General features: G+C 42.1%; 2 protein-coding genes across 7 annotated transcripts; both read left to right on the top strand.

Moving 5' to 3' along the window:
- The first annotated feature begins 23,713 nt into the window (after positions 1-23,713).
- On the top strand, positions 23,714-192,853 carry PRLR (prolactin receptor). Of its 6 annotated transcripts, XM_027092697.1 has the most exons (12): positions 23,714-24,301; positions 77,411-77,555; positions 138,339-138,399; positions 148,746-148,912; positions 170,746-170,858; positions 173,737-173,869; positions 175,276-175,445; positions 180,025-180,194; positions 181,598-181,739; positions 182,983-183,082; positions 183,795-183,876; positions 185,683-192,853. In XM_027092697.1, the coding sequence occupies exons 4-12, from the start codon at positions 148,851-148,853 to the stop codon at positions 186,703-186,705; spliced, it is 1,995 nt and encodes a 664-aa protein (XP_026948498.1). In that variant the 5' UTR covers positions 23,714-24,301; positions 77,411-77,555; positions 138,339-138,399; positions 148,746-148,850; the 3' UTR covers positions 186,706-192,853. The 6 variants fall into 6 exon arrangements, with proteins under 6 accessions (XP_026948498.1, XP_026948497.1, XP_026948501.1 ...); XM_027092696.1 differs by lacking the exon at positions 77,411-77,555; XM_027092700.1 differs by lacking the exon at positions 148,746-148,912 and having other exon boundaries at positions 23,715-24,301.
- Positions 192,854-205,143: 12,290 nt separating this feature from the next.
- On the top strand, positions 205,144-250,270 carry AGXT2 (alanine--glyoxylate aminotransferase 2). The gene is made up of 14 exons (XM_027092665.1): positions 205,144-205,382; positions 212,351-212,439; positions 213,688-213,872; positions 221,315-221,438; positions 222,942-223,036; positions 223,664-223,757; positions 224,445-224,538; positions 228,692-228,792; positions 229,358-229,450; positions 238,030-238,162; positions 239,817-239,908; positions 241,283-241,432; positions 245,640-245,738; positions 249,597-250,270. The coding sequence occupies exons 1-14, from the start codon at positions 205,295-205,297 to the stop codon at positions 249,702-249,704; spliced, it is 1,545 nt and encodes a 514-aa protein (XP_026948466.1). The 5' UTR covers positions 205,144-205,294; the 3' UTR covers positions 249,705-250,270.
- Positions 250,271-266,290: the final 16,020 nt, after the last annotated feature.

Below are 266,290 nucleotides of genomic sequence, written 5' to 3' on the forward strand. Positions count from 1 at the left end.
GCCTTCCGTGAGTAGTTGGTGAGGCCGCTGTTATTGAGAATGTCTCCATCTTAAAGGGTCTCTCCTTTCCTGGCGCACTCCACAGGATCTGAAAAACTTCCCCAAATATCTCCCCTGTTCACCTCGTTCCCACCTCAAGGCTGACGTCGTTAGATTCCACCAGTACTTCATATTTCATTGAACGTGTCACATTCCTTAATTCCATTTGTATTATGTATTTATCTCCTCTGTGTAGACAGAAGAGTTCACATCTGGGTTTGGGGAACAATATTTCTAAATGGTCATAAGCTTGTACGATAAAATTTGTTCAAGGTTTTAAATGGTATTTCTCTAGTGTCGTTGAACAAGAAATAAATCTCCTGAATAGGCTTTAATCTAACCTTAATAAGCAGGTATTCACAGAAGAATGTCTCCCTCTCCTTCAGTTAAATGGTGATAAAAGTACTGAAGATGATATATGACATGAATTAACAAGACTTGCTTTAGAAATATACAACCCACTCAGTGTGTGTGTGCATGAGTGTGTTTGCATAGTTCCTACATGTGTTTATATGTTTTGTGAGATACTGTTTCTCCGCCTCCCTTACCGCACCTATCAGAATCTGCTTTGTATTAACATTGCTTACATTCTTGTTTATCCTCCTTCTCTAAATTGGAGATTCTCAAGGGATAAGAGCCAGAGATTTTTTGCAGGGGAGCCTTCCACTGGGTAGAGCACACACAGTGCTTTGCATATAGACGTTTCACAATAAATTTTAGCTTAATTTGATAGATGGCATTCATAATGACATGAAATGTTAAGGTGATATTCAATTACTGCAGGTTTGGGCAAGAAAGCTACATCAGGTATATGTTTACTTGATCTGTTCCTTCCAAATAGACAGTGAACATCAGCTAGACTGCAATTGTCTATCAGCAGAAATAGTATTTCTTCCCACTTGGGAAACATGGCTAATATTACCAAGATGGACAGTTCTACAGCAGAGAAGACCCTGGAGACCCAGTGGTCTGGAACTTTCTTTCCTCAATTAATGCATAGGCAAGTTCTTCCCAAATGATTTCTTAAAAGGGTGTGTGTCTCTAAATGACCACAGGCAGACTTTTCTTTTAGATTAAAATCAAGAACTATGTTTTCTGACCCAGCTCTGCACTTTGACCTGTTCTAGTGCCCTTAGGTAGCATCGCCCCTGCCCTGGGGCCAGCTCTGGGTGTTCTGCAGGTGCTTGCCACACCTGTGAATCAGTTAAAGCACTGGGCGGGGAAGTTTCATTTTCTGTCAAGCACCTCAGAAACTAATGTCCCAACACAAATGGGACCAGAGAGTATCTATAAGAAACAGACTTCTGATCAAAGTGCCTTGAGGTCTGAGAATCCTCTTCCTCTGCCTATAAGCCCACAACACCTTTCCTCTTAAATTAAAATCAATTTGCTGGAAATTATAAAAGACTTTCTGGTTATGGGATATTTTCCTCCAAGTGAAGAATGGATTTTTTTAAGTTTATCTAATCACAGAAATCTTTTTATTTAAATGATCTCTGGCAAATAGAGCAGGGAGAAAGACACACATTGAGTATGTAGTATGTACTGCCTTTTTTTCTCATTTCATGGTAACTTTTGTCCCAAAGCACTTTATAAAACACAGAAAATAAAAGTCCAGCCACTTTCAAAGTAAAGACACTAGCCAAGCACTGCAGAATAACTAGTCTCTTCTATTCTTTTTTTTTTTTAATTGAAGTATAGTTGGTTTACAATGTTGGGTTAATTTCTGCTGTACAGCAAAGGGGTTCAGTTATATATATATGTATATATACATTCTTTTTTATAGTCTTTTCTTATTCACTTATAAGGTTATATATAAAAGCATATTAAATGGCTTTTAATTTTCCTTTTGGAAGAAGAAAACAAAAAATGAACTGCAAGATTCAAATAGCCTCTCCTCCAATTTCACCCTTCTTCCGGTTCTGCCCACTTCCCCATCCCGTCCCATTCATGTGCAGTTACACAGGATATTTCTAAGGGCGCTTGCTCGTTCAATAGCCTAGGCTTTGTTCACTTCCTAGGCTCACACAGATAAACTCAATCCCTCAGTGTATTTTTCCTCATCTCCCACAGATCTATGTGGGATACCCTATAATTTTAAAGCGCCTGGCAAATTGCTGTCCATTTAACATCCAGCTACATGATATTTAACTCAAGTTTACTGTAGAGATTGAGAAAATAACACATCTGATTAGAGTAACTACTTAAGGGAATTAAGTTGTGGCTGTCCCTTAACATATGTTTAGCTGGGAGAAAAATAAAACTCGATATCTAGGTACTCTTAGTAACTACCAGAAGATAAAATTTTCCTTAGATAATTATAATGTGTGCCTTCATTCTGGCAGAAGATCTTATTGTGCTTTGCAATTGTTTATGCAGTTAGTCACCTACTTCTCTCCCACCTCCCACCTCCACACCAAAAGTTGAAAGATCAGTAATGTATGAAGAGGCTTCGGGGGAAAAAATGGTGGATCTCCTTGGTGATACTGCAGAGAACTCATGGTTCTCTTATGACCTGTATAAATGCACATAGACGGTGACTTGCAACGGAAGTAGGGTGAAATGTATGTTTGCATTCCTTCCCCTAAAATTCCTTCTATCAAAATATATCCTCCAGTAAAAATTAGGCAATTTTCCTTCAGCCTTTTCTCTGCTAGGTCAATGATGCTTGTGCTTCACTTAGACTTGCAGACATCCAGGTTCCTGGACTCCGTTTCAGAGGTTCTGGTTCTGTAGCTCTGAGGTAAGGCCCAGGGACATGCGGGTGTCGTACCCCCTACCCCAAGGAGATTCTGATGCAGGTGGCTCTTCTCTCAAAAGAACCACACTCTAGGCTCTAGGCCTGTGGTTCTCAGACTTTAGCGGGCATCAGAATCTTAATAAGAACTTATTAAGACATCGATGACTAGGCTCTTGCCTCAGAACTCCTGGTTCAGTATGTCTTTGTGGGGCCTGAGAGTCTGCATTTCTACAAGTTCCCAGGTGATGCTGATGCGGGACCACACTTTGTGGACCACTGCTCTAGACTAAATTAATGTGTTTGCTCAATGCAACATGAAGAAGCTATGAGTCCCCAAAGCCTTCAGGGTCCCCACCAACCAGCCCCCCTCCCACTTACCTTTCCGGTTTCATAGGACCGCCTACTCTGAGGCACCCTATCATCTAGCCAACCCAGGCCCCTTGCCATTCCCTAAGGGTTCAGACGCTTACATGTACGGGCTAATGCCTGTGCCTGGAACCTGGAAATCTTCCACGGTTTGCAAGGCCCAGCACACATGATCTATTTGCAAACGCTTCCCCAACCTCTCCAGATCAAAAGAATTACTCTTTTGTCAGCATCCGTAGTACCTGAAGTTTGGCATTGTTTTTACCTAGTGGTATATATGTCTATCTTATCTGCTAGATTTTTAGCTCCCCAAGACTAGGTTTCAGACAATTTCGTTTTCTCCCTGAAGCCTAGCAGAAAGCATACCAGCAAAATGAAAACTCAATTGACCCATCGCCTTCAACACAGTGATTCTCAAACAAAGTACAGTTCACGGACCTCTGGGGAAACCTAACACAATTTCAGAGCTGGGACTAAAAGGTCAAAACTACTTTCATAACAATATTAGGTTAATAATAATAACAGTTATTTGCTTTTTTTACTGTGTTGACATTTACTTTGATGTAAACCATAGTGAGTAAGATTGCTGGCCCATTACCATAAATCAAGACAAGGGCCCACATTGTGTTAGCCGTCATTGTATTTTTTTACAGACACACATTCACGGGGAAAAATCAAAACAGACAGTTTCACCTAGGAATGTCTTTAATGAAGCAGTAAAATTTACTAATTTTAAAAAATCACAAACCTTGAGTACAAATCTTTTATACAGTGTGGTGAAATGGGAAGTTCACAGAAACACCTTTCCTCATACCCGAGTGTAAGGGTTATGTGAGAAGAGGACTCAGGTAATTGACCTGGAAGCTAGCCCAGCTACTTTTTTTTTCTTTTCTTCTTCTTTTTTTTTTTTTTTCCAGAGCACCAGTTTTATTTGTAAGAAAGAATGAATGACAAACTGTGGCTATTCAGACTCAGGTATTTGACAGACATCTCAGAAATGAACGAAGTATGTTTGTCACATCAAGGAAAACAACTGACAGACTTCGTTGCCAGTGATAAAATTTGAGCTTTCCAGAGAAAATTAGAAATTTAGAAAAATCATCACTGTGAGGCTGACAACACCCCAATACTTGAAGACTTTATGGTATTAACAAATGTAATTTCTGGATGTGTATCATGAAGTGTGTCACCATTTGGAAGACCTTGATCACTCAAGTGAACCAATTTTCTTGAAATGACCAATGCATGATATTATAGAACTATGCAGAAACACTTACTAGAAATACAATGTACAACAGTGGATTTTAGTGCAACAGACTCTCAAAAGTTCAGTCACTGATTCACGTTGGTTTCAGATTCCACATCGCAGCTAAATTTGAAGGAACTACTACCTGTGGAGTTTCAGTGTAGTATCAAAGAAGAATGTCCATAATTATCTGAATAGGCTATTAAACTATTAAAATACCCTTTCAACTGTATATTCACGTGAGGCTAGCTTTAATTCACAGACTTCAATCAAAATCACACATCACAGCAGATTGAATGCAGAGGCGGATATGAAAATACAGCTGTTTTCTATTAAGCCTACTTTAAAAGAAACTTACAAAAAAGTAAAAGAATACCACTTCTCACACAATGGCTTTGTTTTGGAAAATAAGTTTTTAATAAAAACATACTATGTATGTTAATGTGTGATATATTTTTATTGTTATTTTAGATAGATTGATACATAAACATTTTTGTATTTTCTCAGTTTTAATTTCTAGTGTGGTAAACAACTTCATACATAAATGCTGTTTGGAGTTCTCAATGATTTTAAGAGAATGAGAAGGTCCTAAGACTTAAACACTTGAAAACTGCCACTCTAACCTCTCCACATACCCAAAATGGCAAAAACACACACTTGCTTTCTCTCAAGAGTATCTGAAAAGGTGGCCGTCAACAAAATCCTGACAGCAGTGGAGTGGCTTTTGCCTGTGTTATTGTTTTGGGTGATATTTGAAGAGAGCCGGCATCCTTAGTTCATTTCCAGTGCATTTCCCGTGCAGTCTTTCACTCAGTCGGGCATCCTATACGTGTCGTCTGTTGAAAACTGCAATATTTAAGCTGTTGTTTTCCCATGACCAAAGGAGTTGGCACTGCATGCCTTTGTCACACTGAGGAACGAAAGGTGATCTTTTCTAAAAAACACTATCAGTCTCCAGCTAACTTGTGAGGCAGAGAGAGTTTTCTGGAGACCCTGATATTGCCATATAGAAAGGTAGATACTTCCTTTGCATAGGTGCAAAGCCTTTGCCCCGAAGTCAGAGATACGTGCTGGACACAGATGCGGTATTTCCCAAGCCATTAGGGAGAGTGGATGGGATCTTTCTTAAAAGTCTCTAAAATATTTCCCTGGACCCACTCTTAACTTACATACCTTGGTTCATGTACCCAAGAAGACATGATGAGAGGAAGGGGGAAAAGGGAAGGTGAAAAGAAAGAAAAAAGCAGGGAGGGATGGAGGAAGGCATTAGTCAGTAGTCACTATGTTTCAGTCACTGTGTTGTATGCGCTCTCACAAAAGAGCAAGTTACGGTGGGTGCGAAAATGTTAGGTTATTTCCCCAAACCACATATGAATGAGGGACAGTGCCAACTTATCTCTCGACACAGCACGTGTTCTTTTCACACTGCTGTGTTGCCTCTCCTCAAAATTCTTACCAAATTTTAATTAATGGTGATAAAATAAAACAACACAACTTCTGCAAGTTAATGCACTCTTTAAATACTTTTATCCTCTCAGGTACAGATCTATGTACCATCTAAAAAGAGCCTATACCTTATGTATAACAAAGATAGAATGGTCTAGCTAATATTAAGTCAAATGAAGGTAACATTAAGGCTAGGGTTATCATAAAATCACTGATGTTCATTAACTTTTAGTAATTTTATTAAGTTGTGGTAACATCTATTGAAAGCAAGTTAATGAGTGAATTTTTGTCTCTTCTAGGGAAGACTTCACACTAAGACTCCGAGAGCAAGCTTTTTGAAGGGCTTGAAGGGCTTGCTGGGTGCCAGGTTAGGAAGATGGAGTTTTACAAACATGTCTCTGAGATAGTTCTTATTATTCTCATTTACCAGGTGAGGAAATGATAGCTCAGAGAGGTAAGTAATTTGCTCAAATAGCTCATGACTAGCCAAGCTGGCTGGCAGGTCAAAATATTTTTACTTCCTAGCCCACACAGTTTACCTTATGTATACTATTAGCCAGTGTCATAATTAGGTATATAATGTTGACATTATCTTAAATCTGGACTTTTAGATACCACACAATTAGAGACCACACAATTTTATCTTCAGAAGTCAGTATATGTTACTACAATTATTATTATTATACCATTATCCTTATTATTCTAAATTAAGAATAAATTACTCTCAAGTCATTTGCAACTAAAGCATATCAGGAATCATACAAAACTCTCCCATCTGCTATAAGATTGAATTGGAGTGTATTCTCTAATAATAACAATAAAAACAATAGTAGCCAAATATTCATGTAACTATTATACCCATTTATACCCATTGTCTAGATGTGACTGAGGCACAGAGAGGTTAAGTAACTTGCCTAAGATCTCAAAGCTCATTAACGGGCCTGTGATTCCAACCAAGGCCACCTGACTTCTGAGCCTGTGTATTTAAACAATGAAATCTGTCTATTAATGCAAGCAAAACACACACAGATTTAAGTTTAAAAATAGAGGAAGACACAAGATTACTGGCATGAATTCATCAAAAATATCAATGTCATGGAAGGCGGGGTGATGGTCCTAGAATAAAAATTAAGGAGACGGGACCAGCAAATGCAAAACATCAATGAATCCTGGTCTGGGGAAAATATATATGCACAGCTATACAGGACATTTGGGGACAATTTTAGAAGTTCGGGCATGGACAGTGTATTAGATAATATTGTTGTCTCAATGCTAAATTTCTTACTTGTCATTATATCATTACAGTTATATAAGAGAATGTCTGTGTTCTGAGATGTTGTCTGCTAAAGTATTTAGGGATGTAGTCTTGTGCTACCTGCAAATTCCTAGCAAATGTTCTGGGGCAGCAGGGGTGGGGAGTATATATATATGTATATACACACACATACAGTGAGAGATAGAACAGTGATATATATACACGTATATAGATATGTGTATACATATGCTTTATCTCTCAATCAGTGTGTGTGTATATATATGCATATATATGTATATATGTGTGTGTATATGTATATATATATACACAAAGAAAGTGGAGGAGAGATATGCATATGCATATATACATACACAAGCATTTATATACTTACACACACAGAATGAGAGATAAAGCAAATATGGCAAATGTCAAATAATTGTGTGTGTGTGTATGTGTGTGTGTGTGTGTGTGAAGATTTCTTTCTTTTTCTACAATCTAGGAAGCACTTCCCTTTTAGCTATTTACCTCTCAATCTTTCCCTGGCCCCATTTCCCTCACACGCCAACTTGTATATAAATTCTTGCAAAATAACTCTCATTTTAAACCCCAAACAGATTAATCCCTTCCTTGAGGTTCTAAACTCCTTCCTTTCCTGATCCCCTGCCTCCACAGTTCATTTTCTCACAGCTTACCTCTCTTAAAAACTGCATTTTTTTCCATGCCTCATCCTGGATGAGTCACACCTTTCTGATACAGAAAGGATTTGCCTAATTTTGCCGAACTTTACTCACTCAAGTGTTATTTACTGGAGTGGTAAGGTGAGATCATAGATCCCTGGGATTCACTGCAAGGGGTGGGCTGCAGTTCTTCTGGGATTTCTAACATTCTTCTGGAGTTTTGGTAGATACTGAGGAGACATTTAACGAACATCCTCCTTTTTCAGTATCACTGTATCTGTGTCCTGGTCTCTCATCTTCTATTGGCTTTTTACTAACAGGAAGAATTTGATATATTGCGGCTTTGTTTTGGAAACTGTCTTCTGCCTCAAAGCACTTTCCTAAAATCTCTAATGAGAAGCTTTTGTAGAAATGAAGGGTAATTACAGTTATCATGTCAGGTACCTTTGCAGAATCTTCTATGCACATCTTGAAGAAAATTAATGCAGATTTTATCTATGTGTGATGAAAAGTAAAAGTACGTCTTTTATGAGCCCTAACAGTGATTTTTCAAAACATAGTCACTTTGTTTCTCCAACCAGTCAGCAATAAAGAAAAAACCCACATCTCCTATTATCTCCAGATCTTACTTTTGTCCTTTGTTGATGACCGTGGGGTATTCTAATCTTACCTTTGATCCATTGGTCTCCTATTTTCTCAAATCATTCAACATTCGTTTCTTGGAGGTATTCTAAAAGGAATGAGGTAGAGGATGGAGGTAAGACCAAAGACAAGGTATAGCAAATGAGCTGACTTTTCAAAATGTGTGGAGAGGGTGTTGGAAACGGGCTAGACCAGGGGTCGCAATCACAAATGCACACAGCAGTCAGGAGACAGCAGGAATGAGTGAAGCGAGTAGTCATGTACGAAAATGTTCATTGCAGCTCTGTTTACAATAGCCCAGAGAGGGAAACAACCTAAGTGTCCATCATCGGATGAATGGATAAAGAAGATGTGGCACATATATACAATGGAATATTACTCAGCCATAAAAAGAAACGAAATCGAGCTATTTGTAATGAGGTGGATGGACCTAGAGTCTGTCATACAGAGTGAAGTAAGTCAGAAAGAGAAGGACAAATACCGTATGCTAACACATATATACGGAATTTAAGAAAAAAAAATGTCATGAAGAACCTAGGGGTAAGACAGGAATAAAGACACAGACCTACTAGAGAATGGACTTGAGGATATGGGGAGGGGGAAGGGTAAGCTGTGACAAAGCGAGAGAGTGACATGGACATATATACACTACGAAACATAAAATAGATAGCTAGTGGGAAGCAGCCGCATGGCACAGGGATATCGGCTCGGTGCTTTGTGACCGCCTGGAGGGGTGGGATAGGGAGGGTGGGAGGGAGGGAGACGCAAGAGGGAAGAGATATGGGAACATATGTATATGTATAACTGATTCACTTTGTTATAAAGCAGAAACTAACACACCATTGTAAAGCAATTATACTCCAATAAAGATGTAAAAAAAATTAATTGTGGTTGAAACTCTTAACAAGAAGAACAGAGTTCAAAATATTTCTTTAGATAAGAAGTGGCTGGTTTGATAAGAGCTCCTTGAACAATACACTCCCTCCCGCCTCACCTTTATTTGATGGCTCAACAGGAGCTGACAGGTAAGGGGTAGAAGGCATGGACCCCCTAGGTGTCAGCCTTGGACCGTGTTTCTTAATTCTGGGTTGCACAGTATAATCACTTGAGAATGTATTTTAAATTACTGATTCATAGCCCTAACTTTTCTTCCTTCCTTCCACCCCAAGAAATTTCTATTTGATTAGTCTGAGGTGGGACCTGGGTGATGGTACGTTTTACAAAGCTCTAAGCTGATTCTGATGGGTAGCTGGAGTTGAGATCTGTTGATCTAGAAATAGGGTTAATATTTCAAACCAGCCAAATGGACTCTGACACACACTTGATTGTGCTATATCACTCAGCATATGTATTTCTCAGCAATAACAATAAAGCATGATATAAGGCTGTTTGGCTGGCCAAAAAAACAAAAACAAAAAACTTCTCTTCCATTTAACAACTGTAATCTTTCCACGTGTTCCCCTAGAAACATGAGCCTCTATCAGTTTAACTTTTGTTTTCTCACTTTTAAGGTAGTCTTGGCACTGAAAAAAATATATTTCTAGCCTAAAAAATAAATGCAAGTGAAATAATATATAGCAACTGACATGCGGCTTCAGGGTCAGTAACAGGGAGGGAGGAGACTGGGTGAACCGGGGACGGTAGGCTCTGCGGAAGAGGGAGCCCACGCTCAGTGACAGTGGACTAGTGACAGGTGGGGATGTGTGTCCCATGGGGACAGACAGTGCTTTTCCAGAAATGCTGCACATATGGATATTATGGTAAAGTCTCATGATGTGGAGGAAAGAAAGTCTATGAGCTGCATTCAATTTCAAGGCTAAGGCTGCTATTTCTGGCCTCTGTTTTACATATGAATGAAGTGACACTGTATCGGACTTTGAAACCTGAACTATGTGATTGGCTAAAATTGCAATGGCAGTATTAGAGGTTCAACATTATGAAACGTATTACTTCCTGGGAGATTTGTGCGGTTGATAAAGATGGCTGTAGTCTCTTTTTGAGAGAGGTGTTCATGAGAAGAGTAAACATAGCACCATTTTCAGAGCAGTCCAACTTCTCAGTAAGAGTGTAAGATCTCATGATGATGCAGGTCCTGTGGGCTTTTTAACTCAGGAAGAGAATAAGCCAATTGACTCAAGCAAAGGAGCAATTTCCACTTGTCCTGATGGCATCGACCAACTTGTACTGGTTGAAATGCTGCCTGACAGAAGGCAGGTGGTCCAACTACAGAAAAACAGATCGCTTTATCCCAAGTGCTGTTTAGGAGGGTGCCGTGCATCTCCGTGAATGGTGCTAAGGTCTGCGTTATCATAGAGACAGTGAGTGACGCTGTTTGCCTTTCAGCCCGAGTGGAGCGTGAGGTGTTTGCCTTGGCAGCCACAGCCTGCCCACGCAAGGAGCCCTGGCACATAGGATTTCTGTGAATTGCCTGACCTGCCCTTGCATTATTAGTCAACAGGCGGCAGGAGACAGGGTGAAGGGGACCATGGTGAAGTCACTCTGATGCTTGCCCAGCTGATCTCTTTCTCCAGGGATGAATCCTGAGATACAAATTAGCCTCTACTCACCCTGCTCCTCCCATAGGGAGCAAGAGGTGGTTTCATGATTTCAGCCAACAAAGGAACCCCAGAGAGTGGGGGAGGGACTGAGAAGGGCAGAAGCCGCTGGCCGTGGTTTCTTTGGCAGGAACTGGTGAAACTCCAGCCTGCCAAGTGTCCCAGCTGTGGCTCAGCCCCGCCAGAGGCTTTTCTCACCCCACAAGGAAGCATCTCGTTCCATGCACCATACGTTGGACAGAGATCTACCTTCCCTTTAAAATGAAGAAGAAAAAGAAAGAACAGCAGATAACAGGATAATTTCCTAGCTTTTTCCTCTCTCACTTTCTTGCTAAGTGGCTGGTGAGGCTGATGATTTATTCAGAGTGTGAGTGACAAGATTTCAGGGCCTCTGAAACCATTTCCACTCCCCTTCCTGACTCTGTTCCTACTGCCCCAAAGACAAGCCTTGGGACAGGGAGACGTGACTCCGTCTGGATGGATGGCTATAGTATAAATAAGCTGGGACTGAGAGCTCATGTATGTGGCAAAGTGGATCTGTGCTCTCAGGCTGCAAAAAGCCAGCTGAGAAGGAGAAAGGGCAGCAGGCCAGCAGTTAAGCAAGACAAATATATACATTTGTTCTCCCTCTTCTCCTTTCTCCTCTCCTCCCCTTCCCTCTCTTACCCTCCCCTCCCCTGCCCCCCTTCTCTCTCTCTCCCTGTCACTCTCCCTGTATTTCTCTGTCCCCATCTCCCTTCCCCTCTCCTTTATCTCCATCTCTCTCTCTCTCCTTTCCTGACTCATGAACATTGCAGATTAATGTGTTTATAATGTCTGGAGTATGTTTTCACTCCCCAAATGGTCCCATTCTGACCCCCCTGGTCCCTGCAAACTGGTGGTTCTTTTTTACTTTTTCTTAAGCCGGGCCCTGCCCAAAGCCACACCCTGCCCTGAGATGCGATTAAATGGAGGACCATGTGCCTATGGTCCTGGTTGGGAATATATTTCAACAAACTCCCAAATATTTCTTTGTGACGTGAGGTTAAAGGAAGGCAGCAGAGAGCAAAGCACTGGTGCACCTGCCCAGCCCTCCCTCCCCAATGCCCGCAGCTCTCTCTCTGGCTCTGGCAAAGAACTTCAGGTTATGGAGAAAATCTGCATAACACCTTCTAGATGACAATCACTGGAAGCATTGTTCTCTTAGAACCATGGCCATGAAACTCTGAAGATGCCCTACATTTATTCCTTTCCATGTATGAAGTACAAGAGAAGAGAGGAAAGGACAGCAAGAAGAGAGGCAGGCTCAGAGAATGTTCTTGCTTCCAAGCTGAAGAAAAAGAAGGAATTAAATGATAATCAAGACAATGCTTAAGAGAATCTCTTTTTAACAGGACTTCCCAGCGTCAATATTGTTTTTAATGACTGTGTGGAAGGAAGCTAGCAGGCCAGGCACGCCTAGGGGGACTGTTCCGCGCTGAGATGCAGACGGCAAAGCCAGCTAATCCTGCTGCACAGAGGGCACGTACTCTGGCAGGTGGGTGCTACCCCCAAACCCATTTGGTAGCCCAGCCAGTCTCTCAGCCTCCCAAAGAACCCCAGATCCTCACAGTTTGCAACTTGGCTTTTCAGATGTTTACAAAGGACCTGCTTTCCTTTGGCTCAGAGAGAGACCTGGCTGGAGGCCTCTGTCCCATAAACGAAGTTACCAACATCTACTAGTTCCTAGACTCACAGAGGTGCTATGAGGTCACGGTACTGCTTTGCCTGGGCTCCGTTTTGTGACCTCAGGAAAGTCTTTACTTCTCTGGGCTCTAATCTCCTAGTCTCTAAAATGAGAAAATCGATCAGGGATTGTCAAATATCACAACCCAAAGTGAAAAGTACATTTTCTTTCAAGACCCAGTATACATTTAATGTATATATTTTAATTTAGTAATTATAATATGTATATCAAATAATCGAAGTGAAATCTTTTATAAAACAGTATTTACTTTTACTATTTCTTTTCTCTCTCTCTTTATTGCTGGTCATGACTCATATTAATTTCATGACCTGCTAAATTGGTCACAATACACAGCTTAAAATCTCTGATCTAGGTCATTCATTCTTCAGCAAATAGTTATACACACCAACATGTGCCAGGACGCCAGGTACTGTTTTAAATTCAGCAGAGAATTAAACAGACAAAAATACTTATCCTCATAGAGCTTACATTCTGGAAGGGGTGTGTGTATGTGTGTGTGTGTGTGTGTGTGTGTGTGTGTGTGTGTATGATATGTGATATATATGATATATCTCATAAATCATATGGTATGTCAGATGGTACAGTAGATATTCTTGGTGCCCCATTCATATCCCTGGATATCATATTACATCACCACTTAGGTGTGCTCCCTCCTATTCCAAGGGCCAACGTCTGCATCCCTTTGCTTTGAAACTTTTTCCAAAGTCACAGAAGGCTTATTTGCCCACTTTGAGTAGAAGCAGAAAATTAACACTCCACCCCCAAGAAGCCCACAACCAACAGCTGGTGGAAGTGTTTATAAAAATAGTCCAGCTTCTTCTCCACTTGGGTGGGGTAACTATGAAACGCCTCCCCCCAAAAAACCACATATACTTGAATGCTTGGCACAAGAATTCTGGGGTAAGTTGAACTATGAAAGCAGGATAAATGCTATGGTAAAAAACAAATAGGAAAAGAGGATAGAGAGGGCCATGAGAGGCCATTTTAAATGAGGATATCGAGGAAGGCCTCCCTGATAGGAACCAAATGGTACTTGAGGAAAAACTTGAAGGAAGAGGGGGAGGAGGGAATGGGAGAGGCTATGGGAGAGGGGGAATGTTCCAGGCAAAGGGAATTGCAAGTATAAAGGCCCAGAAGCAAGAGGAATTAGACATGCAATGGACTGAATGTTTGTATCCCCCACAAATTTGTATGTTGAAGTCCTAACCCCCAGTGTGATGGTATTTGGAGGTGGAGCCTTTGGGAGGTAATTAAGTTTAAATGAGGTCATGAGAGTTAAGCCCCCATGGTGGAATTAGTGCCCTTATAAGGAGAAACAGGGGACCAGAGCTCTCTCTGCCATGTGGAGATACAGCAAGAGGATAGCCATCTATGAACAAGGGGCAGAGCTCTCACTAGAACTCCACCATGCTGGCACCTTGATCTCAGACTTTCAGCCTCCAAAACCAGGAGGAATACAGGTTTGTTGTTTAAGCCACCAAGTCTATGGTGTTCTGTTATAGCTGCCCACACTGATTAAGACGACCAGTGCATAAGCAGGAAAAGATAGGAAATTATTGATTATATCAAAATTCTCCATTATTTTGAATTAAAGTCCAGAGCACTTTCTAAGAAACCCCAAAGAAATACCTCTTTCAGGTGAAAATCCTTTATATGACTGAAGAAAATTAACCTATTTGCCTTCTTTCTCCTCAGCCAAACATCATCAGGTCTATAGGACATTCCACATACGATGCAACCTCTAGCACTTGGACATAACTTTGATGATTGTCTTATCAACAATCATACTAACCATAAAGTTTACTGCAGGCCCAATGCTGTTCTAAGTGCTTTTACTTCAATTATCTCTTTTAATATTCAAGCAGTCCTGCGAGATAGGTCCAATTATGATTCCCATTTTACAGATGAGGACAACAGAAAACATAAAAATTAAGTAATCTGTCCAAACACATAACCAATACGTAGTAGAGCCAGACACGCAAACCAGCAAGTGTGACTCTGGAGATCATAATTCATTACACTCTGCTCTGCCATGTCTCCCCTAACAAACCCATGGTCAGTTAGTGTGAGTTCAGACTGAGACTCAGACTTTCTGGCTCCCAGTCCAGTGCTCTTTTCCACCATGTCACATTATCCCAAGTGTGGACAGAATGCCCATAGAAGGTAGGGGGGAATTCCCTCTTGGGGAAGGAGACTTAGAGTATAAAATTCCCAAATCCAAATCCCCAGGACAACTGGCTATCAATAGAGCTTTTACTTATGTCGCCAAAGTAGAAAGTAACCTTTCCTATTGCTAAATTTAGTCAGGAAAATGAACTCTGGCAAAGACAGAAAGGCAGCCTTGCTCTAGAAAAGACTCTACGACTAGCCCTAGTTCCCACACTTTAGGCACCAGAGAAGACAAAGCTCAAGGAAGTCTTCACTCTGAACCAGGAAGGAAGCAATAGCCCCCAGCCACAGGTTCTTGTCACCTGAGGCTGTTCAGATGGTGAAAACTCAGTGGTGAAAGCTTCTTTGTATAGTATTTTCCTTCTTCCCCTGGGAGTTGAGAGGTGGCGTACGGAGAAAGGGATGGCTTCAGCTTACAAAGCTGAATCTGAAAGATTTCATCAAGAATGTGAACTTTCAGGACAGCTCATGAGGCAAAAATCTCAGAAAGGAACAAATGAGACAGGGATGACAATTATTAATAGCCTTCCATGGCAGCAGGCAGGGTGATCCATTTGAAATAAAAATCCGCTCCTGTCACACTGCTTAACACTCCAATGGCCTCCCTCTTCCTTCCCAGGAGGAGGCAGAAAGGTGCTTCATAGCCCTTATTCAAGATTCTGCTCAAGTTATATTATAAAAGAGGCCAATTTTGACCCTCTGACTTAATCCAAACCCCCTTTTTGCTTTGTTTTAGTTCTTAGCATATATCACCACATGACATACAATTCATTTCTTTGTTTTTAATCTCCCCTCCTCCAAACCCCAGATTATAATACCATGGAAGAGACCTCAGACTGAGTCTAATTAATTTTTTCTGGCTGTAATCCAGCACTTAAAACTAAGCCTGGTATTTGTTAACAGATGAAAGAATAAAAGAAAAATGAAATGAATGAAAACTGAAGGCAAGGATGTCCACTCTCACCACTTCTATTCAACATAGTACTGGAAGTCCTAACCAGAGCAATTAGGAAAGAAAAAGAAATAAAAGGCATATAAATCAGGGAGAAAGAAGTAAAATTATGTTTTCAGATGACATAATCTTGTATATAGAAAATTCTAAACACTCCACAAAAAAACTGTTAGAACTAATAAATTCAGTGAAGTTGCAGGCAGGATAAAAATACAAAAATAGTTGCACTTATATATGCTAACAATGAACTATACAAAAAGGAAATTAAGATAACAATCCTATTTACAGTATCATCAAAAGGATAAAATATTCAGAAATAAACTTAATTAAGGAGATGAAAGACTTGCCCACTGGAAACTATAAAACAGTGCTGAAAGAAGTTAAAGCAGATACAAATAAATGGAAAGATATCTCATGTTTGTGGATAGGAAAACTCACTACTATTAAAGTGTCCATACTACTCAAAGCACTGTATAGATTTAATGCTATCTCTATCATAAGCCCAATGGCATTTTTTACAGATTACAAAAACAGTTCCACAAATCATATGGAACCACAAAAGACCTTGAATAGCCAATCAATTTTGAGCAAGAAGAACAGAGCTGGAGAGATATTTTTGGATTTTAAACTATATTACAAAGCTACAATAATAAAAAAAAAAGTATGGTATTGGCATAAAAACAGACATATAGACCAACAGAACAGAACTGAGAGCCCAGAAATGAATTCATACATTTATGGTCAACTGACCTTTGACAAGGGTGCCAAGAATACACAATGGGGAAAGGAAAGCCTCTCAGCAAATTGTGATGGGAGAACTGGATATCCACATGCAAAAGAATGAAATTGGACCCTTATCTGACACATACACAAAGATCAACTCAAAATGAATTAAAGACGTAAGTGTGAGACCTGAAACTGTAAAATTTCTAGAAGACACGAGGGAAAAACTTCTTAATGTTGGTCTTGAAATGACTTTTTGGATATGACACCAAAGGCACAGTCAACAGCAACAAAAATAAACAAGTGGAACTACCTCAAACTAAAAAACTTCTCCACAGCAAAGGGACAATTAACAAATGAAAAGGAAATCTATGGAATGAGAGAAAATATCAACAAATTATATATCTGATAAGGGGTTAATATCCAAAATATATAAGGAACTCTTATAACTCAAAAGCAAACAACAACAACAAATAATCTGATTAAAAAATGGCCAGAGGACTTAAATTGTATTTCTCTAAAGACATACAAATGGCCAACAGGTACAAGAAAAGGTACTCAACATCATTAATTATCAGGGAAATGTGAATCAAAACTACAATAAGGTAATACCTCACACCTGTTGGGGTGGCAATTATCCAAAAAAAATAAACGTGTTGGCAAATATGTGAAGAAATTGCAAATTTTGAATGCTGTTGCTAGGAATGTAAAATGGTGCAGCTGCTATGGAAAATAGTATGGAGGTTCCTCAAAAAATTAAAAATAGAACTAATATATGATCCATCAATTCCTGTTCTGGATGTATATCCAAAAAAATTGATATGAGGATCTCAAAGCGATATCTGCATTCCCATGTTCATTGCAGCATTAGTCACAATAGCCAAGATATGAAAACAATCTAAGTATACATGGACAGTTGAATCATAAAGAAAATGTGGTATATGCATTCAATGGAATATTATTCAACCTTAAAAAGGAAATACTGCCATACGCAACAAAATGGATGAACCTGGAGGACATTGTGCTAAATGACAAATCAGTCACAGAAAGACAAATACTGCATGATCCCACCTATGTTAGGCATCGAAAATAGTCATACTCTTAGAAGCAAAGAGTAGAATGGTAGTTGCCGAGGGAAGAGAGATTGGGGAGTCATTGTTTGATGAGTATAAAGTTTCAATTATGCAAGATGAATAAGTCCTAGAGATCTGCTGTACAACTCTGTGTCTATAATTAGCACTGAATTGTGCACTTAAAAATGTAAAGGGTAGATCTCATGTTGTGTTCTTACTACAATGTAAAACAAAAGAAAAGAATATTCACTACCTATTCGAAACCTAATTGAAAATGTAGTACATTCCTAATTGTATGACCCTTCAACTTTATAACCTGGAATGCTGTAACATCAGCCTGTCCTTCAATCTCCCCCCCAACGCCCACACAGATAGAGATAAAGATGGAGAAAGCACATAAGTCAAAGTCAACTTCCCCCCGCCCCCGGCAAATTGGGCACTTCAGAAGGAACACTCACTTTGCCATCACTTGGGCTTTATGAAATTGAGCACTGGAGCAGCAGATCTGGTTAAAATGCAATGTCAGATTCAGAAGGTGGAGGTGGCATCTGAGATGCTGCATTTCTAATCAGCTCTCAGGTAATGCCAATGCAGCTGCTCTAAGGACCACACTTTGAGTAGCAAGACTCATACCACAGTAGCCTGAAGAACCTCATGTAGCTACTTCAGGGACTAACGACCATTGCACTTTATTCAGCATGCTTAATTTTCCCTCTTTGGGTTTAGGAGACATGAGTCCTTACTACTCAACAGGCCAGCAATCTTAGCATCTTCCTATTGCAAGTCCACAAGGAGAAAATTATTGCCATTCTCATGTTTATAAAGGCTGGCTGTACTTAGCCTAGCTTCTTATTCAGTGGTGTGGGTTTCTTTGGAGGGAAGGAAACACTGTCTGATAATAGTAGTGCCTTATATTTACACATGGTTTATAATTTACAAATGCACTCACATATGTAAACTTATATCAGTCTCACGATGATACTTGGAGGTGGAAGAGAGGGGTGTATTATAAACCCATGTGGCAGAAGCAAGCAGAGTGCCTTCAGAGCTGGATGATCAGGGAAAGCTTTTAGAAGAAAGTGACATTGAATATGAAAATCAAAAATAGATAGAGTTCAAGTAGGCAAGGAGTGGGGGAAATAACATTCCAAGAAGGGAAGAAGGGATGCAGACATACTGTAAATATGTCTTGAGCTAGTACTCTAAAACCCAGTGGAATCAGCAGGAGCAAAGATGTTTTAACATTTTTGGTGGGATGTAGGCACCATTAAAGTATTTTAATTCAGGGAGTTGATATAATCAGATTCACCTGGAAGCATCTGAGTTTGATACAGGCAAGACTGTTGAAAGTGAAGCCAGCCAGGGGCTATTGAAAGGGAAGAAGCATGAATTTAACAGTGGCCTTAACAGTGGAAAGGGGAAAAAGACACTTACAGGACTTTGTGCCTAACTGGTTGTAGAGTGTGATGGAGGGAATATTTAGAGTTGAAGCCGTCAGAAATAGATAAGCTTTTATAGCTCAAGGGCCATAAAAATGTGCATGTCGTTTGACCCAAGTATGTCTCACTGGGATTTTAGACTAAGGAAATAAGTCTTCCCCAAACAAAATCTCTTTCCACAAATATGTTCACTGCAGCATTTTTTTAAGAGTAAAAATTGGGGAATAACCTAACTGTTCATCATACGGTATGATTAAGTAAATTTTGTGCAATAAGATTAAAGTGACATTATAAGATTAAATTTTAAAATTGAAGGATACATTTTAAAGATTTCTTTAAAGTAAACATATTTCCTGGAGAGGAAGATTTAATGCCTTAATGATAGCTAATTTTCCCAAATAAATATAAAAAGGTAATGTAAAACCAATTTTTTTTAATTTGGACGAATCGATTCTAAAATTTTATGGGAAAATAAATATATCACATTTATCAAGCAAATTTTAAAAGGAAAGACTGATCAATTGCTTGCACTAATGTAATGGGTGTTATACTGTACTATTTTTACAATATGGTAATCAAAACTGTGCATTATTGGCATGTAAGTCATCATACCAAACAAAACAGAGTATAGTCCAGAATAGAAATAAATATACATGAAAATGTAATATATAATATTTGACACTAGAAATAAGTGGGGCAATTGTGAATTTTTCAATAAAAGGTAATAGGATAATTGGCTATACATTCAGAAGCAATTAATTTAATTTGCTACTTCATATAATATTTTAAAACCATTCCTAGGATAAAGATCTTTAAAAAAAAACTTTTAACAGTATTAGAAGCAAAGAAGCAACAGAGAAAACTCAGAGACTTAATAGAATATAATTGACAGATTCGACTGGATGAAAATTTTAAACTTTTGTGCAGTAAAACAGCCCATAAATAAAATCAAGGGAAACACGACAGATACCGAGAAATGTTTACAATATATTTAACAAAGTGTTAATATATACAACAGTACAGAAAAATTATTTTTTTTAGAAAAACAAACTTACCAGAAGAAAAATAGGAGTAGGAATGAAAAGCCACAACATAAGAGAAAACAGCTCAAAGGATAATAAGCATATGAATTCACCCTCACTGGAAGTCGGGGGATTGTGAATTAGAACAATACTAAGACAGGATAGTTTGCTTATTGAACTAATGAAAACTATATTGATAAGATTCAGTGCTGGCAAGCATGTGAGAAAACATCCTTGTTAGGAGTGTATATTGGTAGACATGTGTATTGATAAATATTTTGGGAAGAATTTAAAGGTACGTATGAAAATTTTAAACGTTCCTCCCCAGTACTCTCATTTCTAGGACTTTCTTCTACAACATTTTTTGGAGAGCAATCTGGCAGTGATATAGCAAAATTTTAGTTTTCATTCCTTTTGACCTAACAATGCCATTTCTAAGTATCTATCCTAAGGTACAGGCAAAGATAATCATGACAGTACTTTTTACAATAAAAAATTAAAGTTACCAAAGATCTAACAAAGGAGGAATGGCAGAATAAATTACAAAATAGGCAGCCATTAAAAAGAATGGGTTAAAATGTAAGATAGATAGCTAGTGGGAAGCAGGCGCATAGCATAGGGAGATCAGCTTGGTGCTTTGTGACCACCTAGATGGGTGGGATAGGGAGGGTGGGAGGGAGATGCAAGAGGGAGGGGATATGGGGATATATGTATATGTATAGCTGATTCACTTTGTTATACAGCAGAAACTAACACACCATTGTAAAGCAATTACACCCAAATAAAGATGTTTAAAAATAAATCAATAAAAATAAATTTAAAAAAAGAATGGGTTAAGTCTGTAACTAGTAGCCTAGAATATATAATTGTATGACACAAGACAAGTCACAGAAATTATTCCATTTTTAGCTTAAAAAATACAAGCATGAGCATATAGAGACATGACTATATGCATGTAGGACAAAGGATAGATACACACCAAGAAGTTAATGGTGATCACCTCTGGGGGTGGGATCAGATGAAAGAAGGACAGCATGTGAAAAAAGACCAAAGACAAAACTGTTCCCATTCAGGAAGGAGGAGAAAGAAGAGGGGCCATGGCAAAAGGCAATAGAGGAGTGATCCAGACAGACAGAGGAGAACCAAGGGAGGACAGGGCCTGAGAGCCAAGGAATGAGAATTTCAAGAGGAGGGAGAGAAGGGGTGCCACGAGGCTTGGGATGGCGCAGCCCAGGGAAAGACAGCAGCTGATGAATAGTAGTGGTGGAAGCTGTGGTGCAGAGGCGATTAGGGCAGCCTTTGTCTATCCTGCCTGTGCATCTTTGTAGAAACAGAGAAATCAGAGCCCCACCTTAAACCTCCTGAATTACAAGTTCTGCAAGGACCACCCATATATGGTATGTTTGAAACCCTCCTCAGATGACCAGGTGTGCAGCCTAGGTTAAGAACCACTGAGGGGGCTTCCGTGGTGGCGCAGTGGTTGAGAGTCCGCCTGCCGATGCAGAGGATACGGGTTCGTGCCCCGGTCCGGGAAGATCCCACGTGCCGCGGAGCGGCTGGGCCCGTGAGCCATGGCCGCTGAGCCTGCGCATCCGGAGCCTGTGCTCTGCAACGGGAGAGGCCGCAACAGTGAGAGGCCCGCATACCGCAAAAAAAAAAAAAAAAAAGGAACCACTGAGGGAAGGCACTGAGAGCTTAGTGAGTCAGGGGAGCTGAGTGCAGATCATTCTTCCACTAAGTATGACAGATGAAGAATGGAGTGAGTTAAATCATAAAGCCACCGAAAGAGTCAGCAGGGTCAAGGAAGATTCAAGGATGTTGTTGGCTGCAGAAGAAGCCGATGGGGCAGAAAACATTAACTCTGAGAGGAAGATAGGGAGAAAAGGGAGGGGGAGAAAAAGAACTTAATGATTCTAGATTTTCTGCTATTTGTCAGGCATTTTACATATGTTATCACCATTATGACTCCTTTTACTGGTGATTAAGAATTACCATTGTTAGTTTTGAGGCATATATCACCACATCTGATTTTCAATGAGGCAAGTGAAGCTTAGGGAAGCCATGTAAATACTAAAGACCCAAACCCATGCCAACGGCTGAGCTCTTTCCTCTGCATCAGCCATGGATTAAGGTCTTGGAGGCAGCAGGCAGGGCTGGGGTCTAGGACTCACCTGGAGAAGTAGCTTGGAAAAAAGGAGGAACACACCAACTGAGACAGTGACAAGACAGAGACATGCAAGAAGGGGACACACGTAAAGGGGTGGGGCATGTTAGTGCTTAGAGAAGGAGGCAGGGGGCAGTTAGGAAAGAAGTTGAGGTTAACCGCAGACTTCCTTCATTATCTCAGTAAAGCCAGGGCAAGGTGGTAATTCACTGAGAGTTAATGCTGGTGGTTCATGGATGGTGCCTGTGTGCTGCACAATAGGGCGGAAAGCGAGCCTTGCCCTTCTCTCCCAGTGAGATGTGGAATAGTCACTCAACAACCAATCTGTCAATCTGGAAGCCAGGAGCACGGATGAGCACCGATGAGCTGAGCTGCCTGCAGCTAACTGGGAACCACAAGAAGGAAGAGCGAGGGTCCTACCTTCCAAGAGCTGACAGTCGAGAGTTACTAACGCGAGGTTTTTTCACCAACTATGAAAATTGTCTGACTAGAACAACTCCAAAAAACTGACAATCCCTCGCTTTGCAAAGGTCACGTAGGAATATTCTTGCCATTGATGATCTCATGTCCGCCAGTGGTTTTGAAAGTAAATAGAGGTTGCATACCTTTGTGGCCACCCATGAGCAAAGGTAAGTATGCAAGAAAGAGGCATCTCCCTTCTGCTGAGAGAACCAGATGGGGTCTACAATTTAATTGTCCAAGGTCATGTTACTGAACAGGAAGCATCAGGTGGTCATGCCTGTGCAGGTGCCTCTGGGCTTCCAGTCCAAAAGGATCACCAAAGTGTCCTGGAATAGACAGTGGCTTCCAGAGACTTGGCAAGTGGCTGCTACCGAATGTCGTTTGCTCGTTATTCCAGAGTGGCAATCACTCAAAAGGGAAAAGCCCAGCATTCCAATAACTTTTTTGTTGAAACTTTATAGTCTCTGTTTAAAATATCTCCATGGTGCCCCTCTGGGTTATGAAACAATCAGATGCAATATTACTTAATAGCATCAAATGGACACTAGCAACTTACTAATTGAGGGATAATTGTTTAATTCAGGCAGCTACTACTTTTGGTTTCAGTACTTTTTTTTCTTTGGCCAGAGAAAAGGTGGTGGTTCTGCATGGTTTGGCTATTACCAAAAAAATTAAGAAGTCAGACTCACATCAGAAAAGATATTAGAAAAGATACATTTTATATTTGTGGAAAACAACAAAAGCGTGGATTATTTCAGCACCACCAGTGTTTCTGTGTTATACTCATGTGGCGGAGAATAAACACCGCGTGCCCCGGAAGTTTGGGCTTTGGGCTATCAAAAAAGAAAGCAAAACCTGCTCTCTCACCTCCTCGTGTCACTGACTGTTTTCTTTTGCCCCTTTCACCCTGACCCCTTCTTCTTCTCAGGGAAGGTGAGATTCAAATCTCTGGAGCCCCCCTCCAATGCTGTCAAGCTGCCGTTCAGTGCTGTTCAGAAATAAGGAAAGAAATTTGACAAGAAGCCACCCCACATCTTGGCTGCCAGGAGAAATACCATCTTTGAGGTCATGCCATTCATGAAGACATTTTTATTAGTGTTTTGTCCGTCTATTTTTCTGTTGCAGTCTCAGTGGAAGACGTGTGGTCTTGCTCGTGCAAAACCCATCTGGAGAGAATCCGTTCTTTCTTCTCCACGTCTTTGCTGCATTTCGGCTTCCCCAGCTTCCTTCCTCACCTGGCAAAGCTGGCTGGCTCTGGACGTTTTGCAGGCTGAAGAAAATCACTGTTTCGCCTCCAGCAAGGAACAGAAATGTTGCAACCCTGACTCCTCCTCTAATGAAGAAAGAGTGAACAAGTGCACTTGTTGGGCTTCTTCTCCCAGAGCCTCCGGGCTGGGGGAGCCAAGGCTGAGATCCCGGGACACCCCCCGGTTGGGCTGGGCTTCCCGCCCGCCCGCCCCCTTCCATTTGGGTCTAACTCGCTCCTCTCCCTCTTTCTGGATTTTACCGGCTGTTCCTGAAACAGCTTTACACACGATGGATCTCCACGTCCTTTTACAGGAAGTGCTCACGGACTGAGATGGCAGACTTTGCTCCCCGGCAAAAGTGAGTACCCATCGCGGGCTGAACCGAGAGCCCAGGGGTGACGGGGGATGGTGCGGGCGGCGCCGGGGCCGCGGATTCGAGGCCGCGTGCGGGGAGGCGAGCGCGGGCTGCTCCGGAAAACGCCAGAAACCCGGCGGAACCGCCCGGCGGCAGCCTGGCGGAGAACCGGGGCTCTGACAGCAGGGAGGTCCCCTCTCAGAGGAGCTAAAAATACTCTATCCGCCCCCCACCCCTGCCGCTTTTACAACTGCACGCATTAGTCTTTATAAAGGCATCTTCAGAAGCACCCTTAAGAATGAGTTTCGGCGTGACTGTGGGATTCTCAGAAGGTACATTATTTACATCAAATTGAAAACAAAAAAACTAGCGGGGAGGGGGAAGGGGTTCAGACAGGTGATGCGCCGACGGCGGGCTTGAGGATTCTACCAGCAGCACCAGCACGCGCCACGTCCCGGGTATCCGGCGTGCAAAGTTGAGCGGTACCCGTGCTCACCCGAAAGGCGTGGCTCCCTCCCCACCAAAAAAAGGCAGTGGGAGTAGTGGCAGGTAAGCAGCCTCCTGGCTGTCATCCGGAGCCCAGCCGAAGGGAGGCGGCCCGACCTCAGCAAAGGAATTCCAGCTGCAGAGGCAGCTGCGGGAGCCGCTGGAGGGAAGAGGACCAGAGAGGAGAGGAGAGCGGAGAGGAGGGGAAGTCAGGCAAACTCAGGTAACTGGGGAGCCAGAGCGCTGCCGCAGCGAGGGCTGGAGTTCCAGCTCTTTGAGTGGGAGAAAATCCTTTTAGTGGCCTCTACCTGTGTCCTGGGCAAGCAGCCACGTTGCCCTAATAACAAGCAATTTAGGATTTTCGATGACTGGCCTTGAAAATGGTTGCAAAACAGTATTATTAATCTGGAGGGATTCGTTTGTTTTCATTCATCAACCTGGTTGGCAAAGATTTCCCACCCGAGTTTCATGCTTCTTGGTCGGGGGAGTGTTGCTAATCCCACCTCTGCCTCTGGCTGTGCAAACTTGGGCAAGACACTTATGGTCTCTGGGCCTCATTTTTCCTTGCAACATTTAGGGCAATGTGTATATATATATATATATATATATATATATATATATATATATACCACGAACATTGTATGTGTGCATATGTGTGTGCAACATTTAATGCAATATATATATTGCCCTAAATGTGTGCATATGTGTGTATACATACACATCTACTATATTTATATATATATCATTACTTATATATGAATATATGTAAAATTAGTGGGGCAAAAGTGCTGCAGAATAGTGTAAGAAAGAAGCTGATGAAATTTTAAATTTCAGTGGTTCTTAAAAATTGGGGCTCATAAGTCCTTTTGAGAATTAGATATGAGTCCTCTCCCAAAGGAGCAGGGGGTGGGGAGGGGGAATATTCTTATGCAATGTACATAAAGTTTTGAAAGCGATCCCTGGGGGTTTTTGGACATCCCCTGAAGACCCTGCCTGAACCCCAAGTGAACATCCCTTGCCTTCCTTTCAAGGGCCTGCATCAACCTTCCAGCCAAACCTCTGCAGAGCTGGGCTGGCTGTGGGAGTAATCTGGCAGGCTTCCCTGGGGGTCTGGAGTCAGCCGTGCTGCTGAAGGGAGAGCCTTCCTTTCCTGAGTGAGCTCCCGGGACGCTGTTTCGCAAGGGCTTCACCAGTCTCTGCCTTGTGGGGAATCCTCCTTACAAACTCTTGTAATGACTTTCCTAAGGTCATAATCCTGAGCCCTGGAGTTTTCACTCCTACAAACAGCACTGGAGAACACCTACAGAGGGTCGCTGTCTCAAAAAAAGAGCTCTTCTTGTCCCCTAGCTGGATGTCAGACAGTGAGACCAAGGCTTGGTTTTGAAACGAAGTGCTATTTTGCTCCCCGATGCATAGTAGGAATAGTAATGGTCTTCTTTGGGACATCTGCACTTTTCCTTTAAGGTACTAGGGACTCATGCCTCGTGGGACCTGGGTCTTCCATTGGCAATGCCAGCAAGGTGTAGCAGAGGACACAGGGAGCTTTGGAGCCCAACAAACCGGCTTCAAATCTTGGCTCTCACAGTTCAGGCAAGTCACTGAACTTCTCTGAGTCTCACTTTTCCTATTGGTGAAATGGGGAGCAATACTGCTTTCTTGCACAGTTGTTAGGAAAATGAAAAATAAAAACTGGAAATGCCTAGTCTAGAGTCAATGAGAGACTGCTAGTATTGATATTAATGTGAGGTTATAAGTTAGTGGTAAATAGACTCCTGCTTTTTTAGAACAGTTTACTGTCTCCTATAGGGCTTACGTCAGCAGTAGAATGAGTAAAATCAGTCCTGGTCGAGTTATTCTGAAAGATGAATGGTGGGTTCAGAACACAATGTTGGGTTTACTGCTTCACCTTTGTCAAGCAGAGCGTTCTGTGCCACCAGCAAGTGAAATGTGTCCAGACTGGAGTGGATTCTTGACCCTTTCTCTGAATTCTCTTTTGGCCCATAATCTTGAATACAAAACAGCTAGATCTGTGCCTGTGGCTACAAGCATCTCGGTATGGAAACTGGAGAAGTCTGATGGCGGCCTCCATCTCCAGATACGCCACACACTGTCTCTGTAAAGAGAAATGTCTCCGTTTCCATCTTTCTCAGCTCGGCACAGATTTAATCAACCCAGCTAATACCCTCTGTCTCTCTCCGTGGTTCTGGCCCCTCAGCTGCAAGAATTGAATGACGTAGAAATGGGGGAAAGAACTATCAGGATCTTAAAAGGAAAATGCATCCCTTCTAAGTAGCCATTCCAAAGATCTATCAGTATATTCCGGCAAAGCATTCTTGAATGCAAAGATGACAATATTGATACCTACTATTCACTGAGTCTTCAAGGTGTACTAAGCACTTTCCTACATTCCTTCAATTAATTCTCACAGTAACATCGCAGGGTCTGGATTAGCACTTAAAGCTTTACAGATATGGAAACTGAGGGTTAGAGAAATTTACATGACTTGCCCAGTCTGCATAGCTGGTAAAAGGCAGAATCAGGATACAAGCCCAGGTCTGTCTGACTTTGACACCCACTCTTGTTCCAGACTCCCTGCAGTCAGAAAGTTTCATCATGCTAACTGGGTCCCAACCTAGTTCTTCTTTCGAAGGGCAGGAATAACCAAATCCTTTGGGTGACTTAAGTGGCGTGAACGTACACTTTGCATGTGATACACATCAACAGGTAGCGATAAAATCACCTGTGGAGAATAATTTTCCTGCCCCTTCCCCAGCCCAGCTGTTAGACTCAAGAAAGACAACACTCACCCCCAGCAGGGGAGGCTGGCTCTCGGCCACTGACTTCCTGAGCAATTCGTTTAGGTCAGAAAGAGCTCTGAAAAAAAAAAAAAAAAAAAAAAGAGCTCTGGAATTTTCATTCTCCATTACCTTTAGAATCAGGACACTGTTTATTTATATTTGCCTCTGTGTGTTGAGCATTCTTTCATTCATTCATTTATTCCACAAATACTTACTGAACTCTGAATAAGACAGACAAGGCCCTAGCTCTTGTAAAGCGGCTATGCTAGAGAGATGTATAAGAGACAGGTGAACAAATATATAAATCAGATAATTTCAGATATTGATAAATGCCATAAAGAAAGTAAAGAGAGGCTGGGGGCTCAGAGAGTAACAGGGCTTGGGGGCAACTTTAAATAGGGCAGCCAGAGAAGGTTTCCATAAGAAGGTCACCCTTAAACTTAAACCTGCAGAGTAAGAGGAAGCCAGCCCCATGAAAATCTGGGGAAAGGCTGCCTTAGCAGAAGAAACCTTGAGGGAGAGTTCTGGAAGTGAATAAATGAAACAGTAGAGCCTCAAATACAATGCAATAGCCCCTTAGAAATCAAGTCGAGTTTTATAAAGGAGAAATCACTGTTTGACTGCCTATTATGCTATTCTAGGGTGTTCTCTGTAATTTCTGCCTAGTTTATTTAATCTTCTCAGCATTCTGGTGAGTTAGCTACTCTGTCTTGATTTAATAGTTGAAGAAACTGAGACTTATAGAGGGTAAGCAGCTAGTCCAAGGCTATAAAGCTGGTATTTGAATCCCACAGTCTGTTTTGCAGAAAGTTTACCAAACTTTTTGCTAACACAGCATGTGGCCTTTGAGATCATCTCTTCTAGGGGATAGCGAAAGAGCTAGCAGAAAGAAAATATCAAGTCTATTAGGTAGCTAAATACTGCCAGTAATTTCTATTTGATGTCCCAGTTTCCAGTCAGCATGTCTAAACCTGCACTGCGTAGTACGGTAGCACTAGCCCCATGTGGCGACTGACCCCTTGAAATGTGACTGACTCGTGCAAGCTGAGATGTGCTGTAAAACCCGTACCAAAAAATACATGTCTATCTCATTAGTTTTTATACTGACTGTATGTTAGAATGGTAGTGTTTTAGCTGTAGGGGTTTAGTTGAAATATATTATTAAAATTAATTTTCCCTGTTTCCTTTCAATTTGTTTTAATGTGGTTAGTAGAAAATTTTAAATCACATATGTGACTCGCATTATATTTCCATCAAACGGCACTGCTATAGACGAATCAGTTGACAGAGATAGGATAGGGAATTTTTCCTCCTTCTTCTTAGCATAACTTTCCCTTTATTCTTGGCTAAGGCTCCTTCGCATGTCTATCCCTTAAAACAGTTTCTCGGTGAAACAGTAGACAAGAGAAAAAGAGGTCCCTCTGTGTCCTCCCTCACCCTCATTAGTCTGCTGAGTGGGTGATCATTCAAAGCCCACTACCTCATGCCACTACGGGATTTGATGAAATAGACCCAGTGGTTACTTTCATCACCAGGGTCCATTCCCTTACCCAGGCAAATCTGAAGCTTTCAAGCATTCTATGACCAAAGGGTCATTTTGAACCTGGATATACTTTTACCATAAAATCATTTCCTAGGACAATGTTTTTGTCATTCCGAGACTTTGTAAAATCAGCCTGGCAGACAGCCAGGGTTTCATGTCCGTGTGCGAAGATCATTAAATAAATTATCTCATTGGGGTGATAAATGTTTCCCCCTCTCTGTGCTTTCGTTTAAAACAGCTTGAACAAGATGCAGTCCAAGTTTCCAGAAGGGCTGTTCCAAGGACATCACAGAAGGCCATTTTGACTTCTCCTCTTGTCCACTAGCTAAGGTGGCCTTGAATATGTCAATGCAGTGAAGATATGATTGGTTTGATGTATTCCAAAGGGAAGAACGTGCAGATTCTGGGGTTGTTAGGGGAAGCCTCTGGTCTGGGGTGTCAGAGGCCTGGATTCGACTTTTGTCTACTGGTTTGTATGTTACCCTCACCTTCATTCCCCCAACAATCTTGTAGAAAGGTCAGTTGATGAGATAATGCCATAGAAGATGCTAATAGAGAAATGTACAATAAAATGATGGGCTATGGACTGTAGACATTTGCTACAGGGAAGAATTTCCCTTCTGCAACTTTCTGCAGGGTATACAGGCAGACCTAGGAGATATTGCTGGTTTGGTTCCAGACCACTGCAATAAAGCAAATATTGCAATAAAATGAGTCACAAAATTTTTGGTGTCCTAGTCCATATAAAAGTTATGTTTACGCTCTACTGTAGTCTATTAAGTGTGCAGTAGCATTATGTCTAAAAAGCACTGTACATATTTTAGTTAAAAAATACTTTATCACTAAAACATGCTAACCACCATCTGACAAGGCAATTTGTAAAAAAAGAAAAAAGAAACCCAAAATATCTGCAAAGTGCAATGAAGCGAAGACCGATAAAATGAGGTATGCCTGTACAAGATGCTCTTTGAGATAAACGAATGGCATTTGTTTCCACTCGAAATCTAAATCTTGGGGGCAAATAGCAGTAAGAAGCTGACAGGAGCGAACTTTAGTGTATCTACCTCAACAGTAATATGTATTTTTCGGCATCTTCTAAGCCAAGCGGTCTGTGCCAGGCTCCATGGGGAAAATTTAAAAATCTTAAAACAAGGTCCTTGCACTGGGGGAGCATGTTATCTCTCTGGGAACATGGGCATAAACATGAAATACCAGGAGCAATGTAAGATGAAATTTTCTAAGTGTTACCTGGACGCTTAGAAACGGACAGTTAGAGTTCGGAGATTCCAGAGGGCATTGTGCCCCCAAGCCCTAAAGTACATTGAGAAAAACAAGGTAAGAGATGGACATTGAAGGGTGTAAGGCTGGGCTGTAGACCAATGGACATTGGGGGTAGGGGATGGTGGGAGGAAGGCACTCCAAGTAAGGAGATGAGCACACCTGGCCTGGTGATGAAAATGTGCCTGGAGTGTTTAGTGATGTGAAAAAGGACAGTTGGAATCACCAGGGAAGCTTTTAAAAGTTATTGAGGTTTCCAGTCCATTCCAGAATTTGCATTTAAGAATGGGGCCTGGGTGCCAGTGTTATTGTTGTTTGTTGTTTGTAATTCCCCAGAATATTCTAACATGAAGCCAGAGTTGAAAGTGACCTAACAAAAACACAAAGTCTTTGTCTTGTCATCATGGACAATAAAATTAAAAGGGTAATATTTTCAAGGGAATGAAATGGACAATTAAGATGTATGGTCTTTATTTTGCAGGAGTTTTATACACACGAATGCAGTCTTTTTAATTCACAGACAATTGTTTGTAGTGATTCTGTCGACTTGGATGTTGTGGCTGAATGGTGTAGCCAGCTGCCCACTCCTGTACGCTGTGTGCTTTAGGGGTGCCCTTTAGTCAACCCTGGCTAAGTGTGAGGCGATGGGTATCTCATAGCTCTTTGTATCCACCAGGCTTTGTGTAGTCATTGCAAAGGGCTTCATTATCATGCCCATTAGCGCCCACAGTAGCTATTTTTTAACAGTCTGTAACCTTGCCTCACCTTTCCAACTTTACAAATTGGGAAATGGAGTTTAATTACTTGTCTTGGGCCTTGAGGCTTGCTGGCAACAGAGTGAAATGAGGATTCTCAGCCACTGAATTCCCCGTATCTTAAGGCGTGTGTGCCCCATCTCCTGCTGCTGTTAGAAAACTCTGTACTTAGCCATGTTATTTCTTCAATGAATGAATGTTACAGATCAGTAGGTGAAGGATGACTAGTCTGCCCCAGCTGGCAACACTGTGATTATAAGTGTCAGCGGCCCGCAGGTAGCTGCAGTGGTCCCAGGAGCCGCAGCCCTATCATCCTGGAATTCAAGTGAAAGCGTGGTCAATCTTACCCACTCTTACCTGTGGGAAGTGAAGTCTCTGTAGTCCCAGAGCTTTCAGGCTGTTCTGATTTCTCTTCTCTGAAGCTTCGGTTCACTGAAAGGATGATGGGTTTTGTTACACGCCTAAAAAAAGAGAAGAAAGCCCAGCAATTTTTACAAGCTGCCTTTTTAAAGAATTCCGTGTATGTCTTAACTTCTGGGTTTACTGCCAATGGTGAGGCTGGGAGGTCTTTATGAAGGGTGATGGAACAGAGCTAGAGTCTTAGCATTGCATCCTCCTTAGGACATGAGGATAGGGCAGTTTTGTGCCATTCCAAAATGGTTATTTTCTTTTCTTTCTCTGTCTTGAAATCCATTACTGATTTTAAAACAGTTTCCAATCTCTTTAGCTATAGCAAAAAGCAAGCCTGTAAAGCAGTGGTCCTTGACACTGACTGCACACGAGAATCACCTTAGGAGCTTTAAAAAGTAAGGCTGCCCAGGCCTCATCCCTAAACCCATTAAATCAAGATTCTGAGCATGGAGCCTGGGTATCGTATTTATCTACAGTTCTCCAGGTGATCTCCGCTAAAAGCTGACCTTACTTCTCAGCTAAGGTCCAAATCTTCATGACTTATTTGTTTCTTCTTCTGCCTTGTTTTAAGTGTCATGGACCCCAGAGAAGCATTCAAACCGTATTTTCATTGGGTAGCAACTTCATCAGTCTACTCTTTGGAAGCAGGATTTCTAGCATAAAATTGAGGTTTCTACCTATATAAACTAACTCCATATTCAGAGTGGCGCTGCATGGCCTCATGACTAAAATTTCTGTATGTGCAGTTTGGAAATCAAGTTGCCAGAAGCTTGGAAGATACAGGTTAAGCCTCCCTGCCGTCCATGTGTTAGATTTCCCAGTTGCCATGTTGGTATTTAGTCACCTAACGCTTGCTTTCTGTCTCAGCCATTTTAAAGCCAGATGACTCCATTCCCGTTCACACCCTTATTAAAAATATAATTACAGCAGTATTCTCTGTTATTGGGTAGACTTTATTAGGTGAATTGGCCAAGAACTAACTAGGTTGTGTAAAACTCTCTCGGTCTCAGGAAAACATTTGTGTTGCAGAGGCCACCAGCCTCAGACCGGGCTAAAGGAGTCATGAATCTGGGTTTGGAAAGAGCCAGTTACAAGTCATACTAAATAGAGAAGAACTTAGGTTATGGAAGGTGATTCTAGAATCAATCTGAGAATAATTATCCAGGGTCCGGTTAAGTCTAAGACGCCAACCCTTCTCAGAAGGTCGTATGAATACCCAAAAGTAACCAAGTTCTTGTGCTAGATGTGGGGGGAGGGGGGAGGATGGACCACTCCACTTCTCTGGAGTGCTGAGATTGCAGGATTAGGAGATGAGAAGGTGTTAAGGAGGTTGCAGAGGGAAGGATAGGCAGAGGTCTACTCTTAGCCAAACATCATGGGCATCGGCAATTGTTATTTGCTCAACTAATATTTATAGAGGGTCTGCTCTGTGCCAGGGACCGTTACAGGATAAAGTGATGATGTTCTTGTTCATCTGAAGTTTACATTGCAGTGAGAGGAAACAGATATCCATACTAAGAAACAGATAAATAAACTAAAATCACTTAGTGCTATGAAGAAAAACGCAGTGAGGTAAAGGGATCAGACCAATGAGGGCTGCCTTCAATAGGTTTACAGGAGTTGCCCTCTCTGAAGAGGTGGCATTTGAGCTAGTACATCAGCGTTGAAGAGAAAGCCACGCAAAGGTCGGGAGAAAGAACCAGGCAGAGGGAACAGCAAGAGCAAAAGCCCTGAGGTTGGAAAAGGTTTGGCGTGTTCAGGAAACAGAAAGGAGACCGGTGTGGCTGGACACTTAGGGAGGAAGGGATACAGTCAGACAGGAAAACAGCCCTGAGGGCCCGAGGTCATGCATGGAATTAGGATTAAGTGCTTTAAGGAAATCACTGGGAGCTTTTAAGTAGGGGAGTAATGTGTCTTACACTGCATTTTAGAGGTCTCTCAGGCTCCTATGTGTAGAGTGCATTGTAGACTGGAAGCAGAGGAAGAGCTTGGGAGGCTGGTCAGGAAGTCCGGCAAGAGGTGATGCTGGGGCAGTTAAGGGGTAGCAGTGGGTAGAAGAAGTGTTGGATTCAGGATGTGGGGGTAGAGCCAGCATGGCTTTCAGATGGATAAGGCCAGTGAAAGTGATACCAGACCTAGTCCTGTCTGAGATCATTGCCCCTGCCCTGTCTCGACTTGGGCCACTGGTTTTGAACCAAAATGGAAAAACATTTAGTGTTATTTGAAAACATGGGGGATTTTGGCCTTAACCTATTTAAGCAGGGAAAAAACCAAATTCCTGTCCAAGGAGAAATTCCTGTTTGTTGTTTTTTTACCTCCTAACCAGAAAAATTTCATCCTGTCTCATTAAGACTGTTCTGATGGGTTTTGATGTTTCTGATTAGTGTGCTTTTTGTAAGTGCTGGAAATGTCACATTCACATTGCTAGTTTATCTCTTTTCCGAGTATTTTGACTCTTGGGCTATATTAACTGAGCCCTTCATGCTGTAGGACATTTACACGTGGTCTTTTGCAGTTGGTCAGTTTCTCCATATAAACTCTAACATCATAATAGCAAGCATTTAATGAGCACTTACTATATATATCAAGGCATTGTTTTAAGAATTTCACGTTTTAACTCCTTTATTCCTCCTACCCATCCTTTAGTTAGTGTCCTTATTATTATCATTTTATAAAAGAAGAAACTGAGGCAAAAAATAGTTTAAGTCATTCACCCAAAATCACACAGCTGGTAAGTCGCAAAGCCAGGTTTTGAAAAGAGTCTGGTTACAGAGCTTGGCTGTACCACTTTCCATGGATCTCCTTTTCAGTCTTTCCTATATCACTGAAGCTGCCACTTCGGAATTAAACTTGTTTCTCCTGCAAAAACCTAAAGGTACCACTAGGGGGCACTTCAACTGAGCAGGGCTTCCAGGAGTGGGACTGCTGGGGAAATAGCATAATTCAGAGGCTGGATGATCCAGCCGCCTCCAGGAGGGCCTCGCATCTGAACCGCCTGCCATCTGCCAAGGTGGAAGGATAAATGCCCACCAAGGGAGCTGGCTGGACAAAGGTGCTGACACTAGAGGACACTTGAGGAAATGCTCCCTCTTCTCCACACCGCCTCTTCTGCCCACTATGCATAGTTCCTGTAGTTGTACCCACCTACCTGTCCCCTCTCAAAGGATGGAAAATACCAAAGTTACTCAGTAAGCCCTGCAGCAAATTCTAGTAGCTCTCCAGGTCATCTGAGGCTGGCCTTCAGAAACTAACCGAAAAGGAGTCATTAATTCAGTTTTGATCACAGTTTTGCTTTAAAAATATTGAAGAGTCTCCCTAGAGTTGTATTATTAGAAGTTCAGTAAGTCTGGTGAACACAGGAGGTCATGCTGTCTTCTGTACCTTCTACTGAATATCGGCTCCAGGAAAGTCTTCTCTCAAGTGACTTGGTTTTCCAATAATCAGCGTGAAAGTAACAGACCTTCCCCTCTTCCTAATGGTGGTAATGACAATGAATTTAACAGAATGGAGGTTTTTACAAAGAAGCTCATTAAAGTTTCTTTAACTCCACTAATGAATTCTCCAGCAATGACTATAAAGGCAGTAATTGTGGCAAAATTCCTCTTCTAGAAGTTTTAGCTTGTTATATATTTTAATTAAATAGAAGGCAATTTTTTTTGCTCCAGTTGCCATAGGGTAGCTTTCTATTCAGATTGATGTGCAATCATGGGAATTGTTGAATTTACCTAATCAAATCGTCAATCTGCTCATTCAACTGTTTGACTTTCAATAAACGTGTTATTTTAAAATGATATACATGACAGATATTTCCTATGGTTATATTAACTTCCAAATTCAAAACTACAAAGGAGTCAAAGAAATATAGTTGCATTTGCATTAGGCTATCATCTTACTGAAGTTAGGAAGATTTCAGTGGAACATCAATTAATTACAGAAAGCTTGAAAGCCATTTCAGGCCTTTGAATATCCTCCAAATAGCCCAGAATTCTGCAAACAGCATAATTCTTTTTTAATTTTATCTTCAAATCTGTAAGGTAAATTCCTCCTTTATTGGATGGCTTTGATTAAATACTCAGCAGAAAGTGAGTGAATGTGTATCAAATGTAGATACGTCTTAAAACCAAGTCATTCAAAGATCAGAAAAATGTCATGGAAGCTATGTGACCATAGGGGTGATGCCATTGCTTCATTTGGAGTTTGACCAGAAGAGTTTTCTTTTTCTTTTAGGAAACTTTTCTGATTTTACTTTTCAAAGGACATCGCTGAAACCATAACATTGTTCATATCTGTGACTTTTAAATTTTTTATTTATTTTTGTATAAGGTTTAAAATTCAAGGTAAGAAAGAATATTCAATAAAAAATAGGCCTTCCCTCTCCTGTCCCATGGCTACCCAGTGCCCCCAAAGGCAATCACTCATATTATTATAAAAATATCCTATACCTTTGCAAAAATACACTATGTATATAAATATAGGCTAGGTGTCCTTTTTTTGTTATTTCACATGAGATGCTGTGCTCTGGGAAACCAGAACCTACATTCTATTATGGACCTCCCAGTCCTACCAACACCGATCCCTTATTGAACCTGGAGCTTCCTATCTCAGCTCAAGTGTATTATTAGAGGATGCACAGCAGTATTTTCAGAGGAGGGTTCACCTGCCAAGTACAGAGGAGAAGATGCAATTACATGAGATGCCCACCCTGGGTATTGGTGGACATGTATTTTCTGTGGTGAGTTTACAAATAATCCAGATGGAGTCATTAAGTATCAGGATAAGAGTCCTGGGGTCTCAGCCTTCTTGGGCTCAGACTTCTGCAGGGACTTAGGGATGTTGGGGTTCCCTTAGCTCCCAAAGCTGCCACACATGCCCACTTTCAGAAGGCTGGTGGTATAAGCTCCTCCCGGCATTCCCCGAGCCTCAGTGCTGTCTTTTGTGTTGACCTAGGGCACAGCTTGTCCATGGTCATCACTCACTAATGACCATTATATGCATGTCTCCTCTAGCGGATCACACAGGAGAGCATGGAAGGCCTAAGAAATGCGTTCACTTCCTTATTTCATCTCTCCTGAGCTATCATCTTACTTTGTTCCAGAAAGAATTCCCCTTTGTCTCCACCTACCACACTAAGATGCCCCCATGTAAGCCCCCCAACTTTTGTGTTCCCACTCACACTCTATTGTCTGCTTTCCTCTGTCAGACACCATCCTCCTTTGAACGGAATGTTCCTAAGAATGTATTAAAGAACTTGGTCAGCCGTTCAGGCCCCCATAGTTCAAGAAGTGAACACTCCCAGCATTTGCAGTTTAATAGCAATGGTTCAACCTAATATCTGTACTGGTGGGAACTACTAGCAGCTAGGTGGGAGAAACATATTTGGGGCAGGTGAAGACCTCCAATCACATGTGGCAGTAGTTTCCTCTGCGGCTGACGTGTAATATTACAAGTATGGAAGCCTTGTTGTTATCCAGCTGAGTTAAAAGTAAGCCCTCGGTGCCAAAAGTAAGCCCTTACTCTTTTTTGTTGTTGTTGTTGTTGCGGTACGCGGACCTCTCACTGTTGTGGCCTCTCCCGTTGCAAAGCACAGGCTCCGGACGCGCAGGCTCAGCGGCCATGGCTCACGGGCCCAGCCGCTCAGCGGCATGTGGGATCTTCCCGGACCGGGGCACGAACCCGTGTCCGCTGCATTGGCAGGCAGACTCTCAACCACTGCACCACCAGGGAAGCCCAGCCCTTACTCTTATTTCTAAACATCCGTGAATTAGGATCTTGTAAGAACCTGGAACTTGCCCTCTGAGTAAGAGTCTCGTGTGTGTCTTGCCAATGAGAACATTCACTAGAATCAAATAGACTCAGCACAAATGTCAGCTCTACCCTTTCAGGGACAAGGCTGTGGAGCAAGTTAGTTGCCTCCCTGTGCCTTACTTTCTCATCTGTACAGTGAGGACACTAAAACTCACATTCCAGGGTTGCTGGGAAAATAAGACAAGATAAAGTATATAAAAACACTTGGCACAAGGGAAGCACCCAATTCATGGGAGTATCACTTTCATCAGAGAATTCATGGCTTACTGGGAGGCCAACAAAGGTACAGTCAGCGAGGCAAAATTCCAAGGGCATGGAGTAAGTGTTGAGTGAGAGCTTAGCACGCATTAGTAAGCTTGTGAGGTCCTCAGAAGTCCTTGTATGGGCCACTCAGTTCAACCGTTTCCCTTCCTTCTTGCACCAGCAGACCAACATGGCACTTCCGGTTGGCAACCCTTATAAAAGAAGTTACCTTCTCTGGATACAGAAGCAGCATATTCCTTCTTTCTGCTGAATCTGCTTTGAGGCTGTGCCTCAGAGCAGGTATGTGACTCATGGAAAGTTTGCTTAACTTCTTTCGAGTGTTAGTCTCCTTATTTGTAAGAATAAGATAATGAAGATAATGCCCTATTCCAGGATTATTTTGAGGATAGACTAAGATAATGGATGACCTATAGTCTATAGTTCGTCCTCAGAACAAGCTCGTTCCTTTCTCCCGTGACCCCCCATATGTGGATGGTTTGAACCGTGCGTCACACATGGAGGGAAGGCTCTGGAATGATAACAGATAGTTTGTTGACTTGGTGCTTTGTACACCCAACCACAAATGGCACACTTTCAAGGCCATTGTTCTTCCCAAATCCTTAACCGGGGAGCTGGGTTATGAGCCTTTGGTACCCAGATCTGATAAGTATTCAGGAAGACTCAAGAGAGATGAAGCTCGGCGATCAGCTGAATATACCTTCTCCATTTGCCTTACCTTTGATGCCACAGGCAAATCAGAGCCCGCTGGGCAGTGTGCAATTCTGAGAAATGAGGAGAAGGCAGAAGTACCTGTTCTTCCTCTAGTAAAGCCAAGGAAAATGGAAAAGCTCAGAAATATATCAGCACCACTGGCAAGCATAAGAGGGAAGGCAGTTAATGTGCCGCAAAAACTCACATTGCTGGGGAAAGCACTGCTCCCCGCTGATGTTAGAGAGCCTGTCAGACTGGCCTCAGACTGGACAAAGCCCTGAATGGCCAGAGACTGGGCTCTGCAAGAGCTGGACCCTAGGCACCGAGGATTGAAAACCAACCTAATAAAGCCGGTCTGTTTCCATTTCTGAGCAATGAAATAATATGGGGTTTGTGACTCACTGACCCACTTGGAAGGCCAAACAATTAATGAAAGCAAAGTGCTTGGCTTCTTTTGGCCACGTGGAGGGGGCTTCAGACTTGGATTGCAGTGTATGCACCAGAAGGAACTGTCAGGTTTAGATGCTTATTATTATTCGCTATTTAATTTGGGTTCTTTCCGTTTATTTCTGATTCCTTAAACATAATTGTGATTAGTGATATAATTTCATTTGTGAACAGTGTGTAGTAAGAATCCAGTAGCGAAAATCTGTAAGAGACTAAAATAGGTTTAAGAACTGCAGTAACATGGGCTCCAAATGTCCTATGTTAGGTTGTTAAGGTGAACATCAGTAATGTACACGGGGAATACTTTGAAATCTAAGGCATGATCAAAATGTAATAATTTAAAGGTTGTGGATTCCTTTTAAAACAGAAGTTGCTTGCGGCTTAGGGAAATCTTCAACGGGAGCATAAGCAATGCTTATGGATTCTCACCAAAGTAATCAGGAGACTGTGTATGTAAGAACTTGATGAATACATGTTCAAGTGTAAAACAATTTCTCCCCACAATGGTAATTCATGAAGGCCTACTTTACGAAGTGGCCAGTGATTGGGACCTTCTTTTTTTTTCTCTTTTTTCTTTTTCTAACGTGATTTCTTTTTTTGTTTGTTTAATTTTTGAATCTTATTTTATTTATTTTTTTATACAGCAGATTCTTATTAGTCATCAATTTTATACACATCAGTGTATACATGTCAGTCCCAATCGCCCAATTCATCACACCACCACCCCACGCAGCTTTGCCCCCTTGGTGTCCATACGTTTGTTCTCTACATCTGTGTCTCAATTCTGCCCTGCAAACCGGTTCATCTGTACCATTTTTCTAGGTTCCACAAACATGCGTTAATATACGATATTTGTTTTTCTCTTTCTGACTTACTTCACTCTGCATGACAGTCTCTAGATGCATCCACGTCTCTACAAATGACCCAATTTTGTTCCCTTTTATGGCTGAGTAATAATATGTACCACATCTTCTTTATCCATTCGTCTGTCGATGAGCATTTAGGTTGCTTCCATGACCTGGCTATTGTAAATAGTGCTGCAATGAACATTGGGGTGCATGTGTCTTTTTGAATTATGGTTTTCTCTGGGTACATGCCCAGTAGTGGGATTCCTGGGTCATATGGTAATTCTATTTTTAGTTTTTTAGGGAACCTCCATACTGTTCTCCATAGTGGCTGTATCAGTTTACATTCCCACCAACAGTGCAAGAGGGTTCCCTTTTCTCCACACCCTCTCCAGCATTTGTTGTTTGTAGATTTTCTGCTGATGCCCATTCTAACTGGTGTGAGGTGATACCTCATTGTAGTTTTGATTTGCATTTCTCTAATAATTAGTGATGTTGAGCAGCTTTTCATGTGCTTCTTGGCCATCAGTATGTCTTCTTTGGAGAAACATGTATTTAGGTCTTCTGCCCAATTTTGGATTGGGTTGTTTTGTTTTCTTAAAAAAAACTTTTCTTAATTTTTAAAAATGAACTCTCAATATTTGGAGGATATCAATCTGTTTTCTACAATATTTGTTCTATTTTCCCTGATTTGGTGATTGTCTTTTAATTCTGTTGAAAATATTTTTGACAAACAAATTTGTAAATTTTTGTGGCTCGAAGTCTATCACATGTTTCCTTTGTGATTACTTTTTAGCTGTTCATTCAACAGGTACTTACAGAGTGTTATGTGTTTAGGCACTAAGCAAGATACTAGGGATAAAACAGAAAACAAGACAGAGATGACTTTGCCTCCTCAGAGCTTACGGCCTAATGAGGGAGACAGACAAACGAAACGCAGGCCATTTTATAAATAATATAGCTTATTGTAAGCTATGCAAGGGAAGTACAGAGTGTTTGAGACACTTAATCTGGAGTTTGGGGGTAAGGGAAGGCTTCTGGAAGAAAGCAGCTTCCTAGCTGAGAATGAAGTGACAATGACAATGTGAACTGGGGCAGAGGAAGCAGTATGTGTGAAGGTTCAGTCACCTAAATGCTAAATGCACTCTGTGCTTAGAGCACGGGTGTGTGTGTGTGTGTGTGTGTGTGTGTGTGTGTGTGCATGTGCCATGGGGTGAGGGGAGCAGCGGTCAACAGTATGAGCAGAGGACCCTTGGGGAGGCTGCTGCCATGGTCCAGGAGAGAGGTAATGATGATGGGCAGGGAATGTGCTGCGTAACTCATGCCTTTTCATTTGAAAAGCAGTGCTTCAGCTGTATATATTACGTTCTTATGCACATCATACTGTCTAAAGCAAAATGATTTATTTAGGTTTATTGTGATGTCCATTCTTGGACCAGCATCACTGACCCAAGATACAGCATCACTGTATCTACTGGTTTTGAGTTTTATGAAACATTTAAACTGGTAGGGCATGTACCCTCTGATCACTTTTTACTTTCAAAATCTACTCTTGCCAGTGTGTTCTCTTAGATAAATTCAAAAATGATTTTGAAAAGTTTGAAGAGTATATGCATATATATAACACATATGTGGGTAAATACATATCTGTATATGTGTATATGTGTGTATGTGTGTGTTTACACATACACACACACTCGCACGCGCACACACACACATAAAATTTCCCATTGGTAATTTAATTGGGAATGTGATAAACTCATAGTTCAGTTGTGGAAGAAATGGCATTCTCGTTAGTATTGAGTCAGCCCATCAGGAAGCATTGAACTTATTTGAATTTTCTTTTATATTTCTTGTCAAAACCTTACAAATTTTTTCATATAGGCCCTCACATTTAGGAGGGTTAGGGTTATTCTTATGCATTTTATAATTTTAGTTTTTCATTATGAATGGATCTTTTTTCCATATCTTCTCTCTGATATTATTGAAATATAGGAAAAATACTAATGTGTGTATATTTTCTTTCTATCTATTTAACTCATTGTAATTAATTATGAGTTTTTAGTTGATTATAAGGGTTTATAATCATGGTGTCTGTAAATAGTGATAATTTTTCTCCTTCTAATAGTTGCATCTAATTTCTATTTGATGTCTTACAATATTGATTATAATTTCTAGTAGATAATAATGATAACAGTGAGCTTCTTAATACCAATTTTAAGAAGAATGCCTCTTTGTTTAACATAGGTCAAAGTACATTCTGTGAGAACTAATAAAATAAACTTGGGAAATGCTCCAAATGAAATCCTGTCCCTCAGGGGTTCATTATTTATATTAATGTGTTGAGCGTCTGAGATCTGCAGTAAAGAAACATTCTACTGAGTTTGAGCATTTCTAAAATTCATTTGACCTCAGAAGTATTCTTCTCTCATTTGGAAATTTACATCAGTTATGACAGTCAAAATTACATTAATTTGATCTTACTTTTTTCAATATTTTGTGCATCCTTATCTCTATCTTTTTGCCATGTGGACTATGGTTTGGTTTTGCTATTATTTTTTTCCAATAATTTAGAGGACTGTCATTCTTTTCTTTTTTCTACAAATGATTGCACTTAAGATTTTTCAAAACGTTTCTACTTATACTTTATGCTTACCAAGGTCAAAGATAGGAACATCCATTTTCTAATCAAGTTCAGAATGAAATGGAGTGATTGAATTACCCCCTCACAGATGAGACGTTTAATCCATTTTTACTTCCTTCCAACCCTTTTCTCAGTATTTATAAGAATAATTTAACATTTTCATTCAAGTTACTGTCAGTATTTTATATTACATGACTTCTCTTTCATGAATTATTTTACCTGCTCAGCAGGTAATCATTTACATTATATTCCTGGACAGTTCTATGGTTATCTGATTTCTGTGTCCATAGCTATTGTCATTTTACAACACAAGTTGCTTACTTTTGACTTCTTATTTTAATTCATCTCTCAAGCAGCTAAAAGATGTCTTCAAGAATTATTGTAAGTAGGGCAAGTAGGTCATATATATTTTTTTAATCCCTTGCTTAGCATGAACAAATTTCTGTCAGATTTCAGCATAATGATTTGTCTGGGTATAGAATTCTTATCTCACCATCTTTCTTGCCTTTCGTCTTTAGTCATGTGGTAGAAAAATCTGAGCTCATCCACATTTTTGTCTCTGAGTCATCAGCTTCCTGGATTTTATGGGTTTTACATTCTAATTCAAATATGTTATCATAATGTATCTAGGTGTGAGCTCTTTTTACTGATTTTGCATAGTACTTGCCAAATCAATTCAATTTCCAGAGTCAGATCTTGCATTAGCACTGGGAAGGTTTTTTTAAAAATTTTTATAATTTTGAATATTTCTTTGGTTATATTTTCTTCATTCTCTTTCTCTTTTTTTTTAATTGAGGTATAGTTGAATTACAATGTTGTGTCTTAAAAAGGATACAAATGAACTTATTTACAAAACAGACTCAGACATAGAAAACAAATTTATGGTTACCAAAGGGGAACGGGGGATAGGAATAAATTAGGAGTTCGGGATTAACAGATACACACTAGTAAATGTAAAATAGATAAATAACAATGGTTTACTGTATAGCACAGGGAAATATATTCAATATCTTGTAATAACCTATAATGGAAAAGAATATTTTCTTCTTTAAAATATATTTTTTAAAATTTGAATGCTTTTTTTAGAGATGTAATTTACATCTGATAAAATACGAAGATTCTAAAGTGTATAGTTTTAGCAGTTTTACCAAATGCAAATATCTGAGTAACCCACATCTCTATCAAGATACAGAACATTTCCATCATTCCAGAAAATTCCCTCATGCTCTTTCCGAGGCAATCGAACGACCAGAAGTAACCACTGATCTGATTTCCATCACCTTAGATTAGTTTTGCCTGTTCTGCATATCATATAAATGGGACCTTACAATATTGTGTATGAGACTTCTTTCACTTTTTTCTAATGTTTTTTGAGATTTGTGCATGTTATTGCTTATATCAGTAATTCATTTCACTCATTGCTGAGTAGAATTCTATTATATGAATACACTGCAGTTTGTTTATTGATGTTGCTATTTGTGGATACCTGGGCTATTTCCAGTTTGGAGCTATTGATATTCTCGTAAGGGCTGTTGTGGACATATTTTTCACTTCTTTTGTATAACTAATTACCTGGGGTAGAATTTTGAGGTCAAAGGGTGGGAATAGGTTTAACTGGTAAGAAGCTACCAACAGTTTTCCAAAGTGGTTGTGTAAAATACCCCTACCAGCCATGTGAGTTTCAGCTGTCCTATAGCCCCACTACCATACAGTGTTGTTACTCTCATTTTAGTTGTCCTATTGGGTATGTAGTGGTATCTCATGGTGATAACTCTTCTCTTTTTCATGAGTACAAATTAACACTGATTTGATTCTGTTCCCCATTTTATGTATCTACCATCTCTTACCATGTTTATTCCTTTTAGGGAGTACAATGTGTACAGCTTCTATATTTTAGGGAGTGTCTGATTCTGTTTCTTATAGTGTCAGCTTTACCTCTTACCACCTTCAGTGGACATATTAATGTTATTATTAATGCTATTCCTTTTTTGCTTCCCTACAATCCCTCCTTATCTCACCCAGCATCTTTTCTTCTTTCATCCCTTTATCTCGGAATGGCTGCCTGTCCTTTTCCACAATGTCCTTTTTCTACATCCGTTGAGGGTGAGAAACAGTTTTCTAAAATTGTCTTTGAGGTGATGTTTCAGTTCCCTTGTTATGCACTTTTTCCACTAGCTATGCTACTTATTTTTCATGTTTATTCATCCAGGAATGAAAATAAATCTCCTTAGACCCAATATTTGTGAACACATAGCATGTGCAGTGTGTTCCTGGACCTGCTCAATATGTACTGGGCTGTAAGTTTTCTGGTCCACAGCTGGAGGGCAGAATGACATGTCCTAGTTCAAGATCAGCTCCTGACAAGAATGCCACTGATAGAGCTCTGTGTATTGATTTAGGACCTTCTCTTCCCCCACTGTCTATTCTCCTGCACTCAAAATAGAGAACACAAAAATTCATCATCTTTAGAAAGCCCTTCTTCCATGGGCTCTTCCTTTCTCCCCTGTAGCCTTTTCTTATTGAATGTGTGTTCCAGGATTCATTGTGCCACTACTCAGTCTTGTAACATCCAACTTCATTGACTTCTGGGGATTGAAATTTTTATACAGATATGGAAGGGGCACCCAGCTGGGTTGAAGATGGCCCCATTTAGCAGAGGGATAGCTGTACAGTTTTCAGGAAAGGGACGAACACACTCCCTACCTTCTTTGAAGCCAACAGTTTGGCTTTGTTTCTAGCAGCAAATCACATGTTGCTTAATAATGATGATTCTCAATTCAGTGCCATGGGTTATGTTCATCTTAACATTTCAAGTTTCTAACTATAGACTGACTGTAGGTCTTGGTTTTGGATATTTTTTAGTTTTCCTTCTCTCCCCTCCTCCACCCCATGTCTTTACAAGTAATCAAAAATAGGGACATCTCTCCAGAAATCCAGTAAGTGTCTTTTTAAATTCTTTCCAGTTTTAAGATTTTATCATTCTATATATTTCCCCCACAAATCTTGACTATACCTTCAGTTTAATCAAATCCAAGTTTGTATGAACAACTAACATGTTTCTCTATTTTACATATAAATAACGGCAAATACATAATGAACCCTCTAGAATTCTTTAGCATTTTCAAGTGCTGTCTCACCAAGAAAACCCTTTTACAGATGACCAAATGTCCTGGGGAAAGGGGTGAGAGGAAGGTAGTTAATCATATTTTTGTTACTTTCTTAAAAAGGTGATTAGGTGTATGTCTGGAAAGATGTGGCATTATCATCTCTGAGTGACACTTGAATTCAAGTCAACTAATCTTCACTGAGGTCCTGTGATGTATCAGGCACATTCTAGAAATTAGCCATATAGAGATGTGTAAGACACAATCTCTTACACTGGGTAATTCAAATTCTCCCTTTGACCTCTACCACTGTCCTGTATGGAAATGGTGAGTCCAGTCTTTGGAATTGGGAAGAGTCTCCTATATTGTTTAAAAATCTTTTGACTCTCATACAAATGTATTTTTTAATCTCTTAAAATTATGTCCTTTATGTCTACCAGGAAAGCTTTTGACTCTGGAATTATATTGCATTGCTTCTTGGGGATGCTAAGATTGAAGAGGTGAGAGTCTTTGCAGAATGACACCAAAAGGCTCAGAAACTTAAGACTAAATCTCAGCACAGCTCTATGGGCATTTTGTAGGTACCCTCTGCTGTGTACAATGAAAAATCCCCAAACCTGCTCCCTCAGGAAATAGATCTACCCTAGTCATAAGATTCAAAATGTAACTAAGCATTTCATCATTGCTTATGAGTATGTATTATATACTCTCAGCCCAGGATACTTTTCTAATCCAGAAGTAAGACAACAATGTTAATTTCCAATCTTCTTTTGAGAGAAAAGTTTCACACAATTAGCCTTTGAAATATATATTCCCTAAAGTACCATGAAAACATTGTCCCATAAAACAGTGTTTCTAAGAAACATGCATGTCCTCATCTTGATGATTTTTCTTATCACAACCAATAAAAATAAGAGCTGTGTTGTTCTCTTAATGACCCTCAGAAAAATCAATCTCAACTTTCTCAATATTGGCTTACGACACCAAGGATACCAAACAAAGAGAAAGGTTCAAGGAGAGAAAGATTAACTACCTGCCCAAAATATTTAGTACAGCAATTCCGAGCTCTTGGTAAAGGCTCAAATTTCCCATGTTTTCCCACTAGATGAAAAGAGGATCCTTGTTATTAGGAAACCATATTCAAGAAGTTAGTCCCACTAATACTCCATATAAATTATTGCTGTCTTGACACAGATGTTTGACACTTATTAGCAAAACTCTGTTAGACTAGCACAAAGCCCCCATCAGATCTACATTAACCCCTCCAGCCACTGGACCATCATTTAGTAGGTATCAGCTTCCCTCTGTACCATGAGTGGTGGACAATACTTCAGACCACAAATGGGCAGAATGATCCAAAGTTTTGGCACCATAGGATGCTATCTGCCTTCTTGTGATGATTTCAGACACAACCTAATGACACTTTGCCATGGTAGGAGCTCAAGAAATGTTGGTCTCTCACCTCTTTTCTTCTACTTAGTGGGTCTTGCTAGTTACATCCTCAGGAAAACGTCCTGCTGAGCAAGGCATCTTCTGTCACCACTGTCACCTCTGGCATAACCAGATATTTGATGGTACCTAAAGATTTTTTTAAACCATATTTTACCAAAAGCCCAACCTCTATAGCACAAGAATCTACTTTGAGTTTTCTATTGCCTGTTGAAAAGGACAGCTCAGTCTTTCTAAAAGGATTGTTCTCAAACCAGGGAGCATATGAGGCAACATGTCAACAAGGTGGCCTCGTAACTGGTGCTCCTTCCAGGGCCAGATGAAAGATGTGGTTAACTCAGATCCTCTCCTGTCCCCACTGCCCTTTGGGGTGGGGTCTATCCAGGACACAGCTGACAGTGAGAGGTCATCAGGGATTTATAATGTGTTTAAGAGCAAAACCACGAATGGGGTCATTATGCACCATCCCCCATATTGTCAGAAGACAGATGCTCTGTTAACAGAGGAATTTCCACTGACATTTCCAGGGACACATAAAATAATTGCCACTTGAATGTTTTTTTCAGGCTTTCAAAGGAGTGTAGGAGTGGCCTAAGGCTATATTGCACTCATGTCTTTAGTCAAGGTTTCATTGATAGTATATCTTGTATTATTAGTTTATATTCAAAGTGATGCCCTCATGTATTTTTCTAACGGAGAAAGGAGCCCTATTATGATCACCGTTCTTAAGAGACTTTCGTAAAACATATTCAGTTATTCTTTCAATCATTTGCAAGCAGCTCTTGCCTGCCCACCATGTTGGATGCTATGCTAGGCACCAAGATGAAAAGGTGACCACTGTCTACCTTCCAGAAGCACACAGTCTAGTGGAGGAGAGAGCAGTAATACAGTCACGGGTAGAAGCGAGGGCACTTATTGAAGAAGCAGGAAGAGAGTAAGGAGGAGATTCTATCGAGGAAATACCACACACAAACTTACAGTGATTCACATGTCCCTAATATTTTGGGCAACTGCAAGTAGTCTGATGGGCAGAACATACAGAGAAGAAATAGGAAGTGACAGCAAGTGTGGCTAAGAAAGTAGGCTGGGGTCAGATGGTAAAGAGCTTTGAGTACTGTGCTAAGTGGTTTGATCTGTGATTTGGGGGAGTCACAGTTAGTAGAAGACTTGAAGTCAGGTCTCTTGATTCAGAGGCTTGGTTTTCTCTGCTAGATTACACTCATCCCTCCAAGAGCTAGGGACCACCACCCTGGATTTGACTAAAGCTCACCCAATGGAAATATATAAATTACCTGTTAGAAGCAATAGGTGAGTTCTCTTATTATTATCTCCATTTTACAGATGAGGAAACTAAAGCATAAAGAAGTTAAGTAATGTGTCCAATGTCACACAACTAGTTAGGCGATCCCAGGCAATGTGACTGCAGAGTCTGTAGTTTTAACAACACTTTATCTTCCTTTGATCTAGCAAAATTTATGCATTTGTCTGTGTTCTACTGATGCTAGTTTTGACAAGTAAAGGCTGCCTTCCAGGATAGTTTTGATAACTGGTCAATTTTGAGACTGAAAAGATTAATGCAGGGGTCCCCAACCCCTGGTACCAGCCCGTGGCCTGTTAGGAACTGGGCCACAGAGCAGGAGGTGAGTGGCGGGTGAGTGAGCGAAGCTTCATCTGCCGCTCCCCATCACTCCCCATCGCTCGCATTACTGCCTGAACCCTCCCCCACACCCCCATCCCATCCGTGGAAAAATTGTCTTCCACAGAACCGGTCCCTGGTGCCCAAAATGTTGGGGACCGCTGGATTAATGCTTATGATAATACAGGTCTCAGGGTCAAGGAATGAAGGATAATCCCTAGTCATGTCTCCAGATATCTTTTTCTTACCCTTTCATGGCTATATGAAACCAGGTATCTGAAACTGGTTTCCTGTTAAGCACAGAGAAGTACTAGAAAGATCTCAAAGGAATATTAACAGATTTGATGAGACCTCTGAGATGTTACAAATACTGCAATTGCATTTACTACCCAAGACACTGAAAGGTAAAAGCTAAAAATCTAAGAGAGAATATTATGTGCTTAATAAATACTGGTTGTTTGGTTTTGTTTAAATATTCATAGAGTGAATCAAAAGGACATTGGAGTGTAAGCTGAAGTCAGAACCAGACAGACAGGTCCTGCAAGTGTTTCTCTTTATGCGTTGATATTAATAACATCCAAACAGGCCTTAGGGCTGTCTTCTTACTTTGCCCTTACCAGAAGAGTAGGATATCATTTTTCTTGGAAGCCCAGATGTTAAGTATACTCTTACAACATCACTCAAATTTTGTGATTTTTACAAATCACCTACTGTGTTTTGAGTATCCCCAGCTTTTCAATACCTTACTAAGAATCAGGATTTGCTAGAAGTTCAACATCAAAGATTTATTGTGCGGAAGGAGGGAGCCTTTAAAGGCCAGATCCAGAACAATGGGAATTGTTACAGCAGGACCTATCTAGCAATCGAAAGAAAAGCTTTCAAATTAATTAGGATTGTGATAACTGCAGCTGCTAAGTGAAGTACTCATCTCCCTTTCCCCTGAAGTGTTTGAGCAGAGACTGAATAACTATTGGAGGTTGGTGCTAAGGCAGAGTAAGAGCCTGATGTCTGAGGCTGGACGAGAACGGTCTCAGAAGATTTCTCTAGCTTGAAAGTATGAAATAATTTACAAGTACTGGCTTGCACCAAGACCTTAGTATTCTGTTTTATCATGCTCACCCATCCCATATGGAAAAAGATATTCAGTCCACTTTTTGGAAGTAGTTGTCACCTTCATGTCCATCTTTATACCTCCAAAATTTTCATGTACTTCGAGTTAGATGTAGATATATACGTCTGTCACATACCTTTAACAGTATTTCATTAATCCTCTGATCATATTTACAAGGTAGAACATGAAGAAGTATTTCTATGATTATATTATAGACGAAACACCGGGCCCAGCATCTTTCCATGTCCTTCTGTCTCCAATGCTTATTGGCAATGGCCCTCTGAATAGTCCTTTAGTTTACATGTGGACACTTTGTTTGGTTTTAATTATAATAAAAACTCCTTATGGGGAGGGGCCATGAGGCATTTGGATTACTTTCTATGGGGAGATTTTACCTTTTGTTTTGTTACCCTAGAATTTGTTGTTCACAGTCCAAAGGAGACACACGATTTACATTTGATGAAGCAGCTACAAGTCAAAGTGTCCCAATAGCAAGACAAATTTCAGACAATGTGTTGCTACATGACAGAAGTAACAAGATAAACGTGAAAGGTGGACTTCGCTCCATATATCAGCTCTCGCCTGGGTCGGAGGATATATTTCTCAGAAGCATTTGCCAAACTGGATCCAGCACTTGTTGCCTTAGGGAGGCTGTATAAAGCAGAGGTAACTGCTAGGTGGAAAAGAGAGTTGGTTTGTTTTCTTTTAGCAGTGTTGAGAGGTAGTGATGATGGTTCGGCTAGGTCCTGCTGGAGAGCCTGAAAAAAAAGATGTGAAGTCTTCTACTTGGAGATGAGTTCAAATGAAGAGTCAACTTCTTTTTGCTTTGGCTTTACTTGTACAAGAAATCTCACTCAAAGATCAACTACATATGTTGGGGGTCATGGTTTTGCAAGAGAATGGGCCATGTTCTCCCAAGTCAATGGTTTCCCTAAGAACTGAGTGTCTTCTTAGAACCGTCGGAGTTCCCAGGCATCTTGGTAGACACTAAATCAGGTGAGCTCACTCCCTAGTGCCTGTGTTCGAGGCAGCATGGGTCTTATCTCTTGCCACAAAGATTCAGCTGTAGTAATCATTAGTCGTTCTCCAGCTATTAACTTAGGCAAGCACACATCAGTGCTAGCTGCCCTTCTCTTTCACTGCTGAGATGACCCCCCAAAATGAGCCTGTGCCAACTCTGCTGAAGCTTCCACCCTTTTTTGGTCCAGGTAATTATCACTTCCTCTCTTTCATCTTACTCCCTTGCTCCAAAGCAGTGCTTGCTATGCTTATGCCACTCTCCTTGTAGTTCCTCAAGATGGCACCAGCAGGGCTTCCCCAGTGGCACAGTGTGTTGAGAGTCCACCTGCCGATGCAGGGGACGTGGGTTCGAGCCCCGGTCCGGGAAGTTCCCACATGCCGCGGAGCGGCTGGGCCCGTGAGCCATGGCCGCTGAGCCTGTGCGTCCGGAGCCTGTGCTCCGCAACGGGAGAGGCCACAACGGTGAGAGGCCTGCGTACCGCAAAAAAAAAAAAAAAAAGAAAAAAGATGGCACCAGCAGAGTGAGTGATTAAACTCATATCTTTGTTTTATGCAGCTTCCTTGAGTCACAAAAGAAGGATCCAAGTTTTCAGCTACTCTTGTGAGATAGAAGGTTCTTTGGCAACATACTTCATTATTAAAACATAGAGAAGTAGAGAAAGTTTGCAGTAGCTGGATTTCTGTTCACTGCTGCACACTATCTTTCCTTTGCAGAGTATTTCAAGGGATTGTATTTTTCATTCCATTCTCACAGTGACTCCAGGAGGTATATATATATATATATATTTATTTAATTTATTTATTTAATTTATTTATTTTTGGCTGCACTGGGTCTTCGTTGCTGCACGCGGGCTTTCTCTAGGTGTAGCAAGCGGGGGCTACTCTTCGTTGTGGTGCATGGGCTTCTCATTGCGGTAGCTTCTCTTGTTGCAGAGCACGGGCTCTAGGCACGCGGGATTCAGTAGTTGCAGCTCTCAGGCTCTGGAGCACAGGCTCAGTAGTTGTGGCGCACGGGCTTAGTTGCTCTGTGGCATGTGGGATCCCCCCAAACCAGGGATCGAACCCATGACCCCCGCATTGGCAGGCAGATTCTTAACCACTGCACCAACAGGGATGTCCTCCAGTAGGTATATATTAATAGCCTCATTTTTCAGAGCTGAAGAGACTAAGTCACCACAGTGACATGGCACATCCATGACCACATGGCTGAGAAGCAGCCCGGCCAGGGCTCAGACTCTGGTCTTCCGACAGATGCCATGTCCTGTGCTCTGTCTTCTACTCCATGGCTGCCTTCCTAGTTTCAGGATGGGAATCAAAGTCTGGAACAAGGATAATAGTAAAATTAATAACTGATTTTTTTAGCATTTGCTATGGGCTAGATACTGTACTAATTACTTCATATGCATTATTGCTTCTACTCTTTGTAATTTTTGAGGGCTGTCATTATTATCCCCATTTAAAGAAGAAACTGGGTTTCAGAGAGCATAAATGACTTGCTTGAAGATACAGATTGGTAGAGACTGAATCTATCTCCAGACCTAGGTCTTGAGCCATGGTATGTGCTAGTACCATACAGCTAAAATCTGGGAGAAGAGGCAGGGTCTTATGAAGAATAAAAGATCTGCGTTTGAGTTCTAACTCTGCTTCTATTCATCAGTATGATCCTGGGAAAATCTGTTAACCTTTGGACTCTTGGCTTCTTATTATAAAATGGGGCTGCTGCTGAAACCTCACTCCTTCTCGGATGGGACTCGAACCCAGCCAAAACTCAGATTGGGACTTGAATCCATGATCCCTGACTAGGAGGGGACTCGAACCCACTGTCTTTTGATTAAAACCGCTCACCTGCTACTGAAGCTAGGGTTCTTTTGTCTCATCACAGAAAGAATTCAGCATGAGGCAAAGCCGCAGGCAAAGCATGAGTTTATGAACACAGGACGTTTGTGAGAGATACAAGCGGGCTGGCAAAGGAGCACAGCAGCCCTGAGAATGAGGAGGGCTACATTTTTATAATCAAAGAAAAAGTGAGGAGGAGAGAAGACCACCTTCTTACTCATTCTTCAGCAGATCTCAAGGCTTACATCATTAGTCTCTCCTGTGGCCCTATATGGTTTAACCGGGACTGTCATGGTGCTATTTAAATCATACGTATATTAGCAAAAGTGTGGTAACATATACTAAAATATGGTAATTTATCTCAGCTTTCGATATAATGTCCCCTTTCACCTAATTTCTTTCCCCTTTCACCCATATTTCTCTTGGCCACATGCAGAAATGCTACTCTTCAAGGACTGTTAACTCTCTGATTTCACGTAACAAGACTCAGGCCCCATATCTATTGTCTTGTGTTTTAATTATCAGGGTTTGTGGCTTGAGTGTGTCTGGCTCTTGGTTACGCCTGGTGTTCCTTCAAGGTAGTATAGATTGTTGCTAGGTTACTGGATTCTTCTTTTGAGTAGTCATTAGCTTACAACCTCCCAAACTCTGTTGAAATTCCCTTTCTGTCCTTAGTCCCCTACTGGGATTTCTAAAAACTGACTAATTATCCTAATCTATCCCTATCAGTATTATTTGGCCTGATAGCTCACACAGGAGGATCCATCAGGCCAGACATACCTAGGGGCTCTCTAAACTGAAGAGAATGGTATGAAGATGAGGCATCATTCTTCGTGTTAGAATTGGGACTACAGCCCTAATATCCTGACAGCTCATTGCAATGCCCAGAAAACCTGGGCTCTTCCCTCAGTCCCATATTCTCTCAACAGCTGCCAGATCAGTTTGGTTTTTTTTAAAAAAGCTTTGTTCTCACAGAACGTTTCCATGAGAGTATCTCCCTTTCCTTATAGTATAGAAACTCATTGAGTGAAATTTACAAAGAGTATATTTTTGAGCACCCTGGCTTTGGCTGCTGGGCAAAGCAATTGTCTGTCAACAAACCAGGTGGATAGAATCGCTGCCCTGAGGGTTTTTATATTCTGAGAATGACTAACAACCTCTTCTGCCCTAGAGTAAACAGAGGGAAGGCCCTGGTAGCTTGTGGTCAAGACAGAATTGATTTGTTCTTGTGTTCAGGGTCATTGACTCTCAGGAGAGCTGCCATTTACCGAGTGCTTCCAGTGGGACACGTGCACTAAGTATATTATTTCTAAACCTCACCATAGCCACCTGAAGTATTCTTACTCCCGTTTGATAGAGGAGAAAACTGCAGGAATTGCCCAGAACCTCAGAGCTAGTCAGTTTCGCACTGGTCTTCTTCCTATGTCATCCATTCCATGTCACCTAAACAACCAGCCATCTTCCAAGTGCCACCCTTTCCTCATCCAGCCCTACCATTCCTTTCTTGCTCAGGGCTTGGAGGACCATGCTGGCCGGAAAGAGACCTGCATTTTCTAAAACTCACACCCACGCTTTGGGCTATGACCAACCCCTACCCCTGCTTTTTTTTTTTTTTTTTTTTTGGACAGTTTATCAAAGGCTTTGCTTTTCTTATATTCATTCAGTCCTGGGTTTCTATTTAGTTATGATGATAGATATATTTTGGGAAATTTTGATGCTCTGGAGTACAAATTTGGAATTTTGGGGAGTAAGACAGCTGCAAAATGTAGTGGGAATTGAAATACACAAAATCTTAATTTTCAGTCTCATTTACAGGTTTACAATCACCTCATTTTAGAATATCAAGATAGGTTACATGCATTGCTCATGTAAATAACCAGATTTTATTTAGAAAACTATAAACGTAAAATGTAAAGGGGAAGAACATATTTTAAATGAGTTGGATTATTTTCTATTTTCAATTTCTGAAAAAAAGTTTTTAGAAAACTTTTTTTTGTTTCCTGAAATTCCATCCCCTTTAGGGTAAATTTATAGCTATAAAAATGACACCTTGGAAACCTTTCTATTATAACCCTAATCACAGAAGATTAGTGGGAATTATTATTCTTCATAGCCATTTCGTACAACGAAATAGATCACAGCTCTTCCTTAAAGAGGAAATGATATTTTTCAACCGGGTATGTTGTCTATCTCACAATCATAACCACTTTCACATCTGGGATATCTTAAATTGAAAATGTCCACAAAGTGCACAGCCTGGCTTAGGGGGAGAAAAGATAGAGGCTTTGCCTCGAATTCTGTCTCTTGGCTGATCTTTTTCTCCTGTAGAAATTTCTTTACACTGAAGAAAGAGCCCTGTTGGGCTTCCCTGGTGGCGCAGTGGTTGAGAGTCCGCCTGCCGATGCAGGGGACACGGGTTCGTGCCCCGGTCGGGGAAGATCCCACATGCCGCGGAGCGGCTGGGCCCGTGAGCCATGGCCGCTGAGCCTGCGCGTCCGGAGCCTGTGCTCCGCAGCGGGAGAGGCCACAGCAGTGAGAGGCCCGCGTACGCAAAAAAAAAAAAAAAAAAGAGCGAGCCCTGTTGACTTGGGAACTGTATGAAACTTTTGGTGAATTTGGGAGGTGGGCTTAGGACTACATTTCTGTGCATTTTCTCTTACTTTTCCTGCTTCTGAGAAAAAGAACTTCTATCCCAAAGCTGGAGCTTCCTGCCAAGGGACGCTGCTTTCTCTGCGGCCAGCTCTATGGAAAAGCCAGAACCCAGCCTGGAGGGGACAACCCAGGGCACGGGCAAACAACACATATTCAGTTCGTTTGAACTTTGCTGCTGTTATTGTGGTGGTGATTGTGATTTAGGAGCAAAGACTTCAAGGGGGACAGATCAGCTGGCTGCCCGGAAGGTTTCCGGCTTCTCAGCACAAGCAGATCGTCGGACTAACAAGTCACCTGTAGAGTGTCTGCAGTTCACTGAGGACACCACAGTCAGAGCTGCTGTAGACACAGTCCAAGTGACCGATTTTATAACCCAAACCAGGTCGGCATTACCTAATTTTCAGTGGCAAAGAAGGGACAGGGAGGAAAGAGAGGAAAAAGACCGCGTGGTGGAATTTAGTTAATACGAAGCAAGAAACCAAAAGAATATTTTTTTCAGCAGCCGAAATATTTTCCTGTTTAGAGAACCAGTGTCTCCTGCATAACCACAAATAACAAAGAATAAAATTAAATAAGATTAAAAGGCCAGTTGACTGAAGAGCAGAGGCAAGATCAGAGTCAGGAATTCAGGCTCTTATCTTTGAGAGAGGAGAGAGGCAAAGAGAAGAAGTTGAAAATGCCAGTGTCTGTTTCATGAAATAAAAAGAGATTTCTGTAAGCATCCCACAGAAACACCCCTTTTGTGCAATGCCAAGGAAGCCTATTGAAGGTTACCAGCTTTGCAGCCTCCTGGGACCTGGAGGAATACTCCAGAGAGTCAAAGGCACGATATAATAGTGCTCTGTTTGTTACTTTGGCAGGTGTAAGACAACTTCGCTAAGCCGTACTCTGATAGGGCCTGGGGCCAGCACCTTTTGAGCAAGAGAAGGGAATCCTTCTCTGGGACAAGGTTTTCTCAACCTTCCTGCTCTCAGAGGGTCCCTGAGATGTCCCCAGCAGGAGAGTAAAATTTTTCATCATCCTTGGCAAATTCCCGAAGTAGAGCTGGTCTACCTAGAATGCTGCCCTGTCACTGGTGGATCCGAAGGGAGGGTGAGGCTGTTGTAAAGGAATTGAAGGGCTGGCTAGAGCGATGGTCCCATCAGCATCTCCAGCGCAACACCCCTGTGCTGCTCCGCCATCGTCAGGGCAGGCATCAGAGGCTGGCTTTCCCTCTCGCCAGGACAGGCGGTACTCCTTTAGCTCACCGGCCTCAGTCCTCGTGCCCTTGCCTGCCTGAGGAGCATCCTCAGGGCCAGATGCAGACGCGAGATGGCAAACCCAAGTGGGGTGGGAACCCTGAATGAACCTTGCCTTCGGGGAGCTTTGCTCCTGTCCACAGATTGGCTAGGGCCGCGTGCTCTGAGTCGCGCTCACTGGCGACAGAAGCTTCCCAAACGGGCGAGTCTCCACCGCGGGCCCAGGAGCGCTCTCAGGGATGGTGCCAGGTGAATTGGCGGATTTACTGTGAGCCTCCTCGCAGACTTATGCCCTGTAGGTTCGTCTCTCCAGCCTCAAAGACTGAAGGGCGTGTTGAGGGGCCGAGCAGCTGTAGTCCCGAGTGACATAAGAAGCTGAGCTGCTGAGGGGTGGCACCTATGCCAATTCAGCAAGGGTGGCATTGGGCAGAGTCTTAATCGTTCACCCTAGTCATTCACCTGACTCGGTCGCTCCCAGATCTGAGTCGCAAGGGAACCCTCCCAAGGGGAAGCCCGGCAGTTAGTTTGACCTGGGGAAGCAGCCAGAAGGGGAGGAGTTGGCCCTGTGGCTGATTAAGTTCAAAGCAAGCAAAAAGAAAACCAAACACTGATTGTAGCTTCAGACACTCCTAATGAGCCTGTGAATCCCTCCAACGATTTGCTACCCTGTAGCAAAGCGCATGGGTAGAACCGGCCTCACTCTCTTCCTTTCCCACTTGTGACATTTTATTTCCCACCATGGCTGAAGTTCTTGACAAATTAATCGATCTTGAATGAAAAAAAATGTTGAGGTCAGAGGAACGTGGTTCCCAGGAACTTACACACCCAGCCTCTGAGACCCATTCCCTGGGGGAGGTCTTAACAGGCCTTCCGTTAGTCTGTTTGCACACACGCTGGAGAGTCCTGCCAGGGTCTGTGGGCCACTGCCCAGGCTCCCAGGCAGGTGGTCCACGTCTCCCTCCTGCACAGCAGTGCTTGTGGCAAGGCTGGGAGACGGAGCGTCGTCTCAGCAGAAACCACCTGCTCAAGGAGTTGAGCCTCACCAGCTATGGCTCCATTCCGCTTTGCTCTCTGGGGTCCCAGCCTTCCCCCTGCCCTATATTGACTTTCCTTCTAAGCCCCTGGCAGAGAGTATTCCTCTCTCCCACTCAAGACTCCACCTTCAGGCACAACAGGCCAACCCCAAAACAGTTTCACATTTCAGAGTATGATTTTGTGAGAACTTCCAAGTAAGGCAGTCATTTGCAACTTCCTCAAAGGAACAGAGGACTTCTCTTCTTTCAAATGCCATTTTGACGGCTTCCTTTGGCCGCCAGAGGCATGAACAGTCAGAACACATTGGGGATTTCTACTCTGATGAGCAAAATCTGGTTACTTTTCTTTGCTGTGTTTCTCTCAGGTATCCAGGGAATTACTAAAAATATCACACAACCCTGCTGTGTCTCCTTCAGAAAACTTGGAGCTATTCTCCCAGCAGTGTGACAGTTTACTGTGCCCCGAGCACCCTCTTATGCTGGTGGAGGAGATGGAAGAGAAATCTTAGGCCTTTCATATCATCCCTTCCATGCCCAGCCTCATAGGAGCATTACAATCCTCAGTGCTACGACATCCCAAAAGAGAACCGTTGGCCTGGGCAGTTCGAAGGAGATTATCCTAAAGCAGTGGCTTAAGTGTCGTACGGCCATTTCTTCCCTAAGCATTTATTGAGTAACTACTATGTACCAGGTTCTAGAGCTACAAAGTGCATGGCACTACTCTCTCTCTCTGCAAAGCCTGGGGAGTTAAGAGTCTAGAGCAAGACCCTCCTGGCCAGTGAGGCTTCTATGCTCAGGGCAGGTGTCCCTTGGCCTCGGCTAGCCCGCACTGCGGGGGCACTGCTCCCCTGGCTGGCTTCTCCTGGTAGGGGGAAGAGATAAGGTATGAGGAATGAGGGTGTGAGGAGGTGGTCCTCCCCAGGGAAACCAGCCTTTGGAGAATTCCTTCAAGGGTCTCAGTTGGCCTTAGACATCCCCAGATGTGCTTCTCGTATATGAGTCCCCTTTGTCTATGTGTGTCCAGTTTCTGAGCAGGCAGATAGCATGTGAATGAGAACCTTTAAGAAAGTAGGACTATTCCTTCATTCCCTTTGTTTTTTCTCCTTTGAATTTCCTCTCTTCACTTCCTGTCCTTTTATCCTGCCACACTCTTGTCACCTCCCAGGAAGCGTATAGGCGCCTCGCCGCCTGCAGGATTGAGCTCAAACTCCACAGCGTGGCCTTCCGTGGAGTGTGGGCTCAGTATGGGACCGTTGAATGTGGTTTCAGAACAAGCCATTCTCTTGGTCTTTTTCAGTGCCTTTGTTTCACAGGAGTTAATGGACTGCCTTTTCTGGAAATTTGAGGATTAGTATTTTCCTTCAAAATCAACTTTGACTTTTCACTTAGAACCTGTTAAAAGACTAAGGTCCTCTCCCTCACCCCCAGCCAAACCCAATAGACACACATGAGCAAGCCTTCCCCTGACCCCAAGCTCTGACCCTTGAAACCTGCAGAGACAAAGTGTACCCTCATGTTTTTAGCCAGAGATTGTCTGGCCTGCCCTGTCCCCATAACTGAACAATGATTAACAACCCTCCGTACTTTAATATGCAAATAAATTATTAACAGTGGGTTGTGCCTTTTCCCAGGTTGTAAAAAGATGACTGGTTAGAGTCCCAGTGCTCTTCTTGTCAGGAGAGGAAATGTAGGGGAGAATGTCATCTCAGGTCACTGTCCTGGAAGACATGTAACAAAGATGCGGCAGGCTCCAGCCGGGAGTGGGAGTGGGGTGACAGACGGCAGGAAGGCCACCGGTGAGAGACTTTCAGCTCTCTTTGTCAGGTTTGAGTCTTTCCTTTCGATTTTTCTCTTCTGGGATTGGAAATGGGCAGAAGGCACGGAGTATGATTAGGGTATCAATGGCTGCACAGAGATCTTAGGGGAAGGTTCTTGTTTCAAGAAGAGACGAGCGAGGAGCTGGCATGTGAACATAAAAACCAACATGAAGGCCCCTCTAGACCCCGGGTGTTCCAGGGAGAGAGCGTGGGCCTGGCATGGGAGCAAAGATCAAAAGGGCAGCACGAGGACAGAGCGGCTTGGTCACATGACATATCAGTCCCGAGGCTGTGGGAAGGGAGAGCAAAAGATGGCGGAGACAAGGATACATGGCACTGATGGGAAGTCCGGAACATCTCCGGATCTCACTGGAGGCAGAGAGAGGCCAGGCAGTGAACTGTGAAGACCCAGTGGAGCCCACACCAGAGGATCAAGAGAAATTTGGTGATTTGGGCTGAGGTTTTTGTTTCCTGTTTGTTTGTTTTTAACAGACTTCATTCTTTTAGAGCAATCTTAGGTTTACAGAAAAATTGCACAGAAAATACAGTGAATTCCCATTTCCCACCTCTCCCCTATGCACAGATTCCTCTATTATTACCATCTTGCATTAGTGTGGTACAGTTATTACAATTACCAGCATGGATACATGAGTATTAACTAAAGTCCATAGTTTACATTAGGGTTCATTCTTTGTGTTGTGCAGGTCCATGGTTTTGACAAATGCATAAGGTCGTGTATCCACAATTACAGTGTCATAAAGAATAGTTTCACTGCCCTAAAAATCCCCTATGCTTCACCCATTCATCCCTTTCTCCTTTCTCCCAAACCCCTGGCAACCAGTGACCTTTTTTACTGTCTCTATAGTTTTGCCTTTTCCACAGAGAATTTCCTCATATAGTTGGAATCCTACAGGATGTAGGGTTTTCACACTGGCTTCTTTCACTTAGCAATATGCTTTGTAAAGTTCCTGCGTGTATTTTCACAGCTTGATATCTCATTTCTTTTTAGCACTAAGTAATCTCTCATTGTATGGACGTGCAACAGGATTTTTATCCATTTGGGCAGACTTTTCAGTAAGATAAAAAAGCAGAAACCATGGAAAGGGTGGAGGCAGAGAAAGCAGCAAGGTCCACAGGACATGATAGAAGGAAGAAGGAGGAAGGTTTGGAGAAGTGGGAAATTAAACATGAGCGCAGAGGCCTGAACCGGCCTAAGGCAGGTTCTTGAGACTAGTGCTTGATGGGAGAAGCTTGCTACGCACTGACCCTCCACCAGGCCTTTCCTGCTCTTATAGACAGAAACTTCATGAGGGCAGGAACCATGTCCGTCTCATCCCGAGAGCCCAGTGTGATGCAGGCATCCAATAAATATTTGTTGAACCCATTAAACTTTCCAAGACCTTTCCTAAAGAGCAAGTTTGCCCAGACGCCAGAAGATCTGAAGATCCTGAGGTTGGCCGGTCACCTCAGGCAGGTCTTCATTGCTTGCTCAGCTGAGCCCTTTTCTGTGGTGGGGCGAAGCTTGCCTGGGACATTCCCCTCCTCAACCAAGAATGCATCTCTCTTGCCACCATCTGCCCCTGCCTTGTGAGATGTTCTGTGGACAGAAGCAGAGGCAAGCTGTAGGGAGCCAGGAAAACCAAGGGAGATTCAAGCTAACCTAACATCCCAGGTAAAAAGGCACCGTCACCAAAGGACCGGAATCCAGCTCTCCAAGCACTCACTTTTCAACCCAATCACAAGGCAGCAGAATTAGCCCAAACAACTGCTCTGGAGACAGGAGGACCAAATGGGTGATTCAGGTGCTAAGAAACAGCTGTGAGAGGAAGACGAGCCATGCCCTCCAGATGTTCCCATTTGCGAGGAGAGAAGGTCTGTGCCACATAGCAGCAGCCCATGCATGGGAGCTGTGGGAGCCCAGCCAAGGGAGTGCAGCTAACGGTCTGGGTGAAAGGGGATCGCCCTCCAGCGGAGCTGGAAGGTCAGCTCAGACACTGCAGGATCAATAGCCATTCACCAGCCAGAATTCACCACTTGGGTAATGCTCCCTGGGCAAAAGAGTTTACCAACCAGACCTTTGTCTTGCACAAGGTCACTGCTTAAAATCAGGTCCTCTCCCAGGGTGTGATCCTGGCATTCCTTGGTACCCATAGCACTTTCTCTTCCTGTGATGAAAGGGGTGAGTGAGCCTGATAAGATGATGAGGGTATTTTGCTTGGGATCTGTCCATACCCTACCCATGTTTGTGCCCACATGACTTACAGAGTCAGCACCAGGGTGGAGAACACTTGAGAATTTTTTTTTTTTTAATATTTGAGAAAACATCAGTTTATTTTATTTATTATTATTTTTTTTGGCCACGCCTCACAGCATGTGGGATCTTAGATCCCTGACCAGGGGTCAAACCCGTGCCCCCTGCAGTGGAAGCGTGAAGTCGTAACCACTGGACCGCCAGGGAATTCCCGAGAATTTCTTATCTGAGGGAAAGAACGTGGGATGCTCGGCCTGAAGCCTGTTTTGAACAGGGCGCCTCATCCAGAGACACACATGTGGCTCCCCATCTCCACTGGGGGAGTTGAGGGTGATGGTGAATAGTTAATCAGATGCAGAGGGTCGAGGTGCAAGGAGTAGCTGCCTTCCCACCTTGAAGCCCCCTAACTGGCAATCCCCGAAGAAGGGGGACACACCCCATGGCGAGGATGGCCCAGTGTTGCTTCTGTGTGTTCTCAAGACCTCAGCGTCGGGGCTCTTTCGGCCATGGGGCAGCAGAAGTGGCCCCAACACCTCCAGGCAGCCAGAAACACAGAAAGCAGGGGAGAGCCTAGCTTCACTCAGCGTTGGGACAGCTGGCCTCTCCTAACACACCAGCATCGGGCCCCATCTGCTGAGCCTGGCCGGTCTCTGGGGCATTTCTTGCACATATGGGCCTCCAGAGAATGACCACTAAGTTCTCTGTATCCAAACATTTCTATGAGAAAGATAGTTCCCGCGTCTCACTACAATCTGTTTGCTCAGGGCATCTGCTATTGGGTGCTTACCAGCACAGAACTTTATTTTATTTTATTTCTTGCTTACATGCGTTTGCCTTCATCAGGGGGACTGCTTGTGGAAATTCAGGGCAAAGTCCGACATTTGGTAATAGTGGAGAGAAAATGAAGAGGCAGTGCTAGGCTCGGTCCTACTCTGTCCTGGAACTAGGACTCAGAACACAAAGCCTTCCTCTCTCTCTTCCTCCCACTCACAGTTTTTCTCCCCAGCTCTTTATTTATTTATTTATTATTTATTTATTTTGCGGTGCGCGGGCCTCTCACTGTTGTGGCCTCTCCCGTTGCGGAGCACAGGCTCCGGACGCGCAGGCTCAGCGGCCATGGCTCACGGGCCCAGCCGCTCCGCGGCACGTGGGATCTTCCCGGACCGGGGCACAAACCCGTGTCCTCTGCATCAGCAGGCGGACTCCCAACCACTGCGCCACCAGGGAAGCCCCAGAACACTCTTTAGACTTAACCTCCTTCTATCTTAGCCTATGCCCTTTCTTCCCAGCCACCCTGTATTTCTCAGCCACCCACATTGGAGCACATTTAAATATCCACCCATAACAAAGGTAAAGCCTCGGCAAGGGGTCCAGGCTCCCCGGGAAACTGGGAGTTGGGAGAGAGGAGGGCACAGAGCTGAGAATGGCCAGAGCTCCTTCACAAGGGCCCCTGAACGTCTGGGAACATAAGGGGATAGACACTCGTGACAGAGTACAGAGCCATGCCCTTATGATTTATAATATTAAATTGTGTCTCATTCATTTATTCGTTTCTCAACAAATTATTCATTCTCTCAACAAATGTTGATTGAGCACCAGTTATATAACAGGAAGTATAAATGAAAGCCAGTCCTTGTCCCCAAGAAGCTTATGGGTGACCCTGGCACATGGACCAGAAATGGCGATAACAAGTGTGAAGAAGTTGGTGGTCCTGAGAGACCCAAGAGCAGTGGGTGTGCAGGAGAAGGTCTGGGACCCAGCTGGGTTGATCTGGGAAGAATTTGCAAGGACTTAATGCCTGAACTGAGTCTTGAAGGTAAAGTTGGGAGGAGTAGGACACCGGATAGCATATTCCTGACAGAAGGGGCCCAGTGCAAGAGCAGAGGCACCGAGAGAGCAGGTGGTAATGGGGAAACTAGGGTGTAAAGTGGACGGAACCCTGAGATGGGTGAGACCTGAGGCCGGAAGGCAGAGGCAGCTAAGGATGGAGTTTGAGGCCAGCAAGGATGCTGAGACTATGGAAAATTACAGAAGGACTGTGGATGGGAGAGACGTGCAATCAGATTCCCATTTACAGAAGGAAAGTCCTGGCTGAAATGTGGAGATCAGTTTGGAAGGAACGAGACCAGAGGCACGGAGAACACGTAGCAGGCTGTTGCAATAACATCATCTGGAAACGATGTTCTTCGGAAGTCTCTATGTCCACACCTGTCTACCTCAGGCTTCCTGTCAGGGGAAAGCAAGCTGGCGAAACAGGTTTTCGAGAAAATAGCTCACTCGTTAATTGCAATGTTTTGTCACTGTCAGTGACTATAATGCTTTGTTTTACAGTCGTGTAAAATCAGCATCTTGCAAATATTTCCTCCTGGTAAAAGCTAGCCTCCAGAACTGGGAGGCTATAAATAAATTTCTGTTGTGTAAACCACTCAGTTTGTGGTACTTTGGTGTGGCAGCCCCGGCAAACCAACGCAGGTGGGAAGTCTAATGATCCTATGTTACATGTGGAAACTGAGGCACAGAGAGAGTAAGTGTTTACCCAGTGCAATACGGCTAAGAAGTGGTGGGCAGCTTGTTTCAGAATCTGCCTTCTTAATTACAGTATTTAAAAATAATTCTGTCTTGGTCTTAAACAGTCGAATGCTCTTCCTTTGAAATGAAGCTTAATTTCGGCGTAGTCCTATAGTAAAAAGAAAGAAAGAAATGAACTTGGCGGTCCATGACCCTTCCTAGCCAGGCCATAGTCCAGCCCATGTCATTCTGCCATCCTGTGCTAGAACAAGTGTCTGGATAATTGTGTCCCTGCGTTTAATCCAAGAGGAAACGTCCTCCCCAAAGAGGCTGTGAGTATATGCCAGACAGCTGGGTCCCGGAGCCTCCTGGCAGTGGGCAAATACCTCCTTCTAACGTAGGTAAGAAGACAGATTCTGGAGCATGCTATCTGCCATTTGTGAGCTGTGGGGCATTAGGGAAGCATTTAACCTCTCTGTGCCTCAGTTTCCACACGTAACATGGGATAATTCTGCTGCCCACCTGTACTAGTTTGCTAGGCCTGCCATGACAAGGTACCAGTAACAGAGAGGCTTCAACAGCAGAAATGTATTGTCTCACAGTTCAGGAGCCTAGTCACCCGAGATCAAGGTGTTGGCAAGGTTGATTCCTTTTGAGGGCTATGTGGAAGACTCTGCTCCATGCCTGTCACCTAGTTTCTGGTGATGGCTGGCAATCTTTGGTGTTTCCTTTGCTTGTAGATGCATCGCTCCGATATCTGCCTTCACTTTCACGTGACATCCTCTCCAAATGATTGTCTCCATCCGAATGTCCCATTTGTATAAGGACACCAGTCATTGGATTAGGGTCTGCCTAATGACCTCATTTTTTACTTGATTCCCTCTGTAATGAACCTATCTCTAAACACGGTCACTTTCTGAGGTACTGGGGGATTAGGACTTCAACATATGAATTTGGCGAGGGAGACAATTTAACCCGTCACCCCACCTAACTAGAATTTTCAATGAAAATTAAATGAATTAATGCCTGTAAAACAGTGCCTGGCACTTAGAAGCTCTCAATAATGTTAGATGATGCTAGGTATAAATTTAAAAACTCCCGGGTTAGTGGATGGCAGGGTTATAATTCAGCCGGTTTGCACCAGTATGGCCTTACCAATTATTTACCACTTGTGTCTTTTTTTTTTTTTTTTTTTGGTCAGGGCTTATACCATACCAAGTGAGTATTTTGGATAATACTCTTGGCTAACAGGTGCAAGATGAGAATGTGTAGATCTAACAAGGTCGGTGCTTTTGCTTCCCTGTTCTCCAAGCTGTGTATACTGGACAATGCAAGTAGCCCAGAGGGGAAAAAAGCAACTCTCATTTTTTTTAGCAAGGAACCAAAGAAGGCCCTGTCTTCCTGATGAACCCACAAAAGGAAACTTCCCACTGTCGATGTCTCAGCCCCGGGGGCTGGGATGGGGCCCGCACCTTGGGCCTTGGAGATGAAGCTTACTGAAGGATGTCATAAATGGGCTGACCCCAGGCTGCCTGGGGGAGCCGCTGACGTGAATAAAAGTGTTTGCTCACCTCAGTTCACATTAGAATGAGCCCTTTAAAAATAAATAAGGTGTGTTGATCTTGTGTGTGGATGGCTAAACAAATCTGGTGGCCCCAGATGAATTCCAGGTAAAGAAGAATAAGAGGAAGTATCAGATGGCCAGCTGCTGAAATCAGCAAGAGCTGGGCCTGGAGGACCCAGTGGCCCCTCTGTAGAGCTTTCTGGGTATCGCGTGGTTCTTCTTCTTAGCAAGCCCCCTGACCCCTCTTGGCGGCTGCCGTGTGACTGCCGTGTCAGGGGATGAAGGAGACAGCATGGGCCCGGGAGAGGGGGTAGCTGACCCAGGCCAAAGTCAAACTGAGCTGCTGAAGAAGAAAGATTGGGGATATACAGCTTCAGTGGAGGGAAATACCAGAGGTTTTGAAGGGGTAGACTCCCTGACAAGGCCAAGGCAAGGTCGCTCTGTCCCTCTTGCCCTTCAAATTCCTGTTTTCAGTAGGTGAATAGGAAGGCTTCTGCACTCCAGTAGGAAAACCCTAGACTGGGAGGCGGGACGCCTGTTGATTCTGCTGCCCCCAGGCTGTGTGACCTTGGGCAAGTGGTTTAACCTTTCTGGGCTCAGTTCCCTCATCTATTATTTGAGGGGCTTGGAGTCATGATAGTCATAGACTCTTCAGGTTAAAAGGGATCTTAGGAATCCAGTCTGATCCATTTGGTAGATAAGAGCCTAAGGCTGAGAAGTTAAGTGAATGGCTCACAGTCATTGAATTAATGAGGGGACAGGAACCTAGGACTCAGGTGTCCTGACTCCTACCTGGGACCCATTCTGTTAACGACAGTGATCCCTCCTCTGTTTGTAGTGTCAGAGTATTTACATTTATGCCTCAGAACAACCTTCTGAGGTAGATATTCTTATACCGATTTTGTAAGTAAGGAAACTGGCTTGCCCAAGATTCCCAGCTACTGAGTAGAAAACCCAGGACTTTGCTAGTTTGGTGCACTTCCTGCTGCACACCAGCTGCCTCCAATTACCCGCAGACAATCCCAGCCACAGGCCACCAACCTCAGCAAGAGCAGGGACCTGATTCTTGAGAGCATATGGGTCCATCTCAGGAGTCGGAACAGGCAAGCAAGCATACTTATTCTCAACAGCAGCAGAAAAGTAATATCCGTCTTCCCAGTGTGAACTAGTTTGTGACAGCTAGATGAGATTTTAAGAAAATGTTACATATGTGACAGTAGAGAGAAACTGTTTCATCAAAAGTGGAGCAAAATGAGTTAGCCAGGTCCACCCTAGGGTAGCAGAGTGGCAGCTGCCTCTCTGCTTCAGTGAGGTTTTTATACTGACTCTCTTGCCCTCACCCTGTCATCCCTGACCTAAAGGGCCAGAGGCACTGGAACACAGGTGTCCCAAGTAGTGCCAGCACCTCTCAGGGTCTTAGGGGAGAGCCGCTCCCTCTGGGTAAACGGAGGCCTCAGTTGAGACACCAGTGCCCCCTCTGGATGGAGAAGAGACACCCTCTGAGCTCACTAAGTTCTCTAAGGTCTCTCCAGGGTGAGTCTAGATGAAGTTCAGGCTTGATGCTCGGCAGCACCGTCCAGCATTACAGCAAGTCTTGAGCACCAGGTCAGCATCACATCACGCTGAGGTGGGGTTATTGGTACCCATTAGAGCAACACTGCCCAGTAGACCTATAATGTACTAATATGGCTGGGAAAACTTTCCTCTTGCTCCCCGTATTCTGAACAGAAACAGATGCCACAAAATATAACCCCGACTCCCCGACTCCCCAACCCAGCCTCTCAGAAGGGTCAACAGGCTAGTCTTGGAGCCTCAGAGACACCTGGTCAAAGTGGAAACAACTGTTCTCGTCCCTTGATAAGGCTCCACCTCTAGTTCTCGGCAGTGTGTACGTGTAAACAGAATGTCTGCCTTCTACCGGTGTGACTGTCCCCACTAGGAGTTCCAGAATTAATTATTAACAGCCAAAGAAATTCACAGCGAGCAGGGACTTGTGCATTTTCTAGAAGCACGTTTCCATGAGGACTCTGCCCCGATCGGATTCCTCCTCAGGGCCCAGGACAGAGAGACAGAAAAACACTGGGCCTGTCATTTTGGTTAGAATAGACCCAAGCCTAAAACCTCAGGGAACTCACTTGGAAGATTTTTCTTGGAAGGTAGACTATTTGATTTGACGTCTCAACCAAACAGGTGTTTTGGGAGAATAAAATCACACTAGCTTATAAGGAACTGGGGTAGTCTGGCCTGACTTGGGGAGTATCTAAATAGAACTTATTCATTGCTCAAGATAACTCTATAAATAATGGTAAGCTCTCAGGTTCATTGGCTACTATACTCACCATGAAATTAACATATCCTGGAATTTTGGTTGGAAGGGATGTGGGAACTCATTTTGTCTTTTCTCAGTATATGGATGAAGTGTCTGACATGAAAGGAAGTTGCAAGTCTAGAGAACAAGAGTAATGACTCGTAGGTCAGTTTGCTTCCTGCCCAAGGAGATCTGATAGCCTAGGGTGCTTTATAATGACTTATATAACAGTTGTTTCTCTAAAGACATTCAAACAGTCCCCTGAATTTTTTTGTGCAAAACAAAACTTTCCTTTATTGAGATAATAAAAAGAAGTGCACCTTGGCCTAACTCATACCAAAATATCATCATTCTGAACTCATAGTAACACCTACATTTGCTGAGCATTTACTATATGTGTAGCACTATGCTACACTGAGCATACAGTCAGGTGACTTACCTCACAGGTGCCTTACGGATACTTGTATTATTTGGAAAACTGAATAAATACATGCAAAGTGCTTAGAACTCCACCACCCCATCTCACCTACAGCCTCAGTGCGTCCCTGTTTTGGCCACGTGGAACCACGTCCTGTGAGGAATGGAAGGAGGTCATGTGCAGGCAGGGCTGAACTTACAGGTAGACCCCTATCGCTGGGGATGTCTGTGGTGCGACGGCCCCTGTGCCCACATCTAATTCATTCTAGTCTACCAGGTTCTACTTTTCTTTTTCATCTGAAAGTTTAAGGGAGCCTCACTTAAAGGCAAATACTCTTCTGAGGGATAAGCTTTGAATCAGCCAAACATTATCAGGAATTCTTTTACATCTTCCCACGAAACTAAAAGATCAAGATTATCTAGGTAAAGGCACAAGAAAAGGCCAAGCTGCTGAGGTTGCCTCAGATGGGATGCCTGAGAATTCAGACCATAAGAGATGGTCATTTGACATCTAGTCTGATCTACTCCAGAGTGAATTTTTCCTATAAGAATAAATTCAGGTCTTCTTGGGTTGCCTTCTTTCAGGTGGGGAAAAAACCCTTATAACCCTGAATGAGTGACTTGGCAAAAGCAGATGGTGGGATTCTTCAAATACCATGCCTGTTCTGTTTTTCTTAGAGATTTATCAGTCTATAACCCTGAGATTTCAACGCTCCACTCAGTTCTGAGCTCTCTAAATCGAAACAATCACATGCCAACATATGCGTCTACAGCTGACCACAGATGGAGTGACTCAGGACCAGGATTTCATGTGAGCTGTATGGCCCTTCTCCATGCATAAAATAAAAGGGAAAATGCATGGAGTCTAAGGGACCTTGTTTTCTGTGTCCTGGAGACCCTTGGCCTAAATGAAGCAAATGTGATGGGATCCATAGGAGAGAGACATGAGACCTGGGATCAGGCCACACCTTCTGCCCGTGGATGGCATGCCGTAGACCTGCCAGCTTTATTGTAGAACCCAAGACTTAAAGCTAGGACACATTAAGAGCCCTATACCCTGTTCTGTGACGGACCTTGGACAAGGGGCATTGGCAACTCACAGTGTATCCAGTAGGGGGCGACAAGGAAGCAGATTGACAAAACCAGAGAAATGTGAGAAAGAATTGGGATGTTCTTTCCTGTAGAAGAGAAAGCCCCAGAGGGATGGGACGGCTGTCTACTCTTTAAAGCACTCATATAGAAGAGGAAGAAGAGGAATTCTTCTTTGTTCCAACTGTGAAAAGTAGGACCAGTGGAAGGAGATTATGGGACAGCCAGGTTTCTCTAGCAGAGCTGTCTGTAGTGCGCGAACACTGTGCAGGTTGGTGCCTTTCCTGGTGCTTGATGTGTTGGTTCAGTGGCGGGGGGAGAAGGAGACGCCAGTAGGGGAGGTTGAAGAGGGATGCCTTCCTTTGGGTGGGAGATTGGGCTAGAGATTTACTCAGGTTGTTGCTAATGGTAAAGAGAATGGTTTTATGATTTTTTTGAAGTGGGTGAGCAATAAAGGTGGGTTTATGGTCTCTGTACTCCACAAACTATCATTTCCCACATTAACTATTTCATGCATGGAAAGCTTGAGAAACAGGAAAGCTAAGAAGTTTGCAGGGTACTTTAAAAATGCTTTCTGGGAGGCGATTGGATCACAAAAGGCAGTGCATGGTGTGGGTGAGAGAGTGGGCCGTGAAATCAGAGCCCACAGGGATTCAAATCCTTCCTCTGCCTTCATTAAGCTCCGTGAACTTGGACGGGCCACCTTAGTTATACCTTCACTTGTGCGGCTGTGAGATGGAAAGGTTAACCCTTGCCACCTCCTCCCGTTGTAAGCCTGAAGTCAGTGAATGCACCTAAAATGTGACAACTATGCCAGGTACATAGTGAACACTCAGTAAAGGTTAGTAATGATTGTTAGACAAGGAGAAATCATTATCATTTCTTAGGTCCATGAGAGAATTTAAACAACAGGGCATCAGCTTGCAACAAAAACGTGTATGTTTCTTTTGATTTGTGATGTCATGGAAAGGAAGAGTTAAATATGGCTGCTTTTTTGGTAAAAATGGACATTTTTAGGGCCAATTCAGGAGTGATAAATCCTGTAAGTGGAGTGAATGACAGCTGAGCCCCGTGAAGCAATGGAAAAAATAGAGTCCAGTGATTTTTTTTGAGTAGTGGAGCCCAAAGAGAAGGGAAGTGTAGCCAAGTCCCTGGGATTTCCACCATTTCCTGTGGCTGTATTTTGGCTCCTTGGTTCCCCAAGAGAAATAAAGATCAAGGCTTCATTCAGATTGCTCATCTGCCCCCATGTTGAAAACACAGTAATATCTGACTGACAACTTAATCATCTCTCCCTTAATTTTTTTTTTCTTATCCTAAGAGCACCTGCATGACCGGGGGTGGGGTGGGGGGGAAGAAGAGAAAAAGACAAAAGAGGGTTTAGTTTCTCACCTTGATAATTGCCCGATAATTTGCACTGAGAGGGCTTTTTGGGGTCGATGAGCCATTCATCCCCTTTTGGCCCTTCGAATTTCTCAGGCTGTCATCACTTTTTTAGGCTGGCAGCTAATGAAAGGAAGGGGAGAAAGATTTCAAACATCCCTCTCAGGATGTATTATGAAGATCTTGAGATTCTGCCGGTTCATTTATCCAAATGAAATAGATCTCTGGGGAAATAGCAGAGGGCAGCTGTTGAGCAAAATGTTTTCCAGTCCTGGGAGTTACATCACTTTGTTTCTTTGTGAAATAAGGCAGCTCTGTCCTAACTTTAAGTGATCAATCGCATGTGATAGGACAAGCTTATTTTTCACGCTCCCAGTAAATACAACAAGGAGACCGCAGACAACTCCGGATGGTCTCTCCGGAAGCTGGATGGTGTCAAGAACGGCCATGTAAATTGCTTCCTTTCTCCCTGGATTGTCTCTAAAACCAATATTATTACAAAATGCTAAGAACGGTTACGCTTCATTAGTGTGGTCCTGAATCACGATTCAGTGACCGGGTGATACGCCATCATCATCTCGTAGGACTCTTCAAACTTATTCCTATCCTCAAATTTTGAGTGCAGACGAAACACGAGCGAGAATCAAGTGTGAGATGAAAGTTGTTTCTCCTGATTGCTTTGTTCTTTCTTTTATTATTTCTTTCTTTGATCACTTATGACACTAGCCGTTAAAATCTATCTGCGTGGAAATCTATCCACTGTATAGAACACAACATCACTTAATTCACAGAGGGAAAAATATTTCTGGTAATAGTAACATTTAACTTAAGAGGCACTGTTTGGCCAGCTAACTTAGTGACTTAGGCTCAGGCAGAATCGGTGCCCCAGTTTCCTCAGGTCAACAATTATTAGTTGTTCTTTTTGTTTGTTACTTTTTTTGTTTTGTTTTGTTTTTAATTGAAGTACAGTTGATGTACAATAGTATATATGTTACAGGTGTACACTATAGTGATTCACAATTTTTAAAGGTTATGCCCCATTTATAGTTATTATAAAATAGTGGCTATATTCCCCGTGATGTACAATATACCCTTGTAGCTTATTTTATACCTAATAGTTTGTACCTCTTAATCCCATACCCCTCTAGTGCCCTTCCCTCCTTCCCTCTCCCTGCTGGTAACCACTAGTTTGTTCTCTTTATCTGTGAGTCTCCTTCTTTTTTTGTTATATTCACTAGTTTGTTGTATATTTTAGATTCCACGTATAAGTGGTATCACACAGTATTTGTCTTTCTCTGTCTCTTTATTTGACCTATAGCACGTATACAGATGGTGGTGAAATTCGGCAGAATTTTCTTCACAAAGATTTTTGTCTGGAAGATTCTGCATACTGACCTGTAAAGAATGCCCACGAAGCCTATTGGCATAAGATTGTGAACCAGCGTGTTATGTTCTCACAGATAGAGAATATGTCATGAAAACATTCAGGGTGATGGTAAACACAGGTGGGATGTAGTGTGACATCTTCAAAGTCTCGTCTCAACCACGTGTGATCACTTGCCAACTCTACCTAACAACAGTGACCTTAAGACAGCTGTCAGGACTCCATGGAAGGAGATCTCCAGAAAGAAGAACCTACAGAAACATTTCAGTGAGTGTGGACAGAGGAAGAGAGCATCAGAGCCAACGTCTTGCACACACAGAGCCTGTAGTTGCCAAGGCGCTCTCTCCCTCCTAAGAGCCTTTCCCACTTAGGAAGGCTTTAAGATCTATTCCCCTTAATCATAAAAAAGGAATTTACTGGGTTGAATTATTTGAGTTTTGACTTTATTCCTTATTTCACAAAGGATTGCACGTAATCTGTAAATGAGTTCTGATGTTATGAGAATTGCAAATGGGTATTATTAAACTTATTAAGAGAGAAGGAAGGATTCTCTTTTAGAAGAATAATACGGTCTGAGTGGCATCTCTCACTTAATGGGCATAGAGATGCCTATTAAGAAATTTTCTTCCTAGAAATGTTTCTGAATTTAATGGGTCCATTAAATAATTCAAAATTAATATAAGTGCACAGCATCTCTGCCCCACTACCTTACTAAAATTAAGGATGCCAAATCGTCCTTCTCTTGCTGTTACTTCACCAGCTGGAGGGTATAGTTCACCCTTGTATTAGACTAACCAATAGGTAGACTCTAATGCCTGACTAATTAGTGCCAGTATTCATCATGACTTTGATAAATCCTAGCCCCTAACGAGATCACTCTTGGCCAGTGGCATTCTAATGTAAAAATTGTTGGCCCTTCAACTACATATCCCAGTACAAATATCAGGACAAATTGTCATTTTTATGGAACCTCAAGAATTGAACATTTTAGGACTTAACAGAATGTGCTGCTCAGTGCTTTTGCCTGAGGACATACTAATCAACAACATATTCTTAAATACCTACCATATGCCACTGCTTTCAAAAACACTTTCAATCTTGAATTGAGGAGGTAGGAGACACATACTTTCTTTTAAAAAGTAAATAACTGTGCAGAACTATGTGCAATAAATTTCCAAATGAGAAGCATAGAGGAGTGCCATATGAAGTCACTGTGTGACCCCCCGACCCCCGCCAGTGCGCCCTAAGCACTTACAATGATAGATGGTTCTTCATCTGCTCACTTGTGTGTAATTGTACCACCATGCTGGACTGGAAGCTTCATGAGGGCAGGGCCAGTAACTCTGTTATTACCATGTCTGTTCTTTTCACCTGGCCTGTATCTAGCAATCAGTAAAAGACTGTCACGCAGATGAAGCTACATAGAGGAAGTAAATATTGAAGGATGCGCAAAATTTTAACACACATGTAAGTTTAATGGCAGGATGAACAGATGAACCAAACCAGGAAGCAAGGATTAGCATGGCAAATATACCCTTTCATTTTCTCAGCAGACATTTGCAGCTCCCTCACCATGTGCTGGATACTGCGTGGGCAGAATGGGTACCAAGGGGAAGAAACACCATTCCTGTGGGCAGAGGAGAGATTTTGAGACCAGCCCGGATGGTGTGAGGTGGGACGGGGCTGACTGGGATTAGAAATGGTCAGAGCTGTGAGGAATTGAGTTTAGGTGGGAAGAGCCTTGAGAGCTTTGTCCTGAGGACAGGGAAAACCAGTAAAATATTTAAACTAAGGAAGGTTGAAAAGTCATTGGAAAGGTCCCAGGAGTTCTTATGACATCCTTGCTAGGAGACAGTTCGTTACTGATGGAAACTTTAGCCAGGACGCACACACTTTAAGAATTGCTATCTCGGGCTCCCCTGGTGACGCAGTGGTTGAGAGTCCGCCTGCCGATGCAGAGGACACGGGTTCATGCCCTGGTCCGGGAAGATCCCACATGCCGCGGAGCGGCTGGGCCCGTGAGCCATGGCCGCTGGGCCTGCGCGTCCGGAGCCTGTGCTCCGCAACGGGAGGGGCCACGGCAGTGAGAGGCCCGCGTACCGCAAAAAAAAAAAAAAAAAAGAATCGCTATCTCAAAACTTTCCATGAGATATATATTCACCCAGTCAGAATTTCCAGGGCTGGATTATATTTGCACTTCTGTTTCATTTTTACTTAACCAGTATGTTAATAGTAACAGTGATTTGTAATGTTCTCATAAATACAGCTTCTTTCTTTAAATATTGTATTTCTAAGAAGCTTTAGGGCATTGTTAAAATGTGGTTTGAATATATTCATAGACAAAAGTCTTTTCTAGCAGACTACACTTCCATTTCATAATATAATTCAATGGAATAATGGAACTTTCATCATAGAGCACACTTTGCTAGAATTCATCCGCTCCATTACGTTTATGTAAAGTCACACAGTGTAACAACGAACATCAATAACTAAACCACCCCTTCCCAATACTGTCTCCTATGGGACATACAGTGAATTTTTGCATTTTGTATAGGCAGCCAGATTTTAACAGTGTATATTCTGGTTGCAAGCTAGTTCCTTCACAGGCCACATAATTATCCTTGGGCTCCATGAATCATGCAAACTATAGCTAATGGCACAGATATACACCACCTTGATATGAGGTGTTTATGACATATAACAGCCAGGTGTATTTGGCTTCTAAGGGCAAGTGGGAAGATGGAGAAGGTCCAGTGTGGAAATGTGCCTTAATATCATCTTTCCTGAAGGCTTAGTTTGCAACCAGTGGCAACCAGTGGCAAAAATCTGGTTTCAAGAAGGTTAAACTTGGGGCTTCCCTGGTGGTGCAATGGTTGAGAGTCCGCCTGCCGACACAGGGGACACGGATTCGTGCCCCAGTCTGGGAAGATCCCACATGCCACAGAGCGGCTGGGCCCGTGAGCCATGGCCGCTGAGCCTGCGCGTCCAGAGCCTGTGCTCTGCAACGGCAGAGGCCACAGCAGTGAGAGGCCTGCATACCGCAAAAAAGAAAAAGTTAAGCATAAAGTTACAACATGACCCAGCAATTCCAATACTAAGTATGTACCCCCAAAATTGAAAACAGATACACAAACAAATATGTGTACATGAATTTTCATAGCAGCACTATTCACACTATCCAAAAGGAAGAAACAACACAAATGTCTATCACCGGATAAAAGGGTAAACAAAATGTAATGATCCAGACAATGGAACAGTATTCAGCCATAGAAAGGAATGAAATACCAATACGTACTATGACGTAGATGGATCTCAGAAAAATTATGCAAAGTGAAAGGATCCAATCACAAAACACTATATATTTGCTGATTCCATTTATATAAAATGTCCAGAATACGTAAATCCATTGAGACAAAAAGTAGATTACTGGTTGCCAGGAACTTGTGGAGCGGGTGATGGGGAGAAGCAACTATTGATGTTACAGGCTTTCTTTTGGTTGTGATAAAAATGTTCTGAAATTGATTGTAGTGATGGACGCTCAACCTTGAGAACATACCAAAAAAACACTGACTTGTGTGCTTTAAAAAGGTGAATTTTGTGGTATGTGAATTATTTCTTCATTTAAAAAATTAAAAAGGACTTTTAAAAAGACGAAACTTGGAATCATTGATGGTTTTTTGAAGCAGATGAGCATGTAGTGAAATTAGTTCTTGGTTTTGGGGAAAGCCATGAAAAAAGATTGTGTTTGGGAGAAGTTATAAACAAAGAGATGGATGAGTCAAAGAAGACTGGGAAAGAATTTGATGATAACAAGAGACGGTACACAGGGAGACTAAGTTGAGGTTTATGAAAACAATCAGGCAGATTATATGAGGAGGGTGTGTGTGTGTATTTGTAATATATATATGCACATATATAATATTATACCTTAGATGCCATAGTATATAATTTTATATATATATATATATATATATATATATATATATATAATGTATATATATTCACATGGGGAAAATTCTCAAAAAATATACCACCCAAATGTTAACAGCAGTTGTCCCTATTTAGTGGGATTTGGGGTGATTTAATTCCTCTTCTTCCTTTTGCTTCTCAGTATTCTCTTACTTTGTGTGCAGTGATCATAGAGTAATAGTTGAATAGGAAGTGAAAAAAGTGAGTGTGGAAGGCTGTTGCTTGAGAAAGTGCACTCTCTGATCAGACCAAGAAAGTAGGGGCAGTTTTTGAAGTCTTACTAACTAATAATGCCCTACGTGAGAAGACTTGTCGTCACATTGGGAGAAAACAGAGTAAGGTGGGCATCACTGCAGAAGACGTGGCACGGAAAGGCCTCTGAAATGCTAATGCTTAAAAGGCCTGTTCTTAGAAATTCTGGAGGCAAAGCATACAACAGTCTTTTTCCTCTTGTTTACCAGGTTCTCCCTTGGTTTGAGGCATCCATATGTATACTCCATATAAGCCACTAGGTACTTGGCCTATTACAGATCTATCTACGTATCTACCTATGTGTCTATGTTTCTATGTATCTATCATCTATGTATCTATCTATCTATCTATCTTTAATCTTATTATGTCTACAAGGCAGTTGACACCTAAAAGTCATGAAACTTAATTTGCTAAGTCATAAAATAATTTTAAAATCACGCTTAAGATTATACACATGCCAGGCCCTTCACCTGAGCTGAGCATCTATCATTGACTAAGCCAGACCCCTTCTTGCATCTATGGGCTTACAGTCTAGTCAAGCAGGAGCCAGGAAGAAGCTAGTCCACATATGACAAGTCCCACGGGTTTTGTGGAGCTCAGGGTAGGGCTCTTACCCATAATCTCCAGTCTGAAGCTGGAGGGGAGAGACAAGGGCCTCATCTTGGAGGAGCTCACAAGGGTAAAGTCAAGTTGATAGGTCCCAAAACAGGTTATGGAAACAAGGGCCTGGTCAGACAATAGGAGCCAAGAGATGGAGCCCAGACAGAGTGGCTTCAACGTGGGGCAGAGGCAAAGGGTTCCCTGGAAAAGGAGGTGGAAGAAAGGGAGTGACAGAGGATGGGGCAAAATGGCAGGGTCTCTGCATCTGGGCCTGGCTTTGAGCTAGAGGAGGTTCACAGCAGCATTGTTTGTAAGAAAAAAATGTGGGAAACACCCATCAACAGGAATGAACAAGTTGATTGGGGGTGTGGGGTTCAAATCATCATGGAAAATTAATAAACCGGAACAGCATGGGTCAACATAGGAAATGAAGAAAAACAAAAAACTACCCTTAAAAGGAACGCATAGTGACAATCATTTCTTTCTTTCCCTTTTCTTTCACAATTTGTTTGCTGACACATCAGTTGACGTGTCTTTTGGTTGAATGTGACACGTCTTTTTGAAGGAACAAGAGGCAGACAAGTTTCAGCTGCCAAAAATAAAAGAGAAACTGGGAAGAATTTAACTTCTGAACTAGAAGGTCAGTCTTGCCAGCGGCCTTTGAGGAGTGTAAGGTTCTGCATTTTGTTTCCCAATTTTTTTTTTCCTTAAATAAATAGCCGTGGAATTCAGCCCAGTCTTGCCCCTTGAGTTCTTAAATGATCCTGCCAAATCCCTTAGAATTGAGTTGTGCAGCGTCCAGGAGACCTGCTTTGGCTGTTTCTCCTTCGCTGGAATGACTCTCCCTAGGGAACCAGATCAAAGCTAAGAGAAAAGGCAGGTGATGAAAGGATCCTGTGCCTAAAATAATAATTTCGTTTTGTCTGCCTGCCATCCCACCGTCACAGTGAGGGATTTCTAGATTGTAAGAGGCCCTCATAAAGATGAACCCAGCCCTGAAAGATATTGAACTTTATCAGCCGGCATCCAGGTGAAAGTCCCTGGAGATCAAGACTGATAAATAAACCACAGATGGGATGTGGGGTGGGGATGAGGAAAGAGGGGTGGGAGACAGAGCAAGGACAAAAGGGGCAAAAAGTGTGAATAAGACCTACTTCCCCAACCAGTCAAGTTTCTCCAAGGATCACATTTCTGGAGACCATCTTAAGAACAATTGCAGCAACAAACAACAGCTAGCCAAGCCGAATGTAAGTTGGTGCAGCCACTGTGGAAAACAGTATGGAGGTTCCTCAGAAAACTAAAAATAGAATTACCATATGATCCAGCCATCCCACTCCTGGGCATATATCTGGAGAAAACTATAATTCAAAAAGATACATGCAACCCCCGCGTTCATAGCAGTACTATTCACGATAGCCAAGACATGTAAGCCACGTAAATGTCCATCAACAGATGAATGGATAAAGAAGATGGGGTACATATATACAATGGAATATTAGCCATAAAAAAGAACAAAATAATACCATTTGCAGCAACATGGATGCAACTAGAGATTATCATACTAAGTGAAGTAAGTCAAAAAGAGAAAGACAGGGCTTCCCTGGTGGCGCAGTGGTTGAGAGTCCACCTGCCGATGCAGGGGACACGGGTTTGTGCCCTGGTCCGGGAAGATCCCACATGCCGTGGAGCGGCTGGGCCTGTGAGCCATGGCCACTGAGCCTGTGCGTCCGGAGCCTGTGCCCCGCAACGGGAGAGGCCACAACAGTGAGAGGCCCGCGTAATGCAAAAAAAAAAAAAAAAAAAAAAAGAGAAAGACAAACACCCTATGATATCACTTATAGGTGGAATCTAAAACATGACACAAATGAACCTAGCTATGAAACAGAAACAGAATCACGGACATAGAGAACAGACTGGTGGTTGCCAAGGGGGAGAGGGTCAGGGGAGGAAACTTGGGATTAGCAGATGTAAGCTTTTATATATAGAATGGATAAACAACAAGATCCTACTGTATAGCACAGAGAACTATATTCAATATCCTATGATAAACCATAATGGAAAAGAATATTAAATATATATATATGTATGTATGTATAACTGAATCACTTTGCTGTACAGCAGAAATTAACACAACATTGTAAATCAACTATACTTCAATTTAAAAAAATTAAAACTTAAAAAGAAAGCCAGGCAATAAATAAATAAGAGAAAAAGAAAATCTAAACCACACAGCCTAAGTATCAGAAACTTTCTTATTATCCACAAAGTTAAAGCAAAAATGAATTGGTTACATTTTCATAGACTCCTTTCCTGAACCAGAAGCCATTTCTGCTTCAATAAAAATATTAACTTTTTCCTCAGAACAAATCAAGTCCTGTCACTCTGGAGGACAAAGTGCTTCCAGCAGTGAAAGCAGACACGAGGCTCCACTATGGGTCGCGGTCAACAGGGTCCATCCAGTGTGGGGAGGGACCTCTTGCTGCTGCGGAAACTGGGGGGACTGGAGTGGTCCTCACAGCACAGGGGCCCTGCAGGGACAGGGCAGTTTGAGAAGGGCTCCATGGTGTGAGAAGACCATTCGGAACCACAGGAGAACGGAGTATCAGGGTGAGAACAATTCTACCCCAACTCCCAAAGGGAGAATTGTGCTGAAAGGACCAACTGGAGGGAAGCAATGACCTTCAGTCAGCCCCAGGTGACCTCACAGTAGTGCAGCAGGGGGAAAAATGCCCCAAACACTCCTTCCTTCCCTCCATCTCCTGCCAAGGCTGCCTGTGGGCCAAATTCATCCTAGAAGTCAGAAGGCAAGAGAGGACCTCGAAGCAATCCAGATAGCCAGAGCAGGAAGCATCGTTTTAGCTATTCTAGAAGCATACTCCTCACAGGCACCTCACCCATCTTGGTAAACAACCTGCTTGCTGTGGTTGGGGGAGAAGAAATAGACAGTTTGTTTTTTGTTTGTTTATTTTTTAACGTCTTTATTGGAGTATAATTACTTAACAATGTTGTGTTAGATTCTGCTGTATAACAAAGTGAATCAGCTAGATGCATACATATATCCCCATATCTCCTCCCTCTTGTGTCTCCCTCCCACCCTCCCTATTCCACCCCTCTAGGTGGTCACAAAGCACCAAGCTGATTTCCCTGTGCTATGCGGCTGCTTCCCACTAACTATCTATTTTACATTTGGTAGTGTATATATGTCCATGCCACGCTCTCACTTCGTCCCAGCTTACCCTTCCCCCTCACCATGCCCTCAAGTCCATTCTCTACACCTGTGTCTTTATTCCTGACCTGCCCCTAGATTCTTCAGAACCTTTTTTTTTTAGATTCCATATATATGTGTTAGCATACGGTACTTGTTTTTCTCTTTATGACTTACATCACTCTGTATGACAGTCTCTAGGTCCATCCACCTCACTACAAATAACAGTTTCGCTTTCGTTTTATGGATGAGTAATATTCCATTGTATATATGTGCCACATCTTCTTTATCCATCCATCTGTCGATGGACACTTAGGTTGCTTCCATGTCCTGGCTATTGTAAATAGTGCTGCAATGAACATTGTGGAACATGACTCTTTGTGAATTATGGTTTTCTCAGGGTATATGCCCAGTAGTGGGATTGCTGGGTCATATGGTAGTTCTATTTGTAGTTTTTTCAGGAACCTCCATACTGTTTTCCATAGTGGCTGTATCAATTTACATTCCCACCAAAAGTGAAAGAGGGTTCCCTTTTCTCCACACCCTCTCCAGCATTTATTGATCGTAGATTGTTTGATGATGGCCATTCTGACTGGTGTGAAGTGATACCTCATTGTAGTTTTGATTTGCATTTCTCTAATGATTAGTGATGTTGAGCATCATTTCATGTGTTTGCTGGCAATCTGTATATCTTCTATGGAGAAATGTCTATTAAGGTCTTCTGCCCATTTTTGGATTGGGTTGTTTGTTTTTTAGATATAGAGCTGCATGAGCTGCTTGTATATTTTAGAGATTAATCCTTGGTCAGTTGCTTCATTTGCAAATATTTCCTCCCATTCTGAGGGTTGTCTTTTCATCTTGCTTATGGTTTCTTTTGCTGTACAAAAGCTTTTAAGTTTCATTAGGTCCCATTTGTTTGTTTTTATTTCCATTTCTCTAGGTCAAAAATGATCTTGCTGTGATTTACGTCATAGAGTATTCTGCCTATGTTTTCCTCTAAGAGTTTTATAGTGTCTGGTCTTACATTTAGGTCTTTAATCCATTTGGAGTTTAATTTTGTGTATGGTGTTAGGGAGTGTTCTAATTTCATTCTTTTACATGTAGCTGTCCAGTTTTCCCAGCAGCACTTATTGAAGAGGCTGTCTTTTCTCCATTCTTGCCTCCTTCATCAAAGATAAAGTGACCATATGTGTGTGGGTTTATCTCTGGGCTTTCTATCCTGTTCCATTGATGTATATTTCTCTTTTTCTGCCACTACCATACTGTCTTGATTACTGTGGCTTTGTAGTATAGTTTGAAGTCTGGGAGCCTGATTCCTCCAGCTCCGTTTTTCTTTCTCAATATTGATTTGGCTATTTGAGGTCTTTTGTGTTTCCATACAAATTGTGAAATGTTTTGTTCTAGTTCTGTGAAAAATGCCATTGGTAGTTTGATAGGGGTTGCATTGAATCTGTAGATTGCTTTGGGTAGTATAGTCATTTTCACAATGTTGATTTTTCCAATCCAAGAACATGGTATATCTCTCCATCTGTTTGTATCATCTTTAATTTCTCTCATAAATGTCTTATAGTTTTCTGCATACATGTCTTTTGTCTCCTTAGCTAGGTTTATTCCTAGTTATCTTATTCTTTTTATTGCAATGGTAAATGGCTGTGTTTCCTTAATTTCTCTTTCAGATATTCATCATTAGTGTATAGGAATGCAAGAGATTTCTATGCATTAATTTTGTATCCTGCTAATTCACCAAATTCATTGGTTAGTTCTAGCAGTTTTCTGGTAGCATCTTTAGGATTCTCTATGTATAGTATCATGTCATCTGCAAACAGTGACAGCTTTACTTCTTTTCCGATCTGGATTCCTTTTATTTCTTTTTCTTCTCAGATTGCTGTGGCTAAAATTTCCAAAACTATGTTGAATAAAAGTGGTGAGAGTGGACGACCTTGTCTTTTTTCTGATCTTGGAGGAAGTGTTTTCAGTTTTTCACCATTGAGAACGATGTTGGCTGTGGGTTTGTCATATATGGCCTTTATTATGTTGAGGCAAGTTCCCTCTATACCTCGTGGTTTATCAATTTTGTTTATCTTCTCAACGAACCAGCTTTTAGTTTTATTGATTTTAGCTATAGTTTCCTTCATTTCTTCTTCATTTATTTCTGATCAGATCTTTATGATTTCTTTCCTTCTGCTAACTTTGGGGATTTTTTGTTCTTCTTCCTCTAATTGCTTTAGGTGTAAGGTTAGGTTGTTTATTTGAGATGTTTCTTGTTTCTTGAGGTAGAATTGTATCACTATAAACTTCCCTCTTAGAACTGCTCTTGCTGCACCTCATAGGTTTTGGGTCATCATGTTTTCATTGTCATTTGTTTCTAGGCATTTTTTGATTTCCTCTTTGATTTCTTCAGTGATCTCTTGGTTATTTAGTAGTGTATTGTTTAGCTTCCATATGTTTGTATTTTTTACAGATTTTTTTCCTGTAATTGATATCTAGTCTCCTAGCATTGTGGTTGGAAAAGATACTGATATTATTTAAATTTTCTTAAATTTACCAAGGCTTGATTTGTGACCCAAGATATGATCTATCCTGGAGAATATTCCATAAGCACTTGAGAAGAGAATGTATTCTGTTGTTTTTGGATGGAATGTCCTATAAATATCAATTAAGCTCATCTTGTTTAATATGTCATTTAAAGCTTGTGTTTCCTTATTTATTTTCATTTTGGATGACCTGTCCATTGGTGAAAATAGGGTGTTAAAGTCCCCTACTATGATTGTGTTACTGTCGATTTCCCCTTTTATGGCTGTTTGCATTTGCCTTATGTATTCAGGTGCTCCTATGTTGGGTGCATAATTATTTACAATTATTATCTCTTCTTCTTGGATTGATCCCTTGATCATTATGTAGTGTCCTTCTTTGTCTCTTGTAATAGTCTTTATTTTAAAGTCTATTTTGTCTGATATGAGAATTGCTACTCCAGCTTTCTCCTGATTTCCATTTGCATGGAATATCTTTTTCCCTCCCCTCACTTTCAGTCTGTACGTGTCGCTAGGTCTGAAGTGGGTCTCTTGTAGACAGCATATATACAGGTCTTGTTTTTGCCTCCATTCAGCCAGTCTATGTTTGTTTGGAGCATTTAATCCATTTACATTTAAGGTAGTTATCAATATGTATGTTCCTATTACCATTTTCTTAATTGTTTTGGGTTGTTATTATAGGTCTTTTCCTTCTCTTGTGTTTCCTGCCTAGAGAAGTTCTTTAGCATTTGTTGTAAAGCTGGCTTGGTGGTGCTGAATTCTCTTAGCTTTTGCTTTTCTGTAAAGGTTTTAATTTCTCTGTCGAATCTGAATGAGATCTTTGCTGGGCACAGTAATCTTGGTTGTAGGTTTTTCCCTTTCATCACTTTAAATATGTCCTGCCACTGCCTTCTGGTTTCTGCTGAAAGATCAGCTGTTAGCCTTATGGGGATTCCCTTGTATGTTATTTGTTGCTTTTCCTTGCTGCTTTTAATATTTTTTCTTTGTATTTAATGTTTGAAAGTTTGATTAATATGTCTTGGTGTGTTTCTCCTTGGATTTATCCTGTATGGGACACTCTGCATTACCTGGACTTGATTGATTATTCCCTTTCCCATATTAGGGAACTTTTCAGCTATCATCTCTTCAAATATTTTCTCAGTCCCTTTCTTTTTCTCTTCTTCTGGGACCCCTATAATTCGAATGTTGGTGTGTTTAATGTTGTCCCAGAGGTCTCTGAGACTGTCCTCAATTCTTTTCATTCCTTTTTCTTTATTTTGCTCTGTGGTAGTTATTTCCACTACTTTATCTTCCAGGTCACTTATCTGTTCTTCTGCCTCAGTTATTCTGCTATTGATTCCTTCTAGAGAATTTTTAATTTCATTTGTTGTGTTGTTCCTCATTGTTTGTTTTCTCTTTAGTTCTTCTAGGTCCTTGTGAAATGTTTCTTATATTTCCTCCATTCTCTTTCCAAGATTTTGGATCATTTTTACTATCATTGCTCTGAACGTTTTTTCAGGTAGACTGCCTATTTCCTCTTCATTTGCTTGGTCTGGTGGGTTTTTACTTTGCTCCTTCATCTGCTGTGTTTCTCTGTCTTCTCATTTTGCTTAAGTTACTGTGTTTTGGGTCTCCTTTTCTCAGACTGCAGGTTTGTAGTTCCCGTTGTTTTTGGTGTCTGCCCGCAGTGGCTAAGGTTGGTTCAGTGGTTTGTGTAGGCTCCCTGGTGGAGGAGATTGGTGCCTGTGTTCTGGTGGATGAGACTGGATCTTGTCTTTCTGATAGGTAGGACCATGTCCAGTGGTGTATTTTAGGGTCTCTGTGAACTTGTTATGATTTTAGGCAGCCTCTCTTCTAATGCGTGGGGTTATGTCCCTGTCTTGTTAGTTGTTTGGCATAGGGTGTCCAGCACTGGAGCTTGCTGGTCGTTGAGTGGAGCTGGGTCTTAGCGTTGAGATGGAAGTGTCTGGGAGAGTGCTCACCGATTGATATTACATGGGGCCTGGAGGTCTCTGGTGGTCCAATGTCCTGAACTTGGCTTTCCTACCTCAGAGGCTCAGGCCTGACGCCCAGCCAGAGCACCAAGACCCTGTCAGCCTCATGGCTCAGAAGAAAAGGGAGAAAAAAAAAGAGAAAGAAAAAAAATAAAATAAAATAAAGTTATTAAAATAAAAAATATTATTTAAAAAATTAAGAAGTAATATGAAAAAGAAGAGAGCAATAAAACCAATAAACAAATCCAGCAATGATAACAAACACTAAAACCTATACTAAGATAAACCTAAAAATCTGAAACTAGTCTGTCGTAGATACAAACCCCAAGTCTACAGTTGCTCCCAACATCCACTGCCTGAATTTTGGTTGATTCATTGTCTATTTAGGTATTCCACAGAAGCAGGGTACATCAAGTTGACTGTGGAGATTTAATCTGCTGCTCCTGAGGCTGCTGGGAGAGATTTCCCTTTCTCTTCTTTGTTCACACAGTTCCTGGGGTTCAGCTTTGTATTTGGCCCCGCCTCTGCGTGTAGGTCGCCTGAGGGCGTCTGTTTTTGCCCAGCCAGGAGAGGGTTAAAGGAGCAGCTGATTAGGGGGCTCTGGCTCACTCAGGCCGGGGGGGAGGGAGGGGTACGGTTGCAGGGTGAGCCTGCAGTGGTAGAGGCCGGTGAGACGTTGCAACAGCCTGAGACACACCACGTATTCTCCCGGGGATGTTGTCCCTGGATCACGGGACCCTGGCAGTGGCGGGCTGCACAGGCTCCCAGGAGGGGAGGTGTAGATAGTGACCTGTGCTTGCACACAGGCTTCTTGGTGGCGGCAGCAGCAGCCTTAGCGTTTCATGCCCATCTCTGGGGTCCGCGCTGATAGCCACAGCTCACGCCCATCTCTGGAGCTCGTTTAGGCGGTGCTCTGAATCCCCTCTCCTCGCACAGCCTGAAACAATGGTCTCTTGCCTCTTATGCAGTTCCAGACTGTCTCCCAGACTCCCTCCCAGCTAGCTGTGGCGCACTAGCCCCCTTCAGGCTGTATTCACGCAGCCAACCCCAGTCCTCTCCCTGCGCTCCGACCGAAGCCCGACCCTCAGCTCCCAGCCCCCTCCCGCCCCGGCAGGTGAGCAGACAAGCCTCTCGGGCTGGTGTGTTAGTCAGCACCGATCCTCTGTGCGGGAATCTCTCCGCTTTGCCCTCCGCACCCCTGTTGCTGTGCTCTCCTCCGCAGCGCCGAAGGTCCCCCGCTCCAACACCCGCAGTCTTCGCCCGTGAAGGGGCTTCCTAGTGTGTGGAAACTTTTCCTCCTTCACAGCTCCCTCCCACTGGTGCAGGTGCCGTCCCTATTCTTTTGTCTCTGTTTATTCTTTTTTCTTTTGCCCTACCCAGGTACGTGGGGAGTATTTTGCCTTTTGGGAGGTCTGAGGTGTTCTGCCAGCGTTCAGTAGGTGTTCTGTAGGAGTTGTTCCACGTGTAGATGTATTTCTGGTGTATCTGTGGGGAGGAAGGTGATCTCCGCGTCTTACTCCTCCACCATCTTGAAGGTCTCCCCCGGATAGTTTGTTTTTTATATTACCATAACTTACTGACTACGTAGTACAGCTTTGCTCTGGTTTAAGAAACCCTGGTGTTTCAAAACACACACTTAGATGAGATTATTTACACCAAGGAAAAGAAATCTTTACTTTTTCAAAATGAAGTTTCTTTAAAAGCTGTCTCCCAGAGTGAGTGGAACCAAGGGCTTATTTAGAAACTCTGGTGGTCCCTAGGGAAGACGTTTTAAGAAAGGCCCCTTCGGGCTTCCCTGGTGGTGCAGTGGTTGAGCGTCTGCCTGCCAATGCAGGGGACACGGGTTCGAGCCCTGGTCTGGGAGGATCCCACATGCCGCGGAGCAACTAGGCCCGTGAGCCACAACTACTGAGCCTGCGCGTCTGGAGCCTGTACTCTGCAACAAGAGAGGCCGCGACAGTGAGAGGCCCACGCACCACGATGAAGAGTGGCCCCCGCTTGCCACAACTAGAGAAAGCCCTCACACAGAAACGAAGACCCAACACAGCCAAAAATAAATAAATATTTTTTTTTAAAAAAAAGAAAGGCCCCTTCACCTAATGCATATGATGAGTTCTAATGATGCCTGAAGTCTGTTCCCACCAGCAGATCAGTTCTTTTCCTAAGATTCAAATTTTGCAATCAAAATCCACAGCCTACACACTGCTGCTTGTATTGTAGCACATAGCATCTATCCTATCACTTCAATTCGGGTGATTTCTTAAATGGATTACGGGATCATAACTGTATGTTCTCAACAGAACCTCTTGACTAAGCCAAAATTTTACATTCTTCTAAACCTCCATGAATCAGTTTTCCTTAGTGATATTCTATAACACTACACCATAGGAAATCAAGTGGCAGCATCTGAAAGAAATACTCTCCCTATCATAGAGACTGAGCCTTAGACTAAAACGTTAGGCAGCACACAGGAAACTCACGCTGTAGATGAATTCAGAGAAGTGCTTCAGGCTGCTTGCATTTAGGAGTGCGAAGTGCAGACTCTGCAAGCAAAGTGGCCACCGTGAAAGAGCACACTGTGGAGAAGTGGAAAGCATTCCATACTACCTGATGATGTGTGAGTACTAAGTGGTGTCTAGGAGTTGTGTGATAATTCAGAAAGTTTCGGGTAACAAACAAAGTGGAAGCCAATCTAGTGGGTAGTGGTAAATCAGTAATTGATTTGAGATCTTTCACAGCATTGCCTCATAAGGGTCTTTAGTAAAGTTGTTTCAGTGACCACACCGCTCTCCAAGATGGCCATGGTCAAACAAGAGGTACTGTGAATGTCATGGGGGGATATGCAGTGTGGCTCCTTTGTGGTTAAGCTCTCGGTACAGATCCATTTCACACTACTATGAATTCATGTCTTCATTATTAATTTACATCATTAGGACTCCTGCTGTTCCAAAGTCACTGTCTTGAGATTTCCTGGACCATTCTCAGGAATCAGAAGCTGGTGTACAGAAATTAATATTTTTATATTGACCCAATTACCACACCAAGTACTTATAAGCATGAAATGTCTTTTTGCCTTAGTGAGAAACTAATAAAGAAAACCTTGAATATCTAATAAAATAAAATCTTTCTGTATAGATTATGGATAATAGAGCCACACAGTCAGGTGGAGACTCTGATACACTTTCCATCTACATTTGACAAGCCTCCACACTGTGCCTTGGGTCATTCAATTCCTCGTTGATCTTCCTGGAAGAAAAGTCTATGCAAAACTTAGCACTGATCAAACTAATATGAGATCGATTAGCTACACTGCTACTGCAGGAAATCATCCTTAGTACGAGACCTCTAATCGATTACTGATGTATCACCACCCACTAGAATTGGTTTCTTAGTCATCATTTAATGAAGGGCTTTCAGTTAAGCACTTGAGAAAAAGAATTTGCTCTGCCTCTGCAATCATCCAGAGCGTCATGAAGACCCTGCCTTCCAGGATCTGAGTTGTGGGATCCTGATTCACTGGCAGTCTGACCAAGATACGAACAGAGAACAAACTTGTGGCTTTATATCGAAGTCCTCTATCAACATTATATATCAAGTAAATAAAGGAAATGTCAAATTGGAACATGTAGCATCATTTTGTCAAATCTGCAGCGTGTCAATCCATGATGTAGTCACACCATAAATAAAACAAGATCTTCAAAAGTCCCAGGGCTACTTAATTCTGCCATATTTTTTTTCAGAAAGGACAACCATTTCTCGGCCTTTTCATTGCTTCTCTTGGAATGAGATATTTCTATTATTTTCAGTTCAAAATATGTTCTAATTTCCATTGTAATTTCTTCTTAGACTGATGGGTTTATTAAAAGTAAATATTTGATTTGTAGATGTTTGGGGAGTTTCTAGTTACGTCTCTGATATTGATTCCTAACTTAATTCTCTCACAGTTTTCCTTGTACGATACTTCTATATAGTAATCCATCAGTAAATATTTGATGCAGGCATGAATGAATGAATGAAATTCTCAGGAATGTGAGAGCCAGAGAAACCGGAAGTTTAAAAAGTTAGGAAACTTTGGTATTTGAAGAGCATTAGGAAATTAACATAAACCTTCTCTGCTATTATAATGGAAATCTGTGATTCCATTACATGTAGGATTTTAGGAATACATATGCTTCATGTAGGCAAATACATCCCCAGGTAGCATTTACCATGTTTCTGACCCTTTGCTTTGCAAATTCCACTCTGAGAGTGAAACCTTGAACAGAACTAAAAGGAGGCACAGCCCTCCCTCCTTCAGCTCACGTTCATGTTCATAGAAGCCCTTCTTTTACGTGGCCTCAATGCATGTTTCACTTCGTCATTATCTCACATTCTGGCTCCTCCTCAGGAAGTGGTGTTCATCTGGATCTGTTGAGTTCCAGGGTTTGGGCAAAACAAATCCCACATCACTCTGGCAGGCTTTCCAGAAGCCTCAGGACGTTGTTGTGTGGGTAGTGCAAATAAGTCCAGGGGACTCCCAATTGCAGAGGAAAGTCTGATCCAACAAGTCCAAGTGGTAGACAATATAGACGTGTTCACTTAAGGTGTCCATTGAAATATACCACTGTACCCTTTTCCCACTCACATGGCAATGAGTCTTAAAAATAGTTAATCATTTGAGTTACAAGCTGTCAAAATGGAGGTGGGGTAGAAGAAACGGCCCAGTATACACGGAGACTAGGCATATGGAGAGGTAGAACCTGAATGCAGTCCTACAACCAGTGTGCTGCTCACCTTGGGCAGGTCCCTCCCCTCCCTGGCCTCCTTTTCATCATCTGGAATATACAACAGCTGGACCACTCACCTCTGAGATCCCTGTCAACTCTGAACCTCTGATTCGAGAAGTATTGTCTTCTGAAACTGCAGTTCCTAGCAAGAATCTCCTCAAAAGTTTGAGTACGTAATTACATACTTAGTATTCTCACAGAGTTTCCTATCCAGTGAAATTCATTTTTATGCTACTTTTGTATTCCTGCTTATTTTGAGTGGAAAAATCCTTGTATACACTTCCTCAAAACATGGATGAGAAAATAGGAGAAGTGAACCGTAGAGGCCAACAGTCTCCTTTGGTTAAAGACAAGGTTGGGCCAATCAATGTGGGCTATTTGAGCTTTGTGGTTTGTTTTGGGGACTAAGCTTGAATTTGAGATCTTTTGTGATCTATCAGAAATGTTAACTGATACTGAAGCTTATAAACAGTGATGCTGAGTTAGATTTTATTTTGTGCTGCACTTAAATTGTAAGCAGAACTTTTTTCACCGCAATCCTTAACAAGCCTTTTGTTACTGGGAAGGATGAAAGGTTGGATAAGTGTTAGAATTAAATGCCCAGAATTTTTCTTTATGCAGAATACTCACTGGGTAAGTGACAGCCATTTATCGTGACCATGCATCACATCCACAGAAGAATATGACTCAGTGCTAACCACAGCAGCTCAAGGGTTTTAAAGCCTGGGAAAATTGGCTTTAGAGAGTATCATCTGGAAAACCTCAAGCTTTCCCTTTCTCACAAGACTATTGGAACAGGACTAGGGTCAACAGTGTTTAAAGACTCATAAGGAAAAGGATCTGTCACTTGCAAAATTATCCTCTGTGCAAGTTGGATCTTCCACCATGGATCTGGGCTGCCGGGGGTGCTGGTTCTGGCCAGATCTTCATGAACCAAGTCAGAAGGACAGCCGAGGCATTTATCCAGATAATCCCAGATCAGCTACCCCCTTCAGAAAACTAAAAGAAGCTTCCCTGTTGAAGCAAGGAGCCTCCACCATTAGACAGATTTAATGCATCCTCTGTGACTTACACCACAAGCAGATATTTTCAGGACAAAGCATTTGGCAAGTTGGATACCATCCAGCCAGTTCCTTCAATTTTCTGCTTCACCTTGCTTCTGTAATTACGGCCACAGTCTTGAAAATAAAGTCATGTGGATAGAGTTGTGATTTTTAGGGACCAGAATGCCTCTTAAGGATGTAGCACTGCATTCTTCTGTGGAATGATGACCCTGCAGAGGTCCCTTCCCGGGCACTAATCTGTGGTTGTGATGAAGGGGCCTCTAAGCCATCCAGTCCATCCCTTTGCAACCGTCATCAGGCCTTCACGAGAGCAAATCATCTGAGAGCTGGAATTAGCTCTGTAATGAGGGATCAGAGGGAGGAAACGAGGCCCTACGAGAGTTAAATCACTTCTATGGTTACACAGGTAGCTGGGCATGAAGCCAGGATGGGAACCCTGGTTGCTCTTCTGTGGGATCATTATGCCTCTGTGATGACTGGCAAAGGATAGCGATATAATCCATAGCCTTGGAAGAAAGATCTCTGTAGAGTAGGGGTAAGCAAACAATGTTTGTAATGGGCCAGATAGTAAATTTTTTTGGTTTTCCGGGCCATATGGTCTCTGCCATAGTTACCCTATTTTGTCATTGTAACATAAAAGCAGCCATGGACAGTATGTAACAAAACAGGCATGGCTGTGTTTCAATAAAACTTTATCAATGAACACTGAAATACAAACTTGATATACTTTTCACACACCACAAAATATTATTCCGTTTTTGGTTTTTTCCACCTATTTAAAAATGTGAAAAGCATTCTTAGATCATGGTGGGCTGGATTTGGCCCAAGGGCAGTGCTTGTCTATCTCTATTGTACAGTAACACAGCCAGCCCAGGAGAGAATCTATATCCTGGGTAGCAGTCATCGTCTCTGGCTCCATTCCACACCCCAGAACCTCAGATCTCACTTTTCCTCTGTGTGCGTGCTGTCCCATTAGACACTGAAATGAGGTCACTTTTGCATTTCGTCTCTAAAGTGCCTCATTTAATAAAAGGCATTGTAGGTAAGACTAAAGTCACAGAGCTCACATAGAAGAAGGACCAAGGGGAAGAATTCCTTCTGACACACACCCCGCCACAAATGCCGTTACATCCTCGGTGGCTGCTGGGGGCTTGGGATGCACTTAATAACACAGGGCAGAAGAGAATACGAATGTCGCTTGTTAGCATCACTTCAGTGAGAAATACAGAAAAAGCTCCAAACGCCTTGCTGAGATCACTAACTACACGTTTACCATGAAGGGAAATACTTGGGTTTGTATATAAATAACAGCCTCAGGAATTTGCCACATTCCTTGGATCAGCACGAGCTCTGGTGGCCCATTCCCTGAACAGGCCTCATTTGTTTACCCGCTTGACATAACAGCCAAATGACCCCTTGAAATCCAAGGGCTTTCTCTCCTGCGGACACTGTTTATTTCTATCAGTGGAGCGGACTGCCCTCTGGTAACCCTCGCTAGTTTTTTCTGGGTTGAGAAGAAGCAGATGCAGGTCTGTGGTTTTTCTGACGTGCATGAGGGCAGTAGGTCTGAGCTCAGGGGAGAATGCTCTGTGCTCTTTTTCCTTTCTTGACTGGAGTGCCCTCCGAGGAAAAGAGCGGGCCGTCAAGGTTTTCTGGAAGCCAAGAGAAGGCTGAAGGAAGCCAAAACAGTTAGTTGCCACAGTAGTGACTTCTGGCTGGAGCTGTCACAGAATGAAGGGGCTACAGTGAACACTAGAGCTGTAATCCACACGCCTTCCCGGGGTGCCAGGCTCTGAGGACCCCTAACTCACCTTGCTCCTACAGTATTGTCACACATGATATCTCCCTAGAACCACTTATTTTGGTACAACGTTGCCTATTATAATATTTACTGTTATCAAGACTTTGGGGTTGCAAGTAATAGAGCCTAACTCAAACTGACCCAAACAAAATTAAATACATTAAAAAAAATAAATACTATTAGCTCCAAAGTCTGAAAAAAACTATAGGCTGATCTTCAGACAGTTGTATCCAGTATCCACGCAGCAAACATCATCTCTCTTTCCCTTTCTTTCTCTTCTCTCTGCTCTCATCTGTGTTGGTCTCGTGCACTGAGGAGCTTTCTCCATGTAGAAGGGAAGATGGGCTGCAGCCTTTCCAGACTCGTAGGGTCCTTGCAACTCACAATCTCCAAAGGAGACAGCATCCCTCCCAGCATCTCTTTCTGTCTCTGTGAAAGGATCCTGATGTCCCTGCTTGAGTCTTATGTTCACCTTTGGATTTATCCATGAGTCCAGGAGGCAGGAATCCTCTGACTGGCTTGTGTGGGCCACATGCTTACCTGCTTGGTCTTACTAGAATCAGGTGGAATGATCAGGAGGAAGTTCTGAAAATGGAAGAATGTGGGACAGATGCAAAACTGAAAGCTGTGCACCATGCTAGTAAATTACTTGTCTGTACTTAGTAAGAATGTGCTTTTCATCAACAGTAAGCAAATCAGAAGACACCTGGTGAATCATCAGTTATCCCTAGACATTTCTTTACTCTTTCTTCATTCCCTGGTCGTCTTCTTTCCTTCCTTTCTTTGGGTTGTGAGCTGATGGAACACAAATGGAAAAGACCCCACCTTGCTCTCAGTATTCTCATGGTCTAGTTCAGGAAGGCAACCCGTAAACAGCGCACATACAAGTCGTTACAGCAGATTGTGATATTTGCTCAAGTAACTGGTGATCCACTCTGCTGGGGGTCAAATACAGCAGGGATAAGAGAGGTCATCTCCCTCTGCTATTGTGAAGGTTTAGACAGTGGAAAGACTTTGAGGTCAGGACTAACATCACTGCCTGACAGAAGCCGGCCCTAATTCAGATGAAAGTACCATCAGTTTCAGCACAACGCATGCCCAAAGAGTGGAGCTAGCAAATAGCTGGCTTCCAGGGGGAGCCTCACACCATGGCAAGAACGGAGCAAGAAAATAATGAATTTTCAGTTAATGTTTTAATGGCAAATGAATCAGTAGATGCCTCAGCTGGGAAGGAGGTATTGGATAAAATACGCCAAAAAAGTATTTTCAAGGTAGCCTTTAAAGACTGCTAAAACTCACCCAAAGCAATATTAAAATATGAGGACAGATGACTTCTCAAGAAGAGAAATTACAATCTGCAGGGAAAAAGGGAGTAAAGTCATCAGGATTTCACTCTTTTGTTCCTTCCTTACCTTCGTCAGGCTTTCCAATGGCTTTCAAGAGATGAGGCCGTGTGTACTCAGAGTAGAAGCCTGAGGGTTTTGGAACATTAGACACCCATGAATAAAATTAGGCATTTGGATGAATGAAGGCCCAGGGTCCTGTCCACACTGTGATCCTGTGCCCACCTTCCTGACCTATATTCTGGGCTTACATTGGATGTGACATGAGAGCCACCAATCTCTGCTCTGTTAAGGGAAGAGGTCAAGTCCTCTCCTGGATGAGACATCTCATCAACCAGGAAGTGATTATTCAGATTGGGTATGGTGACATCTCCATCTCAGCCCCCTGGAAGTGTCCATGAGGCCCCCCGAAATTCCATGCCTTGCACAAAATGTTAAGAAGATGTTGTGCTGATACAAATTTGGACTGCCAGTGAGTTCTGCCCCCAGACCTGGTAGGAAGTGCATATTTCAGATCCAAGATATTGCCCTTAGCTAGCTACACAAATATCCATTTACAGAAGGATAAAGGAATTAATGTTTGTTTTTTTTTTCGGTACGCAAGCCTCTCACTGCTGTGGCCTCTCCCATTGCGGAGCACAGGCTCCGGACGCGCAGGCTCAGCGGCCATGGCTCACGGGCCCAGCCGCTCTGCGGCATGTGGGATCTTCCCGGACCAGGGCACGAACCCGTGTCCCCTGCATCGGCAGGCGGACTCTCAACCACTGCGCCACCAGGGAAGCCCTGTTTTTGACATTTTGAGGAAAGCTGAGTCTAAGCCACCTTGGATATCATTTCTTTTACGCTGAGAAGCTCAATTAAAATATCACTGTCCCTAGATAACTGTTGTATTTGTTTCCATGTTAAGTCTGTTTGTAAACTCTGTGAATGTGGTGACTACATTTAGTTTCAGGTTTTTGCTCCAGCCGGAGCATGTAGCAGGCTCTCGGTACATAAACAGAAAATGAATGAATGCTATTCATGGAACTCCGAGCGGCGAAGTTTAAAAACATGGTATGAAAGGTTGGCGTTATACCATCTATACATATTATACTATATATTAATAGTATAGTAAACAAATCTGGCATAGAAGGATTCAACATCTGAAATAAAATAAGACCTTGTTTGAATCCAGAGAAGATTTATGATTTCCAAAATGAGCCCAAAGGGCTGTGATTCAAAAGGAAAGCTTCAAGGACGGTTTACAGGAAAAGGGCAGCCTGGCGTTAATGTATCCAGGGGCAGGACCCCAGGCAGGAAATATCTTGGACTGTTTCCTGGAACATGAGATTGGCTTTGAATCAGGAGCTAGACTGGGGATTTAATGAGACATCCTGGGAGAAAGAAGGCAGTCACAAGACTTGAGGAAGCTTTGGTGAGAAGCAGCCCCACCTGGGCATCTGTAATTTTTCCATGACATCTCAACCCACAGTCCACGTGGCACTCTAAGAATGAAGTGTTCATAGTCCTAACCAAGCGAAAACAGTTATGAATAAACCTAACACTGGGAAAAACAGCAGCAAAGTCCTGTTTTTCCTCCAATTTCCTCCAATTTCTGCCTTTGTTCCGAAGTGCAGGCTATCTTACGGACCACTGATAAATGCCCCACCTCCACCCTGAATCATTGTGTAAGTCATCCATCTTGAACACATCTGACTAGTAGAAAATATTTATTCTCCTTCCGAATATTTTCAGTCCAAGCACCGTGTTTATGTGAATTTCCCCGACTAATATACATCATCACTACCTGTCCAGGCTAAACAAAGAAAATAAATAAATTCAAATTGCTGAAAGAAAAATTTCTACCATTTTCAAGTTCTCTTGTCAATTCAGTACTCTCTTGAGTTTAAAGAGAGAGTCAGCCAGCCAGGCAAATGGGATGGAAATCCTTGCATCACAAAACTTCTAGATCTCCTGTTTGGATCTTAGCATATCCAAAGGCAATATGGTGGAAAGAACATGGGCTTTGGAAGTGGAGAGACGTGTGATCAAATTCTATTTGGAAGCTGTGTGACCTCAGGGAATTTATTTCAACCCTCTAAGACTACACTGTAAAATGGAAATAATAATTGGGTTTATTGTAATAGGCTCATAGGGTTAGTTAGATTTAAATGACATAACACATGTAAAACGGTAGGTGCTTATTAGAAGATAGCCAACAACCATTCATTCATTCAACAAATGTTTAATGAGTGTTTACCATGTGCGAAGGGCTATTCTTGGCACTAGGGAAATAGCAATACACAAAACAGAAAATAACCTGCCCTCAGTGGAGCTTACATGCTCTGTGTAGGAGAGAAACTGAACAAATACCCTGCCAGATGGTAATCAGTGCTAAGGAGATAAATGAAGAGAAGGGAGGAGCGATATGGAGTGTCCATGGGAAGGGAAGCAATTACGAATAGAGTGGTCATGGAGAGCCAGACGAGCCCCTGATATTTGCAGGGCCTGGGGGGAAATTACAAATGAAGGACTTCACGCCAAATGTCTAAATATTTGATAAACTCTGAAATCAAATATGGATCATCCTACTTCCTTAACCATAAACCTTCATTACGTCTTAGAAGGCCAAGTTCAAATTTGGCACTCTCAGACCCCTCCGAGTGCTGCACTAGAAAGTGAAGAGTTCACTTGTTCCTTCTCTACCTCCAGCAATGTCCTGCATCTCAAACACATGCATGTGAACACTTGAGCCCATAAGTCCAAGTTCTAACCACATACCCCATAAACAGCTGCTGCTTGGCCCTCTTCCCAGGCCTAGGCGTGTGCCCACTGGCTGCACTGTCTTGGAAGTGGGCTCAGGGCCATTGGACCAGGAACTATGGGTACTCAGAATGTTGTCTAGAAGTGGGAAGAGGGGAGTGAGCTCTAATCAGGCAACACAACCTAGCCCTGCATACTCTCTGCCCCACTGGGGAGGATGAATCGGAGCAGGGCCCTCTAAAATGGGAGAGCCAGGACAGTTGCCCTTCTTGCTTGAGTCAAAGGACAGAACTGGTGAAGAAATCACTGACATGGTAATTTGGGGCAAAGACCCAACGGAGTTGAGAGAGCAATCCACGGAGGGTATTTGAGGAAAGTGCTATAGACAGTAGGAATAGCAACTGCACAAGCCCTGAAATAGGAACATGCTTGGTACGTTCCAGGAGCATCAAGGAGACCAGAGTGGCAGGAGTGGCACAAGTGGGGGGCGGGAGGGAGGGGTGAATAGTATGAGGTGATTTCAGAGTTGCCTGGAGACCAGATCGTAGGTCATTACAGTAACTTTTACTTTGTGCGAGATGGGGAGCCATTGACTGGTTTTGAATAGTGTTAGGATCTAACTTGTTTTAAAAGAATCATACTGGCTGCTATGTTGGAAATAGACTGTAAAGGGTAAGGAGAGAGGCAGGGAGATCGGCCAGGAGGTGAATGCAATCCTCCAGGCAGATGGCAATCGCTTAGACCAAGGTGGTGGCCATGAAGAAAGTGAGAGATGGTTGCATTTTCTATCTCCTGTAAAGGTAGAATCAATAAGATTTGCCAATGGGTTGGATATGGCATAAAAGAAAAAGGAAGGAGTCAAGAATGACCCCAAGACTTTTTAGTTTGAGCAACTGGAAAGATAAAGTCAGTATTTTCATTTACTTTGCTTTTCGGTAACATAGGGGTGGACATAGTCATAAACTATCTCACTGGTGGCAGTCAAAAAAAGGCACCTGGATGATTTGAAGTACAGTAAAAACGAAAGTTTCTGGGTGAGAAGGGAGATGAACTTGCATTGCTCTTCATATGCAAGCAATGTATAAAAATGCGTACATGTATATTTTTCAGTACACTAATATTCACAGCTGGAAAGAACTTTGCAAAATTGTGACTTATCTTTTGTTTGAACTTCATTTTGTGCCTTTAATCAATAGGTCAGCACCTTAAATGATTAGGGTACAGGGGGATGAACCCTCGGTCCTGGCTTCAAGTCCTGGGAATGGTCCTTATTAACTTTGGGATCTCCAGCAAGTTCTTTAATTCTTTTAAACCTCAGTTCCCACATCTTAAAAATGAGGGTGATGGTTGCCCATTTTGTCCACCCTGACGCAGCATCCAAATCCCAGGTGTCATTAAATCCTAATGGCCTCTATTTAAGCAGAAGCTTAGTTAAACAAATATTTGGTCTTATCCTTATTCTAATTTATACACTTGTTACACATGTTCATTGTTCTTCCTTGTTATAAATAGCTAATGATGGGTTTTTTTTTTAGCTGTGGTTTATGTGAACAAGGAGGTGAAACCAGTTAGCTCAACTGGTTGTATTCTCACAAATTAGCTTCACTCTGTTTCCTGGCCGCACACCTCACTCAGCTTCACAAATGAGTGGAATTCATTACAAAATGAAACAGACAAGAGAGTGGAAATCCATCTCTGCCACTAAGCAAACAGTTCAAAAAACAAGCGTCCCTGCTGAGAGTAATATTTTCTTCGTATTGGAAAGACGCAGCCTTGAATGCTTTGTGGTGATGGCCAAGGATAAATAAATACATTTTTAAAATAAGTCAAATAGAGGAAGGACAGTGTGAGACTGAATAACTGTAAACTTGAAAATGTGTCATGAAGTATTTAGGCACTAAAATGGTTGTGACATTATTTTCATGGCCTCCAAGAGTTTCTACACCTTAAATTATTTGAGCTTCCAGTGCTGGCTGTCAGAATCTTTTCCTCCTCAAATGTAAACCAAGAAGTTGGACTCCTTTACTTCAAAGAGGTCTTCCAGCTTAAGAGATCTGTAATTCTATGAGTCTTCTACCTGGAAACTATTCCTTCTGTTTGGCATAGAAAATATCTTCACATATATTTTATTTAACCTTAAATTTTAGAATCCAGTTTTGGTGAACTGCAGGAATTTGTCAACAGATCCTCTGGGATATGAGAAAATAATGATCAAACCCAGTGAAAGGAATCATCAATTCTATGTGATGGATTTTGAAATCTGTCAGCAGGGCTCTCTCTAGAGGCAAGGAACCTCATGATCAACAGACTCTGTGGTAAATAAGGCGACCTAGGCTGGCACCTGGGATTTGGGTACTGTTGCAGACTGAATAAATAGGCAGCCATCAGCCATGGGTCCAGGGGACTGCTCGGGGACAAGGCGGCTGGCTTCCCACAGTACTGGAGAAATGATGGAGTGTGTGTGTGTGTGTGTGTGTGTGTGTGGTGGAGTAAAAGGATGGGGGCGGGGAGGACAGCTGGCAGAGAGATGAGGAAGAAATGGGAAAAAGAAAGACAATTGTAAAAACAGCAACCCACCCTGAGCAAATCAAAGAATTTCTTAGAATGCAGCACTGGCTATGTGTGAATTATTGGCTTGCAAATCACTTCCTCCCTTTTTTGTTGTTATATAATAACAATCATTTTAGTGTCGTTGATGAAAACCCAGAAGGGAATCATGGCTTACCGGCTAGTTTTGCATATGGCCATCGTGTGGAAAAAGGCTTCAAACGTGGGCATCTATATCTCTGGCCCACAGACCTGAACAGGCAGATTTGAGACTGGTCCTTACAAAGCTTTTTGAGAGAAGAAGTCCCTAATGAGTTTACCCTGGCAACAAAATGAAAAAGCAAAACGAGACAATCCAAAGCCTTTGCCTAAATCCAAATGCTCTCTCAGCAAAGCACCAAGAAGCAGACTGACTGCTGGATTTTGTAATCCGAGGGTTTACAAAACCCTTTTGTGCTGACGAGACTGCTACTACTTCTTATTAAAATATGACAACGATAACCACCCTTTATTAAGTGCTCACAATATATCGGGCATTTTATTTTATACACATGATTTCCTCTCCTCAAAATAACCCTGCATGATGGAAATCATTATCCTCATATTAAAGTTAGGGAAACTGAGACATAGAAAAGTTATTTGCTCAAGGTCAAACAGCAAGTTACAGAGGAGCTGCAATTTAATTCCAGGTCTTGCCAATGGCAAGCCCCATGGCCTTTTAAATTGTGTGATACTTAGTGAACACGTGCATGACCCTAGTATGTGGACCCTTACATACTTCTCTCCATTCTGCCTGTCTTGTTGCTATGAGTCAGACATGAATGACATGAAGTCATCACATATATCAATGTCTTCTGTGTATAGTTGGTTCCTTGCTCTGGATTGGTTTGCTCCTCCGTTGGAATATTTATTTTGCCTTCTATGCAAACTACTAATGTACATTTTATATTTTCTCTGGGACATGTATCTCCCAACACATTATGAATAATGAAAATCGGCCCATGAAGTTTAATTAAGAAGCTGTGAAACAGACCTTAAGTCAGACTAAGTTGCACTAGTGTGGATTCATGATGTCCATTTGTCCCTAGAACTGTAGAACCTTAAAATTAAGCTCATTAATCAGTATTACAGTTGTGTGTAATGTTGGCAATTTTCTTCTACGCTTTTTCATTCCTTGCATCCACACTTCCTAATATAATGTGATGTGGACTCCTAAGCTATTCTAGTCGTTTGGTTAAATTTTTTGTACTAATAATTTGAAGGGGAAGAGCAGCATTTACTAAGAAATCTCCCAGACTTGCATGGCAGTATCTGAAACTTACATGTAACATAGTTGACTTAGATGCCAACCATTTCTGTAATGTCAACCAATCATGCCACAAATGAGCTTCCCAGTTTTCTTCCTAACATTTTACCATGTGTAAATATGTTTTAATGTATCATTTGTTTCCTTGAGGCACAGAAGGATACAGTTATTTGTAGAATAGATCTTGCCTGGATGAAACAATAAATATTGTTACTGTGCACCAGTAAATTCAGATTGTTAAACCTTGCATACATGAATGAGGTGCTGGGAATGTGATTTGTAGTTAAGGAGAATGGATGCCAGTTAAGCCTGTATAACTCCCCCATTATGGTGGTACCATGTAGGGTACTACTACCAAAAAACTGAAAACATTATTGTTCACCTTCCTTTGCTATTTATGTTGTCTGACTTTCCAGAAATCACCTTTGTATTAGGATGGGCTAAATTATGGTGTGGTAACAAATTCCAGATTGGTATGTTCCAGATACCAGTGGCTTTATAACAAACTGCCCCAACTAGTAGTGTAAAATAATAATTATATTGTTATGCTCACAAATTCTGTAGGCCAGGAGATTAGATGCAACACAGTGGTGATGTCTTGTATCTGCTTTGTAGTCTGGGATCTCAGTTGGGAACGCTCAAATGGCTTGAGGCTGAAATTTTCTAGAAACTTCTTCACTTACATGTTTGGTACTTGGCTGAGATGTCTCAGACTAGCTGGGATTCTGTGTGAGTGGCTAGATCCTGAGAGGGAGCGTGCAGAGAGCAGGTGTTCCAGGAGAGTGAATGCTCCAAGAGAAGCTTCCTGGCCTTTTCTGACCTAGTCTCAGAGGTCACACAGCATCACTTCCACCACCCAAATCAAAGGGGAAAGGAAATAGCACCCGCTCTGGATGGGAGAGTGGCCAATTCACACTGAAGAAGAGCATGTTGGATGGGAGATATTATGGGCCAGCTTGATGGTCTTTGGAATATCCCAGCTGCCACGTGTTGGCTACAACAACAAGGGTTTACTTCTTGCTCAGAGTCTTCTGTGGATCCAGGCAAGTCTCCAGAGCAGATGTCCTCCTATTGGCTTAGCCTCTCCATATCAACTCATGATTCCACAACCACTGCCGCAGGGTAAGAGCAGCGTGGACAATCATACACCAGCTCTTAGAGACCACCATCTGGAAGGGACAGAAGTCATGTCTACTCCCATTTCATGGTTCTCACAGCCATGCCTCAATTCAGGAGAGCAAGCAAGTGTGGCCCTCTGGTGTGCCCAGAAAGAAAAGAGCTAGGAATGTTAGCAAATAGCAGTAGTGTTTATTACAGCCTCAGAGATATTGCCTGAGTAGTGAAACCTTGTAATTCTTTTCCATGCTGGTTTTTGTCAAAGCACCTCCTTCATTCCTTCATCCATCTAACAAATATGTTTTAGATGCCTACTGTGTGCAACACGTCAGTAGCTAGCTCCTAGAGGGAATTCAGCTGCCCCCCAAAAGCATATAATTTTACTCCAGAAAAACAACTGAAATTTCAGTTCCTTTGTCATTGACTCCTATGGGGGCAGGGGGATGTCTCTTTCAGATCCTACACTGTCCTATCCCCTCCAAGGCATATGAAATAAAGCTTTTTTTCTCCTTACCTCCCACTTCATTGATTTTATCGTTTTCATTCACTAGCGTAGTCAGAACCCTTTTACTTTCAATATTCATCGTGTATCTCCCCTTCTGCAGGCCCTTAATTTGATGACAGACTGTTGAGGATGCAGCTGTATTTCTAGAAAATGCAGATGGTGACTATTAATTGGACACTGCCATAGCAGTAAAATGTGTGATCAATTAAATGGCTTTAAATCCAGTTTAGAGTTATCACACATCATTAGTCTGATGGCATGATTCCATTTGTTGTTGTTTTAAAGGAAATTTAGATATCAGGGCTGTAAACAGTAGATAAGTGTGGCCAGAAGTCTCCTATTTTCCAAAAGCAGAGCTCATAAGCTACATTTGTTAAGTTACATTTCAGTAACAAAAGGAACAAAAACCAGCAGGAGCTCTGTTCAGGGCTTGTCTGTGTCTCAGTCTTCCATTAGAAAGTGTGTGTTTCTAATGGAAAACCATAGAACTACCCTTGCTCTCTGGTAAGAAAGAATAAAGAGGAAGAAATGAGCTCTACCATAGACTAAAGCAAGGACGTGTTTTTGCCTCAATGGCTGTCGAGGTAGGTGGAAAATCACTCTTAACCATGGTCAATCCATACAGCAAATCATACTGTGGAATTTCCCACTGAAATTTTCTAATGTATTGAGAACTTAGGGCAAGTTCTTATTTAAAAGCAAATAATAGGATTTATAAATAATGGAAATCATTGGAGGTGCACACTAAAAATATCTTCAAGATGTGTCTAAATAAATGTGTAGTTGGTAAAATTAAAACCAGGATTGCTAAAACTCTTCACCAGAGACCCCTAGCGTTTGAAGTGCACCCACAATGACAAGAACCCTTGTAGGAATTGTGTAAGAAACTTAGTTGTCTGCTAGTCTATCCCAGTATTTTACATGTAAGCTGGGTGAAAACTGGTTATTTATAGAATGATTCACATAGGTTTTAATTTGCTAAAACTATATGGCTTCCTTAGGTCTTCCAAACTAGGTCAACCAGTTAGCCCTCAGACCTAGTATACCATATATGACTGAGCCAAAAGAAATAAACAGAGATATTATCAAAACCACAAGCAAAACTGACAATAGGTATTCTGATGATGACTTTACCTTTTAATAAAATCTCAGGTCTTTTAAGGTCAGTCAGATGTAAACTAAGCTAGATGATGATGGTTATACTAAAAGGAAATTACCAAGCAGCTCGACATTTTGAATTCTAAGAATTTTAGTTACATCATGGCAGATAAAGACTACCAACTATATTTATTTGGTGCTTTGGAGTCCAAAACACTATTTTACAGCCCAAAGCTATACTCTTAAAGTCACATTCTTGCATTCTTCTAAAACTTTTGAAGCCTTACTAGTTCTCAAAAATTAAAGAAACTCTATATGTATGTATATATTTGATGTATATGTCTTACATCTTTAGAATTCTACATGTATGCATACTTTTAAAAATTCCCAAACATACATACTACCTATAATTTATTTCCTTTTCATACTTAAGTGCAAATAATGGCATTTTAAAATCTGAAACTAGGATCTCTCTTGTTGGCATTACTCAAAGTCCTGTAAAATGTTAATTTTTAAAATTGTCTCTTTTAAAATCAGGGTTTGAACTAAATGGTTTCTAGGCTCTCTCCCTTCTCTGAGAGAAGGAAAGGAACTCATTTTTATTGGGCATATACTATGCACCCTGTGCTCATAACAACCCTATCAGGTAAATGTTGTTATTCTTCTCTTACAAATGAAAAACCCAAACCTCCTAAAGATTAAAGCTTGTTCAGGGAATTCCCTGCAGTCCAGTGGTTAGGACCCGGTGCTTTCACTGCCGAGGGCCGGGGTTCAATCTCTGGTCAGGGGAGATCCCGCAAGCTGCGCAGCACGGCCAAAACAAAACAAAACAAAAGCTAAAATGCCTGTTAGTGTTCCCGTGACCAATCAGCAGTGAAGCTGGAATTCCACCCCAAATCTGTCCAGCATCAAAGCCCATCTCTCCCATCTTTGCCCCTCCTCAGCTCACATGGCGATTTGCAGTAAACAGTGACTCTCCACACCACAAAATATTAAGCCTTTTATTTTTTCTCAGGAGGGGCTCCCTTTATTGGCATTACAAAAAGTCTCACTAATTCTCAGAAAGCCCACACCCTGGAAGTTCAACCCAAATCGAATGGTTGGGATATCGTTAGTATGTAGAGGGAAGGAGATCCACTCCTAAAGATTGATGCCCCAAAGTGAAGTGGAGATTGAAACAACTTTCTAGATAATTAAGATCAAAATAACTGCTATTAAGGAAAAGACAATTTGAAATATTTCAGAGAGTAGGTTGTAAAATTGTCCAACTTAAATTAGTGCCGTCAATTTAGAGAATTTAGCAAAAACCCCTTTCTGAGTTCGTTTCTTTAAAAATGAATGAAAAAATTAAATCTGTGATGAATTCTCTGTTGTTTCCCTATCTGTATTAGAAACACAAATATATTTAACTTACTGTTCTCAGAGAGTTTTAAAAAGCAATTTTCTTCTAATTCTACCATAGTAAATGCGTTGACACCTATGACAAGCAGTTGGTTCCAGAAGGAGTAATATATGTATTTGACGAATCTTTGGTTTTCTACAGGTTTTTACCACATTTCATTGTGTGTTCTTTTTTGAGCATTAAAATATATTTGTCCAAGACCTCTTTTCGGGAAGTCAGTAGTGCTTGGAATTTTGTCTATATTCTGATTCTTCAAAATTGTGGTTGTTTTAAGTTTGCCTCTTCTGATTTGGAATTTATCTTTTATTTTGGCTCTGATTTTTACAAAAGCATTTTTCTCCACACACCCTGAGTACACACATCAGATAATCAGGGCTTTTAGCTATCATGAGTCCCATTACCATTCAGCCTTGATTAAACTCTGCCTCCCAAGCCTTACATTCTGATTGTCAACGTCTACTCTGGGTAAAAAGATGGTTGAATTGCCTCTGTGTTTTATTTCAACACAGGAAAGAAATCTGCTTTCTAAAGCTGTGGTTTAATAGTTTCAGAAATGGAGACTATAGCAGACTCATGTGAACCTGAGGAGGCATTTCATCTTCCAGAAATGAGGGTAGAAATGAAGCCACGATGCTTCTCAGGCACAGCTGGAGACAGTGCAACTAGAGTGGGCAGTAAATCTCAGAGAAAGCTGAACGATACAGTGACTGGCGCAGAAAAGTGGGTCTCACAGTGTCAGGTCCAATCACAGACCTGACCAGTCATTTTCCCAGCTATGGCTGACCCCCTGCCATGACTGCATTAAATCTTTGCTTTTCTAGCTGGGTTGATGGAAGAAACTGTGAAACAGAAAACTATATGAAGAATTGGTGGCCTGTGGTGAGACAAAAGGGACTGACTTTTAATGGCTTGGCAGATGAGGTAGTGTTGGAACGAGGGGCTGAGATCCGCTTTAGCATCCTGCTCTTCCCCACAGCATCCATTCCTCTTCTGGGTCCCTGGAAGTTTAGGGACAAGAGTTGGGGGTGCCACGGTGCGGGGGTGAGATGGTTGGAGGTTCTTTTCTGTTCCCAAGCCTGTTGGATAACTCCTCTTTCTTCTTCTTTTCTTCTTCTCCAACGCCTTTCCAAAAGAGTGAAAGAAATCTTGCTTCAGAAAGATACAGGGGGACTACATAAGTGCAGAACCTGGATTTGCTTTTTTAAAAAAGCTGCCTTGATTGCCCTGGTTAATCACACAGTTGCTCTGGCAAGAGCACTACTCTCAGACAAGCACTGGGGTTGTCCTTCATTACCCTATGCCTTTATATTCTGAGAACTCCATCCTTCCCTGTAGAGAGAGGAACGAAATTTCCACGTTTCTAAACCACTGCCAGCATGTGTGGTGCTCACCCAGGGCCTATGTGCTTGACTTCATATTCTCAGGAGGAGTTTATAGTTATAATCCCCACAAGCATGGGGAAGACATTCAGGTGTCCCCCAAACTTCAATTAGGAAATAAGGTTGCCACCCACATACTGACTACAATAGTGTTTGAGAAAGAGCTCTGTTGAAGGGTGTCTCTTCTTAGGAATGCAAAGGGCTTTATGAGAGGAACTTAATCTCCAATGTAATAAAACATTGTGCACATGGCAAGGAGATGTATGTTATGAAGAAAGTAACTATACTCAAAAACACACTTACAAAACTGTACTGCAAATGATTTGTTTACATGTCTGTTTCCCACTACACTGTAGGTTCCTTGAAGGCAAGCATCTCATTTATTTCATCTATATATGCTACTTATTATACCCCCCACCAGGAGCTAGTGTAGTCCCTTTTGAATAGTTGGCACTAAACATGTCACATTGAATGCCTACTTTGATTGATTGGTTACTTGATAGAACCAGACTCTGGCAGGGACTTGGCAAGTCTAGCTTTGTAAGAATTCCATCATCCTAGATTTGAAGATCATGATGAAGGATTTGTGGAGGTTCTCTGTCAACTTGTTCACACCACCAATAGCTTAAGGAAATTGTATGCGGACTATTATGAACAGGCATGTTTAAAGCAATTAGTATCACCTAATTAATTGGGGGGAAGATCTTCCTCCACCCAACAGCTTTCAAATACCATCTGCTTTGGCTATATTTTGAAAAACATTTCAGTATGGAATCCAGCCTTTCTAACTCTCACTGAGAATTCTGGTTTGTGCATGACTTTTCCCCCTCCAGGCTCCTCCTTCTGACAATTATTACTGTGAGATGTTTAGTCAACATGTGTAGTACTTAGGACTAATTAAATTTGGGAAAAGTGAGTGATGAAGTAACCAGCCCAGGGCAACTACTGTTTCCTTCTCCATTTTAGTGGTTTTATTTCACTATGAACATTTTCCTCCACCAGCAAAAGAGTCAACCAGATTCCAAAGTGATTTAGAACTCACCCAGAGCCTCAGCTACAACACTTACAGTATCTGGACTCTCTAGGGCCCTTAATGATGAGTTAACAACACTAGGCATTGAATATAACAAAATTTGCTTTCAAAATTGAAATGGCTTTAGGAATGTAAAGATCTTTATGGCAGGGACTTAATCTCCAATGTATTGAAACAATGTGCACATTGCAAGGAGATGTTTATTGTGAATAAAGTAACTATACTCAAAAACAGTGTGAAGACCATGAAGCCAGTCCTCATTAATGCTTTTTCTCTTTCATTGATGAATCAAAAATGAGTAAATCTTAAACGAATAAGATAGAGACAAAAGAAAGCTCAGACTTATTATGCCACTGTGGGCCAGGAAAGGCTAAAAGCAGTTAAAAGCTAACCTAACATTGCAAAGTTACCATTGCATGATCTGACTTTTGGAAAATAAAAGTCCATGTAAATAACAAGTGTGCTATAAGAGAGAAGTTTTTTGCAATAAACTCCTACATTAAAAAAGAAATCTAAAATGAACAACCTAACTTTGTACCTTAAGGACCTATAAAAAAGAGAACAAATTAAACTCAAACTTAGCAAAACGAAGGAAATAACAAAGATTAGGGCAGAAATAAATGAAATACAAAAACAATAGAAAAAAAATCAATGAAACTAAGAGTTGATCTCTGGAAAAACATGAACAAAATTGACTAACCCATACCTAGATTGGTTAAGAAAAAAAAAGAAGTCTCAAATAAATAAAATTAGAAAAGAGAGAGGAAGCATTACAATTGATACCACAGACATGCAAAGGAGTATAAGAGACTACTACGAGCAGTTATATACCAAACTACTGGATAATCTAAAAGAAACTGATAAATTCCTACAACCAAGACTATATCATGAAGAAATAGAAAGTCTGAATACAGATATAACTAGCATAAAGATTGAATCAGTAATCAAAAACCACCCAACAAAGAAAAGCCCAGGACCAAATGACTTCACTGGTGAATTCTACCAAACCTTTAAAGAAGAATCAATGCCAATTCTTCTCACACCATTCTAAAAAAATGAAGAGAAGGAAACATTTCCAAACTCCTGTTATGAGGCCGGCATTACCCTGACACCAAAGCCACACAAAGACACCACAAGAAAACACTACAGATCAATTTTGCTGATGAATATGGATATAAGAATCCTCAGCAAAATAACAGCAAAGTGAATCCAACAGCACATTACAAGGATCATATACCATGACCAAGTGGTATTGATTACTGGGATGCAGTGATGGTTCAGTATATGCAAATCATTTAATGTGATACATCACGTTAACAGAATAAAGAACAAAAACCGCATGATTGTCTCAATAAATGTAATAAAACCATTAGACAAAATTCAGCATCCCTTCATGATAAATACCCTCAACAAACAAGGAATAGAAGGAAAGTACCTCAGCATAACAAAATCCATATATGAAAAGCCCATAGCTAACATTATAGTCAAAGGTGAAAAACTGAAAGCTTTTCCTCTAAGATGAGGAGAAAAGGCAAGGATGACTATTCCTCACAATTTCTATCCAACATAGTACTGGAGGTTCTAGGCAGAGCAATTAGGCAAGAAAAAGTAATAAAATGCATTCAAGTTGGAAAGGAAGAAGTGAAATTGTCCCTGTTTGCAGACGACATGATCTTGCATATAGAAAACCCTAAAGATTCCATAAAAATACTGTCAAAACTAATAAATGAATTCAGTACAGTTGCAGAACACAAAATCAACACACAAAAAATCAGTTGTATTTCTATACACAAAAAACAAGCTATCTAAAAAAGAAATTGGGAAAACAATCCCATTCACAATAGTATCAAAAAGAATAAACTACTGAGGAATAATCTTAAGCAAGAAGGTGAAAGACTTGTATACTGAAAACTACAAAACACTGATGAAAGAAATTAGAGAACACACAAACAAATGGAAAGATATCCCATGTTTATGGGTTGGAAGATTTAATATTGTTAAAGTGTCCACACTACCCAAATCAATCTACAGATTCAATGCAATCCCTATCAAAATCCCAATGACATTTTTCAGAGAAATAGAAAAAAAAGTTCTACAATTCATATGGAACCACAAAAGACCAGGAATAGCCAGATAAATCTTGAGAAAGAAGAGAAAAGCTGGAGGCAACATATTTGTTGATTTCAAAATATATTACAAAGCTATAGTAATCAAAACATAAAGACACACATATATACTAATGAAACTGAATAGAGAGCCCAGAAATAAATCCACATTTATGTGGTCAATCGGTCTTTGACAAGGGTCCCAAGAATACGCAATGGGGAAAAGATTGTCTCTTCAACAGATGGTTCTGGGACAACTGGATATCAACATTCAAAGAATGAAATTGAACCCTTGTCTTACAGCATACAAAAAAATCAACTCAAAATGGATTAAAGACTTAAATGTAAGACCAGACATTATCAAACTCTAAGAGGAAAACATAGGCAGAATACTCTGTGCCATAAATCCCAGCAAGATCCTTTTGGACCCACCTCCTAAAGAAATGGAAATAAAAACAAAAATAAACAAATGGCACCTGATGAAACTTAAAAGCTTTTGCACAGCAAAAGAAACCATAAGCAAGACAAAAAGACAACACTCAGAATGGGAGGAAATATTTGCAAATGAAGCAACTGACCAAGGATTAACCTCCAAAATGTATAAGCAGCTCATGCAGCTCAATAACAAAAAACCAATCAACCCACTCCAAAAATGGGCAGAGGACCTAAATAGACATTTCTCCAAAGAAGATATACAGACTGCCAACAAACACATGAAAGAATGCTCAACATCCTTAATCATTAGAGAAATGCAAATCAAAACTACAATTTTGTCTGTGTCTTTATTCCTTCCTGCCCCTAGGTTCTTCAGAACTTTTTTTTTTTTTTTTTTAGATTCCATATATATGTGTTAGCATATGGTATTTGTTTTTCTCTTTCTGAGTTACTTCCCTCTGTATGAGAGTCTCTAGGTCCATCCACCTCACTACAAATAACCGAATTTCGTTTCTTTTTATGGCTGAGTAATATTCCATTGTATATATGTGCCACATCTTCTTTATCCATTCATCTGTTGATGGACACATAGGTTGCTTCCACGTCCTGGCTATTGTAGATAGAGCTGCAATGAATGTTGTGGTACATGACTCTTTTAGAATTATGGTTTTCTCAGGGGCACAGGGAGGGAGAAGGGTAAGCTGGGATGAAGTGAGAGAGAGGTATGGACATATATACACTCTCAAATGTAAAATAGATAGCTAGTGGAAAGCAACCGCATAGCACAGGGAGATCAGCTCAGTGCTTTGTGTCCAACTAGAAGGGTCGGATAAGGAGGGTGAGAAGGAGATAGATACAAGTGGGAGGAGATATGGGGATATATGTATGCATCTAGCTGATTCACTTTGTTATACAATAGAAACTAATGCACCATTTTAAAGCAATTATACTCCAATAAAGATGTTAAAAAACAAAAAAATTGAAACTAAAAAAAGAAGAAAAAAGCAATGCATTAAGTCATTTAAGGAAGAGATTTTCAATGGCACAGGGAGCTAACTAAAATTGTTAGCATAATGGGTCAAGATTGATTCATCTGCATTTTTATTTAAAAATTCAATTTAAAAAAAAAACAAAACTGCAATGAGGTATCACCTCACACCAGTCAGAATGGCTATCATCAAAAGGTCTACAAACAATAAACGCTGCAGAGGGTGTGGAGAAAAGGGAACCGTCTTGCACTGTTGGTGGGAATGTAAATTGATACAGCCACTATGGAGAACAGTATGGATGTTCCTTAAAAAAAGTAAAAATAGAACTACCATGTGACCCAGCAATCCCACTACTGGGCATATACACTGAGAAAACCATAATTCAAAAAGAGTCATGTACCACAATGTTCATTGCAGGTCTATTTACAATAGCCAGGACGTGGAAGCAACCTAAGTGTCCATTGATAGATGAATGGATAAAGAAGATGTGGCACATATATACAATGGAATATTACTCAGCCATAAAAAGAAACGAAACTGGGTTATTTGTAGTGAGGTGGATGGACCTAGAGTCTGTCATACATAGTGAAGTAAGTCAGAAAGAGAAAAGCAAATACCGTTTGCTAACTATATGGAATCAAAAGAAAAAAAAAAGTGGTCTGAATACCCTAGGAGCAGGATAGGAATAAAGATGCAGACATAGAGAATGGACTTAAAGACATGGGGAGGGGGAAGGGTAAGCTGGGAAGAAGTGAGAGAGTGGCATTGACATATATACACTACCAAATGTAAAATAGATAGCTAGTGGGAAGCAGCCATATAGCACAGCGAGATCAGCTGGGTGCTTTGTGTCCACCTAGAGGGGTGGGATAGGGAGGGTGGGAGGGAGATGCAAGAGGGAGGGGATATGCGGATATATGTATACGTATAGCTGATTCACTTTGTTATACAGCAGAAACTAACACAACAATGTAAAGCAATTATATTCCAATAAAGATGTTAAAAAAAAAAGTGGTATATACACATGACGGAATACTATTCAGCCTTTAAAAAGAAGGAAATCCTGCAATATGCTACAACATTAATAGAACGTGAAGAAATTATGCTACGTGAAATAAGCCAGTCCCAGAAAGACAAATACTGCATGGCTCCCCCATACGAGGTATTAAAATAGACCAATTCATAGAATAAAAGAATGGAATGATGGCTGCCAGTACCTGGGGGGAGGAAGATGGGGGAGTTACTACTAATCAATGGGAATAAAGTTTCAGTTAAGCAAGATTAATAAATTCTAGAGACCTGCTGTACAACATTGTACCTATAGTCCACAGTAATGTGTTGTACACTTTTAAAAATTTTAAGAGGGTAGATCTCATGCTAAGTGTTCTTACACAATAAATTTTTTTTTAATTTTAATAACAAGTATGTTGTGATGGGGGCTTTGTTTTTCTCTCTCAACTGCAGTTGCCTTAGTTGTTGAGAAATAGAAATGTAAGCTATTTCTTATATTTTTATACTGTTTTATAAAATAGAAGTTTCTAAGCAGAGAAATGAATTTTGTTTGACATATTAACCTTTTATTTATTGTTTTATTCAGTCAGCAAACATTTGTTGTGATCCTGCCATGAGCAGGCACTCAGCAAAGTTTTGGAGGCACAAAAGTGGGGTAAGACCCCTGTCTTCAAGATGGTCAAATGGTCGAGGCAAACTTTTTTTCTGAGTTGCAATAATGCAATATAACAGTGTGTACAAAGTAGAGTAGATGCATAGACAAAGCGATGGAAATGCTCAGGCAGAGTTCAGAAAACCCTCTAATATGTGGTGTGCCACAAAAAGTTGCTTACAGGGTACATTTGATAGGAGCAGGCAACCTCCAAACATTCATCCAACACTGAGATTCTACGAGCTTTGTAAAGTGGGGGACTTCTTCCCTTAACCAGGGAGGAAGTGTGCAGGTGACATAAATTAGGTGTTGTCCACTTTTTCTTGCCATGAAACTATCAGAGGAGCAGACCCTGAAGAGTAACCTTTCTCTTCTCATCTTTATTTGCTTTTTTCATTAAGTCATCCTCAGGGCAGCTGAATGCTCTAGCAATAGATGTCGGAAAAACAAAAGATAGGTATTTCTGTGCAGTCAGAGAGAGTCTGTGCTCTGATACCAGCATAGTGTTTATGAAATCAATTTTCTGTATCTGCCGGATCAGGCTAATGTGAGAACTAGCTTTCCACAATCATCCTATTCATTCTTGGGTGATTTGACAGGGCTGATATTGTATCACGAATACAAAGGGATTGAGTGCTATTCTCCTAATTTATTCATTACTTGCCTCATCATGCTGGTAAATAATATGCATATGGTAATTTGAGAAACACAATGTTCCCATTGCTCTTTTTTTTAGTCCTGGAAATTTCTCTGTCTTTTGTAAATGCTGCAAAAAAGTCAAAGGCAAGGTTACCTCAGAATTGGATTTTACATTCCTCCTGTTCTCACTTTCTGGTGCCCACACAGCACATATAGTACATTCTTCTCTGTTTTGACCAGTGTTTTTAGACCGTGCAACCCCTTTGCTCATACTCTTACTGTGGAATGTTCTAGAATAACTCAACGAAGACTCATTTGTTGATTTATGAATATATATTAAGTACCCACTGTGTGCCTGACACTATGCTCAATCTTAAACACAGAACAATGAGAAAGATAGAAGCACCTCATTCAGGGAATTTTTTTTTTCAAACTTTTCCAAAAACCATGGCATCATCTAAAGACAAAAGAGAACATGAAATAGATGCCTTAAATAAAAGTGGATTCATAATGAATGAGAGGACTCAAAAGCTCTCCAGAATACATATTTCAATCAGTAGCCGTGGGTAAACTGATAAGCTGGAAACAGCATGATTGGGCCCATGGATCTGGGGCCGAAAGCCCCATTTATAGACCTGGGGTATTGAAAGCAGATGCATAGATCAGTTTACTAAGAGAGAAGTGAGTACATAAGGGTATTTTACTGAGAGTAGCACTTGATTTATGTATATTTAAACTGTCAGAATGTTTTAGTTCTTTGTGGTCACTATTTATTTATTTAACAAATATTTATTGATCTGCTACTGTGGATAAGTCAGTTGTTGTTCTAAGCACCGAGAGTTAAGGGTCCTATATCCTCAAGTTTACGCTGGATAAGAAAACAATGAAAACAAATAAATAAATAGACAAAAAAAATGCCAGATATTAGAAATTGTGATATGAAGAAAACAAATGGTGTGTGTGCACACGTGCGTGTGTGTGAATGTGAGTGTGTGCAAAGGGTACGTTACATAAGGCGATCAGGTGGAGCCAATCATGCAAATAGGGGAGGAAAAGAATTTGAGGCAGAAAACGGAATATTCACCTATTGTTTACAAAAGATGGCTCTGGACAAAAGCAGTATACAGTTATCTAAATCAAGGGTTGGCAAATTCCACCTGCCATCTGTTTCTATAAAAACATTTTAGTCCTGTTTTTGTAGATAAGGTGTTTTGGGAACACAGCCAAGCCTATTCTTTTACGTATGGTCTACGGCCATTCTCACACAACAGCGGAGATTTATAGTTGCAAGAAAGACCCCATGGCCCACAAAGCGGAAAACATTTATGGGGCTCTTTAAAAGAAAAAGTTTACCAAGCCCTGATCTAAATCACCAGTTTGAATAATCGTTACATTTGTGATCATTTTTTATTCTATTGTCTTTAACTCTGTGAGATCAACTCAACAGTTTACAGAAAACCCTGTTAAACTGCACCTAGTGATGACAGTTGACATTCATTGAGTGAAATTGTGTCCCAGGCACTGTTTTAAGCACTCTGTGTGAATTGCATTACACTTAATGCTCACAACAGCCCGACGTGGTGGGTTCGATTATCACTCCAGGTTATAGATGAGGCAACTGAGACACAGAGAAGTGACTCACTTGATGTCACACAGCAAGGAAGTGGTGGTGTCAAGAGTCAAAGCCAGACAGCCTGGGTCATAAACGCTGTCCTAAAACTACCTTTGTGAGTTAACATTCTGCAACTGCACCACCATAACAAACCCCATGGCTTAAAACTACCTATCTGGGACTTCCCTGGTGGCGCAGTAGTTAAGAATCCACCTGCCAATGCAGGGAACACGGTTTCGATCCCTGGTCCGGGAAGATCCCACATGCCGCGGAGCAACTAAGCCCCTGCGCCACAACTACTAAAGCCCACGCATTCTAGGGCCCACATGCTGCAACTGCTGAAGCCCACTCACCTAGAGCCTGTGCTCCACAACAAGAGAATCCACCACAACAAGAAGCCCGCGCACCGCAAGGAAGAGTAGCCCCTGCTTGCCGCAACTAGAGAAAAGCCCGCGCACAGCAATGAAGACCCAACGCAGCCAAAAATAAATAAATAAATGAATTTATTTTTTTTAAAACTACGTATCTATTCCTAATTTGCACAAGTAAGCAAACATCTTGCTTCAAAGAATTTATAACTTGCTTTAGAGGCAAATTTTACAGCTATTCCTTGCTTAGCATTCAGCATGTAAAGAAGGTTTCCAAGTGATTTCATCTCAAGCTTCATTGAGAAGCATTGGGTAAATAATTGGTTCTTTTAGGAATGCCCATGTTGGAAATCCAGACTGTTTCTTTAATTACCCAAATGTGCTTATTACTAAATGTACCAGATAATTCTGCAACCTTCTCTCTTGTTTTGGCTGTAAGAGGTACCAGTGGAGCCATTGTCGCCCTTCCTTTTCTCCCCATTTCTTAAGGATCCAGTGTAACTTAAGCATTCCCTCCCTGGATTTCTGGGTGACTTCCACTAAAATCCTAGATATGCTTGGTACAACCATGTGTAAACTCAGCTGAAAAATCTATTTCAGAAAGCCCAGGGCTTCCCTGGTGGCTCAGTGGTTGAGAGTCCACCTGCCGATGCAGGGGACACAGGTTCGTGCCCCGGTCCAGGAAGATCCCACATGCCACGGAGCGGCTAGGCCCGTGAGCCATGGCCACTGAGCCTGTGCGTCCGGAGCCTGTGCTCCGCAACGGGAGAGGCCACAACAGTGAGAGGCCCGCGTACCGCAAAAAAAAAGAAAAAAAAAAGAAAGCCCAAATTTTGTGATGTTCAGTTCAACCTAGGCTAGCAGCAGTATCCCTGAAACTATTTGTGCTAATCTCTATGAAAGACGTCTATATCTCTGCATCTTTTTGTTGGCAGTCTATTCACTTCTGAAGAGATTTCCCATAGGTCGGTATAAGCTTCCAAAAGTCATTTGAACTGAAACACTTACACACCCAATGAAAACAGTAAACATTAGAGAATTGCCTTTTTTTTTTTCCAAGTCCGAGTATGGGCTATGAATAGTTATTGAGTAACCACAAAGCGCTAAACAGTACCTTATCACACAGATGGCCCTGATTTCCATCCTCATGGAATGGTGGAGATAGGGACCATTAAAGAGAAGATGAATATACAATGTAGTGAGTGTTATGATATACAGAGCGCAGATGATAGAGCAGTCCAAAGCCATGGCACCCAACTAGGAGTTGAGGGTGGAGGGCATAGTCAAGGAAGGCTCCCTAAAAGATAGAATTTAGAAGGTAAAATTTATCAGAATTGGAGTGTAGGAAGGGAGAAGATTGGAAATTAAGGAGTCGAGGAAGACATCTGGTTTTATCACCCACATTTTGTTGAATTATTAACCTTTTCTCAGTATATATTTCTACACACTTCCAAAATTGTTACTCATCCATTCAAATTAGCACACCTTCTGCAATGTTTCATGGATGCTCTTGTGTTTCAAGGTAGCAAGAGAATCAATTCGCCGCACTTTGCTGGTAACCAGCTGTGGGATTTTGGGCAAAGAACTCAACTTTACTTGGCCCCAGCCCTTTCACCTTCACAACGATGCTGAACACAATGATTTTTGTGGTTCCTTCCACTTCTAAAATTCTACTTTTTAAAGTCCTGTCCTTTTCATAATGCTTTACTAATCGCTGTGGAATTTCCCAGTTCTGAACCTTAGGATGGTGTGTCTTTTAGAACTGTATTATACTGTGTGTCACACCAAACCTGACTGACCAAGAACTGAAGCAAATTAGGGGTTTTATTTTTCTCATTTATTAAGGAGTCCAGAGGTAGGCAGCCCATGGTTGATGAGGTAGCCAAACAAGGGCACCGGGGGCCCAAGTTCCTTCAAACTCTCTTCCTAGCCATCCATGGTTCCAAGACAGCTGCTCCTTCTAAAAACTTCACAAGTTTGGGTTCCACGCAAGAAGGGATATCAAGAAGGGCAAGTCAAGGGCTGGCTGAATCGACTTTCTTTGAAAGAGCTTTTTGCCCTAGTGGCATTTGCTTAAAACTCATTGGTCAGAACTGTGTCACATGGCTACCCCTGGGTGCAGGGAAGTCTGGGAAATGCTCTTTCCTTTGGTTAGGCACACTGATACACTAAACAGAATGAGGGCTGTGTTGATAAGGAGGAAAGGGAGAAGGGATATTGGATAGGTAGCTTGCATCATTTTCTGAAGGTTATTCAGATGTAATATTCAAACTCTTTTAAAACAGGACTGGCATAGCCACTGACCAATCAGAACAGGTGCTGGCCAGAACCTTGTAGCACTACATGCCTGCTGAGTAGCTGGCCTCACGTTTTTCTATTTGGTGTTATAGTCATCATGCCTCTTCCCCCCACATAATAAAGCCTAAGTCCATCAAGGACAAGACTCTACAGTAAGTCCCCTACATACGAACCTTCAAGTTGCGAACCTTCAAAGATGCATTCCATCAATGTCAGGCACGAGTGAAATTGCAGCTTGCCTCCCACCCACAGTCCCCTATTGCTGACAGTCGTTCAGCTCTACCATCTCCCACCCCTTCTCCCTCCTCGTCAGTAACTCTTCTTGCCTGTTCACTCGATGCCAGCCCCTGGATGCCAGCTGTTGTACTGTACTACTGTACTTTTCAAGGTACTGTACTGTAAGATTAAAAATGTTTTCTTTATTTTTTGTGTTTTTTTATGTATCATTTGTGTGAAAAGTATTATAAACCTATTACAGTACAGTACTATATAGCTGATTGTGTTAGTTGGGTACTTAGGCTAACTTTGTTGGACTTACAAACAAATTGGACTTATGAATGTGCTCTCAGAACAGAACTCGTTCGTATGTAGGGGACTTACTATATTTTATGTATACTCTTTCCATTCCCCAAGAAAGTGACATTTACATAGAGTAAGGGTTCACTTTTGTTGAAAGGAATTGAATTATTCATATTATAATCTAAGGATGAGACAACCAAGTAAAGTATTCAAGTTATTACCTATTCTGTTTCTTCATGAATGAATAACTCCTATGAATGGTGACTATATATCCTAAATGCCACAGTACAATTGATTATAAAACTGGCAGATGGATTTGGGCTTTGAAGTTGTCCAGATCTCTTACAACTATTCAAAAGGATTATTATAGACTTAAGAAAAAGAGGTATTGCCAGAAGCAAAAAGTTTCAGGCATAATAGAGGTTCAGAAGACCTTTTTCTCCATTTATTAGATTGAATAGAATTAATAAGGAGCCCCCCCCCATCCTGTTAGTGTAAAGAATTTTTAAAAATCAGTTCCTTAAAGAGCTGCGTCTGGTTCTTAAAGCCTGTAATAAACCTAATAGTGTATTATTTCTTTTCATTCACATCTTGAGTAACCATAATGCTCAGAGGTTGGGGTGGAGCATTTTACTTAATTTAATTTTCTTATAAACTTGAGATTAACTCAGAAATTCATGAATCAATCCTTATTCTTAAAAAAAGATGGATTTTTAATGTTCATAGTTTAATTTTAATCAATGAAATTTTTTTCAAGTGCCTTTATTTTCTCTGCTTTACTCTTTTTAAATGATATTTCAGTTTCTACTACACTTTTTTCATTTGCTCTACTTCTCCAGTTTATTCTCCATTCTGTGTGTTTCTTGAAATGCAATACAAGTATGTCTGAAACTATTTGAAGAATTAATGGGCTACTAAGAAAAACATGTATATGCAACACCCAATTTCCAAATTGGCTTTGGAAAGACCTATCTTTGAATCGTCATTTCCATTAAAACATCTCTCAAATGAAAATGATTCCATGGAGTAATAAAGGTTAGAATATAGTGGGTGCCTTTTTTCATTCCTTTAATCTCTTGCTTTGGCTTCTCTTAATATTTGAGGTATGTACTTACATCTTTTCTTGGTCCTCTAGGGAAATCTATTTTTAATGTTTCTGCCAGGCTAACTTAATTAAGACAGTATGTTGGGTTATCTTCTTTATACCATACACTTTCAATTCTAAGATGAACTTTTTTAATATACATTTTATTAGCTTTGAAATTGAGATACATCTTTAAATTTTTGGCATATCATGATTTAGCTGGAGGTTTTCTTTTCTTGGGAGTAAATGAAATAACAGTAGCAAATAAAATAATTGATGGATTCTCACATGCGTTGAAATAATCTCCAACAGTACAGTGTACTTCTAAGAATTTCTGAATGATCCAGGAATCTGCCCTGAACCATACAGTTGTTCCTGCCTTGTGCTGTCTTCTATCCTAACCAGAATGAGGTTTAAGTCTTTGAAAATAGGAAATAAGAGTAAGTATATGAACACTCTTCCTTTTGATTCTCTACATGGGGAGTTTTTCTCAACTACAGTTTTTGAATCTCACTAACTTATGCCTTGCAAATGACTCGCAAAACCAAAGTATACATCTATGTTAAAGCACGCCCTGTTTTCTATAAATTTCCAATCCTCCTTCCACTCGTCCCCCACCAAAACAGCAAACAAATCAGTAAATAACTAACTTCCTGGCTGCCTTAGCTACTCAACAAGAATGTTGTAGTTACCATGATATCTTCTCTTTTTAAAATGCTGGTAAAATACACATAAATTTTACCATTTTTAAGAGTACAACTTAGTAGTCTTACGTTCATTCACATTGTTGTGCAACCAATCTCCAGAACTCTTTTCATCTGGCAAAACTGGAACTACCGTGATATCCTTTAAAAGGCAGTTCTCTAATCTTTTAGCTACACAGCCCTTGCAATTTTTTTTTTTTTTTTTTTTTGCAGTACGCGGGCCTCTCACTGTTGTGGCCTCTCCCGTTGCGGGGCACAGGCTCTGGACACGCAGGCCCAGCGGCCATGGCTCACGGGCCCAGCCGCTCCGCGGCATGTGGGATCCTCCCGGACTGGGGCACGAACCCGTGTCCCCTGCATCGGCAGGCGGACTCTCAACCACTGCGCCACCAGGGAAGCCCAGCCCTTGCAATTTTTGTCAGAACTCTTTCAAATAGTTCCAAGCCTCAAGCCAGAGGGTTAGCTCTAGACCAGACCACATTAAACTTTTAAACTTTTTTTTTTCTAACTTTACTCTCTTTAAATATGTGTGTGTAAGTATAAATGGCTGTTTTGGTCTGTAAAATGGGATTCAACGTTTTAATATTTTAACACTTTAATACTTTAAAATGGTTCTTATTTGTAGGTTCCCACCAAAAAAGAATGTGGCCCTCCATTAAAGAAGCTGACGCGTTATAGTAATTGTTCCCACATCTCGTTTCTTGTCTTGCCTCGTTACTGATAGTACACTTCTTTGGAGTCAGAGAATAGCCTTTCATGGTATGCATTCAAGTGTGTGGATGAATCAGATAACTGGATCCTTGTTGAAGGAGATTGTTTTGAAATATATGAACTAATGGAAAGACCGAATTAGGTAAGGCAGTGGTTTTCCTGCTGGATTTCTAAGAGCCCTAGACCTCTGCGCTGGTGCCTCCAGGTGGGCCAAAAGGTGCAAACAGGAGGCCAAATGGATGGGACTGGTCGCCTACTCTTCCTTCTCCCCTTTCAACTATTCCTATCAGTTTTATATTTTGAGATCCCATATAGATTTTACATAAGGGAAAGAGAAAGTTGTGCTGCTTTAAAGAAAAGTCTTGAAGAGTAGAGAAAGTTCAGACTAATAAAAACAGATCTAGGTTCAAATTATAGCCCAGTCCCTTAAAACCTGTGAGGTCTTTAGACCAATCACTAACCTCCAAGCCTCATTTTCTTTGTGAGTAAACTATTGGCTATTGTTATCTCCAAGTCACAGAGAGGATTATAAAATAGAGTACAGTATTAAGTATGTCTCACATGAAGTTCACGTCCTCGGTGAATGGGTGCTGGTGCTACCCTGCAGGGTACTGACAACAGTCACGGATGTGATGTCACTTTTTTTTCATTCTGTCTTCTGCCCTTCTGCCTCTGCTGTAAGAGCTCCAGAAAGAGTTTTAAGTAGACACCTGTTTTTTCCTGTAAGGTGTGGACTTTGGGCTCAGCATGATCTGTGAATTTATTAGAATTGTAAAATGTCAAGCCTCGCCCCAAACCTATGGGTCAGAAACCCCGGGGATGGATTTTAGCAATCTTTGTTTTACTAAGCCTTCCAAGGGATTCTGATGTGCACTGAAGTTTGAAAACCACTGAAAAGAATCGATTCAGTTGGACTAGCCAGCTCAAGTGAGAGCAGGAGACGTATGGGGTATGCTCTGAGACTCCTATCCCATAGCAGAGAGAGGAGTCGAATAATAGCTGGGTCTCTTAAGGATTGGAAACCGGATCCCAGTTCAGTTGCAAGGACCTCAGAAACTGACAGTGATAGGTCTTTACCCTGATGCTACGTTTCCCACGAATCAGTCAACTTCTAGGGCCATAATTCTCAACCAGGGACAGTTTTGCTTCCCCATGGTATTTGGCAATATCTGGAGACATTTTTTACTGTCATGACGGCGGAGTTAGTGCTGGCATCTAGTGAGCAGGCTTCAGGGATGGTCTTCAACGTCCCACAGCACACAGGACAGCCCCACAATGAAAAGCTACCCAGCCCCAAATGTCAATACTGCCGAAGTTAAGAAACCCTGCTCTAGACATCTTCCTCCTCATACACTTGCCTCTCTTCCCGTAGCCAACCACTAACTTCTTTACCCTCTACCCTAACGCTCTCAAACTGGCTTCTGTGAACCCTCCACGGGCCCGTCATGGGCCTCAGAGAGTCGGTAAACTCCCACAAAGGCTTACAAAATATGGTCCCTTTATTTATTTGTGTGTAAGGCAAGGTTTGGGAAAGGGGCTGTGCACAGCTTTCATCAGATTCTCAAAAGGCTTTTTCTTTGTTAATTCCATGTATTATTTCTGTACCTCAGAGTTCCTCTCCTTCCCCACTACAGTTTGCTGGCGGTTTCAGCTCCTCCTGGAATCATGGCCACTCTGCCGTCTCGCTACATCATAACTTCTCAACTTCTCAACCCTTGCTGCTGCTCTCTCTTTCCTGTTCCCTTGGCCAGTTCAAATCCCCAGCATAAAACATCTGATTGTCACTTCTCTCCCTTCTTTGGACAGAGTTTTTCAGTCCAGACTCCCCTGTGGTCCTCTGACAACCCAATGCAATAGTTGGTCAGATCCACCGTGAGACGGGTAAGGCCAGGGGGAAGCCATGTCAGCCAGTACATACACGACTGTCCGTGGCAGGCACCCTCAGAATAGGCACTGGTTGGGGCACCACAGTGGCCGTGTCTAACTAAGATGATGAGAAGAAAATCCAGGGCTTGGGTTCTGTCTGGAGAAGCCACCAGGGTGTCTGGAAAAGTAGGAAGAGCATGGAGTCGATCTTAAACAGAATGCAGGGTGCACCAAGGACAAGCAAGTCTGTGACAAGGGCTCTTGGAATCGAGCTGGGGAGGTAATCCAGGCTCAAGCAAGAGGGGTCAGGGCTCACGGGGTCCACATAATCAAGACCGGATAAGTTCAGGTGCAGAAGCAGAAACAAGCCAATACAACTGAATGAACATCAAAAGCAAGGCACTTGTGTCTCCCTTGCTGCCTTTACTCTCTTCCTTTCTCACCAGAAGCTCATCCACATAAAAACTCGGTCAAGAGGCTTATAGAGCAAGACAGCCGGAAAAGCTGCATTTCTCGAGGAAGCCAAGGGGCCGCGGAGAAACTGGATTTGTCCTTTGTGTTCTCATTCCTTCTCTCTCTGATCCCTGCCTGCCCCTTAGCTTTTTCTCTTAGCCGGTTTCACAAGGACAGAATTTTGTTTGTCTGACTGAATAGTAAAGAAGTATTTATTTCCTAAATTTTTTTTTTTTTTTTGCGGTACGCGGGCCTCTCACTGTTGTGGCCTCTCCCGTTGCGCAGGCTCAGCGGCCATGGCTCATGCGCCCAGCCGCTCCACGGCATGTGGGATCTTCCCGGACCAGGGCACGAACCCGTGTCCCCTGCATGGGCAGGTGGACTCAACCACTGTGCCACCAGGGAAGCCCCTTTCCTAATTTTTAATTTTAAAACCAACAGAACTCTCTAAGGAAAAATAACACAAAATTCTCTAAACCACGTTAAATTATACAGTATTTGTATTTATGTGGGCTTAAATGGATTGTTCTTCTTTGGCTCAGTAGATCCAAAGAGGGAAAAACAAATCTTCCTCCACCCAATGTTATAGAATGGTTTGGGTGACAAAGATGCATCATACCCACCCCTCAAAATACCTTAGAGCAATGGTTCGCCAACTTTGTCATACGTTAGAATTCTGAAGTTCAGGTGGCTCCCTACATCATTAAATTAGAGTGTGGGTGGGGGAAGCCGAGAATCGGTATTTTTGAAGGCTTCCTGGTGATTTCAATGTGCAACAGATTTTGGAAGCCACTGCCTTATAGAGGATATTTTAATAAAGCCCTGATCCTGGATTGCTATCTTGCCATTTTCTACCAAAAAGTGAAATATGACAGAAAACACATTTTTTTTTCAATTAATTGAATTAAATCCCAGTTAATTGAGGTTGTGCTCTAATGTATTGCCAGAAGGCAACCAGCTGGGCAAATGGCTTACGTCAGTCAAAATAGCAGACTAGCATTTTGGTGTCCTGTAGTCAAAACAGTCGATTTCACTGACTTGGGGTTGTTAGTTTAATCTTCAGCTCCGTAACTTGGTGTTTTAATTTATTCAGACACAGTTTTGGACCCTGGGGATTTTCTAACCTATTCTCCACCTTGATCTCCAGAGTCAGTAGAGGGCAATCCGGTCTCCAGGGCACCAGATCTTTGTGTGATAATCTAAGGAGAAAGTAGCCACCAGATGCCCTCAAGCACACCTCACCATCTCAGCAAACACTTCAAGAGCTCACCCGGTTCCAACTCTGTCTCAGCTTCCTGGTTTCTATTTCATCTGACACGTGAAGAGTTTTTTTGTTTGTTTTTAATGAAACATAGCTGAAGACTTTAGGGCCTGTTTCTGAGTGCATTCTATTTCGATGGCATATCCTCATGACCACTTGGCAAAAATGAGAGCGTGGCCTCATTGGAGCGAGACCTTTTTCGTGCTTCTAGTAACTGTGTCCTTTACTACTTCAGGAGAGAAAGCAAACTCTGTGAGGATAGGATCAGACTCAGGGCTGCTCAGTCTCGTAGGAATAGCCTAAAATGCAACTTAATGATGGTCTCCAAAAGCATGACAGATGAACAGAAAGAAAATTCAGGCTCGTTGGTCGCTATTTTCACAGAAGAAACAAGCTTAAAGCACAGATAATTGGCAGTTTAGTGAGCCCGAAACCATAACTTCAGGATTAAAGTATAGATCTGACTATTAGAAGAAGTCCGTGGCGTTTCTTGCTACAGAGACAGTCTGCTGTGAAATCGGGATCAGAAGAAAGGATCCCAATCCTACCTTGACCTCTAACTTGCCATGCGACCATGCATGTTATGTGACTTTTCAGAACCCCAGTGTCCTGATCAGTCAAGTGAGAAGTTGAGCTGGGAGATCGCCACAGTCCTTCCTAATGCACTAATGCTCTGTGATATTTGAAAACAGGACAGGGAGGCCTCTGCCTTGAGTAGATATTAAAAGAAGCTGATTATCTGAGGTTCCTTCCAACTCAAGAAGTTACAGACTAATTGACCACTTTGTTTCCTATTTTGAGTTGCAAAAATATAATCAGGACCGTATCAGATGATATCAAGGAATTATTACTAATCCAGTTAGATAATGAAAATAACACTATGGTTGTGTAAGAATATGGTCATAATTGCTAGATATCACACTGAAATAGGTAGGTGGAAAATAACATGATGCCTAAGATTTGCTTTTTAAAAAAATAATAAAGTAATATATCCAATAATATATCCAGATCTCATAGAACATATGGAACCTATGTTCTAGAAAAAGGATTCAGGAGGCTGGAGTAAGCAGATGTGGGTGGTCTTGAGTGTTGTAGACACAGAGCCAAGAGACTTGATGCTTCAGAGACCACACAAAGCTTTCTCTGAAAATCTGGAATATGGAGGTTGAATTACTTCACCTTTTTCTTCCACGTCATATGGATAGGACGGTACGCTGACAGCAGTTTCCCCTGAAAAAAATGGAAGCCCTGAGAGGTTTTAGTGCCTTTGCTGGGGACACATAACTAATGACAACATCAAAGCCAGAATGAGATTTGAAGGATGAGGTTCCATGACTACCTCTCTTCCATATCTCCTTCCACTCCTGCTGGGGAATTGCCAAAAGTGTAAATATGCTTTGGGCACCATATTTCCTGTAGGGTTTTTGTGTCCGTCCAGTATTCAAGTCTCCATAATCGTTCTTAAAGCTCCTTCTAGTGGTTAGAGCTCTCCTTTAAATAAAAATTAACCAGACCTCATAGCAGTGAACTCAGAGCACCATCGCTGGCTTCTTACGTTAGCAACTTTCCCACTGGAAGGAATATAGATGCTGCCCTAGAATCAGACTGTGCTGTGTCTACATTAGTCAGGCTGACCAAATCCTGTACAGTCCAACTATTTTCACTGATTAAAAGTGCAATCAGGGCTTCCCTGGTGGCGCAGTGGTTGAGAGTCCGCCTGCCGATGCAGGGGACACGGGTTCATGTCCCGGTCCGGGAGGATCCCACATGCCGCGGAGCGGCTGGGCCCGTGAGCCATGGCCGCTGAGCCTGCGCGTCCGGAGCCTGTGCTCCACAACGGGAGAGGCCACAACAGTGAGAGGCCCGCGTACTGAAAAAAAAAAGTGCAATCAAACTTTGCACTGGTGCAGAAAAGAAGTATGAATTGGTCACAGAAAAGGTGTTTATATAAGCACACCAGCTCACTGAGATACAAACCCTCTATATTAGTTTCTCAGGGCTTCTGTAAAAAAAGTGCCACAAACCAGATGGCTTAAAATAACAGGAATTTCTCTTCACACAGTTATGGAGGCTAGAAGTCTGGAACAAAGGTTTTACTGGGGCCATGCTCCCTCGGAGACTCTGGAGATACTCCTTCCTTGCCTCCTCCCAGCGTCCATGGTGGCCAGCAAGTCCTGGAGTCCCATGGCTTACAGCTGCATCACTTCTGTCTCTGCCTCTGTCATCAACGGTCATTCTCCTTGTGTGTCTCTACTTCTTACTAGTATGACCTCGCTTTAACTAATTCCATCTCCCGTGAACCTATTTTCAAATAAGGTCACATTCTGAGGTCCTGGGGGACTTTAGCATCTCTTTTGAGGGGACACGATTCAACCCATTATACCATCCAAACAAATGACATTGTGAGAAGGTTTCCATTTGCATCTACTGTTGTGACTAGGCTCCTGACTTTACACAATATTAGAGCTAAAAATCCACTTCTGTCTGGAAAGTGATTTTTGGCAAGAAGGATTGAGAGAACAGCCGTGGCCAGTGCCAGTGCCAGTGCCAGCCCCTTCAGAAACACGTGTCGCATCCCGTGTGACACTCTTCACAGCACCTGAGTGATCGGATGTTGGCAACGCAGTGATGGCGGGGTAAACTCAAGCTTGTAGTGGGAAGGGCGGTGCAGGATTCATGGCTCACCCACTGTAGCTTGCCCTTGCTGCCCTGGCCCTTACCCCTCTCACGTCTTCCCCTCTGCCCTGCTCATCCTCTCTGCTTTGCTGGGAAACAATATCTGACTTGAATCTTTGATTCAGTGGCAAGTGAACTGTAAACCAAATTAAACCAAACCAAGCAAATCCAACCACTGTCACAAGCAAGTTATCCAATTATTGCTTTCTTGCAGTGGCGGGGAGAGGCAGTAAGGGCCTTATATATCACAAGGCAAATATTAATCTGCCTGAATCAGCTTGCCTAGGGGTAATCAGCGAACTGGTTGATGCTCATCAGAGCTGCACAGACTGGTCTCTGAGGATGTTCAGAGCCAGAAACAAACCCTACCAGGCACTTTCGGTAAATCTTGCAAGTTCTGTGCCTTCGCCCTCTGAATTCTGAAGAAGGGGCCCAAACTTCACCTGGCTTGTGGCATGCCCAGGGTAAGTCACCGGGCTTCTTGGATTCTGGGTGGATTTCCTGGTGTCACAAGCTCTCTTCTCTCTCTCTCCCCGTCTCTCTCTCTGGATGAGGATCAGGTCTTCTGGGGGTGAGGGGACAGTGAAAGTGTGTTTGCAGAATCCTGTACTCACTCTCACCCCACTGCTTGGCAGATTACCTGCCTTCTGATGTAGGTAAAGGAGGTAAGCTACTCTGTCACTGACAGAGGATGGAAGGGGAGGGGAGCAGGAAGGAAAGAAAAGAAAGGGGAAGTACGCTTCAAAGGGGGAAAAAATTAGCAGTGGGTAAAATGATCAAGTTTAGTATTATTGGGCTTCCCTGGTGGCGCAGTGGGTGAGAGTCCGCCTGCCGATGCAGGGGACACGGGTTCGTGCCCCGGTCCGGGAGGATCCCACATGCCGCGGAGCGGCTGGGCCCGTGAGCCATGGCCGCTGAGCCTGCGCGTCCGGAGCCTGTGCTCCGCAACGGGAGAGGCCACAACAGTGAGAGGCCCGTGTACCGCAAAAAAAAAAAAAAAAAAAAGATTTAGTATTATCTGAGGTAATGGTCTCAGAATGACCGAGGGAGTGGATTTGGCCAAGATACTGGAATCTTTCCAGATTTCAGGGCCTCCTCCTATCTTAAAACCAGTTGAGCCTCTACTCCATGTTTGCCAAGGTTAATCCCTTGACCTATGGGTAAATCCTCCCTAACCTCCTTGGACCAGAGGAACGGAACGTAAAGGAAGGGTTTTGTCAGAGCTGCACAAATCCATGTGGCACATCTCCTGGCAGGAAAGCTGAGTGGAGAACAGAACTCTCAATATTTAGAAACTGGACTGGGATTTCTATCCGAAGGATACGATTTTGTCATTGCTTTTGTTGTTTGTACAGTAAATGGAGCAAATCAAGGACACTAAGGAGAGAACTTTTTTCTCTTGATGCCTAAATGGCAATCATGACTTTTTTGCAGTTCTCTTAATTGGCATCCCAGTTCCCATCTAACTCCTGTTGTAAGGCACACATATTGAAATAAAAGCTGCCTACATTTCCACCACCAACATCCAAAAGGATGAGGCACCATCCTTTTTTCCCCCCACCAGTTTCTGTCTATAATGCTTTGTATTCATTAAAAATTGGCTCTGTTCCTTTTGCAGTGTGGAGGCCCTGTTCCAGGTCAGTTCTGATTTGGAACACTGGGTCCTCAGCAGCAAGGTTTTGGAAGAGAAAGAAAGAGAACACAGGGAAGGGGCCAGAGGTGTAGGCAGATTTGAAGGTTTGGCCTGAAAATTGTACTTAAATAGAGAGCCAGTTATCTCTAGAACTCTGACTTCCCAACAGTCAAATACTTGACAGAGAGGTTAAAAGTAAGAACAAGATTAATTATCAAGGCTCTTGGGAGGGTGGGGGGAGGAAGGAGATAAATGCTTTCATGTTCATCACTGTTTATTCAAAAAGAGTGTTGCTAATAATGAGGACTGCTGAACATGAAAGAATGTCTATTATTTTTGCAAGTAAGTAGGGGAAATAACACACCATTTCTTTTAAATTTTTTTATTATGATATTATTTACATACCATAAAGTTCACCTCTTTAAAGTATACAACTCAGTGGTTTTCAGTATATTTACAGAGTTGTGCAACCTCATCATAACCTAATTTTAAAATATTTCAACAACCAGAGAAGGAACTTAGTACACATTAGCGGTCATTCCCCTTTCCCCTTTCTCCCCTACCCCCAGGCCCTGGCAACCACTAATTTACTTTCTGTCGCTGTAGATTTGCTTTTTTCTGGACAATTCATATAAATGGAATCATACTATATGTGGTCTTTTTTTTTTTTTTTTATGACTGCGTTGGGTCTTCGTTGCTGCACGCGGGCTTTCTCTAGACGAGGCGAGCAGGGGCTGCTCTTCCTTGTGGTGCGGTGGCTTCTCTTGTTACGGAGCATGGGCTCTAGGCACACGGGCTTCAGTAGTTGTGGCACATGGGCTCAGTAGTTGTGGTTCACGGGCTCTAGAGCACAGGCTCAGTAGTTGTGGTGCACGGGCTTAGTTGCTCCACTGCATGTGGGATCTTCCCAGACCAGGGCTTGAACCCGTGTCCCCTGCATTGGCAGGAGGATTCTTAACCACTGTGCCACCAGGGAGGCCCTATATGTGGTCTTTTGTGACTGGCTTCTTTCATTTGAGATAATATTTTTGAGGTGTGTCCATGTTGTAGCGTATATCAGTACTTCATTCCTTTTGGTTGTTGAATAAGATTCCATCGTAGATATACCACATTTTGTTTGTCCATTCATCAGCTGTTGGACAACACACTAGTCATCCTAGTATTTTAATTAAAAGAGCAAATTGCCACGATCTCGGCAATCCGAGTTGAACAGCTTTTTGCTATAGGTTTGAGTTAATAAAACGGTTCCTGGTCTTAATATCTTAGATTTAAGGGATTTAAGATTTAGTATTGATAGCAAAAATGATTTCTATTTAAGTTTGTGGAGAGTAGATGTTTGCAGGATGAGCTAATGATAATAGTATAATCATGTCATGATACTTATATTTGTGCTTTTCCGTGATCTCAGTAGAGTGGATCTGTATAGAAGAGTGTTCACCCCTCCCTTCTAATAAAATAACTTTAGAATGTTTAAAATCTTTTGACTACGTGCACATGAAATATAGCACCTGCCTTTTTGTTCAGACAACAAGTTCACAGCTGAGTTTAAGGCCAAGCTCCGTAGCTGGTCTGCCGGAGGTCTACTTGTTACACTGTCCTATTGTATCAGTTTCTGTTTCCCTGCTTCTGACTCAGGTATGCATGAAGAAGCATGGAAAAGAAGAGTGAGAGGGAACAAATAAGGTTCCACTTTCTTAAGGTGTCAAAGCCCTTGCTGCCCACTCTTCTTACATGGGGAGTAGTGGCCAGACGGAGGACTCTGGAATCCTGGCATGGCCATTTCGTATCTTTGTGATGCTGGGCAACTACTTAACCTGTCTCTCTTGTTCTCATCAGCAAAGTGAAGATAATAATGGGTCTTAGTTCCTAGAGATGCTTCAAAGGTGCCCGTAATTCCTGGCACACAACAAATTAACAGTGCTAACCATTAATATCACTAGCATGTATTCACTACTTGCTAGTTCCTCGATACTGTGCATTGAATGCTCACAGCAATCCAAAAAGGTAGCAAAAGGTATTTTCACTTTACAGATGAAGAAATTGAGATTCAAGGGAGTTATGTATCTTCCTCCAGGTCACGTGGCTAAAAAATGGCCCAAGTCACTTTTATATACGTTTTGGTCTGGTTCTGGTTCTTAACACATTCGTTGGACCATGGGGCCTATATGCAATGAATCATGTTAGCCAATATGCCGTATAGTGGGATATAGCTATAACACACACACACACACACACACACACACATTTGTTTTAATAAAAAGGAATGATTGATGCAATTGGGCCACTTTGGAAAATGATGTGACCAAAACCCATGGGGAGAAAACAGTACTAAGAGGCTGAATTGAGGCTGTTGGAACAAACATGGGGCTTAAAGAACCTCAAAGTAAAGCAAATCCTCTGGCTAGATGCTATATTCTCCCAACTCTGGGGAACCAGACCCTGTGGTTTATGGGAACTAAAAGAACACTGCACATGGTACTCAGGCTAAAGAAGGTACATTGGCTCATTTCTGTCAGCTGGGGAATTAGTCTCCTGTGCCCATGTTGGTATTTCAGTTCTCAACCTAATGGTTTAAGATGTTTCCATTATCATCACCACTCACCCACCAAGAGCACTTTTAAATTAGCCTTGAGAACAAAAGAGTAAACAGAAGCACAGTTTATCATCCTGCCAAGTTCAAGTACCTAAAAAAGGCAACATCTGATAGTCAAGCAAACAACTAGACTGCAAAGCAGAAGTGTTAGCCTTGATACATGCCAGTTATTTGCTGCTCCAAGAGGGTCATTGGCTGTGTTGCCCCAAGAGTGGGGGAGAAGACAGTTCAAGGGTCGGAGACAAATGGCATTTAGATGGTCCCCGACTGGCTGGAGTAACAGGAAACCTAAAACGGATTTTCCTTCTAACATTCTCCTCTAAACAGCTTTCCTGATTATACAGTGTAAAATAACAATTTTGGCTACTAATCCTAAATAATCCCAAACTTTGGATACTAACTCCGGGAAATATTTATTCTCTCATATTTCTAAGTAAAACGATGTTCTCGATTCAGATTACCACAATCATAACAATCTGCTCTTTTAATTAAAAGAGTGTGTTCTTTCCCCACTTATAGTATTAGTGGCTTCAAATGCATAAAGAACCTTTTCGTAAACCCCTTCATGGGGGTTTAGACGTCAGGACAAAGGTAACATTTTAAGAATGTTCTTAATGTTGCAATCAATTGGGGATTATCTTTTAAGCCAATTTCTTGAGAATTCTGGCTAAGGTCTTTTCATCGTTGGAGGTTGTTTTTTATTGTCCTCTGAATTAGGAGTGTAACTCTAGCTTGTTAGATGCTACAAGCTTCTCTGGGAAGGTGGATTTACACCTGTGGTCTCTGAGCTACAATAAGCAGAAAGGCCTTTGGTTCAGGTCCACTGCTGGTGGCTGCCTCATCCAACCCATTGTTGCCCCATTCAAGATGACCATTGGCCAACTTATGCAGATTCGTATTCATGCCGTGGCTATTCATTGGACTGGAACAACCAGCCTGCTTTGAAGTGAGCCTGATCTGGTGCTGTCACACCTGTAAAATCCAGCTCTAAATTCTATCCTTCCCTGCCAATCGATCAAGGAGATCTGGACTTCGGTTCTTTGTAAATTATCCATAGTACTCTTTATCTACCTTACACTCATGCCCAAAAGGATTTGAAGGAACGTGCTTTAGATATAGCTCTGCTTACTGTGACCCGGGGCATGTTATAACAATAATAAAACTTCTCACCTTTCACAGTGTTTCACTTCTACAAAGCACTTCCATGTACCTTCTCTTGTGAAAGTGATTACTCTCAGGATACCAATTGACTTATACGCTTCTGATAAAGCTGGCGGATGGAAAACACCTTGGAAAATAAGGACACTGGACAAATGTGAGGGTCACCCTGTTAATCAATAGACTGGTAAGACTAGAGTTTCAATGTGTTGGTCCGACACAATGATGTTTGATTTCAACTCTGGCTTCCAAAGATGTTCCAATCCTGGATATTTGTCAAGAATGGGAGGTCAGAAACACCAAGACCAGGAGGTGAGAGTGGACATGCCGGCAAGGATCCATACAGGGAACTTCTTGGAAAGAAATGAATTGAGGAACGTGTCCTGAATATGAGTAGCTGGAAAAAGATCTTGAATTTTCCCAACAGATGATTGCAGGAATATCTAAACTCTGGAGTAGGAATGATAGACTACAGCTTAAATTGTAAGACACCAGTCTCCAGAACCATAGCATTTCAGAGTTGGAAGTCCCCTTACTGGTCTTCCAGGCCTGATCCAAGTTGCTAACCCCTGTAGGGTTTCATATGGTCTCTACTTAAGCAGCTAGTCTCCTACCAGAGGGGCCCACCTCATCTTTGGGGCATAATAATCATGTGAAAGGTATTCTTCCTCTTGAGTCCAGGGCTTCTGCCTTATTACAAGACCCATTCATTGTAGTTCTATTCAGTGATGGACAAGTGGAATGTCCAGGGAGGCACTTCACTCCCCAGTCATTGAACTTGAATCTACCTCCATGTAATTTACTCCAGTTAGAGGATTTCTCTTCTTGTGCCTTTGGATACACTTCCTCAGTGATCACAGCAGCCCTAAATGGTTTCAGAGACAACACACGAAGCCCCTGAGTGTTGGCACATCTTCCTACTCACAACTTCTCCTTGTCTTCTGTATCACCTATATCTCTTCCTTTTCCTCTGATATCTGCACCCAGCTCTCGTATAATTCTTCTGGAAACTAAGCATGAACTCATACACAGACGACAGAGGGTTCTAGTGGAAAGAGAAGAGGAACTTGCTTCAAGCCCTGACAAATTTCCCTAAAGCTTCATAGTATTATTACTTACCCAATGGTGATGGGAGAGTATAATGATAGAATATAAGTGAATGTTCATTATAAAATACAATGTATTATAAAGCTACTGAAGACCTTACCATTAAATTCTAAAAGACCTCAAGCATCATGTGGTCCCAGCTCCTTGTTTTACACTAGAAGACATTAAACAGAGAAGAAACTTACCTATCCAAGGACCACAGGAACAGGCAGAGGCAGGACTGAAACGGAACGGTATTTTGCCACTCACAGCCTCTTGCTCCCTCTACTGCCTGTGTGTTAAACAATGAGGGAAATCAGTAACACCACCCTTGCACAGACCCTTAATAGTACCCAACACATATTAGGGGCTAGATCACTAGTGGCTGAAGAAATAGTCCAGGAAACAAAAGAATGAATAAATGACTAGTACTTGTTTCTGATGACATTTTATGGTTTCCTCCAAATGTACCTATGTTTTTAATCATTTTTTAACCAGGTCTCTATTAAAGAGCTTGGTTTTCAAAATGTACATGTGAAGATTAAATGAGACAATGCATTAAAATGCTGAAAAGCTGTGTCTGGCAGTCAGTAAATGTTAACTAATTATCATTCTTTGTTTTCTAGCCATGATCTTAGCAATGAGATCATGCTAATGCAATAAGGACTCACCAATCTGAAAATCACTTTGCAATCTACTAACACAAGGAATTCTGGAATTGCAAAAGTATCTCTAGTATTTGTCAGTTCCTATCCTGTGATTTTAACTAGGCCATCCGTGCCCACCCCTTGAGGTTAGCACAAGATACAAACCTGGCAGTTAGCACCCAAAAAGTTACAATACAAAGTCCTGAATTCTTTCACTTCCTCCTCGGGGCTCCTGTTTATTCAGCCCCTGACCTTTGGGCTCTGTCTCCCATTCCAGTGAGCACTTGCCTATTGGACCTGACAATTTATTTGGCTTTGTGCTGCTTGAACCTTAGCACTCTTACTCTCTCTCTCAATCTCAGTCTCACTCAAGGTTTTGGAATTTCGCTTTGGTTCCCTCCACTCCCCTGCCTACCCCCTGGTAGCTTTCCTCCTTCTAAACAAGGCCCATCGCTTGACCCAAGTTGGTGTGTTTTCCGTTCAACATTGTAGCATTTGTTATAAATATTGATCTTTTTTTTGATACTGGGAGCTGGGAGTTCGAATTTAGGCTCTTAGTATTTCTGTGTTTCAGGAAAGGGAAAACATGGAACGTTGCCAAGAGGTTTTTTTTTTCTTTATTTTTGCGTTAACTGAACTGGCTTTTTCTACCTCTTTTCATCTGTTTGCCTCTGGTCTCCCAGTTTGATGATGCTCAGATTCAACCTGCCCTGGAAGAGTGATACCTGAGTGCTTCGTGAGTCTTTTTTTCCCTTCGAGGGCTTCATTCACATATCTACAAATTACCATAGTGATCTGCATCAGTAGCCAAAATGCGTGATGATGCTCAGATTCAACCTGCCCTGGAAGAGTGATACCTGAGTGCTTCGTGAGTCTTTTTTTTCCCTTCGAGAGCTCCATTCACATATCTACAAATTACCATAGTGATCTGCATCAGTAGCCAAAATGCGTGAAGCTTCCTTCTGAATCTCTGAACCCATCTGAGAATTTGACAAAAGACTAAAGACTAAACTTGGGCCAATGCCAGTACAAAGAAAGAGCTTGGATGAACTCATCAGTTAGGAGTATACCGGAAGTTCTGATGTGGACAGAAATATTGATTCTCTCTTTAATCTCTGTGTCTTGTGATGAATTACCATTTAAGATCGTCTCCTTTGTCGATGATACATCTATCCCAGATATATCCCACCCGCAGTGCAAATTCCTTCGGAACCTGGACTTGATCTGTTTATAATCACAGCTCTGTCCTCAACAGCTAAAGTGCTTGGCAAATGGCAGGCCGCCAATTGGTGTTTGTTGAATGCTGAATGAATGAACAAATGAATGAGAAGCAGGATAGCGTTGTGGTTGGACCACAGCCTTTGACATCAAAGAGATCCCAGCTCGATTTTTGATTATACCACTTCCCATCTTTGAGACTTCTCTGGATTTCAATTTCTTCACCGATAAAATGGGGGTGATAATAGCACCTACCTCATAGGTTTTGGGAGAATTAAAATCATGCATGTAAAATTCTTAGCGCAGTAGCTGGCATACTTTTAGAACTCAATAAATGTTCACTATGATGTCTGTTCTTTTCAGTGAAAATCCTCAGTATTGAAGCTTAGTAGAGGTAATTGAACTAATTCAACGTGACTAGTAGTGATGATTGTACTAAAGACAAATTAGTTTAATTCATCTGTCAGCAAGATTACTTAAAGAGCCAAGTTGACAAAACCTGTATTGGTCACGCCCACCGTGTTTAAAGCACTATCCTAGGCTTTCAGGAGTGGGCTGGATGCAAAGATAGATATAGCACAGTCTCTACCCTCTAAGAGTATAAAATCTAGAAGACTTACTGTATGTGGTACTCTACTAAGTATACAGATATAGGAGGTATTGTTACCTTCCTCATCATCTGAGTTACTCTGTGTGCTTTGCAGAAAATTATTCTGCGACGCTCAGCTTCTCCTTTGAACACGTTCAATAACAAGAAACCTACTGCCTCATGAATCAGCTTATCCTGTTTAGGAACAGTCATTACCTTTAGAAAGATCTTCCTTAAAATTAGCACAAATCGACCTCCCTACAATTTTTACACATGTATCTAAGTTCTGTCTTTTGGAAACACCCAGAAAAAAAATCCATGTTTTTCCCCTTATATCAGAAGTCAACAAAATAAAGCCTACAGGCCAAATCCAGCTCACCATTTTTGTAAATAAAGTTTTATTAGAACACAGTCAAGCCTATTCATTCACATATTGTCTGTGACTGCTTTTGCACAGTAGAGTAGTTGCAACAGAGAACATGTCGCCCACAAAGCCAAAAATATTTACTATTTGGCCCTTAAAGAAAAACTTGTTCAACCTCTGCTCTATATGACAGAACTTCTAACACTTAAAGACAACTAACATGTCTCCTCTTAAAGTGGAAAGCCCAGAACTGAGCCTAGAACTCTAAATACAGACAGAATGAAGTGGCACTATCACCTCCCTTATTCTGGACATCATACTTCTAATTATGTGGCCAGAGATCAAGTCAGTCTTTGACACACAATACTGGAGTCTTTCAGGGACTAAACCTCTGAGATTTCTCCCCCAGGAGCTTCTGTTAAGTTACGCCTCCCCACCCTGCACTGGTGAAACCTAGTGTCAACACTATCTACAAAACTTTAATCTTTCCAGTCTGTCCCAAGCAATGAGAACACAATTCAGCATATATTCAAGGGCTGTAGCAGTCAGGGTCAGAAAGGAAAAAGATGACATACTTAGCTAGGATGTTTAAGAAAAGGTCATCTTATAATTTACATACCTGTGGGCAGAGTTGAGAAACGTAACAAGGGAATTTGTCACCACCCTCTCTGCCTAGAGGGGAATGGGGAGGGAGGGATTTTGCTGGGACCCAGTGAGAGCTGGGGCTGCCCACCTGGAGCTGTGGCAGTGGAGACACAACCACTGCTGGAAGCAGGCCAGTATGAAGACAGGGGGCTTGGGAAACAGATACCCTGATGTGTTCTGCTCCCATCCTCTGCCTCCCATGGGTGGGACCCAACCAGAGCTGGAGGACAAGAGCATCACAGGAGCCAGCCCACAGGGCACAGAAGAGGACTGAGAGTAGGTGTGGGAGTCGGGGTAGAGAGTGACAAGGGCTAAATGGTGTGCCAGGCATTTTTTAAAATTCTGAATGAATAAACAACGAATGAATGAAGTGAGTCCAAGACCTGGCAGTCAATGTTTGTTGAACTGCAGGAGTGAAAGGACCACAATCTCCTTTACTTCTTCTTGCTGCAGAGCCCTGACTACTGCTGCTCATCATTCCAGACTTTCCACCCCCAACGCAGCCCTCCTCCTGTGCCCCACCCCTGCACCCTCCCCCAGCCTCTGCTGACCCTTCAGCGTTTCCCGCCAAAGAGTAAAAAGTTTGAATTTAATTTGGGAGGTAACAGAGCAGAGCAGGGGTTGTTTTAACCAGAGTTAGAACATTATCAAAGAGAGGGCTTTAAGTCCTGAAATGATACCCAGAATTTAAAATACATTCTAGAATGTTCAGAATTTTAAAATGAAAAATTCAGCATCACTGTATCTATGGAGAAAAATTGGTGGCTTCTGAGAAAGCTGCCCCAGACAGTTGCGTTATGAACTCTGGGTTCACCAGACACCTCATTATCTGATGCCTTGGGGCTGGCCGTTTTACGCTCAAATGGGCTCATCACATCATAGGTTTTTATTGCAAAGATGTCTGGCTTCTGCATTCATTAGGCCAGTAGCAGTGATGCTGAGGAATTGCGGGTGTATGAGAGAGATCCGTGTTGGCTTGAAGCCGCTGGTAGCAATCCACAGCTGCCTTCCTTCCGCTGCCTTCCTTCCACTTCCTTCTCCAGGGGTGTCAGCATGGAGAACACTCAGCCCTGGATTCCTTGAACAATAATCCCCAAGATTCTGGATTTTGAAGACATAGAAATTATTTAAAAGTATTATTTGGCCTGCTACTCTGGTTAGATTATTTTCGCATGGAATGTGCAAGAGAAAACTGAGCACTAAATTAGGAATTGTTGTCTATATATCAAAGCAAATTTTACAAAGTAACTGCACACATATAGGAGCCTAATTTGTATTCAAGTCCTGAAATCATTTTTGTTCTAACTCAGATCCATACTATTAACAATTGTCACCTCATGCCTCACAGACCCAGGCCAGTTAGTCCTCAGAGTTTAAGATGTCTTAGACAAAACCTAGAGCCAGATATATTGGAAGGAACAAGATGGGAACCATGATTCCAGATGGGAATAGCCCTGCTGATATAAGCCCACACGCAACAGCCCAGGGAACAAGCCTGTTACTACCAAAAATTATTCACATCTCGAAAAGCAGGCTTCTGCCAGTGCTCGTATGAACCCATGGGATAGAATCAAACTTGAGCTTTGAGCTCGAGTGGCCAAATTCCCAGTTCAGCCATGGCTGTGGCAGGATATGTCAATAAATTTCATGCAACGTCTCCAGGGCCAAATTTCACAAAGTCAAATCCCAATTAGGATAACTGGCAACATTTTAGGAAGATCTGTAGATAAGATAATAGTACTATATCAACGTTAATTTTCTGATTTTAGACATTACATTATGGTTCTATAAGAGAATGCCCTTGCTCTTAAGAAAACACAACAGAAATATTAGAGGGTGAAGAGACATCATGACTTATTCTCAAATGATTCAATAAAAATAATCATTTGTGTATACAGAAAAGAAAGAGAATGATAGGGACTTCCCTGGCGGTCCAGCGATTACGGTTCTGGGCTTCCATTGCAGGGCATGCAGCTTTGATCCCTGGTCGGGATTGAAGATCCCACATGCTGCATGATGTGGCCAAAAAATTAAAAAACAAAAAGAAGAAAGAGTATGATAAACCAAATGTAAAGTATTAATAATTAGGGTATCTGGGTAAAGGGAATATAACTTTTTTCAGTATTTTTGCAACTTTTCTATGTTTGAAATTACTTCATAATAAGGTTGATAGAAAACTAATTCAAAAAAAAAAACAAACTAGAGGTGTCTTATACCATCACTGAAGGGCAGTGATTTCAGTCATGCTATTGCTGCAAAGTGAGTAAGAAATGGCATCTCCTGTTTTATCATCTTTGAGCTAAAATGAGTCATTTCCTCTTTCAGCTAAAGAACTCTTCTATTCATGGAGGCAAATGCTAAGGATGCTTTCTACATGAACCTTGAGGTAAGGGGAACTTGACACATCGTCCAACTGTCCTACTGTGCGCTTCATCCAGGCTCAGGAAAGGACTCTTCTCTCTTGGCTCTCAGAGAGAATAGTTCCGAACCAGTCAACATCCACATTGTTGCATTCTGCTATTCTCAAAGACTTTTTTGATCTCCCCGGCCTATTCTGCCCAGAAAACCCTTCTCTGTTTTTCTCAAAGAAAATACCACACCTATTAATAGCTGATATCTCCTCATGGTGCATTTATGGGAGATTTTAATTTTCTCTTTATAGTTGTCTGTACTTGAGACAATTTCAACAACGACTGTGTTATTCCTTTAAAATCAGAAAAAGAAATATTGTATTTGCTTTTGTTTTCCCAAGCAGCTCTGCATAAATTCTTGCCATGGCTTTCTGTGTCCCCTTCAGCCCCTACTATTGCCACAACTGCATGTCCCCTTCCTCTCAGCCCACTGACAGTCCTCATGGAAAGACTCAGACATGCTGGGCTCTGCATCTTCCCTATCTACCATCGGCAGGGAAAATCACTTCCTGGTCCCATGACCCACTGAACCCCAGGCACAATCTACTGACTTGGATCTCACAGGTTGTTGTTTGCCTCTCCCCACCTACAATATCCTATTGCCATTTTGGAGTCGGAGTTGGGTAGAAGTACTTAACTCGCATATTCCCCCTTCATACCAGATCAAATACTATGCTCCAACTCCATCTCCCTAGGATACCAGGCCCAGCTGATAAATAGGTCGTGAAGTATTATGAGTCCATTTGACAGATGGAGAAACCAAGCCTCAAGGCTACCCTCTGTATGTACTACAGAAAAATGGGATCTTGACCTCTGAGACCAACTTGGCACGTGTCACCCTGAGGATGCACTCTCTCTTTCAGAGCATGTTAAGTTAAGGACTCATGAAGATATGAAACTGACTAGGTCATGGGTAGATGAGAATTATCCTAGGATTTCCTGAGGTCACTCCAGGGTACTTGTTCCCCAATACTGAAAAGTGATGGTCCTTTGAGGACCATCTGATACGTCAGTGTCAAGAACCAAGCCTGGGCTTTCCCTCGGGGCCGGAGTTTCTCACCTTTAGCACTGCTGACATTCTAGGACAGATAATTCTTTGTAGCGGAGGCTGTTTTGTGCATTGTAGCGTGCTTAGCCGCACCCCTGGTCTCCACTCATTAAATACCAGTATTCCACCTCCACCCCACTTGTGACAATCAACCATGTCTTCAGATGTCGCCTAGGGTTCCAGAGAGGAGAAAGTCCTCCCCTCAGTAGTGGCAATAAAATCATGTTTCCAGACATTGCCAGGCATCCCCTGGGTTGGGGGAGACAAAATCCCCCACAATCCCCCCTGCTCTAAGTTACCTCAGCCCAGCAAGACTTGTATTTTTCACGCAAGTAGACTGAAATTTACAGTGTTCCGAGTAAACATTAGCAAGGACTTGCAGAAGGGATGCCATAAGGTGTCAAAGTGCTTCCTCACAGCAAGACCCTTTGGCTTAAAGCCCAGGAGTATTTGGTAACACTGCAACCTGTGAATCAACCCAGCCAAACCACCAGCTTCTCGGAGTTTCTTTCTTCTTCCCAGGCTTCTGCCCCTTGATGCCAAATGCCTCATGAGGTTTGATTGAATGAAAGGCAAACGAGAGAGGACAGAGTAACACTAAATGCTTGAGCAATCCTTCCCTTCATGAGGTCCGGAAAAGCACAGTCTGATCTAAATGGCGTCGCAAAGCACCGGGGGGGTTGGCTACTCTTTTTTATTTTTATGTATACTTATTACAAACCACATCCACCCCTCATTAGCCTCCACCCTTTACCCAACCTAGTGTTTGGTGTGAAAGTGTTGGCTTCTGATACCAGTAGGTATCTGTGAAAACACAGGCAAGAACTTGAGAGCAGTCCCATGGTTGTCCAAGAGAAACAGAAACGCTGCTCAGTTTCAGGGTGAAAGGAACATCCAGAAAGCAATGTTCATAAAAGAATTCAGAGGAAACAAAATGGTCCCTATAAAGGAGGATTAGAATTAAGAGTAGAATCACACTTCCCGTCTGAGACCCCACCGGAAGTCCCACAGTCCATTTTGTGGCCTTCAGTCTGGTTTCTGGTCTCTTTGAACTGTTAACCCTTCAATCCTGTCCGGTGGTAATGACCCCTCCCTAACAACCTCTCCCTGGCACCTCCTCCCCAGAGTGGAACAGAATGCCACTCTGAATGGCATGCCAGGTTCTTTTGCAGGAGGTTGGCATCCTTTAGGCTCTGCCCATTCCAACCCTCCCACGTCCAGCTCTTTCCCAGGCTCCCATCTACACATCTTTAACCTTAACTATCCCCAAACTGCAAGAGACTAGGAGGAACTTCGAAGCAGCCCAGGGCACTGGGGAGGATGGGCCCATCCATGGAGTATGCATTGAGGTCACTCTAAAACTCTAAGCCTATAATCTTTTCACCCACCGTGCTTGCCTACCAGAGTCCTTCAAATGCCTATCATTTGAGCCTCTGCACTGACTGAAGCACGGCATTGTTCAAAACCTACGCATTTACCTAAGAAGGGTAAGAACTTAATACGTGGATAGGAATTTGCTTGTCAGATTAGCTTGTTGGTACCTCTCTAAGAAGGGGAACTTGAGGTTGGGACACAGGCCGGGTTAATTGTTTCTTGGGTTTTTTTAAGTATAGTTGACTTACAATGTTGTGTTAATTTCTGCTGTATAAAAAAGGGATTCAGTTATATGTATGTAAGTATATATATATACATATATATATGTGTATATGTATATATACACATTCTATTTTATATTCATTTCCATTATGGTTTGTCATAGGGTATTAAATATAGTTTCCTGTACTATACAGTAGGACCTTGTGGTTTATCCATTCTATATATTATAGCTTACATCTGCTAACACCAACCTTTATTTTTTTTTAACATCTTTATTGGAGTATAATTACTTTAAAATGGTGTGTTAGTTTCTGCTTTATAACAAAGTGAATCAGCTATATATATACATATATCCCCATATCTCCTCCCTCTTGCATCTCCCTCCCACCCTCCCTATCCAACCACTCTAGGTGGGCACAAAGCACCGAGCTGATCTCCCTGTGCTATGCGGCTGCTTCCCACTAGCTATCTATTTTACATTTGGTAGTGTATATATGTCCATGCCACTCTCTCACTTCGTCCCAGCTTACCCTTCCCACTTCCCATGTCCTCAAGTCCATTCTCTACGTCTGTATCTTTATTCCTCTCCTGCCCCTAGGTTCTTCAGAACCCTTTTTTTTTTTAGATGCCATATATCTGTTAGCATACAGTATTTGTTTTTCTCTTTCTGACTTACTTCACTCTGACAGTCTCTAGGACCATCCACCTCACTACAAATAACTCAGTTTTGTTTCTTTTTATGGCTGAGTAATATTCCATTGTATATATGTGCCACATCTTCTTTATCCATTCTTCTGTCGATGGACACTTAGGTTGCTTCCATGTCCTGGCTTTGTAAATAGACCTGCAATGAACGTTGTCATACATGACTATTTTTGAATTATGGTTTTCTCAGGGTATATGCCCAGTAGTGGGATTGCTGGGTCCTATGGAGTTCTATTTTTAGTTTTTTAAGGAACCTCCATACTATTCCCCATAGTGGCTGTATCAATTTACATTCCCACCAACAGTGAAAGAGGGTTCCCTTTTCTCCTCACCCTTTGCAGCATTTATTGTTTGTAGATTTTTGATGATGGCCATTCTGACTGGTATGAGGTGATACCTCATTGTAGTTTCGATTTGCATTTCTCTAATGATTAATGATGTTGAGCATTCTTTCATGTGTTTGTTGGCAATCTGTATATCATCTCTGGAGAAATGTCTGTGTAGTTCTTCTGCCCATTTTTGCACTGGGGTTGTTTGTTTTTTTGATATTGAGCTGCATGAGCTGCTTGTATATTTTGGAGATTAATCCTTTGTCGGTTGCTTCATTTGCAAATATTTTCTCCCATTCTGAGGGTTGTCTTTTTGTCTTGTTTATGATTTCCTTTGCTGTGCAAAAGCTTTTAAGGTTCACTAGGTGCCATTTGTTTATTTTTGTTTTTATTTCCATTTATTTAGGAGGTGGGTCCAAAAGGATCTAGCTGTGATTTATGTCACAGAGTACTCTGCCTATGTTTTCCTCTAAGAGTTTTATAGTGTCTGGTCTTACATTTAGGTCTTTAATCCATTTGGAGTTTATTATTGTGTATGGTGTTAGGGAGTATTCTAATTTCATTCTTTTACATGTAGCTGTCCAGTTTTCCCAGCACCACTTATTAAAGAGACTGTCCTTTCTCCATTGCATATTCTTGCCTCCTTTGTCAAATATAAGGTGACCATATGTATATAGATTTATCTCTGGGCTTTCTATCCTGTTCCATTGATCTATATGTCTGTTTTTGTGCCAGTACCATACTGTCTTGGTTTCTGTAGCTTTGTAGTATAGTCTGAAGTCAGGGAGCCTGATGCCTCCAGCTCAGTTTCTCTTTCTCAAGATTGCTTTGGCTATTTGAGGTCTTTTGTGTTTCCATACAAATTGTGAAATGTTTTGTTGTAGTTCTGTGAAAAATGCCATTGACAGTTTCATAGGGATTGCATTGACTCTGTAGATTGCTTTAGGTAGTATAGTCATTTTCACAATGTTGATTCTTCCAATCCAAGAACATGGTATATCTCTCCATCTGTTTGTATCATCTTTAATTCCTTTCATCAGTGTCATAGTTTTCTGCATACAGGTCTTTTGTCTCCTTAGCTAGGTTTATTCTTAGGTATTTTATTCTTTTTGTTGTAATGGTAAATGGGAGTGTTTCCTTAATATCTCTTTCAGATATTTCATCATCAGTGTATAGGAATGTCAGAGATTTCTGTGCATTAATTTTGTATCCTGCTACTTTACCAAGTTCATTGATTAGCTCTAGTAGTTTTCTGGTAGCATCTTTAGGATTCTCTATGTATAGTGTCATGTCATCAGCAAACAGTGACAGCTTTACTTCCTCTTTTCCAAATTGGATTCCTTTTATTTCTTTTCCTTCTTTGATTGCTGTGGCTAAAACTTCCAAAACTATGTTGAATAATAGTGGTGAGAGTGGACAACCTTGTCTTGTTCCTGATCTTAGAGGAAATGGTTTCAGTTTTGCACCATTGAGAATGATGTTGGCTGTGGCTTTGTCATATATGGCCTTTATTATGTTGAGGTAAGTTCCCTCTATGCCTACTTTCTGGAGGGTTTTTATCATAAATGGGTGTTGAATTTGTCAAAAGCTTTCCCTGCATCTATTGAGATGATCATATGGTTTTTCTCCTTCAATTTGTTAATATGGTTTATCACGTTGATTGATTTGCCTATATTGAAGAATCCTTGCATTCCTGGCATAAATCCCACTTGATCATCTTGTATGATCCTTTTAACGTGCTATTGGATTCTGTTTGCTAGTATTTTGTTGAGGATTTTTGCATCTGTGTTCATCAGTGATATTGGCCTGTAGTTTCCTTTCTTTGTGACATCTTTGATTTTGGTATCAGGGTGATGGTGCCCTCGTAGACTGAGTTTGGGGGTGTTCCTCCCTCTGCTACATTTTGGAAGAGTTTGAGAATGATGGGTGTTAGCTCTTCTCTAAATGTTTGATCGAATTCACCTGTGAAGCCATCTGGTCCTGTGCTTTTGTTTGTGGGAAGATTTTTAATCACAGTCTCAGTTTCAGTGCTTGTGTTTGGTCTGTTTATATTTTCTATTTCTTCCTGGTTCAGTCTCAGAAAGCTGTGCTTTTCTAAGAATTTGTCCATTTCTTCCAGGTTGTCCATTCTATTGGCATATAGTTGCTTGTAGTAATCTCTCATGATCCTTTGTATTTCTGCAGTGTCAGTTGTTACTTCTCCTTTTTCATTTCTAATTCTATTGATTTGAGTCTTTTCCCTTTTTTTCCTGATGAGTCTCACTAATGGTTCATCATTGTTGTTTATCTTCTCAAAGAACCAGCTTTTAGTTTTATTGATCTTTGCTATTGTTTCCTTCATTTCTTTTTCATTTTTTTCTGATCTGATCTTTATGATTTCTTTCCTTCTGCTAACTTTGGATTTTTTGTGTTTTTTCTCTCATTGATGTAGGTGTAAGTTTAGGTTGTTTATTTGAGATGTGTCTTGTTTCTTGAGGTAGGATTGTATTGCTATAAACTTCCCTCTTAGAACTGCTTTTGCTGCATCCCATAGGTTTTGGGTCATCTTGTTTTCATTGTCATTTGTGTCTAGGTGTTTTTTTATTTCCTCTTTGGTTTCTTCAGTGATCTCTTGGTTATTCAGTAGTGTATTGTTTAGCCTCTGTGTGTTTGTATTTTTTACAGATTTTTTCCTGTAATTGATATCTAGTCTCATAGCACTGTGGTCGGAAAAGATACTTGATATGATATCAATTTTCTTAAATTTGCCAAGGCTTGATTTGTGACCCAAAATATGATCTATCCTGGAGAATGTTTCATGAGCACTTGAGAAGAATGTGTATTCTGTTGTTTTTGGATGGAATGTCCTATAAATATCAAAAAGTCCATCTTGCTTAATGTATCATTTAAAGTTTGTGTTTCCTTCTTTATTTTCCTTTGGATGATCCGTCCATTAGTGAAAGTGGGTTGTTAAAGTCCCCACTATGATTGCTTTACTGTCGATTTCCCCTTTTTTGGCTGTCAACATTTTTCTTATGTATTGAGTGCTCCTATTTTGGGTGCATAAATATTTACAATTTTTATGTCTTCCTCTTAGATTGAACCCTTGATCATTATGTAGTGTCCTTCTTTGTCTCTTGTAATAGCCTTTATTTTAAAGTCTATTTTGTCTGATATGAGAATTGCTAGTCCAGCTTTCTTTTGATTTCCATTTGCATGGAATATCTTTTTCCATCCCCTCACTTTTAGTCTGTATGTGTCCCTAGGTCTGATGTGGGTCTCTTGTAGACAGCATATGTACGGGTCTTGTTTTAGTCTCCATTCAGCCAGTCTATGTCTTTTGGTTGGAGCATTTAATCCATTTACATTTAAGGTAATTATTAATATGTATGTTCCTATGACCATTTTCTTAATTGTTTTGGGTTTGTTATTATAGGTCTTTTCCTTCTCTTGTGTTTCCTGCCTAGAGAATTTCCTTTAGCGTTTGTTGTAAAGCTGGTTTGGTGGTGCTGAATTCTCTTAGCTTTTGCTTCTCTGTAAAGGTTTTAATTTCTCCATCTAATCTGAATGAGATCCTTGCTGGGTACAGTAATCTTGGTTGTAGGATTTTCCCTTTCACCACTTTAAATATTTCTTGTCACTGCCTCCTGGCTTGCAGAGTTTCTGCTGAAAGGTCAGCTGTTAACCTTATGGTGATTCCCTTGTCTGTTATTTGTTATTTTTCCCTTGCTGCTTTTATTTTTTTTTCTATTTTTTTTGTTAGTTTGATTAATATATGTCTTGGCGTGTTTCTCCTTGGATTTATCCTATTTGAGACTCTGTGCTTCCTGCACTTGATTGACTATTCCCTTTCCCATATTAGGGAAGTTTTCAAGTATAATCTCTTCAAATATTTTCTCATTCTCTTTCTTTTTCTCTTCTTCTTCTGGGATCCCTATAATTTGAATGTTGGTGCATTTAATGTTGTCCCAGAAGTCTCTAAGACTGTCCTCAATTCGTTTCTTTCTTTTTTCTTTATTCTGCTCTGCCATAGTTATTTCCACTAGTTTATCTTTCAGGTCACTTATCTGTTCTTCTGCCTCAGTTATTCTGCTCTTGATTCCTTCTAGAGTATTTTTAATTTCATTTATTGTGTTGTTCATCCTTGTTTGTTTGCTCTTCAGTTCTAGGTCCTTTTTAAACGTTTCTTGCATTTTCTCCATTCTATTTCCAAGATGTTGGATCATCTTTACTATCATTACTCTGAATTCTTTTTCAGATAGACTGTCTATTTCCTCTTCATTTGTTTGGTCTGGTGGGGTTTTATGTTTCTCCTTCATCTGCTGTGTATTTCTCTGTCTTCTCATGTTGCTTAACTTACTGTGCTTGGGGTTTCCTTTTCACAGCCTGCAGGTTCATAGTTCCCATTGTTTTTGGTGTCTGACCCCAGTGGCTAAGGTTAGTTCAGTGGGTTGTGTAGGCCTCCTGGTAGAGGGGATTGGTGCCTGTGTTCTGGTGGATGAGGCTGAACGTTGTCTTTCTGGTGGGCAGGACCACGTCCAGTGGTGTATTTTGGGGTGTCTGTGACCTTATTATAACAGGCAGCCTGTCTGATAATGGGTGGGGTTTTGTTCCTATCTTGGTAGTTGTTTGGCATAGGGTGTCTAGCACTGTAGCTTGTTGGTTGTTGAGTGGAGCTGGGTCTTAGCGTTGAGATGGAGATCTCTGGGAGAGCTTTTGACGTGTGATATTACATGGAGCCTGGAGGTCTCTGGTGGACCAATTTCCTGAACTTTGCCCTCCCACCTCAGAGGCCCAGGCCTGACAGCCAGCCACAGCATCAAGTCCCTGTCAGCCACATGGCTCAGAAGAAAAGGGAGGGAGAAACAAAGAGAGAGAGAAAGAGAACAAAAGAGAAAGAAAGGAAGGAAGGAAGGAGGGAAGGAAGGAAGGAGGAAAGGAAGAAAGGAAGAAGGAAGGAAGGAAGGAAGAAAGAAAGAAAAAAGGAAGGAAGGAAGGAAGGAAGAATGGAAGGAAGGAAGAAAGAAAATAAAAAGAAATAAAGTTATTAAAATAAAAACAATATTATAAATTTAAAAATAAAAGGGTAATAGAAGAAAGAAAGAAAGAAGAGAGCAACGAAACCAAATAACAAATACACCAATGATAACAAGTGCTAAAATCTATACTTTGCCTTCGCCCACAAAGGGGCTTCCTAGTGTGTGGAAACCTTTCCTCCTTCACAGCTCCCTCCCACTGGTGCAGGTCCTGTCCCTATTCTTTGTCTCTTTTTTCCTTTTTTCTTTTGCCCTACCCAGGTACGTGGGGAGTTTCTTGCCTTTTGGGAGGTCTGAGGTCTTCTGCCAGCGTTCAGTAGGTGTTCTGTAGGAGTTGTTCCACATGTAGATGTATTTCTGGTGTATCTGTGGAGAGGAAGGTGATGTCCACGTCTTACTCCTCCACCATCTTGAAGGTCCCCCCTAACCCCAACTTTACACTCCATCCTTTCCCCAACCCCCTTCCCCTTGGCAACCAGAAGTCTGTTTTTTGTGTTCAGGCATCTGTTTCTGTTTTGTAGACACGTTCATTTGTGTCATATTTTAGATTCCACATGTAAGAGATATCATATGGTATTTGTCTTTCTCTTTCTGTCTTACTTCACTTAGTATGATAATCTCTATTTGCATCCATGTTGCTGCAAATGGCATTATTTCATTCTTTCTTATGGCTGAGTAGTATTCCATTGTATATATGTCCCATATCTTCTTTATCCATCATCTGCAGGACAGGTTAGTTGTGATTGGAGTGGAAGGACTGAAATGATTAAGGTATTGAGCTCCAGACCTGCACTGTCGAACACACTAGCCACTGGCTTCAAGTGGTAATTTTAATGTAAATTCATTGAAATTCAATAATATTAAAAATTCAATTCCTCGGTCACACTGGCCACATTTCAAATGTTTGACAGTCACATATGGTTATGGGTGCCGTATTGGACAGAGAAGACATAGACCATTTCCATCACCGTAGGGAGTTCTGTTGTGTGGACCTCCTCTTGACTTTGCTGGTACTGCCAACGCAGAGTTCTGGGAAGCAGAGGGAGCCTGAAATTACCTCTGTGGAGGGAAGGACAGAGAGGAGTAGGAGAGAGAACAGAATTCGAAAAAGAAAGCAAAAGGGCACCAAAGGCAAACTTTGTGTGCTTTTCCCAGACTCCAGCCCTGAACACATATGAAGCCACCCCACCACAAAGCTCTTGGTGTTGACACCTGCAAATAAAGGAGTGGTTGGCATTGGCTTTGGGCCCCATTTCCTCCATTGTATGGCCCCTGGGGTCTGCGGCTCCTTGTGGAGCAAATGACCCTGTCCTGAATCTGGAGCCAAGAGGGACACAGGGGTCACTGGGCTCCCAGCCAAAGGGATATCATCACCATGGTGGCACATGGCAGCCCCTCAGTAACCAAGAGTCCTAAAACAAGGATACTTGGGAGTTCCTAAATCAAAAGACATTCAGGGAGAAAGGAGAACCTTCTCCATCTGGAATTAGACCTCCACTCAAAGAGTCAGAGAGACGTGGAGGATCTGGGAGCACTCACCTCTTACTGACCACTGGTTCACACTCACGTAGCACTTGCGGTCCCATGGAGCATTTTCATAACATTAATTCATCTCATCCTCACAATAGTTGGCTGAGGAAAGCAAGACAGATATGACCCTCTCGACAGTTTCTATTAAAAGAAATTCATCTCAGAAAGAGGAAGAGATGGGCCCAAATCGATCTCACTGAGAAATGGCAGAACCAGCTCTAGAAACCACTGTCCAATTCTTTCTGCAGCTTGCGTCGCCTCTCGGGTGAATGAGGGTTATTTTGTACCTGTCCAGATCCCTAAGTGTGCCAGTCCCAAAGTGTGTGACCTCCCTCTGGATCATACTGCACATCAGTTCACATCCAGCCCCAAGGCCTGACCATCTCGTGGACTCTTCATTACCAAATAACACTTGCGAACGGCCAAGCAAAGGACTAGACTGAGAACAAGGATATGACTTTTCCTGGAAGACCCCCTCCCAGACAAACATTGAGGAAATGGCGCACATGACAGCCTGGGCACCGGAGCTGCCAAGTCTGTCTTCCTGTGCCCGAGACGCAGGAAGATATAGTTTCCCTGGCTCCCAAAACTCTGAGTCTGCAGTGCGAGACCCTGGAACATGCGGGTTGCTTTTGTTTGCTAGAAAAATATCCAGAAAACTGAATCAGATTAGTCCATTTATAGGACTTCAAGTGGTTGGCGCCAAATATGTATGACTTTCCTCAAATTTGAGAAAATATCTCACAACGTGGGAGCTATTTACATACATGGCTAAATAATCAATCAGATTCTGTATTTTCTTGGACAGAACATGCACATCAAAAAACAGATAGGCAGAGTAATTATTGGACTTTCACTTTTAATGACTCCTAGCACTGAATCTGCCATTGTCCAGAGAACTGAAAAGAAAAAAATCAAAAGGATATTCAAACAGATAAAGCAGGGCTTCCCTTGTGGCGCAGTGGTTGGGAGTCCGCCTGCCGGTGCAGGGGACGCGGGTTCGTGCCCCGGTTCGGGAAGATCCCACATGCCGCGGGGCGGCTGGGCCCATGAGCCATGTCCGCTGAGCCTGCGCGTCCGGAGCCCGTGCTCCGCAACGGGAGAGGCCACAAGAGCGAGGGGCCCGCGTACCGCAAAATAAATAAATAAATAAATAAAAATAAAGCAATAGTGAGGATATGATTACTTTGAACGTGCCCAATAAAGCAATATCCCAGCCACAAGCTACTTTGTTCCTTCCCTTCACAGTAGCATACTGAGAGTTCTCACTCACATCCACCTTTTCCACCCGTAGGCCACTAGGGTTGAAAACATACCCATTTCACCAATTAGACCACTGAGCTGTCCATGCCAGACGTTGATGAAATCATCCCCCAAAGGCCAGATGCCTGGCTAAAAGCAGACTAAACCATGGACGTGTAACACTCACCAAAAAAGTCCTGAGAAAACCAGTCCCAGGTTTGCTTTAGGAGCTCATCATACAACCAAGGACCCAGACTCTTTTTATCTGGGGACCCTTCTCTTCCACCCTCTCTCTTTTGACCAGGGAGGAAAATCTTCCCCAGCAGACCCCAGAAGACTTCTGCCATGTCTCAGTGCCCAGAACTGGGTGGAATAACCAGTCCTAAACCAATCACAGATAAATGGGAAGTGAGATTACCACAGTTACCGTAGAATGATAACACCCCATCTGCTGGGACTGGACGGCTGATAGCTGGCAAAACTGGGCTCTGTGTACAAAAACAAAGGGGAAATGGTTATTGGAGAAGCAACCAGGAGCATCTCATACCCATTTATACGCAGGGCTGTGAATAGAGAGAGAAGAGGGACTTTCTACTCGTCATCCCTCAGGTAGCCTCCCCAGGGAAGCCCCAACCTCCTTGAGTAGGTCAAATCTGCCTGCTCTTGGCTCTCATGGCCCCTGCAGAGCTCCTTCTTAGTACTTCTGTCATTTACACTGTAGTGTTATACTAGCTTTTCTCTTCTCTACCAGCCTAAGTACTAGGAGGGTTGCTTTAGCACAAGACTAAATTATCAGGGCCCTGCCCATGTCTGCTGCATCAGAGACGCTCAGTGGACGTTTGAAAGATGCACGCATGGATGGATGGATAGGTGTTCCAGCCACTAAACTAGAGTCATCCTGAAGTTTTCCGAAAATGCATTTAAAGGGGTGAACCCTGGTTCTCATTCCTCCTTCCTTTTTCTCTCAAGGAGTCTGCACTGGGAGTACTTTTTGCTCTCCCCACAGATCCAGCCTAGCTCAGATCCCTGGCCGTTACATCTTTGATTGGACAGGTGGCTTTTCTGCTAAGAGAGGGCTCCTGAGGGAAGCTGAGTAAAGGGGAAAGAAGAAAAAATAGAGTAACTATAAGCCAGTAAGAGAGACAAGTAATTATCTTGCTGTGTAAGTAGCCCAGATGCTTTGAATGAAGAAGGAAGTTTGAAAGAACATATCGTACAAGAGTGAGAACAGGTGATTAAATCAGGTAAGGACAGGATGTGCCAGTACAAGATGGAGCAAGGTAAGGGGAGGGAGAGACTTTGGCACTGGGAGTGGTTTCAGGATGTGGCAGAGATGCTCAGATTTCTGGCCATAGACAAGAGAGTGGGGCTTTAACCCTTCAGTCCACCAACTGCCGCTCTTCCTTACCACCCTTTGGACTTCCAGATTCTCCCACTTTCTCCACCTTCTTTCCTTCTTTTCCACACTTTAAACGTCTAATTCCTTTTGCTTCGTATCCCAAGGATGACCAGAAGCTGAGGGGCCAGGGTAAAACAAGTACACAGCTTCGCAGAGAGAACCCAGCTGAACTTCTTAAACTCCGTTTTAATAAGATGACGCACCCTTTTCTGAGGCTCAGTGCGAGGGGTTTTTCCATGAAATTGCCTCTCATCCACTTGTCAGAAGCTTAATGGCAAATAATAGCTAGTTGCCCCAGAGGATTTAAAATAACCCTAAGATGGACATAATAATGGAATTCTGAGAAGTGAAGGGAGTTCTTAAAAACAAGTGAGCAGGACATCAAGAAATGTTGAAACCCCTCTTTATTGCCCAAGAGATGGGTCACGTGCTCAGACACAACCACTAATTAACACGGGGAGGCTGGCTGTCAGCAACTGAAAATTGTTCCATGACACATATAACCAATGTCTGTACCTCACCCTAGTGGGGACTCCGTCCATGTATTTACATTCCAAAACGCCAGGTGTCCGTGAAGTGATTGTTTTTATGGTGTTAAAATTTTTATTGGGATTTTCCCCCTCAATTATAAAAGTAATAACTTTTAATTTTATTTAGGTATTTTAGTAACACTTTATTTTATTACAAAAATAATATTTTTTAATTTTAGAATCATCCTCCCAGAGATAACCACTGCTAATATACCGGGTGCATATATATATTCCCAGTTTTTCTTCTGTGCACATATGGAGATACATATATTAGAATTGAGGTCAAACACATCCACTTTCTGTACCCAGTTATCTTCTTTCTTTCACAAGTTTCCATATCATTAAAAGTTTTATCACATTATTTTTAAAATTAAACAATATTTTGCTGAATATCTATACCATGATCTAGTTAAATAAGCCTTTATGATTTGATATTTAGATTTTTTTCCCAATATTCTTTTTTTATAAGGGGGGATGTTTTGTGCGTGTACAAAATTGTTTTTGTACATTTCTTTTCCTTTGGATAAATTTCTAGAAGTGTATTTTCCAATTCAAAGTGTATCTACAACAGTATGGAGGTTCCTTAAAAAACTAAAAATAGAACTGCCATACGACCCAGCAATCCCACTACTGGGCATATACCCTGCGAAAAGCATAATTCAAAAAGAGTCATGTACCACAATATTCATTGCAGCTCTATTTACAATAGCCAGGACATGGAAGCAACCTAAATGTCCATCGACAGATGAATGGATAAAGAAGATGTGGCACATATATACAATGGAATATTACTCAGCCATAAAAAGAAATGAGACTGAGTTATTAGTAGTGAGGTGGATGGACCTAGAGTCTGTCATACAGAGTGAAGTAAGTCAGAAAGAGAAAAACAAATACCGTGTGCTAACACATATATATGGAATCTAAAAACAACAACAACAACAAATGGTTCTGATGAACCTAGGGGCAGGACAGGAATAAAGACGCAGACGTAGAGAATGGACTTGAGGACACAGGGAGGGGGAAGGGTAAGCTGGGACGAAGAGAGTGGCATGGACATATATACACTACCAAATGTAAAATAGATAGCTACTGGGAAGCAGCTGCATAGCACAGGGAGATCAGCTCGGTGCTTTGTGCCCATCTAGAGGGGTGGCATAGGGAAGGTGGGAGGGAGACGCAAGAGGGAGGAGATATGGGGATGTATGTATATGTATAGCTGATTCACTTTGTTATAAAGCAGCAACTAACACAACATTGTAGAGCAATTATACTCCAATAAAGATGTTAAAAATAAAGAGAAAAAATAAAAATGACAGGCAACTATGTATACTGTTCTAAAAAAAAAAAAGTGTATCTACATTCTTAAGGCTTTAACATGTATTACCAGAAAGATTTCACCAATTTACACTCAGAAGGCAAGTTGCCAGCCCCACCTCTACTGTTTAATAGCCACAAGCATTTGCAAACTCAGTGATACCATCCAGAAACCTCACGGTGTTGGGAAAAGAATAAAATAAATATTTTATAAGAAAATACTTTGAAAATTGGAAATCCTATCAAAACACACATCGCCATTATTATCAATTTTTAAACCACCCAATATAGACAAGGCATTATCCTCTCAACCACGTACGCCAATGATTTAGAGCCCATTGGAGCATAAAATCCTTACCAACTTCCCTCTAAATGCAGCTGACACCCAATACATTTATTTATTCAAAACCATTTATTGAGATTTATATTAAGGATGAGGAACATAGAAGAAAAACTAATAAAATAATAAACACTGTTCTTGACATCCATGAGCTACCGTCCTGGGCAGGTTCAGGAAGGTTCAGGAAGAAAGATAAATCAGGTTTCATTATCAGTTCTATGATAGGGTCAGGTCCTGGGTGCTCTGTGGACAGGGCATCCCCCGCTTTGGGGAAACCCAAGGAAGTCCCTGCCTGAAGGAAGGAAAGCTGAAATTGAGGCGAAGGAGGCAGCTGGGCTTTTGAGTGGGCAGCCATGTGTCAATCTTTATTGTTTCTGAAACAGCATGGAGAGATCACATTTTCCATGCAGCCCTGTGCCTGCATAGAAAGGGAGCCATTTCTGTGGGGCAAAGGCTATAACAAGGCACGTGGTGGGAGGACTTGCCCCATGGGGCATACTCTGAGGAATGCTCATGGTTATTTCTCTAGATATCAGCCTGGTATTTCAGTCTGTGAGACACAGAAGTTGAGGGAGAGCAGGATGGCTTGGGACTGCCAAGGGGATTTAGAGCGGAGTGAAAGGAAGATAAAGGGGTAAGACAAGGCAACTGACAAGGAGAAGAACTTTGGAGGGGAAGACGGAGATGCCTGATAAGGAATCTGGCCAAGGGTCTGCCGTGATATGTGGAACCTGTCCACCCACAAAATCCTTGTTCCTGTTAATCCATGAAGTGACATGGGGCTAAATGTGACCTCCAGAGGGGTAAAGACTGAGAACGAAGACAACCCGTTGGAGGCTGCGACCCTTGGTTCACTCATCCCTCATTCAGTAAGCATGTAAGTGCTCCTGAGGACTTTCCTAAGCAGGAAACCGCTCTTCTGAACTGCCCAGGGTATTAAAGGGAACATTATCTGCTGCTCTTCCCAGACTGACTCACTGGCCACACTTTAGCTCTGTGTGTCTGGAACATGCACAGAGTCTGAAAGAAAAGGCGGGGATTATAATGGGTCTTTTTTTTTTTAAACATCTTTATTGGAGTATAATTGCTTTACAAAGTTGTGTTAGTTTCTGCTCTATAACAAAGTGAATCAGCTATATGTATACATATATCCCCATATCTCTTCCCTTTTGCGTCTCCCTTCCTCCCACCCTCCCTCTCCCACCCCTCCAGGTGGTCACAAAGCGCCGAGCTGACCTCCCTGTGCTATGCGGCTGCTTCCCACTAGTATCTATTTTACATTTGGTAGTGTATATATGTCCATGCCACTCTCTCACTTCATCCCAGCTTACCCTTCCCGCTCCCTGTGTCCTCAAGTCCATTCTCTACGTCCGCGTCTTTATTTCTGTCCTGCCCCTAGGTTCATCAGAACCATTTTTTTTTTAGATTCTATATATATATTCCATATATATTTATATTTATATTCCATATATATGTGTTAGCATACGGTATTTGTCTCTCTCTTTCTGACTTACTTCACTCTGTATGACAGACTCTAGGTCTATCCACCTCATTACAAATAGCTCAATTTCGTCTCTTTTTATGGCTGAGTAATATTCCATTGTATATATGTGCCACATCTTCTTTATCCATTCATCCGATGATGGACACTTAGGTTGTTTCCATCTCTGGGCTATTGTAAATAGAGCTGCAATGAACATTGCGGTACATGACTCTTTTTGAATTATGGTTTTCTCAGGGTACATGCCCAGTAGTGGGATTGCTGGGTCATATGGTAGTTCTATTTTTAGTTTTTTAAGCAATCAAGGACATTCAGAAAGGCATTCCAGACATCCAGGTGCAGATCAGTCCCTCTGCTGAGGCACTCCCATAAAAGCATCCCAAGCCACTTATATTTTGACTTGTAAATAAGTTGGTAATTGACAGAACTGGAGGTATCAGCAAAGCAGCAAACTTCCCTTCCAAATTATATTGTTCTTGTCATAATATTAAAATTAATTTCTGTCTCTGAAGCTGAGTTGAGAAGCATGGTATGGGATGTCTACCAGGCCAAGGATGAAAAATCATTATGGATAATATTATAAGAATGTTTACAAAGATAAGGAGAAATTGACTAAACTTTTAGATACGGACTTCCTAATCTTTTTTTTCCCTTGGTAATCTCAGAGAGGGTTGTCTGGAAGACACACCATCAACTACACGTTGCACAAAGAGGTGATGCTATTATTGTAAAGCAGTGAGTCAACGATGATTTACTGGGTTCTGCCAGGCCAATGTCACGGTAGCCAAGTACGCAGACGTTTGCGTGGGCCTTTCTATTTCCATGTGCAAATGCACTGACACAGGAAACCTAGCAACCAATTGGGAGTTGGGCCTACTGGTTGTTAATATACACTAATAGGATGGTGGACTTATTAAGAAATCTATAGAGGGATTCTTTTATAATTGACAACAGCACTTACGTTTTAAGGTGTTAGGCATATTATATTCTCTTTTTCTAAGTGCTGTTGTCTTACTTTGGGCTACACAAGTGCATCGCTATTCAAAGCTCACTTATCCAGCAACCACATCTCAGTTGGCTTTGTCCCCCATCTGTCCTAGAGTTCGAATTGATGAACACGCGGCTTTATTGGAAGAACACGCAGCTTTATTGGAAGAATCCATAAGGTCTCAGAACATAGCCCTCAGTAATATGGAGGGCCTATTGCTTAATGGGAAGAATGTATTGTAGAGCTCAAGTCAAGTGCTCTTTGAATGGATCTGTGAATCAAAATAATATATTGTGTATGGCTTTATAAAAGTAGTCAGTCAGCCATCAACAAGTGTTGTTGAACACCTGTGGACACGTATGAATGTGACAGTGTGTGGGGCTGAAAATGCAGAGAAAGCAAGGCACAGGTTACTCGGAGACTTTGATGATGGTATTCAAGAAGGAACAGTGGCAGTGGGCCAGATGTCAGGGGCTTCCTTCTTATTTACAGCTCTTCTACTTGGTTAAATACGGTAGTTACCATCTAAACTAAGCTGCATTGATTGTCTCTGGATTATCCCTGGATTAGTCATCTAGGTAAGGTTAGTCATTATAACACCCAACCTCTCTCTGTCTCAGAAGCTTAACAACCAAAATTTGTTTCTCACCCATGTCCCAGTCCAGTGGGCATCAGAAGAGGATGCAGGACCCTTCCATCTATGGGCTGTACTAAGCCCATACGACTGAAGTCTTCCATTTCATCATCCTCTGGGCAGTAATGGATCAGAAAGAGAGAGAGAGAGAGAGAGAATGTGTGAATATCATATAGACCAGGACTAGACGAAAAGTACATCATTTCTGCCCACTTTCAGAGGCCCCAACTCCTTCACCTGTCTCTGTCTAACTACAGGGGAGCCCATGAAGCAAACTTTAACTCTCTGCCCAGAAGGAAAAGGAGAACCAAATTCTGATGGACACTAGAAGCTTTTGCTACTCCTGTGGTCTCCCAGGATTCTAACCGAATGTAGAAAAAAGCAGGAATTAGAGAGGAAAAATGCTTTCAACACATTCTTGAAAATTTCTTCTTAGATATTGCAACTTTCTCAGATATGCACACAGCCTGCTCTCAGTGCTCTAAAGATTCTCCCATCAGGCACTTGGCCAAAGCAGTTCATCTCTCCAGGCCTTAGTTGCCCAACCTGTAAAAGGGAGAGGTTGGATCAGAATCCTTCCATGTCTTTTGGCTCCTTTCATATCCAAAATGCCATGATTCTAGAATTCCTGCTGTTCATTTCCTCTTGAGACAAATAACCAGGGAGCCAGAGCGGTAATGCCAGTTGGTCAACAATTTATTGTTTTTAATTTTATTTTTAGCTTCCCTTCTCACTTCCCAAGACCACATTTCTAGAAATGGAAATATACATAGTAGACCAGGTTGGTACCAATATAAGAGTGATGATTATTTAAGTTGTTTTGTGTTTGGATGAACAGCACATTCACAGACACATATATAACACACACAGAGATCCCTCTGTGAAAAAATAATCTCGTTTGAACAGTCTTGTGAGACATATGTTCTCCTCCTACTGCTCTTGCCCTGGATTAGTCAGTTCTGCAGTGGTAACAAATGATGCTCTCTCAGTGGCTGACAGCACATTTCCCTTTTGCTCACTTTACTAAGGACTGTGGCTCAGCAGCAGGTTGGCCGTGGCTCTGCTGGGATTGGCTGGACTCAGCTGAGCTTATCTGGGCTCCACCTGTTTTCTCATTCTGGAACCCAGATGGAGGGAGTAGGTACCATGTGGCACATCCAGAGGACATATGGAGAACAAGAGCAGGAAGGCCTCAGCCAATAAATACAATACCATGCAATTGTGTGTAAGGCTCTGTTTGGATACAGCAAAAACAATCACAACCACTCACATTCCATTGACTAGAGTTTTTCATGTGGCCAAGTCCAAATTCATTGAGATGAGATGTGTACTCCACCCACAGGGCACATGGGAAGCCTTAAAGAAAAACACACAGCATAAGAGTTGTGAGTTTAAGTTTTATTCAAGGACCTTACTGAGGACTACAACCTGGGAGACAGCCCCTCAGTAGCTCGGAGGGAACCTTTCTGAAGAGGTAAAGGAGGAGAGAGTTTATATATGATTCTTGGCTAGGAAATACATGCAGTTCAGTAAACATCTTGTAAAAGATTAATGCTGAAATGCACACACTACTATATATAAAATAGATAACCAACAATAAAGACCTACTCTATAGCACAGGCAACTATACTTATATCTTGTAATAACCTATAATGGAAAAGAATCTAAGATAGATAGATAGATTTAACTGAATCACATTTCTGTACACCTGAAACTAACACAACATTGTAAATCAACCAACTATATTTCAATAAAAATTGAAAAAAAATAAGATTACTGCTGGTCACAAGAATGGATATCTCAAGTTAATGGTTTTTTTGCTCTTCTACGTGTGGGAAGATGCAAGAATCTGGGTTCATTAAAATTCTCCCTGATCTGTGCATCCAACCATCCAAGGGGCTGTTTTTCCAAAGCCAAGTGCCTCATCCCATTTTTCATCCTCTGTTCCTCTTAGGGTGCACTGCAGTGGCTGACAACTTCATCTTTATAGAGTTGGGGAGTGAGCAAACTCTTTGTTCTTCTTTGTTTACACGAGTGTGTCTAATGACAATGGATGGGGGTATGGAATCCTCTGACTGGGAGGGAGCAAAGAGTTGGGGACTATAATCCAATCTGCTCACACCCCCATTGCCTCCACTGAAATTCTAATGGCAACATTTCCCATAGAAAGGATGCCACTCTACCTTAGTTCTTCCACTGTGGAAAGTTCTTGGGTAGGAGAGAGTTAGGAGGGAGAAGCAGTCAGCAATGGGAGAATGGAGGAAATTTAACAAACATTTATATAGTCTTCATTGTAGACTGGGCACTATCTTAAGCCCATTACCAATACCAACTCTCTGAATCTTCATCATAGTTCTGTGAGGTTGATCCGTGCATTATTCCCATTTTACAGATGAGGAAACTAAGGCACAGAGAAGTAAGTTACCTGTGATCACACATCTAGTAAATGACAGAACAGGATTCCAACTCAGATAATTTGGCTCCAAAATCTCTCTTCTTAGATACTCTGAAGGGAAGAGAAATGGGAGGATTCCAGCACCATGGATTAGCTAGTTGCTGATATGATACAATTTTAGGGGAACAAGAATACCAATTTTCTCTGGAAGGGGCAGACATTGTTTCAGTAAGACATGACATGTTTTCCAGAACATAGACAAAACTGAACATTCTGAGATTACTGGGATTTAGGCCACTGCCCTAGGCACTGTCCTGCATAGTCTCTGCTCTAATGGAGCTTGCAGACTAGTGGAGGGAAACACACCATCAACAAACAAATGAGGAAAAATATCACGGGTCAGTTGATGGTATGAGCTGTGGAAAACAGTAAAGTGGGGTGAGGGATGAAGAATGTGGAACAGTGCTGGAGATGGGGTTTGAAGACAGTGGTCAACGAAGATCTTGCTGATAAGGTGACATTTAAGCAATGGCTTGAAGAAGGTGAAGGAGATAAATATTATTATTGATAAATGAATGAATGCATACTCAACCATATTTAAGTATCCTGGTGAAACAGGAAAAAAAAAAAAGACAAGTTACCTTATTACTCAGACCTGGCCAGGCCCGCCCTCCCCTGGCATAATTCAAGCTGATCTTCTGGTTGAGTCCGGATGCTCTTCCTCCGTCACGTGGCTGCTGCCACTTCCAGTTTCACCAATGAATTTCCTCCAGGGTGGAAGAGGACACACCTATGATCTCTTTAAATGGCCGAGGGATTTTTCTGGGAATGTGCAGGAGTCACGTGGTAGCAATTGTTCACCTGCTCTGGCTGCAGGGTGGGAGGAAGGGGGCTGATCTGGGCTGTTATTATTAGTCTGTGTGCCTGCACATGCATGTTAGACGAGGCTGAGCATATTTTGACAGGGAGGTGAGCCAGATGTGAAAACAGACAGATAATAGAATTACTGAGCAAAATGGGTAAATGAGAAGGTGTGAAACCTTCGGAAGTGTGCAGAGATTAAACCTGGTTGATATCAAGAATGCAGAGGGGGACTTCAGGGGACTTCCCTGGTGGCGCAGTAGTTAAGAATCTGCCTGCCAATGCAGGGGACGTGGGTTCGAGCCCTGGTCCGGGAAGATCCCACATGCCGCGGAGCAACTAAGCCCGTGCGCCACAACTACTGAGCCTGTGCTCTAGAGCCCACAAGCCACAACTACTGATCCTGCGCCCTAGAGCCCGTGAGCCACAACTACCGATCCCGCGAGCCACAACTACTGAAGCCTGTGCTCTAGAGCCCACGAGCCACAACTACTGAAGCCTGCGCATCTAGAGCCCGTGCTCCGCAATAAGAGAAGACACCGCAATGAGAAGCCCGCGCACTGCAACGAAGAGGAGACCCCGCTCACCGCAACTAGAGAAAGCCCGCGTGCAGCAACGAAGACCCGATGCAGCCATAAATAAATAAACTTATTAGAAAAAGAAGAATGCAGAGGGGCGCTTTACTGCTCTCTAGGAATGAGACGGACCAGGATGAGAAGGGGCCAGGGCCTTGAAACCTATCATTCCTCCCAAGAAGAGCAGGAGAGTCGACAATGAGAGGGACAGCGCAAGACGGAAGGGGTCAGGCGACAAGCTGAGCTGTAAGGAGGCAGCATCTGGGAATTCTGCCAGGCATTCAGAAAGACGGTCCAGCCACACACCATGGATGCTGGGGCCAACAGAATAGGGGGATGCAGGCTGGCCCTAGGAGTCAGCCACTGATCTGGGCACTGAGCAGAGATCCAGGGCCTGAAGGGCCTGTTATGGAAGAAATGGGGTCTTAACAGTTGACCACGCGGGATTCCAGCACCAGGAACAGAACAGGACCCGATGCAAGCCTTCCCTGGGCTTCTCTCACTGCATGGGTATTGTGCCCAGAGCCTGCAGGTGGAGCTCAAGCGGCCCCAGCTATGGAAAGCTGTGGCAGGCAGGTCAGGGCACTCTCCGGGCTGGGTGAATAGACACACACTGAAAATGTTCTATCACAGAAGCGCCAGGCTACTGTGAGAGGCGCACTTACGAGGGTGAAGGTGAGCCGAGTTTTTAGCTTATGGTACGGGGGGTTCGTTTGTTTGATTTTGGTGTTGCGTACCATATCTAGAAAGCTAACGTGTTAAGCAATTGGAAGTCCCACTAACCTCCAATGCAGTTGTCAACAGGAAGGAGCAAAATAATAACCTTGCAGCCTCAACAAACAGAGGCAGCAATGGGGGGAGTCTGACCAGGACCCCGAGGAAGGCCGGGTTAAGTCAGCACAGAGAGGGAGGCAGATGAGAGGAAAGGGAGGAGGGAAGGGATCCTGGGTTCACGAGGTCTCCCCCAGTCAGAAAGGGCTCCCTGCAAGCCTGCATTAAGCTGGCCTGAAAGTTTCAACTGCCCCCAAGTCCTCCTCTTACATGGGGGGACGCCGAGCCCAGAGAGGTGGAGCGAGGGGTATGCTGGTCAAAGTTTAACAACTGCTCTTCCAGGAGAAAAAAAAGAAGAAAGAAACATTCCGATTTATAGCATTTGCCAATTCCCACCATAGAAGTACTCCCACTACGGCTGATTTCAAGCTACCAACAGGAAGCCCGCTGGCTTACAACATTCCTTGAAAATGTAACAGTTGCTCCCTGGTGTAGACCTACACCCCCGGGGAGAGTGCCCTTGACCTCGTAGCTCTCCTCACAAGGAACCCTCAGCTCAGGGCAGTCCTTTTAGGAAAATGCCCTTTCCAGGCCCAGAAGATGGAGGCGGATCCAATCCTACCTCCTAACCAGTAGCTGCCTTGCCTAGTCCTTTATGCTATAATCAGGGCTCCTTAAGAATCACCTAAGTGCTTTTAAAAATGCCCCTTCCAGTACCAGCTTGCAATCAGTAGATAAATAAGCCCTGGAGATCTCATGCAGAGCGTAGTCATTATAGACAACAATGTATTGTAAACTTCAAAGTTTCTAGGCGACTAGATCTTAATTGTTCCCATCACAGAAATGATTGTTATGTGACTTGATAGAGGTTTTAGCTAATGCTGCACTATTATATTCCAATAACATTTTTTAATTTAAAAAATGCCCCTTCCTAGGTCCCACCCTCCAAAAATTTTGACCCGTTGTATCTGGGATGGGCAGTGGTGCCCAGAACAGACTCTAGAAGCAGTGCCCGAGGAACATCCACTGCTATTGAAGGACCATACCTAGATCCCCGCAGCACCCTGTATCAGAGCCGACTTTGGGAAGGGAGAGTGTGCTGAGAGAGCCCTTTATCAGAAAGAGGGATGCCTTAGTTGGCTCGGAACCCGTGGTCCCAAGGTCCTCTGACCAGTCCACCAAGCCATGGCTGGGCTGGGTTCTGTGCATTGGAGCTTCTTGAAGGTAGGGGCCACTACTCCTTTGTAGCCATCAGAAGTGCAAAGCATGGTGGTTAACAACCCAGATCATGGAGCCCAGCTGCAGAGTTCCTCTCCCTCCATACACTGCTCACTAGCTGTGTGACCTCAGACAACTCATGGAGCCTCTCTGGGCTCCAGTGTCCTCATCTGTAAAATGGACATATTCATAGAACTTACATCTCAGTGCCTGGCATGTAGTGTGTCCTACACGAGGGTTTGCTGATTTCATCACCACGCAGTTCTGAGCACACTGGAGGCTTTTAAGATAAGCTTGTTGGTTTAAACCACTTACCCCCTTGGGCTTCCATCTCCTCATCTTTGACATGGGAGCCATGACATAGTAGTAGGAACAATAATAGCTTTCCTGCCTCTGCACAGGATTATTGGAAGAATAAAATATGACCATGATGTGAAAGTGCTTTAAACACGACAGATCACCGTGTAAATGTTTTGTCATTTTGTCTTTGGTGTTGTAGTTAATTTGAGGCAAGACTCCCAGTCTAAAGACTGGATTCCCATTTCTGCTGTGCTGGCTGAGCTGTGTGATGGTGGGCAAAGCCAGCTACCTCTCTGAGCCTCGGTTTCCTCTCCCATCGAGGGAAGCCTCCTAGCAGAGACATTATATGTGTTAGGCGGCATCAGTGGTTCCCAGCCCTGACTTTACATTGAAATCATCTGGAGGGCTTTGTTAAAATGTCCATGTGCCAGTGGACCCAACTCTGAATCAATCAGAACCTCTTGCAAGACATAGGAGTTTGTCCATTTAAGAAGTTCCCTACATGGTTCTAATGTGAATCACGGACTGAAAACCACTGGAGTCTGGAAAAGCTTTGTAAACTGCAAAACTTAATGTACAATTTGTGGATTTTTTTTTTTTTTTTTGTATGCGGGCCTCTCACTGCTGTGGCCTCTCCCACTGTGGAGCACAGGCTCCGGATGCGCAGGCCCAGCGGCCATGGCTCAAGGGCCCAGCCGCTCCACGGCATGTGGGATCCTCCCGGACCAGGGCACGAACCCGTGTCCCCTGCATCGGCAGGCGGACTCTCCACCACTGTGCCACCAGGGAAGCCCTGTGGATTTTTTTAATTGATGGTCTTATGAGGAACTAGTTCCTCTGAAAATCGAGCCAAAGGGCAATTTCCACCATCTGTCTGAAGTGTGCACTGACTGGGGAAAATTGAAACTCACCCAGTTCCTATTCTTGCCTTCAAGCCCAGGAGGCTGAGTGAAAATAAGCCTCTCTGAGAGCAAAGATGCTGCTGGGATGTTGCGGCCAGTGAGAGGAGTCGGTGTAATTGGATTTGGAAGCGATGCCTCCAGCCGTGGGGAAGCATTCAGTGTCCTGTTTTATTAAAGTGACTCCCGTGCAAAGGCACATACATTGGTGAGCGATTTACCCCAATTAGGTTAGGGGCCAGGAGATCTTTCTATATCAGTCCCCAGGTGCAGTACCAACCCTGATTTTGCTCCAGTTTGGACAAATCCGATCTCTGCTAATTGCCTACCTCTTATATCGCACAGCTGTGGTCATGCACAGCATACTCCCTCTGCTTGGATGCATTTTCACAGACAGAGAGTCTTCAAGAAGTTCGAGAAGTTCTGGGATTCACACGAGAGGAGGGAGGGGGTGTCTGGAATCAGAGGTGGACATTTTCTAACTGTCTCTCTGCTATTTCTAGTAACATCCACACAGTCATGATGTTCTGACTAAACTGCTGGGTTCGACTGGGATGGTCGTTTTACATAGAAGTGGTTCCCTTATGGAAAGTGCTAGATGTTTCCCACCAAAGGATATCTCAGGACAGGGAATGAGAAGGCAACCTGTTTGAGAAGCAGTAAAATGTAAACTTGATCACTGCAGTGATAAAAAAAGAAAAGAAAAGAAAAATAATAATGGATGACATATGAGCAAACGTCCTGCTGTGAAATTTCAAACAAATGTGTAACTATGATTTCTGGGCTATGGACAGATAAACACTTCAGTGCTGTGGGCACATGTTTGCATGCAACCCAGGAAGAGCTAGGACCTTCACCTCCCCACCCTCAGGCCAGGGTTCTCCTAGCACTGTATCCGCAGCATTCAATGTCTGCATTCAGGAGTGGCTGCCATGTTATCCTGAAAACCTCTTCAGATTCCCCTGTCAAAGACAGAACGCTAAGCTGGCTCTAAGTCCAGTGTTTGGCAACACTAGCACAGGACCAGTTCTTCTGCGTGCAGATTAGCATCCCCTATCTTAGATTCTTGTTCTGCTTTTTCAACTTGAAGGCTTCAGGGATTCACTTATTCTCTCTACAGTCATTGACCATTGATTTTGGGCAGAGCTTGTAAAACGGCCTTAGTCTTGAGCCTGGTGTGAAATAGCTAATCCTTCCTGCTGCTCTCCCCACCCTTAGCAGATTATGTCCTCTGCTTTCCAAACTAAATATTAGCATTCTATATTGGAAAGACATGCCAGATTCCTGGAAGTCAAAAGGTACCTGTGGGGTTCTGGCCCTGTTTTTTTAGCCTCAGGCCATCTAACAGGTGGAGCAACAGGTAAGGAGACCCAGAGGGCAGAGGACACCAACCCAGCAGACCCCAAAGGGAGCAGCTAACACAATCCCCAACATTTCAAACAATGGGTGAATGTATTTCAAATTTGTTTGCAAGAAATGAGATTGTTTGCATTTTTAGGACCAGACAGGCATTTGGAACTTAATTTGCATTTATAGTCAGGAGGTGTGGCAGGTGGTGTCCTAACCATTGATGGTAGAGAACTGAAAGTTAGGGAGGAGCACAAAGTGGGTATGAGGTGTGCAGGGCTCCCCTGCCATCGGAGTCTTGATCGATCTTAGCAAAATCCAAAGTTTACCAAAAACTGGAACCCTCAAATGTCCATCAAGAGTAGAATGAGGAAATAAATTATGGTCTTTCATTCAATGTAATATGAATGAAGATGAATGAGGTGAAGTGAAAATGAATTTTGTATGAGTCCATGTAACAACAAGATTGAATCATACAACAATGTGAAATGAAAGAAGCCAGACACACTCACTCAAAAAATGCATATTGTATGATTCTATTTCTATAAAGTCCAAAAGTAAGCAAAATTAATCTGCAGTGTTAAGTCAGAAGAGTGGTTCCTCTTGGGAAGGGGTAGGTAGAGATTGGGGTGAGGCACCAGGGAGATTTCTGGGATGCTATTAGTGTTCTGTTTCTTGACCTGATGGTAACATAGACATATTCACTTTGTGATAATTCATTGAGCAGAATACTTATGATCTGTGCATTTCACGTGTGTGACATTCTTTAAAGAAATTCAAATCTTGGATGGGGCCCTGCTTATCCATGGGAATTGGGCTTGCAAGAGCTAGGTAGGTCCTCAGAATCCCTGCCCAGCATGCTAGGTTCATTTCTAGAGTCAGGGAAACTGAGTCAAAATCTGAGTAGAGCATTGGGGCAACAGTAGCAGATGAGGCAAGACAAGGTGAGAATTGCATTCACTTCAAGACCACCTGACACCAGGTCTTGGGAGCAAGTCCCACAAAATGGTAGGACTGAGATTTCTGGCGTCTGGGATTGGCTCGGGGCCTGGATGAGCCAGCATAGGCAGATAAGTCTACCAGGGGGTAAAGGGTGAAAGCTCAGGTCTGTGTTTTGTTTTTTTTTTTAACACCCTTATTGGCGTATAATTGCTTTACAATGGTGTGTTAGTTTCTGCCGTATAACAAAGTGAATCAGCTATACGTATACATAGATCTCCATATCTCCTCCTTGCATCTCCCTCCCACCCTCCCTATGCCACCCCTCTAGGTGGACACAAAACACCGAGCTGATCTCCCTATACTATGCGGCTGCTTCCCACTAGCTATCTATTTTACATTTGGTAGTGTATATATGTCCATGCCACTCTCTCACTTTGTCCCAGCTTACCCTGCCCCCTCCCCGTGTCCTCAAGTCCATTCTCTACGTCTGCGTCTCCACTCCTGTCCTGCCCCTGCTTTCTCAACTCTTGGCCTGTGTAGATGAGACTTGGCTTAAGGGAAAAGAGTGATGAAGGGAAGCGTTTGGACGGAGAATCTGAACCAGATGAGCATTAATGCAGAGCAAGGTGAGGAAGAAGAGGGTTTGTGGGGTCATACCAGAGTGGGACGTAGCACCGTGAGAAGGCACATTTGAATAAGATTACGGAGGAGCGTAAAGATGGGAGGGTCTCTGAGGATTCAGAAGCGAGGAAGCCAAGACAGTTTGTCATGGGCAAGGCGTGGAGGCTGCTGACTTGCTACAGACCTGCTTTTCAGTTTTAATTTTTGCATTTTTAAACCACAGTCACACTAGGGGAGCTACTGAGGAGTGAAACCAAGATAGCTGTCCTCTGGTGGGAGTATAGGGCTAACTTTTTCCTAGTTGCACTCCAAATATTTGGAGCCATTTACCACTATAACCATCACTAAAAGCGGCCTGTGGACACTCTTCAGATGTTCCAGCCCCACTTAGAGTGAATAATCTTGACCAAAATCCTGCTGCAATGGGGGAGTTGACTCAGAGAGACAAAAACAAAAAATTTTTTAAGTTATTTACACTTTTTTCATTGAAGTATAGTTGGTTTACAATGTTGTGTTAGTTTCTGGTGTACAGCAAACAGCAAAGTGAGTCAGACTTCAGATCTGACTATAATATCTTTTTTGGATTCTTTTCCATTATAGGTTATTACAAGGTATTGAATATAGTTCCCTGTGCTATACAGTAGGATCTTGTTGTTTATGTATAGTGGTATCTGTTAATCCCAACCTCCTAATTTATCCCTCCCCCCGACTTTCCCCTTTGGTAACCTTAAGTTTGTTTTCCATGTCTGTGAGCCTGTTTCTGTTTTGTAAATAAGTTAATTTGTATCAACATTTTTAGATTCCACATGTAAGTTATATCATATTATATTTGTCTTTGTCTGACTTATTTTACTTAGTATGATAATCTCTAGGTAATCCACATTGCTGCAAATGGCATTGTTTCACTCTTTTTTACGGCTGAGTAATATTCCATTGTATATATACACCACATCTTCTTTATCCATTCATCTGTTGATGGACATTTAGATTGTTTCTATGTCTTGGCTATTGTAAATAGTGCTGCTGTGAACATTGGGGTGCATGTATCTTTTCGAATTAGAATTGTTGTCCTTTCTGGATATATGCCCAAGGGTGGGATTGCTGGATCATACTGTAACTCTATTTTTAGTTTGAGACAAAAACCAAATGTATCCCCAGCCTCATGTCCACCAGCCATAAAAATGATCAGTGGACGGCAGGAGGTATGCCTAGTGTGGGGAGAGACCACAATAGATGGTCAGGTTAACAGTCAGCATAGCAAAATGGGCAGTTGGGGTTATCTTTCTCTCTGAAGGTTTACTTACCCCACTGTGTTTACCCTGCTGGAGAGTCAGTTGCAGGATGAGTTGGGAATCATTATATATTGAAACACAGTAATGAGACCACTATGAGTGTGTCCAATTCCCTGACATGGGGGTTTCAAGGTGTCAGAAACTACCCATGGCTAGTCAACAGATTCCAGGATATCTTAGGAAATCCCAGAGGAGCTCATTCCTTTTTAGTTTATAAAATGCTTCCTGAAAGCATTTTTATTGGAAAACTTTATTTAGGAGAGTTTCTTTGAGCCTGGACCAGCATACCAGGAAGCATAAGTGATGAAAGTATCTGCTCCTGTCTGCTCCACCCTGCTCCCCATCCAGGCATTTCTTTTTCAAAACATGTGGAGCCCTGATTTGGAAGAGCTGTCTAGTTAGCACATGACCTCGCCCAAAAGGTGTGATTTATAGCAGTTGATCTCAAGTATTTTGATGCAAAAAGAGAAGGGAAGTTTCAATAAAATGATATTATAGAACTTCTTCAGCCAGTAGGTAGAATTCCCATACCCAAGCCAGGCTGAGATCAGATCTTTAGGACAAAAAAACTCTTTCAGGTCTAGATGGATCCAGTGAAGCTGGATTAGGGAGAACAGCGGTGTTTGAGATCCTCAGGCACAAGTATGGCGGTTGAGCTCGCTGAGTCTTGGCTGTCTTGACTCCACACCCGTTCGAGGCTGGGGTGCTGTTCACCTTGACTCAGTCACTGTGGTCTCCACCGTCTCCCCCATAGAATGGGGAATAATTGCACGTTCATCACACACTGTCCACAAACGAGGATGATTCATCAGACGCTCTCAGATTTGCCAGATTCCTCTCTCCCAATGGCATGTGACTGACAATTTACTACGCCTTTCTACACTTTCATTTCCTCTTCTGTTAAAAGGGGTGGTAATGGAGAAAGACAAATATCAGATGATATCACTTACATGTGGAATCTTTAAAAATGATACAAATGAACTTATTTACAAAAAGGAAACAGACTCACAGACTTAGAAAACAAACTTATGGTTACCAAAGGGGAAAGGTTGGGGGGAGGGGTAAATTAGGAGGCTGGGATAAACAGATACACACTACTATGTATAAAATTGATAATCAACGAGAACCTACTGTATAGCACAGGGAACTCTGTCCAATATTCTGTAACAACCTATACGGGAAAAGAATCTGAAAAAGAATGGATATACGTATATGTATAATTGATCCACTTTGTTGTACACCTGAAACAGCATTGTAAATGAACCTACCCCCATATAAAATAAAAATTACATTAAAAAAGGGGGGATTGTAATAGCCCATGCTATGCACAGGGGTACTGTGAGGGCTCAGTGCAATCTGGATGATTAAGACACTCAGCACAGGGACTTCCCTGGCAGTCCAGTGGTTAAGACTCTGCCCTTCCAATGCAGGGGGTGCGGGCTCGATCCCTGGTCAGGGAACTAAGATCCCACATGCTGCGTAGCACAGCCAAAAAAGATTTTTTAAAAGACACTCAGCACGATGCCTGGCCCATGGTAAGTGTTCCATACATAGGAGGAATGACTTGAAACCCATTATGAGCCTTTAGCATCTTGATTTAATTAGATGACCCTGAGGGGTTAGATAGAGCAGGTGGCTTAGAACGTGTAACCTGGGAGGATATTCAAAAAGAATCCTGAAAAAGCAACTAGAAGGTCCCCAAAGAACAGGATACTGGCTACTTCACAGGAGTTGTTACTGACCCAGGAGCCCCAGTTATGAGAGAGTCGCTTGATGGCTCCTGTGTGCACCGAACCTCTACTGTCACTAAGATTTCTATTTCCGAGTACGTCGCAGAGGGAGTAGTAGCAGGTGGAAGGCTTCAAGAAGCTGTCTGTTAGGTGGTGTGAGGCTGGCAGATGGTGATCCGCCCTCTGACCAGGAGGAATGGACAAAGGCTTTTTCAGGGCTCGTCAAACAGCACTCAGTCGTTTCCAACGTCCTTAGACGGGCAGCCTTGCCCCTGGATGCCCTTCCCCTGATTTAAAAAAACCCATAAATTTTAAAGGGAAAATGTAAGCCATGGGTTTCCAAGAACTTACACTTACTTCATCAAATCTATTGTTTTCCGAGAGTTGTGTGGAGTCCAAAAAGACTAATGAGCCTTTTCCAAATGTCTTTAAAAATCCTTTTTTCTTAGAAGGACATTTAGAGGCTTTAAAAGTTGTTCCAAGGGTAAAAATAATAATATAATAATAAATTTCTCAAAACTCCCAACCCCTGCAGGTTCAAAATTTGCTTAATTCCTGAAACCCAAGGGACTTGAATTATTACTGGGATTTGTCATTTCTTGTTTATGGGGCTTTTCCAAAGGGGAAAAAGGAACCATGTGGAGGTTCACTAGAGTTCACTGCATCGTTCGCAGCCATGCCCATCGCCCAGAAGGCTTCCAGAGTCTTCTTAACCTGAACCTTCAGGCGAAGCCCCCCTTACTTGGTGGCATCCATGAGGCCAGGTTGGAGTTAAACTGAATGCACTGACTTTTTCAGCCTGGCTTAATTTTGGCTGGAGGATCAAAGCCCTCCCAGAACAATTCTTTTGTAGGGAATACAATCTATGTCACGTAAAACAGGTGATCTATCGTTAGTTGACTGTGGGGTGCAAAGAGAACAATTTTTCCTTGGGGTGTGTGCAAAGAGCCAGCTGCGGCTGGGCTGCCCTTGAACGTTGTCATCTGATGACCTCTGGTGGTGGCATATTTCCCAGCATGTGTGCAGCGATGCTTCTGAGCCAATCCATCCTTGTCACATTTTCCTACATTCCTTTCCTCCTGTTTTGTTATTCACGTTCAGCAAGGAGCAAGAATCAGTTGCAAACACCCAGAGTAAAGTGGTGCATGTGCTTAACCAGACTGTCGTTTCAAAAGAGTTGCCTGTGCCTTCTCTTTCAGTGAACCTCTGATCCATTTCCTGTGGAAAGAGAAGGGAGCCAACATGAAGGAAAATGTGGCATCCACAGTGGTTTTCATTTTGCTACTGTTTCTCAACACCAACCTTCTGAATGGTAAGTAAGAGACTGTCCTGTTCTCTTTCATTCCCTGGGGTGTTTATATGAGAGGAGGGGAGAATCCATCACAGTCCTCTTGCAATGCAGTTATGAGAAATGAAAATGTCCATGTCATTTGCTGCTATTAAATTATTTACAATATTTTGGGGATTAAAACGAATGCAAAAATTAATGCAAAAGAATGAATGCAATTAATGCAAAATCCTGTCACTATGCTGACTTCCATCCTCATTCTGGGAGTGCAGGGAAAGAGCTCTACCAACAACAGACCAGAGTTTCAGTTCAGGTTCTGTCCCTTACTAGCTGTGCAACCTTGAGCCAATTACCTAACCTCTCTGGATTTATACATTTTCAAAGTGAGAATAGTGATGTTTCTTCCACCTCAGATGAAACGGTGTGTGAGAAAAATCTTTGAAAACCTGTAAAGAGTTATAAGGGGATTGCTGTTACATGGTGGGAAATGGGTATAGAGCCAACTCTGTTATGGGGAAATGAAATTCACAACTAGACTAGAGTGTGTGAGCCTGTGTGTGTACACTTCAGTGTATCTACCACTGCGTATTTCTGGGTGTGTGTACTTTTGTATACCTGTGTATATCTTAACTTCCTTATATGTGCCTGATTGCAAATGCTTCTCTGGGTATACCTGACTGTGTACACATTTGTGGGTGTATATTTCTGTGTATGTACCTGTGTGTGTACTGGTGTATACTTCTACAAGTATGCACCCGTGTATATTATTCCTCTGTGGTATGTGGGTGTGCTTCTGATATAGGCTCTATTTGAGTGTGTGTGTGTGTGTGTGTGCCTGTGTGTGGTACCTCTGTGGTTGTTCCTGTGTTTGTGTGCATTTTACAGGGATAGTGAGACTGTCCATTCATTGTAACCATCTCCTCTAAAGTGGGTGAAAGAAACATTTAACTAATTATAATTTCACAACTTTACTCTCCTCTCTTGAGTTTCCTCCAGGTACTATTAATAACCAGTGAAATGTGAGAGAGAGAAGCTTTCAGAGAAAAAGGACCGCAGAGATCAGTATAATCCATAACGAAATTTTAAGTATTCAAATAATCAACAGTGGCCTTAATTGGCTTCTAAATATGCCCATTATTGAGCCATAAGTTTTGTGCTTTTTTAAAAGTAAACTTTCCTTTCTACCTCACATACTCCTCCCTATAGCCACAACAACAAACAAACGAAAAATCGCTTCACCCTGTGACATTACCCTGAAGAAATGTTCCGTAGAGGAGAGCAACATTACAAACATTGGCAGAGCTGACCCCAGGCTGTCTGGCGTGGACCGTTTTTGGGGGGCTGGGAGGTGGCTGGGCTCCGGCTGACACGCAGCCTGGTGACCTCGGCCCCAGCCTGTGCACCGCATCGTCCCCTTCCATTCAGTTCTTCTTTCCAGCGGTTTTGCCTAGTGCCCTGTCTTCCCACCTGTGTTCTCCTCCAAACTTGCTCTTTCTAACCTGCTAGCAGTTCTACCCGGGAGCCAGCATGAGGGGTGAAGGGCAAGTGTGGCAGAAAACAGAGAAGCCCCAGAGGCTGAGGGACCACCACCTGGAAGTTCTCCTCTCTGCTCCTGATTTCCTGAACTAAACACCAACTAGGGTTATGTGGCTCGTTGTGGATGGGGCCCCCAGCCCAGCAGCATCAGGGCCACTGTTTCCCGCTTTGGACCTGACAGACAAGGAGTAGAAGAGGGAGCCAGCTCACCAAGGGCTTTGGGGATTAGGGAACTCAAAACCTTCATCCACTTGGCATCGGGTTTTCCACATCAGCTCTTTCAGCCCTGCTAGCTTCCAGCTGGGACTAAGTACAGCTCCTAGATAATGATGGTAGCTAGTAACCGCAAGTGCAGCCACCTGTAGGAGCTGCCATGCCTCCTACCCATAAAGACCCAGGGGGAGAGGGAGAAATATAAGGGAAAAGGGACCAAAAACCCAAATTAGGAAATGGAGGCAGGGAGGATGGGGAGCCAGACTGTGATGCTGAATCGGAGGTCAAAGCTGAATGGAGGGCTTCCCCGGTGGCGCAGTGGTTGAGAGTCCACCTGCCGATGCAGGGGACACGGGTTCGTGCCCTGGTCCGGGAAGATCCCACATGCCGCGGGCGGCTGGGCCCGTGAGCCAAGGCCGCTGAGCCTGCGCGTCCGGAGCCTGTGCTCCGCAACGGGAGAGGCCACAACAGTGAGAGGCCCGCATACCGCAAAAAAAAAAAAAAAAAAAAAGTGAATGGAATCAAGGAAGAGTGAAGGGGAAAAGGAAGGGACAGAGAAGATGGGGAGGAAGCAGCTCAAGGGGGAGCCTCAGTGATACAGTGAAAGAACAAGAGAAGAGAGCTGGGTTCATTGTGTGGGAATGGCAGAAAGATGGTGGTTAGTGAGCCAGAGGGGAGAGGTCCAGAGAGCATTGGATTAGCAAATGACCACAGGATGCTGGTGCCTGGGGAAGAATTCTTTGTATGGGGCTGTGGGTGTGTATCGCTCCATAGACTCCATGGGATTATAGAAGGGCCACATCCTCTTCCTCAGTCCATATGGGTCCCTACACTCTTGATGCTCACCGTTGTTGAAACTACATCAAATGGTGAAGTATCGCCATCTCACAGTACGCGCGCGCGCACACGCACACACACACCCGGCCCCACCGCAAAGCTCTCTCTCTGAGTCCTGCCAACTTCAGCGCAGCCCGCAGAGGAGTGTTGCTGGATGTTGACACCTTGGCACTTCTGAGCCCTCCACCCCTAGGCCTACTCCCGCCGAGACCTCATCACTGGCCTGGCCCCATCAGTCTGCTTCTGTCACCAGCAGAATGGTCAAAGAGTTGAACAGACCTTAATATTGATGCCAGTGGCTTCTGGCTTTTTCTAGGACAGTCACCTCCCGGAAAACCTGAGATCTTTAAATGTCGTTCTCCCGAAAAGGAAACATTCACCTGCTGGTGGAAGCCTGGGGCAGACGGAGGATTACCTACCAATTACACGCTGACTTACCACAAGGAAGGGTAAACGTTCTCTTCTCTCCTAGCAAAGCGCACCTGGGTGTCCTCACTCTCCAGCCACAGGAACACTGACTCTGGGTTAATTGCCACGCTTCCCTGAATGGATACCGATAAGACTCCTGCTACTGGAGGAAGGGAATCAAACATACGCGTCCACATCTTCCTCTTAATGTCCCTGCCGAGCTCCCTCATGCACATGAGCTCAGCCACCACCTCGGCAACACAATCCAGCAATGTTCTCATTGCCTGTCGTAAGTTTAGGCTGTAGCCCAAGGTCACGTGTAAGTGTTTCCTAGGTGCTAGTTAATTTTAGATGCTTATCTATCAATCTTGTGCCATTTATCATTTTTTGTAATCATTACTTTTGTAACCTAAGAGTATTATCATGTAATCTTTGACAACCGTGGTACATTAGCTTTTCGAACTTGTTTCTTGTGCAAGAAAATAACAAGCCCTACAAGAAAAGGAAGATGAGGTGTTTTCCTTAGGAAACCCATGGACCCATGATCTCCCAGAAGGCATATTGGGAGCTAAAATTGCAGTGCAGAGTAAACAGGGTGATCTCTGGGCAAGGAGTTCGTCACAGTTACAATGAGACCCTCCTGGAAATCCAGGGACGGCTGTATCCTTCCCCAGTGAAGAAAATATTTACTAGTAGAAACACCTGGCTCACTTCCCAGTGACAGGACTTAGTGGTACACAAAGCTGCCATCCCTTCTGGGACCCAAAGGGGTGTCATGCAAACAGATCTCAGGAACTCAAAGTGGCAAGCAAAGTGGAATACGCCTGCACACCTCTGTGGTGAGTCTCGCGTGGAGGCCCCCAAGTCTAAACGTGAGTGGCCTAAGGAGCCTCTTGGGCCTGAAATATCTCCTTTCAGAGTCACTTTTCTCTGTGGCTGACTTAGTGTAATTGGAAATACAGTGCAGTTTGTATTCCCTTTAATCTTTTTTTAATGAAATGTAATTCAAAACATATGAGCAATAAATGCTGCCTCGTGCATTACCCCCACCCCGTGTGTATGTGCAGGGGAAAGTCCCAGTGTCCTGAGATGACCCAATGGTGGTTCCCTGAGGAAAGCGGTGCATTGGCCACAGAAAACTCAAGCGTTTATTGGCAGGGGGCATATATCACAAAGCCCACAGCAACCTGTAGACAGGAAGGGTTGGTGAGAAACAGAGTCACTGGGGCTGTGAGGTGACCCTACCACCCGTTCTCCAGCACTCTCTTCCCTTTGTCACCCCCAGCTGACATGGGAAGGGCAGAAGGACTTGGGGAGCCCTTCTTCAGCTCTGGTTTTTGCATCTGGAATGCCTGTTCCCCAAAATCCAGTGGTATTGATCTATTAAGAAAAAACTAGACTCTTTTTACCACTTTCTTACTGACTCCTAATATATTACTCGTTGCAGAGAGACATTCACCCATGAATGTCCGGACTACAAAACCGGTGGTCCCAACTCCTGCTACTTTAACAAGAAGCACACCTCCATATGGACGATATACATCATCACAGTAAACGCCACGAACCAGATGGGAAGCAGTTCCTCGGATCCACGTTACGTGGACGTGACTTACATAGGTAAGGGGAAGGGTGGTGATTGGTGAGGAATTTGTTACTCCAATATAAATCTACCAATAGTCAAACTCAGTATGAGTCTTCTTGGCTTATGGATAGATTCCCATAAAGAAAGATGAGAAAATTCACACCATCCTTGCCAACTGAGTGTTTTAAACCAATTTTTTGGATTTAATTAATTTTTATTGGAGTATAGTTGATTTACAATGTTGTGTTAGTTTCTGCTGTACAGCAAAGTGAATCAGTCATACATATACATATATCCACTCTTTTTAAGATTCTTTTCCCATATAGGTCATTACAGAGTATTGAGTAGAGCTTCCTGTGCTGTACAGTAGGTCCTTATTAGTTACCTATTTTATATATAGTAGTGTGTATATGTCAATCCCAATCTCCCAATCTATCCCTCCCCCTCCTTCCCCCTTGGTAACCATAAGTTTGTTGTCTACCTCTGTGACTCTATTTCTGTTTTGTAAATAAGTTCATTTGTATCCTTTTTTTAGATTCCATAATAAGGGATATCATATAATACTTGTCTTTCTCTGTCTGACTTACTTCACTCAGTATGATAACCACTAGGTCCATCCATACCGCTGTAAATGGCATTATTTCATTCTTTTTTATGGCTGAGTAAACCAATTTTTATTTATGATGGTAAGACAGTAAAATCCTTATGCCTTCCTTTGACCCTTCTTCCCATCCCCTTGCATCCAACAAGAATGTTCTATCTAGCTTCCCTTATCAATGCTTCTCTCCAGCCCTCCCCCTGCGACCGATGTCCCCTTCTCCCTTGGCAAGCTGGGATTTCTTTTCTGAGATTTCTCTCCCTGAAAGACAGAACTGCTTCATGGAGTAGCAGCTCTTAGAAGCGTCTCATCTGCTTCTCCACCCACAGGAATTGCTCCCAACTGCTTTGCCCCAAATTCAATTCTCAATATACATATGTTTCTTAGCAACTGGAGCTATTCTTTTCAAAATAAAGAATTTGGGGAGTAAATAGTGCTGCTTGAACAGAAGGCTGAAGGCCAGGGTCACAGCCACGATGTTTGGAGAAGTCATTAGCAAAGTGAAGCGAAATCGACCTGAGAGCTCCTGCTTGCTGTGCGTGATCAATATTGAGCTGCAGGGCGATGAGACATAACTGCAGTGATCTGTATGGGTTGGCAGGGACAACAAAGGGAATCTTAGGACAAGAGATGGCTTGGCCTTAGCTAACCTAAGGAGTAGCTAATTAGGTTCAAGGTCACCCAAGTCTTCCTGACTTACCTAACACCAACCAACAAGGAAAATCAGGCTAGGACTCTCAAGTGTCATCCCATTGGCGTGTTATCAGTGATTGATCCTTAAAAACTAGAAAAGCTTGCGACATCAACTGGTACCCATTTGAATTCTGTCTCTCCCCAGCAAATTATTGCAATGAGCATGGGGATGGAAACAGAACTTGATCTTAGCTTAAGAAAATCAAAAAGTAACCCCACTGACAAGTAGGAATAAAATAAATTCCATTCACATAAATTTACGTGAGATATGAAGTCTTTAAAATGCTAAACACCAAATAATTCCATTTGCATAGTTTCTTTCTTAAATTTCCTTGTCCTCAAATATTCTGCCCTCAAGTGTTAAAATATTTAAGGTCAAAACAGTGAAAGCAAGAGAAGTTCTGAAATGCACAACTGCTGTAACAAAGATTATCCACAAAAACAAAAACGGGATCACTAAGGAAAAGTAGTATGTTTAAAAAGTGAAATTAATGAATGGATCCAATCCATAGTGACTCTGGAAAACAAATTCTCTGGGGAAAGAATGTGTTGGGCCATACTTTTCAAAATAATAAAAGAAGTGTTCATGGAATTCTCATATGACCCTGCAGCATACAGTGCTGGTAACAGGCCACAGAAGTTCATTTACAACGCAGTTTTAACCACAGTAAAGTCTACCAACTTGAATCTCATCCAGCGATAACCTGCGGTACAAGATATTGGCACATAATCTCTCAGAAATAGATTTCATTGTTGTCACTGAGAAATATTTAGCTGTGCTGAGGACACTTGAAATGTGATTCTCAACTGGGTGCTCTCTGCCTCGCATAGGGTACTTGGCAATGGCAGGAAATATTTTTGATGTTTGCAACACAGGGAGAGAGGGCCTCTAATGGGGAGAGGCCAGAGATGCTGCTAACGTCCTACAATGCTCAGGAAGGCCCCTACCACGAAGAATTATCTGGTCCAAAATACACATAATGCCGAGGTTGAGAAACTTTGCTTTCAAGGATTCATCGTGAACATTTTACCTGCACCTTTGTACAAAGATGTTTTGATCAGCATTTCTCAGTCTTGTGTTCAAATTAAAACTTATATTAAATAACTGATATTTATTTAGTAAGGCCATATAAAACAATCTTTCTTAAGTATTTACTTAGTAACATACAAGCATTAGGATTAGTGGCAAATTTTCTAAAGCTATTTTTTTAAGCAACTGTAGGGTATAATGCCAAGTCCACTAGAGTTACACTCACCCTTCTCTCACCTGTAGTGGAGACTGATTTGAGGAGGTAAGAAATGAATGGAGAAAATGTGACTGGCCAGCAGGGCTGAGACTAGGGTAAGGCAAGCCAGCACCCTAGGGCCCTCACTCTTTTTTTAAATTTATTTTATTCAAGTATAGTTGATTTACAATGTTGTGTTAATTTCTGCTGCACAGCAAAATGATTCAGTTATACATACATATATATATATATATATATATATATATATATATATATATATATATATGTTCTTTTTTATATTCTTTTCCATTATGGTTTATCACAGTATACTGAGTATAGTTCCCTGTGCTATACAGTAGGACCATGTTGTTCACCCATTCGATATATGAGTTTGCATCTCCTAATCCCAAACTCCCACTCCATCTCTCTGCCACCCCCCTTCCTTCTTGGCAACCACAAGTCTGTTCTCTATGTCTATGAGTCTGTTTCGTAGATAAGTTCATTTGTATCATATTTTAGATTCCACATACAAGTATTATCATATGGTATTTGTCTTTCTCTTTCTGACTTACTTCACTTAGTATGATAATCTCTAGGCATTATTTCATTATTTTTTTATGGCTGAGTAGTATTGCAGTGTGTGTGTGTGTATGTGTGTGTGTGTGTGTGTGTGTGTGTGTGTCTCACATCTTCTTTATCCATTCATCTGTTGATGGACACTTAGGTTGTTTCCATGTCTTGGCTATTGTGAATAGTGCTGCTATGAACATAGAGGTGCATGTATCTTTTTGAATTATAGTTTTGACTGGATATATGCCCAGGAGTGGGATTGCTGGACCATATGGCAACCCTATTTTTAGATTTTTGAGGAACCTCCATTCAGTTTTCCATGGTGGCTGCACCAATTTACATTCCCACCAACTGTGTAGGAGGGTTCCCTTTTCTCCACACCCTCTCCAGCATTTGTTATTTGTAGATTTTTTAATGATGGCCATTCTGACCGGTGTGAGGTGATACCTCATTGTAATTTTGGTTTGCATTTCTCTAATAATTTGTGATGTTGAGCATTTTTTCGTGTGCCTGTTGGCCATCTGTATTTCTTCTTTGGAGAAATGTCTATTTAGGTCTTTTGCCCATTTTTCAATTGGTTTGTGTTATTTGGTTTTGTTTTTTTTTTTATATTGAATTGTATGAGCTGTTTGTATATTTTGGGAATTAAGCCCTTGTTGGTTGCATCATTTGCAAGTATTTTCTCCCATTCTGTACATTGTCGTTTCATTTTGTATATGGTTTCCTTTGCAGTGCAAAAGCTTGTAAGTTTGATTAGGTCCCATTTGTTTATTTTTGCTTTTATTTCTATTGCCTTGGTAGACAGACCTAAGAAAACATTTGTACGATTTATGTCAGAGAATGTTTTGCCTGCGTTCTCTTCTGAAAGTTTTATGGTGTCATGTCTTATATTTGTCTTTAACCCATTTTGAGTTTATTTTTGTGCATGGTATGAGGGAGTGTTCTAACTTCATTGATTTACATGTGGCTGTCCAACTTTCCCAACACCACTTGCTGAAGAGATTGTCTTTTCTCCACTGTATATTCTTGCCTCCCTTGTTGAAGATTAATTGACCATAGGTGTGTGGGTTTATTTCTGGGCTCTCTATTCTGTTCCATTGATCCATATGTCCGTTTTTGTGCCAATACCAGACTGTTTTGATTACTGTAGCTTTGTAGTATTGTCCAAAGTCTGGGAGAGTTATGCCTCCTGCTTTGTTATTTTTCCTCAGGATTGCTTTGGCAATTCTGGGTCTTTTATGGTTCCATATACATTTTAGGATTATTTGTTCTACTTCTGTGAAAAATGTCATGGGTAATTTGATAGGGGTCACACTAAATCTGTAGATTGCTTTGGAGAGTATGGTCTAGGCACCTCACTCTTAAGGAGGCGTTCACAGACCTGTACTTAAAGGAACCTGACATCAAATACCAAGTGTCTCATAACCATGGAGATAAAAAAGGTAGAGAGATCTGCCTCTAAGTCATATAGTTCTGGATTCAAATACCCATATTTGACTAAATATGGAGTTTCTTTCATATCTACAGTTGAACCAGACCCTCCTGTGAACCTGACTTTGGAATTTAAACAGCCAGAAGACAGAAAACCGTATCTGTGGATAAAATGGTTTCCACCCACCCTGGTTGATGTAAGATCTGGTTGGCTCACACTCCAGTATGAAATTCGATTAAAACCTGAGAAAGCAGCTGAGTGGGAGGTGAGTCAACCAGAAGCTTTTGGAGGGAACCCTGTCCTTTGGCAAAGATGAAGTACCCCAACTGAGAATAGGTCATGCCCCCTAATTATTGGGCCACCACGTTGCCTTCCTGATGTTACCCACCCATGTGTGGAAGGGCCTTCTCCCCTCCACTGGGATGGATGGGGGCTCATCTTTACAGCTCTCCCATGCCTAGCTCCTTGCAACTGAACAGCCACTTCTGCCAAGTTTTCAGCCCACCTCCCTCAGGATATCTTAGATCTAACATCTGTGAGAGTACTTAAATGGCACTAAGTGGGAGGAAAAAATTTCAGTGTAACCAGTCCACGGCTAATGGCATTTTTATTCACTTGAAAATATTTCATTATAAACAAATAGTACAATAAATTATAGGCATTATGATAATCTACTCTTAAATAGTTTAGTATATGTCTCTTTTAAAAAGGGAATATTTCCAAATATAGCCAAAATAATAGGATCACATGTAGAAAATTAATTGAAATTCCTTAATATCATCTTTTTGAATCCCTTAATATCATTTAATGGCCAGTCCATATTTTAATTCCCCCAATTGCTTCAAAAAATATTTTTAACAGCTGGTTTGTTCAAACCAGAATCCGCTCCAGGATCACTCACTGTGGCTGGCCGATATATCCCTTCACTCTCAATGTGCTCAGGAGACTGGGCCACTTGTCACATAGAATGCCCCACCTTCTGCATTTGTCTGATTAGTTCTTTGTGAGGTCATTTAACCAATTTCTATGTCCCCATATTTCCTGTAACCAGACATTAGATCTAAAGACTTGATTAGATTCCAGGTGAACAATTTTTGGTAAGAAAACTTCAGAGGTGATATATATGCTTCATATTCCATCATATCAGGAAACAAAGACCATCTGGTCAACCTACCGTAAATGATGTTAAAAGTGGCCCCTGGATCGGGGAGATCACATCTTGATCCCTTGATTGTAAAGTCATGTTTAATTTGTGCACAATTGCTTCAGTGTTCATGAATTCCCCGTTCTCTTCCACCTAGTGGCTTTACATCAGTGAATGATCCTTGAATCAATTATTTTATTAGAGTTTAGAAAAGAATAATTTTCCAATTTTATTAACTAGTCACCTTCCATAATGTAGAATTTAGAAAACAAGGTGTAGGGAGTAGAACATTTGTCTTTCCGAACTAGAGTTCCCAATGGAGAGATAGAAAGCCTGTTGATTTTTGTGTGAGCAGTATTTAACAGGAGGAAGGGGTGGGCTGAGAGGGTGGAATGGTGTGAACAGGGTATTTACTAAGTGTGATCATTTTGTCTCGCTCCTCCAATAGTTTACTGCCTATAGAAAAAGTCTCTTTCTTCATAACACAAGTCAGAGTGACTTCTGTTTTCCTTGGCCTCCCTTAGACTCATTTCGCTGGGCAGCAGACTCAGTTTAAGATTCTCAGCTTATATCCAGGGCAGAAATACCTTGTTCAGGTTCACTGCAAGCCAGACCATGGATTCTGGAGTGAGTGGAGCCCAGAGAGCTCCATCCCGATACCTAATGGTGAGTGTCTTGGCTCTCTTTTGCTTATACTCCTAAATATTTTTAAAATAGAATGAGTTTGGTAAATTTGTATGTAGTAACTACTAACAGAGAAACTATTTTGAGTCTTCGCCAGAAGAATGAGTAGAGGTGAGTTTATCATCTCTCCTCTCAACACAAAGACATTTGTAAGTACAGCATTGCTCCCTGGGTCACTGTCAGTGAGGACCAGTTTCTAGGATAAGTCTGCAGTCATGGGCTTGAAATGTCTCAGAGGGCTTGATGGTCAGTCATTCTGCCCTCCCCATCTGCCCCATTCCTATCATTCAAGGTCATCATCTAGTTCTCCCAAAATTTGTAAGGCGCTATCCCATCTGAAAAGCATGAATTGATTTTCAGTCCTTGAAGACAATTACATGTTGGTCTTTTAGTCAAGGAACAGTGTATAAAAGACACCCAATTCTTTAAGTGCCATTAAACATGGTGACTGGCATTCTACAGGGAATGAATCATTTGCATTTCCAAGTACTTTACAGTTTACAAAGTCTTTACCTTGTTTGTTCCTCCCAACCTTCTCAAGTATTCAGAGAGAACAGAATTGCCATTAGGAACTGAAAGGGAGGAAACTAAAGGTCAGTGGAGTTAGAAGTCTTGCCCAGAACTGCATGGCGAAACCTAGCTCTTGTGACAACTTGCCTGGCCAAAGTATCAGGGCTTGCATTGGCATACTGGAAAGAGCACCGCATTACAGGCCATAAAAGTGTGCATCCAGTCCAGCCCTGGCTCTTACTAAATAAAAGCAGAAGCCCTGGGTTCAAATCCCAGACTGCAACTTTATAGCTACATGCCTCTGGGTAAACCACTCTTACAGTCTCAGTTCCTCATCTTCACATACAGGCAATATATGTAAAGAGCTTAACATCATATGGCTTTTACTGAGAACTTAATAAATGTTAGCTTTTTAAATTATTATTACTGCAACTGACCATGTCCCCTTGGACTTCCTATATAAGTATCAAATCAAATAATATTTTTAAGGATCTTGAAAATTTTAGAGAACTATAAAATATATGCCACTTTAAAATTTAATAATATTGGAAAAAATTAAATCCATCATTAATGTTACTCTGGATTGATGTTCAAATCAGAAAAGGTGTGGAGGGGCGGAACTTACGTTCAAAAGTTTCATTGATTTGTTTTGTTTGTTTGTTTGTTTTTAATGATGCTGTATGTGATCAAAACTTTCTGGCTGTTTGCTTTTTAGACTTCTCAATGACAGATGCAACCGTGTGGATCTTTGTGGCCGTTCTTTCTGCTGTCATCTGTTTGATTATGGTCTGGGCAGTGGCTTTGAAGGGCTACAGGTACTTCATTGTCTATCAACCCTCCTCCCAATCATGGTTGTCAGGGATAATGGCCAAGAAAGACAATACAAAAATGATGGAAAGCTACAGCTAATTCAAGCACCTCATTTTAGCCATTAGTTGCAGTGTGTTCACCATGAAAAACTTTTATCAGTGCTAGCAAAAGTAGAATGGACACATTTGAAGTTGATGCTCTTTCCATCAAATGGAGGCTCACAGTTGTGAAATAGTAAAAATCTGGCAAGAACAGCAAATAATCCCCTAGTCACTTCAGAATCAGCCAGAGTTAATTAGCGAGAATTCTTTTTTTTTTTTTTTTTTTTTGCGGTACGCGGGCCTCTCACTGTTGTGGCCTCTCCCGTTGCGGAGCACAGGCTCCGGACGCGCGGACTCAGCGGCCATGGCTCACGGGCCCAGCCGCTCCGCGGCATGTGGGATCTTCCCGGACCGGGGCACGAACCCGTGTCCCCTGCATCGGCAGGCGGATTCTCAACCACTGCGCCACCAGGGAAGCCCTCGAGAATTCATTTTGATGTTGACCTCTAGAAGTATTCATTGTCTTCACCACTGATTGTTAGTTTCACATAGCCTCGGAACTCTAACTTCTATCTACCATAGTCATGTAGCAGCTATTTGGAGATAACGCTAATCTTTCAAAAATTACAAAGTGAAAACATGTGTCATGTATCTTATCTCACAAATCTTTTTATAGCATGGTGACCTGCATCCTCCCTCCGGTTCCTGGGCCAAAAATAAAAGGATTTGATACTCATCTGCTGGAGGTAAGTCCAGAGGTAAGAATGTATTGTGACCAGCTTCTCTCTACTCATTATCTTTACACATGAGCATACAGTTCCCATCAGTGCAGCCTGGTCAGCTCGGCCGTCCTTGACCAGCTGTCCCTCCTCTTCAGCAGGTATGTTTACAGAAAGATGTGGGAAGCATGAGGGTACTTCCCATCAGATACTGAGTGTCAGAGGACAATGAAAGAAAGCCAAGAAAACCTCAAAACACATAGGAATGCTTGCTAGGTTTATCAGCTCTTTTCATAAGCCCCATCTAAAACATTTTGTACCAATAATCAATTGAGAAAGAGGGTGAATAGTTTGATGAATACGAAAGAGGAACCTACCACCAGCCCCTCCGTCATACTTTGGTGTAAGCTCTCACTTGAATGTTCCTTACAGAAGGCCATAGGAACAGAATATCCTATTGCAATTTTTGCTCAGTTTGAGAGCTCAGTTAAGACTGGCTCAGTACAGTGGAACTGGTGTTTGCCAGGGCCCATTTAGACCGATTCAAGTGGGAATGAAATTTAAGTGTTTCCAATGAAAAGAGGTGTTAGAACATTTTTAATTTCTCTGCAGGTTGAAATCTATAGTTTCAATTTGACCTTCTGCTTAACACTGATGTATATAAAAGCAGTCACCTACACACTGTCGCTTGACCCCAGCTACTGTGAGGCCAAAAGCACAAGAATGTGAAGAGTGAGTCCTGGGGAATTTGGCTTGACGGCATTCACTCTGATTGCAGATATCAGAGCAGGAACTAGAGCCCCAGAATTTGGGCTCTTATTCTGCTATCCAGTCTCTAGCACTGACCTTTATAGACCCAGCATGAACATCTCAGCTAACTAAATGAATTATTGTTTAGCTCGCAATTTGACCTTGTAGCCACAGGGACTTAATGACTTTTAAAAACTGCTTTTTGTGTCCGAAGAAAAAGTTCTTGGATTTTTAATGCCATTACCCCTAATTCTCAAAAGAACTTTCCCAGATGGGTGCTATTATTCCCATTTTACAAATGGAGAAACTGAGGATCACAGAACAGCTTATCCAAAGTCATAGAGCTTTAATAAGTAATAGAGCCAAGATTTAGGCACCAGTCCCTGACCTAAATCAGAGCATCTGGAGAAGCGTGGAAAATAAGAAGAGGAGGCCGGAGGAGAAGTGGGGGGAGAGGAGGATAGAGAGAAGGAGGAGGGAGAGGAACCCAGGGAGATGGAGGGAATATGGGCTGGCAGGAAGTGGGGGAGGGAGGGGAGGGAGGGGAGATGGAGCAGAAGGAAAGGAAGGAGTGGGATGGGGGGTGAAGGGAGGGACGGGGAGGGAGAAGCAAGGAAGAGGAGAAGGGAGAGAAGAAGGAAAAGATGAGAATCAACTTCCCACTACCGGACTCCAGACGTGGGGTGAGGGAGCCAGTTAGGAGGCCAGCAACCCAATTTCAGAACTAGTGAGTCCCAGTACCAAGTGCACGCATGAGCACTATGGGTTTAGATGTTTCCCAAGCTTTTCTTATTTAATAGTTATATTTTTATTATATGCATATATACTACTTGCCCATTCAACTCGTGATCATTATTGCTTAGAGAAAGACTAAGTTAAAATCGTGAATTGACTTAAAGAAAAATATTAGGTGAGTAATAGTCCAGGAGGTGATTCTAGATGGCCTGGGACACAGATGTCTGACGTCTGGGAAATTCTGCGAGGCCGTGGCCACGTCCCACCTGCCCGTAGTCAGGAACACAGACTTGGCTGCGATGTCCATTTGGAATGTTATGAACCTGACAGCCTTCTTGCCTTGTGTCTGTGTTTTAATAGAAGGGCAAGTCCGAGGAACTTCTGAGCGCCCTGGGGTGCCAAGACTTCCCTCCCACTTCCGACTGCGAGGACTTACTGGTGGAGTTCTTAGAGGTGGATGACAGTGGGGACCAGCAGCTGCTGGCAGCTCACTCCAAAGAACACCCGGGGCAAGGCGTGAAGCCCACGCACTCGGATCCCGACAGTGACTCTGGCCGGGGCAGCTGCGACAGCCCTTCCCTTCTGTCTGAAAAGTGTGATGAACCTCGGGCCAATCCCTCCAAGTTCCACACTCCTGAGGGCCTTGAGAAGGCAGAGAAACCTGAAACAAACGTTACCCAGCCCCAAGGCCCTCAGAGCACAAGCATGGAAGGCAAAATCCCCTCTCTTCATGCCAGCGGATCCCAATCTTCAACGTGGCCTTTGCTGCAGCCCCCCGGCCTGCACTACTCCAGGTCATCTTACCACAGCGTTGCTGATGTGTGTAAGCTGGGCCTGGGCACGGCAGGTGCTGCATCCACTTTGTTGGACAAAACAGACACACGTGCTTTAACACCCTCACAAACCATTGAGACTGGCGGGGAAGGAAAGGCAGCTGAGCACGGGGAGTCAGAAAGCTTCCGTTCCAAGACTGACCAAGATGCAGCACGGCTGCTGCCCCAGGGCAAGACCCCCTTGACCTCTGCTAAACCCTTGGAGTACGTGGAGATCCACAAAGTCAGCAAAGATGGAGCGCTGGCGCTGCTCCCGAAACAAAATGAGCACAGCGGCCGGGCGGAGAAGACCAGCACCCCTGAAACCAGCAAGGAGTATTCGAAGGTGTCCCGGGTGATGGCGAGCAACATCCTGGTGTTGGTGCAGGATCGGCGAGCGCAAAACCTGGCTCCGTTTGAAGAACCGGCCAAGGAGGCCCCGCCATCCCTGCCACAGAATCCAGCCGCGGTAGACCTGGCCTCCTTCCCCGCGGCCCCGAGCAGCTGCAGACTCCAGCTCGGTGGGCTGGATTACCTGCATCCCACAGGTTTTATGCACCCCTTTCAGTGAGAGCTTGATTCATGGAAGGATGGGTTAAAATGTGATTTTCCTTCAGGTAACACTACAGAGTACATGAAATGCACTCTACCAGAGAAGGCTTGAGAACGGGGTTAGAATGACACTACCAAACTCCCAGGTCACTCGTCTTCATGATCCATTTTCAACCAGTTGCCTCTTTCTCCAACAGTTGATTCCAGAACAAATCGTTTAGTTTCGTGTGATTTGTAGAGTTACGTTTTGCTATCAGTTATAAAATTATGTGTTCAATGAAATAAAAGCACATTGCTTAGTATTCTTGAGGGACAGTGCCAATAGGTATATCCCCTGGAACAGGCTTTCATGGTCTGGTATATGACAGAAGGATATCAACCAGTCAAAACTGTTTACCACAGGAAGAGGGTAGATATGAGAAAAATGCCATGAAAACCACTTTTGAAGACCAATTGCTTAACCTTTAGCACTCCTCTCTCATTTTATTAGGATTAACCAAATTAAACACATTTAAAAAAAGAGTGCATTCTAGAACACCTGACAAATTGTTTACATCCGTTCCTATTACCTTAATGATGCATTGCCAATATGCAAATAAAAAGGATGCCTCCAATTTTTTCTTAAAATAGTTTGAATTTATTAAGCATGGATTCCCCCCCCCACCCCCGCTAAATTGTATTTCATTCTGAAGTTCCTGGAGAATAGAGTTTTAGAAAGTGAAATTTTCTTACATAAGAGGCAAATGAGTTTCATGTGGTGAATCCTTCTAAAATGTTTTCCTCCTTCATTTCAGCATGATAATTTATTACACACCCTAGTCTTCTGTTAGTGAAAAAAAATCCCCAAAGACTAACTTTAATTTAAAAGATCATCGCTAACGGAAGTACTGCCTTACTGTACATACAAATTCTACTTTAATATAAACCCGTAAGTTGAACAATGTATTTTTGAAGACTATTTTTCTATCACTTAGGTAAATAAAACACTGTTTTCTACCTTCCCAGTACAGCTGTTTACCTATTCAGTGGGTACAGTATTTTCCGTTATGTGATTATAAGGAGTATTTACAGTACAGAGTGATATATGCAGTCCCTGTTTGTGGAATAAAATACCACACCAACCCAAAGCCCACTGAGGAATATGAAGTGGATGACAATATTCAGTTTCCAACACAGTGTAGTATAGTTTAGCTGATTCTTTTTATCTCCAGGATACTTTAAACAACAATCATAGAGCTAGAGTTTTAGGGCTCTCCACAGACCAGAAATTACTTCTCTTGTAATTTAGGGCTACTCCGGGGCTTCTGCTCTTCTCTGGGTGAATAGTCATAAAGCTACAATGAAAAAGGAGAGTGGTAACATCTAACGCACTGTCCAAGAGAGAGGGTTCTTGTTCTGCTTTTCTGAACAATCTTGGACAGCGAGGACATTTTAAGTAAAGCCAGGAGTTCGTGTCTCTCTGGAATAGATCCAGTAGATCCACTTGCAGAATTTTGGCAGGGGCAGGGAGAGCACTCACGTCAGAAGTATCCAAAGCAAAGTTCCAAGAAACCAGGCATCTGTGGATTAGTGGGAACCACTACAAAGGCCAGGGTATGGTAGTTGGAAGCCCCAAGTCAGTTCCAAGGGCAGGCTCTCCAAGAGCGGTCAAAAGCCTGGATCTCCATTTTAAAGAGAACATCCATGACTCATCAAACTGCCTGCCTCTATTTCCATTTCACCTGACAGCAAATCCATTTCTGTATCCACTCACTAGCTGGAACATAGAGAATTTGAGCTCCCTCTGTGAGTTAAATATTCCAGCCCAACAAGTCCATGTGGATAGGAACTGGACTCCGAAGTGGCCTGATGTGTGAAAGTGAACACGTTGCCAGAGCTTCCAGAAATGCAAAAGTAATACATCTGAAGCTCTACTCTCCCAATATGCAAACAACATGTTAAGAGCGAGGGGGCTATTTGGGAAAGTTGTCCAAGTTTATTCAATCCCCTAGATCCTTGCTACTCAAAATATGGTCTGACCAGCTGCATCAGCATCACCTGGGCGCTGCTTGGAAATGCAGAATCTCCACCCCAACCCTGCCTCAGAATCTGCATTTTGCTAAGATCCCCAGATGATTCATGTGCGCAGTGAAGTTTGAGAAGCAGTGCCCTAGGTGATCATTTCCACTAAAGCTTATTTTAGTGCGTGAAGCGATCCTCTCCTGGAAAGTACAGGTTGAGTCTATTTGACTTGCACTGAACGGTACTGTAAGAAAAAGGCATCATTTTTTAAAACATATTAGTGGTTTAGGATTCGCATAATGGTAGAGAATGACCTGAAAAAGTACACACAACTTCTAAGAGGTCCAGGGAATATATTCCACCTTGAGAAGCATTGACAAAAGACTCTGCCCTTCACAGCCAGTACAGACTAAACCTTTCCCAAAAATAGTCCAATCTCCTCCAAGATGTGTATCAATCAGTCTGATAGTATGAAAATTCAAAAATAGTCTGCTTTTGATATATAATTTGGCATATATGGAAAAAAATGTCATGGCTGAAGACTCAAACTAAATCCTTAAAAAAAACACCAGTTAGCAAGTAAATTACTACCACTTGTTAACTAAAGCCAAGGCTATAAGTCTATGGTCAGTTAGCACTCTTTAATAAACTATGTTTTTTTCATGGTCTAGCCTATTTTCTGTTAAGGAATCCCCTAGTCGAATGAAAGTATGCAGATTGGGGGCCAAGAGACCCAGCTTCTAATGCTAATTATGTTACCTTAGACAGATCAACTCCCTTCTCTGGGCCTCAGTTTCCTCTGAAGGAAATGTTAGGCCGGAAAATCTCTAATGTCCTTTCAAACTCCGACTCCTTGATTCCATGATTCACTGAATAGTGTCCTGCAAAGATAATTAACCAATGCCTTGTATCATAATTAAGCTAATAAATAGTTGCCCTTTATCATAGAAATACAAGTCCTCTTCAGGGATGTGGTCATTTTATTTCACTTGCAAATCATCAAGTCCAACTGATCTTAACATATCGCACATGCATTTTATACATCATGTAGGTATAGAATCATAGTCTAAGATTATGTGCAAATATGCGTGTAGAGAGAAGAGGCATGAGATATTTTTTTAAAGACATTGAAAGAGGCTTTGATTTTTAGAAAGAAAAACACTTTTCTTATATCAGGCGGCTGATTCTGGTTTGTTTTTTTTTTTCTCCCATGGATTATGTACCACCATTGCACATTTGGCTTTAAAAGCCTTAAGTTCTTAATTATAAAGGTCATATTTTTATAAACAAACACCTAAATATTCAAGTTACAAAGCACACGGAAGAGGGATAGCCAATGGATGATTTATGGAAGCTGATGACTCAAACTGCAAAATCTTCTCTGGTCAGTTTTAGCAAATGGGTACAAGGCACCTCAAATGAGCACAAGTTATGATCAGCCATGTCACTGACATTTAACAGACTCTCCACCTCCTAAGTGCCTAAGGCCAATCCTGGTAGGCAGTTATGTACTAAATACTTGCTTTCACTGGTTTGGTCCAAAGCTGGTCAATCCCTTACCATCTGTACGAGACGAAGGAGTTTGACTGTCCTGTAGTGACCCAGCCGAACGGGAGAATCCGATGAACAACCAGAGGCACCTGAGCCCCAGGGTGCAGCTTGGTTAAGGAGGGTCCGTTCCCAAATCTGCCTCTTTCTCCAGGCTGCCCGCCACTGCCCATCACTGGCAGAAAGACTTGCCGCTGCCTGTAGTAATTTTACTATCTCCTTAGAGTAGACATGAAAGAAACAGATTTGTACACATCTTACAAAGTGCCTTTCTTTACTTTTTGTTTTTTTGAAGTTTCATTTTCACAAGAAAAGTGTATCGATTAGAAAGTAAATCTTACAATTTAGGTAAATGAATGAAAAAGCCAGAAAGAGAATGACTAAACGGTCTAAGGTCCAATCAGCAACTACTGAGTGGATTTTAATTTATTGTTTAATTGAATTGCCACAGAGCTGATGTGAATAGTGTAACTTACTTTGACAAGAAATTGACTCTGGCTAGGATTTTGGAATAAGCCTGCCACCCTGTTACTTGAGACCCTCAATTTGAAAACATATTAATGAACTTCTGAATAGCTTGGACTTGCATGCCAGGGCCTGAGAAGGGGAATGCATGCACCGTGGAAACTTGCACACATGCAGAAAGATGTAAAGGCTCTGGGTTACCATCCGCAGGGTTGCTAACGTAGATTTGTCATTGATGAAAGCCTCACGTGTACTTCAGTGAACCAATTTCTTTTTCTCCTTTTTCAGCCCAAGCATCATTGTGTTGTTGCTAGGGTAGTGGGCTGAGCACTCAATTTCCAGGTCGAGGTCATCCTGCTGCCACTAAACAGGCTGTGTGATCTTAGGCAAGTCCTTTAAACTCTAGCCACTAGTTCCCTCACCTGTTAAACGAGTGCATTGGCCTAAAATATTTCTAAGACCCCTTCCGGCTCTAACTGTCTTTGATGCTCATGATCTAAGTAAAGTCCAGGGTTTCTGTAGAAGGCCCAGGGGCAGTGCAGGGAAATATTGCTGGTGTGGCCTTAACCTGAAGCAGTGGACAATGTGGCTGTGACACCGCTGAAGAGAAAAACAGATCCATTCCTCCAAGTCAGATCGATTTCAGTTAGCATCCTTGCTTCTTCTCTTCTGCTTAGCTGTCCATCTTGTAGGCTTCTTATGCTCTCACTCCAGGGCCTTTATTTTTCCTGAGAGTTCATTATGTGCAGTAGCAACCATAGGATTTGCAAGAAACTAAATTACACATAAACGATGACTTTGGCCTGAGTCAAAGGACTGAGTCAGATGTTAAGTCAGCCACACAGATATCAAGGCCCAGGTTGAGGGTCACAAGTTACCCCATTTAAAGGTCCTCAGGCTTAGATATTCTAGCCCAATTCATTCATTCGAAGGCCATGAATAAATCCAGCTACATTGACGACTCGGCCGTGGAGGTCTTAAGCAGAAACTTAAAAATACAAAATGATTGCTTGAGAGCTTATGACCTAACCAGAAGTTCTACTTATAGTTATGGCCTGGACTTATTTCATGATCAGTATACATGTCATCTGCAAATCAAACAGGAGTTCTCTCCCTAGATTTGTGTCTTTCAAGAAGGTGACTTTTGGTCTGAGACCATTACATGGTATCTATTTCAATAAAAGGAAAGAGATAGAAAGGGTGTTTCCAAATGTTTGGGCACCTTAGGATTCCACAAAATGCCAAGAGTAGCCTGCTAAACCCAAATTTTATTGGACATAGTCACTCTATAATCTATTCAGTGTTCTGAGTTTATGGCTAAGAGATGCACGTAACTCACAATACCATATGCCCATGACTGTTTTGTCCACATTGATTCCTTTGAGTTATGCTCTGATTTCATGTCAGGAAGCACTGAGATGTGCAAAGGGGGAAAACATGTACTGTTTACATGGTTGTTGTCAGTGAAGAGAGAGACCCTTAGATAATCACAGTCTATTAGTTAACTTTTTACCTGCTGCTGATTAAAAAGAAAAAACACTTAACTCTAAAAACTTTAGCTACTTAAGTAGTAACATCAAAAATGATAGTTTAATAGTTATGGTCAAATTATGCTTCACCTGGGTACACTTCAAAGTCCAGTCTGAGTTTTTTCCATGCAGATTTCACAAATCCTGAGGGGGGAAAATATCTTGTTGTTGTGTTATCTGAAATTGAAAAACTATATGGCAAAGATTTTCCTGAACAGCAATTTGTTTTATAAAATTCCTGATAAAATGATTTTGAAGTTTTAAAAGTAACTACCTCCCTTCTTGTTCTAATATCCTTCCTTCAAACTGCTTATCATTTAGAGATGAAAGATGTCACATCTCCCACTTTGACTATTTTCAGTGCCATAGTTGTGTATTTGCCATGTGATATTCCTGACTTTAAAGTAACTGTTATATGATTTTATATTATATTGCTTTATGTGGTTCAAAAACTGTATGACACATTGAAATATATAATCCTCCTGTTGTGAAACTCACCATGTAATACAAAAGAAAATAATTATTTAATGACTTAGAATCTATGTATATGTATTTCAGTATGATTGTTTCTATGTCTGGAAAACAAAACTGAAAAAAATATGTAATGATATCTTTCTGATGAAACCATGAATGTACTCATTCTTTTCTTAATCTTTGTCTAGAAGTAGTGTAAGTTGCCCTCGTACAGCTGCTCTGGGGTAAGTGTTTAACGTACAATCCAACAACTGTTTAAAAGTCAACCCCCCCAGCTTTGCTTCACGTGACCTCTTATACTTCTTGAATGTTATTTGCATCATGAGGCTTGTTCTTCTGCTTGATCAGTCATTTCAGACAATTTCTGTGTCTCACACGGAAACCGAAGCAACCTATAGAACCGGACTGTTAGGTGATCTGTGTCTCCTGTAAAGCCATATTGAAGTGAAGGCTATGGAATAGCAAAAGGTTCCATATTTTCAAAGCTACCACTACTTCTGCTTTTTCTCTCTTCCTAGAAAATGCCAAGCAAAATTCTTAAACATTACATAGGAAATTAGAAGTGATTGTTATAATATGTTACTGGGCTTTGGTTTTGTTTTTACATGAGAATACACCTTCTAATTCACCAGTCAGTAGGTTTATGCTAGGTTTTCTCAATAACCATTTTTCCCTTTTATAAAAACTGGCTGATGAATAAGAGCCAGAAAGAATACATAGTAATTCACCAGGTAAAAAACCAACAAAACTATAGATGAACATTTTTTCCCAACCATAAGTCACCTCAAGGTGGTTACCCAAAGCCACGATAGCGACATTTCTCACAATTTGACTTCCCTAAAGCCCCTAGAAATAAATCTTTTCCTTATTTGATTTTTTTTTTTTTTTTTTTTTTTTCCGTCACTGATGTGGCCTCTCCCGTTGCGGAGCACAGGCTCCGGACGCGCAGGCTCAGCGGCCATGGCTCACGGGCCTACCCGCTCTGCGGCATGTGGGATCTTCCCGGACCAGGGCACGAACCCGTGTCCCCTGCATCGGCAGGCAGGCTCTCAACCACTGGGCCACCAGGGAAGCCCCTCCTTATTTGATTTTAACCATCAAAGATATTATGGTATGGGGAAAATCAGCCATATATCAGAAATAATCTTGTTTTGATTTTAAAAACTCACTTCTACATGAACTTATTGTAATGCCTATTTTTTTAGCCTTAAAGAATTATAGAAGACTGTAGTCATCTGATTCATCTTGCATCTTTAATTCTGTAAATCTTTGCTTATTGTGCTTTCTCTTTCCCATGGATTTATTCATTTGTCTCCTTCCATTTTGAGGGGGCAACATGGACAGTTAAATCCTTGTCAGCAGTATGGGAGATTCTGCTAATTGCTATTGCCAGAACATCTTCATTTTTACTGCAGGCCAGAAACAACGCTTGCCAAACAAAATCATCCCAGTAGCATATGATCATTCTATTTCTATTCATGCTGTTGAAAACACCCAGCTCAGTGCCTGGCTCAATAAATGTTTATTCCCCTTGCCTCCCCTTCCTCTATTTATTTTTATTTGATATGTAAATAGCAAAATAACACATTCATGGCTGAAACAATTTTCTTGATGGATTTTTGCTGCTAAGGATCTATAATCCAGAAATTGTTTATGTAGATTGGACCAAAACAGTTTTCCTCCTTTCTCTTCACCTTTCCATATGATTGCAAAACATAATCTTCCTGCACCCATCCCTCACACAAGAAGCTGCTAAAAAATAACGTGAGATGGAACCAGGCACATGGAGATCAGATCAGAGAAGCTCATTTAAGTATTATAAAATAAAGGTAAAACCAAGTCATTAAAAAACGGGATGCTTTTGAACAGTATGATTCATCCATATTACTAACAACATCTTTTCTGACCAAATTCATTAGATTAAGTGTAAACTGATAACTTTTTACTTTTAATGGATCTAGATCTAGGAATCTTTACCTACTGTTCATGCTTGTGTTACAGAATTGTGGGATGGTGTGGGGTTTGCTTTACAAATTCTTCTTTGCCTCCTAAATCCCCTAATGCCATGTCTTACCAGGGAATGCGAAATTTCTCATTTAGTGAGTATCACTCCCTAACACTTGGCTTCTGTCAAAGAAACACTGACTCCCCCACGCTTACATTGGTGCCACCTGCCTTTAATTACTGGACATACTTTTACCTCTAAGCTGGAAAAAACTGTAGTGTTAGTCACCAGACACGGTGTTCATATAATTAATGACGAGTTGGAAAAGTAATGTGTAGCTAATTTTCCAAAGTTATCACATGTGCTTTCCTAAAAGAAAACAGAAATTATATGTTGCCACATCCTGCCAGAACCATATCTGAAACCTTAATCCCACTAAACTCTACAACTTACTAACCAACTTTTACACATTCTAAGTCCCCCACTGTTTTGAGGGATTGGGAGATATAATATCTATTTAACAGAAATCTTGGGGCTGGGAGATAGGGCACGACTATAGGAAATGGGGTTTTTGAAAAGCCTCCAATGGGACCTTACTGGCCAGGGAAGCAGATTCTTGCAGATTTACTTCTGAGAATCCTTCTGAAGAATGCAAATGAGACAAAACCCGTACTATAAAACATACTCTACTTTGGATGTCTCGACACTTAAATTAGGATTCTTTTGTCTACAACCTCGCCTACTCACCTCACCCCTCAACTCCTGCTGCCCATACAAGTGTTAAGCATTTTTCTCTTATTATGATCAGGTTCACGTTAAAACCTACACTTACGAACAGACTTGAAGCACAGATACTTTTACGAATGCGATTATTATTATTATTACTTAAAATATTTTTTAAGTAAAGGCTAGAGGGTGTTAGTCAAACACCACATGGATTGTTGGTTGGCGAACACTGGTATAAGCTAAGGGAGCTCAGGAATTTTTATTACTGTATTTATAAATGTGTTTGAAAGAATTTGTAAACGTCACAGGTACATTTTTAAGGTGACACACATTCGTTGCATAAATTATTAGAAATTATAAAATGAGCTTCAATGACATTTGCCAGTAGTTTTGCTTCACATGATCAATATTGATATTGTTACTGAACTATGTAATCTCATGATACATTTTTCAATACTTTTTCAGAGCAACTGCTTTTGCAATGGTAGCAATGGTTAATTTAAATTGAATCAATAAATTACTTCCTAAGCAATGATTTTTGGAGGGTCTTTTTCTATATAAGTGAAACACATATTTTATATATAATGTAAGTTTGGGGGGGGCGGTTTTCTTTGTTTCAGCAAACTTTATTAGGACATATTTTTTTTAAAGAAGGAAAGAATCAGCAATCTAAATACTAACGTAGACACATGCTAAAATATTTGGTTTAGAACGCTCAGCCAAGGCGTTTTTTTTCCAGGCATGCATTCTTGTACTCCTCTTTCAACATATTCTCTGATTTTATTTCCTACTAATTCTAAATCAAAACTGACATCTTGCTTCCAACCCAGCTAAGTCCTACATCTTCTCTTTCCACTGCCCTCAAGTTCCTCCAGTCTTCAGCCATTTGCCAGACCCAAGCTTCAGAAATGCAAACATGCTTGGAAGCACTCAGAAGTTCCTTGGGCCTTCTGGGAACCGCGAAGATGAGAGGTTCCAAATCTGATAAACAACCGACTCTCCCAAATGAAGTTTAAGCCACAAATCTCGCACCGACAATGCACATTTTCTTTTGTTTGCTTCCTCCTACCTGGAATTATCCCATGTCTCCACTTAGAACGCCAGCTGTAATTGACTCTTCCATTTATAATATTTTGTCTATTGCATAAAATATTTCATACACACTTGAAAATTAGGGAGGATGATACAACAAAGATCCACTTACCAACACCCAAATTTCACAAATATTACCTTTTTCTATACCTTTTCTTTTTTTTTTTTAACATCTTTATTGGAGTATAATTGTTTTACAATGGTGTGTTAGTTTCTGCTGTATAACAAAGTGAATCAGTTATACATATACATATGTTCCCATATCTCTTCCCTCTTGCGTCTCCCTCCCTCCCACCCTCCCTAGCCCACCCCTCTAGGTGGCCACAAAGCACCAGCTGATCTCCCTGTGCTATGCGGCTGCTTCCCACTAGCTATCTATTTTACATTTGCACACCTTTTCTTTTTAATAAATGAAACATGATGGATGCAGGAACTGGCATCCCTCAATAACCAAATTCTCTATCTCCCTCTCCAGTGGTATAACCACAATCCTGCAGGTGTATATCCTTCCTGGCCATTTAAAAAATGCATTTACTTCATACATATGTATCTGTAAACTATATATATAATTTTTCTGCTGTTTATAAATTTTACATAGATAATAACATAGATCATTACTCACCTTGATTTTTTTTCATTCAGCATTGGGTTTTTGAGATCCAAATAGCTCCAGTTGATTGGTTTTTATCTGCCGTATGCAGTTGTGTACCTATGTAAAATGTATTTGTTAATCCCTGTGTTGATCAACTCTCCATTTCCACTATTATAAATGACTCTGCAATGAATATTCTTATGCAAGTTTCACATTTTAAGTGTTTGCAAGACTTTCTCCAGGATGTCCCTCTAGAAGTGAAATTATTGGATCATATGGGACACATATCTTAACATTATCTCAATACTGATAAATTGCTCTCAAAGCGGTTGTACCAATGTCTACCCCAGTCAGCAGTGTAGGAGTTCACTCCTTAATCATTACCTAGTATTGTCAGATATTTAATTTTTGACAATTTGATGAGCATAACATAATTTATTGTTGCTATTTTAATTTTCATTGTCCTAATGAATCCATTCTGGATCTGAATAACTCATCCCTGATTTGCTTATCTTTTATGCCATGTGAGTCTCTACATAAGCACAAGTCCTAAGTCTGGGCTTCTATTCCAGTCCAGTGGTCTCTTTATCTATCCATGCTCCAATGTCCCCTATTTTATTACTCTAGTTTTATGCAGTCTTGTTATCTGGTAAATTAATTCCTACACCTCCATACCTTCTTCAAAATTATTCTGGAAATTCTGGGCCATTTACTCATCACATGAATTTTGAGATAAGCCTAAAACTTGTTCTGGGATTCAAATTGTCATTAGTAGAATTTATGTATTAATTCTGGGAGAAATCACATCTTTATAATATTGTTTCTTCCTAATCACGAACATGGTTTATCACTTCATTTACTTTTGTTTTTAATAAAGCTTTACGCTATTCTTCATAAATGTCTACATGTGTTTATTAGATTCATTCCTAGGCACCATAATATTTTTGTTGCTATTGCAAATGGTATCTTTTTAAAGATTATCTTATTCTAAGTGGTTGCTGCTTGTATATAGGAACCACTGATTTTTTTCATATTGATCCTATATCCTGAAACCTTATTGAGCTCTAATTATTAATCCTTGTAATTTGTAAGTTTTCTTGGATTTTCCATTTTTACAACTATATCATCAGAATGTAATAACTGGGTTTTCTTATTTTCTGATCCTTATAACACTTATATCTTTTTCCTGATCTATTTCTTGGGGTTGGATTTCCAGTACAAGGTTGAATAGAAGCAGAATAGTGAACATTCTTTGTTGATCCTGACATTAAAGAAAATGCTACTAAAAGTTCACCATTAAGTATGTTTCCTGTAGGTTTTTGCAGATACACTTGACTATGTTAAGGAAACTCCTTTCTATTCCTTGTTTGCTAATAATATTTTGTTATCTTGAATTGGTGTTAAAGGCTCTCAAATTTATTTATATGATAATGTGACTTTTCTCTGTTATTCAGTTAACATGTAAATTATAACAAAGAATTTATTTAGAGAAAATAATATTAAATTACCCTCACATTCTTGGAATGAATTCTACTTGGTCATGATGTATTTTTGCAATCTTTGCTGCATTCAATTTGGTAACATTTTATTTAAGAATTTTACATTTATGAGATTCATCTTTTGTGCTGCTTAAGATATAATTTTCTGAGGTGATTTGTAAATAAGTTAAAATCTTCTAGGATTATAGAAATTCCTCTTTCTCCTTGTAATTCTATCAATTTTTGCTTTATATATTTTGAGGCCATATTATTAGGTGTATCTTCCTAACAAATTATTCCTTTCATCATTAAATATGATCCCCTATATCCTTAATGACTCTGTCTTAAAACCCTTATTTTTCTTTTCTGATACTGATATTGCTACACTAGTTTTCTTTTGGGTGGTAATTCTCTGATGAATCTCTTTCCATTCCTTTACTTTCAATTGTTTTATGTCATCATGTTTTAAATGTTTCTTTTATAAACACGATATAGCTAGATTTTGTTTTCTCCTTCTACTTGAGAATTTCTTCTTTTAGGTGATAAATCAGTTCCCTTTTTCACATTTGATTCAATCTTCCTTCACTTTTCATTTGCAATCTGGATCTATTTGCAATTTGTCATTTAAATCAAACAATTCTGTAACCATCACCATAGGAATGGGATATAATTAAAGGGCCTAGTCAGCTAATTCACTGTATCTGAGGGCCCAAACTTCAGGGCAGCTTCTCTCCCCTGCAGAACCAAGCCCGGTCACAGTGAGCCAAATTCTGACAAATCCCATCCCGCTGAGATTGGGAGATACAGCATGCTTTGTTTGTGAAGTTCAAGGGAATGAACAACTGGAGAAATCCAACTGCTAAGGGGCCTATGCACAAAAATGTTTCTGCCATACATTCTACCCAAAAGGAATTAATCTGAACATTCAAGACCCCCCTTTTAACACTTCCTCATTAAGTGGTCTATTAGTCATTCAACTACATACACTGTTGAACAACACCTGATGAGCATGTGTGCCAGGCACTATGTTAGGATTCAGGAAGCATTAGGGACGTGCTTTCCGCTCTCCCGGGGATCACAGTCTAGTGGGAAGGCTGGGGTAACCACTGTGTCCCCAAGTCTTATCAGGCTGACTTTAAAAAATATTAACTCGGGACTTCACGTGGCACAGTGGTTAAGAATCCACCTGCCAATGCAGGGGACACGGGTTCGAGCCCTGGTCTGGGAAGATCCCACATGCCACGGAGTAACTAAGCCCGTGGGCCACAACTACTGAGCCTGCGCTCTAGAGCCCACGAGCCACAGCTACTGAGCCCACGTGCCGCAACTACTGAAGCCTGTGCACCTAGAGGCCATGCTCCACAAAAAGAGAAGCCACTGCGATGAGAAGGCCCAAACTGCAGCAAAGAATAGGCCCCACTCGCCGCAACTAGAGAAAACCTGCATGCAGCAACGAAGACCCAACACAGCCATAAATAAATAAATAAATAAATTTATTTAAACAAAAAATTAACTCTAATAATTCCAGATGAGCTTTGCTCAAAGAGTTCATCCTAATAACTAAATTGAAGGACTTTGACTCTGCACCATTTTTCAAGAAAATCAGTGCTACCTAAGGGTTGCAGTGTCTGAGCCTCACCTCCATGCAGTTCTTCTCCCCAGCACACCTGCTATCTCTGCCCCTCAGTCTCAACACCTGCACATGCCCTCCTTCAGAGTCCGTTCACTGAAATGGAATACCTGTCATAGGAGGTTTCATGTAAATTGGGTTTTATCTGAAATCTTTCCAAAATGTTTCCCTTTCCTTCAATCCGTCACTCCTAAATGAGTTAGGAGAGAGAAAGAATCACTTTGGAAAAGCTGTTATCTTACGGACCCTGCTCTGGTATTGGCAGAAGGATTGGGGTCAAAGAGCAAAGTTCACTCAGGGTTTAACTGATAAATCATTAGTGAACCTGTGTACAAATAGAAAAAAACCCTATAATTATTAACATGACAACAGAATTTCCATGTTTCCTCTTTTGCCAATTATCTTTTTCAAAGAGAGATTCCAATATTTTCCTAGCTGATGAAGTATATTCTGTATCTTCAAAGTAACTCATTAGTTGGGAAATAGAGATGGCAAGTCTCTTGACTGATATCCTGTCCTTCCTATTTACCAGTCATGGGGTAGTTCCTTGTCTTCTCTGGTCCTATAGAAAATGAAGAAAATTACACCTGATCTGCTTGAGGGAGAGAGAACAAAAAGAACCAGAGCAGAAGTCTCTTAACATCCCTTATAACTTGGAAATAATTTCTGTTTAATAGTCTTTTTACCTCTGAAACTACAGGAAGATCTTGGAGTGTTATTTCAAATGCCTCGTAGATCGGGAGGGAACCCAAGTTTCCTCCTCATCCCAGTTTTCAGACTCAGTGGATATCATTGTAATTCTAAAAATATCAAAAGACCCAGCATCTTGGAAAACAACTTTGTGCCATGTTAGTTGAATTATAAACTGCCAGCTTACTGGAGTGCATTTAAAACAGACATATTAAAACAGACATATATTTTGACCTAGAAATCCCTCTTCAAGTATTTCTCCAAAGGAAAAAATAGTTAATCTAGTGCACAGAGTTCTAGTTCCTAGGATGCTGGAGAAAATACAGCTGTCCATCTATAGGGACTCACTAAATAAAATATATGTAGACTTCCAGCTTCTCTACCATGTAAAGGGCTTGGAAGATATCACTCCCATTTTTACAAGAGGAAGCTGAACAAACTGAAAACCAATGACTTTTCTTGAACCCATCAGAGAAGTGAGGTTGCATAGTGAATTGTCACTCTGAAATCTAGAAATACAGGCAGATCTTCAAAGTCACAGGCAAGACCTTCTTAACCTGGAGCCATAACTGGTAGAAACATTAAACAGTAATTTTGACAAATTGCTAGAGGCTGAGTGTGGACTAGCGTGAGAATGAGAAACTCCCTGGTTGCCAGAGTGTTAGGAGGACCCTTAACTTCTCTGGGCCTTACTTAAGGGAACATCACCAGGTGAAGATCCCTTGTCATGGTGAAGATCCCTTCATTGCTCTGGCTGGGAAAGGGGAAGAGTAACTATCACACGATGTGCACGGAGACTTCACCTTAACAAAGATCTGTTAACAAAGATGTAACAAAGATGACTTTGTCAGAGCCCTATATCAGCTGTGTGAAGGGCATCGCTCCCACTGCAGCCACCTCTATGCTTCCTACCTCACCTAAGGGAGAAAAAAAAAGAACATAGTCAAAAGGGGTAAGGGCTTCAAGGAAACAAACTGGGAAAAAGAAGCCAGGGGAGGGAGTCGAGGGCGGAAAATTTTTTTAGTTTATACTTACAGAGAATTTATAGAGAAATACTTGTGAAGATCACAGTCCAGTCCAGAGACATAGGCCCACTAAAAGACTAAGATCTAATCATAAGAGTTTTAAGCCTCCAGTATAGTAACAGTGGATTACAGCTGAAAGAGCTGCCTTGGCTCTATTTAAAGAGAATTTCTTAAGGAAACCCTAAGATAACAGGGGACAAAAACAAGGACACTAGAGGAATTTGAATCCTCTGGCACCTACAGCTACAGAAAACAAACACATCCCAGCTTCTAACCAGATTAACATAAAACCTCACAGTAAAGGCTCATTTACCTCAGGTCCTATTACTCAATACGTCACAACCAGCTTTCATTAAAAAGTTGCAGGGATGCTAAAATGATAGGGAAAAAAAAATACAGTCTGAAGAGACAAAGTAAACATGAGAACCAGACTCAGCTATAACACAAATACTGGAGTTATCAGACAATTTAAAATAATTATGATTAATACATTCAAGGCCCTAATGGGAAAGGCAGATATTATGTAATATCAAATGGGTAATGTAAACAGAGAGATGGAAACTGCAAGAAAGAATTGAAAGGAATGCTAGAAATCAAAAACACATAACAACAACAAACAGAAATGAAAAAATGTCTTTGATTGGCTCATCAGTAGACTGAACATGGCTGAGGAAATAATCAGTGAACTCTGAAGATGGGTAATAGAAACTTCCCAGATTAAAATGCAATGAGAGAATAGAGTGGGGGGAAAAGAATAACAGAACCTCCAGGAACTGTGGGACAATTTCTAAAAGTGTAATATGTGTATAATTGAAATATCAGAAGGAGAAGAAAGAACAGGGAAAAACTATTGAAGTAACAGTGGCCAAGAATCTTCCAAAATTAAATAAAATATATCAAGAAATATTATGAAAGAATTAGGAGTGATGACCCAGATCGACATTTTGTGAATGAAAAGCTATATTATTGACTATAAGCACTTTATGAAACATCATGTATATACACAGGTACACACATGAAAAAAAATTTCTGAAAGAATCTTTACTAAAATATAAAGGTTAGATTTTTTTGTGATTATTACTCTCTCTCATGTTTTCTAGGCTTGAGTTTGTTGTTTTCACGAAAAGCATACATTACGTTACAGTGATCAAAATAAACATATTTCCTTTTAAATAAAGAAGGTACAACTTCTCACTGTGAAGTTGCTCAGATTATGCCGTGTTTTGCTTTCCCGCCCTAGGCAGCCCCTGATGCTGTTGGGCACTTCTCACCATAACAGCCTTTAAACTTACAGCCCAAGAAAAATCTCAAATCCAAGGAGTTTACAGCCTCCAGTGCTCGCAGGAGCAAAATAGATCACAGCCCAGTAGAGCTGAGGAACACATGCAAGCCCTCAGGAACTCAGCATTTTCTCACCTCAGTCCAACACCGTGATAGCTTGGGCACCCCAGGGAGAGGCTGCATCACCACTGGCCTCGCCTCACCACTGGCCTTGCCGACATGTGTCATTCCCACAGCACTTGACCACCCAGATCACAGAACCACTTCCTACAGCCCCAGAGCAGGATGGGCTGGGAGCTGGGAGCCCACGCAAAAGGGGACACTTGACATTGAATTTAAAACCTTTCAGTGCTTACCTGGTAATCTCACCTCTTACGGGCATTTGGGCTAAAAGGTTATTTCCCAGATGTGGGGGATGTGGCCAAGCCAGTTGTCCCCTGTGCAAGGTGATACAAGACGTCCACCCTGTATGCTGTTCCCCCAGTCCCACCCTGCTGGAGGAGAAAGTTGAGAGGATGTGACCACTGGCTGACCTGCGAGCTGGATCCACGCACTCAGAAGCTCTCACCCCCTCCTCTGTCCTTGGAATATACATTCTTCCCATCATTCGCACAGTGAGAGCTGGTCCAAGGATGCAGCCTTGAGAGAGTAATGTGTACATGACTGGACGGTGTACATTACTGAACCCAATTAAGGCCTCTATATAAAATTTTAAGATTCCAGTGGGCAGATGCAGAGACCTACTTTCCCAAGACAAGCCTCATAAGTTCCCCTGTTTATTAAATCTGCCACCTGCCACTGTGGAGAGGCCTGGCTCTTCCTTGCCCTCTGTGGATGGGAGCCAGTTATCAACCCAACACCCTCTCACCCTCCCAGCTCCTACTGCCCTTGTCACTCTCCCTTCTTAGGCACTGCCTTGCAAAGGCACGTGGACACCCAGTCCAGAGCAGCTGGAAATCCGGAAGAGATCTACTCACAGCAACCTGGATGGATTTTTAAAACATGGTTCTGAGTGAAAAAACAAAAAAAGCACACCTATTGACATAAACTAAAAATGCATAGGACTTCCATGGTGGCGAAGTGGTTAAGAATCTGCCTGCCAATGCAGGGGACGTGGGTTCGATCCCGTAAGGATCCCACGTGCAGTGGAGCAACGAAGCCCGCGCACCACAACTACTGAGCCTGCGCTCTAGAGCCCACTAGCCACAACTACTGAGCCCGCGCACCTAGAGCCTGTGCTCCGCAACAAGAGAAGCCACTACAATTAGGAGCCCACGCACCGCAATGAAGAGTAGCCCCCGCTCGCCGCAACTAGAGAAAGCCCGCATGCAGCAACAAAGACCTAACACAGGCAAAAATAAATATTTTTTTTAAAAAAATGCATTCACCCCAAACAATAAACATTTTACAAGAATACATACCAACAAAAAGGTATATATTAAACACACAAAATAGTTGTTTATGGAGATTAGGGGTGCAGGGGAGTCAGGAGTGACAAATGGGAATTTAAGAAATTAAAACATAATAGAAATAAAGCACCCTAACTCCTCAGCTCTCACCTTCTTGCCTTATTCAGATACCTAAGGGGATACGCAGCTGTCCAGAGCCGTCCCTAGCTTTTTGGTGCCCTTCTCCTTTCCCGTGGACTACCTCCTTCCCCATTATGCCTCTTGTCTTCCTTCAAGACCCCCAGTACGAAAACCAGTGTCTTTACCCATTTAATTCACGGATATCTTCCTTCTCTCTCTCTTTTTCACTCCTCTCCTTTCTAAGTCTCTGACCCCTGCAACTATATCCTGACCCTTCCCCCAGGCCCATCACCACCCTTCCGCAGAGAGACTCTCATCCTGATGAGACCCCGATGGGACATAAAACTAGCAAAATAGCCAGAAGACCCCTTGCTTTGCCTATCTGCCTGCCTCCTCTTTTCTCTCTCCCTCCCTCCCTCCCTCCTTCCCTCTCTCCCACCCGCTTTCTCTTTCTCTCTCTTTGGGACCCACTGGAAGTGGAAGCAGTAACCCCTCGGTCAGCTCCTCCCCTTCCGTCCTAATCTCAAAGTCCAGCTGGTCAGTGAGCAGTGGAGCCCTTCCTCAGACCTGCTTCCACGGGGATTTGCTCCCTGACTGGGAGAGATGACTCTAGCCTGGAGACATTTGCTGAGAGCTTTGTACCTGGAGACCTCAACTCCCAGGACTCCCAAGACATGCCCTTCCCCCAAAGGTGAGTGGAAACCAGAGGGACGTGGGTCAGCAGAGGGTCAGCGAGAGGGGAAGGGCTGAGCTCTGGAATTCTGGAATGTTAGACCCGGATAGGGTCTTAGAGACAAGTCCACTAAGACCTGTGAGCTAGACCTCACCTTGTCAGACCCAGTGCCCCCTTCTCCTGTCCAATATTTCCTAATGCTTCCTTTTGTCCTGAAATGAAATTCATGGATAATAAAACCTGACTATACACAATTTCAAAACAAAAACAGTCGCGGTAACATAAAGAAGAAAGAAAAAGAAAGCAATTCAAAATAATAAAGTATTAACTGTAGTGTACAGATGCTTGAGGATAACTGTTTCAAAAAACATAAAGCATCTACACAAATTACCGCCAGGCCTCCGGAAAGTGGTACCACCCCCTCAATCACTAACCAGGAAACAGCCTCAGAGAAGTGTAGTCATTTACCCAAAGTCACTGAAGCCAGGTCTAAACCCTGAGTCCTCTTCTTCCACTCAGACTCTCCTCTTTCTCCAGCAGGAACAGACCCGGGGTAGCCAGGTCTGGTGGTGGCTTCATGTGCCTTTGTGTTCCTGATTTTTCACATCTATCTTGTTTCACTAGGAGCCTACCACCTCCTCACCAATTTCCCTGCTGCAAACTCGAGCGTAAGTAGGCATTTGCACACTGATGTGTCACAGTGGGACCCTGTGCCCACAGACCCCGAACAAACACAGGAGACCCTTTTCCATTGCCCATCATGATCAATTTTATCTTCATTCTCTCCTCATCTTTCCTTTTCCTATCTCCTTCCTTCCTCTTCCATTTGCTTTCTTCCCCCTTAACAATTGCAATTCTTTGAAACGTAATACATATCTGATGCTTTAAATGCATTATCTCCTCTCATCTTCAACCAAACTTCTTAGGGAGTACTATTATCCCATTTCACAGATGAGGAGACAGAAGAATAAAGGATAATTAAGAAATTTGGTCAAAGGCAGAAACATAGAAGTGACAACTTGAGGTTCAAAGCCAGGTCTGTCTGGCTCCAAAGTCAGAGCGATTCCATCAGGCCCTTTCTTACCCACCCTTTTGGATTTGTCTTTTCCCCCAGTCATGGGTCTTTCGCCAGAACACTATTTAACTCCAGCATTTCCTGAGAAGGAGCTAGAATTATACCCAGAGTCTTATGCTTAGTAAAGAGGACGCTACCCTAAAAGTACCGGTTGCTGACAAAGTAAGAGAAAATGCCCTCTCTGCTGCCTCTTCCCTTTTCCTACCCCTGCCCTGAGGGCTGTGGAGCTGGGCTGATGGTGGGAGCAGGGCACGGGAAATGGCAGGTGAGGCTCGGTGCCTAGAGATCTTGATCAGCTCACTGGGGACCCCTTCACTTGGCTCCACCAAGGACACTACGGGGGGAAAGTAATCCTGCAAACCCAGCACACGTAGACATGGATGCCATACTTTTTACCTGGTCTTTCCAAAACCTTCGGGACTTGGCTTCTACTTTCTTACCTACTGTCCTAAATACCTGCCTGCTTGCTTGTCATCCAAACACACACTCATTGAACACACCCTTCTTAAGAATCTGCGGGATGCAAATAGACATTAGGCAATAAGTATGTGAGCACCTACCACACACCTGAGCAAAACAAAATCTCAGCCCTTATGTATCCCAGTGGGGGAGACTGAGCATAAACAGATAAACAGGTAAATATGTAAAAGATGAAATCCAGTCGAGATACATGCTGTAAATCAAACCAAATCATGGTGAGGCAATAGAAAACTAAAATGGGTGGAGGGGGAGGCAGGGGCCACGTTGGACAGGAAGATCACCTGGTGTTGAAAGCTGTCAGATATGCAAAAATAAAAATGTGTCACAGGACTTCCCTGGCAGTCCAGTGGTTAGGACTCCGAGCTTCCACTGCAGGGGGCAAGGGTTCAATCCCTGGTTGGGGAACTGAGATCCCACATGCCGCATGGTACAGCCAAAGAAAAAGAGTATGTCACAATCCTTGTAGAACACCTGCATGCGTATTATGTGATGGATGTGTGCATACAATGTCCAGCCTTACCTCTGTTTGATAGGCACAATCACTTTAGGCTGACTATGTCCACAAAGTTACAGAAGCAATTTGCTTTCAGGATAAAAGAATGGAGAAAATATCTCAGCCATGCCTTCTTTCTTACTAATTAGCAAAGATTATTAAATTTATAACATGTCTAGGCAGGTGGGGTGTATGCTCAAACATACCATGGTGCTATCACCTGCCTTCTCTCCCACAAGGAGGGGTGCACAGGAGGGCAAGTGGATTGCAAATAACACCCATTTCCACCTGAGAAACATCCCAAGCCTCCTGCAAAGCGTTTTCTAAGAAAACCATTCAAATTAGCCCTAAGGGTAGGTGTCCCGCCTGCCCCTCCAGGCCATCCTTGCTGCCATCTGCGGACTGACCTAAGCCCAGCGGAGGGCCAGGAGGGGCTCAGAGTAGGCCTGCTGCCAAAGGTACCAAAGGATGGATGCCGCCACCAGCCTGGGAATCAGGCAGAGCTCTTGCTGGTGAAAAATGGCAATTGGCCCTGGTTTACTTAGGGAAAAGGACATTTATTGGAAGGATACAGAGGGAAGGTGGGAGGGGCTATAAGAATCAATAGGAAGGTGAGGAGGTAGGCAGGACTGGACTTGCAAAGGTACCAGGGAAAGCCCCATGGAAACAGCAGGAACTCCAGGCAGGAACAGCCTCGGAAGCACATCATGGCTCTAATGAGGACCTCCAGCTACTCCCTCCATCCAGGTCCTTTGCTCAAGACTTCAGATCCAGAAGCAGGGACATCCGATTCAGATGTGAGACCTTCAGAGGTCTCACGCCCTACCCTTGGCTTCCCTGGCGGGAGACAGGCAGCTGGTATTATTATCCGGTCACTTAGAGCACACAGTTCAATCAAGGATGAGCATCCTCCGTAACTTCCTGCAGACTGTGGGGCAGTTTATGAAGGGAGAAAGGAGGTGGCCTCAGGCCCTCAGCCCCATGGGGGGTGAGGGTGGGACCTCAAAACTGCGAACACCTCGCGTTTAATCACGGCCTCAGCTCTAAGGTGAGTGATAAAATCTTCTTCTCCTAACTCGCTGGCTAGCCCGTGTATCAGATGAGATACCCAAAGTGACAAGCTTTTTTAAAGTGACCTAATATGTTATGCAGAAATAAGGCATCGTTAGCACTTTAATAAATTCCCTTAATGTTCTATCAGGTATGCCCATTGTGTATTTTCAAATATTTTATAACCTTTTTTTTATTTGAAAGAGTCACAGGCTCTTAACAAATACCCACCCTGTGTTGAAAGTTGGTTGTGGATATTAGAAAAATCTTCGTCATTACAAAGAGAATTTCCCCTAGAATTTTCAAATGTCTACAGACACGGATTTCTCTCACTTACCTTGCCCAACAGGTTTTCACTTTTTGATACTATGATTTGGGGGGAAAGAGCACAGAGCTAAGGTGACTTGTCTGTTGTGGAACTCTGTTGGTGAGAATTAGGCAGCCGGAAAATTAAATCTAGTTACCCACTTGGCAAGAGTGGTCGTGTTCTCCAAACCAAACCATCTTTTTATTTGAAGTAGAGTTGGTTTACAATATTGTATAAGTTTCAGGTGTACAGCAAGGTGATTCAGTTCTACATGTATCTTTTTTTTCAGATTCCTTTCCATTACAGATTATTACAAGATATTGAATATAGTTCCCTGTGCTATACAGTAAATCCCTGTTGTTTAGCTATTTTGCATATAGTGATGTGTAGCTATTAATCCTATGCTCCTAATTTATTCCTCCCCCTCCCCACCCCAAAGGCCACCTTTAAATGTCTTGAGTTGTTCAAATGAATTGAGTGGAAGTTGATGAATTTAATGAAAATCATTAGCTGTCATCCATGTTCAGCATCAGGTTTAAAAAGGCAACATCAGACCAGCCAAAATGATCAAAGAGAGACAAAAAAATTCCTATGCTGAAATAGACGTGGGACTCAGTTTTATGAACCCATATTTCAGTTCTCCCTTCCCCGACCCCCTTGGTGCTGTCTTCTCCCCACCACCACTAGCCCCACACTCCCGGGCCCCAGGCGTGCAAACAGGCAGGTGCACACACACGCACACACAATTTCCAGGAGCCCAAGAGAAGCTTTATCAACCTCAACTCTATGTCATCCTCAAAACATAGGCTATTTTGAATAAAGAATGCAGGCAACCATCAACATGTTTAGGTTGGAATTTCTTCCAGCAAATAATGAAAACGGAAGCATTTTCTTTCTTTTTGTTAATCAACTATTATATGTACTGTTATTTTTGAGTTTGGATTATTTAGTGAGAGAGGTTTTCAGCTGTTTGAAGATGTTGTCTAGACTTTTTTCCTCTTTTTATCAAAGTACAGTTGACTGACAATACTATATTAACTTCACGTGTGCAACATAGTGATTCAATATTTGTACAGCTATACTCCATTTAAAGTTATTATGAAATACTGGCTTTATGCCCTGTGCTGTACAATATATCCTTGTACCTTATTTATTTTATACATAGTAGTTGTACCTCTTCATCCCCTACCCCTACCTTGCCCCTCCCCCTGATCCCTCTCCCCACTGGTAACCACTAGTTTGTTCTCTATATCTGTGAGTCTGTTTCTGTTTTGTTATAGTCATTCATTTGTTTCATTTTTTGGATTCCACATACAAGTGTGAGATGTAATCAAGACTTATTTCACTTACTGACTTATTATTTTTCCTACTTGCTTGCTAATCTTCCTTCCTTCCATCCTTCCAGAGAGCAGAATTTTATGTATTTCATTTTGAGCCCTCATTCAGCCATCATATTCCTATCAGTTTGGTGAACAAACAAATGCATGAATGAATATACCTAACTTGACCATTTAAAATTCAAGCTTTTCTTTATCAAATTTTTCCAACTCTCTTTCTTCCCCCTCCAGACTACTTTCATAATTTCCTGTAACTTTGGAGTCAAGAGACCTTTCAGCCTCCTCAATGGGTAACTCCAATTTTGCAGAAAGGAAAATGAGACTGTGGGAGTGAAGAGAATTCGAATTCTTAGAAACACTCAGAACTTTTTCCCCCATATCAGAACAGTAACTAATGTAGAGAGACACAATGAAAAGCTTTTGAAAATGTGGAATTCTCAGAAAACTTAGCCATTATTTTTGGGGTCATTTCTATGTATGGATAGCCAAAAGCAACTTGCTTTTAAAGTAAGAGCAAATGAACGACATTTGTGATTATTTAGAGCAGAAAAGTGGATGAGTTTTCTCTGAAAGAAAGAGAGTCAGTGTCATTACTTTCCAGATTCATTTAAAAACACAATTGCTCATTGTGTTTCTCAGGAGGGTGACTTTATAGCCACACAAAACACCAACATTACATCCATGGATTCAAACCTTCATGCTGAACAAGAGACATCATTTCCTCAGCTCTCTCCACCTGTAAAATTTTCTCGATACGGACCTTGAATCCTAAAAATTAGCAGCATTCTTTTCTAAGAGTACTTATAAGGTTTCTAGATAGCTCTTCCAGCTCCGATGTTCTCTGATTCTATTATTCCATCCCACTGCTATAGAGAGGTCAAGATCTGTGCTGCCAGAGGAGGATGGAGGTGGGCAGCGAATGAGCGAAACGGTACCAGGCTGGGAGTCAGAAACTGGGAGTTTTGTTCTTGTTCTGCAGCTAACTAGCTTGGTGATCTTAAACAAATTAATTTACCACTTTAGGCTGGTTTCTACATCTATAAAATGAGCATTTTGACCCCCCCACACACACAAAAAAAATCTAAGCTTCCTTCTAGCTCCAAATATTTAATGATTCCTCTGGCCCAGCTTATCTTTTCTTTGCCACGGTCTTGTGTTGTCATGGGCTTCAGGTTGTGTTTTACAGGAAGGTTTTGTCTTCCAGATCTCCTTGCATGTATTTATCATCATAGTACATGGCCTGGCACCTCTCTCTCCTCATGCTCTACAAGAATAGTCAAAAGCCATTTGTTCTTTGTTTATTGGAGCCAACCCAGTACTGGGAACTGGGCTAGGCACGGGGATTCAGGGACTAGGAAGGTCAAAGCTTAGAAAGCACCTCTATTGACAGAGAATGGACGCCTGCAACCCCCGGCCCTGGCAGAAGTTTGAACTGAACAGAGAATTACAGTCCATCCAGGCAGCAGAGGGAGGAACTTCCCAAGCTTGGGAGGGACCCAGGTGGGAGAAACCATGACTTCCCCCGTATCCTCTGTGCCTTTCCTGACTAGATTTGAGAGGACCTCCCTTTTTTTCTCCAGAAAATTCATTATTTTTTAACTTTTAATTTTATTGAAGCATAGTTGATTTACAATGTTGTGTTAATTTCTGCTGTACTGCAGTGACTCAGTTATACACATATATTCTTTTACCTATTCTTTTCCATTATGATTTATCACAGGATATTGAATATAGTGCCCTGTGCAGTGCAGTAGGACCTTGTTGTTTAAGAAAATTCATTATTAAGATACCTCAGTTTGGGGCCTGCGCTCACTGGCCTGGTGACGTCAGAGGCTGGAAAACTCCACCATCCGTGCCGCTCATTGCCTCCGTTTTGAATATGCAGACTTCGTAACTGAGACGCACCTGCGCAGAGCACCAATTACCTCACCTCCTTCCCTACCTGCGATTACCTTTCCCCACATCTAAGACCACCCTGCTTATTCCATAAATATCCCAACTGGGGAGGCAGTTCTGAGACTTGTCCTCCAGTCTCCTCGCTTGGCTGCCTTGTGAGTAAAACTCTTTCTGAGCTGTAAAAAAAAAAAAAAGATACCTCAGTTTTAAATCCAAAGGCTGATTTAAATAAGAAATAAACAAAAGTGCCTCAGGACTTTGATTCAGGTAACTATAGATGATTCTTACGAACGTGCCTGTGTGATGTTTAGCTGAGGACACTAACACTTCACTTCACTTCACTTTCAGTAGGTGCTTTCTGGACCTCTGTAACCAAGCTCGGTCTTCATACAAAGCCCAGCATGCCTCCGTGTGACTTCACACCTGAAAGATACCAGGTGAGAGTAAGAGCTTTGGGAATACCCCAGCGAGGTGGTTCTTCCTGGGAGGCCTCAAGTAGTTGCTTCCTCAAGAAGGACCCACAGACGGCCCTGCCTGCCACTGAGCCATCCGTCTCAGATGTCCTATCCCTTAAGTCACTGGGAGCATCTGAACTCTCACCCCATTCAGTGGCATTGCAGGAGTTGGTGTGTGTGTGAGACAGAGACAGACAGAGGCAAAGATGGAGAGACAAAACAGAAGGAGACAGAGAATACAAGGAAGAGACTGTCCATGACAATATGTGTATCCCAGGGATGTAGGCATAGATGCACACACACAAAGAAATACATAGATCACAAATGTGAAGGCTCACGTTTTATTCTATCTCATATGTCAATGCATAACCTGACCTTCCTGAGTCCTCCACCAAAAAATATAAAGTTGTCATTTTGCTCTCAGGCTAATAAATATTGGACTCATTCTCTCTCTCTCTCTCTCTGTGTCTCTGTCTCCCTCTCTCCCCAACATCCCTTCATCCTACATAATATTCATAAGTTAGAAATTGTAGAATTAATAGAGTCAGGAGGGACCCACGGAGAGGAGAACTATAGGACAGAGGCTTTGTAATTAAAGACATAAACACCACAAGCACTTCATTGTTTGTTTTTTTCTGCTTTTTTTTTCTTTTTTTTTTTTTCCGGTATGCGGGCCTCACTGTTATGTCCTCTCACGTTGCGGAGCACAGGCTCCGGAAGCGCAGGCTCAGCAGCCATGGCTCACGGGCCCAGCCGCTGCGCGGCATGTGGGATCCTCCCGGACCGGGGCACGAACCCGTGGCCCCTGCATCGGCAGGCGAACTCCCAACCACTGTGCCACCAGGGAAGCCCAATTCTTTTATTCTTAAAAAAAAAAAAACATTACTTCAGACATTTACTTCCAACGTCTTTTACTTTTTTTCACAGCTAGAATTAACTCAAAGCCAAGGCTTTCCATTGAGAGGTAGAAAATTCCAGCCCCCTTCTCCATGTTTGATCTACAAAGGGATTAAAGGGCCACATGAATAATTTCCTCCACTTGAGAGGAAGGACCTGGGTGTCTGTCCCACAAGGAGGTCACTGGGAAAATAGCTGCCCTGATGAGCAAGGGTAGCAGCCCTGTGCCAGGGTGGTGGGAGGCCAGGCACTGCTATATGGACCTGCTAGTGATGTTTTAAGCAATGTGGGGATAAGGAAGATGTTAAATGCTTAAATCTTGCCTACCTACAGTCCCTTGCCTATAATCGAGTCCTGGAGATCCACAAGCAACATCTTTCTCCTGTGCTGACGGCCTATTTCTCAGAGCCCTTGTTGCTCCACCAGGGGCACATGGAGTGGCTCTTTGATTATGAAGGAAACAGATACCTGGACTTCTTTTCTGGGATTGTCACTGTCAGTGTTGGTCACTGCCACCCGTGAGTATGCTTAAAATTCTGGGATTTTCACGCCAGAAAAATATACGATAAACAGGCTAATGATCATGTTCGTGATTCAGAACCTCAGTTAAGAGGGGCACTTCAAGATGGTGGAGGAGTAAGACGCGGAGATCACCTTCCTCCCCACAGATACACCAGAAATACATCTACATGTGGAACAACTCCTACAGAACACCCACTGACCGCTGGCAGAACACCTCAGACTTCCCAAAAGGCAAGAAACTCCCCACGTACCTGGGTAGGGCCAAAGAAAAAAGAATAAACAGAGACAAAAGAATAGGAACGGGACCTGCACCAGTGGGAGGGAGCTGTGAAGGAGGAAAGGTTTCCACACACTAGGAAGCCCCTTCACGGGCGAAGACTGTGGGTGGAGGAGGGGGGAAGCTTCGGAGCCGTGGAGGAGAGCACAGCAACAGGGGTGCGGAAGGCAAAGCGGAGAGATTCCCGCACAGAGGATCGGGGCCGACCGGCACTCACCAGCCTGAGAGGCTTGTCTGCTCACACACCGGGGCGGGCGGGGGCTGGGAGCTGAGGCTCGGACTTTGGTCGGAGCGCCAGGAGAGGACTGGGGTTGGCAGCGTGAACACAGTCTGCAGGGGGTTAGTGCACCACGGCTAGCCGGCAGGGAGTCCGGGGAAAAGTCTGGAACTGCCGAAGAGGCAAGAGACGTTTTCTTCCCTCTTTGTTTCCTGGTGCGCGAGGAGAGGGGATTAAGAGCGCTGCTTAAAGGAGCTCCAGAGACGGGCACGAGCCGCGGCTAAAAGCGTGGACCCCAGAGACGGGTATGAGACGCTAAGGATGCTGCTGCCGCCACCAAGAAGCCTGTGTGCGAGCACAGGTCACTATCCACAACCCCCTTCCGGGGAGCCTGTACAACCCGCCACTGCCAGGGTCCCGGGATCCAGGGACAACTTCCCCGGGAGAACGCACGGCGCGCCTCAGGATGGTGCAAAGTCACGCCGGCTTCTGCCGCCGCAGGCTCGCCCCGCACTCCGTACCCTTCCCTCCCCCCCGGCCTGAGTGAGCCAGAGCCTCCTAATCAGCTGCTCCTTTAACCCCATCCTGTCTGAGCGAAAAACAGACGCCCTCCAGCAACCTACATGCAGAGGCAGGGCCAAATCCAAAGCTGAGCCCCTGGGAGCTGTGAGAACAAAGAAGAGAAAGGGAAATCTCTCCCAGCAGCCTCAGAAGCAGCGGATTAAAGCTCCACAATCAACTTGATGTACCCTGCATCTGTGAAATACCTGAATAGACAACGAATCATCCCAAATTGAGGAGGTGGACTTTAGGAGCAACTGTAGACTTGGGGTTTGCTTTCTGCATCTAATTTGTTTCTGGTTTTATGTATATCTTAGTTTAGTATTTAGAGCTTATTATCATTGGTAGATTTGTTTATTGGTTTGGTTGCTCTCTTCTTTCTTTGTTTTTATTACTTTTAATTTTATAATTTTTAATAATTTTTTATTTTAATAACTTTATTTTATTTCCTTCTTTCTTTCTTTTTTTTCCCTCCATTTTCTTCTGAGCCATATGGTTGACAGGGTCTTGGTGCTCCTGCCAGGTGTCAGGCCTGAGCCTAGGAGGTGGGAGAGGTGAGTTCAGGACACTGGTCCACCAAAGACCTCCCAGCTCCATGTTATAACACACGTCAAAAGCTCTCCCAGAGATCTCCATCTCAACGCTAAGACCCAGCTCCACTCAACAACCAGCAAGCTACAGTGCTGGACACCCCATGCCAAACAACTACCAAGACAGGAACACAAACTGATGCATTAGCAAACAAGCTGCCTAAAATCATAATAAGCTCATGGACACCCTAAAACACACCACCAGACATGGTCCTGCCCACCAGAAAGACAAGATCCAGCCTCATCCACCAGAACACAGGCACCAGGCCCCTCCACCAGAAAGCCTACACTACCCACTGAACCAACCTTACCCACTGAGGGCAGACACCAAAAACAACAGGAACGATGAACCTGCAGGCTGTGAAAAGGAGACCCCAAACACAGTAACTTAAGCAAAATGAGAAGACAGAGAAATACACAGCAGATAAAGGAGCAAGGCAAAAACCCACCAGACCAAACAAATGCAGAGGAAATAGGCAGTCTACTTGAAAAAGAATTCAGAGTAATGACAGTAAAGGTGATCCAAAATCTTGGAAATAGAATGGAGAAAATACAAGACACGTTTACCAAGGACCTAGAAGAATTAAAGAGCAAACAAACAATGATGAACAACACAATAAATGAAATTAAAAATTCTCTAGAAGGAATCAAGAGCAGAATAACTGAGGCAGAAGAACAGATAAGTGACCTAGAAGATAAAATAGGAGAAATAACTATCACAGACCAGAATTAAGAAAAAAGAATGAAAAGAATTGAGGACAGTTTCAGAGACCTCTGGGACAACATTAAACAAACCAACATTCGAATTATAGCGGTCCCAGAAGAAGAGAAAAAAAAAAAGGGACTGAGAAAATACTTGAGGAGGTTATACTTGAAAACTTCCCTAATATGGGAAAGGAAATAGTCAATCAAGTCCAGGAAGTGCAGAGAGTCCTATACAGGATAAATCCATGGAGAAACACACCAAGACACATATTAATCAAACTGTCAAAAGTTAAATACAAAGAAAAAATATGAAAAGCAGCAAGGGAAAAGCAATAAATAACATACAAGGGAATCCCCATAAGGTTAACAGCTGATTTTTCAGCAGAAACTGCAAACCAGAAGGGAGTGGCAGGACATATTTAACAAGATGAAAGGGAAAAACCTACAATCAAGATTACTCTACTCAGCAAGGATCTCATTCAATTTCAAAAGAGAAATTAAAACCTTTACAGACAACCAAGAACTAAGAGAATTCAGCACCACCAAACCAGCTCTACAACAAATGCTAAAGCAACTTCTCTAGGCAGGAAACACAAGAGAAGGAAAAGACTTACAATAATAAACCCAAAACAATTAAGAAAATGGTAATAGGAACATACATATCAATAACTACCTTAAATGTAAATGGATTAAATGTTCCAACCAAAAGACATAGACTGGCTGAATGGATACAAAAACAAGACCCACATATGTGCTGTCTACAAGAGACCCACTTCAGACCTAGGGACACATGCAGACTGAAAGTGAGGGGATGGAAAAAGATATTCCATGCAAATGGAAATAAAAAGAAACCTGGAGTAGCAATACGCATCTCTGATAAAAGAGACTTTAAAATAAAGACTATTACAAGAGACAATAAGAACACTACATAATGATCAAGGGATCAATTCAAGAAGAAGATATAACAATTGTAAATACTTATGCACCCAACATAGGAGCACCTGAATACATAAGGCAAATGCTAACAGCCATAAAAGGGGAAATTGACAGTAACACAATCACAATAGGGGATTTTAACACCCCACTTTCACCAATGGACAGATGATCCAAAATGAAAATAGATAAGGTAATGCAAGCTTTAAATGACACATTAAAAAAGATGGACTTAATTGATATTTATAGGACATTCCATCCAAAAACAACAGAATACACATTTTTCTCTAGTGCTCATGGAACATTCTCCAGGATAGATCATATCTTGGGTCACAAATCAAGTCTTGGTAAATTTAAGAAAATTGAAATTGTATCAAGTATCTTTTCCGACCACAACGCTATGAGACTAGATATCAATTACAGGAAAAGATCTGTAGAAAATACAAACACATGGAGGCTAAACAATACACTACTTAATAACGAAGTGATCACTGAAGAAATCAAAGAGGAAGTCAAAAAGTACCTAGAAACAAATGACAATGGAGACACGATGACCCAAAATCTATGGGATGCAGCAAAAGCAGTTCTAAGAGGGAAGTTTATAGCAATAAAATCCTACCTTAAGAAACAGGAAACATCTCGACTAAACAACCTAACCTTACACCTAAAGCAGTTAGAGAAAGAACAATAGAAAAACCCCAAAGTTAGCAGAAGGAAAGAAATCATAAAGATCAGATCAGAAATAAATGAAAAAGAAATGAAGGAAATGATAGCAAAGCTCAATAAAACTAAAAGTTGGTTCCTTGAGAAGATAAACAAAATTGATAAACCATTAGCCAGACTCATCAAGAACAAAAGGGAGAAGACTCAAATCAATAGAATTAGAAATGAAAAAGAAGAAGTAACAACTGACACTGCAGAAATACAAAGGATCATAAGAGATTACAACAAGCAACTATCTGCCAATAAAATGGACAACCTGGAAGAAATGGACAAATTCTTAGAAAGCACAACCTCCTGAGACTGAACCAGGAAGAAATAGGAAATATAAACAGACCAATCACAAGCACTGAAGTTGAAACTGTGATTAAAATTTTAATCTTCCAACAAACAAAAGCCCAGGACCAGATGGATTCACAGGTGAATTCCATCAAACATTTAGAAGAGAGCTAACACCTATCCTTCTCAAAATCTTCCAAAATATAGCAGAGGGAGGAACACTCCCAAACTCATTCTACAAGGCCACCATCACCCTGATACCAAAACCAGACAAGGATGTCACAAAGAAAGAAAACTACAGGCCAATATCACTGATGAATACAGATGCAAAACTCCTCAACAAAATACTAGCAAACACAATCCAACAGCACATTAAACGGATCATACACCATGATCAAGTGGGGTTTATACCAGGAACGCAAGGATTCTTCAATATATGCAAATCAATCAATGTGATACACCATATTAACAAATTGAAGGAGAAAAACCATATGATCATCTCAATAGATGCAGAGAAAGCTTTTGACAAAATTCAACACCCATTTATGATAAAAACCCTGCAGAAAGTAGGCATAGAGGGAACTTTCCTCAACATAATAAAGGCCATATATGACAAACCCACAGCCAACATTGTCCTCAATGGTGAAAAACTGAAAGCATTTCCACTAAGATCAGGAAGAAGACAAGGTTGCTCACTCTCACCACTCTTATTCAACACAGTTTTGGAAGTTTTAGCCACAGCAATCAGAGAAGAAAAGGAAATAAAAGGAATCCAAATCAGAAAAGAAGAAGTAAAGCTGTCACTATTTGCAGATGACATGATACTATACATAGAGAATCCTAAAGATGCTACCAGAAAACTACTAGAGCTAATCAATGAATTTGGTAAAGTAGCAGGATACAAAATTAATGCACAGAAATCTCTTGCATTCCTATACACTAATGATGAAAAATCTGAAAGTGAAATCAAGAAAACACTCCCATTTACCATCGCAAGAAAAAGAATAAAATATCTAGGAATAAACTTACCTAAGGAGACAAAAGACCTGTATGCAGAAAATAATATGACACTGATGAAAGAAATTAAAGATGATACAAATAGATGGAGAGATATACCATGTTCTTGGATTGGAAGAATCAACATTGTGAAAATGAATCTTCTACCCAAAGCAATCTACAGATTCAGTGCAATCCCTATCAAACTACCACTGGCATTTTTCACAGAACTAGAACAAAAAATTTCACAATTTGCATGGAAACACAAAAGACCCCGAACAGCCAAAGCAATCTTGAGAATGAAAAACGGAGCTGGAGGAATCAGGCTCCCTGACTTCAGACTATACTACAAATCTACAGTAATCAAGACAGTACGGTACTGGTACAAAAATAGAAATATAGATCAATGGAACAGGATAGAAATCCCAGAGATAAACCCACGCACATATGGTCACCTTATCTTTGACAAAGGAGGCAGGATTGTACAGTGGAGAAAGGACAGCCTCTTCAATAAGTGGTGCTGGGAAAACTGGACAGCTACATGTAAAAGTATGAAATTAGATCACTCCCTAACACCATACACAAAAATAAGCTCAAAATGGATTAAAGACCTAAATGTAAGGCCAGAAACTATCAAACTCTTAGAGGAAAACATAGGCAGGACACTCTATGACATAAATCACAGCAAGGTCCTTTTTGACCCACCTCCTAGAGAAATGGAAATAAAAACAAAAATAAACAAATGGGACCTAATGAAACTTCAAAACTTTTGCACAGCAAAGGAAACCATAAACAAGACCAAAAGACAACCCTCAGAATGGGAGAAAATATTTGCAAATGAAGCAACTGACAAAGGATTAATCTCCAAAATATATAAGCAGCTCATGGGGCTCAGTATCAAAAATACAAACAACTGAATGGGCAGAAGACCTAAATAGACATTTCTCCAAAGAAGATATACAGACTGCCAACAAACACATGAAAGAATGCTCAACATCACTAATCATTAGAGAAATGCAGATTAAAACTACAATGAGATATCATCTCACACCAGTCAGAATGGCCATCATCAAAATATCTAGAAACAATAAATGCTGGAGAGGGTGTGGAGCAAAGGGAACCCTCTTACACTGTTGGTGGGAATGTAAGTTGATACAGCCACTGTGGAGAACAGTATGGAGGTTCCTTAAAAAACTACAAATAGTACTACCATATGACCCAGCAATCCCACTACTGGGCATATACCCTGAGAAAACCATAATTCAAAAAGAGTCATGTACCAAAATGTTCACTGCAGCTCTATTTACAATAGCCTAGAGATGGAAACAACCTAAGTGTCCATCATCGGATGAATGGATAAAGAAGATGTGGCACATATATACAATGGAATATTACTCAGCCATAAAAAGAAACGAAATTGAGCTATTGTAATGAGGTGGATAGACCTAGAGTCTGTCATACATATTGAAGTAAGTCAGAAAGAGAGAGACAAATACCGTATGCTAACACATATACATGGAATTTAAGAAAAAAAAAATGTCATGAAGAACCTAGGGGTAAAACAGGAATAAAGACACACACTAGAGAACGGACTTGAGGATATGGGGAGGGGGGAAGGGTAAATTGTGACAAAGCGAGAGAGAGGCATGGACATATATACAATACCAAACGTAAGATAGATAGCTAGTGGGAAGCAGCCGCATAGCACAGGGAGTTCAGCTCGGTGCTTTGTGACCACCTGGAGGGGTGGGATAGGGAGGGTGGGAGGGAGGGAGACGCAAGCGGGAAGAGATATGGGAACATACGTATATACATAACTGATTCATTTTGTTGTGAAGCAGAAACTAACACACCATTGTAAAGCAATTATACTCCAATAAAGATGTTAAAAATAAATAAATAAAAATAAAATAAAATCCCCAGCGCATAAGTCTCCTTTTGAACACTCCTCTTGGTGAGGAATTCATTACATTTTGAGGCAACATATCGCATTGCCAGATACCTCTGGTGGTTAGAGAAACTCTTTCTTGTGTGGGGATGAAATCAGCCTCTTGAAACTCTTTGAGAAATAGCCGTGGGTTTGAGTTCAATGGCCTGTGTTGTGTTGGGAGGGACATGCCCGCTGGCACTGTGGGTAACTCTGCTCTTCTGTTTATCCAGGAAAGTAAACGCAGTGGCACAAAAGCAGCTTGGCCGCCTGTGGCACACAAGTGCCGTCTTCTTCCACCCTCCGATCCACGAATATGCAGAGAAGCTTTCAGCGCTTCTTCCTGAACCTCTGAAGGTCTGATGCTTCCAGTTCAAAGGGATAGGAGTCTCATGATCTCAGGGAAGCTGGCTTAGGAAATAAGAGTATGGGTGGGAATCAGGTCTGTTCTTTGAACGTCCAAAATGAGTGCGCTAGTGGCCATATCGGAAAGCACTCTAGGAGAAGAAAGGAATTGATGAATTACTGGTGAAACCAGCCGATGTTCACTTCATCAGTTCCAAACATCTGCCTCTCCTTGGTCACTCTCCTCACCACCACATCTTTGCAGAAATCACTTAGCGGGAGCCCCAGGCTTCCTGACACTCTCCTCTGTGTTCCTCAGGAAGTTTTCATCTCTTTGTTCCACAGCCCCTCTGCAAAGTCATTGGAATTTCTTCTTTTTTTTTTAAACTTTTTATTTTATACTGGAGTAGAGTTGCGTAACTATGTTGTGTTAGTTTCAGGCGTCCAGCAAAGTGATTCAGTTATACATAACCATGTATCTATTCTTTTTCAAATTCTTTTTCCATTTAGGTTGTTACATAATATTGAGCAGAGTTCCCTGTGCTACACAGTAGGTCCTTGTTGGTTAACCATTCTTCTTTAACAAAGAGTGGAGCCATTTTTTTAGAAAATTAATATACCATTAAGTTCATTTGGTCTGAGATGCACTTTGATATTTTTGCTAAATGAGATGTTTTTCTGCGTCTGAAATATTGAATTTTTTAACGATTAATGATTAATTAATCATTGAATCATTGAATTAATGATTGAATTGAGATGTTAAAATGTTGGCCAAGGTTTTCATTTCAGGATTCAATGAGTTAATACATATTTAGAACAGTGCGCCGTACCTGGTGTTAGCTATCATGATCATCTTCCTGTATTATTTAGGTACCATATTTACTATGTTATCTACAAGAGATGGAGGACGTTGCAAGAGCTGCAACCTCAGTTCAGGGCAGACACACTCATGGATGAGTAGAGACGAGGAAGCCTGCAAGGGCACAGCCCTGGCCTCCCAGTCCCCGAGCCTGGAGGATCCAGTACCCTTCAGTTCTCCCCTTTCTTTCAACCAGGATGAGCTGCACTTTTTTGTTTGTTGCTCGTTTGTTTTAACATTCACAAACACCGAACAGGCTCCTCTGGGAGCCTGCCTTGTCTCAAGCCTTCAGAATCAGGTGGGGCAGTCCAGATTCAAGAACCAAGAGACCTGGTCCTCAGAGCCCCTCAGCCACTAACCACTGTATGTCTCAGCAAGTCTCTCCATCTTAGCACTCTGCAGAGAATCAGGTAAAACCAATGAAAATCTGGAATATTTCACAACTCCGACAATCCCTTAGTCATTTTTGTATCTCTAGTGCTTAGCAGCTGCTAAGTGAATAGCTGTAGAATTAATATAGTAATTCAATGACGGGACTACTGGTACGAAGGGAACTCTCCTTAATAATCAGAGGCTGGGATACACTGTTTTTAACAATATCGAATGAATTGGGTAATCATGTGTCTCATGACCATGTGTCTTTTTTTTTTCTCCAGGTCATTTTCCTGATGAACAGTGGCTCAGAAGCCAATGACCTAGCCATGCTGATGGCCAGAGCACACTCAAATAACACAGATATCATTTCTTTCAGGTAACCACACCTTGGAACATTCAACTTTAACATTGACTCACCCCAATATTACATGTTTATCTTTAAAATATAGCCTAAAGCAGGAGAGGGGCTTTCCTGGGGTGTTTTTCTAATTTTAGATTTTAGGGTAGGGTCAGTCAAATGAATTTTATGTCTGGATAACACCATCCAAATTGGCCTGATCCAAGGTAGGGGTCCCTGACCGAGGTAACCAAGAGTTTGGAGTCCCAGTTTTGTCATAGATTCTCCTCTGGAATTAAAAAGAAGGTGACATGACACCTTTTTCACTTTAAAGATGTGGTACAGAAACTAACACACAACGTTTTTCATGAACTATGCTCCAATATAAGAGAAAAATTAAAGATTAAAATTTTAAAAAATAAAAGTTAAAAAAAGGTATGGCATTGACTATGACCTATGCCAAATAGTGAACGATTGGTCTGCACCCCCAGAAGCTCATGACTTTGCCCTATGACACTGGGCCCACTTTCATCTCTGCTTATGGTAAGGAGCCATAGCCTGAATAGCCTACATGGACTTCCTTTTTTGTCCTACCCAGTGTTCCACAGGCCAGTGATCATAGAAAAGTAAACTTAACCCAGTCCTCCCACTGTTTTCTGTCTGCAGAGGAGCCTACCATGGATGCAGTCCTTACACACTTGGCTTGACAAATGTAGGGTTCCACAAAATGGAACTCCCCAGTGGGATGGGCTGCCAATCCGTAAGTTTTGAGATTTTTGTCATATTTCTCTAAAAACTCCTGGGTGTGTGGAATCATTTATCAGATTTTCCAGGCATTAGGACTAGAAACTCATACAAATTAGCTTATATTACATAACTATAATGAATCAGGGGCTCAATTTGACTTAATCGAATTAAAGACCATTTAAGGGAAATGTTTCTTAGGAAGACCTTCAGAGTGTGAGTAATAATTAATGACAGAGATTTTTTTAGTTTTCTTTTGCTTTTAAATAAAATCAAGTCAACTGCAAATAAATGCACTGAAATAACTTCCCAGAGCCTTGAATGCATAAAATTTCCATAGAGTCATCCCTGTACTCACCTTCTGTTCTCACTCACTGTTTCCACATTTTCAGCATCAGAATCAGATACCTAATTATTCTTATTCTTTCAGATGCCCTTACCGACCAAACTCTTGAGCAAATTGTTTCCAGGCTGACATTGAAATCAGTTTGCTTTGTAGAGTGCCCTCATAATTGATTGCCAAGAAAAAAAATTATCTCTTCAAAGCAGAATATTAGGTTTTTGTTCTAAGTGGGAGAAGAGTAAAGGAGGAATCTTAGTATCAAATTAAGAAGCCCTCTTGCCTTAACTGGCACCATAGGTTGCCCCAAATTGGCTGTCTTGTGTTCACGTCTTGCTAAACTCCCTCTTTTGTCATTTGCAGACGATGTGCCCGGATGTTTTCCGTGGCCCTTGGGGAGGAAGCCACTGCCGAGATTCTCGAGTGCAAACAATTAGGAAATGCAGCTGTGCACCAGGTCCAGCTGGGCAGGGAGGGAGGCACATGGTGGAAGGTCAGGAGGGGTAAGGAATGTGGAGAGAGGCAGAACCATTCCTGGGTGAACAGATTCAAAAAAGTGGGAAAGGGAAAGCCAAGGCAAATCCAACTAGGAAATCACCCCTCACTGAACTAACACCTCTTATGCCAATGACCACTATACCATCAGAGCATCCATCTCCTGTTAGGAAACTCATCTCAGCATCTCATGCTGTCAGAGCTAAGCCAAAAACAGACTGTCACCTGCTGCTTCACTAAAGGCGCTCTCTTAGCTCTCCCAGCAATAGCTCTGCTACCAATTTCAAAAGAAAACAAGGGTTTTTTTGAGGGATTATTTGCCAATTCCCAATGGGAGAAGGGGAAAGGGGAAAGAACACTTAGAAATCTCAAAACTCCAATGAGGAAGTTCCCCAGGGACTCAGAGTACAGCCAAAATGAGAGCCTTTGTCAAATCAGAAGACCAGGGCTTCCCTGGTGGCGCAGTGGTTGAGAGTCCGCCTGCCGATGCAGGAGACACGGGTTCGTGCCCTGGTCCGGGAAGATCCCACATGCCGCCGAGCGGCTGGGCCCGTGAGCCATGGCTGCTGAGCCTGCACGTCCGGAGCCTGTGCTCTGCAACGGGAGAGGCCACAACAGTGAGAGGCCTGCGTACCGCAAAAAAAAAAAAACAAAAAAAAAAAACCAGAAGACCATTCCTAAAGGCTGCTGACATCTCTTCAAAAGTTGTAAAGGCGTCAGCATCTGTTCTTTGCTCATCAGCAAGGCCCACCTCGCACTTGTCATCCCAGTGCAGGACCCTTTGGACAGCTGCCCCTAAGCAGCGCTGAAGGAAATCACTAAACGCTCCAACCGAGAGATCTTTAATGGAACAGGGTGTCACTGGGCTGAGCGGAAGAATGCAAATGGAAGCCTTAAAAATCAGCTTCGAAAGGAAGAAAATTCACAGTCATCTTAAAATTCAGATGGGATAATGGCAATATGGACGTAGGAGGATGAAAGAATGAGCTTTAGAACAAGATGTTATAGTCACAGAACTTAAAACCATAGGGAAGTTTAAAGCTATCTTTCACACTCTCCATTTTAAAGATGGAGAAACACATCCACACCTAGGAGGCCGAGATCTAGGACTTGACTCCAATTCTTCTGCCCTCAAAGCCAGTACTCCCCAGCCATGACCACCCTTGTTCACACCCATATGCCAGCAGGAGGAACCCAGGCTTAAAAATAATTCCTGCTCTGCTGGCCAGGATTGAAGAGACACATAAGTCAGGAGCCCTGGGTTGGACTGTTAGCCCTACCGTGGCTCAGCTACAAGCAAAAGTTCCATCTTTTGCCTCCGTTTCTCATCTATGAAATGGAGGCAGCAATACCTGCTCCCATGGCCCCTCATCCCAGGCCTTCAAGAGACCAAGGAAGAGAGCTTTTGTAGAGGCAGGCAGACAGTAGTGATGCCAAGTACAGTCATGACTGTATCTCATATCCACGTGGCACCAACGACTAAGATCAGTTGGATGAACCTCACAGACGTCAAAAGCACCAGCGCAGAGCTTCAGCGGCAGAAGCCCTCAAGACATGGTCACTACTTCCTTCCCTCCCAGCTCTGTGTCCCTCCCTCTCTGAGGCCTTCTCTCCCTCAGGCCAACTGGAATATACCAGAGCCCCAGGGTCATCTCTCTAGTGGCCTCTAGAGGTTAAATGATAGTGACAGGCAGACATTTCTGCTTCTCGGAACTGTGATCTTTGGCACGTCTGAAGTCAGCTGTTTTCTTAACGCATATCTTCAAGAGACAAGACTGATATCATATCCTTATACAAAAAGGGACTTCAGGGGCTTCCCTGGTGGCGCAGTGGTTGGGAGTCCGCCTGCTGATGCGGGGGCCGCAGGTTCGTGCCCCGGTCCGGGAAGATCCCACATGCTGCGGAGTGGCTGGGCCCGTGAGCCATGGCCACTGAGCCTGCACGTCCGGAGCCTGTGCTCCGCAACGGGAGAGGCCACAACAGTGAGAGGCCCACGTATCGCAAAGAAAAAGGGACTTCAGCCTCCTCTGGTGCTGTTAGGGCCTGAGAAGAGTTTGGTATTTGCTGTAAAAAGGCATATTCATGTATGTTTATAAATGCATCCCAAAGTGTGAATTATTCTGAGTATAGAAGGTTCCAGTTCTCCATTCCTCTTAGAGTTCATTCAGTGGGCACACCCAGGTGCCAGTCTTGGTTGGGGGCTTTTCTTTCACCTCAAAAGTATGTCATCACCCATTTTTGAGCCTAATATAGATATTTGTGGTAGATTTCATTCCCTTCCTCCACCTCCTCCTCAGGATTTTTTCTTTTCCACTGGTCATTCCAGTCCCTGAATTTCAGATGTAACTTGTGATGAAAAGCACCTCTCAACCCACTACCCCAAAATGTTCCAAACCTAGTACTGATCATGTCATTTCTCTTTCTCCTTTTGCAAGACAAGTTTCCTTTTTCTTAAAAAAAAATGTTCTTTCTTGGCGTCTCACTCTGCTTAACTCTCTCTTTACCACCAGCTAAAATGAAAACTCTTCCCTCTCTACTCCGTTGCCTGGATAGCATACAGGAGAGCATCCTCTCTCCACTCGCTTGATGTTGTCATGGTGACACTACTGCACCAAGTCTTTCTCCAGAGGTGACCTGAACTGAAGCCACAGCAACGAGCCAATGAAGTAAATGTGAAATGAAGGAAAAAGCCAATGACAGTTGATGACCTCTCATCACTGAATTTATGGGCAGTGGGGGGGAAAATTATGAAAGGTCTAGTGCAGTTTCAAGCAAAACCTTCTCCATGGTTTGGTTTTGTCCAAATTTAAGCCATTAGGGTTGATTTTGCTCCACCCTTTGATTTCTCTAGTTACAAATGATCTTACTAAATTCCCAAATTATAGCCTTTGAACACATATCTAATTCACCCTTTAGGGCCATCCTAGGTTGTTTTCTCTTCCTTTCCTAATAATAATAGGAAATTTCAACCTCTAGGGGCACAGATTTATTTGTCTACTATATCCTACCCATCATACAACATAAGTGATGCTAAAAAGTGTACTTTCTGGGTTTGCTATTCATGTCATTACTTCCTTTTTCAAACCCCCAACCCTCAACTCCAACTAACTAAAGATCAGGTAACTCTGTCAAGCAAGCTTTCCCAAACATCGCATGTAGCCTCAAAGTATGTTTGGGGCCAGGTCATGTTTTTCCCACTTTTAATGAAGAGCTGAAGTATTCAATATAAAATATATTTATGGTTCACTTTTGAAGACGATAACTGAAGGTTTCCATTCCTTATCTCTAGCCTTCAGTAGACAGGATCGCAGCCATGCCTCTAAGCATCATGATGGTAGATGGTGACTTGCCTCCCAGACTGCTTTCAGCAGAAACCCCCCATCACACCCAGCTCTCTCTCTGCATCTCTTCTGCTATCCGTGGATGTGGGTTTAGATTCAGAGACTATGTGATGCTGTTTAGAACCAAATTACAGGTGTGGATAAAACTTCTGAAGGTTCAGTCATATATGGATGTACTTGATCTTGGACCTTTGGTATTCCAGAGGAGAAAGCTTCCTCTGCCTTGCTATAAGGGATGAAAGTTATCTGACTGTAGTACGTTCCTCCTTAGACTGAATTCTGATTGCTATATAAACATATTTATTAACGATAAAGACTGAGATACTTTGTCGCTTTAAAATTGCACATCAGATTAAGTAGCAATGAAAGGTAAACATGGTTATTTCCAAATAGATTAAATCCACACAGCAATTACATTTGAATTAAATCTACACTGTTGAGAGGATCAGTATCCTTAGATAACACAGCTATCGATACCAGACTCAATGATGCTTTGGAGCGTTACTTCTCCAAGTGGAAACAACTGAAGTGGTTTGCTTATGCTTTTGTGGCTATGCTAGTCTAGCTGCTTGAAACAAAGTATGAGTCATTCTGACAGAATGTTCAGAACATTCAGAAACCTATATCCTCATATCCTGGTTTACTGTATCTTGAGGGACTCTATTCAATTTACTGTCCTGTTTTCTTTTTTCCTGTTTCCTCCCCATTCTTCTGGATGCCATTCTCACATCTTCAAATGCTGTGTTTTCTGTTGTTGTTGTTTGTTTGTTGCAGACTGCTGCCAAGCTAAAGACCAGTATATTGAACAATTCAAAGATACTCTGAACACTTCTGTGGCCAAATCAATTGCTGGATTTTTTGCAGAGCCGATTCAAGTGAGTGTATTAACCAAACATTAATTGAGCTCAGTTCTAAATTATCAGATTTTTAACTCATACATTCTAGAGAATTCCAAATTATTTAAGTGACCACTGCTATGTCCCTCTCCAAACTTCATTCATTCCATTGGTCCCCTTAAAAAAAAGATGAGGGGGTGCTGGTTTTCAGTTGACCTTTGAAAAAACCATCTCCTGCACTCCCAAACTGAACAGAGAGATAGATGAAACTATTGAATCCCTAAATCTGTAAAAATAGACAACCCCAGCAATTTTTAGTTCTTTATCACCCACACTGTCGGGGGAGCCTTTCTATAATCTTACTAAATCCCCTAATCTACTTTTCCTCTACTCTCAGGAAAGAATATGTTTGCATCCTTTTTCAGCAGGCATGGCATAAGAGTAATGGCCCCTCTTCACCCATAGTTGAAACAGTTCTAGAGACTGTTTTAAAAATTGCTAGTATCACTAACGCTAATATTGATCATAATCCATCTTCAATTCTCTTTTAGTATTTCAAGGGCTGTGCTGTTACTCTAAGTCTTCTTGGTTTGGTCTTTTGCAGGGGGTGAATGGCGTTGTCCAGTACCCAAAGGGGTTTCTAAAGGAAGCCTTCGAGCTGGTTCGTGAGCGGGGAGGCGTGTGCATCACAGATGAAGTGAGTGGTCTGGAATACGTGCGATTCAGTGCAGCCGGGACAGGAAAAGCACAAGGAGAAACTTCTTTAAACCCTCCTCTGTGGTCCAGGCAGAAAGCAACCACTCTGGGGATTCCAAGACTTGGCTATAAGTTAATGAAGCTTTGGCTAGTTGACTGGTTAGTTCGTTATTGGATTAGTTTGTCCATTTAATCAAGTACAACAGAACTTAAACATCCAAATTGAAGTCTATCAAATAAATTGTTAACAGGCATAGGTGATGCTGCCATTCCTCAACATACTTTTAAAATTCCTTTTGGGGAGTACATGTCAGGAGCAGCTTAACCTTAGTTTAATCTCATAACCAAGTTTTCATCTTAATTTTTGTCAAAATAGTATTAACCAGTCTGGAAGCATTCATCTTACCTTAATAACAAAATTTGTTTGGAAATCATACTTAAAAAGAAAAGGTCCCACCTCTAAGTTAGAAGAGGGCCACCATCATAGATATTCAAAGAGTAGTTCCAGGGACTTCCCTGGTGGTCCAGTAGTTGGGACTCCACGCTTCCATTGAAGGGTCATGGGTTCAATCCCTGGTCTGGGAACTAAAATCCCACATGCCATGCTGCATGGCCAAAAAAATTTAAAAAAAATTTTTAAGTAGTTCCAAAAAGTAAATTCTAAAATAGTATGGCAACATTGTTGCAATAATCATACAGTATCTCTAAGGGGACACTTTAAGGGAATAAAATCCATGGGCTCTGTGAGCTCTAGCCTGTGTCTTTCCTAAAGGGATCAATTTACATTATAATCACACCCCTTATTGGAGTGTATCTGGTCTTCTGCCTCCTGAGAATAGCAATGGAGATCAAAAGACCAGAGGGTAGTCGCCACAGCCTCCAAAGTGCTCCTGAATCATTTCTGGGTCCTGATTCTAACAAGTGGTTAGACCACAAAAAACAGGTGGAGAACTTGAATGATTCATACCTGTTTCAGTCTTGCCATCTTTGCCTAAACAGTTTTCTTCAACTAAAACATCCCCTATAGGAGACAATGGGCTGCCCCCTCAGCAGAATTCTTTTGCAGTTTCCTCCCGTGCAGCCAGGTCTCTGTGATCCCCAGATGAACTGGACGACCCCCGGGCATTGCACAGAGAAGCGTGGGCCAGCTCCTCCTGTTGTGTCCATCCTCCCTTTCCCATCCTGCCCGTACAAGTTTAGGGGAAGTGAACCAAAGTCCTGAAGAAAGTTAATCTGCTATTAAAAGAAGAAAAGTCTATTCAGTCAGTTTATAATTAGCTACACTAGTGAAGAGAATAAGCTTTAACCTTTGGAATCAGCCACAGTGAAGCTGCCACCATTGGATTAATTAGCGGGAAGGTAGATTGAATTCAAAGAAACTAGTGGATTTCAGAATTTCCTACGGTATATGTTTTTATCATTTTCAAAAACCTAATTGGAAACTAACACAGGGTGACCTTCAGAAGGACTGTCCTAATGAGTAGGTAAAGATAATAGCTAGAACTTTCTGAGCACTTACTAAGTGTCAGGCACTGTTCATAATGCTTTGTATGTAACAACTAAGTTAATATTCATCATGGTTCTGTAAGGAGTGCCCAGTTGTAATTATGCCCATTTTACAGATGAGTGAATTGAAGTCCAAGATGGTTAATTTGCCTGTTGAGATCATGCAGTTAGTAGGGACAGAGCCAGAATTCAAACCACACTAAGCCAAGACCACACTAACCACTGGGTAAACCTGCCTCTCAAGAATGACAGAAGAGTAGATAGACTCATCCACCAAAGGGCAGACAGCAGAAGCAAGAAGAACTACAATCCTGCAGCCTATGGAACAAAAACCACATTCATAGAACGATAGACAAGATGAAAAGGCAGAGAGCTATGCACCAGATGAAGGAACAAGATAAAACCCCAGAAAAACAATTAAATGAAGTGGAGATAGGCAACCTTCCAGAAAAAGAATTCAGAATAATGATAGTGAAGATGATCCAGGACCTCAGAAAAAGAATGGAGGCAAAGATCGAGAAGATGCAAGAAATGTCTTTAAAAGACCTAGAAGAATTAAAGAACAAACAAACAGAGATGAACAATACAATAACTGAAATGAAAACTACACTAGAAGGAATCAACAGTAGAATAACTGAGGCAGAAGAACGGATAAGTGACCTGGAAGACAGAATGGTGGAATTCACTGCTGCAGAACAAACTAAAGAAAAAAGAATGAAAAGAAATGATGACAGCCTAAGAGACCTCTGGGACAACATTAAATGCAACAACATTTGCATTATAGGTGTCCCAGAAGGAGAAGAGAGAGAGAAAGGACCAGAGAAAATATTTGAAGAGATTACAGTCAAAAACTTCCCTAACATGGGAAAGGAAACAGCCACCCAAGTCCAGGAAGCGCAGTGAGTCCCATACAGGATGAACCCAAGGAGAAACACACCGAGACACATAGTAATCAAATTGGCAAAAATTAAAGACAAAGAAAAATTATTGAAAGCAGCAAGGGAAAAATGACAAATAATATACAAGGGAACTCCCATAAGGTTAACAGCTGATTTCTCAGCAGAAACTCTACAAGCCAGAAGGGAGTGGCATGATAGACTTAAAGTGATGAAAGGGAAGAACCTACAACCAAGATTACTCTACCTGGCAAGGATCTCATTCAGATTCAATGGAGAAATCAAAAGCTTTACAGACAAACAAAAGCTAAGAGAATTCAGCAGCACCAAACCAGCTCTACAACAAATGCTAAAGGAACTTCTCTAAGTGGGAAACACAAGAGAAGAAAAGGACCTACAAAAACAAACCCAAAACAATTAAGAAAATGGTCATAGGAACATACATATCGATAATTACCTTAAACGTGAATGGATTAAATGCTCCAACCAAAAGACACAGGCTTGCTGAATGGATACAAATACAAGACCCATATATACACTGTCTACAAGAGACCCACTTCAGACCTAGGGACACATACAGACTGAAAGTGAGGAGATGGAAAAAGATATTCCATGCAAATGGAAATCAAAAGAAAGCTGGAATAGCAATACTCATATCAGATAAAATAGACTTTAAAATAAACAGTGTTCCAAGAGACAAGGAAGGCCACTACATAATGATCAAGGGATCAATCCACGAAAAAGATATGACAATTATAAATATATATGCACCCAACAAAGGAGCACCTCAATACATAAGACAACTGCTAACAGCTATAAAAGAGGAAATTTACAGTAACACAATAATAGTGGGGGACTTTAACATCTCATGTACACCAATGGACAGATCATCCAAAATGAAAATAAATAAGGAAACACAAGCTTTAAATGACACAATAGACCAGATAGATTTAATTCATATTTATAGGACATTACATCCAAAAACAGCAGATTACTCTTTCTTCTCAAGTGGGCACGGAACATTCTCCAGGATAGATCACATCTTGAATCATAAATCAAGCCTCAGTAAATTTAAGAAAATTGAAATCATATCAAGCATCTTTTCTGACCACAGCCCTATGAGATTAGAAATGAATTACAGCGGGAAAAAATGTAAAAAACACAAACACATGGAGGCTAAACAATACGTTACTAAATAACCAAGAGATCACTGAAGAAATCAAACAGGAAATCAAAAAATACCTAGAGACAAATGACAATGAAAACACGACAATCCAAAACCTATGGGATGCAGCAAAAGCAGTTCTAAAAAGGAAGTTTATAGCTATACAAGCCTACCACAAGAAATAAGAAACAACTCAAATAAACAATCTAACCTTACACCTAAAGGAACTAGAGAAAGAAGAACAAACAACACCCATAGTTAGCAAAAGGAAAGAAATCATAAAGAGCAGAGCAGAAATAAATGAAATAGAAACAAAGAAAACAATAGCAAAGATAAATAAAACTAAAAGCTGGTTCTTTGAGAAGATAAAAAAAATTGATAAGCCATTAGCCAGACTCATCAAGAAAAAGAGGGAGAGGAATCAAATCAATAAAATTAGAAATGAAAACGGAGAAGTTACAACAGACACGGCAGAAATACAAAGCATCCTAAGAGACTACTGTAAGCAACTCTATGCCAATAAAATGGACAACCTGGAAGAAATGGACAAATTCTTAGAAAGGTATAACCTTCCAAGACTGAACCAGGAAGAAATAGAAAATATGAGCAGACCAATCAAAAGTAATGAAATTGAAACTGTGATTAAAAATCTTCCAACAAACAAAAGTCCAGGACCAGATGGATTCACAGGTGAATTCTATCAAACATTTAGAGAAGAGCTAACACCTGTCCTTCTCAAACTCTTCCAAAAATTTGCAGAGGAAGGAACACTCCCAAACTCATTCTATGAGGCCATCATCACCCTGATACCAAAACCAGACAGAGATACTACAAAAAAAGAAAATTACAGACCAATATCACTGATGAATATAGATGCAAAAATCCTCAACAAAATACTAACAAACAGAATCCAACAACACATGAAAAGAATCATACACCATGATCCAGTGGGATTTATCCCAGTGATGCAAGGATTCTTCAATATACACAACTCAATCAATGTGATACACCATATTAACAAATTGAAGAAGAAAAACCATATGATCACCTCAATAGATGCAGAAAAATCTTTTGACAGCATTCAACACCCATTTATGATAAAAACTCTCCAGAAAGTGGGCACAGAGGGAACCTACCTCAACATAATTAAGGCCATATATGACAAACCCACAGCAAACATCATTCTCAATGGTGAAAAACAGAATCCATTTCCTCTAAGATCAGGAACAAGACAAGGTTGTCCACTCTCACCACTATTATTCAACATAGTTTTGGAAGTCCTAGCCATGGCAATCAGAAAAGAAAAAGAAATAAAAGGAATACAAATTGGAAAAGAAGAAGTAAAACTGTCACTGTTTGGAGATGACACGATACTATACATAGAGAATCCTAAAGATGCCACCAGAAAACTACTAGAGCTAATCAATGCATTTGGTAAAGTAGCAGGATACAAAATTAATGCACAGAAATCTCTTGCAGTCCTATACACTAATGATGAAAATTCTGAAAGAGAAAGTAAGGAAACACTCCCATTTACCATTGCAAAAAAGAATAAAATACCTAAGAATAAACCTACCTAGGGAGACAAAAGACCTGTATACAGAAAACTATAAGACACTGATGAAAGAAATTAAAGATGATGCCAACAGATGGAGAGATATACCATGTTCTTGGATTGGAAGAATCAATTGCGAAAATCACTATACTACCCAAAGCAATCTACAGATTCAATGCAATCCCTAAGAAATTACCAATGGCATTTTTTACGGAAGTAGAACAAAAAATCTTAAAATTTGTATGGAGACACAAAAGACCCTGAATAGCCAAAGCAGGCTTGAGGGAAAAAAACAGAGCTGGAGGAATCAGACTCCCTGACTTCAGACTATACTATAAAGCTACAGTAATCAAGACAATACGTACTGGCACAAAAACAGAAACATACATCAATGGAACAAGATAGAAAGCCCAGAGATGAACCCACGCACCTATGGTCAACTAATCTATGACAAAGGAGGCAAGGATATAAAATGGAGAAAAGACAGTCTCTTCAATAAGTGGTGCTGGGAAAGCTGGTCAGCTACATGTAAAAGAATGAAATTAGAACACTCCCTAATGCCATACACAAAAATAAACTCAAAATGGATTACAGACCTAAATGTAAGACTGGACACTATAAAACTCTTAGAGGAAAACATAGGAAGAACACTCTTTGACATAAATCACAGCAAGATCTTTTTTGATTCACCTCCTAGAGTAATGGAAATAAAAACAGAAGTAAACAAACGGGGCCTAATGAAACTTCAAAGCTTTTGCACAGCAAAGGAAACCATAAACAAGGTGAAAAGACAACCCTCAGAATGGGAGAAAATATTTGCAAATGAATCAATGGGCAAAGGATTAATCTCCAAAATATATAGACAGCTCATTATCAAAAAAAAAACAAACAACCCAATCCAAAAATGGGCAGAAGACCTAAACAGACATTTCTCCAAAGAAGACATACAGATGGCCAAGAAGCACATGAAAAGCTGCTCAACATCACTAATTATTAGAGAAATGCAAATCAAAACTACAGTGAGGTATCACCTCACACCAGTTAGAATGGGCATCATCAGAAAATCTACAAACAACAAATGCTGGAGAGGGTGTGGAGAAAAGGGACCCCTCTTGCACTGTTGGTGGGAATGTAAATTGATACAGCCACTATGGAGAAGAGTATGGAGCTTCCTTAAAAAACTGAAAATAGAATTACCACATGATCCAGAAATCCCACTACTGGACATATACCCAGAGAAAAACATAATTCAAAAAGACACATGTGGGCTTCCCTGGTGGCGCAGTGGTTGAGAGTCCGCCTGCCGATGCAGGGGACGCGGGCTCGTGCCCCAGTCCAGGGAGATCCCACATGCCGTGGAGCGGCTGGACCCATGAGCCATGGCCGCTGAGCCTGCGCATCCGGAGCCTGTGCTCCGCAACGGGAGAGGCCACAACAGTGAGAGGCCCGCGTACAGCCAAAAAAAAAAAAAAAAAAATGAATCATCTCTGTTCAACTAAAAGATTCTGTGGACCTGATACTTCTTAGGTGGCTAAACACGGTTTATGGTCCTACATAATTTCACGTGTTGTCCAAGCAGTCTGATCTTTCACCATTCACTGATGGTACTTTGATAGATGAAGTGAAAAATTAAGATAGGCAGAAAGGCAAAATGGATGGATTTGCCATGAACTCTTCCTATGTTATCTCATTTGGGCAAATTCATCAGCTTGTCCAGAGGCCCGTAACTAGGAAGTCGGAGACCCAGGATTCGAGCCCACGTCTGTCTGACTCCCATGTCTGAGCTCTTCTCCTACGTTGTTCACTCTCGTCTAATTGTAACCCCCAACATCTGCCTTTGCAGCGGCACCCTGGAGAGAGCAAGAAAATAATCAGGAAGCCTGAGAAGGACCCTTGCTCTTTCAAGTGCATTTCAGAATCAGCTTCAATTGCCCACACCTCTACCCCAGACCTGCAATGTGTGTATGTGTAGAGAGAGAGATAGACAGACAGCCCAGGAGACTGAGAACCAGAAGGAGATCAAGGAACCTTCACCAAAAAGGCTCTGGCGAAAATTTGCATAGAAATGTTTGTGTGGCTTTATTCACTTAGGCACTTCCGCCACTTTTTTATCCATTCTACAAACACTAAGTGTCTACTTTTTTTTTTTTTAATTTTTTTTTAAGACTTTAATTTATTTATTTATTTTTGCTGTGTTGCATCGTCGTTTCTGTGCGAGGGCTTTCTCTAGTTGTGGCAAGTGGGGGCCACTCTTCATCACGGTGCGCGGGCCTCTCACAATCGCGGCCTCTCTTGTTGCAGAGCACAGGCTCCAGACGCGCAGGCTCAGTAGTTGTGGCTCACGGGCCTAGTTGCTCCGCGGCATGTGGGATCCTCCCAGACCAGGGCTTGAACCCGTGTCCCCTGCATTAGCAGGCAGATTCTCAACCACTGCGCCACCAGGGAAGCCCCTAAGTGTCTACTTTTATCAGGCACTCTGCTAGGTATTGTGGATAAAGAGAAAAATAAGATACATGTATGCTGGTGATAGTAGTCCAAGGTGAGAGGTTCTGACGGCAGCTTAGGTGCCTTGAGTGGGGACCCTAGTGCAGCTCAGGAGAATCTTCCTATGCCGAATAATGATGAAACTGTGTCTTGAAAGAGAAGAGGAGTTAGTGAGATGAAGAAGCGGGGAGAGGGCTTTCTAGAAAGAGGAAACAGCATGCACAAAACAACTAAGTTCAATTTAGCTCCATCCTGACTTAACTGACTCAGCTGGATCCTCCTCATGACTAATTCCCAGGAGGAAAAAGAAATCACAGGGAAGAGGACAACCAGCCTGTCTGGGCTGGGTGGTGGGCACCCCAGCACCAATTTGCTTACTGTAACTCCTGCTTCATCCAGCCGGGGGCAGACGCAGCCTTACACATAGGAGATCCTTATCAAGGATTGCTAATCACAATCACCTTTTTCACATGCATTATGTATATGACCCTCACAGCAGCCCTGTGATGTATTGCTATTGTTTCCACTCAACAGAGTTAACATGGATTCAGAGGAGTTAAAAACCATGTCTAGAAGCACACAATGCTAGTAACCGGCTTTTGGTGCCTAAAAGGTCAGGTGCAGCCTGGAGGGGTGGGATAGGGAGGGTGGGAGGGAGGGAGACGCAAGAGGGAAGAGATATGGGAACATATGTATATGTATAACTGATTCACTTTGTTATAAAGCAGAAACTAACACACCATTGTAAAGCAATTATACCCCAATAAAGATGTTAAAAAAATAAAAATAAAAGGTCAGGTGCAGAATAAGTGCTTTCTCCATAATAGTATGAGGATGGTGATGACGATGACTGATGATGATGATGATGTTAGGAAGGAGGAGATGGAAGAGGAGGAAAGAGAAGAGACCAGAGAGTCAAGAAAAACCAACATTTCTTTGAAAGCTTTCCAATGATTTGGGACTTGTTTTCACAGGTGCAGACAGGATTTGGAAGGTTGGGTTCTCACTTCTGGGGCTTCCAAACGCACGGTGTCCTGCCGGATATTGTCACCATGGCTAAAGGGATTGGGAATGGTTTTCCCATGGCAGCAGTTGTGACAACTCCAGGTAGGAACTACAGGCAATTTGTGTCTGCTTCTGGGCCTCCTGCATCAGTAATGGCAGAAAACATGTGTATGGGAACTTGTGTGGGCTAGAGACAGTGATGGGATTCCCAAGCAATGAAAAAAGGAAACTGTCTGCCAGATGGTGGAAGAGATGGAAGAAAACCAGCCCTTTTTGCTCTTGCTGTAGAGAAGACTAATTCTCCCAGACCCACAATGAAATGCAGGATTCTACTCTACTGACAACGTCTAGGCAAACGTGCCACAAAAACAAAACCAACACAAGAGATCCTTGCTAAACAACCTGAAGCCAGTGCTGAAGTTTCCAAGGGAATCATATTCTTGAAGGACACCCTGACCTAGTCTTGCCACACCAATAAGCTATAGACTCAAGGTCCAGGTGATAGTTTTCTCTGTTGATCATCAGCAAAACAGCTAAAGACAATACAATCTCACTTTGCTATAACATTCTATAAAATGAACATTAGAATTAGCTGTATTTCCCATTTTAGTGAGGTTTTACAGAAAAGAATTTTATGAACCATTTAGTGTTGAAAATCTTAAAATTATTTCATTTGTTTTTCCAACCAATAGTAAGCATACTTGAGAGGCTCCAAGGTATAATTAAGTGCCTTGTAAGAGCTCAGTGGTTTTTTTTTTTGTTTTTTTTTTTTGCGGTACGCAGGCCTCTCACTGTTGGGGCCTCTCCCGTTGCGGAGCACAGGCTCCGGACGTGCAGGCTCAGCGGCCATGGCTCACGGGCCCAGCCGCTCCGCGGCATGTGGGATCTTCCCGGACCAGGGCACAAACCCATGTCCCCTGCATCAGCAGGCGGACTCTCAACCACTGTGCCACCAGGGAATCCCTCAGTGTTTTTATTGAATGAAAAAAGTTACTAAAATGTGGATGTAGAATGTGAAGTATAATGAACTGAATATATACTAACCCTGAAACAATCTTGAAATTATATTATGAAATCCTTGATATGAGATTTTTTAAAAAATATTTCCTTCTTAGTCCCAAGAGTGGAATATAGAAAAAAGGCTTAGCTAATGAAGGTTCCATGTAAGTTCCCATAAATCAAGTTTTAAAGTACTTTTCAATTCATACAACACATTAAAGATTTTTATTATTAAACTTCTCATTGAATAAATAAGCAATTTTTCCTTATCCACCGTATTAGTCAGCTTGGGCTTATTCTCTCACAGGTCTAGAGGCTGAAATCCAAGATCAAGGTATGAGCAGAGTTGGTTTTGGGTGAGATCTCTCTTGCAGATGAACACCTTCTTACTGTGTCCTCACATGTCCTTTTCCACAGCTAGAAAGGGCTCTGATGTCTCTTCTTCTTAGGAGAATACCAATCCTATTGGATTAGGGCCCCACCCTTATGACCTGAATTACCTCCTTAAAGGCCCTACCTTCAATTACAGTCACATTGCGGGTTAGGGCTTCAACGTATGAATTGGGGTGGGGGAGGGAAGAGACACAATTCCAACCATAACATCCACTATCTGGTGAGTGAAGAATGAATTGGACACCATGAAATATATTACACGTACATATACAACATGAAGGTAAATATAATCCAAATGCATGATGGGAGATTATAGATAGGAATGTGTCACCGTTTATCCACTTTTATTCTCCACCCCCTCCAGAGATTGCCAAGTCTTTGGCTAAACGCCTGCTTCACTTCAATACCTTCGGAGGGAACCCCATGGCCTGCGCCATTGGATCATCGGTGCTTGAGGTACTTTCCAGCAACCGCATCAACATCACTCATTTCACCAAACGACTACCTCAAAACTACACACACATTATCAGAACTCTATCACATTTCATGATTAAAGTGAAGAGTTAATTCCTAGTCCATGAATTTAAGTTAGATTTCCAGTTATTATTCTGCCCCTCCCCCTTTTTAAGATCTACTGTGAGTGCTTCAAGTATTGGATATGAAATAATATGTAATAAACCTCACACACATGGGAAATATAAGAATTTCCCTAGCTAGCTGGTAGCACTGAAATTTCTTTGTCATTTGAGCGGTATTTTATGGATATTTACCAATGGCTATCCTTGATTTCAGTTTAATTTTGGTCCTGTCTTATATATGCTTCCTTATTTTTGTTGTACTGTCATAAATTAAAAGAGGAAAGAGCAAGTGAGTTCTATGCAATTCCAACAAGGTGATTCAGCTGTGGTTCAGCTCCAGGCCATTGATTTTGCCTGGGGTCTCATCTGTTGAAAAGATTTTTTTAAATGCCCTTGCTTATATGCATAATAGCGTTTGCTTAAAAGTGTAATGTATTTCTGGAAGAATGTCCAAGAAATTAATAACAATGGTTTTTTGTGGAGAAGGAAACGTGGTGGCTGGGGAACAGGGATCAGTGAGGCTCATTCTACTCTATGTTTCTGTACTTTCTGATGTTTGAACGAGGCACGTGATTCATTTATTCAAAAAAATTAAATTTAAAACATTTTTCAATAAAAATAAGTAAGTAAAAGCTGCCCTTGCAAATTAAAAAGTATCTTCAAATATGATTAAATCTCAAAATGAGAAAGTGTAAGTAGGATGTGTCATTTATTTCATTCTGTAGACATTGCCAGCTTACATTTTTTAAGTCCGGTGTCGCCTCAACCAATTTAGCAGATAGAGAGGATTTAGGTGAACAAGTAGGTCTTAAAAACATCAGGTTCTGCCTGGAGTCATGCAGTTATTATCAGCTGGTTATAAGTGTAGTATACTGCTTGTGTTTGGTCAGGAATCACAGGTCTCTGCTGTGGGTGGAAGTAGGTGAAAATCCTTTTATTGAATATATATCTCAGGTGCCCTGACTCTGGGCCCACAAAGAGCTCAACACTGAGACGTCTCTTTTATTTTTTCCTAAATTTTTACCCACCCTGAAGATGAGGAGGGTAGGGGGGAAGCATCCCCTCTACCAAGAATTTTTTTTCTCCCTACAGCAGATCTTTTTGTAGGACAAGTTATGGCCATACTAGACTTTGGGTTCCATTTGTCTGGTCAAGTTTTTGTAAAGAGGTTCACATACATTTATTTCTCCATGTTTCTCAGTCCGTTTTAAAACTTTTTTAATGCAAGGTCATTTGGGCTTTCTCTCAACAGGTAATTAAAGAAGAAAATCTACAAGAAAACAGCCAGGAAGTTGGCACCTATATGTTACTGAAGTTTGCTAAGCTGAGAGATGAATTTGAAATCGTTGGAGACGTCCGAGGCAAAGGCCTCATGATAGGAATAGAGATGGTGAAGGATAAGGTAGGTTGTGACCTGCTGTTCTCTCTGCAGCTTCTGGGGGGGGCGGCAAGAGTTAAAGTAGGAAGCCTCAGCTACAAGCTCATTCATTCTCAGGAATAGAGCACACAAGGACAGCAAGACTGAGCAAAGCTCATTAGAGATGAGTCGGGAGTGTTGAGTATGAAGGACAGGCTAGCTGGTCATCGAGAGTCCTAGAGTGCAGAAGAGCATTTGCAAAAGGGAGTTGATGTTATTCTTGCCAGACTAGGCAAAGAGCAGTGGTAATGAATATTTTGAATTAGAAATATAAGGAAAGGAGGAAATTATTGGGGGAGGGGCAGGGGGACAGAGAGCTAGCGGAAGTAAGGGGGAAGGGCCAGGAGAAGGTTGTGGTGTTGGTTTGGGGCGAGGATGTTAAAGATTTATAGGGTTTTGTATTTGTTTGTTTGTTTGTTTGTGAATGGACTTCAATCTCCCAAGTAACAAGGGCAAATGTGACTTTCTGATGACCTACTGCAAGGTGACCTCAAACTCGATATGACAATTGAACTTAGCATTGCCCTTAAGCCAGTGATTCTTCGCAAGGTCACTGTGTCTGTTTTTCACCCTCCACTGTTCTCCCAATTCCCTAGCCTCAAAACCACAAGATAATCTGTGACCCCTTCCCTCTCCTTAGTTCTAACGTCAAGTTTTATTGATTCTTTCTTTGCCGTGTTTCTCAAATCTTTCCCTCTGTTGTTACTGCTGCCCCTAGGGTCTATGTCAGTAGGAAATTGTCCCAATCCTCCATAAATGCAAAATCTAGATCCTCTGGGGGGAGTGACAGCAGGGGAATCTTGGCACAGGAATCAATAGTCAGACCAGCCCCTTCACCCTAATTCTTATCCGTGGGTGACTTCTTGCTGTTGGCTCTCATCACACCACCCTAGTCTAGAAGGACTGTGTTCAGTTCTCTCAATATTCAGACTAGACCATGGATATAACACTCTCCGATTAGTACCACACAGCAGAGCCAGTGAAAAGCAGGATCGTTTGAACCAGATTTGAAAGCTAAGGGAAGACAGCAGGAAAATAAGAGTAACATGAGACTAGGCCCTCTGGCTCGCAGGCCGTAACATACCTTCAGCCTGGGGTTCCATCAAGGGCTGTTTTAAGGCTCAGAAGAGTCCATTCCTGTTCCCCCCAACAAGAGGTCCCTCGAGGATGCCTAGATGCCTCAAAGCCCAGACTCCACCAAAGAAAGCCCAGTGAAAGAGGAGGCGTTCGTCCCTTTCCCACTAATCCGAAGCCAACTTCTGTGCACTCCAAGACGTGTGAACAGAGATGCTCTTCAGAACTTGAGTTGTCATGATAAAACATCAGAATCCCATTGATACAGAGCAAGCTAAAGGATGGTACGTCCATACTACAATGGCACAGAAATACATGTGACATGGAAAGATGTGCAAACTGTATTACGGAAAAAATTGAAATCTCTCACACTCACTGTCTAAAGAGCTCCTTTGAAAGGCTCTTTCAAATCATGTATTTGTTGACTCGGTTTTCACATATAAATACCTTCTTTTCCTAAATAAACTGTACACTTTTGAGGCCAGGAAATACACAGACGGTGAGTGCTTTATCCATGTTTGTTGATTGATTTCCGGCCCCTGCAACACTTCAGACCACATTCATGTAATTAAAACAGCTCAGAACTTGGCTTTAATGCTATACAGTATAACCCAGAATCAAAACTCCCACGAGCAGTTAGTAAGGATGTGAATTGGATACAGCCCTTTGGACAGAAATTTGTCTGTATCTATCAAAATTTTACATGTATACATTTTGACCTAGCCATTCCACTTAGAGTGATGTGTCCTAAAGAAATAGTCACAGAAGTGTGTAAAGATATAAATAAGTGGGGATGTTTGCAGCATTTCTTATGATCATAAACAAAAATTGAAAATCACATAAATGTCCAAAAATAAGAGATTAAACAAATTACTCTACCAACAAACAACAAAATACTAGGTAATCTTTAAGAAGACTAGGTCCAGGGACTTCCCTGGTGATCCAATGGTAAAGAATCCACTTTATAATGCAGAGGACACAGGTTTGATCCCTGGTCAGGGAACTAAGATCCCACATGCTGCAGGGCAGCTAAGCCCGTGCACCACAACTACCGAGCTCACACGTCTCAACTAGAGAGCCTGCGTGCCGCAAACTACAGAGCACATGCACTCTGGAGCCTGCACGCCACAACTACAGAGAGAAAACCCCCAAGCCACAACTAGAGAGAAGTCGTGCACCACAAGGAAGAGCCCGGGAGACTTAACGAAAGATCCTGAGTGCTGCAACTAAGACCCGACACAGCCAAAAAGAAATAAAATAACTAAATAAAATTTTTAAAAAAAGAAGACTAGGTCCAAATACACTCACATGGAAAGATGTTCGGGATACATTGTAAATTGTTCAAAGCAAATCGCAGAACATTATAAAGTATGACATTTTTTTAAATATGCATTTAAATGTATGTATATGCATAGAAAAAGTGTCTAGTTCCCACTAATTACCAACAGGCGGTATCCCTAGGAGTAGGATTGGAGAAGGGGAAACGTTTCATTTTTACTTAGTGCATTTGCATATCGCTTTCAGGAGTTTTTCCCAATAACCCTGCATTACTTTTGTAATTGTTTAAATGAAGATTTATCCCTCAAAAACGGCAATAAATAAATAAATAAATAAACACAAAGCTACATTACATCCCTGAGAAGAGGTTAGTTACTAACATGCCCATTTGATTATGGAGTGATTGGGACTTAGACTCGAGCACAGGGCCCGGGCAGGCTGTCCTGTGGCTTTGCCTCATTAGCTTTTCTGACCGTGCTTTTCTCTTCAGAATGCCTACAAGATGTTCAATTAGTCATAGCAGTTGAGCCCAGGGGGTAATAAAATGCACAAAGGAGCAGGGAGCGTGCTGGCCCAGACCAGGCTAAAGCCAAACAAAGTCCACCTCTCCGGACCCTTGATAGCCACCAAGGCCCATCAACCCAACTGCCCCTGAGGAACCCTTTCTGACCTCTGACCTCTCGTCCCCCAAACCATATTTGACTTCTTTCCAGCTTTCACAGTTTAGCCTTAAATTATATTGTCGTGTTTTAGTCTTTCCTCATGAGAACATTAGGGGCAAGCAGGATGACATTTTAGGATCAATGAGGAAATGCTGGTCTTTTCCCCATCTTGGTCCTCCATTATCTAGTAGTGGGAAAGTTTGAATAGTATTTTCTTTATCTTAAAGCTTCACAATGGACTTGACTAAGTTGGAGCATTTGTGCTCACAGACTCAGAAGTCCCCAGCCCAGTGTCATCAAAAGGGTACTGGAATACCTGGGCCCACAGGAAGGGACAACCTTCAGATGCCAAGTGACCTGAAACATCCTCTAAGCTCCAGAAAGCTTGCCTTTCCTGACCCTGGAGGATTAAGTCTTGGGTGAGAAAGAGCAACTTCCACAAGCAGGGAAGATGAGGACAAACAGACCCACCCCAGTTGCCCAGGCCATACTATGGCCCAGAGAAAGCTTGGACCGTTTATGCCCTTGTGCAACTTCACAGCCATTTCCTGGACTTTGAAATGAATTTTTTACATGGACAAAACAAAGTGAAGAGCTGAGGACAATTTCCACATAAATAAAGCAAACTCCAAATACGGCTATTAAAGAACCAAGCTCCCGGGTCCCGGGCTTCCCTGATGGCACAGTGGTTGAGAGTCCGTCTGCCGATGCAGGGGACACGGGTTCGTGCCCCGGTCCGGGAAGATCCCACATGCCGCGGAGCGGCTGGGCCCGTGAGCCATGGCCGCTGAGCCTGCGCGTCTGGAGCCTGTGCTCCGCAACGGGAGAGGCCACAACAGTGAGAGGCCCGCGTACAGCAAAAACAAACAAACAAACAAACAAAAAAAGAACCAAGCTCCCAGGGTAACCAACTGCAGAGCCAAGATTCACTGACGGTCTATAGTCAGCTTCATCTTGTCTTTGGGAATTTGGGATGAACTGGGATAAAAGCAGATATTTTCAATAACACCCCCCACAGAAAGAAATCCAATTCAGCAATGAATAGCTTTATTCAATTACTGGGGGAGAGAGGTTGAGAGGGAGAGAAGAGCATTGATTGCTTGAGTTGCATTTTATTCCTCTTAGAAATAATGTCTTGAATCATTCAAATGCCAAATATTTTTAAAATGTATTTGCAGACGAGCCGCCAGCCTCTTCCCCGTGAAGAAGTAAATCAAATCCACCAGGACTGCAAACGCATGGGGCTTCTGATTGGCAGGGGTGGCACTTTTTCTCAGGTAACAAGAAGGCTGGCCTTTACCTATCACTTTAGGTAGGCATCTCCCTGAGGTCCCAGTGCTGGCCCCTTTTCTTCACCCTTATGCTTGGGGACCCAGTTCCGCTTCCTCTAGGCGTAGTGCTCACACGTTTTCAAAAGAAAGGGACAGTGAAGCCCTCGGGCCACTAGAGGGCGCTGTGTGAAATGGTTTGGTTACCGCGGCTCGGCAGGGAATATACACAGAGGACAGTCTAAGGAGGCAAAAAAGCTGCACAGACAAAGCAGAGGACTTACAGACAGGTCATAATAGTGTCGTAACAGTCACGCGTACCCAGTTTGTCTCACGTGTGAATTAGTTCTAACCTCTGAAAGCTCAGTCCTAGTCTTTTTTAACTCAGCCCTGGGCTCTGACTCTGACCTGCAACCCTGCTAAACCTTAGTGGCCGCTGTGGCCAGGAGCAACGTCATGGTGCTGGCAGCCTGGCCAGGTCCCTAATGCAGAACTCAAAATCAGCCACTCCCAGTGCCCTTCACTCTCAGGCTGGCAGAGGCAGAGAACAAGCTCTCCCCGCCCCCTTCCTGGGAAAGCCAAGTACAAGCCCCACGGTCGGGACCCTGGTGTGGCCCTGCCGCGGGCATGGGCTGCTACTGTAAAGCGATCTGCCCCTCCATCCGTCACACCAGCAGGACCCTCTCCAGGGATTCGCTCCGGGGCCGAGATTTAAGATGTAGGGTCACTCCTACTCATCCCCTACTTTGTTCTTGGCCTTCGGCATCCCTCTCTCCCATTTTAAACATGCGTCATTCTTCCTAGTTTCCCTGCTTCACTGCTGCCTCTCACTTGATTTCAGCGAACACCCTCGCCTGGTGCTTCACAGAGAAAATGGAAGCTATTAGGCAAGATCTCTATAGAAGCTCATCTGTCCCCCAAGCCTTTTCCCACCTCCTTTCCTAAAGGTTAGAGAATGAGATGTCTCCCTGTGCTCTTGACCCTCCACTTAGGGAAACAGGTCTGTGTTCTCTTGTTTCTGCAGTTTATTTCAACTTCCCCTCAGCCTGTGAACAAACAGACTGAAAGCTCTTCCAGCCCAAACCAAACCATAGCAAACAAAACCAGAACGAGCGCTTTTGCTGGGAAATGCTGAGTTTTTTCTAGTCCTGGTTCCAGATATTTTTCTATATGAATCAGACAGAGTAAGTTAATGGTTCAAAATCCTAAGACGGGCTACTTCTAAAGACAGAAAACGATTCATTGTTTACTTGCTTAGTTAGTCCTTAGTCGTCCGGCACACACTTGAGTCCTAGGCAGCCACTGCTTGGCTGGATACTAGAGCTACAGTGAGAAATAAGATCTGTCCCTCCCTCCATGGGACTGGCAGAGGAGAAAGACTTAAACAGAAAATGATAATGCAATCTAGTAAGCTTGCCGATAACCATACGAAGGGATAGTATACACTGTTCTAAATGCTTTTCATATGTTGACTCATTTAATGCTCTCAACATGCCTATGAAATAAGTACTCTTATCCTTATTTTACAGATGAAGAAAAAGAGGCACAGAGAGGCTAGGTAAATTGCCCAAGTCACACAGTTAGTAAGTGGCAGAACCAGGATCCAAATTCAGGCAGTCTGATTTCTGAATCTGTCCTCAGAGGAGAGTAAACCTGAGGGGACGAGACTGGAGGCCGGGAGTCCAGGTGGAGGCTAATGATGCTGTCTGAACTTGACCAGCAGCCGTAGGGATAGAGGAGACATCCAGAGAGCAATGTGGCAGTGGAATGCCCAGGATTTGGGTATAAAGGGATGAGTGCTGCTTTGAACTTGCTCTCCTTCTATCTATAGACAATTCTGTAGCTCAGAGGAAAGAATCGAGGTGAGGATCACGATTTGGGGGTCATCAGCATAGAAGTGGGGAGAGGAGGAAATCTCCTGGGAAGGGAGTCTAGATGCGAAATGCAGAGGGATGAGGATAGACACCTGGGTCACGTCAACTTTTAAAGGGCAGGTGGAATAAGAGGTACCCAGGTGGAGACACAAAATGGGTGGAGAGCTGTGAGGAGAGCTAGGAGGGTGTGAAGTCATGGGAGCCAGAGTGGGGAGGTTCTGGAAGGGGGAGCAACAGAAGTTCCACATGCAGAAGAGAAGGCCAGAACGGATGAGGGCTGGAACGTGCCCGTCGGATTCCTCAGGGTGGGGTCAGAAGGTTGATGGGACACAAACCAGGCTGCAATGAGTTGAGATGTGAATAGAGGGAAGGCAGAGTGGAAAATAATGGCCAATAGCATCAACCAGTCCTTTTATTTTTATAAGTTTGATGAAAGGAAGGATAGTATTTGTATGGTAGCTGGAAGAGACCAGGAGGGTCAACACATTTTTATCTGTGGTTTTATGTGTGGTTTGGATTTAGATTATGAGAGCTGTAAGCCTGCTTGGTTTTTTTTTTTTGTTGTTGTTGTTGTTGTTTTTGCGGTACGTGGGCCTCTCACTGTTGTGGCCTCTCCCGTTGCGGAGCACACGCTCCGGACGCACAGGCTCAGCGGCCATGGCTCAGGGGCCCAGCCGCTCCGCGGCATGTGGGATCTTCCCGGACCGGGGCACGAACCCGTGTCCCCTGCATCGGCAGGCGGACTCTCAACCACTGCACCACCAGGGAAGCCCAAAGCCTGCTTGTTTATAGGCTGAGGGGAAGTTGAGGAGAAGGTGAAGATGCAAGAGAATGCAGGGATGTTTCCTGGAGGGAAGGTGATGGGAGAAGCAAGGGCCAAAGGCACAGGTGGAAAATTTGGAGTCGAATCGTAGATGATTTGTTCCTTGAACCTTCAGCCTAGGATATAAGAATGCACATGGGAGCAAGCAAGTTTATAGAAAGGTCTTGCTTGACAGTGTCTGAGGAGCATGAGGCAAGACTGTCTATGAAACAGAGTGAGGGGTGTAGGAACTGAGTGAGGAAAGTGAGAGGAATGGAAATTAGAATGGCAAAGGCGAGAGGACCTGAACATTTAGGACACCAGCAGAAGTAGGACCCTGCATTCCTTGTGGTGTCTGTCCACCAGCAGTGTGATTTTCTTTCCCACTTCTCAGCTCTCTATGTTGGAGCAAAACAGTTCTATTAGAGCTCTGATGGGACCTGGGACTTTGCTGTGTGTGTGCAGCAGCGGAAGGGTAGGAAGGCAAGCAGAGTGAGGGGGCAGGTGAGAGAGGGGTTCATGTCCTCAAGCCTGTGCTCCAAGCTGGGTAGGAACAGGAGGACGAGATCTGAGTGGGGTGACGGACCTGAAGCTCATGGAGGGAGGAGGAGACTGAAGTTTTCATGGGAAGGGCAGATGCACTGGGAATCAGAAATGGAAGAATCCCTAGTGAAGAGGAGGCCCGAAGCTCATGGAGGGAGGAGGAGACTGAAGTTTTCATGGGAAGGGCAGATGCACTGGGAATCAGAAATGGAAGAATCCCTAGTGAAGAGGAGGCCCGTGGTGCTGGCCTGGGGTGTGAGTGGATGCAGATGAAGGTTCCTGGCGTCGTGGCGATCAAGAAACTGAGACGCTAGTTTGTTGGGCTGCACACAGGGCCACAGAAGGCAACCTCGGTGATGGCAGAAACGGAGGGTAGATAGAGGCCTAAGACCTCAGTGGAGGTGGTGGAAGGACCGGGAGGTCAGCAGGTGACAAAAAGGAAAAGGGGCTGAGCGGATGGTACCAGAATTTTTGAGACTAGAGGATGAATGGCCTAGATACAGCACTGGGGAGGAGGAGACGAGCCCTTGAGGGAAACATAAGGAATGTCATGAAAACAAGGTGTTCGATTCTTAATCTAATGCATTTCCTTGAAGTCATAGTTGATTCTATGATGATCCGTTGCTCTATTTTCCTTTATCTCCTCAGACATTCCGCATCGCACCCTCGATGTGCATCACTAAACCAGAAGTTGATTTTGCAGTGGAAGTATTCCGTTCTGCCTTAATCCAACACATGGAGAGCCAAGACAAATAATTTTTTGAAAAAAGAACCACAAGCCTCAAGAACTTCCCACTTATGTTCAAGGGTTAATTTGAGAAATTTCAGAACCACTGGTATAAGTTGTAAATGGTTGACTGCCTACCGGCCATATTTGTTAATGGAGCTCCTGTTACCTTGAGAAAGCCATCCCTCAGGAAAGGATCTGTATCCCTAGCTCAGAGAATAAATCCTAATTAGTCTAGATTAGTTATGCTAATTTTATTCTCCTTTGCGGTGAATGTTTACACCTGATATGTGACATGATTCCTGCAGGAAAATCTTTTGGTGGAGGTGCCTTCAGGAAAAGATTTCTTCATCCTCTGCTCTTCGTCTCCTGAAGAGATGTGTTCGTCCTGCATTGAAGCACCAGATGTCACGATAGGACTGCTCCAACCACCGTCAGCCACTTTGCGGCCCTGAGGACGAGCTTATTTGCTGAGGTTGGAAGGTGGAGCGAAGCTGAGTCCTTAGTGATGTCAAAGGGCCACTGATTTAACCAATCCTGGAGCCCCCTTACCTTGGGGCTTCTTATTAGAAAATAAGTTCAATGCATCACACAAGCCTTTTTCATTTAAGTTTTCTCTTATTGCAGCCATAAGCATCCTGGGAAATTATGCAGAAAATACCCCACGTAGATAACTGTCCTCTCCTCTAACTCCCCTAAAATGTCTATCAGAGCCTCCTTTGTTTCCACTGCCATCATCTCACCCTGGACTAAATTCTCGTTACTCCTATTATAATAGTCTCCAAGACCAGAAGTTCCCCAACTTTATAGTCATTAGAATGCACATTCATAGTGCTTCTTTCCCATATGTATGCACTATTTGTCTTAAAATTGACTTAATATTTTTCCTTAATCTGACTTTTTTTACTTAGATGTATTTGATAGTAATGTTTCTATCATTATAATAGATGAGAAATCAGTACTACTTGTCACAACTGGAAAATGCTCATAAAATAGAGTGAACACAAAATGATGTAATTCAGGTCTAGCAAAATACAGTTTCTTGAAGACGTTCTCAGCCTGAGGCTTGTTCTCTCTTTGTTCAAAAGGGAATTTAGGGGGCTTCCCTGATGGCGCAGTGGTTGAGGGTCCGTCTGCCGATGCAGGGGACACGGGTTCGTGCCCCGGTCCGGGAAGATCCCACATGCCGTGGAGCGGCTGGGCCCGTGAGCCATGGCCGCTGAGCCTGCGCGTCCGGAGCCTGTGCTCCGCAACGGGAGAGGCCACAACAGTGAGAGGCCCGCGTAAAAAAAATTTTTAAAAATTTAAAAAAAAAAAGGGAATTTAGGGGGAAAAAAGGAGCTTACAGAGTGTTTGAGGGGTGTAAAAAGATACTGGCAAGCTGAGTCCCTCTCCTTAACACAAACAGAAGATCCACAGAACTGAATGGGAAGTAACTTTCTCAGCACCGTAATTTGATGTTTAAGCTGTGTCCCAGTTTGAAGCCACGTCGTAATGATTTACCCCTGAGGTGTCTGTTCCGCTAAGATAACCTACACCTCACTGCCAGATGTGTCTCCCTCGGGCATTGACTTAAACATGTCCTTCTCTTGCACAAAACCTTCCGGTGGCCCCCCATTACCCCCCAGATAAGATCAAAACCCCTGTAAGAAGGAGCTTAATGCCCTCTAGTATCCAATATCCAAATAGAGCAAACACTTTAGAGATGCTCTGTTTGGGCGCAGTGGAACGATGATTGTATTACAAGCCAAATAACCTGAATTCTAAATTCAGCTCTTCCATTTATTTGCTACAGATGACCTTGGGCAAGACTTTTAATCTCTTTTTAACCTCATCTTGTTCCCAGGCAGATCAGTACTTGCCCTTCCTTCCTCCTGAGTTGTACTGGGAATCAAGTAGTCTAACAGATGGAAAAGTGCTTAAAAACTAGAGAACTATGCAAATAGCAGTTTTTTCCTTTCAAGCCACATTTCCCTTCTTTCCTTCACTACAGAGTCTCCCAAGAGCAGCCTTTGTGCTCCTGTACGCTTCCTTGCTTCCCGTTCGTGCCTCAACAACTAAGACCCCGTTCTGGCCTCTCGTTCCTTGACAAGTGCCTTCTCAAAAGGCCACCAGTGACTTCCTTACGGCCCAAACTTAACGCTTCCTTTGAATGTGCTTTCTCAACAACTGCTCCTTCTTGAGTTGATTCCCTCGGCTTCTGCAGTGTGGTCCTTTTATCTCAGATGGTACCTTCTTAGTCTCCCCTGGCAACTCCTCCACGACAGGGTTCTGTCCTGGGCCATCTCTTCCTCCATGCTAGACCCTCTCCCTATGGGCAACCTCATCCACTTAGGAGATTTCCCCTATCTCGACTATACCGAGGACTTGCAAATATTCATCTTCAGTCTCAACGTTTTTGCTGAACCCCAACTCCAAGGTTCTAACTGTCTGGACACCTTCATTTGGATGTCACAAGGACACTTCAAATTCAACATTTCTAACACAAAACACACTAAATTTCTCTCCTACGATGAATTCCTTCTTGATTAATGAGCCTTTTGTCTCAGGCTCATCCTTTAGGGCATTATTTTTCTCCAAGTTATCTTTTTGCCTCTCATATGACTAAGTGTCATAAATACTTTCTCCAACATAATTTTTCCAATATGGCTCATTTATACCAAAACCGCCTTAATTTGTGCCGTCATCTTCTTTCCTGAACTATTTCAGCCACCTCCTAACTGGTATTCTGGACGCCTTCCCAATCCATTCTCTACACTGATTCCAAAGCCAGTTAATTAAAGGATAAGTATGATCCCATCTCCCATCTTTTGAAGGCTTTGAGGGCTCCCTATTACTCATGGAACAAAGTCCAAATTCCAACTATTATGGCATTCAAGACCCTTCACAACTTGTCCCCAGACCAAGTTTTCATGTTTTACTCCCTTTGTTCCTTTCGTGTCATGTATATTGGTTCTTAGCTCCTATAATTCACTCTACCTGGTACGTTCTTCTGCTCTTCTTTGTGAATGAAAATTATGGGATCAGGGAGATTGGACAAGAAAGGCAACACTTCTTTGTTATTCTTCAAGGCCTTCCCATTCTCAGTATTTCTTTCCTTTCAAGATAAAGAAAAAGGGGGAGGGATTTCCCTGGTGGCTCAGTGCCTAAGACTCCACACTCCCAGTGCAGGGGGCCCAGGTTCGATCCCTGGTCAGGGAACTAGATCCCACATGCATGCTGCAACTAAGAGTTCACATACCATAACTAAGGAGCCCGCTGGCCACAACTAAGGAGCACATGTGCCACAACTAAGGAGTATGCCTGCTGCAACTAAGACTCGGTGTAACCAAATAAATAAATTTTAAAAAAGAAAAAGGGGGAAACATTGAAAATAATGTTTATAATAACCGTTTAGAAATTTAATAAAATATGAAGGGAAAACAACAAAATATAAATTTAAAATAAAAAAAAAAAGGTTTCATGCTTAGGCCAAGATCCCTGCCAGGACACCCTCTCCTGGAGGAAGGATGCTGAGGGATTTAATTGTTCAGATAAATTCATCGGACATATTCCTTGTGGCTTCCTGAGTCCTACAGGATCTTGTATACATCTAGGAGTACACCCTGTTAGTCTCCCACCTCCTGGAATCTTTGTAGAGTAAAAGCCAGCAATGGAATTCTGAAATGTAGCCAGGTTCTAGGTCTCATTTCTTGACTATGAAGTTTGTATAACTCTATCTAAGTGCTTTGACCAGGATAAACTGCTCCTCTTTCTTGAAGAGCATTTGGGGATTTAAAATGTGTAAGCCATCGGAGGTATGGAGCAGAAAGGGCAAACATTGTGGCCTTGGAGCATGTATTCATTTCTTTCACTAGTTTATAAACATGATGGATTCCTACTTCTTTCCATCTGGAACCATGGGTAGGAGTTTAGCACCACCATTTCTTGCCCTTCCATTTTCTGCTCTACCCACAGGAGGTGGGATGTAAGCCAGCTTACATAAGACAAGAAGCCCACATGCTTGCCAAGCTCTTTTTTATTTCCTTTCTTGTTGAAACTGCCTGAAGTGAAGATAATGAACACTCAGCTCACGTAAACTTTTTCCACACAAGGAACACATTGACAGTTAATCATGTGATGAGAATATAATATTAAAATGTTAGCAACTGTTTAAAAACCCTTGACATGACAATGCACTCAGGAGGGAGTAATTAAAAAAAAAACATCAAACTTTGATTATACCATTAATAATAATAATTATAAAGAGATGTAAAATAACACTGATAAATTGGTAATACAGTAATAAACTACGCTCTTATTTGTGTTCTAAAGCTCCATCTTTTACATCAGTGTCGTTTTTAACTTTCCAGTAATTCAAAGTAACCTCAAAAGGTATCTCTAAACTGTGGGAGGACTTGATCCTTCTTCCACCTTTAAATCCCACCTAAATCTCAACAACATTGTCCACTTCATCATCACTTAGTTCCAGAGCATCACAGTCAAGTTTCAAAGGTAGGTTTGAAGACTCTGGTCACTGCCGCAGATTGCTCGGGTTAATTAAAGCTGAAGCCTCATTTCCAGCTGAGGCACAAACAGTAAAAATGGTGCAGCTTTGCCCATTAGAAACAGGAAAACTAGGGCTTCCCTGGTGGCGCAGTGGTTGAGAATCTGCCTGCTAATGCAGGGGACACGGGTTCGAGCCCTGGTCTGGGAAGATCCCACATGCCGCGGAGCAACTAGGCCCGTGAGCCACAACTGCTGAGCCTGCGCGTCTGGAGCCTGTGCTCCGCAACGAGAGAGGCCGAGATAGTGAGAGGCCCACGCACCGCCATGAAGAGTGGCCCCCGCTTGCCACAACTAGAGAAAGCCCTCGCACAGAAATGAAGACCCAACACAGCCAAAAATTAATTAATTAATTAATTAATTTTTTTTAAAAAAGGTAGATTACTTTCATTAAAAAAAAAAAAAAAACAGGAAAACTAGAACAAAATACCACAAAGTATCTCAACAAAAACAAAAGGGCCACCTAACTTAGCAAGAGTGAAGACACAGAACCAAAGGCTCAATTATGTCAATACCTTTAGGTTTAGGTCAGATAAAGGTAGGTCAGCTTGGTCTGACTGGTGACAGACGTAAGGAGTGTTGGCAGAACCAGCAGTGCTAGTAATCCAGGATGGAGAACATAGAGAGACATCAAAAACACAATTTAATCAAGAACTGGCTGGGGGGAGAGGGTCATTGCAGACAGCAACTAATGAAAACACAACATGCCACAGAGGGAGCCTGCACAAGCTCTCCACCTGGTTTGTTTTGGGCAAATTAACCTCCTTGAGCTGAAGCTTCCTTGGGTCCAAAAAAGAGGATAATATAATCCCATGGATCCCTTGGGAGGATTTAAATAAGCAAATACCCTGACAGCTGCTCAATTAATATTAACTCTTTCCTTAGTGTCACTTTCCTTTTGAACTAAGAACTTCCTTATTTGCACTTGGCTCTCACCATCTTGGGATAATGTTGATTCCTGTGGATACATCTTATCTCCTAACCAAACTCTAAACTCCTGGCAAGGTGACCTTGTCTTCTCCATCCTCATATACATCAGGCCTAACACAGTGTCCCTCACTGAAAGGCAAAGACTAACTCCTGATGGTGCTGTATGCATTTTACACGTAGATGGTACAGTGCCACCAACAGCTTAAGGCAGCGATTACCCATCTGAAATAAACAGTTAGCCATTTGGGAGCTGAGATTGGAAATGACTCTATGTTTGCAGCCGGGTGGTTGACAGGGTCTTGGTGCTCTGGCCGGGTGTCAGGCCTGAGATTCTGAGGTGGGAGAGCTGAGTTCAGGACATCGGTCCACCAAACACCTGCCAGCCCCATATAACATCAAACGGCAAAAGCTCTCCCAGAGATCTCCATCTCAACACTAAGATCCAGCTCCACTCAACGACCAGCAAGCTACAGTGCTGGACACCTCATGCCAAACAACTACCAAGACAGGAACACAGACCCACCCATTAGCAGAGAGGCTGCCTAAAATCATATTAAGTTCACGACACCCTAAAACATACCACCAGACATGGTCCTGCCCACCAGAAAGACAAGATCCAGCCTCATCCACCAGAATACAGTCACCAGTCCCCTCCACCAGGAAGCCTACACAACCCACTGAACCAACCTTAGCCACTGGGGGCAGACATCCAAAACAACGGGAACTACAAACCTGCAGCCTGCGAAACGGACATCCCAAACACAGTAAGTTAAGCAAAATGAGAAGAAAGAGAAACACACAGCAGATGAAGGACCAAGGTAAAAACCCACCAGACCAAACATATGAAGAGGAAATAGGCAGTCTACCTGAAAAACAATTCAGAGTAATGATAGTAAAGATGATCTAAAATCTTGGAAATAGAATGGAGAAAATACAAGAAACGTTTAACATGGACTTAGAAGAACTAAAGAGCAAACAAACAATGATGAACAACACTATAAATGAAATTAAAAATTCTCTTGAAGGAATCAATAGCAGAATAACTGAGGCAGAAAAACGGATAAGTGACCTGGAAGATAAACTAGTGGAAATAACTACTGCAGAGCAGAATAAAGAAAAAAAGAATGAAAAGAATTGAGGACAATCTCAGAGACCTCTGGGACAACATTAAACACACCAACATTCAAATTATAGGGGTCTCAGAAGAAGAAGAGAAAAAGAAAGGGACTGAGAAAATATTTGAAGAGATTATACTTGAAAACCTTCCTAATATGCGTAAGGAAATAGTTAATCAAGTCCAGGGAGCGCAGAGAGTCCCATACAGGATAAATCCAAGGAGAAACATGCCAAGACACATGTTAATCAAACTATCAAAAGTTAAATACAAAGAAAAAATATTAAAAGCAGAAAGGGAAAAGCAACAAATAACATACAAGGGAATCCCCATAAGGTTAACAGCTGATCTTTCAGCAGAAACTCTGCAAGCCAGAAGGGAGTGGCAAAACCTATTTAAAGTGATGAAAAGGAAAAACCTACAACCAAGATTACTCTACCAAGCAAGGATCTCATTCAGATTCGATGGAGAAATTAAAACCTTTACAGATAAGCAAAAGCTAAGAGAATTCAGCACCACCAAACGAGCTCTACAACAAATGCTAAAGGAACTTCTCCAGGCAGGAAACATAAGAAAGGAAAAGACTTACAATAACAAACCCAAAACAATTAAGAAAATGGTAACAGGAACATACATATCAATAACTACCTTAAATGTAAATGGATTAAATGCTCCAATCAAAAGACGTAGACTAGCTAAATGGATACAAAAACAAGACCCGTACATATGCTGTCTACAAGAGACCCACTTCAGACCTAGGGATACATACAGACTGAAAGTGAGGGGATGGAAAAAGATATTCCATGCAAATGGAAATCAAAAGAAACCTGGAGTAGCAATTCTCATATCAGACAAAATAGACTTTAAAATAAAAACTATTACAAGAGACAAAGAAGGACACTACATAATGATCAAGGGATCAATCCAAGAAGAAGGTATAACAATTGTAAATATTTATGCACCTAATATAGGAGCACCTTAATACATAAGGCAAATGCTAACAGCCATAAAAGGGGAAATCGACAGTAACACAATCATAATAGGAGACTTTAACACCTCACTTTCACCAATTGACAGATCATCTAAAATGAAAATAAATAAGGAAACACAAGCTTTAAATGATATTTTAAACAAGATGGACTTAATTGATATTTATAGGATATTCCATCCAAAAACAGTAGATTACACTTACTTCTCAAGTGTTCATAGAACATTCCCAGGATAGATCATACCTTGGATCACAAATGAAGCCTCAGTAAATTTAAGAAAATTGAAATTGTATCAAGTAACTTTTCTGACCACAATGCTGTGAGACTAGATATCAATTACAGGAAAAAAATCTGTAAAACATACAAACACATGGAGGCTAAACAATACACTACTAAATAACCAAGAGATCACTGAAGAAATCAAACAGGAAATCAAAAAATACTGAGAAACAAATGGCAATGAAAACACGATAACCCAAAACCTATGGGATGCAGCAAAAGCAGTTCTAAGAGGGAAGTTTATAACAATACAGTCCTACCTCAAAAAAGAAGAAACATCTCAGATAAACAACATAATCTTACACCTAAAGCAATTAGAAAAAGAACAACAGAAAAACCCCAGAGTTAGCAGAAGGAAAGAAATCATAAAGATCAGATCAGAAATAAATGAAAAAGAAATGAAGGAAACGATAGCAAAGATCAATAAAACTAAAAGTTGGTTCTTTGAGAAGATAAACAAAATTGATAAACCCAGACTCATCAAGAACAAAAGGGAGAAGACTCAAATCAATAGAATTAGAAAGGAAAAAGAAGAAGTGACAACTGACACTGCAGGATTACAAAGGATCATAAGAGATTACAACAAGCAACTATATGCCAATAAAATGACAACCTGGAAGAAACGGACAAATTCTTAGAAAGCACAACCTTCTGAGACTGAACCAGGAAGAAATAGAAAATATAAACAGACCAATCACGAGCACTGAAGTTGAAACTGTGATTAAAAATCTTCCAACAAACAAAAGCCCAGGACCAGATGGATTCACAGGTGAATTCCATCAAACATTTAGAAGAGAGCTAACACCTATCCTTCTCAAAATCTTCCAAAATATAGCAGAGGGAGGAACCTTCCTAAACTCATTCTATGAGGACACCATCACCCTGAGACCAAAACCAGACAAAGATGTCACAAAAAAAGAAAACTACAGGTCAATATCATTGATGAACATAGATGCAAAAATCCTCAACATAATACTAGGAAACAAAATCCAACAGCACATTAAAAGGATCATACACCATGATCAAGTGGGGTTTATTCCAGGAATGCAAGGATTCTTCAATATACGCAAATCAATCAATGTGATATACCATATTAACAAACTAAAGGGGAAAAACCATAAGATCATCTCAGTAGATGCAGAAAAATCTTTCAACAAAATCAATACCCATTATGATAAAAACCCTCCAGAAAGTAGGCATAGAGGGAACTTACCTCAAAATAATAAAGGCCATATATGACAAATCCACAGCCAACATCATTCCCAATGGTGAAAAACTGAAACCATTTCTTCTAAGATCAGGAACAAGACAAGGTTGCCCACTCTCACCACTCTTATTCAACATAGTTTTGGAAGTTTTAGCCACAGCAATCAGAGAAGAAAAAGAAATAAACGGAATCCAAATTGGAAGAGAAGAAGTAAAACTCTCACTGTTTGCAGATGACATGATACTATACATACATAATCCCAAAGGTGCTACCAGAAAACTACTAGAGCTAATCAATGAATTTGGTAAAGCAGCAGGATATAAAATTATTCCACAGAAATCTCTTGCATTCCTATACACTAATGATGAAAAATCTGAAAGAGAAATTAGGGAAACACTCCCATTTACCATTGCAACAAAAAGAATAAAATACCTAGGAATAAACCTACCTAAGGAGACAGAAGACCTCTATGCAGAAAACTATAAGACATTGATGAAAGAAATTAAAGGTGATACAAACAGATGGAGAGATTTGCCATGTTCTTGGATTGGAAGAAGCAACATTATGAAACTGTCTATACTACCCAAAGCAATCTACAGATTCAGTGCAATCCCTATCAAACTACAAATGGCATTTTTCACATAACTAGAACAAAAAATTTCACAATTTGTATGGAAACACAAAAGACCCCAAATAGCCAAAGCAATCTTGAGAAAGAAAAATGGAGCTGGAGGAATCAGGCTCCCTGACTTCAGACTATACTATAAAGCTACAGTAATCAAGACAATATGGTACTGGCACAAAAACAGAAACATAGATCGATGGAACAAGATAGAAAGCCCAGAGGTAAACCCACTCACCTACGGTCAACTAATGTACAACAAAGGAGGCAAGGATATACAATGGAGAAAAGACAGTCTCTTCAATAAGTGGTGCTGGGAAAACTGGACAGCTATATGTAAAAGAATGAAATTAGAACACTCCCTAACACCGTACACAAAAATAAACTCAAAATGGATTAGAGACCTAAATGTAAGAGCAGACACTATAAAACTCTTAGAGGAAAACATAGGAAGAACACTCTTTGACATAAATCACAGGAAGATCCTTTTTGATCCACCTCCTAGAGTAATGGAAATGAAAACAAAAATAAACAAATGGGATCTAATGAAGCTTCAAAGCTTTTGCACAGCAAAGGAATCCATAAACAAGATGAAAAGACGACCCTCCGAATGGGAGAAAGTATTTGCAAACGAATCAACGGACAAAAGATTAATCTCCAAAATATATAAACAGCTCATGCAGCTCAATATTAAAAAAAAGAACAACCTAATCCAAAATTGGGCAGAAGACCTAAATAGACATTTCTCCGAAGAAGATGTACAGATTGCCAACAAACACATGAAAGGATGCTCAACATCACTAATCATTAGAGAAATGCAAATCAAAACTGCAATGTGGTATCACCTCACACCGGCCAGAATGGCCATTATCAAAAAGTCTACAAACAATAAATGCTGGAGAGGGTGTGGAGAAAAGGGAACCCTCCTACAAGGTTGGTGGTAATGTAAATTGATACAGCCACTATGGAGAACAGTATGGAGGTTCCTTAAAAAACTAAAAATGGAACTACCATACGACCCAGCAATCCCACTACTGGGCATATACCCTGAGAAAACCATAAATCAAAAAGAGTCATGTACCACAATGTTCATTGCAGGTCTATTTACAATAGCCAGAATATGGAAGCAATCCAAGTGTCCACTGACATATGAATGGATAAAGAAGATGTGGCACATATATACAATGGAATATTACTCAGCCATAAAAGGAAATGAAACTGAGTTATTTGTAGCAAGGTGGTTGGACCTAGAGACTGTCAGAGTGAAGTAAGTCAGAAAGAGAAAAACAAATACCGTATGCTAACAGATATATGGAATGTAAAAAAAAAAAAAAAAAAAAAGCGTTCTCAAGAACCTACGGGCAGGACAGGAATAAAGACGCAGACATAGAGAATGCACTTGAGGACACGGGGAGGGGGAAGGGTAAGCTGGGACGAAGTGAGAGAGTGGCATGGACATATATACACTACCAAATGTAAAACAGATAGCTAGTGGGAAGCAGCCGCATAGTACAGGGAGGTCAGCTTGGTGCTTTGTGTCCACCTAGAGGGGTGAGATAGGGAGGGTGGGAGGGAGACGCAAGAGGGAGGAGATATGGGGATATATGTATATGTATAGCTGATTCACTTTGTTATACAGCAGAAACTAACACACCATTGTAAAGCAATTATACTCCAAGACAGATGTTAAAAAAAAAATTTAGTCATCTGACATGCACATGTGTGTGTATTCAGAAATATAAATTTATATATTTAGAAATGTATATATAATTAGAGACATAATATATAAAGAAATCTGTGTTTAGAAATATATATATATATATACACATATATATATTTAGATTTTGGTAATAAAGTACCAGAGGTAATTTTAGAAAGAAAAGGAAACCACTCTTGGTTGAATTGTGAGGTCGTAATATCTGAAGGAGGTATCGAGAGGGCTCCCAGGCGTCTCTTATTCATCCTCCAAGGGGTCTGCAATTCTATGCACTCTTCTCAGGGCCCCAGTTCACACCCCTGCCCTTCTCACTCTCAATAAGTGACCGTTGTTTATCAGAAGAACATTGAAACTATCCAGCAAGGATTCTGATCATATCACTCTCCTGCTTAATACCTGTTTGATGCCTTCCCTCAGGCCTGTCTCTGGCTTGCGTCCTGGCCTGGTCGCCCTGCACCTTTCCCTGGCTTCTGCACACCTGTCATTGCTGCCCTCCAGCAGCCCCCTACCCCCCTGCCTATCTCAGGGCTGCTGCACTGTGTTCTCTCCTCCCGGAGCCCTCAGACTTCTTCATCTGCTACTTCTTCCTCATCCTTCACAGAGCTGATAATCACATTCATGGTCAGGTTATTATTTTACATACACCTTCCCCCCAGCACACACATATGCTCCAGGATCTTACAGCTTGAATTGTTCATTCTCTTCTGGATTTTCAGTGTCTATATTCTTCTTTCTTCTTCCTCTCAGCCTAAAAACATGCCTCTCCCTCCATTTAAAAAAAAAACAAAAAAATAAACAGAAAAAAACTTCTTTCAAATGTATATCCTTTTCCTAAAAGTGATGCTTCTAAGAAAAAAATCCTTGGGGCACTGCCATGCCACTTCCTCACTGCCACTCTCTCAGTACTCCCCAGGCTGGCTTATGTGAACCTATTCTTGCAAAAGTGACCTACAACTCCTGTGATGGTTAATTTTATGTGGCAACTTGACTGGACCATGGGGTGCCCAGATATCTTATTATCGTTATTTCTGGATGTGCCTGTGAGGGGGTTCCTGGAAGAGATTAGCATCTGGATTGGTGGACTGAGTAAAGCAGTTGGCCTGCCCAACGTAAGTGGGCATCACACAATGGGCTAAAGACTTGAATAGAACAAAAAGGTGGAGACAGATTGGATTCGCCCTCTCTGGCTGACTGCTTGAGCTGGGACACCCATCTCCTATGCCCTCAGCATCCCTGGTGGTCAGGCCTTCAGACCCCCAGTGAAATCTACACCAGCAGCCCCTGAGGCTCTTGGGTCTTCAAACTACACCACTGGCTCTCCTGGGTCTCCAGCTTGCAGACAACAGACCAGAGCACTTCTGTCTGCATAGTCACATGAGCCAATACCTTATAATAAATATAGATATAGATAACATATGGATATGTAGGTATCGATATATAACTATCTATTTCCATCTACATAGCTGTGCACATCATTATACACTGTATACACATATGTATATCATTATATACATAGCTCTATATACATACCTGTATATATATTTATATATCTCCTATTGGTTCTGTTTCTCTGAAAAATCCTGACTAATATAACCTTCTAACTGCCAAATTCAGCCCTCACCTCACTTAGCATCTCTGTGGCATCTGAGACTGGTCATCTTCTTCTCCTATTTTTTTTTTAATGGCACCATGGTCTTCCAATCTTATACTACCTCTTTATGTTTCAAGTTTTTTTTTGTTTTTTTTTTTTTGCAGTACGCGGGCCTCTCACTGTTGTGGCCTCTCCCATTGCAGAGCACAGGCTCTGGACGCGCAGGCTCAGCAGCCATGGCTCACGGACGCAGCCACTCCGCGGCATGTGGGATCTTCCTGGACCGGGGCATGAACCCGTGTCCCCTGCATTGGCAGGGAGACTCTCAACCACTGCGCCACCAGGGAAGCCCTAAGATTTTTTTTTTTTTTGATGTGGGCCTTTTGTTTTTTTTTAAGTCTTTATTGAATTTGTTACAATATTGCTTCTGGTTTTTTTTGTTGTTGTTGATTTTTGTTTTTTGTTTTTTTTTTGCGGTATGCGGGCCTCTCACTGTTGTGGCCTCTCCCACTGCGGAGCACAGGCTCCGGACGCGCAGGCTCAGTGGCCATGGCTCAGGAGCCCAGCCGCTCCGCGGTATGTGGGATCTTCCCGGACAAGAGCACGAACCCGCGTCCCCTGCATCGGCAGGCGGACTCTCAACCACTGCGCCACCAGGGAAGCCCTGCTTCTGTTTTATGTTTTGGTTTTTTGACCACAAGGCATGTAGGATCTCAGCTCCCCCACCAGGGGTCGAACCTGCACCCCCTGCATTGGAAGGTGAAGTCTTAACCACTGGCCCTCCAGGGAAGTCCCTCGTACTACCATTTTAGTCCTTTTCATTCTCATACATTGGTTTTTGTTTAGTTTGCTCCTTAATGCTGGTGTACCCACAGGATTTTTATCTTGACCTCTTTTTTCCCTTCTCCATATACTTTATCTGGGAGATTTCATCCATTATCCATGATGGCTTTACTATCTAGATGCTGATGATTCCCAAGCACATCTCCAGGGCAACCTCCTTCTGGCCTACAGATTCGCATTGTCAGCAGTTCTTTGAACATGTTCCCTGGGTACCTACTGAGTTCCTTTCCTCCCCCCTGGAGCACATATGCTCTCCTGGCCTCAGGAGGTATTGATTGAGCCAACTACCTTCTTGCCGTAGATGCCTGGTGCCAGTAATTCCCCTACTCCCCCAAGCCAGTCTTAACCAAACTTCTGATTCTTGCGTGCCTCCCTGCTATCCTTTCTTGCTGCCCCATTCCCCCTGATTCCAGCTTTCTTGCCTCCTCTAACTGCCCGGACCTGGCTGTCATGGCTGATCGGGAGTCTCATTGCTGGCCCCTGGCACACTTTGGGCCTTCCTTGCCTTACTTATTGCTCTGTTCCCTTCCTTGTCTCATTGCCCAGCCTGAAAGTCATTACCTCATCCTCACTTAGGAGGAGTTAAGCAGCTGGCTGTTCCTGTTATCTAACTTTCTCTGCTCCAGCATAAGTCCCAGATTGCAGGCATCACTGATTGCCACTTGATGCAAACTTTTAAAAAGCAAGGAGGTAGGAGGAGAGAGTGAAAATTATGCCAGAAATAAAATATTTTTAGGAATATTTTTCTTCCTGTGATGGTACTGGGTATGGGGAACATCGATGTAGTGAGTGAACTTTAGCAGAGGTGTCATTAGAAACCACTGTTCCGGCTGAGCTGGTCTCCAACTAGTTTCACTCAGCACTGCCACACACCAGAACCTGGCACAGGGGCCTGACCGATGCTCCTCAGTGGTCCTGTGCCAATTCCACCAACCTGGGCAGGAGGGTCCTCTTTATTCTTGGTAACATCCCTGGAGTTACTCCTAGACCCTGGGAGCCATCTCCAGTAAACCCTCTGCTTCCTTTTTTTAGCAATATCCTACCCTCCATCCTCTTTTTAGCAGGGAGCTCGTTTCCTTCTCAGGAGCATTGCCTTCCTCTACCTATTCACCTTTTCTCCTGCTTCTTCACGCAGAATCAACTCCTCCCTTACTCCTCTAACACTTCCAGAGAGATTGTGGGGAAAGGAGGTGGGTTTTGGAACAGGGAAGCAAGATGTATTTTCAGTTAGCCTGTTTAGTGCAGCAAAGAAAGGAAAGAAAACAGTTTAGTTTCTGTATTAAAGTTTTAAATATTCTGATTTTGCCACTCTTGAAAATACCTTTCAGAAATGCATGCTGTCTAGGTATGCAATTTAAAAAGAATATATTTGAAAAAGAAGAACAAAGTTGGAGAACTAAGATTTCCTAATTCCAAAACTTACTACAAAAGCTACAGTAATCAAAGCAGTGTGGTTCTAGAAGAAAGACAGACATGTAGACCAAAAGAATAAAATAGAGAGCTGAAGATAAACCCTCGCATATATGGTCAGTTAAGTTTTGACAAGGATGCCAAGGCCACTCAATGGAGAAAGGATAATCTTTTCAACAAATGATGTTGGGAAAACTGGTTATCCACATGCAAAAGAATGAAGCTGGAGCCTGCCCTTGCAACATATACAATAATTAACTCAAAATGAGTTAAAGACTTAAACCTAAGAGATAAAACTATAAAACTCTTAGAAGAAAACAGGTACAAATCTTCATGACATCAGATTTGGCAATGATTTCTTAGATAAGGCAAGAAAAGAAAAAAAATAGATAAAATTGGGTCTATTCAAAATTAAAAACTTTTGTGCATCAAAGGGCACTATCAAGAAAGTGAAAAGATAGCCCACAGAATGGGATAATGTGTTTACAAAATCATATATCTGATAAGGGCTAAATTTCCAGAATATATTAAAAAGAACACTTACAATTCAACAACAACAAAACAACTCAATTCAAAAGTGGGCAAAAGATTTAAATAGACATTTCTCCAAAGATGAAATACAAATGGCCAGTAAGCATATGAAAAAATGCTCAACATCACTATCCGTCCGTTATGGAAATACTAATCAAAACCACAGTGAGATACCACTTATACCCATTAGGATGGCTATTATATAAAAGAATAAAATACGAAAACATCAGAAAATAACAAATGTTGGCAAGGATATGTAGAGATTGGAACTCTTGTGCATTGCTGGTGGGAATGTTTTCCATTATGGAAAACAGTATGGCAGTTCCCCAAAAAGTTAAACACAGGATTACCCCACGACTCAGCAATTCCACTTCAGGGTATAGATCCAAAAGAATTAAAAGCAGGAATTCAAACAGATATTTGCACAACCATGTTCATAGCAGTATAATTTATAATAGCCAAAAGATGGAAACAACTCAGATGTTATCATTGAATGAATGAATAAACAATATGTGGTATATGGATACAATGGAATGGTATTCTGTCTTGAAAAGGAAGACAATTCCGATACATGCTGTAATATGGATGGATGAACCTTGAAAACATTGCTAACTGAAACAAGCCAGCCACAAAGGATAAATATTGCCAAGAGTTGCGGGTAGGAGGGAATGGGAAATTATTGTTTCATAGGTAAAAAGTTTCTGTTGGGGATGATGAAAAGTTCTGAAAATGGGCCAGTGGTGATAGCTATGCAACATTGTGAGTGTGCTTAATGCTACTGTACACTTAAGAATAGCTAACATGGTAAATTTTACAACAATTTTCCAAAAAAATTTT

Source organism: Aethalodelphis obliquidens, unplaced genomic scaffold, assembly GCF_003676395.1.
Source record: "Aethalodelphis obliquidens isolate GAN/ISIS:26980383/991018 unplaced genomic scaffold, ASM367639v1 scaffold80, whole genome shotgun sequence".
Classification (NCBI taxonomy): Eukaryota; Metazoa; Chordata; class Mammalia; order Artiodactyla; family Delphinidae; genus Aethalodelphis; species Aethalodelphis obliquidens.

Coding starts and splice junctions, on each gene's coding strand:
- PRLR (XM_027092697.1), top strand. CDS start 148,851: ATGGCAGAACCAGCTCTAGAAACCACTGTCCAATTCTTTCTGCAGCTT. Junction 175,446..180,024: donor CGTGGACGTGACTTACATAG/GTAAGGGGAAGG, acceptor TCATATCTACAG/TTGAACCAGACCCTCCTGTG. Junction 183,877..185,682: donor TGCTGGAGGTAAGTCCAGAG/GTAAGAATGTAT, acceptor GTGTTTTAATAG/AAGGGCAAGTCCGAGGAACT.
- AGXT2 (XM_027092665.1), top strand. CDS start 205,295: ATGACTCTAGCCTGGAGACATTTGCTGAGAGCTTTGTACCTGGAGACC. Junction 213,873..221,314: donor AGTGTTGGTCACTGCCACCC/GTGAGTATGCTT, acceptor CTGTTTATCCAG/GAAAGTAAACGCAGTGGCAC. Junction 229,451..238,029: donor GCGTGTGCATCACAGATGAA/GTGAGTGGTCTG, acceptor TTGTTTTCACAG/GTGCAGACAGGATTTGGAAG.